At 37.6% G+C, this 288358-nt stretch overlaps 3 protein-coding genes, 1 long non-coding RNA gene, 1 other non-coding gene and 1 pseudogene across 8 annotated transcripts; 2 read left to right on the top strand and 4 right to left on the bottom strand.

Annotated features, from left to right (window-relative positions):
* Positions 1 to 32407: 32407 nt before the first annotated feature.
* On the bottom strand, positions 32408 to 33722 carry LOC150004328 (flotillin-1 pseudogene; annotated as a pseudogene).
* Positions 33723 to 55411: 21689 nt separating this feature from the next.
* Positions 55412 to 105343, bottom strand: ARMC1 (armadillo repeat containing 1). Of its 2 annotated transcripts, none has more exons than XM_090283631.1 (7): positions 105253 to 105343; positions 88979 to 89199; positions 83636 to 83727; positions 70982 to 71171; positions 58996 to 59112; positions 58836 to 58910; positions 55412 to 57559 (listed from the first exon to the last, which is right to left on the bottom strand). In XM_090283631.1, the coding sequence occupies exons 2-7, from the start codon at positions 89159 to 89161 to the stop codon at positions 57368 to 57370; spliced, it is 849 nt and encodes a 282-aa protein (XP_090139757.1). In that variant the 5' UTR covers positions 89162 to 89199; positions 105253 to 105343; the 3' UTR covers positions 55412 to 57367. The 2 variants fall into 2 exon arrangements, with proteins under 2 accessions (XP_090139757.1, XP_090139756.1); XM_090283630.1 differs by lacking the exon at positions 105253 to 105343 and adding an exon at positions 94783 to 94988.
* Positions 105344 to 105481: 138 nt separating this feature from the next.
* Positions 105482 to 163698, top strand: MTFR1 (mitochondrial fission regulator 1). 2 transcript variants are annotated; one of them, XM_090283627.1, is made up of 8 exons: positions 105482 to 105546; positions 125566 to 125706; positions 133157 to 133255; positions 140599 to 140714; positions 158617 to 158849; positions 160493 to 160712; positions 161271 to 161439; positions 162195 to 163698. In XM_090283627.1, the coding sequence occupies exons 2-8, from the start codon at positions 125641 to 125643 to the stop codon at positions 162261 to 162263; spliced, it is 972 nt and encodes a 323-aa protein (XP_090139753.1). In that variant the 5' UTR covers positions 105482 to 105546; positions 125566 to 125640; the 3' UTR covers positions 162264 to 163698. The 2 variants fall into 2 exon arrangements, with proteins under 2 accessions (XP_090139753.1, XP_090139754.1); XM_090283628.1 differs by lacking the exons at positions 105482 to 105546; positions 125566 to 125706; positions 133157 to 133255 and adding an exon at positions 137778 to 137863.
* LOC150004326 (uncharacterized) lies at positions 155976 to 162407 on the bottom strand. The gene is made up of 3 exons (XR_016512383.1): positions 162102 to 162407; positions 160729 to 161501; positions 155976 to 156638 (listed from the first exon to the last, which is right to left on the bottom strand). It is a non-coding gene; the product is annotated as an uncharacterized LOC150004326 (long non-coding RNA).
* A 7111-nt stretch (positions 163699 to 170809) lies between the features above and the next one.
* Positions 170810 to 283819, bottom strand: PDE7A (phosphodiesterase 7A). 2 transcript variants are annotated; one of them, XM_090283625.1, is made up of 13 exons: positions 283013 to 283819; positions 225453 to 225513; positions 221284 to 221367; positions 196589 to 196740; positions 194819 to 194882; positions 186980 to 187075; positions 184272 to 184372; positions 181019 to 181150; positions 180713 to 180804; positions 177607 to 177751; positions 176957 to 177053; positions 176207 to 176287; positions 170810 to 172612 (listed from the first exon to the last, which is right to left on the bottom strand). In XM_090283625.1, the coding sequence occupies exons 1-13, from the start codon at positions 283148 to 283150 to the stop codon at positions 172404 to 172406; spliced, it is 1452 nt and encodes a 483-aa protein (XP_090139751.1). In that variant the 5' UTR covers positions 283151 to 283819; the 3' UTR covers positions 170810 to 172403. The 2 variants fall into 2 exon arrangements, with proteins under 2 accessions (XP_090139751.1, XP_090139752.1); XM_090283626.1 differs by lacking the exon at positions 283013 to 283819 and adding an exon at positions 233802 to 233967.
* On the top strand, positions 256125 to 256244 carry LOC150004324 (small nucleolar RNA SNORA15). Its single transcript, XR_016512543.1, has one exon. It is a non-coding gene; the product is annotated as a small nucleolar RNA SNORA15 (small nucleolar RNA).
* Positions 283820 to 288358: the final 4539 nt, after the last annotated feature.

Below are 288358 nucleotides of genomic sequence, written 5' to 3'. Positions count from 1 at the left end.
TCTTATTAAGGTATTATTGACTGGATATGTAAGTAATAAAATGAAAGTCAAGTGTCAAATATTAAAGCTGCACCAGTTTCCAGATGTATGGGACTCACCACTCTAGGATGGTTATGAACATTTGGGGCTTGATCAGTTAGCTTTTTGAGCATTCAAGCATAAGTATTAGGGATGGTTGGTGAGTAGGGAGTGAAGCTTGCAGATTGAAGCTAAGTAGATTCTCTGATATGCAAATCAGAAAAAAACTTGCAAAATATTTACCCATCATCAAGTAGCTTATTAGCACTGTCACACTACATATCGCTGACAGTGAAGAGTCTAGGCAGGGATGTTCTGTCTCATCTTAGTGCCACAGGCAAGACTCAAAGGCAAACAGAAATGTTTGGGGAAGGAAGGAATTAAATGACTTCCCTGTGATAAGTGAGGCTGAATGGCAAAGTCAAACCTCGTCCCATAAGCTTGACAAATAGAAAATCTTTATTTACAATATTGGTCTCTTATTATTGCATGAATTGCAATAATAGAAGTCACCATCTCTACCTTAATCCTTACTTAGAAACATTTGGTTGTGAACTATATTGATGGTACCCAGAAGCAGCTAATCAATAGTGCAAGGATTCTTTCTGGCATGGAAAATCAGAACGTGGCAGACAAATGGACTTTCTGTCTTGGCTCTCAAATCAATAGGTCAATTAGTTCTAGCTCCAAGTATTAAATATATATTTAACCTAAAAATAACAGATTCTTTTTACCCAATTCTATAATTCTCTCTTTATTAGTAAGCTATCTATAAATTATTGGGGGAAAAAACTAAAAAATAATTAACAGATAATTCAACAGTGAGAAGGAAAGGAATCACTTTAATACAGGATCTAGAGACATCTCTGGTTCATTTTTTTCTGTAAGTCTTAGGGCTTCTACCCCTGTAATAGCTCTCATCTCTCTCCCCTCACCTCTAACTCATAATCATTGTCATTACCTCACTTATTAATGCAACAGTCCCAAACTCTCCAATGCTCTTTAATTGATTCATTCACCATGTATTAAATGAGCAGCCATTTATACAGCAGGCACAATTCTACGTACTTGGGAAACAAATAGACAGAAACCTCTGTCCTTAAGGAGGTTACACTCTACTGGGGAAAACATACAAACAAAAAAACATAATAAGTACATAAATTATATAGTGTGGTGGCAGGTGATAAGTGCCACACAGAAAGAAAGAAAGAAAGAAAGAAAGAAAGAAAGAAAGAAAGAAAGAAAGAAAGAAAGAAAGAAAGAAAGAAAGAAAGAAAGAAAGAAAGAAAGAAAGGAAGGAAGAAATGAAGGAAGGAAGGAAGGAAGGAAGGAAGAAAGAAAGGAAGAAAAAGAAAGAAGAAAAGGAAAGAAAACAGAAAGAGAAGCTAAAATAAAGTAAGGAGAATCAATACGGTACAGTGGAAAGGTATGTTACAGTATTGGATGATCTGGTCAGGTAGTCCTCATGGAGAAGGTAAAATCTGAACAGAGACTTGGTGGTGGTGGTGGTGGTGGTGGTGGAGGTGTTGGCAAAGCAAATATCTGTGGGGAAAGCATTCCAGACAGAGTAAACAGTCAGAGCAAGAACCCAAAGCCAGAAAGGCAAGGATGCTCTTGTTGGCTAGTGAGTGAGTGAGGGGTAGACTAGGAGAAGTGAGGTCAAGTTCTTATCCTTTTCCCACAGTAGGACTGAAGTCAGAAATGTAGGAGTGGCCACAGACTTCTCCCATCACCACCCATTCTATCAATACATCATGTTGACTTTCCCTCATAAATATCTGTCTAATGTCTTTTCTGACTTATTTTATATGCTCATCATTTCTTATAGAGATTGCTGAAGTAGGTCTTATCTATAATATCTTCCAGTCCATTGTTTTTCAAACTGTGTTCCTATGAATTTCAGGAATCCCTCAGAAGTAACTCAGGGTTAGTTACCTTAGGAAATTGAGGAAGACTCATTTATCTTCCTGATGATAAAGATATATCAAAGAATTGGGGTTGTCTTTGAGAGATAGGATTTAACATAATCTTTACTTTCTTTTGAATTCTGGCATTGCTTACTTTTTCTTTAGAAAAGTGTATATTACATTTATAATAAATCATTTTCTTTTATTTAAAAATGTTAATAATAAGTTCTTTCATTTGTGAGGGAATCCTTATTCTGCTTATTTATTGACATTGGAAAATACATTACATTGTTGAGTAAAAAATCAGTCTACAAAATGATACTGTGTCTCTGTCTTTACAGAAGAGAGACAACAAGCTATACACTGACATATTACTGGTTTTCTCTGGACACTGTGATGATAGGTGAATTTCCCTTTGTGGATTTCTATACTGTCACATGTTTTATGCACTGAATTTATGTATACATCTATTACTTACATATATATTTTAAAAGAACAGTGTTGTCTTTTATATGTTCCATACATTTTAGAAAAACTGAGACCTCCAGACCTCCTTCCACAACTATAAGAAGGATTACATCTACTTCAAAACAAAAAACAACCAGAACTACCAGAAAATCTAAGTGCATGGAAGTCCAGCAAACAAAGATAAAGAAGCAGTACTCATCCACACAGGTAGGAGGGGTGGAGAAGGGGCAGAGAGGACACAGTGTGGTGTCTGTAGCTGGCTGTTGGAAAGAGTAGTCACATATTATAAAAGCTGGGAGAGACACCTGGGGAGCAATCCCAGTCCCAGGCCAGACCATGCAACTCACAATTCCAGCACCAGGAAAATAAAGTGTCATTGCTTTTGACTGTGCAAACCAGTGGGGGTTGGGGCAGAGGAAGAAACTGCCAGTCTCTCAGCAGAGTCCACTTGTTTAAAGGGCCCCATGGTCCTAGAATGTCCTCAGAACCACCCACCCTAGAAATGACAGACAAGGCAAAAACTAGAGAGGTGCCAGTCTGATATAAAGTGGGAGAAGTGCCTGGAAAAAGGGTGAGTGCTGAACAAGTGGCATTGTTCCCTCACAGACCCTTCCCTCACACACAACACTACAAGGTGGTGAAACGGGTCGCCCTGTACTGATACATACCTAAGGCTCTCCCCTTTACAATGTAACAGGAGCAACATTTCCATTTAAGACACAGAGGCATACAAACACAGGAGTCTTCCAATATGAGGAGACAGAGAAGTATGGCCCAAAAGAGGGAATGGATCAAGGTTCCAGTGGGAGAATTAAGCAACAAGGAGATAGCCAATCTAACAGATGCAGAGTTCAAAACACTGGTGATAATGATGATCACAGAAATGACTGATACAGCAAATGCATTAGAGAAGAAGTGAAGGCTATACTAAGTGGAATGAAGAAAAATTCACATGAATCCAATAGTAAAGAGAAGGAAGCCAGCATTCAAATAAACAATTTGGAACCTAAGGAAGAAATAAACAGTCAATCAATACAGAATGAAGAAACAAGAATTGAAAAAAATAAGGAGATGCTTAGAAACTTCTGAGACAACTTTAAACATACCAACCTCTGAATCATAGGAGTGCCAGAAGGAGAAGAGGAAGAACAAGAAATTGAAAACCTATTTGAAAAAATAATGAAGGAAAGCGTCCCTCATTAGACATACAAGTCCATGAAACACAGAGAGTCCCAAACAAGCTAGACCCAAAGAGGGCCACATCAAGACACATTATAATTAAATGCCAAAGGTAAAAGATAGAGAATCTTAAAAGCAGCAAGAGAAAAGCAGAGAGTTACCTACAAAGGAGTTCCCATTAGACTATCAGCTGATTTCTCAAAAGAAACTTTGCAGGCAAGAAGGGACTGGCAAGCAGTATTCAATGTGATGAAAAGCAAAGACCTACAGCCAAGATTACTCTATCCAGCAAAGCTAGCATTTAAAATGGGAGGGCAGATAAAGTGCTTCCCAGACAAGGTAAAGCTAAAGGAGTTCATTATCATCTAGCCCTTATTATAGGAAACGTTAAAGGGATACAATTAAGAAAAAGAAGATCAAAACTATGAACATTAAAATGACAACAAACCCATAACTATCAACAAATTAATCTAAAAACAAAAACAAACTAAGCAAACAACTAGAACAGAAACAGAACCATAGATGTGGAGCATGGGGGAAAACATGCAGGGATCAAGAAGCATAACTTGTAGGTACAAAATAAATAGGAATGTTAAGAATAGTATAGGAAATAGAGAAGCCAAAGAACTTATATGTGTGACCCACGGACATGAACTAAGGGAGTTGGGTATTGCTGGAGGGAAGCGGGGGTACCAGACAGGAGGACACAAGGGAAAAAATTGGAACAACTGTAATAGCATAATCAATAAAATATACTTAAAATATACCAAAAAAAAAAAAAAACAACTAAAAATCTTAATAGTCCCACATATTTACATTTAAACTACAGTTGTTAATACTTGTTCAATTTCCTACCCATTCTCACCTCTTGATATGTACAAGTACCCTACTGACTTACTGGCCAAGTCTAGAAACCCAGGAAAAGAAGACATTCTTGAAATATTTCTTTTTGTGCAGCTTAAAATAAGCAAAGTGACTGAAAAATGTCACTGGAGAGACTGCACAGGAAAAGCTTGCCATTCTTCTAAACATAGCCATATGTGGATAAGGATAGGGACTACAAACATCAAGTTGGGAATTCTCATCACAGTTTTGTGCAGATTCCCTATAATACTGTGTATTTGTCTTGGGCATTTAATGCCTGCCCTTTAATTTCTATTTCTCAGACCCAGAAGCCTGTTTTCCCTCATGTTGAAATACATGCATTATGATTTCATTCTCTCCCTTTTCGAATTGCATTCTCTTGCTCACATCCTAATTCTAAAGGGTTAAATTGTAAATCTTACCTTACATGTTCCTAGAAATCCTAACCAGAAAAGCTCTCTTCGGTGAGCCCTTGGTGTCTTTATTTTATATCTAAGCCATCTTCCCAGTCAATGAACCTCCCTAAAAGATTAATGTAGTTTGAACTTTTATAGAGGAATATCATTTGTGCACTGTCATATTTAGCACAAATGGTGCTTCAGTCACAGCTCAGTAATATTCCAGCATATTATTTCCAAGGCATTTGAGAGTTTAAAGAATTATTGAAGGGCATGCTGTACTCATTTGGTAATAAGTCAAAGAGCACTGCTGTCTACATATGATTTCAACAAATGGAATCATCACTAATTTCATTGCATGTAGCAAAATAGTTGTGATAATAACCCAGGTAAAATATCCCACTAGAGGAAATAGATAGCATAGAGTCTTTTATAAAACCTCCAAGAGGTACTGAAGAGGAAGGCCTCAGAGTTGAGGGCAAGATGCTGAGAAATCATCTTCCCACATTGAATATATACCCTTGACACTGGTTTTGTCAGCCCTGAGAGTGAGGCCTTGAGGCCTCAGCCCTCACTTGGCCATTGTTTTTCTGCAGGAGCTGCCAAGCTGCACAGGCAACATGTAGCATGATGGGGACATTACAGTCACTGAGAAGGAATGAAGGAGTTAATGTCATGTAGAGGTAAGCCATAACCTCTTAAAAGCTCAGGTGTTTGGTGAGAAAATTCCCAGACACACAGCTTTGTAAAGAGATAGGTGAGACTAGTTGGACCTTTTTCTAAACATTTAAATTGACGGATACGTTTTAGATGAAGGAAAGGTCTTACTCACCATCAGGTGTCAACCAAGTAGTAGTTTAAAGGTTTCTGGATGTACACTAATCAGAAAAATAGAGAAATCTGCTGTCAGGAAAGGTCCTTTTCAAATATATTGGTCCAACTCTTTCAGATATTGATCTTTTATCAAATTATTCATTCTCAACAATGATAGTAGCTGAGTCTCCAAGTTAGGAGAAACCTGAGAGTAGAGATGGGTCTCATCTTATGTTCCTAGATTAAGAAAGACATCATTTTGCCATTTGGGGAACTACCTTATTCAAAACAGTTTCTTCTGGTTGCTAAAAGATATTCTCTGCTATTGAACTGACTTAGTGAGAGATTTTGAGAATACTGTTATGTGTATTAGTTTGAAAAAAAAAATCCAAACCTTAATTTAGACAAAAATCGCTCCACCTCCAGTTTTCTCTCATTGCTTCCCAACACTCCACCTGCTGTGTCTCTGCTTATAGTGACCAGAGGATTTTCAGCCTTTTAAGATAACACTCCTAGAATACTTTGTGGGACAGCATCTATGTGTTATCTATTAAGGAAATGTGAAATTATTTCAGCAATATTTGGTACTTCTCAACTCGGAAAAAAATAGTCAAACCCACACGTAGCAAATAATATCCCTTAAAATTTTAGACTCAGATATACAAAGTAGACGAAAACAATGAAAAGTATACAAATGAAAAAAAATAGCTCATTCAAGTACAGTTGAAATGACTATGTGCCAAAATCCTTAAAAGTATAAAAAGAGTCTCATATGCTATTTGGTATCTTGTATCCATATAATACCAAGATTTATTTTCAGTTATTATGCCTCCCCGGGTATCCTACATTGACTTCAATCCACCAACAAATTCTATTTCCCTGACTACATTATTGTTCAGGAGTGGCCATGGGCCTTAACAACATCCTGTAAACACCGAATTCAGAATATTGGTCCAGATATGCTCTTTCTCCCACTAGGTATAAATGATAACATCACACAGCTGTGAACTATTGAAAACCACCTTGTAACCACTAGAGGAGTCAAACTAGGAATAAAATTGAGACCTCAGAAGGCAAAGTGGAGAGAAGGGGGGAAAACCTGGCCCTTACTAACATAACTGAGCTCTAAATCAGCCCCAAAGCCTGACTTTGCTTTGAGGTTTATAGTGACATAAAAAAAAAAAAAAAAAAAAAAAAAAAATCAACCTCTTTATTTTAACACAGATTTTCAGTTATTTGCAACAACAAAAAGAAGTACTGATATTGGTACATAGATCCAGAGAAAAATTGAATTATGACTATTAAAAAAAATCTAAATCAAGCGTTGGGGGTTCAATTTCCAGTGAGGACACATACCTAGGTTGCGAGTTTGATCCCAGTCCAGGTGCATAAAAGAGGCAACCAATCCTTGTCTCTCTCACATCAACGTTTCTCTCTCTCCCTTTCTCTCTCTCAAAAAAGCGTGCTCGGGTGAAGACTAAGAAAAAAAATCTAAATCAAGAAGTAACATGCCAAAGACAAAATGAGGCACTTCTGACCTACAATTCTGTCCGGTACTCATCACCAGACAGACCACCCAGGTGCTGTCACAAATAAGTGGGTGTGATAAGTCAGAGCAGAGGCCTTACCATTCCTCGGGTTCTGCCTACAAAAGACCTTTGCGTTTTTTGTTTTAAGTTTTTCTCTCAGAACAAAACTGGAACTAAGGATTAGATACACTTTGCTTTTTCATTCAGGGCCCAGATGGCAGACAGCAAAAACTTAATTTCTGGTCTCTTGGTAGAAATTTGAGGACCGTCGGCTCTTAAGATTTTAAGTAATTCAGTCAAGTGACAATAGGCAATGTAGGTTTGGAAATTATCTGTCTTCAGTTTTCTTGTTTTGTTTTGTCCTTAATAATTGTAACATCTTAATATTCATCATCCATCTCAGAGAAAATCAGCAGGGTGCCCTCCGGTGTCTGACAACATGAATTGTTTACAGGCCAAGAATCCCCAAGGACTGAGTTTTGAGCAGCTGAAGCTTCTGAGGATGGTTGTGATGAAACTCAGAGCATTTGGGAACATTTGGGAATTATGCCAGGAGATGCTGCCTTGAGGGAAGGTTGACAATAGGAGAACAATGACATGTGAGAGAGGCAGATTGGGACAAAAAGAAATCTGGGTTGCCGGTGGTATTCTTGGAGAAGGCTTTTCAGTCTTACAGATTTGACTCATGCAGTTTTAGGGAGGGCTGCAGTGTAGGCAAGACTCTAAGATGGTCCCCACGATGCCCCATCTCCTCCCCTCACTGCCCCCCAAGCACCCTGAATAATCCTCCCTACTGTGAGTCTGCTGGCTTTTTCTCCCCTGATTAGATTACATTATGTGGCACAGGTGACTTTAAGAAAATAAGATTATCAATATGTACATTAGCTAATGGCTTGACACCATTAAAAGCTTGTCATTATCTCTAGTTGGTAGCAAAAGAGGAAATCAGAAATTTGGGGCATGAGAGGATTCAACTCACCGTTGCTGGCCTGGAGATGGAGAAGCCACATGGCAAGAAATGCAGGTGGCACCTAGTTGCTGAGAATGGGGCCCAGCCGACAACCAGGAAGGAGACAGAAATATTAGTCCTGCAACTGCAAGTACAGTCGCATACCATATGACAATATTTCAGTGGATGACTCCTTGTACACAGTGGTCCCCCAAGATTATAATGGATTAAAAGCAAAAATTGTTTGCAATGTTGAAAGAAAAGGCTGGATCTGACTATGATGTCAAATTCACAGCAAGTTCCAGGTAGTTTAAATAGTAGATGAAGAGGCTTAGCATGCAGTCCACCTGTGGCCGGGGCTTTCTGTGGTGAGTGAGCCAGACGAGTGGGCTAGAGAAGAGGGGAGACCGTCCCACACCCTGCACGCACACAGGCACAGGCACATGCATGCACACTCATGCATGCTCACACTCTTGCACACACACTTCCCTCCATTTCTGTTTCTCTCTCTTTCCTTCTTCTCCCCACATTCAAGTACAGCTGAAGTGACTATGTGCCAAAATCCTTAAAAGTACATATAAAAGGATTGTTTTTATTGGTTTTCTTAAAATAACAGGGATTGTATTATATGGTATTTGGTATCTCCCTCCTCCTCCTCCCTTCCTCTTTCCTCTCTCTCTTACTTCCCCTTCTCTTCTTTACTTCTCTCCCTCCACACCCCTCCTCCTGCCCCTGCAATGCGCATGCCCACACACATACAGTTTATCTTTTATACCATATTTTTACTGCAACTTTTCTATGCTTAGATACACAAATATAATCGCCTGCAGTATTCAGCATAGTAACTTGCTGAACAGCTTTAATCCTAGGAGCAATAGGCTATACCACATAGCCTGGGTGTGTAGAAGGCGCTGCCATCTAGGTTTGTGTATGTGTACTCTATGGTGTTCTCACAATGATGACGTCACCCAACGACATTTCTCAGAATATATCCCCTCAACTGAGACACAGCTGTAACTAAAGTCTGCCAACAACAAGTCTGAGCTTAGAAGTTGATTTTTTTTCTCAGAACCGCCAAACAAGAACTCAGTCCAGCTGACACCTTGATTTTGACCTTGAGTTTATCTTGAAGAGAGAGCCCAGTCCCATTGTGCTGGACTTCTGACCTACAGAACTGTCAGCTAAAAAATGGGTGCTGTTTGAAGCCTCTAAATTTGTTACAAAGCAATAGATAACAAATATATTTTTCAAATCAAAACAATAAACAGAAAATTATGTTGTCAAGAACAGTGAAAGAATGTAAGGAGGTGGCTACTGAAGAAAAGGTTACTCACATATTAAGAGCAAGTGGCTAACCATAACATAACTTAGACCTACATATCTTGATATTAGTCACCTCCTGAGTTTTGGATAAGACAGTTTACCAACACAGAAGATACACGAAAATCACATAGGAAAAGACATAGTCTTTATAACTTCCAAAGCCCAGTCCTTTGGAACACTAGTAGCAACATTTGGGAATAAATAACAGTAATCTATAATTACATTTATAACTCAGCTAATTACATATGAATTCATTGGCAATATATATGATTATGATAGGTATTTGCTAATAATGGGACAAATATGTAAGAACCTTGTGACTTACTTCCAGAGTCTAGCAGATTCCTAGCTCAGCAAATGATCTCAGCAAACATATGGGTTAAGAAATCTGAGGTGATGAGATAATCTAATTTTTATGGTTCTTCATTTCCACATTAACCCCTAAACCAATTATTTTTTTATTTTCATTGAGTGATCCTGAATTATTTCTACCAACTACAAATTGACAGCTTAAGTAACAAGTGATGGATTGAGGTAGCTTTGTCATTTACTCAGAGCTGTATCTGGTTACGTACAACTTCATACATGTGAATCTTGAAGTCTTTATTTTAAAGAATAGTGTGAAGCTATCATTCACAAGAGAAACATTTTAATAGATTTTAATTTTTAAATCAATTTCATCGCAAAATTGAACAGAGAACACAGACATTGCCACATACTCCCTTTTCCCACACATGCACAGCCTCCCCCACTAGCAGCATCTCCCACCAGAGTGGTACATTTGTTACAACTGACACATTTATATTGATACAGTAGTATCACCTAAAATCCATATTTTACATTATGGGTCACTATTGGTGGTGTACATTTTACCAGTTTGGACAAATATATAGAGTAGTTTCACTGTCCTAAAAATCCTCTCTGTTCTGCTTATTCATTTCTCCTTCCCTCAAGCCCTGGAAACTGATCTTCTACTGTGTCCGTAGTTTGCCTTTTCCAGAATGTTATATGTTGGAAACATATAGTATGCAGCCTTTTCAGATTGGCTTATTTCACTTAGTAATAGCATTTAAGTTTCCTACATGTCTTTTCATGGCTTAATAACTCATTTCTTTTTAGCACTGAATAATATTCCATTGGCTGGATGTACCACTGTTATTTCACTATTCACCTACTGAAAGATATCTTGGTTGCCTCCAAGTTTTGACAATTATAAATATAGCAGCTATAAACATTCATGTTCAGAATTTTGTGTGGACATAAATTTTCAGTGACTTTGGGTAAATACCAAGGAACACAATTGCTGGATCATATGAAAAGAGTATGTTTAGTCTTCCAAAGTGGTTGTATCATTTTGTATTCCCACACTGAAAGTTCCTGTTTCTCTACATCCTTGCCAGCATTTGGTGTTATCCGCATTCTAGATTTTTGTAATTCTAATAGGTGTGTAATAGAATCTCACTGTTGTATTAATTTACATTTCCTTGACGACACATGATGTGGAGCAACTTTTCATATGCTTATTTGCCATTTTCTTTAGTAACTTATCTGTTAAGGCCTTTGGCACATTTTTAAATTGGGTTGTTTGTTTTCTTATTGTTGAGTTTTAAGTGTTCTTTGTATATTTTAATAACAGTCCTTTATCAGATGTGGCTTTTGCAAATATTTTCTTCCAATCTGTGCTAGTCTTTTTACACTCTTGACAGTGACTTTTGCAGAGCAGAAATTTTTAATTTTAATGAAGTCCACCTTATCAATTCTTTCCTGTATAGATCATTTCTTTGGCACTGTATTTAAAAAGTCATCACCAAACTCAAGATCATCTAGATCAGTGGTTCTCAACCTGTGGGTTGCGACCCCTTTGGGGGTTGAACAACCCTTTCACAGGGGTCGCCTAAGACCATCGGAAAACACATATATAATTACATATTGTTTTTGTGATTAATCACTATGCTTTAATTATGTTTAATTTGTAACAATGAAAATATATCTTGCATATCAGGTATTTACATTATGATTCATAACAGTAGCAAAATTACAGTTATGAAGTAGCGATGAAAATAATTTTATGGTTGGGGGTCACCACAACATGAGGAACTCTATTAAAGGGTCGTGGCATTAGGAACGTTGAGAACCATTGATCTAGATGTTTCCCCCATGTTAACTTCTAGGAATTGTACTCATATAGTTTCATATGTTACATTTAGGCCAATGATCCATTTTGTGTTAATTTTTGGGAGGAGTGTAAGATCTGAGCCTAGATTCATTTTTTTTTGTTTGTGGATGTCCAGTTATTTCAAGACCATTTATTGAAATGCAAAGTTTTTCAATTCCCTGTCAACTTTTATTGAAAAGTGCCTGCTAGTATCTTAGTATATATTTGTTTCTAACAATAATAAATCTCCCTAAAAACTTAGGATACAGGCATTTCCTATAAAGACCCAGCAATTATGTGGCTTTCATTCATTTCTCTCACAACTGCTTTCTAAGCTGGCTTAGTAGTGTGACCATATTTTACAAATAGAAAAGCTGACAGACAGAGACAGAGAAGAAAAGCTGCCTTGCTCACCCCACAGAGCCCATAGCAGAATGAGAATTCACATTTACTGTCTCTGACTCTTATCTGAGTGCCTGTTACAGGAAGGTCACCCATTTTTACTCTGTCACTGAGAAACCCTGAGTTACCAATCACAAGGAGAATAAAAAACATTTTTTTATCTTCACCCAAGAATATGTTTTCATTGCTTTTTTATAGAGAGAGGAAGGGTGAGAGAAAGGAAGAAAGAGAAAAATCAATGTGAGAAAGAAGCATCAACTGGTTGCCTCCCACACACGCCCAGCCAGGGATCAAACCCGCAACCTAGATATATGCACTGGCCAGGAATTGAACCCACAACCTTTTGACTACAGGACAATGCTCCAACCCACTGAGCCACACCGGCCAGGTCTGAAAACCATTTCGTATCAAGAAAGAAGGCACCTCATAATTTCAATCCTGGTTCTACAAGAGCAAAAACTTCCAACCCTGTTCCCTTTGCTCTCTTGGGTGGTAATGCTAAGAAAAAACAAACATTCTAAATTTGTGAGCCTGAATTAGAAGTGAAGGTAAACATTAAGTGCGTACCTTAAAATGTTCTGCTCAATTTCTGCAAATGATTTCTCAGGAAAGTATAGCAAACAATAATTCTGGGAAGGACCAGAACACATACAAATAATTTTAGAAGCAGAAAGAAGATGTTTATATCAAACTCCAGAGGTCCCAATTTAAACACGGTTCTTTCTAATTGAACACAATGCTATTGATTTTTGTGATACTTTGCTTGTGCATGGCTGAAAAAAAAAAGTTTATATGACAAATTCACTGATTCCTCAAAAGAATACTCTAGGATTTATGGGACTGTGTACAGACCTTTTTTTAACTTGGCGGTCTAGCCTTCCTGTTGACTACTTCATCTGCTGGCTGCTCCAATTTCTCTGAATCAATGCTGCTGTTCTCAGAAGTTTCTCTACAGCCCAGCTGTCTGACATTGTGCTTTCAGTTCCAAGTCCATGTGGTCCCGAAGCACTTGGTTCAAACTCATGTTGTTTTACAAGTTATTTATATAGAGAGTCTAACAACTACATTTGAGATACTCTGGCTCAGAAAAAGGGACCTTCAAAAAATGCACTGGGTTATCTACCAATATTTTCAACATAAAAAAATTTTAATTAAAATACAGCTATTTTAATCTCCTGACAATGTATTGGGTAAGTGTGATATTACTTTTTACTTTGTTCCTGAATAAGACTCAGCTTCTAATATCTCTATCAAAATTCTTAGTTCTTCTCCTTACTGATGGCATTTACTCTGTTAGGACTTAAACTTATTTTCCTCAATCATATATTTTATCTCATTGATTTTATACTATGTCAACATTTACACCCTTAGCTGTACCTGAAAAGACAAAAGTAGGATTCCCTGGGAATTAGAAAGATAACACATCACAGTGGGAAGGACAGGGTCTATGGAGATAGTCTTAGCTTTGACACTTATGAGCTGAGGGACTTTGGACAAGTTCAATCACATAAATGCCTACCTTGTAAGTAGTGTGGGAGGGTTAAATGAGACACTGCAGGTAAAATACACAGTACTGTGCAGTCAACACGTATGGAATTGGTATTTGATTTCAGTCACTTACCTTCTTTGTCTCAACTTTTTCATCTTGAAAATGGTAGCGATAATGTGTAGACTACTCTGAAATAGAAATAAGATAAGGTCTGCAAAGTATGTGGGAAGCAGTGAGCACTCAGTGAATGAACACCCATATTCCTACCCATGATCACTATGGAGATGACCATCTGGATACAAGTTTTATGATTCTGTTGCTCTTCAAACATACATTTTTAATGGACTCTCTGGTTTAGAAAATACTGTAACCTTTGTTTTTCCTGTGAATTAATACATTATATGTGTGTTTACGATAATTGCAGAGATCCCCACTCATCATCTGATACCTTCCAAATAAGGCAATTACCATCACTACTTCCATTTTTCTAGTTCAGTGTTTTCTCAAGTGTGCCCTGGAGGCCTCACTGCACAGCATATTTAATTAGTGTTACATGATGAGGCAGTTCAATGGTGAAATAAGTTTGAAGATTATGGGTTAAGCAGGATTAAACAAATTATTTTACTCTAGAATATCTCCAAGCTTTTAATGTGCAAATGGCCATCATCAACCTCTAAAAATGTGCTATAGATTGTTTTCTAAAGCTCATGTACCCGATGTTGGTGTGTTACCCTAGGGGGCAGTGTTCTTAAGAACACATGTTGGGAAATGCTGCTTGCAATATGATCACTGGCAAGCTATATTGTCAGTTTATGACTGAGTAGGCTTACTCACCAACACATAAGCATGTTTGACACTTCGGGGCACCACAAACCCAAGACTTTAAAATGTAGATTTCTAAGCCCTATCCCAAACATACCAAATCAGAATCTCCAAGGGGGAGGCACCAGCATCTGTATTTTTAACAAAACTCCACCAAAGAGTCTGATGCCAAGTCAATGTTGAAAACAATTGGTGTAGAAAGTTCACATGGATCCTGAAAATACAATGTTTGACATATAAATTCCTGCTTCACAATCAATCAAGTCACATTCAGTCCTCCATGAAGCTCTACACACTTACTAGTTCATAGATGACTACAAGATACAGGTCTCTCTAACCATAGTCTGACCTGGGGGATGATAGGTCCAGCATGTGGCACACTGCCTAGCATTGATCTGACACTCAATGTAAGTTTTTTGAATGAATGGCATTTTTTAATTTAGTGGATTAGTTATAGACAACCCTGATCCATCATATATATTACTGGAATTCTGATGGCAAACTACATTATAATTAACTGATCTCTATGCTTCCTTCCCACTTCATCACTTTGTACTAAAAGAAGTAGTATGGTCTGGAAACTAGTGGATAAATAACTCTGATTGAATTTGTGCCTAACAATTCTACTACACTTATTAAAATGGGCTACCCAGCTCAATAGTTTCCTATTGCTATTATAGCAAATTAACACAAACTAAGCTTCTTAAAATAACTCATATTTGTTCTATTTCATTTTGGAAGGTCAGGAATCTAAAATCAAGGTGTAGGCAGGGCTGCATTCCTGGAAACTTCAGAGGAAATTTTATTTCCTTGACTTTTTCAGCTTCTGGAAACTCCTGAATTCGTTGGCTCATGGCCCTTTCTCGTCACTCCAACATCTTTCTTCCATCATCGTATCTCCTACTACTGACTCTGATCCTCTTGCCTCCCTCTTACAAAAGCCCTTAAGATTACATCAGCCCACCCAGACAACCCAGGATAATCTTCCCATCTCAAAATCCTTCATTTAACCACTTATGCAAAGTCCCCTTTACTATGTGAGCCAAATTCAAGAAATTAAGTAGGACACTAAATTCAGAAAGCACCAAAAGTTAAGGTTGTCATGGTAATATAAACGCAGCGGCAGAACAAAACCTGTTCCTCAAAAGGAGACATTAACCAGCTTCGCATAATTATGATCTGCTCAAAGAGCAGCTTTCATTCAATGATCCAGAACCCTTCACAACTACAGTTTAGCTCTTGTTCTCTGACTATAAAGCAATAAATGGCTTGCCTAACCAAATTCAATTTCACAAATATTTAGGTGTCATCTACTACATGCAAGGTGTGTAAGATGTGGAGCTAAGTTCTCAGAGTATACAAATATGAATAAGACATAAGTCCTGACCCTAAAATCTTTTCATCCACAGCTAACTATGCAAATGATGATAGGAAAAGTTCACAAAGCAGAGGAGTCCCTCAGGGAAGTCAAAGAGGTGAGAGGGCTCAGACTGCCGGAAGCTAAAGTCTCCTGGATCTCGTGGCATTTGAAATGGATGGGATATCTTCAAGACGGTGGTAACACCCCAGTGAAACTCAAAGCTGGAAAGAGCAAATTGTGTAGGAAAACAGTAACAGTGTGGCTGACATAAAGATTACATGAAAGGGTCTTATAAAGCCAGGGCCTGATATGATAGACCGTAATGTTATTAGCTGGTATCACTGTTTCAAATAAGGATATTACACAAATTTAGGATGTCAAAAGTCTCTTTCTATCTCTACCTTACCTGACTCCCTTACTGTAACAACATCCTTTCAGAAAAGCCCTTATCTGATGTGTTCAGACTTTTTACTGTTCATGCTGTTTCATGGCCATGACTCTAGCACATCCTGTCCACAAGTACCTGATGCAAGGCAGAAGTTATTGTATGGACTTTCTAGATAAGGAGGTTTGGAATTAAAGATAAATTTCCCAACTTTACACAAAAAGTGGTGAAATGGGGGTTTAAATGTTGTCTGATAAAGCCCAAATGATTTTCTTACTTTGATTATTGAATGTACCACTTTGGATTGCAATTACTTGTATGAATGGCTCTCCCTACAATTAAACTGTGAGCATCTTATGGATAAGATTCATAACTTCCCCATGTTTATATCCTCAAAATCTAATTCAAAGATAGACACACACAGCAGAACCTAAGTTTTCTTGAATGAGTGAATAAATGAATGTTAGGCAAGAAGATACTGAAGGCAGCATTTCTCTGTGAAGATAAAACCTTTTTCCACAGAGCAATAATGGTCAATTGTATGTCTTGTTACAGCAAAACTTGATTGGCTTTATTCATCAACCAGTTATTTATAATAATTTTTTAAAAATAGATATGAATTTCATGGGTGTCCTTCCCTCATCTTAATTTATGCTTGTACCTCTCCTTCTGTTCTGCACAAAACTTGTTCCCGGGAGAGTTGAGAAACCATCTCCAATCACACTGGTATCCTTAGAAGTGAAGATACTTGCAGCATTCTTGCCAACTGGGTTTTTATCTCCCACCGTTTAGGGACCCCACCTAAAACTTGAATATAACTTGTGATATCACCACTGACTGCTCTCAGAGTCCTGTTTGAACTAACTTCCACAAGGGTTCTGGTTTTCTTCTGTTCCTGTTTTTCTGGAAGCTTTTTATCATCTAAGGACACTACGGTGATCCTTTCCTAATTACAATAAGAGAAGATCATTTGGGCTTCCAGTCAAGATGGAGGCATAGGTAGACATGCTTCGCCTCCTCATACAACCTAGAAAGAATTACAAGCAGATCTCAAAAACAAATAACCACCACAGCCATCAGAAAATTGAGCTATAGGGAAGTCCAACAACCAAGGATTTAAAGAAGCTACATTCATCCAGACAGGTGGGAGAGGCAGTGTGGCTTGGACAAGCAGCAAAGGTAGCAGTGGAACTGACAGTCTCACATTCATGAGTGGTGAATAAAAATTGGGAGGGATACCCTGGGAGCGAGTGAACCCAGCCCCAGACTACAGCACACAGCCCAGGGTTCTAGCACCAGGAAGATAAACCTTCTGGCTGTAAAAACCAGTGGGGGGGGGGGAAGAGCAGTGAAAGAAACTGCCAGATTTTCACTGCTTAAATGGCCCGCGTGGTCTTAGAGTGTGCACAAACCCGAAGGCAGCAACTGGAAGAGCACCAATTGCATATTGGAAGTGGGTGAAGTGACTGGAAATGGATCAAGTACCAGAAAAATCCCCAGAATCCAGGTAGCAGCATTTTCCCCTCTCCAAGCCCCCCACCACAAACAGATTCACAAAGCGGTGAAGCAGGTTACCCCACACTGGCAATTACCTACAGCTCTACCCCTCACAATTTAGAGGTGCCTTTGCTACATAGGCCATACTACTAAGACAAGGACTAAAGACAGCTCTACCTAATACACAGACAAAAACACAAGGAGGTTGCCAAGTAGAGGAGGCAAAGTAATATGGCCCAAATGAAAGAACAGATCAAAACCCCAGAAAAAGAACTAAATGAAATGGATATAGCCAACCTATTAGATGCAGAGTTCAAAACACTGGTGATAAGGATGCTTAGAGAACTCATAGAGTATGGCAAAAAAAGAAAGAAAGAAATGGGGGTTACACCAAGTGAAATAAAGAAAAGTATACAGGGAACTAACAGAGAAGGGAAGGAAACCTGGATTCAAATCAATGATTTAGAACAAAAGGAAGAAATAAATATTCAACAAGAATAGAAAAAAGGAACAAGAATGCAATAAAAAGCATGGAGAGGCTTAGGGACCTCTGGGACAACTTTAAACATACCAATATCCGAATCATAGGGGTGCCAGAAGGAGAAGAGGAAGAGCAAGAAATTAAAAACTTATCTGGAAAAATAATGAAAGAAAACTTCCCTAATTTAGCAAAGGAAGCACAGAGAATCCCAAACAAGTTGGACACAAAGAGGACCACACCAAGACACATCATAAATAAAATGCCAAGGTTAAAGCTAAAGAGAGAATCTTAAAAGCAGCAAGAGAAAAGCAGAGAGATACCTACAAAGGAGTTCCTATAAAAATATCAGCAGATTTCTCAAAAGAAACTTTGCAGGCAAGAAGAGACTGGCAAGAAGTATTCAAAGTGATGAAAGGCAAAGACCTACAGCCAAGATTACTCTATCCAGCAAAGCTATCATTTAGAATGGAAGGGCAGATAAAATGCTTCCCAGAAAATGTAAAACTAAAGTAATTTATCATCACTAAGCCAGTATTACATGAAATCATATTTTTCAAACATTTTTTGCCTTTATACTAGCCATGTTACTACTGACAAAGATGTGCTCTTTGCATTCTTTAAATGGGGCAATTTCACTCTTTAAACCATAATGGAACCTCACATGCCTTTTGGTAACATCACAAGTAAGTCTTCAGGCTTCCCATCAAGATGGCAGCATAGGTAAATGTGGTACTCACATCCTCCCACAGCACATCAAAATTACAACTAGACGACAGAACAACCATAATTCAAAACCATCTGAAATCTAACTGAACAGACATCCCACAAGTAAAGACATAAAGAAAAAGCCACAGCAAGACTGGTAGGCAGGGCAGAGATGTAGAACAAGCTGATCTCAGACCCACATGTAGCAAGTAAAAGTTGTGATATCTCACTGCAGAGGTCCCTACTGAAGAGCAAGTGGTTCCAGGCCCACACCAGAACCCCCAGCCCGGGGTTCCAGTGCCAGAAAGAGAAGTCCCTGTAACTTTTGGCTGTAAATACCAGCAAGGACTGTGGGTGAGTGATATGGGGAGCTTCTGGAGTCCCAGGCAGTTCCTCTTAAAGGGTCAATGCACAAACTTACTCAGACTCCCTCCCTCTGAGCTCCAACACAGGGGCAACAGCTTGAAAGGCACAAGAGACATACAGGGAGGAAATAAATTATCTGGCATCAAGATGAGTACTGGAGGGGCAGCTTTCTCCCAGACAGAAATGCTGGCAGAGGCCATTTTTCCTTTTCTGAGTCCTCTCTTTTCACAGCAGGTAGGTGGGTGCCATATCTGAGACCCCATCAACCTGGTTCATACTGTTTACAACCCCCCACAACTCTGGTGATTCCCTGAGACCTCTTCTCACCCACCTGAAGACCTACTCAAGCTCTTTCCAGTAGATTTTCCATTAAAATGGCCTGTCTTGGCTCATGCTTCAGGTTCTACTAAAATCTATCAAACAATCATCATCTGGCCTCAGCCTCTCCCATACCTCTTACTAAATGGCCCCAGGTCTGGCACTAGCAGCAGCCAGTCTTGGTTCACAGCTTGTCCTCTCCTGGGCACCTTCAAGCCTAGCACAAGTAACAGTCATCTGCAGATTGCTTTATAGCTCATGCCAGGTGGCCTTGGGAAGAACACATTACATGGCTGACCTTGGCCTGTGCCTCCCAGGAGGCCCCAGAGCCAGCATACCAGGTAGGCAGCTTCAGGCCACATTGAAGCACCACCCAACCACCTCTACTAGTGACACACTCAAGGAGAAGACTTAGCGGGCACCAGAGCCCCACTAAAGTAAGTCCTACTCTGTGGGGTGGACCCTTGCACAGCTGATCCTCCACAGTGGTGGCAGCCAGTCCTTGTAGCTGATCAGCCTGGGTATAAATCCCTCCCATTGATGTGCCAACAGCAATCAAGGTCCAACTACAACAGGAGGGTGCACACAGCATGGTAGGGGAGACCTGGAGTGATCAGCTTGGGTGAACAGAGAGGCTGTGTCCCTGGACCCTACACAACACCTATTACATAAGGCCACTCTACCAAAGCCAGGAGATGTAGCAGTTGTCTCTAACACTGAATACGTAGAAACAAACACCAGGAGGCTGCCAAAATGAGGAGACAAAGAAACATGTCCCAAATGAAAGAAAAGAACAAAACTCCTAAAAAAAGAACTAAACAAAATGAAGACAAACAATCTACCAGATGCAAAGTTCAAAACACTGGTTATAAGAATGCTCAATGAACTTAGTGAGAACTCCAACAGCATAAAAAATGGACCTGTCAAAAATTAAGGATACATTAATAGAAAAGAAGAATAATTTACAGGGAATCAACAGTAGAGTAGATGAAGCTGAGAATTAAATCAGAAATTTAGAATATAAAAAAGCAAAAAACACTGAAACAAAACAGCAAGAATAAAAAAAAAAATTAGTGTAAGGAGCCTCTGGAACAACTTAAAATGTACCAACATTTACATCTTCGGAGTACCAGAAAAAGAGAGAGCAAGAAATTGAAAATCTATGTGAAAAAAATAGTGATGGAAAACTTCTTAACCTGGCAAAGGAGACAGACATGCAAGTCCAGGAAGCACAGAGAGTCCCAAACAAGATGAAACCAAAGAGGCCCACATCAAGAGACATCATAATTAAGATGAAAAAGTTAAATACAAAGAAAAAATCTTAAAAACAGCAAGAGAAAAGCATTTATTTACCTACAAGGGAGTTCCCATAAGATTGTCAGCTGATTTCTCAAAAGAAACTTTTCAGGCCAGAAGGGATTGGCAAAAAATACTCAAAGTGGTGAAAAGCAAGGACCTACAACCAAGATTATTCTACCCAGCAAAGCTCTCATTTAGAAACGAACATATAAAGGGCTTCACAGACAAGAAAAAGTGAAAGGAGTTCATCACCTCCAAACCAGTATTACATGAAATGTTAAAGGGTCTTCTTTAAGAAGAAGAAATAAAGATAAAAAATATGAACAATAAAATGGCAATAAATACATATCTATCAACAATTGAATCTAAAAAACAAAATAAAGAAACAAGCAGAACAGAAACAGACTCATAGATATGGAGAACCTTTTGACAGTTGCGAGATAGAAGGGGATTGGAAGGATGGAGGAAAAAGGTGAAAGGACTAAGAAGTACAAATTGGTTGTTACAGAATAGTCATGGGGATATAAAGTAGAGTGTAGAGAATATAGTCAATAATATCCTAATAACTATATATGGTGTCAAATGGGCACAAGATTACCAGGACGATCACTTAGTAAGTTATATAATATCTAATCATTAGGATGTACACCTGAAACTAATATAATATTGTACATCAACTGTAATTGAAAAATAAAAAATGACAGGGTGATGAATACAAAATATAATATACAGACAATGTATTATAGAAGTGTACACCTGAAACCTATATAATTTTATTAACCAATGTCACCACAATATATTCAATAAAAAAGAAAACAATAATTCTTTTAAAAAGTCTTCACCACGCACTTCATCAAGATGCTGCAAATTACCTGAATTCTTTGGCTTTCTTCCACGTTCCAAAGTCTCCCTCCCCTTGATGAACTCACACCATTCTGCACTTTAAGCCTCTCTTCTTCTGTTTCTCCATTCTTTTAAATCATTTCAGAAATTCTCTCCTTCCATGGAGTCTTATTAATTAGGTAGATCCCATACTACCTGGAAATTTTGTCAGCAAGACCTTCAAAATATATGCATCTCCATGTCCAGTGCTTCTGCCTCAGGTGAGCTAGCATCCCCTCTAACATTGTAGCAATCACCTCTGCAGATCTGCCTGCCTACCACACTCCATTTGTTCTCAACACAACAGTTCCATTGATCCTGTTTTTAAAAATCCCCACCCAAAGATAAGCTTATTGATCTTAGAGAGGTGAAGGGAAAGAGAGAGAAACATCAATGTGAGAGAGAAACATCAGTCGATCGCCTCCCAAATGTGCCCCAACAGGGGATTAAACCCACAACCTAGGAAGGTGCCCTTACAGGGGATCAAACCCACAACCTTTTGGTACACAGGACAATGCTCCAACCAACTAAGCCCCCAGGCCAGGGCTCCATTAATCTTTTAAAAATCTAATCAACTCACTTCCCTACTCTGCTTAAAATCCTAAATGGCTTCCAAGTCACTCCTAAAAAAGATCAAGTCCTACATGGCCTTCAAGGGCCTATGAAGTCCCACCTCTGCCCTCTCTGACCTCACATCACTCTCCACCTCGCCCAGTGCCCTCCAACCACACACTGGCAAGGCAGTCTGCTCTCTTGGGGCCCTGGCATTGGCTATGCCTCCTATGTGGGTCACAATCTTCCCACTTACCTATTCCTTCAAGTCACTGTTTAAATATCATCTTACTCATCCTGGTAGTAAGACCTACACTGAGTGCCACACTTAAAAATGCAATTCATCCCCTTTCTTAGCTTTGTTTTTCTCCTTGCCATTGATCACCATCTAATAGGCTAAGATCAGTTTATTTGCTTATTATTTGTCTCCACGCACCGAAAACCCAGTACCCGAAAGGCAGGAATTTGTGTCTATTTATTTTTTTACAAAACAGTGACAAGAACAGTGCCTGACACAATACAAATTTGTCCAATGAATGAAATCAAAGTATTACTCAAAGTTTTATATTTTGTTCTTGTTACTATTAAAACTTCATAGAGATATAGAACACATAAAATACAGCATCTACAGTGCAAAAGTACACATTCAATAGTTATATCTTTTGATGTTTTATTTATAAGCAGTAGAGTCATGCTATGTTGCTTGTAAAGTCACAAATAACAATGCATTCAGTGCATTCAGAACTTAAAAGGGGCCTTGGAGACACAAGGCACGCAGCTAGGACTCCAGCCTGGGACACTAATCACAATTCAAAGTGGAACAAAAAGAGAAGTTACCTTATGAGAATAATGAGAAGATACATACAGTACTCAGAAAAAGTTGTCTCTAATGGTCTTACTTGCAAATTTTAGGACTTTATAAGGTATCAGATCTTTTTCTCCAGTTCATACAATGCCAGAAGAAAAAAAAAAAAAAGGCACCAGATCCTCAATTGATATAACCAGTAAGATATAACATTCAATAGATAATAAGCTAATCATGGGCTTCATAAAGAGTTCTGAATTTGAAACATGACCCTTTGTTGTCTTAGATTTAATTTCTACCATTCATATAAAATGTTTACCATCCACCACAGGGAATAAATAAGTCTGATAATCCTTTGGCTGACAAGACTTATTATAAAACAATTCTTTGCCAGCATCAGCCCCTCCACTTGAAGTGGCAAAGATGATAAGAGGATGCTGCTGCCGCCCGGCTGGCTAGTGGGTGAGGGGAGCCGCCATAAGGCAACCACTCAGAAACATGCTCAAGTAAACAGATGGGTCTTCACTGTGCCCTGAAGGCAAACAGACCTGGCTCTGCTGGAACAGGGGAGGGAGTACATTCCAGGGTCCTGTGTCCCTGCTTGAGAACACCCTGTCCCTGAGTTCCCAGACTTCAAACCTCCAGCTCCTTGATCTTCCAACCACGGAAGAATCAGAGAAAGGAGGCTCCCCCAGGAGAACATGTCTCAGTGCTGCCTGGCTGTCTAGATAAAAGCCAGCACCCGAACCTGCTCTGCCAGGTGCACCGCGAGCCTGCACTGTCAGCGCAGCACAGGTGTAAAGACATTGCAAGGGGAGGAGGACTTTTATAATCATCACTGCTCTGCAACACATTGTAAAACTTGAAAAAGCGTATCTTCTGTCCTTTGTTGCCACGGTTCAAGAGCAGTCTTCACCCTAATTCTTTAAAAAGGGAAAGTTTATCAACATATTCTTATGCTTAACATACAAGATCTGCCCACTCTGGCTATAATACAATTGTAGGATTTTATTGCTAATTTCAATGGTAGGTGTTCCAGTTTTGAAGATGTTATTCAGTCAAAAGTTGAGATTTTAAGTACACAGGGATAAACATACAAAACTCTTCGGTACAACATCGTTGTTATAGCAACAAAAAGTAACATAGAAAAAAGCATCCGTAAATAGAGGTAGTTAAAGAAATTGAGACACAAACACAAAATGGAATAATACATAGCTTATAAAAATTAGAAATGGAAAGATGTCCACAATAAATGTAAAACTTATGTATGATCTCATTTTATTAAAAATGTAAATGTCTATACACAGAGAAATGCTTAGGAAGATATAACAGACTGCCTCAGGGGACTATGGGGGACTTCATCTTCTATTTCACATATTCCTGTAAGATTTAAAAGTTTGTGACGAGTGTCTATTATTTCTAGAAACAAAAACCATGTTCATACATGTGTGTGCATGCGCCTATGTGTATAATTAAGTTCTCCAAGCTTCGGGCATAATGAAATCCAAAGTAATAAATGACACAGAGTAATGATAATTAATTTGTCATTAATTATATCTATAGAACAGGCCTATATTATGATTTTCATCTCTCCATAAGAAACGTGGACACCTAAAATTAGAAAACTGAGGTGGTTCACATAAAAAACAATTTCTTTTCTTTTGATTCAAAAGCACCTGCAACCATCTATTAACTCCAATAACCCACATGAAGCCAATAATGTAAAGATAATCTAAATTTAAATGAAAACTTCAGTCTCTATAAAAATATCCTTTTTCCCTGGCACTCTGTCTCTTCTGACTCCACCCACCATTACTTCCCAGATAGGCTTAGACCCCAACACATGGGAACACTTTCTTGCTTGTTCCTAAGTAACGGTATATCACCACACAGAACACACTCAGTAAGATTCCAAAGTTTATTGTTCCCATATTTTCTAAAAGTACACCGCATCACTTTTATATAGCTCTTTCATTGTAAAATGTGGTAATAAGCGAGGAAAACAATTTTAAGATGGACAAAGAAAATAAAAGTATCATTACAACTCTCATAAAAAAAACTTGAGAAATTGTTTGAAAGCTCTCATTGACTACTCTCTGCTTAGAAAGGACCAAATAACAAAGATTATCCTATTTTTTGCTAAAGCGGACTTCTAACAACCTCTATGTGTATGATAAATTTAAATGAATATTTCTCTGCTGCCATCTTGTGGATTATTTCGGTAGTGCAGTCAAAGCTCAGGAATAAGCAAATCTAGTCCTCCCCCGCCACAAATTATGGCAGATATGAAGACTTAGTGATTTCTTAAAGCTCGTTATTTCACAGAACAAAACATAACTTAATGTGTATGACATTCAACTTCTAACATATTAAACCTGTTACTTAAAACTAAGTTTATTTTTAAGTTTAAGGTCTTCTAACTGCTAAATGTTGTTTTGATAGAGAAACAAAATGCTTTGCCACTGCTTAGGCAATAATTACTATTAAAGGTATCATAAAAATCCTATGTTAAAGCAATGATCACTAAAAAAACTGGCTTTTCATATATACTGTTGGCATTATCTCTACCACCAAATAATAAATTTAGAAAAAAAAGTTAAAATCCCCTACCTAAAAGATAAATACATAGTATTTCGGCCTAACTCCCAGGCCCATTCCCTCCCAACCCACATGCCATTGGAAAATGACTCCAAAATACATAGCAAGAATTAATCTGTGGTCTTTTACAAGTGGGAGTCAGGGGAAAGATGGGCACCGCCACCCCTCCATAGCCTGAGCTCTGTCTGAGCACCCTTCCCCAACATCTGTGGACAGCAGTCATCTCCAAAGCATGAACCCCCGGGGAGGACAAGTGAACTCACCTGGTGATGTGATCGTGCAATAGGAACCAAAAGGATGCTGGCTGGCCTGATTTCTACCAGGTGAACTAGGAGTGTGATGGCTTCAGAGCTGTCTCTGGCAACAGGGAAGGGTGAGGGCAGAGAAAGAGGAACCAGTATTGTGATACTGTGATTCACAGAAGGAAATATATGTATTTTTTCTTCATGCTGTTTCTGGCCTAGAGTCCCTAAAATCCTGTTTCCTGTTTCCGAAGTGATGAGAGAATAAAGGTGTCTTTTGTTATGTTCATGAGATGGCCTTTGGAAAACATCTCAGGATGTGTAGGTGCCAAAAGAGCCAGTCTGTGATTGAAGAGTTGGAACTTTCAGTAAGAGGAGCTAGCAGTTGAATCAATCTCCAACAGCCAATGACTTAACCAATCATGCCTATGTAATGAAGCCTCCCTCCTTAAAACCCCAAAGGATGGGGTTCAGAGAGCTTCCAGGTTGGTGAATGAGCAGATGTGCTGGGAGAATGGGGTCTTGGAGAGGGCAGGGAACTCTGCACCATTTCCATATAGAATGCTCTAGGCATCTCTTGCACTTGACTATTTCTGAGTAATACATCCTTTTAAAATAAACAGGTAAGCTATTAGGTAAAGTGTTTCTCTGAGTTCTGTGAGTTGCTCTTCCAAATTAAATCAAACCCAAGGAAGAGGTCTTTAAAACTTCCAGTCTATAGCTAGACTTGCGCTGGCATCTGAAGGGGTGCGGGGGTCTTGTGGAACTGAGCCCTTAAACTGTGGGAGCCAATGATCTCTCCAAATGGTATTAGAATTTAATTGAACTGCAGGACACCCTGCTGGTATCAGAGAATGGCTTGACGGTGCTGGAAAACACATTAGAATTGGTGTCAGAATCCTAAGTATCCTTGTTCCTGCTCAGATGCTAAATGCGGTCCTAGCGGGTGAATGCTACTGTGAAATGCAGGGACATGTTTAATATGTGGCTGCGAAACCCACTGTCAAGGGCTCACTTCCCATACTTTGTCTGGACTCACAGGCATTCTGTGCAGTATCCAAGTTTTAGGGTCAGCAATAAACCCAGAAAAGTGATACGGGGGGAGGGGAATAGAAATTCTTATTAGTCATAATGTATACCTTGGAGAACTGAAGAAGAACTTAGAAAAAAAAATTGTGCTTCCTAGTCTCCCTTTATGTCCCCAGTAAACATGAGAAAGTATAGAATTTCCTCACTTTCAGCTGTATATATTTTGGTCTCTGGTTGTAATTTAGTTGATTCCATGGGAAGAGAGAACTAACATCATAGATCATATCTTCTGAGTCAGATCCTGACATCAAAAATACTACCTCTCCATTAGGTTCTTTAGAATCTAAGAGTGAGGGCCTTTGAGATAGAATATTAGATTGACCAGGAGGAATGCCTGAAGTTGCAAGATTCAGAAAAAAGACAAAAAATTGAGGATACCTAGTTATATTAAAATTTCAGGTAAAAAAAAAAAGAAAAAACAGTTGGGACATACATAATAATGTATTCATTGTTCATCTAAAATTTTTTTAATGGACATCCTGCAATTTACCCAGCAACCCTAATCTCCCTCTTACTCAAGGACAGTATCAAGGAAAGTTAATATCTCATTTTGAAAAAAAGAAATAAACTGGTAATTTCCTATCAACATAAAGCTATTTTTTATTAATAAGATAAAATAGCATAAGAATACATGGAGAAACAGGTTTTCCCAAATATGAAAAAAAGAAAAAAAGGAAGGCAAATTACCTTAAGGTTATTGTTTTAGGTAAAGTTGAAGGTCAGGTAGAATTACGCAGCTCAGTAGCTCAGATGTTTAGTAAGAACCACTGCACACGTACGGTACCATTCTCTGCACCAGGAAGAGCAAGTTCAAAAAGACACAGCCCTGTTCCCAAGCAGCCACAGTCTAATAGAGGGAAGAGCCAGAAGAGATGATACACATGTGATGTAGACAGGAATACAGAGGACAAGCAGCTGTCATGCCTCTCTTCTGCCCCCACTAATGAGGTGTGACTATCAGGTGAAGAGTTTTTTTTTTTTTTAATGGACCAAAACTGTCTGCACTGTCTCTTGATTAACATCAAAACCTACACATGGTCTGTCACACAATAAAATGTCAAAGCTGAAAATAACCTTAGAAATCTCATCTGGTGTGTATGTTTGATAAACCCAAAGCCAGCTGCCATGGGCATCAGAGCGGCTGCCCCTTGCTTACAGACTCCAGCTAGAGGTTTTTCCTGGGTGCCGCTTCCTCAGGTGGGGTCTGGCCATGATGATGGACTGGTCCATTTCTCAGGTCCAAATGACAAATAAGTTCCTGTTTCCAGAAACAAAAGCTATCAAAGCGGAGAGAATTTTTTAAAGAGTTACAAGAAAAACTGCTACCACATTCCAGTATTTCAATTACAGCTAAGTGCACAATGACTTACGAAAGCAAACAAAAAGTTATTAATATCAGAGATCATTATTCCAGCTTATTCAGCAGGTAAAATCTACTCATTTCATTCTTTGTTCTCATGTGGTTATGTCGAAAGGCTAATAATCTCTGGACTTTGTAAAACAAACTGGTTCAGAAAATTGACATTGTGTTGGTACTTGGTTCACAGAGCAGACAGTGTGAGGAAATTGACTTATAAATTAGTGATGCTAGTTATTTATTGCCAGGAGTCCTTCTTTCCTCTATCTGTCACTTTAATGTAAAAGAATAAGGAGGGGTAGGAAGAAGAATAGAGCTGAGATTCAGTCTCTGGGAGAAAAGGGTAGAATCGACATCAAAATAGTGGAGTACTTGTTTTCACTTACCTCTTACTTCCCTTTCTTCAAATCTTCTTTTACTTAGATGTCTTCCTCTCAGAAGTTCTTGATGTCACATTGGGAATGTCTGGTCTCTGTCTTCCAGTAACAGTCCATGTTCCTATTGTTGAAATAAGAAACATCCAAACCTGTAGAGAATTTTTATAATAGTTTATTTGAACCAATCTGATCGCAAATGCTCCTGAGAATGACAGTTTTGCGGTTTCTTTTATCACTTGAAAATTAAGGAGGGAATGTAAGGAAGATTACATGAAAGTGGGAGGAAACTAGGCGGGGTTGGGATAATAGGATAATTAACATGGTTATGTGCTCTCTTGAGAGCAGCTAAGCTTCTGAGGGGTCTGAAAAAGAAATATTTCAAAGATGTGTTAACCTACATGCACAGCAACAGTGGACAGGGCTTGCTTAAGGCAAAGACAAACTTTTTACTAAAGAAGTTATATACCTGAGGTTAATTATATACCTGCCCAGTTAGGAAATTATGATCAGATCACACTGTGAGGTTATTTTCAGTCACATGACTTGTCAGCTTTATCAAAGAGCCTTTTTTTTCACCCATATACTATATATGTAAGGATAGGCCAATCTTCTAGAAATAGGAAAATTAATTAGGATAATTCCCCTTAAAATGTAAACGATTTTAAATAGTTTATAATCTCCCCATTCCCCCCAGCAACATTTCCCTGTTCTAACAAGATTAATAAAACTTCAGCAATAAACACAGATATTTTTAGTCAGTAAAAATTTCTTTCTTTGCCCCCATCACCATCTATAATGGTGAGATATAGAGACCTCTAGACAGATCATTTCTATGCTGTATACTGGCCAGTCCCTAGTTTACATTCCATAATTATAATTAAAATGCTGCTTTTACTTCTAACTTTAGAACTGACAAATTAAGCATGGGTGGTTACATTTTGTAACTATAGCTAAAATGCAGAATATAAATTTCATAAAAAATGTAAGGAATTAATGATTAAAAGGATTAAAATAGATGACAGAAATTGGAAAAGAAGAAAAGGGGTTAGGAAAAGAGGTGGAGGTTACTCTGAAGGAAAAAATCACATCATCTTACTAGAAGGTATGTATAGTTATATATTGCTACATAAAAAAGATATTACACCACCCACAAAAAAAGTGTCTTAAAAGACCAATAAACATTTCTTTTTTAATTATATTTTATTGAATATGCTATTAGTTGTCCCAATTTCTCCCCTTTTTCCCCCTTCCACCCAGCACCCCCACTCCCTCAGGCAATCCCCACATCATTGTTCATGTCCATGGGTCATGCATATAAGTTCTTTGGCTACTCCATCTCCTATACTGTACTTTATTTCACTATGGCTATTCTGTCACTATCTATTTGCACTCCTTCATCCCCTCACCCCTTCACCCATTCCTCCACACCCCTTCCCATCTGGCAGCCATCAGAATGTTCTCCATATCCATGATTCTCTCTCTGTTCTTGTTTGCTTAGTTTGTTTTTTAGATTCAATTGATTATAAATATGTATTTTTACATTTTATTGTCCATAGATAGTTTTGATCTTCTTTTTCTTAAATAAGTCCCTTTAATATTTCATATAATAATGGCTTGGTGATGATGAACTCCTTTAATTTTTTCTTGCCTGGGAAGCTCTTTATATGTCCTTTGATTCTAAATTATATCTTTGCTAAGTAGAGCAATCTTGACTGTAAGTCCCTGCTTTTCATTACTGAATATTTCTTGTCAACCCCTTTTAGCCTGGAAAGTTTCTTTTGAGAAATCAGCTGAGAGTCTCATGGAAACTCCCCTGTAGGTAACTAACTTCTTTACTCTTGCTGCTTTTAAGATTCTCTCTTTATCTTTAACATTTGGCATTTTAATTATGATGTGTCTTGGAGCAGCCTTCTTTGCAACCATCTTGTTTGGGACTCTCTGTGCTTCCTGAACTTGCATGTCTATTTCCTTGACAAATTAGGAAAATTTTCTTTCACTATTTTTCAAATAGATTTCCAATTTCTTGCAATTTCTCTTCTCCTTGTGGTCCTCCTATGTGTGAATGTTGGACCTCTTGAAGTTGTCCCAGAGGCTGCTTATACTATCCTCATTACTTTGGATTCTTTTTCCTTCTTCTTGTTCTGACTGGTTATTTTTTGGTTCCTTATGTTCCAAATCATTGATTTGATTCTCAGTTTCATCCACTCTACTGTTGTTTCCCTGTAAATTGCTCTTTATTTCAAGTAGTGTATCCTTTATTTCTGACTGGATCCTTTTTATGCTGCTGAGGTCCTCATTAAGTTTCCTAAGCATCCTTATAACCCATGTTTCGAACTCTGCATGATAGATTGCTTATCTAGATTTTGTTTAGCTCTTTTTCTGAAGTTTTGATCTGTTCTTTCATTTAGCCATGTTTCCTTGTCTCCTTGTCTCCTTGTTTCAGCAGCCTCCCTGTGTTTTTTTCTATGAATTAGTTAAAGCTGCTTTGACTCTGTGTCTTGGTAGTGTGGCCTAATATAGTAGGTGTCTTATAATGTCCAGTTGCACAACCTCCCCTATCACCCAAGCTGGGTACTCGAGGTGCACCCTTCATGTGGGCTGAGTACACCCTTCTCTTGTAGTTAAGCCTTGGTTGCTGTTGGAAGATCAATGGGAGAGATTTACAAAGGCCAGTCAGCTGCAAGGACTGGCTGTGGCCACTGATCATGAACCTCCACCCCCTGTGGAGGACCAGCTGTGCAGGAGCAGGGTGGTGGTGCTCTGACATGGTCTGTAGCTGTCTACTGGGTGTTCTGGCCCTGGGATTTCCTGGATGGTGCAGGCCAACACCAGCCCCCACCTGTTTTGCTGAGGGCATGCTGCCTGAGCTATAAAGCAATCTGAGATGGCTACTACTGGTGCTGGTTACTTTTTTGGTAGGATTTAGGAAGTTGTGAAGCATGAGCCAAGACCAGCCATTCATATGAAAAAGCAGCTTAGGTGTGGCGGAGTCTCTAGGGATCTCCAAGGCAGGTCAAACAGTATTAGCCAGGCTGATGGAGTCTCAGATATGGCACCAGCTTACTGGCTCTGCAGGGGGAGGGTTTAGCAAAAGGACAATAGCCTCTGTTCATCTTGATGCCAGACACTTCAGTTTCTTCCAGTATGCCACTGGTGCCTTTCAAGATACTACCATGGTATTGGAGCTCAGAGAGAATGAGTCTGGGTTGGTGAGTCCATGTGTGGGTTCTTTAAGAGGCACTGCTTGGGGCTTCAGAAGTTTCTTCCACAGACTCAATCCCCACTGGTTTTTGCAGCCAGAAGTTGCAGGGATTATCTTCTTGGCATTGGAACCCTGGGCTGAAGGGCCTGGTGTGGGGCTGTGGCTCCTCACTCCTGAGCTATCCCACCCAAATTTTTATTCACTACACATGGGTGTGGGACCAGTCTGCTCCATGTCTCTGCCCCTCCTACCAGTCCGGATGGATGTAGTTTCTTTAATTGCATAGTTATCAGACTCCATTCAACTTGATTTCTGATAGTTCTGAGTAATGGTTGTTCTCTATTTTAGTTGTAATTTTTTTTTTTAACAGGTTCAGTGTAGTTTAATTAGGAGGTTAAGTTGGGGTGGGGTGGGGTTATCAGAATGCTGGCATGGAACCCTTGGGGGACTGGCAGCCTTGGTGGTGTGAGTCTGGGAAGGGGAGCAACCCTTCTTTTCTAAGGGAAAGCACAGGCTATTTGGCAAGGAGAGATGAGGGGTGAAATCCCATTGTCAAAGGATTTGCTGTGAGAGGCCACTTGAAGGACATGCAATATGGGGACCATTCAGGCAACCTGAACCATGAAGCCAGGCATCTGTGAAGGTCAAGGGCTCAGGCTGTTCGCAAAGGCTTGTGGTTTACCTGGGAGATGCTGATGCTGGTGAGTCTTTCCACGCTCTCCAGCAGGTGGCTTAGGATGTTCAGGACTTCCCCAGTCACTTTGGCTGCCCCTACGGCCCCACTTCCACTGGACACCCATGTGATTTTTTTGGCAGAGGTCAAGGGACCACTGATCTCCTCTGCCACCTGGGGCAGCTTCTCCAGCAGCATGTCCAGCTGAGCAGCCTCCTGGTACAGCTGGAACGCTTCTGCCTTCTTGGCCATCTGCTCAGCCTCAGCCCAGGCCCTAGCCCTGATGGCGAAAGCCTCGGCCTGCCCCCGCATCCTCACAGACTCAGCTTCTGCCTCTGCCTGCATTATCAGCTTGGACTTCACTGCCTCTACCAGGCACTCTAACTTGCAGCACTCGGCTTCAGCAGGCTTCCACACACTGGGCCTCCAGCTCCTTCTCTCAGCGGGCCATCTCCTGCTCTTGCACTGCCACCTGTTGGGCCTGCTCCACCACCTGCACTTGCACCCTCTGCTCCTCGATCTGCTGCTTCATTTTGGCCACCTGAAGCTGATAGGCCAGGTCTGCCTGTGCCCAGAGGGTGCTGATCTCAATGTCCTATGCAGCCTTCTTCAGCTCGTCATCCCTTTGTGCTTTGGCCATCTCGATTTCACTCAGGTATTGAGCAGACACCTTCTCCTGCTTGGCTTTGGCTTCCTGAATCCCAGCATCCCTCTTGGCCTCAGTGTCTCCAAACCGAGCATCTTTTTTGGACTTGAGCAGTTCGAGCCTTTCCTAAGGAGTGTAAATAGTCCTGATCATTGGGAATGTCCTTCAGAGTGTAGCTGACCACACTGATGATGCCCATGTTCACGAGGTCTGAGGAGGCCTCTTTAAAAACCTGCTCTGAGAATTTCTGCCTGTTCTTATAGATTTCCTCCACAGTCATGTGGGCCATAATAGCCCTCTGGTGGTCCTCCAGTGTCTCCAGAGCAATCTGGGCAATCTCAGCCTCAGTCTTCCCCAGGAACATCTGGTAGGCGGCTACCAACATTTCTTTGTTCTGCCCCTGGATTTTCACCTGGGCAATGCCAATGACTGACATTGAATGTCAATGTGTTGAGAGAGATCCCCTGGATCTTCTGGGTGCAGGGCAGGACAAAGACTCAACCCCGAGCCACCATGACTAGGGGACTCTGGCAGAAAATGGAGACCACCATGGCCTCATTCATGCCACAGGTGAAAAACGTGGCTCATGAAGGAGCTGGAGGACAGGAAAAAAAGCTATTTTAGTTGTAATTTTGTTGTGGTTATGTGAAGAGGTGAGCCATGTCTGCCCACACTGCCATCTTGACCAGAAGTCTTCCATTGGTTATTAATAGATATTTTCTGTCTAACGTTAATGGAATAAAAAGAGATGTTTAAATATGTCATTTAGAGTTATATAAGTAACCACCCCCAAAAGCAACATAATAATAATATAATTAACAAACTCAATGGAAGAGGCAGGACAGAATGGTGGGAGTCATCTTTTTTATTAGAAAACTGACTAATATAGTCTAAATTTGACATATAAAAAACAGAAATAAGGATACTATTTGGTCTGGGGGTAACCACCTTTAGAATTAAAACTAGAACAGTCAAGAAGTTACTACCTCTGGTGAGGTAATAAGGATAGAGTGGGAGATTTTTATTTCTTATTTATAACCATTTTTTATCAGTTAATTTTTTTAACCAATTGTGTATATTACTTTAATAACATAAAAGTATAATTTTATCTTCAGGACATAAGTATGATTTTCTATGACATATGCTGGGATTAACCCAGGAACAATATATTAAAGTCCAAAAAGCTATTAATATACTTGCACTGCCCATAGCTAAGTGCACACCTAGTAACACTCACACATGCTTAACACAGCTTTAATGGTTCAAAATAAGCCATTGTTCCAACAATAAAAACTTGTATGGCCTTTTTAATATTCTAATAATACAACTCTTACAAGGATATTTCAGTAGTTAAGAATTTCCTTAACTTTCACAAATTTACATTCCCTTTCTTTAAGAGTTGTTCTTTTTCAGGTTTCACAAGAGTCATCAAATACAAATGAAACAGTAATTTGAAAGAATATACGCACCCTTATGTTCATTGCAGTGTTATTTACAATAGCCAAGATTTGGAACAGCCAAAATGCCCATCAGTAGATGAGAGAATTAAAAAGCTGTTGTACATACACACAATGGAATACCACTTGGCCATAAAAAGAAGGAGATCTTACCTTTTGCGACAGCATGGATGGACCTGGGGAGTATTATGCTAAGTGAAATTAGCCAGTCAGACATATAAATACCATGTGATTTTACTTATATGTGGAATCTAATGAACAAAATAGACTAACAAAGTAGAAACAGGCTCATAGATATAGAGGGGAGGAGGCTGGGGACTAGGTGAGAAGAATGAAGGTATTAAGCAAAGAAAAAAGAAAGACTCATGGACACAGGCGACAGCATGGTGATTACCAGAGGGAAGGGGAGTGGAGGGAGGTAGAAGAGGGGAAAGGGGGAGGGGAATGGTGATGGAAAGATACTTGACTTGGGATATTAAATACACAATGTAATCAATAAACAGATGATGTATTGTAGAAGTGTATACCTGAAACCTATATAATTTTATTAACCAATGTCACCCCAATAAATTCAATTAAAGAATTGGAAAAACTTCAGTGAAAGATTATCTTCTTAAATGTGTGGCGCTAGGGACCATTGACCAATTTAGGACCCTAATAAGAAGTTTGCAGAAATAGAATCTTGTGTGTTGCAGAAAACCAATGAAAATGTATCACCAAATAGACATTACCTTGTCTAACATGTCTTTAAAATTCAGCTGGACAGGAGACAACTGGGTAGGAGTAGAAAGGATACCAGGTAGAGCAGCCTGCTTGCTATAGCTTGCCCTTGGTGAACCAAACTAGCACCAAAAGGAAAGCAGATGCCAGAGCAATGACAGGGAACCTTTCTCATATCAGAGCTGTCTGAAAATCCAAAGGGCTACCTAGGAAGGGCTAAGTTGAAGGCTATTAAAGCAATCAGGTGACAAAGCAGAACTGAATTGCCACCATTCCTTTCAAATTTTGGATGCTGCCTTCCAAATTTATGCTGGTAAACACTTGGGAAATATTTTTGATACACTATTTGACCCTTGATGATGGTAGAAATTAACCACAAACTGTCAGACAAAACAGAGGAGAACTGAGTTTTCCTAGCAAGTGTTTTAAGACCCTAGGATCAATCTGGCATTAAGTCCCAAATTAAGTTAACCATCTAGAGAATAGTTGCTTTTACTCAAGCTTCTTTATCGGTTACAAGCCTGTCACATTTCATTTGTTTCATGAGCACCATCTACAAGCCACACTAAAAATTAATTAGCAAGACAGAATCATTCCTGCGATTATAAGACATAGAGTCTAGACTCAGAAATGTAATGCTTGCCGCAGGACTATCTGGGTAGGCCAGAAACACAGGAGGAGGATTAATCAAAGTTCCCCCGAGCAACTCTTCCTTTGTAAGCCCACAGTACAGGAAGTGCTTGCCCAGTAAAGCACAGCTCCAAACAACGTGATAAAATGTAGAAACACGGGTAGAGAGGCCAATCTGATACATCAGTCAGAAAGAAAGCAGCTAATTTTAAACCCATGAAAATTTTATAGGCTAAAAGCTTCATCTGCAGACGTGGACAGGGCCTAAAAATCCCACGTGATTCCAAACTAAAGGACACTGAGGAAGCTTCTCCAACATGGGCCCTGCAGAGTGACTCCCACAGAGAAGGGTGGGAAGAAGAGGGGCTGTTCTGACAGCTGTAGGGTGGTGACCACCATAACCATCAGCAACATTCAAAAGTGCATCCATGGAGTGAGTTTCACAAAGCGTGCCCTCCAGCACTCAGAGAGATCTGGGAATTTGCCATGAAAGAGAAGGGAATTCCGGATGTATCTAATGACACAAGGCTTAACAAAGCTGTCTGCGCCAAAGGAATGAGGAATGTGGTTGCAGTTGTCCAGAAAATATAAGGAGGATAAAGATTCAAAAAAAAGCTCTAGCCCTGGCTGGTGTGGCCCAGTGGATTGAATGCCAGCCTGTGAACCAAAATGTCACCAGTTCAATTCCCAGTCAGGGCACATGCCTAAGTTGTAGGCCAGGTCCCCAGTTGGGGGCGTGAGAGAAGCAACTGCTCTAAGTATCTCTTGCACTTCAGTGTTTCTCTCCCTCTCTCTCTCCCTCCCTTCCCCTGTCTCTAAAAATAAATAAATAAGATCTAAAAAAAAATTTTTTTTAAAAAAAGCTCTATACGTTGGTTACCTACGTACCTAACACCACTTGCAAAAAATCTGCAAACGGTTCATGTGGATGAGCATTAATTTCTGACTGTCCAATAAAATTATAAAACTACCTAAAAAAAAAAAACAAAAAAACATTGAGGTAGACACAACTGGGACAACTGCCAATGATGACTCAAGGTCACAGCTGTGCTACTGCTCCTCACTATTCTCTGCTAACAGATCTTGCCTCTCCCTGGCCCCAGAGATTGCATGTGACTGGGTGGATCACAGGGTAACTCTCTCACCCTGACCATAATGTTGGTCCAGGGTTGAACAATGACCAGACCTGTAACTGGGAAGCAGACTCTTTTTTTTTTTGCCTCTCGGATTGCAGCACTGGATGAGGAGAATTCTGGAGTGGCCTGAGCTTTGTTCCCTACCATTCTGGAAAAGCCCTTATGAGGTAGTCTGTGGAGGCAAAAATATAGCCAGCGTGGGTAAAAGTTCCAGTGGTATTCCAATCCCTAGACCCAGTCAGCCCTCGGGCTGATTTTATGCCTGACCTTTCTGTGGTTTGTCTATGCATTCGTTCTTGCTTTAATTAAACTTTGGTTTCTGTCACTTAAAAGTGACATCATGTCTATTATATGTGCAACCAATTTATTAGAAAGACAGCTCTTTGGGGGAATAAATGTAAAACAAGTTTTTAAAAAATTATTGCCTCGAGCTATACTACATTGAATCTCCCGGTCTCATCTTCTAAAAATATGTGCAAATTAAAAGTCTTTCAGTTTTTATAGAGCTCAAAAACTTCTCTGGAAAGAGCCAGATAGTAAGTATTTTAGGCTTTCTGGGTCACATGTGATCTCTGTTGCATATTCTTATTTGCAGTTCTTTTTTAAAAAAATGTCAGAACCATGGGTGGGAGCTGGAGCTGGATTTAGCCCGGGGGTTAATAAAACAGTTCAGTTTTGAGCTTCAATTTCATTGTTCAAAAAGTCACATTGGTCCCCGAGTATCCCTGCAAATTCCTGCTTAATGTGCTAGACTGCCAGGTTTATGTGTCCTCTAACAGCAAATTCTGTAGCTAGTCACCTAGATAACTAAGTCAAGATGACTACCAGGTAGCCCAACATGACTACTGAGCCAGTATTAGGGTGTGGCAAGCAAGGTGCCCAGGGCACATATTTCAAGGAGGCTGTCAGGTTTATGTGCTAACCTTGCATTTGCACAAACCTAAGATGGAGTGCTTTCCTATGGTTGGCACAGTGGGTGCCATACCTTGCTTTCCCCCCACCCAGGTGACTACCATCTATCTAACTGCTCATTCTCAAGAGGAAGGGAATGTGCTTTTTGCTACAATGTTTGCTGCTTACTCAAAAAGTGCAGAGCAGTATATAGATTCTTCAAAAAATTAAAAACAAAATTTTTTACTAATTTCTACTTGTGGGTATTTATCCAAAGAAAGTAAAAACAATAATTCAAAAAGATATATGCACCCCTATGTTCACTGAAGCATTATTTACAATGGCCAAGGGCTGGCCATTGAATATTACTCAGCCATAAAAAAGAATGAAGTCTTGCCATTTCTGACAAAATGTGACCTCACAAGTATTAAATGAATAAGTCAGAGAAAGACAAATACCATATGATTTCACTTACATATGGAATCTGAACAAACAAACAAACTAACTGAAACAAACTAATATATACAGAGAAAGAAGTTCTGGTTGCCAAAAGGGAGGTAGATTAAGGGATGGACAGAAAAGGGGAAGGAGATTAATAGGTACAAATTTCCAGTTACAAAATGTCATGGGGATGTAATATACAGCATACGGAACATAGTCAATAATATTGAAATAACTTTGTAATGACAGATGGTTACTAGACTTCTGGTGGTCATTTTGTAAAATATATAAATTCTGGGTGTTATATATGTGAAACAAATATAACATAATATCATTTTTCAACTAGAATAAAAAATATATATGTTTTAAAAGTAGTGAGCTTTTGGCCTTGGCTTCTTCTACTGGAACACAACCCAGTGCATGTACTCGTATTATCTTAGCCCATGAAACCACCCTCATGGGACTTGGGAGCAAGGGAACCAACACAAATATGCTGAGGCTCATGTTTTTATTGTGCTATAATAAGCCATTTGTCTCTGACCCAGGAGACTGATGTCTTCTACCAGTGGACATGAACCCTATTAGGCTAAATTGTTAGCTTGCAAGGTGAAATCTAACCCTTCACAGCTCTTAACACTCATATGTGATGCAAAACCCATCGCCCATCCCTACACCTGTGTCCACCTCAATCATAGGCTGGATGGCAGCTCCAGGACTTAGAACAGTATTGCCTTCATAAAGGCTGGAGTTGAGGGCAAGGAGGAAAGATTAGGGAGGTAGATATATAACTGCCCACCTGATGGCGGTGGTGATGGTCATCCTACAAAGTTCCCTCGTTTCAACTGATTGGACTGGGTTCTGTCTGATGCTGGTGGTCTCCAAATAGGCTATATGTATGTTTTCTTGGGCCACTGTCAGCTTCAGCCCAGCTCCTTAAGTTGTGGAGGAGAACCTCAGGGAGGAGGAACCTAGACCCTTTCACTCAAGATGTGGTAAACATCCTCAAGCCCCTCTTGAGGTGGGTTGTCATTTCACGTGACCTAGAAAATTGTACAATTCCTGCCCTTCCTTTAACTTCCACCTTTCTTTCCAAAGAGCCCAAAGAACCTCTAGTAATTCTTCCATAGCCTCAGAGGGCTGTGAAACCTAGAACAGGGTAGCAGTTACCACCCCTTCATCTAGACACTCTATATCAAGATCTATTCAAACTCTGAGACACAGGCTACTCTTTGTAGATTTCTCACCTTCAGAAACTTCCAGACGGAAAAAGATATTCATTTTTATGTACACATTCTGCCCCAGATTCTATGGATACATTTTGTGTTCTCTCTAGGTTCTATGAGCCACTAAAGTGACAATACAAGAAGGACCTGAGAATATTTCTGGCTTCAGACTGATTCTCATTAAACCAGACTCCACTCCCTTGACTGAGAAGAATCTACCCCCTTTCCCTTCCTCCAGGCTTCCAGCTACAAACACTGTTTCTCCTTAAGGTCTACGCTTCATTCCCTCTCCTCAAGCCTCTCCTTAAATACGAGTTGTGAGTAAAGGAAGAGGTTGATAAAATAAATCCAAAATCAGCAGTGTTGGGCAGCAGAATATGGAACTTAAAATCACTTAATAATTTTTATTCTCAACATTGGGCCTCCCCAGCTATTCCAGAATAATAGGGAACTTCCTACTGAAGATTCTGACATAGGTATTTGTGGGACATGTGTCTTCTAAAACCACACAAAAAACAGTAATAGGTGACCCTGGCTGAGTAGCTCACTTGGTGCATTGTCCCAATACACCAAGGTTGTGGGTTTTATCCCTGCTCAGGGCACATATAAAAATCAACCAATGAATGCATAAATAAGTGGAACAAAAAACTGATGCCTCTCTCCTCTCTCTCTCTCTCTCTTTTTACCATCATCCACTTTCTCTCTAACAATCAATAAATAAAGATTATGTTTAAAAAATAAAAATGATCATAGGCAACAACTTTGCATCATTGTTAGGTTCCACTATAAACTGAACACACAACAGAAAACTTTCTACTATTTTCATAGGTTTTAGTATATATGGTGATAGCAAAAAAATTTTTTTCAAACATATGAAACAGATACAACAACTTCAGAAATAGGGAAAACAAATTATTTTCTTACTAGAATTATAAAAATTTCTGACTTAATACAGTGTTTATAGTTACTTCAAATTTTCAAATTATTTTACTGCCTTGTGCACCAATAGTACACTACCAGAAATATCTTCTAGTATAGTTTCAGACTTCAGCATGCATACTTCAAAATGCCCTTGATGTTTTGTGAAACTAGGAGTTGCTGGACCTCAGCCTTTCTGACTCAGTAGCCCCTGTTGGGTGGGGGCTGAAAATCTGTATTGCTAACACGTTTCCAGTGATATCAGTGCTGCTGGTCTGGGAGCCACACTTTGAGAACCTCTGCCTAGGGCATCTTTTTCTTTTTTTTTTAGCTCAGAGCAGCCAGTGGACCCAAATCAACCTGTTACCTGTCATTTCTTTATAGAAGTAGTTTTGTTGTAACATAACCACACTCATGTATTTACCTGTTGTCCGTGGGTGCTTTTTTGGTACAGGTGCAGAGGTGAGTAGTTGAAACAGACTTTACAGCCTACAAAACCTTTTTTGGTCCTTTGCAGAATATTTACGACTTGGTCCTTGGTAGGAAAAAAAAATTGCTAATCTCTGGTCTAGAGCATCAACTTCTAGCCCATAGTCAACCTGTACCAGCTTCCTAGACTGGACAATAGATGATTACAGAGGAAAACCCTGTAAGGCTGCTGCCATGATTAGTGCTTCTTGCACTAAATACACAATTTGATAAAATTTTATAATAGCCCTGACTTTGCATGGGTCATCTATAACTATATATAAACTATATAACTATATATAAACTTTTAAAATATTTGCTCAAAACTTTGCTTTATATTCAGGTCAGTATTTTTAATTTCTTTAATGAAAAGATTTTTTTAAAGGATCTCCATACACCACGGAAGATAAAGAACTGTTGCAGATATCTGTTATCTAGTAACAAAGGAAAATTGGAAGGATGCAGCATTTATTTTAGTGGAGTTGCATTTCATACAGAGATGTATACACAAGAAAAAAACCCTCATGGAGTCAAAATTATGCTTGGAAATCTAAGTCACCTTTAAAATACAGTATACAACATTTACAGAGCATGTTGGAAGCAGACTCTCAATATGTCCAACACAGTAAATTTTCTCTTCAGTGTTCAAACAGATGGCTCATTCTTTGGGTGAGCACCAGATGAAGTAGTTGGCTTGCATTTGAGGCCATCTTGTATTAAAAAAAAAAAAAAAGTACTTATCCTTAAACACTAGAATCACACTCCATGCAGTGAGAAGCTCACATTACAAGGCACAAAGAATCTATGACCAATTGAAGGAGCTATAGATTAATGTGTGTCTTTTAACACTTAATCTGGGGAATACTCAAGAGAAATGGTAGGCAGAAGTGACCACATGACTTCAGTTCTCTCTCTCTCCCCCAGCACACACAGTTGGATTCATAAAAGAATGTGCATCTGCTGGGACTCCCCTATGTTCATGAAGATACTGAAGATGAAGCTGATTGGATCATTTCATCACCATCTATCTATGACCCCTGAAATTATGGATATAGCTGAATCCACACCATGACAAAATGCAAACATTCCTATTCCACACGGACAAAGATGCCTTGCGCTACTTTCTTCTGACAAAAGCAACTTAACAGGCTATCAATTTACAGCCACATCCTTATTTAGTACAAATACCTTTCTAATGATCACAAGGATCAGCTAAGACAGTCTGTGACCTGAGTAGAAGCCAGAAAATATAAATTTTACACTAACAACTTGCATAATAGGATTAATGAGAAATAGAAATGCCATCTACTGTATATATATCTTGCTAAAAGAAGATAACAAAGCTTAAAATATTTTGTTCCTAGTAAAACTTCCTTTCTCTAACTAAAGCAAAAAGGTCAAGTACAAAATCTGAATTTTATTTCACCTACTTATACATTAAAAAAAAAAAATCAGGGAACTTCTGGTCAAGATGGCAGCAAAGGAGACATGGCTCACCTCTTCACAAACCACATCAGAATTACAACTAAAATATAGATCAACCATCACTCAGAACTGTCAGAATCCAAGCTGAATAGAAATCTGACAACAAAATTAAAGACACCACATCCACCCAGACTGAGCCAGCAAGCTGGTGCCACATCTGAGACTCCATCAAACTGGCTAAACTGTTTGACCCTCCCCCCCTTGAAGATCCCCAGAGATTCTACCCCACCTATTTTATGAGCCCATTCAAGCTGCTTTTCCATATGAATGGTTGGTCTTGGCTCATGCTTCACAACTTCCTAAGTCCTATCAGAAAAGCAACAGCTGGCTTCAGAGAGCCCCAGGCCCTGCATTAGCAGCAGCCAGCTTAGATTCACAGCTTGGCTTTGCCTGGGATTCTCCAAACCCAGCACTAGTAGTACTATCTCAGATTGCTTTATAGTTCGGGCAGGGTAGCTCTGGGCAAAACACAGGTACAAGCTGATCTTGGCCTGCACCATCCGGGAAATCCCAGGGCCAGCATGCCCAATGGATAGCCACAGACCACGTAGGAACCCCAAAACCCTGCCCCTGCACAGCTGGTCCTTTATGGAGAGCAGAGGTTGGTGGTCAGTGGTCACAGCCAGTCCTTGCAGCTGACTGGCCTTGGCAGATCCCTCCCATTGATCTGTCAACAGCAACCAAGGCTCAACTACAAGAGGAGCGTATACTCAGCCCACATGGAAGGCACATCTTGAGTACCCAGAGTGTGTAATAGGGAAAGCTGTGTCACCGGACCCTACAGGACACCTAGTACATTAGGCCACACTAACAAGACACAGCTTCAAAGTAGCTCTACCTAATACATAGAAACAAACACAGGGAAGCTATCAAGACGAGGAGACAAAGAAACGAGCCAAATGAAAGAACAGATCAAAACTCCAGAAAAAGAGTTAAACAAAATGGAGATAAGCAATCTATCATACAGAGTTCAAAACACTGGTTGTAAGGATGCTCAAGGAACTTAGAGGACCTAAACATCATAAAAAAGATTCAATCAGAAATGAAGGATACACTAATTGCAATAAAGAACAGTATACAGGGAAACAACAGTAGAGAGGATGAAACTGAAAATCAGATAAATGATTTGGAACATAAGGAAGAAAACAACAACAACAACAACAACAAATCCAAACAACAAGAAAAAAGAATCAAAAAAAGTGAAGATAGTATAAGTAGCCTCGAGGACAATTTCAAGCATTCCAACATTCACATCATAAGGGTGTCAGAAGAAGAGAAAGAGCAATAAATTGTAAATCTATTTGAAAAAAAAGAATGAAAGATACTTCTGGTCAAGATGGAGGCATAGGTAAACATACTCTGCCTCCTCCCGCAACCACAGAAAGAATTACAATTAGACCTTAAAACAAATAGCACCCAGAACCATCACAAAATCGAGCTGTATGGAAATTCAGCAACCAATGGTTTAAAGAAGTCAGATTCATCCAAATGGGTAAGCGGGGCAGAGACACAGAGACAGGCAGAAAGGCAGGGGAATGTGGTGTGGCATGAAGAGGTGGCAGTGGCAGAACAGGTGGTCCCACAGTCATGTGTGGTTGATAATAACTGGGAGGGATATCTTGGGAGAGAGTGATCTCAATCCAGGCTTGATTGAACAGCCCAGGGTTCCAGCACCAGAAAGATAAATCTCCATAACTTCTCACTGTAAAAACCAGTGAGGTTTGGGGTGGCGGAAGAAACTGACGAATTTTCAAGAGACTCTGTGTAATTGGCCCACATGGACTTAGGACATATGCAGACACCGCCCCCCGAGCCCCAGGGACTTTGCACCAGGGCAACAGATAGAAGGGTGCCAGTCACATATGGGCAGTGTCTTTTCTATAGTAGACCAGGCTACTAAGACAGGAAATCAAAGTAGCTCTACCTAATATGCAGAAACAAACACAGTGAGGCTGCTAAATTGAAAAGACAAAGCAATATAATCCAAATGAAAGAACAGAATAAAACCCCAGAAAAAGAACCAAATGAAATGGAGATAACCATCCTATCAGATACAGAGTTCAAAACACTGGTAATGAGGATACTCAAAAAACTCATTGAGTATGGTAACAACATAAAAACGACTCAGGAAGAAATGAAGGTTACACTAAGTGAAATAAAGAAAATCTATTGGGAACCAGCAGTGGAGGGGATGAAGTCAAGATTCAAATAAACGGTTTGGAACATAAGGAAGACATAAGCATTCAACCAGAAGAGCAAGAAGAAAAAATAATTTTAAAAAACGAGGATAGTATAAGGAGCCTTTGGAATATCTCCAAATGTACCAACAACCAAATCACAGGGATCCCAGAAGGAGAAGAGGAAGAACAAGAAATTGAAAACTTACTTTAAAAAAATGAAAGAAAACTTCCTAATTTGGTAAAGAAAAAAGACATACAAGTCCAGGAAGCACAGAGTCCCAAACAAGTGGGAACCCAAAGAGAACCACGCCATGACACATCATAATTAAAATACCAAAGGTTAAAGATAAAGAGAGAATCTTAAAAGCAGCAAGAGAATAGTTGTTATGGAAGTTCCCATAAGACTGTCTACTGATTGATCAAAAGAAACATTGCAGGCTAGAAGGGATTGGCAGGAAATATTCAAAGTCATGGAGCGCAGGGTCCTACAGTCAAGATTGCTCTCTCTAGAAAGATATCATTTTGAATCTAAGGGCAGATAAAGAGCCTTCCAGACAAGAAAAAACTAAAGGAGTTCATCATCACCAAACCATTATTATATGAAATGTTATAGGGATTTATTTAAGAAAAAGAAGATCAAAACTATGATCAATAAAATGGCAAAAATTGGACCCTTGCTGGTGTGGCTCAGTGGGTTGAGCGCTGGCCTGTGAACAAAGTGTCGCTGGTTCGATTCCCAGTCAGGGCACATAACTAGGTTGCACATCAGGTCCCCAGTTGGGGGCATGAGTGAGAGGCAACCACACAGTGATGTTTCTCTCCCTCTCTTTCTCCTTTCCTCTCTCTCTAAAAATAAGTAAATAAATAATTTTGAAAAATAAAATAGAAAAATAAAATGGCAAAAATTCATATCTATCAACAATTGAATCTGAAAAACAAACTAAGCAAACAAGAACAGAGATAGAATCATGGATATGGACTATTTTGGTTGCCAGATGGAAGGAAGGTGTGTGAGAATGGGTGAAGAGGTGAGGGGATTAAGAAGTACAAATAGGTAGTTACAGAATAGCCACAGGGATGTAAAGTACAGTATAGGAAATGGAGTAGCCAAAGAACTTACAGGCATTGGCCAATGGACATGAAAAAATGGTGAGGGGATTGCCTGAAGGAGTGGGAGACGCTGGTTGGAGGAGGCAAATGTGGAAAATTCAGGACAACTGTAATAGCATAATCAATAAAATATAATTTAAAAAATCAGTGATGGCCCTGACCTTCTGGCTCAGTTCACTGGAGTGTTGTCCTGTAAATCAAAGGTTGTGGGTTCAATTCCTGGTTGGGACACACCTGGGTTGTGGGTTTGGACCCCAGTTGGAATACATGAGAGAGGCAACTGATCAACGTTTCTCTCCCTCTCTCTCCTTTCCCCTCTCTCTAAAAGCAGTAAGCATTTCCTCAGGTGAGAATAAAAATAAATTAAAAAATCAGAAATATAGTTGTAAGGAAGCTTAAGATTAATGAAAAAATGGATAGTTTAACTTTTTCAAAATTAGGGAATTCGTTATATTTACTCAAAAGTCATTATTTATTTAACTCAGTTTTAAATTATTTATTTATTCATTTATTTTAGAGAGAGAATGGAGGGAGAGAGAAATGTGTTTGTTGTTCCACTTATTTTTGCATTCATTGGTTGATTCTTGTATGTGCCCTGACCCGGGATCAAACTCAGTCTTAGTCTTAATGGAGGTGATGCTCTAACCAACTGAGCTACCTGGCCAGGGCTGTTTGAGTCAGTTTAATAAAATGTAATTATGTCTTACATTTAGTGCTTATGAGTGGAGATTTTTTTAGACTGAGCAAGCCACCTTACATTAGAGCATCTGTCAATGATTAAAGAAGCATCTCTCCGTTAGTGATTTAGGAGTTCTTGATTTCCTAATGACTACCGTAGTTTTCCTTCAAAATTTAATGTATTACACAAAATATCTTGTCCCAATTTGTATTAAAAGTCTGAGCCCGCTATTGATTTATACATAGATAAAATGTAAAATATCTCATCTAAAATTACATAATTTTTACTGATCAGGAAAGTTAGAGCATTACTACTTCTATGCACCAGTGTTTTTCTACTCACGCTTTGGACAGGATGATCCTTTACATTTGGGACTGTGCTGAGCCCTGGAAGACATTTAGCAGCCCCAGCCTCAGCATGCTAAGTGCCTATTGTTTGCTCCATTACTATGAGCATGGCAACGTGTGGGCACGAAGCACGAACATGCCCCCAGCCATTGTGAATACTATACCACCTGCCTCAACCCCTTCAAGAACCACTGTGACGGGCATCACATTAGACCATGACAAAGTTGGCAAAGAAATCCAGTTCTCTGGAATGGATTTTTAGGAGACCACATATATTCGTGTAAGATTTAACTGGGAAATTTTTCTATAATTCATAATTTTGACCTGCTAATTTATTATTGAGCTGAGTTTAACTTTTTTATTTTTATTTTAGAAAAGAGAGGAAGGAAGGAAGAGAGGTAGAGAAACATTGATGTGAGAGAGACCATCAATTGACTGCCTTCTGTACACGCCCTGATGGGGACCAAACCTGCAACCCAAGCATGTGTCCCGACCAGAATCAAACCAGTGACCTTTTGGTTTGTGCGAGGACACCCAACAAACTGACCCACACAGGCAGGACTAGCTGGGTTTAAATTTAGAGTAATACATCCATATGGTATTAATTTTGAATAATGAGCGTTTTGTGTTCTTAAAGATAGTTTTGTTCATTTAAGTTGAAGGATTCTGAGTCAGAACTATAAATTTAGGAATTGTACCTTTCTCCCTACCATGCCCCCCCCCATCACCATACAGGACAGACCTGTTTAACTTGAAAGAATGAAATGTAAAGGAAAATAAATGTATCTCTACAAATTTCACATTATCATGCATGATTTTTCTTTAAAGCAATTCATATTTATTGATATTGATTTTACAGAGCATACTTATATCTTAGTTTTAGACTTTACTTGTGGAAAATTGTTATGCTCATACATAGCACAAAGATATTAAACTGCAGAGCCCTTGCACAATTATATATAAGAACTACAAACCAGAAAACTTGAACTGAATAAGAATTCATGGTGGCAACTATTAAAATGAATGTGAATCTGAAATCTCAAAATTGGGTACAGAATCACCCTTTTTTCATACTTTTTCTTCAATGGTTCATCTGCTAGAAAAAGGGGTGAGTAGTTTCATTTTTTTAAAAAATTCAAGTCTTCAGTTGAAATCAAAACCACTCCTCAGAGAGCACACACATACAGAATCTGTTTTTTACAAGTATACATTGAAAAGAAACCAAAATATCCATAACATTTGTGTATTTGAGAGTCACAAATTGTAATGCACATGATAGATTCCTGCATCTGCATGTGCACATAAACTGGCTATATTTATTTTAATAATGAGATTGCCTCTGTAGAGTAAATGATACAATAAATGCTCAACTATTTTGAATGGCTGCTATTTCTATTTTATGGTCAGTGATATGTCTTCATTGTTTTGAAAATGTAGACAACTGAAATTACAGTCAATACCATTCCTCTACAGTACACACTAATAGGTATGTTATACATAAACACATTTATTCCCATCATAACTTGCTAAAAAGTTGTGTAAAATAGCTGCCTTTCTACTGATGACATTTTTGCTTCTAGAATTTTGGTTTCATATTTTTAATTTGAAGAATTTATAAATATACAAGAAATGTGTGACATCCATTAAACATGACCTACAGACCAACGTAATTCTATGTTTATGTAATAGCAGAGACTATAATTTATAATAGATACCAAATAACAGTACAAGCTTATTATAACTATCAAAGGCTTCTCCATCCTAAAACATTTATGCTTTTGAAGAGTTGTTAGCTCTAAAATTTTCATATTCATTTTAATTATTCAATTGCTTACATTTAAGTTTTCTGCACACCAGTGCCTTCAGAAATTTTTAACTATACTCTTGCCTTTTGGTATCTTTTAACTCTGATTATAGTCTATATTCTTGATACCTGGAGAACCAAACATTTTGGGGTACTCTCAAACTATTTTAGAATAGGTATACTCTTTGGGGCTAAAATAAAGGGGAGTTTCAAAGTTAAGAAACTTCAAATCTATAAATATCTGCCATCAAATAGGTGGCACCATGCTCGATGCTATTCAGTTGCAACTCACTGAATTAGATGCCAAGGATCACATGAAAAGATCAGAGAAAGTCGATGGTAATCTAGGAGTCTCATGATCATTCATGAAAATAAACTCACCTGTGCTAATGTAAAAAATGTGAGTGGGTAACTTATTAAGACTGAGCACATTCTCTTTCTGGTTACTTTAAAGTAACCTTAACATAAAACTAATTCAGTTTGCCTTCTTAATCCACTAGAAATTTAAGGATAGTAATAAGAAATATCCTAATGGGCCAATCCAGCAAGTCTTCCTTTAGCCTTAGGCAAGGACCCAGTAGAGTTCATCAAAGGCTAGTCCTTCTAACTGTACTCTGGATTCCACTTGCTTCCGAACCTCATTCTACACGAAATGATGACTTTTCTATATTTTATCTCTCTTAGATCCATCCATTCCACTAACATTTAGACATTGCATTCTCTCCCATCTTAAAACACCCAACCTTGGGTCCCACATTGACATCCTTGTCCACAATCCTATTCTTCCGATGTCCCCTAGCTTAGTTGTCCAACAAGCCCATCAGTGCAGCTGCTAACTAAGAGTCCTAGGAGTCTCCTCTCAGTACAAATCACCATTCTTCTATGACACTGCCTAAAAAAAACCTCTCAGACATGTCACCTCTCTGCATGCCCACTGCTACTGACCCAAGTCAAGCCACCTTCGTCCCTGTATGAGAAGTAAAGTAAGCGCCTAATACATAATCTGGTATCCTCAGATCCTCTTTTCTCCTCTCAGGTCTGTCCTGCACATTGCAGCCTATATAATAGCCCTTTACACAAATTACCAAACCCCTGTTTTAGTTTTTTTATATATAAAGTGCACTTTTTTTTTACAGGTTGTGAAAATGAATAGTAGACAAAAGTAATTAACTGCAACACAATAAATGGTAGATATTATCAGCTTATTAATGTACAAATACTTAATAGCAATTTAACTACTTATATTGAGAGGAAATAATATAATATTCAGGGACTAAATCTAAGGGCCTGGCCTCAACCAATATTCCAGTCTCCTCTTAAGACTCAACACACCTGCACCACTCTTACATATGAGCCTTCACAAAGCTATTCCCTTTGCCTGGACTATTCTCGTCCCACTTATCCAACTAACTCCTGCTCATCATTCAAGTTCTAGTTTAATCTTTAGTTTCTCTACGAAGGCTACCCTGACTCCCTGAATCCTGTTTCCAATCAACCCCCAAACTTCCTGGACCACTTCCTGGTACCCCACATTTGTAATTATCTGTTCCAAAACCTTCCTTCCCACTAGACCAAGTATTATGGAGGGTTATATCTATAATTTGACCAGTTAGCACCATGACTTTGACAATATAGGTCTTCAAACATTTAGTGACGAATGATTTAACTGAAAAACACCCTTAAGGACTATACTCTGAGAGCAGCCTGTGACTCTCAGCAGGAGTGGGTAACGGCATTTCTCTAGCACTATATCTCCCTTTAGCTTCATCAACCAGGATGCTGTAACATGAAAAGGAAAATACCTTCATTTAAAAAATTTCTTATATAACTTTTCTAATATAATTATATTTCTAGCATAACTTTTGTGGAGGTGGCAAAACATCTGCTCGGCCTATTTTGCTATTACATCACTAAGAAATCATATACTAAAGGAAAAAGGCTGATCTGCTTTCCCATCCTGGATTACAACTAATAGCTCAGTGGCCAGGATCTTAATTTAGAATATGTACATATTCCTTTAACTCTTGTTAAACCTTGTAAAACTTGTACCAGTTTACTCTTGCTACTTACTATCCAATCACAGGGTGAGAAAAGATGCCCATACACTGTCATCTCCAACAATTTTGGTCCTAATAAACTATCCTTCCACCTAAAATATTTAAACGTGAGAAAATGGGTATTTACACAACTTTCATTTTCATATTAAACTCCTTATCAGAGAGCATAGGACTTCAGCATCATTAAGGGCTAGAAGAAAACCTTAAGAAACAGGCTGGTCCTGAAGCCACCTGTAATGAGGAGTGTTGGAGTCAGGCTTCAGTTTGGGCTGGATAAGAAAAAGATGCAGAAGAGGGAGCAAGAGCGTTAAAAGTGACCTCAGCTGTCATAACGTAGAAAATGAACACATTTAGGAATGAAAAGAAAAAAGGCACAAAGAGTACGTACTCGAAGGTACAGCGGACCATTTAAGTGCTGAAAGAGGTTAAAGAATTGGGAAATAGATTGGCAAAGGCCAAAATGGGCAGGAAAGGCTCCACGGAACAGCCAGTTCTTGAAAAATAGAATTTGGTCATTTGAGAAGAGAATGCATTCCAAATGAGTACAGTTATACAATTATTTTACTGAAGATTAAAGATGCCAATTTAACTAAAATTAACGAGTATCAAGTCAATTAGTAGGAGAGTAAGGCAGGTTACAGAGAATCTTGAAAACATAAGAATGATTTAGTTTTGACACAATAAAAGCCCATAAAGGTTTATAGCCAGGATAATAAAAATATGTAATAATTATTTTGGGAACTATTTGGTCACTAAGAAGGACCTCTGAGATTTAAATCCCAACTCAGACATTTATTAGTTGTATTTGACTCATTACTTTTAGCTTCAGTTTCCTCTGTGTAATGACTATGAAAAACCCTTCCTCACAAGACCATTGCCATTATGATGGTGAAAGGAGATAACACAAAGGACTCAGTACAGAGTCTGGAACAAGCAGGTACTCAAATAATGTTAAATGTTATTAAGAACTTGGTGGCAGTAATCCAGGCATGCAATAATTAAGACCCAACAGAGTAGAACTAAAATACCAAACAACCATCCCCTCAACATACAAATACTACTTGTTACACAACCATAACTCAATTGTAAACTCTCCTCATTCAGCACATCAAGATTATGCCCCACAGTCTGGCAAACACTGAGAAAACGTAGGAAACATTCTCCCCTTATGGATCTTAATCACAGTAAGAAGAAACATACTTATGGGAAGTAATGGACCATCATGACAGGTTCCAAATGAAAGGAAGTACCATAGCAGTTAAGAGAAAAAAAGAAATCGTGGGGTGAAAAATGATCAGATATGTACATTGGATTTGTGTAATGAGCAGTGGTTAATATTGCTGCACAATGTGCAAGTCACAAGTATTTTTATTAAAGAAATGGGCATATTTCATTAGCATGTTAAAGAACTTCTGTAAATCAGGTTGAGAAACCAAATCCTTCTCCCCACCGCCACCAAAAATGACTAAAGGACAGTTTATAGACAAAATACTCGAACAGCTCTTAAATACATAAAAGCTCACTCTCATTCATAAGGGAAACTCTGTTTAGACCGCAAAGGGCTAAATATGTTGGACAGGCTGAAGGAAGCAGGAACTCTCACCCCTTGGTCAAAGGGGGAACTGGAATAATCTCTAAGGAAGCAGGAACTATCAAAATTAAAAACACTGACAGCCTTTGTTATAACAGTTCTACATGTAGGAATTCATTCTACAGATAGGCTTACATTGCACTATTTATCAGAGCAAAGGATCACAATAAAAATGGTTAAATAAGTGGTGGAATACGGCTATGTATAACGATACTGTGAAGCTGTGAAAGTTGCTTTATACAAGGAAATAAACTTCTAAAAAACACTTTAAGTGAAAAAAGGTACAGGGCATTATAGCACTGCTCACATGAAAAATACAAAAAAGTTGATAAATTTATACAGTATTCCTGATGGGCACACTGCCCTGACCACTGTGGCTCAGTTGTTGTCCCACAAAGCTGAAGGTCTCTGGTTCAATTCCCGGTCAGGGCATGTACCTGGGTTATGGGTTAGGCCCCCAGTAGGGGTGCATATGAGAGGCAATTTATCAATGTTTCTCTCCCTCTCTTCTTCCTTTTCCCTCTTTCTAAAAACATAAATTAAATATTTTTTAAAAAGGAGAGTCACTGTTCATTGGACATCTATTTTGAATATGTTAAAAATTTGGACCCTGGCTGGTGTGACTCAGTGGATTGAATGCCAGCCTGTGAACCAAAGGGTCACAGGTTTGATTTCCAGTCAGGGCACATGCCTGGGTTGTGAGCCAGGTCCCCGGTTGGGGGCATGTGAGAGGCAACCACACATTGATGTTTCTCTCCCCCTCTTTCGCCCTCCCTTCCCCTCTCTAAAAATAAAAGTTTAAAAAAAAATTGGTGTATACTTACCAGGAGAAAAAAATTAAAAGAAAAAACTTGGAACTAAATCAGAATGTTCAGTTATGGATATTGTCTATGTTGTAGGATGATAGGTAACATGTTTTCTTTAAGCATTTCTGTAATATACTGAGCTTAATTTAATAGTATTTTAAAGGAGAAAATTCCAGGTAAGAAAGAATATGAGCAAAGATCTAGAGGGTGGGATAAATATGGAATATTTAGATTATAATAAACAGACGAGCTAAATAAGCAGACTGTTTTGGTAACAATGAGATAAACTATGACTCCCATATAATATGCAATAATGCTACAGAATGTATGAACAACTAGGTTGGGGGCTAAACTGTCACATTTTTTATGCTAGACAAAGCAGTGCAAACTAATCCAATGCCTCTGTTGACATTAGAGCAGAAAAATGACAAAAATACTGTTAAGATTAGAATGTGGCTACTCTAGAAGGAACAGTAGCCAATTTCTGGCCAATAGACATGTTTATGTGGCTCAGGCAGTGTTTCAAGGGTATGGAATGGCTACAAAGTCCAGAAGCTCTGCATTGTGAAAAGCCCCACAATCCATGTGAGGAAAAGGCAGTTTCCCTCTTAGGACAGACCAGTTGCTCTCCATGTGTTTTCCTATGTTATAGCCTAACCAGACTTAAACTGCTGACCGGTAATTTTATACAAAAGCTATCCCATATCACAGGACTGAATATGAAAATGAAACAATCTAAATAAACTTCAATATACTGTATTTATACATAATGTATTGAAATGAGACTTTGTATGTATCTCCTATATAACTTTTCATAACTTTTTTTGGTTTTATAAGCTGTATAGCAGTTTATTAGTGACCAGTCAACAATGTGTTAATTTTTTCAAGTGTGTAACTTTTCTGGTCCCCAGACAGTTTCTGATTGCTAACAGACTACTTTGTTAAGACACTAGACACAACTCAGACAAAAGAATCTGTACTGGAAGGTGGTGGTTAGGATGCACAGCCAAGGGACCTAAGACGCAGGCTGCCTTGTGAGGGTGTAGTCTCAGAAGCCAGAATGCCAGGGTTTGAGTCTTGGCTTCACCACAGACTAGCTTAGTTCTATGACCTTGGACTAATAAGTTACCTAATAGCTCTGTCTCATTTTCCCCCATCCATGTAATGGGATATCGTAGCTGTTACAGAATAAATGAGTAAATATTAGTACAGTGCCTGGCATAGAATTAGTGGTTTGTTTTTTAATATAAGCATACCTACCATGAGCTTGGTTCCAAGAGAAATAAAAATTCAGACTTTATATTTGATACAGCAAAGCAAAAGAAGCTATCAAAGATGATGACGGTACAAAGGAGACTTAGAAGTTAGATAACTGGAATTCCGACAACAGATGAATTCTTCAACGGACATTTAGATAAAAATCAAACAGTTGAGAACTAAGCCTCCAAAAAGTCCCTCTGATTGGATATAGAAAGATGAGGACTCAGGTAAGTGTGATTAGAAAGGCACAGTATCTCACTTGAGAATCAAAGACCAGAAGAGAATCATGTCAAACTTTCAGTAACAGTAATTCCATCTTACACTTGCAAATTCTTAGTTTTCAAATTATTCATGATGACTCCACTGGATTTTAATAATGACCCATGAAGTAGAGGAATTATCTCCATTTTACTAATGAAGAAAAACCTTAGAGATTATACTACCTAAGAGTAAATAGCTAGTAAATTATAAAACAGGAATCAAAACCACCACTATATATACATTCTATAATTCTATAAGAATCAGAAAATTATGTTAATCTTAACTTCATTCAATGCAAGTATTATGACCCTCTGCTACTTTAAAAAAAAACCAATTGACAAAATAAATGAAAAATACATTTGAAAAAAATTAGAAAAAAAAGGGACAATCTGACATTTTCCCTATTTGTCATATTAATCAGTATCTTCTACTTATTCTTAGTGATTAAAAACAAGTCCTTCATTCATTCTCCTAAAAAAAATAAAAATTATTTGAGTGCTTGCTCCTAGCTAGGTATAGCTACAGACTCTTTCAGTTGTCAAAGAATTAAGTAAGGGAGACACTGGTAAATATAATTTCAATCTAATGTGATAAATGCTACAATGAGTATATGCCAAGGGGCAGCTAATCCAAAGCCGGGGGGAGGCAGGTGTGGTGCTGGAAAGATGAATGGAAGAGGCATGGGTATTAGTTGGGTAACACACCTGCAGGGAGCTAGGAGAAGGTGCCAGGCAGTGTGGATACAAACAGGCTTAAGAGTATTCAATAATGTTCATATCACAAAAATGCAATACCCATTCAATTTCAATTACGTTGTCTTTTATTATTTTACAATATATTTCAAAAAATGACATAACAGTTGACTTAACTGTTCTATAAGACCTGGAAACAAAAGAACACATATAATTAGAACACACAAGCACCAAGCTATAATACCTACTTGTACCGAACCATTGCTACCAAAGGGACGTAGTTTTTTTAAATAAGCAGATGTGTGGCAATACAAAATAAAATACAAGCTTGTTAGAACAGTAAACTTTGTTTTAATGGCTATAGAAAGGAGGCGGTTTTGTTTTCTTTTTTCAACATGTCTGGTTCTGGCAGCAGTTATATTATGCATTCAAAGCAATACATGCCCTGAAAACTTTTATTTTCATTTGTGCGTGTCACCTGAATCAGAGCCCAGACATATGAAAAAATATCATTCTCAACCCCCTCAATACACCTCCCTCCAGTAGGTCACAATGTTCATGAACTCAAGATTCTTGTTGGTGAAGCGTTATACAATATTTTTTCTCCAGTAACACTGGATGCTTCTAATTTTCTCTAAAAGAGAAGTGATGAAAATGCAAGAAAACCCTCCAGGGTCCAATTGTCACTTCATGTTCTCCAAGTAGTAAAATAGCAGCTCTGCATGTAGATGAAAAAGAATTTCAATTTCTTCCTATTAGTTTTTAATCGTATGGGCATTAAAATTTATCTGGATTTAGCCAAATTTCCAAAAGGAAAATTTTAGTTGCCAAATATTTCAACAATGCAATAAAGCATTATGTATATGTAATTAGCACTTACCTACAAAAAATATATATGTATATGTATTTATACTTATATTTACTTATCTTACCTTCACTAAAGTTCTTTCTTTCTGGCTGGACATGAGAAACAAGATTAAGTAGACCAATGCTGGCTTTATTTCTTTATAAGCATTAATTTGAATCTTTTTTCATTCAACACGACTGCAAGTTCATAATAAATTAACAAAGGCAATACAAGGAAACACCTACTGAATAGGCACCTGCCAAGCAATCTATGTGTTAAGGTTCAACTCTACCAAATGGCACTATGGCATTATAGGCATCCAATTTTTATTTTCTTTTTCAAGTTTGTCAGTTCTTTACTATTTCATTTCCTAGCAGAAGAGAATGTAATCACAGAATAAGGCCTATTGACAGTTGCTCCCATTATATGGTGGATGTAACTCTCAAGAGCTGATATAAACCAAACAGAACAGCAGTCAAACTACATTTGGTCACATTCAGTCTCACTAGCACTTTGCCGATATACATGTTTCCCTCTTCTCGAATGATTCTGTGTTAATCTTATTAAAATGACCATAAACAAAATTGTAAAGATTTTGTAGAATTGGATTTTTAGGGGACTGCTACATTCAAATGAATATATTTTAATTCACAAAATGTCATTAGTAATGACCTTTCTATAAACATGGTTGGCAAAATTAAAAAAAGGCACAAAGGGGGATAATTAGAAATGTTTTCAACTCTTAGTAAAGAGTACCAAAGCAAGTATCTTTCATGAAGAAAAGCAGAGAAAAATGTTCAGTAATTCATGCACAACTCGAGCAAAAAACAACAAAACCTTCTCTTCAGATAGGTCCTGAGGCTTGAGGAGAAAATGAGTTTTCCTAATCAAGTGCTTCATGTAAAATAAAATGTGAAGCTGCACATACATATGTTTGGTTTAACTGTGGACCCATGTTTTTTATAAGTGAGGCAATTAAACAAAGGAAAACAAAACCAAGGTATCTTCATAAACAAAGCAACTCCACTGTAGCCTCTGTCTTTTTTACCACTTAGTGGGGCAAAATGTCCAATAAAATTAAAATGCAGCATACACAATCATGTAATCTAAAAACTTTTCATGATAACTTATTGCAAATTGCACTTGACAGTTCACCACGACATGGAAAACTGGCCCCTTGTTCATTCACACAGTCCTTGCACCCCAAAGTGAAGTCACCAGTAAAATGATCTGGATAAAAAGTTTGCAGCTGTGCTCAGCCAGCTAGCGCCACCCTCTGGGTGGGAGCCAACCCGGGACACCGCTTTGTCCTGCTCCTTTGTGGGGCTCTCATCCTCAGGCAGGTAGTCGGGCAGCTCCGTGTTCTGTTCTACTTCCACAGCCATATCCTGGAATGGGACCAGCATCTGACACAGAGAACACGTGAAGAGTTATTGCAAAATCAACATAATTGATAGATTCATGTCAGATGTGAAAGGTCAACTTTCTTCTCATTCTAATTACCAAATATTTATTTTCAGGGGCTATGTTCCACTGAAAATGCTCCTCTTATATGAAGGTAGGCCCAGTTGCTGAGCACTGTGTAAGTACATAAAGGCAGAACCGTGCAAGAATAAATGTGCAACCTCTTATTTCAAGATGATGGGGTTAGGCTGAAAAGGGAAAAGGGGTTAAAAAGTACCAACTTCCAGTTACAAAATAAGTCACAGGGATGTGAAGTACAGCATAGGGAATAGTCAATAATAACGTAATAACTATGCATAGTGACAAATGGTTATTAGACTTATTGTGGTGACCAATGTGAAGTATATAAATGTTGAATCACTGTGTTGTACACCTGACACTAATATAATACTGTATGTCAACTATAATTAAAAATATATTTTAAAAATTTCAAAAATAAACAAACAAGACAAAAGCAGGTATCTGGCTACTGTGTGGGCTTCCGGAGGGCCAGTGAACCTCTTTTCCATGGCAACTCAAATGGGCTGATGCCATGTAGGTTTGTTCCCCTATCACAAAGCCAGTAGAAAGAGTAGCAAGAGGCAAAGATTTCCACTACATATATTTGCCCAAGAGTAGACTCTAACAAAGGTTAGAAAGTATTTAAAGACCAATGCAAGGCAACGATATCTCCTTTATTTCTGTATATAAGCAAGACATTGCCACTGGAAAAAAAAAGTCTGAAATTCACAAAACATAAAGATATAAAAACAGACTGAAATCAACAAAAGCTCTCTCTATATTTCTAAAAGTTAACTGTTAACCAAGAAACACCAAGATAATCTGACCCAACCGCATTCCTATACACTTGGCAACTATTAGCCTAGAAATAATGGCAATCTGCTAGCCATACAGATCAACCGGGGTCAGAGTTAGGTATAAAGGAAGCTACATAGCCCTGGCTGCTGTGGCTCAGCTGGTTGGAGGCTGGAGCACTGTCTGTAAACCAAAGGGCTAGGGGTTCGAGTCCTGGTTCAGGCATATACCTGGGTTGCAGGTTTGGTTCTGGTTGGGGCACAGAGTGGCAACCGATCAATGTTTCTCACATTGATGTTTTTCTCCCCTTCTTTCTCCCTTCCTCCTCCTCTCTCTAAAATCAATAAGCATGTCCTTGAGTGACAATTAAAAAAGAAAAGAAAATTACTTCTTTAAAAAAAGAAAACTATATAAGGCTTTTACCTCTTCTCCACTTTCACTTTTCACAACTTGCTGAGCCTTCATAACCTTGGTTGATGCTATTGCTGATGCTAAAGCCTAGGCCAGAATAAAAAGAGACAAATTTGAATACTGATTTGTTAACTGAAACCTTGAGCACATTTAAGGCATTTAAAATACTAACCTCTGCTTTCAAATCTGAACGGATTCGCACCACACATCTTTGAACAGCCATTTGAAAAGTAAAGCTAATAACGCCTTTAATTTTTAACAAAGCCTCTTCGCATAGATTTCTCCGAGACTGAAAAGTAAAAGCAAATTGGTATTAAAATTGGCAAAATAATAAAAGGGAATAAATCAACTGAAACTACATTGACCTAGTCATCACATTTGGACAGAGGTGGAGCACCTGGACAGCAAATGCCCTATTTCAGTTCTACCATCTTATGTGAGAACATGGGAGAGCAGTGCTTAGTCAAGTTAATTAAATTTTATAAGATCAACAGAATAGTACCCTCTGCTAGACTTTTTCCAACTTCATTACTAATACTTAGTTTTAATTATTTTAACGAAAGTTTAGCTAATGTTAATTTAAATCTTAAAGCAAAAAGAAAAAGTGCTAAAAAGCAGAGGTTCCTCCCGCTCAAGAGTGGGCAAACTATAGTCCTCTAGCTGCTTTTGTAAATAAAGTTTTACTGGAACATAATGTGTGAGGCTAGTTTCAGTGTACAGAAGAGTGAGTAGTTATAACAGAGACCATATCCCCTGCAAAACCTAAAATATTTACTATCTGGCCTTTTAAAGAAAAGGCTTCCTGACCCCTGTAGTAACTTAAAAATCTCTAGGGGTAAATTCTAATTAAACTAAAGTTAGAATTAGTGAGCATTCAGTGTTTGACTCACTATTTTCAAAAGTACTTGGTATTTCTAAGTATCACTGCATCCTTCATTAATGGCATTCTCAATGGATACCACAGCATTCTCAAGGGTTATGAATGTCCTCTTTTTTGGTCTCACTTTCCTCCAACAGCACAACATAACATACACCTTCCAATGCTTCTTTGACAACTAATAATAATACACTAGCTTGGTCTTCTACTTACAGCACCGATTATTCCCTCTCTGTCTCATCTCAACTCCAAGGTCCACTGTCTAAAACTGAGAGATTTTCTTTCTATTTTGCCCCTTAGTAGACTGTTCTCATCACTTTCATGTAGAAGCACATATTCCAATATGATTTTAGTTTCACTTTTCTATAGATATATCTACTTATCGATATCAAGTGGTCACCTCAAAGACAAAATCCAAAGAGAAAATGGATTAAAAAGTAACTAGTTTCTACCCCTCCCTCCCTCCACCTCCAGCCCCGACATCATGCCATCATCTGAACTATCCTTTTTCTGGACTGAGACCAGGCTCTGATTCAGTACTGCTGAGGGGACAGGAATCTGCAATTAAGCCCTAATCTCTAATCACACCCTAAGAAGCAGTGCCTTCAAATTACCTGATTCATTCTTCTCTCCTATTAAACACAATCAGTCTTCACACTTATTCCCACATCCTTCAAAACGACCCATTATCCTTGCTATCTCCCTATTTAAATCACGTTTCTACCACTCCCCACTACATTTCAATACTACTTGGCAAGGATCTGGGATATAGTGGTGCATGGCGGTGTACGGACCCGCAGGGGCTCATCTACTGTACCGTTCCTGACTGTTCTGAGTCCCCGGGTTCTGTAAGGCCCCTTTAGGGGACCGGTGCCCAAAGATCCATGTTTATTTCTTCCACACATTCAATACCACGTAAACTTAAAAGTAAAGAAAAGTTTGCATAGCATATACAACATGAAAGTTAGAATGCTACAAATCTAATCTGGTTCTTTATTTTAAATGTTAGAAAAGCAAAAAAGAAAAGTGTAAGCACCTGGCCTAGTTTATGACAAGAGTCTGACACTAAATTCCAACTATATGTGACAGTGACAAACCAGATTCATGAGGCCAATTCATCTTTACTTTGACACAGATTAGCACACTTGCAACAGGCAAAGCCTGGTGGTTAGAAAACTCAATTCTAACACTTAATCTCAAGAATAGGCTATTTTTAGGTAAACATGAGTTCTTCAACAGAGCAAACGGGATCAATAATGAGCCAGGGAGGATGAATAACCTCTAGATTGGAAACAGGGTCAAGGTTAGGGGGAGAGAATCTTAAATAGATGAAATCAGAATTTGGGCAAGGAGGCAGAAGTGTCATGGTTAACTCTAGCACTGAACAGAAGAGTGTGTGTTAGCAGAGAGTGTGTGCATGCCTGTGTGTGTATTAAGAGAACAGCATTTCAAAGAACATATACAGTGGTCTCAATTTCTAAAGATTTCATAGTAGCCTTACTTGCAGCTGAGGAAATAAAGCAAAGGTAAACATGCCTATGAAGAAGATCCAAAATTAGGAGTAACTTTCTAAAAACCTTGATACGTACACAAAGATAATGTACATCGCTTCCTCGTTTAGTAAGAGTAATCATGTTTCCCTGTGTGTAGTTATCCTGAGTAGAGGTTAATAGTGGGACTCTGCAGCTCAACCCACTGTCTCAAATCCCATTTCCTCTACTCAGTAACTGTTGTGATCCTAAGAAGCTATTTAAATTTGGTGTGCTTCACTCTCATCTGTAAAATGGAGTTATAAATAGGCCTACCTTACACTGTTAAGAGAAATATATGGTTTAATACATCACAAGGGTCCCTATAAGTATTGGTATAAATGTTGCTGATATTATTTATTGGAAATTGTATCTCTTTAAGGAATTTTTTCCTATTAGATTTTCTTTTGTCAATTTTTAAGATCACTAACCTGATGTCAATTATTCATTACAGATATTTTCCAACTAGTATTTTAAGATTTTATTCGACAAAGCAAAAACTTTCTTTAAAACTGGAAGTCATTCCTAAAGCAATTTCTCCTACTGCCTCCGTGCTTTATAAAGTTCTTCACGCCCTAGCTGGTGTGCCTCAGTGGACTGAGGGCCAGCCTGTGAACCAAAGGGTCACTGGTTTGATTCACAGTCAGGGTACATGCCTGGGTTGCAGGCCAGGTCCCCAGTTGGGGGTGTGCGAGAGGCGACCACAACTTGATGTTTCTCTCTCCCTCTTTCTCCCTTCCTTCTCCTTTCTCTAAAAATAAAAATAAAATAGTAAATTTTATGCTACGTATATTTTACAATAAAAAATTGAAAAAAAATTAAGAATACTTAATGTAATAACAATGTATTTGGGGACTTATATGCAGAAATAAAACATATGATACCAATAGTGAAAAGGCAGAGATCACGGAAATTATAATCTTATACCATGCATGAAGCGATACACAGTAGGCCTTCACTTACTGCGATTTTGCTTTCTGCAATTCCAGTTACCCATAGTCAACTGTGGTCTAAAATTATGAAATGGAAAAACTCCAGAATATACAATCCATAGTTTTAAACTGTACACCATTCTGAGTAGCATGATGAAATTTTGTGTCATCCTGTCCACTGCCCACGCACAAACATAATTCATCCTTCTGTCCAGTGTTTCCAATTGTTAACGTTACCTAGCTATTAGTCACTCAGTGGTCCTCTTAGTTATCAGATTAACAAACACAGTATCACAGTGCTTGTGTTTAAGTAACACTTATTTTACTCAATAATGGCCCCAAAGCACAAGAGTAGTGATGCTGGCAATTTAGACATGCCAAAGAGAGGCTATAAAGTGCTTTCTTTAAGTGAAAAGATATAGCTGTATAGAAAAAAACAGCATACAGATCCAATATGGTGGAAGAGTAAGTGGAAGCTACACTAACCTCCTCCCAGGACCAGTCTGGATTTACAACTTAATTTTGGAGAAATCATCTGGAATAACCAACCGAATACTAGCTGGAGAGAATTCTTATAACCACAGAGAGACAAAAAAGGCCGCTACATCACAATGCGACTGGTAGGGAGTGCGGAGACACGAAAGGGCTGGCTGGGCTCCCACGGATGGCAGCTGAAGGGACTGAGAAACAGCTCAGCAGCTGGGGGTTCCCCTGAGAAGGGCAGGGTCTAAACCCCCCACTGGGCTTCCCAGCCTACAGCAACAGAGTGGAAAGTAAAATAGTATCAAGCTGTGAAAAGCAAAAAGCCACAGGGTTTCTTGCTAGCCAAAGAGAAACAGCGGGAGAAAAAGAGCTCTTAAGTGCATCATATGCGAAAATATTTTGGCCCCCACTTACCCTGGGCTCAAGCAGAGGGAAGGCAAAGAGGACTAGAGACGCTTGGGGAGAGTTTGGCGCGGTGGGTTTGAGGGGAGAACTGGGGGAGCAGCAGACTGGGTCCCAGTGCTGACTCATCCCCAGTACTGCAGGCAGACCATTCCCCTCCAAGTGGCATCAGCCTGAGGGGAAGCAAAAGCCCTGCCTACAGGAATTAAGCCGCCACACCCTTGGTCCTTAAGCTAGACCCCTAACGACAGATAGAACAGATTAACAATTAAAGAAGACAGACAAAGACAGTAGATCCCTGGAAGTCTCCAACAGGCTGCCTAGGCCCAGACTGGTAGATGATCTGATGACACCAGGGGCAGATCCAGGAAGTGCAGATCATTCTAAGAAGCACCAACAAATAATAGGAGTCACAAAAATGGGGAGACAGAGAAACAACCCCCCATCGAAAGGAAAGGTAGAATCCCCAGAAAGAGTGCCAAATGAAATAGAGGAGAGCAAACGATCAGATATGGAATTCAGAACATGGATTATGGAGAAGCTCAATGAGCTCAGCGGAAACTACAAAGAACTCCAGGGAAACTACAAGGAATTCCAGAAAAAACTACAAGGAACTTACTGAGAATTACACCAGCATGAAAAAGGACATAGAAGCTACCAATAAGAGCCAGGAGGAAATGAAGAATACAATCTCTGAATTGAAGAACACAATAGAAGGAATTAAAAGCAGGTTATAGGAAGCAGAAGATTGGATCAGTGAGCTGGAGGACAACTTAGACAAAAACTCCCAGACAGTGCAACAAAATGAAAAAAGACTGAACAAGACTGAAGAGGTTCTAAGACAGCTGTAGGACAACATGAAACGTAATAATATCTGTATCATAGGAATTCCAGAAGAAGAAGAAGAGCAAGGGATAGAAAACCTCTTTGAAAAACTAATGACAGAAAACTTCCCTAACACAAGGAAAGAGAGAGTCACGCAATCCAGGAAGCACAGAGGGTCCCAACGAAGATGAACCTCAACAGGCCCACTTCAAGACACATCATAATTAAAATGGCAACATTCAAAGACAAAGAGAAAATCCTAAAAGCAGCAAGAGAGAAACAACTAATAACATACAAGGGAGCTCCAATAAGGCTATCATCAGATGTCTCAGCAGAAACACTACAAGCCAGAAGGGAATGGCAAAACATATTCCAAGCAATAAAAAACAAAGGCCTAAAACCAAAAATACTCTACCCAGCAAGGCTCTCATTCAAAATGGAAGGTGAAATAAGAAGTTTCCCAGACAAAAGAAGGCTAAAAGAATACATCTCCACCAAACCAGCATTGCAAGAGATGCTAAAGGGTCTGCTTTAAGAAGATGAAGAAACAGAGAGAGATAGAGAGGAACATGAGTACAAAGGGGAAAATGACAATGAATAAGTACTTATCGGTAATAAACTTAAATGTAAATGGATTAAATGCTCCAATCAAAAGACATAGGGTAGCTGAATGGATCAGAAAGAATAACCCACATATATGCTGTCCATAAGAGATCCACCTCAGAACAAAGGATCTACACAGACTGAAAGTGAAGGGATGGAAAAAAGTATTTCAAGCAAATGCACATGAAAAAAAAGCTGGGGTAGCAATACTTGTATTAGACAAAACAGATTTCACAGCAAAGGCCATAAAAAGAGACAAAGAAGGACATTTCATAATACTTAAGGGAAAAATCCATCAAGAAGATATAACCCTTATAAATATATATGCACCCAATTTAGGAGCACCAAAATATGTAAGGAAAATTTTGAGACTCCAAGAAAGATACAAACAGCAACACACTCATAGTAGGGCACTTTAACACCCCATTGTCAACAATGGACAGATCTTCAAAGCAAAGAAACACCAAAGATATTGAGGCACTTGAATAACACTCTAGATCAAATGGACTTGGTCGATATATATAGAACTTTTCAGCCCAATGAAGCAAAATATACATTCTTCTCAAGTGCACATGGGACATTTTCAAAGATAGACCACATGGTAGGACACAAAACAAGCCTCAACAAATTCAAGAAAATTGAAATTATATCAAGCATCTTCTCAGATCACAATGGCTTAAAACTGGAAATCAACCTCAAGGAAAAAACTCAAAAACATTCAAACTCATGGAGAATGAATAACATGCTATTAAATAATGAATGGGTTAACAATGACATCAAGGAAGAAATCAAAAAGTTTCTGGAAACTAATGATAGTGAACACACAACAATCCAAAACCTATGGGATACAGCAAAAGCAGTCCTGAGAGGAAAATTCATTGCAATACAGCCTACCTAAAAAAGCTAGAAGAATCTCTAATAAAAAATTTAACCCTACAGTTACAAGAACTAGAGGAAGAACAACAAGCAAAGCCCAGATCAAGTAGAAGGAAAGAAATTATCAAGATCAGACCACACTTAAATGACATAGAGACTAAACTAACAATTCAAAAGATCAACATAAGTAGGAGCTGGTTCTTTGAAAAGATAAACAAAATTGACAAGTCTTTAACCAGGCTCATCAAGAAAAGAAGAGAGGACCCAAATAAATAAAATCAGAAACGAAAGAGGAGGAATCACAACCGATACCACAGAAATACAAAGGATAGTAAGAAATCATTACGAACAACTGTATGGTAAGAAATTTGACAACCTAGAGGAAATGGACAAATTCCTGAAAACATACGGTCTTCCAAAACTGAATCAAGAAGAAGCAGAAAGCCTGAATAGAACAATAACAACTAGTGAAATTGAAGCAGTAATCAAAAAACTCCCAGCACACAAAAGCCCTGGACCGGATGGCTTCACAGGCGAATTCTAGAAAACATTTAGGAAAGAACTAACTCCTATCCTCCTCAGACTATTCCAAAAGATCCAAGAAGAGGAAGACCCCCAAACTCGTTCTATGAAGCCAGTACCCTAATTCCAAAACTAGGTCAAGACACAACAAAGAAAGAAAACTATAGGCCAGTATCGCTGATGAACATAGATGCTAAAATCCTCAACAAAATATTGGCAAACAGGATCCAGCAACACATTAGAAAGATCATACACTACGATCAAGTGGGATTCATCCCAGGGATGCAAGGATGGTTTAATATTCACAAATCAATAACCGTAATACACCACCATAAACAAAATGAAAGACAAAAATCACATGAACATATCAATAGATGCAGAAAAAGCATTTGATAAAGTACAACACCCATTTATGATGAAAACTCTCAGCAAAATGGGAAGAGAAGGGGCATACCTCACCATAATAAAGGCCATATATGAGAAACCTGAAGCCAACATCATACTCAATGGGCAAAAACAGAGCATTTCCCCTGAGTAAAGGAACAAGACAAGGATGTCCACTCTCTCCACTCCTATTCAACATAGTCTTGGAAGTTCTAGCCACAGCAATCGGACAAGAAAGAGAAATAAAATGCATCCAAGTTGGAAAAGAGGAAGTAAAACTGTCATTATTTGCAGATGACATGATAGTGTACACAGAAAACCCTATAGACTCCACACAGAAAAACTATTCGACCTAATAAGTGAATTCAGCAAATAGCAGGGTACAAAGTCAATATTCAGAAATCGAAGGCATTTTTATACACCAACAATAAAAACTCAGAGATAGAAACTGAGAGAAAAATCCCATTTACCATAGCAACAAGAAAAATAAAGTACCTAGGAATAAACTTAACCAAGAATGTCAAAGACCTGTACTCAGAAAACTACATAACACTGAAGAAAGAAATTAAGGAAAATACAAATAAATGGAAGCATATACCATGCTAATGGATGGGAAGAATCAACATCAGTAAAATGTCCATACTACCCAAAGCAATTTATAGATTCAATGCAATCCCTATTAAAACACCAATTACATTTTTCACAGACCTAGAACAAGTACTTCAAAAATTTATATGGAACCAAAAAAGAGCCTGAATAGCAACAGCAATTTTGAGGAAGAACACAGTAGGAGGAATCACAATACCTGATATCAAAGTATACTACAAGGACACGGTAATCAAAGCAGTCTCGTACTGGCATAAGAACAGTCATAGAGATCAATGGAACAGAATAGAGAGCCCAGAAATAAACCCAGGTCTATATGGTCAACTAATATTTGAAAAAGGGGGAAGGAACATCAAATGGAGTGAAAAGAGCCTCATCAAGAAATGATGCTGGGAGAACTTGACTGGGACAAGCAAAAAAATTAAACTAGACCACCAACTTACACCATACACCAGAATAAACTCAAAATGGATCAAAGACTTAAATGTAAGCCATGGCACCATAGAAGTCCTAGAGGAAAACATAGGCAGGAAACTTTCAGATATCCCATGTAGCAACATTTTCACTGATATATGTCCTAAGGCAAGGGAAATAAAGGAAAGAATAAACAAATGGGACTACATCAAACTAAAAAGTTTCTGCTCAGCTAAAAAAAAAAATCAGCAAGATGAAAAGGAAATGAACCATATGGGAAAATATATTCGCCAATGATACCTCGGACAAGGGATTGATCTCTAAAATATATAAAGAACTTCTACGACTCAACAAGAAGAGAGACCGCCTAATTAAAAAATGGGCAAAGGACCTGAACAAACACTCCTCTAAAGAAGACATACAGAGGGTTCATAGATATATCAAAGAATGCTCAACATCACTAGCCATCAGAGACATGCAAATAAAAACCACAATGAGATACCACCTCACACCAGTCAGAATGGCCATCATCAACAAATCAACAAACAACTTGTGCTGGCGAGGATGCGGAGAAATGGGAACGCTGGTGCATTGCAGTGGGAATGCAGACTGGTGCAGCCACTATGGAAAACAGTTTGGAATTTCCTCAAAAAACTAAAAATGAAACTTCCTTTTTAACCAGCAATTCCATTGCTAGGATTATATCTGAAAAATCCTGAAACACCAATTCAAAAGAAACTATGCACCCCTATGTTCATGGCAGCACTATTTACAATAGTCAAGTGCTGGAAACAACTTAAGTGCCCATCTGTAGATAATGGATCAAAAAAACTGTGGTACATTTACAGAATGGAGTACTATGTAGGAGAAAGAAAGAAGGAACTTCTACCATTTGCAACAACATGGATGGAACTAGAGAGAATTATGCTTAGTGAAATAAGCCAGGCAACAAAATAAAAATACCTTATGTTGTCACTTATTACAGGAAACTAATGAACAACACAAACAAATGAGCAAAATTGAACGAGAGGTATGTAAACAAGGGGGGAGGCAGGAGGGAAAGAAGAGGGTAAGAAGGGGAAGGGTCTAGCCAACGAACGTGTATAAATAAACCACAGACATGGACAACTGAGTGAGGACTGAATGTGGGGGAAGGGAGGGACAGGGTGCAGGGAAGCAAGAGGGGGAAAAAAGTGGGACAACTGTAATGGAAAAACAAAAAATTTTTAGTGGGTGAAAAATGAAAATATGAAGAATGGAAATGCCAGTTCAGTGAATATTAGAAGGACAAGGATTTTCCTTCATACTGTATATTTTTCTCCCTATCTGATCCCTCCAGAGTTTGGCATTCTAATGAAGTAAGTAATGACATAAGTTTCTTTGCATAAAGCTAATAAGACCAGTTGTTAATAGAGGTTTTTTTTGACCAAGACATTGACTGGAATGTCATGCCTAAAGGAGACATGCTTGGGCTCTGGTTGTTACCAAAAAGCCCTGAGGAACTGGGAATAACTTTCAAAAGTAATAAAAGCCCACAAGATAAAAGGCCTGGTACCGTGGTTGGTTGTGCAGTCCACAGCTATCTTTCCAGGGAAGGAATGAAGGTTGTTTTCCTGAAAGACGGCTAGAAGGGACCTTGAGGCGCAATGGAAAACCAGAAGGACTTGAAAAAGACAGGTGTGTACAGGCAAGGCTGAATGCCAGGTATGTGGCTCAGCTTCTGTGCCCTGAAGGGCAGACTGAAGGTCACCCTAAATGTTCCTTGCGTAAGTTCCAGCAAAGCAGAACTGAAGATCATAAATGATCATTTGCTGCTCTTGTTGTGTTTATGCAAATAAACAGGATAAGTTAAAAATGGACTTAATGCAGTCCCTTTAATGACGAGGAGGGTAATCTTAGGGAGAAAAATCGTTATTCAAGGAAAATCACAATGATCAGTGGCAGACTATAAAGTAGTGCAGCTAACCGTCTTTAAAGTTTCTTTTCATTTAAAATATGTTTTCATTTGAAAGTTAAATTATGTCTGTGGTATCATCAAAGATGTTTAATTTACAGGCAAGAAGAATGTCAAATGCCTTGCAACTGGATGTCTTTCCGATAATCCAGTCTTACAGATTTAGAGACTTATTTGTGGGTTACGTTACAGAAATTAACATGCGTTTTCTGTTTTCAAAGGGCATAAGCCTATGACCCCATTACCTGAGTGATTGTCTGTACGTATAGGCCTCACTTAATCCTGTCTGCAGCGCTGCCTCCTGAGACTCAACGGTTTGGTTGAACTAAATGGCTGGGTTGGTGAAGTATGGGGTGGTCTGTGGGCTTCACTTTAAAACTGGTTTCTCTTTTCTAACCTAATGGCTTGGATAGAAAGGGCCCAGAGGTCTGAGAGAGGTGACACCTAAAACATTTCCCTCCGCTGAAACTAAGTACAATGAGCAAAAGGGTTTTGGACAGGTAAGATGTGCCTGGCACACCTTCTTCCAAAGAAGCCCTTCTTTTCCCTAATGTGGGACATTGAAAAATTAACCCCTGCCTTCTATTATCTAGTCATTATGGACTGAATGATGTCTTTTAACCCTTTTGCCAAATCTGTTGTCCCCAGAATACAACAAGGATGCCAGCCTGTTAAACCAAGCACGCCATTGTTCGGGGACAGCCAACTGACTTGGAGTCTGCACGATCCTTCCCCATGTGGGAAGGCCACCATCCCCTCCGCACCCCCACTCTTATTAGGGATTTCTGGACCCAAAGGTAGGTAGGATGACGACCATGTCCAGCTTGAAGCAGCTAGAGGAACTCAAGACCTTCGCCCATTGTCCTTTATAAGATTATAAAGGGTCTTAAGTCTGAGAGGGAGGGAGTGTTATTTTTTTATTGTTAAAATAATTAATCATTTATTTAAAAAAAAAGAGAAGAAGAATATATGAAAGGGTATGTACGACCCATGGGCATGGACTTGGGTGGGATTGTTGAGGCGGGGTGCTGGGTGGAGGGGAACGAAGGGGAAAAATTGGAAGTATTGTAACAATATAATCAATAAAATATACTAAAAAAAAAATAGCATACATAGGGCTCAGTACCATCTGTAGTTTCAGGGCATCCACTGGGGGTCTCGGAACCTAGCCCCTGTGGATAAGGAAGAACTATTGTAATATGAATTGAAGTTAGACTATGATAAGTTGAAGATATATAAAATAAACCCAATAACAACCAACAAAGAAGGGAGGGAGGGAGGAAAGGAGGGAGATAGTGGAGGAGGGAAAGAGGCAAGTAGGGAAAGAAAAAAGTAGAGTAATCTTGGTAAATGTTCCTTGTGCACTTGAAAAGAATAATTATTATCTTATTTATTGGGTGGGGTATTCTAAAATATCAATAGGTTAAGCTGATTATTAGTGTATATTTGTTCTATTAACTGAGAGTGGTATTCAAATCTCTAGCTCTAACTGTGTAGATTTGTCTATTTCTCTTTTTCTGTCAGTTTTTGCTTCATGTATTTTGAAATTCTAGTAACAGAGCATAAATATTTAAAATTATGTCCTCTGATTAACTAACCCCTTCAGCACAAAATGCTCCCCTTTATCAGTATAAAATACTAATATTCGAACTTATTCTTAAAAACTGTTAGCAGGTGACACTGAGAAAACTATTTAGTTAACATGATTCCTCTTTCCCATCCTATGAACAATGTGTTTATAAAAGTCTTACCGTATCATCAAGACCATCTATATGCAAAACCACTGTTTTGGCACGTTTGTTTGTAGTTCCCAGAAAAAACTGAGCTTTCCTTCGGCGTGAATTCATTTCATTGAAACTATCACTATCTGTCATACTGGAAGATTGAAGAATGTCATAGATTTCAGAGGCCAGCAGTTTTGTTTCTCCTGGAGTTGTAGTCCTTGAAAAGAAACATATAAATTTATAAATTAGTATTGTCTCTTCTACTGATTCTGTAATTTTATTCCTCAAGTTTGCAAAGCCTTGTTTTCTTCATTCTGATTTTTTCAATTTAAAACACCAGTGTGCCCTAGCTAGTGTGGCTCAGTGGACTGAGAGCAGGCCTGTGAACCAGAGTATTGCTGGTTCGATTCCTGGTAAGGACATAAGCCTGGGTTGCAGGCCAGGTTCTTGGTTGGGGGCATGTGAGAGGCAAGCACACAATGATGTTTCTCTCCCTCTCTTTAACCCTCCCTTCCCCTCTCTCTAAATATAAATAAATAAAATCTATTAAAAATAAAACACCAGTGAACCCTAGAATAATCAATGTAGAAAAATCACCTAGTCTATAATACTATAATAAACTCTTCTCATTTCATTTTAAATGGCTCATTGAAATTCAAAACTCATCACTACAGTAGTATAAAAGCACATTTAATTGAAATCATGAATTAAGTAAGAAATCAACTAAAAAGATCAGGATATAACAAGTCCCTGGATTAACACTAAAATTTAACTTGTAATTTGAAAGTGTCTGACCTTCAAGAAAATACAACATAAAAATTCAAAAGAAAACAAATTAGCAGATCATTCATATTAGTTATTTCAATAGATTTCTTAGTAAATTCAAACTGATTCTGCATATCTTTCACAAAGCATGTATGTATAGTAAAACCAGAATTCAGATAAGTTTTCATCCTTAAACTTTTCAATCCTGCTATAGCTCCTCACATAAACATGTAGTGCCATGTTATCCAACAACTTTCCACACTGAAAAAATGTTTGATACATGCTCTGTCCACTCACATGTGGCTATTGAGCACCTGAATGAAATGTGTCTGTCGAGTGCAACTAAAGACTACAATTTTATTTACTTTTAATTAAATTTAAATAGCCACATGAGGCAAGAGGCCACCACATTGGACAGCACAGATCTAATAATTCTTATTAGGTGAACTGAATGAAAAGTGCACATACCTGTAAAACATAAACCCATTTCACCTATAAATGGGCTCAATTAAGTCCAAGTCCTTTAACATACATCCAAAGCCTTTAATATCTGTCCTCTACCAACTAAGCTCTACCAACTCCAGCTCGCTGTGACCGTTTATAAATGCTTTTCCATTAGCTTTCAAACTCAGCTCAACCACCATCATTTTTTCTTTTTAATATTTTATTTATTTATTTTTTTAGAGAGGAGGGAGGGAGAAAGAGAGGGAGAGAAACATCCATGCGCGAGAGATACATTGATCGGTTGGTTGCCTCTCCCATGCTCCCAAATGGCATGTCCTGACCAGGAATCGAACTAGCAACCTTTCAGTCCACAGGCCAGCACTCAATCCACTGAGAGACACCAGCCAGGGCTCAACCACCATCTTCTTTATGAAGCCTCCTCACCCCAACACCACATTCATCCCTCTGCATTCAAAGTACTATGCTTGTACTTGACTACTGATTTTAATTTTCTATTTCTTTCTCTTTAAGAACAGAGGTGTATTCTTGCTGTACCTTCTACAAAGCCCAAATGAAATTTTTTGCAATCCATTTGTTTACTGAATGAACAGGAATACTTCAATTTCTGATACTCAAGCTGAACACACTCTTAACTATAAAGCCCTTCACTTCTAGGGGTGCTAATCTGGCAATTTTCCAAGCCCTCAATTTATTATACCAGGTGCTTTTTTGAGCCACTGTTGACCATAGAGACCAATTACTTTGAATGATTTTGGCTCTGTATTGTAGGAAGCTATGAAAAAGACTACTTTTTTAGGACACGTCTCAGCATTTTTCATATAGCTGTTTTATAGCTTAATTGAAAAGGTTACTGCAGTTCTGAGATAGTTTAAATACTAGCCAACCATAAGTTGTAAAGAATATGAAGACACTGGCTTGAAGCACTCATGAATTTAAGAGGAAAAAAACTACAAAAAAACTACCTGAGTGACTATTTTTCAATTCTCCCAAGGATGGTATAGAGATAGAACAATTCCAGGATCACAGGAGAGAAGATAATCTGTACGTCTAATGGAATCCTTAGGCTTTAGGGCTTACTTCTCTAATAAACCTGTTCTAATCATTTCCATACTAGTAGCAATGGAGTGAGGGGAGAAACTGCCATTTGTTAATAAAAACTGGCAAAGGTGATGCATGCACATTTATAGCTACTCACACTAACTTTCAATTAGAAAGCTGAAGATTTACACAAAAATATACTTAATCTATATAGTCACACGTGCTATGCCTGCTTAGATAAGCAAAGCACTTACAGATTAGAGATTAGCAAAAATAGTTAAATAAAATAAATATTCCCACCACCACCATTTTTAACTTTCTTATTTCACAGTTCCAAAGTTTCATCATTTTCATACAGTAATATATATTTTGTAACAGCATGGATGGAAATGGAAAATATTATGCTAAGTGAAATAAGCCAGACGGTGAAAGACAAATACTACACAATCTCACCTGTAAGTGCAACCAAATGAACAAAACAAATGAGCAAAACAGAACCACAGACATGGACATAAGTAACAAACTCATAGTGACCAGGGTGGAGTGGGAAGGGGGAGAAGGGGAAGGGTCTAGGCAAGGAACAGTATAAAGGATCCATGGACATGAACAACAGGGTGGGAATTGATTCTGGGAGCGGGGACAGGACAGAGGAGAGCAATGGGTGAAAAACTGGGACAACTGTAATTGAACAAATAAAATAAAAAATAATAATAATTAATTCTTTCTGAAAGACTTTTAATTTCTATCTACTTAAAACCAAAAGATTTTAAAGAACAACATAATCAAACCAAAGTGATGATCTCATTATTTTAATTATGTTCTTCTGGTGTACTTCATAGGACTCAATTTTATTGCTACCATTTCTATTAAACGGCTCAGAGAATACCTCTGTTTACAGACCCAGATCTTAAAACTATGTAAAATTTTGTCTGAGGCAAAATGAGATTTACAAAATCATATAAGCAAAAATGATTTACAAATCAAGTTATTTCTTGATCTGCATACTATGTAAAGTATCACAAATATCTATGCACATTGCTGATAATTCATAAATCAATTATAATTATTTCCTCACTTTAAAAATATGCTTTTAAAGCCAAAAAGAGAATTCCAAGAGAATTTATAGATTCAAAAGCTATCTTAGTCTTTTTTTTCTTTTTTTTTTAGTAAAACAAAATTACTGTCCAAATACCATGATTCAAAACATTCAAGCAGAAAATGTCTAGAGTTATATGGTACATCTGGCCATAACTGTTAAGAGAGGATGTATAATTAAACAAGTATTAATTGCCCTCACCTTGCAAGTGAAAATTGAGAGCTGATTAATGCCCTGGATTTAGTTCAGTCTTTAAAATCTGACATCAGAAAAAAAAGACTATCTTGAAAGGCTCCTTCATCTAGTAATTGGAATTTTGCTCTCAGTAATTTACTACTCTATAATGAAGTATATCGACTCCTCATCACTTTTTCTAATTAGTTTTCTTTCTTTTCTTTTTCTTTAAAGATTTTATTTTATTTACTTTTAGAGAGAGGGGACGGGAGGAAGAAAGAGAGGAACAGAATCAGCAATGTGCGGGAGATACATCAATGGGTTGCCTCTCGTGCACGCCCAACTGGGGACCTGGCCTGCAACCCAGGCATGTACCCTGACCGGGAATCGAACCAGCAACCCTTTGGCTCGCAGGCCAGCACTCAACCCACTGGGCCACATAAGCCAGGGCTCTAATTAGTTTTCTATATTGAAAAGGTTCAAAACATAATTCATAAAATAAATCTAAAAGGAGAACTCTGATCTTTATTATATAGTGAAAATAATTTTCATTCTAAATATTAGTACAATATTTCCTATAGATCATAAACAGCAATTCACCCTAATTCTAGATGCTGCTAATAACATTTTATATTGGCCATAAAGGCCAGTTAAGACTTCCATATACTTCGTGAAAGCAATGAATATACATACTATTTTACTGTTAGTAACTTGCTGTTATCTTTTGAAAAACTTTACAATGTTTCCTTTAGGAATTGGCTTTCAATTTTTTCCCTATGTTACTTGCTAAGAAAAAGTGTTTTTGTAACATTTACGCAAACCAAAAAATCATCCCTCATCTTTTAACCTGAAACAATCTGAATTTAAAGAGTTCTAAGAAGGGAAGTCAACAGCTCTGTTTAGGTAACAATGAAACCTAAGGCAGGGAAATTATGATCCTTGAGCCAAAGCCCTTTAATTTATATTATATATGGCTGCTTTAGTAGTTGCAACAGAGATTTTCTGTCCAGCAATGCCAAAAAAAAATTTACAATCTGCGTTTTTACAAAAAAAGAATTGCAAACACCTGTTCTAAATAATTATCCCCTCCCCCCAAGAGAGAGAGAGAGAGAGAGAGAGAGAGAGAGAGAGAGAGAGACTGAAAAAACTTCAAAGGATGTGGAATATAACTGCAACAATTTAGAATGATGTTGCTGGAAAATGGTTACATGGAAGAGTGCTCCTGATATATTAAGTAAATTACAGCAGACCCTCAAACAACATTGTATCATTCAATGTTCTTTTGTTATAATGTCGATGAGATGCCATAGGAACTTAACTCTTGTTTATACAAATTAACCTAAGGTAAAATTGGCTGTTATACATTGATATTAAAAGAGTACTTACTGTACCACTATTGTCTCTATCTATTATATGATAGGTTAACATCAGACTTCTCAAAAACACATAAAAACCAAGGCAAAATGGAACATTTTCAAGGATCTAAAGAAAAAAGGTAAGCCACAGATCTAAACTAGTTATCCTTTAAGTATCAATTATAGAAAAAAGTTTTATATGTGAAAGAAGATTTGAGCCTTTTGTGAGAAATCTACTTGAGAATGAGGTTCAACCAACCAAGAAATGACTGGGAGAATTTCAGTAAAAGGACTGCAGACCTTGACATCCTGGTTCCCATGCTCCCCTCTGACCCTGCCTGCAGTTGCCTAGGAGATAATGATGTTTCAGGGCTGAAAGTTCCCCGCCTGCAACTGCCTGGGAGATAACGGGGTGCTTTAAACTTAAATATAAACAAAAACCACGTTCTGCAGCTGCGAGATAACCAAACAGTCGACTAAGCTCAAAAATCCCTTTTTTCTCTCCCCCTATAAAAGAAACCCCTTCTCCCCTAGAAAGGTGGAGTCCTAGCCACCCATGGCATGGCTCTCTCCTCACTCGCTAAGCTCAGAGTCCTGGCTGCCCATTGCAAGTCTCCCTCCCTGCTAGATGATTCTCCCAATAAACTCTTTTTTCCTGCTCGCCACATCTTAATGGCCTTCTGAGTGACTCCATTCTTACAGACCTAAGTTTAAGACAAAGGTTGGAAAGAGAATGAAAGAATAAATGTTCTGACAAAGCTAAAATAATGCAACTTAAACAAAGAAGGGAGAAGAAAAGAGGAAAATTAGAAAAACTCGATGACCATGGAACACATAATAGATGGGACTCAAAAGATTACCGTTAAAAACTAAAAAGCAACACAGTAGAAGTTAAATTAGGACAAGTCAACTGAGAACATTTTTTAAAGTATAAGCAAGGGCAACTACTATAACAATAAGTACCAGAAGGAATTTTCAAAATAAAAGAAAATATCATGCAGAGAAAAGCTATCACATAATATATAAGGTAAGTGCAACAAAAATGAGTTAAAATGAAATATATCAGTCAGTAAATATAAATGAACTTAGCTCACCAATTAAAAAAAGAAAAGATTTTCAATTTGGCTCATAAAACAAGACACAGTAAAAGTTATTCAGAAATAAAAGAATTGGCAAATGTAGAAATAATAACAGGGGTTGTGTACTGACATCAAACAAAGTAGAATTCTAGCCCCAAATCCAAGCAGTAAACATGACAAAGGGCAGTTTTTGTTTAATTCTAAAAGAGACTACACAATTTGTGTGTGTGTGTGTGTGTGTGTGTGTGTGTGTAAATTAGGAATATACATGCACTAAATAACATTATGTATGGAGAAAGAATGATAAAGTTAAACAGTAAAGCAAATGTTAAGAGGTTAAAATTTGGAGAATCTAGATGTAGGGTATTTAGGTATAGCTGTACTGCTTTTACAACTATTCTGTAAGTCTAATATCATATATATAAATGAAAACATTAATGGCATTATGGGTTTTCTCCCTTTTTGAATTTTTTAGTTTTTACAAATAAAGCACACACTACACACTTGCAATAAGATTTTAAAATGATATTCTATAAAGTAAAAGAACAAAAAAAGGCATAAAGAAATGAAAGCACACATTTTTCACCCAAGATTTTAACAAAAAGAATAGAGCGTCATTTATTATGGCACTGTTTCAAATCTAGAATTTTAGGAAGTTCTCCAGATGAAATGAGATATTTTAAAGTTGTGATGCCACATTTTGTTAAAGTGGTTTTTATTTATAGTATACTTCATGTTAGACATTCACAAGTACTTTTATAAAATGCATCTTATATCAGAAGTATTACTCCTGAAATACCAATTAACAAATGTCTAAAACTGGGTTCAGATGTTCTCTAAGTTGACATTTCAAAAATTCTCTTCACATAGGGATCTAGGACTAAAAATAAAATCTGCAAAGGCTCTAACCTCTAATGACAAAATTTTATTTATGGAAGAGATTAAAATTAGGACATAATACTAGATTTGTTCTGAGTAACAGAGAACTTCAAATTCTCTTCACAATTAAAGAACCAAAAGTAACAGTGACTTTGAAGTCAAACCAATTGTTGATCTGTAAGCACCTATCTGACCTCAACACAAGTAAAACCTGCTGTTGAATAACATGTTAAAAATCTCAGCAACATTCTGCAGCAAAACATAATATGGTGATTAAAGGGCAAAATTTTAGTATGCAGAATTTCCCCTATTTAAAAAAATATTCTCTGCTTCCCACACGAATAACCTCCACTCTCCCAACCTACTGCTGCTTTTTAGTTTCCCCTTTGATTACTGTCAAATGGAAAGTTTCTCTTCAAAGTAGCATCACTTCACAACAGATTTTCTTTGTTCTGTGGCTCTTTCTGGGATATGGAATTATTAGTTGCATAATTCCATACAATCGTAGCTAAATTTCCCTCTAAATCAGTACTCTTGGAGAGATCCTATATGAATCCCATCATGAGTGGCTGGCTGTTATGGAACAGCCACATCAGGGAAAACAATTAGAATACAGAACATAGATCTCTTGTGCTATAGCTTATCAAGGTGACCTATATAAAAATGGGATGCCAAAGCCTGATTCTAATCCAGTATGTTTACAAGCCAAAACACATCCTTTTAACATTCAAACATGCAAACTGCTAACATGGTTATTATGGTAAACAGAGGTGACTTTTTAAAAGCTTGAAAGACAACCTTCAAATCTGAGATCTCCAACAGCCAAATGACCTGTAAAATGTATATAAAAATTATTGCATCATATCTCCACTTTTGAAAGGGCTATAGGACCAAATTATAACAATTGACTATGCAACAGATGTTACATCTGTTTTACTACAGGAGGAGCCAGCAATGATTACCACACTGTCCTAAAAAAAAAAAATACTTTATTTGAATTGAAAAGATAAGTCACTTGTGTCAGCCATGAAGATACAATGCTTGGATCTCCCTTTAACAAATATACATGCCTTTCAGCTGCAGGAAGTCTAGTAGAGCCACCAAATGTGGTGGCTTTGCGATTCATCATACTCACCTTTCAATCCTTCATTCCAAGGCTTTGTTCTTCCAGGGGAGGCCCCAGTCAATGAATGAACAGTGGGGGCAGCAGGGCGTGGCCATTGGTCTAATGAAAAATCATCTGCAGGGTAATCCTTGTTTTGGAGTTCCCCACTGAGTTGGCTGTCCAACTTGCACTGCAATCTGAGTGAGACTCTCCTCACCCCATTCAGTTTCCTCTCCATCTTCTTTTTGCAGGTGTCGATCTGCACTGCAATGTCCAAATTGCTTCATCCTTCTTTATCTTACAGACCTTACACCACAATGAACCTCTTCCATTTTCTCACACTATTTCAGGATCTCCTGCCCACAATGACCTGCACTGACACACCACATTTCTCACAAAGATACAAGCAGACTTTCTCCTATTTTTCTTGTAACTATATTTTATTGATTAAGCTATTTCAGTTGTCCCAATTTTTCCCCCTCTGCCCCCTTCCACTCAGCGCGCCCTACACCCTCAGGCAATTCCCACACCATTTTTTAAGTCCATGGGTCATGTGTATAAGTTCTTTGGCTACTCCATTTCCTGTACTATGCTGTACATTTGTAACTATTGGTACTTCTAAATCGCCTCACCTCTTCACCCATTCCCCCACAACCCGTCCCATCTGGCAACCATCAAATTGCTCTCCACATCCATGATTCTGTCTCTGTTCTTCCTGTTTGCTTAGTTTGTTTTTTAGATTCAATTGTTAGTAGATACGTATTTTTGCCTAATTTTATTGTTCACAGTTTTGATCTTTTTCTTAAATAAGTCCCTTTAACATTTCATATAATAGTAGTTCAGTGATGAAGAACTCCTTTAGCTTTTTCTCTGGGAAGCTCTTTATCAGCTCTTCGATTCTAAATGATACTTTTGCTGGGTAGAGCATTCTTGGCTGTAGGTCCTTGCTTTTCATGACTGAACATTTCTTGTCAACCCCTTCTTGCCTGCAATTTCGAGAAATCAATGACAGTCTTGTGGGAATTCCCCTGTATGTAACTAACTTCTTTTCTCTTGCAGCTTTTAAGACTCTCTCTTTATCTTTAACGTTTGGCATTTTTATTCTGATGTGTCTTGGAGTGGGCATCTTTGCACCCATCTTGTTTGGGACTCTCTGTGCTTGCTGGACTTCCATGTCTATTTCCTTCACCAAATTAGGGAAGTTTTCTTTATTTTTTCAAATAGATTTCCAATTTCTTGCACTATGATGCAAATGTTGGATTGCCTGAAGTTGTCCTAGGGGCTGCTTATGCTATCCTTGTGTGTTTAGATTCTTTTTTCTTCTTGTTGTTCCGATTGGTTGATTTTTGCTTCCTTGTTCCAAATCATTGATTTGATTCTCAGCTTCATCCACTCTGCTATTGTTTCCCTGTACATTGTTCTTTATTTCAATTAGTGTATTTTTCATTTCTGTCTGGATCTTTTTTATGCTGCTGCAGTCCTCACTGAGATCCTCAAGCATCCTGACAACCAGTGTTTTGAGCTCTGCATCTGATAGATTATCTCCATTTTCTTTAGTTCTTTTTCAGTTTTGAGCTGTTCTTTCATTTGGGCCACGTTTCCCTGTCCCCTCGTTTTGGCAGCCTCCCTGTGTTTGTTTTTCTGTATTAGGTAGAGCTGCTGTGACTCCATCTTGCTAGCATGGTGAAATGCAGTAGGTGCCCTGTAGAGTCCAGTACCACAGCCTTCCCACTGCCTAAGCTGGGTACTCAAGGTACACCCTTTGTGTTGGCTGAGTACACTCTCCTTTTGCAGTTGAGCCTTGATTATTGGTGGCAGGTCAATCAGAGGGATTTACCCAAGGCCATTCAGCTCCAGGGATTGCCTGTGACCACTGACCACCAGCCTCTGCCCTCCATGGAGGATCAGCTGTGCAAAGGCAGGGTGGTGGTGATCTGACATGGTCTGTAGCTATCCATGGGTACCCAGGCTCTCAGGTTTCCTGGTTAGTGCACTCCAACGTCAGCCCCCTCATGTGTTCTGCCTGGGGCCACCATGCATGAATTATAAAGCAATCTGAGATGGCTATTACTTGTGCTGGGCTAGAAGATTCCCAGGTAAGGCCAAGCTGTGAATCTAGGCTGGCAGCTGCTAGTGCTGGACCTGGGGCTCACTGAGGCCAGCTACTGTATGTTTAAGAGGATTTAGGAAGTTGTGAAGCTTGAGCCAAGACCAACCATTCATACGGAAAAGCAGCTTGTTTGGGCCTGTCAGTTGGGTTGGGTGGAGTCTCTGAGGATCTCCAAGGCAGGTCAAACAGTGTTAGCCAGGTTCATGAAGTCTCAGATAAGGCACCAGCTTGCAGGCTCTGTTGGGGAGGGTTTAGAAAAGGGACAATGGCCTCTGCTTGCCTTGATGCCAAAAACTTCAGTCTCTCCCTATATGTCACTGGTGCCTTTCAAGCTGCTACCCCAGTGCTGGAGCTCAGAGGGAGTGAGTCTGAGTAAGTCTGTGTGTGGGTTCTTTAAGAGGAACTGCTTTGGACTCCAAAAGTTTCTTCCACCGACTCAATCCTCATTGGTTTTTGCAGTTTTTGTAGCCAGAAGTTATGGGGAATTATCATCCTGGCACTGGAACCCTGGGCTAGGCAGCCTGGTGTGGGGCTGGGACTCCTCGCTTCCGAGATATCCCTCCTGAATTTTTATCCACCACACATGGATATGGGATCAGCTCATTGCACATTTCCTCCCTGCCTACCAGTCTGGAGGGATATGGTTTCTTTAATTCCATAGTTTTCAAGATTTCCATTCAACTCGATTTCTGGCAGTTCAGAGTGATGGTTGTTCTATATTTTAGTTGTAATTTTGATGTAGTTGTGCAAGGTGGTGAGCCATGTTTATCTATGCCACCATCTTGATCAGAAGTCCTTGACTCTCTTCTATTTTACAGATGCTATCTCTCACTTACATAAATACACATAAAATAACCTTAGCCAATCAAGCTACAAAATTATTTTATAGGTTAATTCTGTAGTATCCTAAAACTTGCTCTAAATCTTTAAAGTTCAAATATGCAGTATATTTTAATATACTGACATTAATTTTTCACCTAATTTCTTAACATTTTAAATTTTTACCATATATTTTCAACTTCAATAACTATACCTATTATAGGAATCCATAACCTTCCAAGTTCCTCATATGAATAAAACAGCCCTAAATAAAGCAGCATTCATATTATGCTTAAACATTTCACTGTATCCAGTAACACTAAATGTGCCAGTTCAAGATAGTTAACTATATGGCATTAAAGCATTTTAGGAACAAGAATGATGCAGCCTTCCATTTTACACAACATTCAGAATTTACAAAGCATTTCTACCTATATTATTCCATCGAATTCTCAATTACTTTGCAGGTGTTACTTCTGGCTTCTAGTTAAGGAAACTGATGGGCAAAAATATTATTTATCTCAAGTCGGAACTAGAATCCAAATTTTTACTAATGGAATTGACTTCAAACCATAGGAATGATTAATACAGCTGGTGGCAGTCAATGTTTTATTTATTTCTAACTGATCATTTAAACAAAAACAAGAAAAACTTCAGTGTCTACCTGGTAATTATCAAAGATCAAAGGACCAAAGAAGTAGGCTATCAGGTAGCTGACACCATGAAAACAAATATTTAAGTAATCTCTAAAAAATGAGAGTAACAAAATAAAATTTATTCAGAAGCCAAGAATACTAAAAAAAAAGAAAAAATGCTCTCCTTTGAAGGTCACTTTAGATGATTCTTCACCAATATAATTTAGCATGTGCTTTTTGGCAATTACAGAAGAACTACTGTGACCATTCAAGTTAAAGAAACTGCAACATAAGTTTTAAAAATATCAGATTAAATTAAGTGATTATTTATTATAGTTTTAAAGACAGTCATCTCATATACAATCAAGATACAGAGTAAACTAAAATAAAGCCTCAGAAAGCTTACCTTTCTCCTTCCAGACTCAGTGGAATTATCAAAACACTAAATCTTCAATTGCTAGCCTCTCCAAAGAAATCAGCAAGGCCTAAGAAAGGAGCAAACCAGATATCCCCAGAGGCAACACAGCTGAAGGACCACAGATAAGTAACAGTCTCTCAGTTTTCCTCACCCATAAAATTGTTATCTGTCAAACCTACCTCAGAAAAGTTGTAAATAACAAAATGAGACAATAGCTCTAATACAAAAATCTTAGTAAGATGAAAGGTATAAACTACCCATTAACTAAAATTCAAATTAAACAGCTCTAAGTCTCTGAGAGGCCTCTCAATGATTCTCAGGAAAATCTCAACAGAAGCCCTTCTTGCCATGATACTGATATAGGTTCTTTTCAGTGAGACTGGGATGAAGTAACAAAATTTTGTACTGTATCATTTTCAAATGTGATTAGTCACCTGTGTTGCTCTGCTAGCAAATCAATTTTCTTTACAAAACCTCACACAGGGTAAGATTTTCTCTTTTTAAAAAATATTTGTTAAGTATAGTGTTCATCAAGATTTTAAATAAAATTTGAGCATTTTCATAAGGACTATTATTAAAACAAATGTTTTAAGAATAACAAGAATATTGATCATCACTACATGTTTGGACATATAACCCATATTAGACTAAAAACTTCAGTAAAATGATATATTAACAATCAGGACACATTTAACAAGAAGATCCATGTTTCTGCTGCACTGGGAAGACACTATTGTACTTACTTCTGTATAACGTTTTGCAAGCTTAGCATCATACCAAGTTCTCCCTTCATCTTCTCTCTGTTAGCACGGCATTCTGCCAAGTATCGAAGAGCCTACAGCAGAAACAATAACACATTAATTCACATGTCCAGACTATTCAAAATTAAACCCCCTACTAGCTTACTGCAAGAGAAAAAAAAGAGAAAAACAGTCTTTGTTTTTAGAATCAATTCGGTTTGAAGTGTTTAGAAACTCTTCTTTAAATGTGATAATCAGAGTAGTACCCTCAGTGAGAAATGATCCTTTGAGCTGAAGTAGCTGATTCTGCTCACTAAAATGAAGGTTCCTAACTTATCTGCAAGGTCAAATTTAGGTTGTGCTGGTTTTATTTTCCCCACTTCATCTTGCGAAGGAGACAAGGAACAATATTCTATTTATTAGTTTCAGGAAGTAGTCTCTATAGCCATCATTTCCCTAGGAGCTTTTCACATTTAAATTATAGAAACTGCTGAGGGGCACAAAACATACAACCACCTTTATAGAATCAAATGCTTCTAGTTTTACAATTCACCTTTAAAAGGTTTTATTGTTGTTGTTGTTTTAACTGAAAAGCAAGAGATGAACTTACCTCACAAATTTCTACTTTTTAAGTTCAATTTTTCTAGGGTGCTTTCTTCTTCAAGTTTAAAGTATATTTTGCAAGTATTTCCTTCACATGCTGATTCTTTAGGGATTTCATTAGCTGTTCTATATGATTTCCAGAATACTTCTGTGAACTACACCAACCAAAACTGCTATCTCCACTCACTGACCTTTACATTTTCTACTTGTCCTCTATACTCCATTTTCAACGTGCCTGATCTTTACCAAAAATGATACCATCTATAGAACCACAAATTGAACAGCCTCTCTCTGACTACAATCTCCGATCCTTTCTGCAACTTCTCCTACCTTGATTTTCATTTCAGTCCTTAAAGGATTAACTGCCATGGGAACTGTTGTCCCTCCATAAAAAACTAATAACCAGGACAAGAGGCAGCATAGAATTGTAATCCCTGAGAGAAGAGAACTGACAAAGTGGGCCCTACAATTGCCCCATCTACTGCTTTGGAGGCAGGTGCCAGAGTGTAGCACAGGGAGGGAGAGCCCAAATGGAGGCCACTGGTCTTGCTGAGTTGGGGGGTGCAGATCAGAGTGGGGAGGTCGGAGTGGTGCACCATAATAAATAAATATTTGGTCTCTGTCTGGTTCCTGGCACAAGACTTCTAAAACTCCTTGGAATTTTCTGGGTGGCAGGAGTGTCTTGTTGAACAAGGAAACTGAATTGGTAAATACATCCACCTGCCAAGAGGGTGGTGTACTCCAACTCCAGGGGGGCATAAGTTCCTACACTCAGGACCTTTCCAAACCTTGTCCTGGGTACCTGTTCATGTGTATCCTTTATAATAACCAGTAAATATAAATAAAGTGACTTCCTGAGTTCTGTGAGCCTTTCTAGTAAATTATCAAACCTGAGGAGGGGGTCAATGCAACACCCAATTTACAGCTGCTTAGTTAGAAATAAGGGTGACCAGATACTTGTAACTAGCCTTCAAAGGGGAGGCAGTCTTGTGGGTCTGAGCTTTAAACCTGGGGAGTTTAATAGCTCCAGGTAGTGTCAAATTGAAATGCATTGTTGAACACCCAGCTGGTGTCCACAGAGAATCAGGGAATCAGCTGGTGTCAGAAAACACCCCAGGAGGCTAGAATTTGCAAAGCAGAATAACAGAGGGGAGGGATCTCCACAGCAAGAGCAACTCCCTCCAGAGATCTCTTAAGGGGGTTTCCAAGAAGCTTTGGTTGAATACTGGCTTAGACATGCTTGGGGTGGGGTGGGTGGAGTGTAAAAGGCCACCAGAGAGTATGGAAACGATGCCTGAAGCTCACACTGGCTGGGAAGTTTGTGATACCACCAGCCAGAGGTGAAAAGGCCTCACATGTATTGTGGAATCAGTGGGAATTCTCAGAAGAGCCTCCCCTTTGTAGTGGTGATGTCACAGAATACAGGCTGCTTTGGACTCACTCAACAAAGCTTCAAAGCAAGCTGGAAAGGATCAAACTCAATCCAAGCAACTTAACTGCAACCCAGAGCAAAGTACAAGAATATTTATAGAAATACAAAAAAAAAAAAAAAAAATCCAAAATCCCAAAGCCATAAAATTTGTAATGTCTAACATCTGATTAAAAATTACCAAGTACAAAAAGGAGGAAAATATGACCCATAACCAGGAGGAAAAGAAATCAATAAAAACAGACCTACATATGACAGTGATGGAATCAGAAAATAAAAGAAAGTTGGGCTTTGGCCATGTAGCTTAGTTGGTGAGAGCATTGTCCGGACATGCCAAGGTTGCCAGTGTGATTTTTGGTCAGGGCACATATAAGAATCAACCAATGAATGCATAAATAAGTGGAACAACAAATCAAGCTCTCTCTCCCTTTCCCCCTACCTCTAAAATCAATAAACAAAAATAAATTTAAAAATTTTTTAAAGAAAATAAGAGAAAATCAGAAAATAAAACAGCTACTAAAAATATGCTCCAGCCCTGGCCAGCATGGGTCAGTTGGTGGGAGCATCATCCCATAACCAAGAAGGCTGCCAGTTCGATTTCCGGGCAGGGCACAAGCCCAGGTTGCCGCCTTGATCCCCAGTTGGGGCATGTATAGGAGGCAACCAATTGGTGTTTCTCACATCAATATTCCTCTCTCAGATAAGAATAAAATAAACCTTTAAATTAACTAATTAATGAATTACACTCCATATGCTTAAGGATGAATAAGAAAATCGAGCACAGTGAGGAAAAAATGATAGATATTAAAAAGACTGAAATATAATTTCTAGAGGACAAAAACATGCTACCTGAAATAAAAAGCACACTGAGTAAGATTAATAGCAGATTATAGACACTATTGAAAAAAAAATCAGTAAACTATAAAATGCAGCAATGGAAACTACCCAAAATAAAGCATTGGCGGGGGGCAGGGGGCGGAGAGAGACTTAAAAAAGAAGCATTGCAACAGTGACCTGTGGGATGACATGAAATATCTAACACACATGTAACTGAAGTTCCAGAAGAGTAAGAGGGAGGAGACAGAAAAAAACTTGAAAAAATAATGACAATTTCCCAAATTTATGAAAACTATTAACCCATAGCCCCAAGAAGCTCAACAAATCCCAAACAGACAAAACAAAAAGAAAGCCATCTATTTCAGGTACATCATAAACATTTGCTGAAAACCAGTGATAAACTCACCAGAGTGAGAAAAAGGCATTACAGTAGGACAAACGTAAGAATTACATGAGTCTTCTCGTTAAAATCATATGGGGGACTTCCAGCCAAGATGGAGGCCTAAACGCTGCATCTCCCTCCACAATTAAGAAGGAATACAACTATCTCAAAACTAGAGACAATGAGAAGGTCCAAAAAATCGAGCTGCATAGAAGTCCAACGAACAAAAGATATACAGAGAAATACTCATCCAGACAGGTAAGACAGCTCTAAGACACAAAGGCAAATGTACATAGGAGCCTGTCAAGATGAGGAGCCAGAGAAGTATGGCCCAAAAGAGGAAATGGATCAAGGTTCCAGTGGGAGAACAATGAGAAGATAGCCAACCTAACAAACGAGGAGATAGACAACCTAACAGACGTAGACTTCAAAACACTGGTGTTAAAGATCCTCATAGGCTTGACAGATATGCTTAAGAAAAGCAAATGCAGAAAGGAAGAAGTGAAGGCTATGCTAAATGAAATGAAGGAAAATCCACACAAAACCAGTGGTGAAGGGAAGGGAACGGGGATCCAAATCAATGATTTGGAACACAAGGAAGAAATAAACAGTCAACTAGTATAGAATGAAAAAACAAGAATTGAAAAAAAAATGAGGAGAGGTTTAGGAACCTCTGGGACAACTTTAAACTTGCCAGCATCCAAATCATAGGGGTCCGAGGAGAAGAGGAAGAGCAAGAAATCGAAAGCTTATGTGAAAAAATAATGAAGGAAAACTTCCCAGATTTGGCGAAGGAAATAAGACATACAAGTCCAGGAAGCACAGAGTCACAAACAAGCTAGACCCAAAGACGGCCATACCAAGGCACATCATACTTCAAATGCCAAAGGTTAAAGATAAAGAGAGAATCTTAAAAGCAGCAAGAGAAAAGCAGAGAGTTACCTACAAAGGGGTGCCTATAAGACTCTCTGCTGATTTCTTAAAAGAAACTTTGCAGGCAAGAAGGGACTGGCAAGGAGTATTCAATGTGATGAAAAGCAAGGACCTACAACCAAGATGACTCTATCCAGCAAAGCTATCGTTTAGAATGAAAGGGCAGGGGAGAGGAAGTGCTTCCCAGACCAGGTAAAGGATTCATCATCACCAGGCCATTAGTATATGAAATATTAAAAGGACTTATTTAAGGAAAAAAAGATCAAAACTATGAACACTAACATGACAACAAACTCCCAACTATCAACAACTGAATCTAAAAAATTAAAACAAAATCCAACTAAGCAAACCAAAATAGGAACAGAATCATAGGTGTGGGGATCATTTGGAGGGTTAACAGCTAAGAGGGGGAAGGATAAGAAATGGGGAAATGGTGCGGGGATTAAAAAGCATAATTGGCTGGTACAAAATAAGATAGGGGAAAGTTAAGAATAATATAGGAAAGGGTGAAGCCAAAGAACTTATATGCATGAACTATGGACATGAACTAAGGGGGGGTGGGATTGCTGGAGGGAAGGGGGTACTGGGTAGAAGGGAGCAAAGGAAAAAGAAGTTGGGACAACTGTAACAACATAATAAAACATACTTTAAAAAAAAGAAAAGAAAAACAGTCACAAAGACCACATATCATAAGATTCTATGTATATTAAAAACATATAGGCATTTTTGCAGAAAGAGGCCACTTAGGGAAGCAAGGTGGGGAACTGAGGAATGTGTGAAGAGTAGAGTTACTTTCTGAGGTGATGAAAATGTTCTAAAAATGATTGTGGTGATGATTGTACAACGCCATGAATATACTAAAAACCATTGAATTGCACACTTTAAATAGGTGAATTGTATGGTGCAATTTAGATCTTAAGCTGTTACAAAATAAAAGCAAAACAATTAAAAGCCTTTGTTTAATGCCTCTATATTGTATGCTATCATTTTTATCAAAGGACTAGTCATATACATATATGTTTACACATACAGAAATAGACTTACTATTATTTGCTTTACAGTCACTTTTAATTTTTTAGCATGTCACCTAACACTTACTTCTTCAATTCTCCTTAATTGCAAAATTACCACACTGAGATTGAAACTACTAAAAGCAACTTACGAGCAAAGCCGAGTGGACAACAGGGGGGTTGGGATGGTCCATAAATAAAATAAGGCCAGGCAGACATCCCTGATCCTGGACAATGGCTCTTCTATTTAATGGATCTGCAGCTAGATCCCGCAGCTGGTTAACTACTGATAAAGCATTGGGTTCTTCATTCATGGTGGAGGAGGAAGAATTCATCTTCTATGCCACACACATGAACAAAATCTTCTTAAATTCTGTAGAAATAGTTTGCAAAATTAGTTCTAGGCTCAAATATATTATGGCATTTATTAAATATTCAGAATTACAACACCTTTAAAAAGAAACAGGTGAATCTAAATCTCAAAAAAAGAATTGGCAATTCCACAGTTTAAGTAAAATGAACATTTTAGAAGTTGACTAAAAATATATTGTTATTCATATTTGCACAATGTTAAAAGAACATGTCATCTTCAATATTCCAATAAATTCCTTTTAGCAATACATACTTTAACACTAACATACCACAATAAACAAGACCTTTACAGTTCAGTCTTGTAACCTTTGCTACACTTCTCAAACTGTAACACTGCCAGTGTTTTTTTCTCCAGAACATTTCTGGAGCCTAAATTCCACCTCAGGGAAAAGTGGCTAGCTGACAGCTTTTTTCCTTATTCATCTATGAACAAAACCCAGCAAACTGAGTATACAAAAGATAAAATCCACTAGGAAAAAGGTAAGAGTCAAAGAAGGTTGTGAACAAAGAAACCAAGAAGGGTATCTCACCCTGGGCCTCAGGCCAGTGGAGTTTAGGAGGTCACAGTGAATCTGAACTAAATCTAAGCACACCTGTCTATCTCTGAATGTAACATGTTCAGAAGAATGTAATAGAATTTGGTTGATTCATTTGACAGATAGGTAAATAGTCACAGAGAACTTAAACAATTCGCCCCGGGTAACAAGTTAGTACAGTACAGAAATGGGCTAAAATCTTATTTAGTATCTCCTAAATTAGTCAGCAGACTTTCCACTTGCCATACAATTATTTTAAATTCAGCATACCCTTTTCCCATAAAAGTGAACAGGATATTTTAGAAAATGTAACATGCCAAACATACAAAGCCTAAAAAACAATCTTCATATAAGCAGGAAGTTAAAAATAATAACTTCAATTAACCAAGTCACACAACATACTCCTTATCAGGAAAAATATAAAGGTGTAAATACTGCCCACAAATTAATAAGTTTAATGCTAATTTCAATAACATTGACAACTGGGAAAGGGTGTTGGGAGACAAAATTACAACTCTAGAAAGTCTATTCAGTTATTTTGAGGGGAAAAGGTAATAAATTACAACTGGCTTTACCATGTATTGAAATTTACAAAGTTATTACAAATAGAGCAGCAGGACTGGGGTGGGTAGAAAGAGATTAAGATACTACTCCCAGGAAAGCTATTTATACATTTAATATAAGAAAGCAGGCTCTCAAGTGAGTCAGACTTAGGTTCCACTACTTGGTAACTATGATTTTAGGGAAATCACTTCAACTCTTTATCTGTTTCTTAATCTGTAAAATGGAGTTAGTTATAGCAGCTACCAAATGGTGTCTCATCCAAATTAAATAAAAATACATGTAAAGGGCTTAGATTGATGCCTGGCACACAGTAAATGCTCAATAAATGATTGTTAAAAATTACATGGAGTCAAAAATCAATGAAAAACATAAGATTATTCAATAAATTGTAATAACTTCTAAGGAATTTTAAAATCACTGCTAAGGATCTTTAACTCATACCACATTCAAAAAAATCATTCCAGCCCTAGCTAGTGTGGCTCAGTGTATTGAGCGCCAGTCTCAGCAAAAGGTCACGGGTTTGATTCACAGTGAGGGCATATGCTTGGGTTGCCAGCCAGGTCCTCAGTCCAGGTCCCCAGTTGGGAGCATGTGAGAGGCAATCGATTGTTTCTTGCTCTCTTTCTCCCTCCCTTCCCCTTTTTCTAAAATTAAATAAATAAAAATAAAAAATCATTCCAGAAAAATACATTAAGTTTAAATAAAGTTTTTAATCCTGCAAGCAAATGTAAAATAGAAGACTCAGAGAAAACAGGGCTTTATCACGGCAATATTTGGCAGGTAATTTTCAGAAAATGAAAATACTACAGTTACTGTGACAATTAAAAAAAGAAAAGATTTAAAGAAGAACAGTACCCCTGGCTGGGTAGCTCAGTTGGTTAGAGCATCATCCTAATACACCAAGGTTGTGGGTTCAATCTCCCATCAGGGCACATACAAGAGGCAACCACTGAATGCATAAATAAATGGAACAACGAGTCAATATTTCTCTCTCTCTCCCCCTCTCTCGCTCTCAAAAAAAAAAAAAAAAAAAAATCAACCAATAAAGAAAAACAGTAGACTGAATACACAGAGATAAGACAGGTTTGGGGGCATGTTGACTCTTAGGTGCTTCTATTATGAAGAGGCTGAATATCACTGTTTACAAACTAGCTTATCCATTAGCTTTACGAGCTGTCACCAACACAAACCGTATCCAAAATGGAACCTACAAAACCAATTACCTGCTGAAATGCCCAAGGGCCAAGTCACAGTTAAGAACCAAATGCTCTGAGTGATGGCTTTTAATATACAACATTGGCCTTGGAACTGGAGAGTTCCATTAGAATCTAGGCATCTAAAGAGTCATTTGAAAACAATCTATTCAGTGGGAAGACTGAAAACTTACAGCTTTCTGCTCCTTTGAGATGAACAAAAGTCAAAACAGTTAAAACTTCCAATCCTCAAAAGCCAGTGATAAGGGCTCAAATAAGGATCTGCATAGGAAAATGTAGGTAATACAGTAAGGCATCAAATACCCACACATAACAAGCAGAGGCCCAAGTTGTGGTCAAGCACTGCATTTCCTGTGGCACTTAAATGAAGGCAAGAGCCCTGACTGGCGAGGCTCAGTTGGTTGGGTGTCAACCACAAGGCAAAAGGTATTCTGGTCAAGGGCACATGCCTGGGTTGCAGGCTGCAGGCTGTGTATGAGAGGCAGCTGACGGATGTTTCTCTCCCTCTTTCTCCTTCACTTCCCCTCTCTGTAAAAATAATTTTAAAAAAAAAAGAAAGAAAGAAAAGAAATGAAGGCAGAAGTTGTGATTTGCTTCCCTAAATTAAATGAGTTCTTATGTAAAACTTCAGGAGAGAATTTCTCAATGTTAAGAGTTCATGTTTCTTACTTTAATATTCTTGATATTATTATTTTAAGAATTGCCTGAATCCTGTTAAAGGATCAATATTTCTGTGGACTGCAGAGTTCACATAGCAGATTTTATATAGCTATGGAGAAGCAGTGAAAATGGAAACAAACAAAAAGTGAGAACTTTAATCCCAATATACTTATTAGGTATACTTAGTGTTTTTATATTCATTCCATCAATTTCACACAAATAACTCAAGTTGTTTGATAAAAATGTTGGCCTTCACAGGAAAAATGCTTCTAAGCAATGTATTTTAGCATTCATTCTACTCTACCCTCTCTTTTTTAAAAAAAATTGATTTTGGAAAGAGTGTGAAGGGGTGTAAAGAGAAACACTGATTGTTGTTCCACTTATTTATGCATTCATTGGTTTCTTCTTGTACATGTCTTGACCAGAAATGGAACCAACAACTTGGAGTATGGGGATGATGTTCTAACCAACTGAGCCAATCCTAGCCTCTTATTCCCAAATTTGGCAGACTTCAAAATAATTTTTAAATAACCTTTTAAATTCACCAAACTGAGCAATTTTATAGCAACAAATGAAACATAATGTCAGGAAAAGAAAATAAGCTTGTTTTCTAGTTGCATTTTTCACCTAAAATACTAATACCAAGGAATGGACCTTGACAGCACACAACAGAATAAATTGGGATTATTATTAAAATACAGATTCCAAGGTCCAATCCCAGACCTAAAAAGGAATCCTTGGAGGCCAGGCACAGACTTTTTTTTCTTTCTTCTTATTATAGTTGTTCCATTTTCCCCCCATTGCTCTTCCCTGCCCTGCCCACCTCCTCCCTCTCCCACAGTCAATACCCATTTAGTTGTCCATGTCCATGGGTCATTTACTAGTATAATAAATGACTAGACCTTTCCCCTTCTTTCCCCCCTCTTCTCCTTCCTCCCCCTCCCTTTTTTAAAAATAAGCACACCAGCTGATTCCTGTTGCAAATAAGAACCATTAAAACTTTACATTGGTCTATGAATGCCATGTCTTTTTAACATGGCTATGGACACCTGAATAAAACCCTGAACATTAAAAACTCTAAGACTCTTTAAGTACTTAGGAACAAGAGGATAAGTGAATTTGGAACTAGGTTTCGGTTTTATTACCAGATAACCAAATTAATAACTTCGAAAAACCACCAGTAATAGGAAATCTACCCCCTCCTTCCAAAGCAACTGGAACAAAATTGTGGGAGGAAATTAAGGTGGGAAATTTGTGCACAGATGGTGTGTAAGTACACAGAAAGTTCTTGAAATTTTATTTAACTGTCAGAAGTGGTACTAACATTTCTTTTGTCTCAGCTTTCTAAAGACCAGTACCTGCTGTCTTACAAGTTAAGTTTTGGAATACTACTTACGTAGTCAGGTACACTTTAAGATTTCTGAATGCAAAGCTGAAATTGCCAGTACAGACATAGTTAATTTTTAAAAAATTATATCCTCACTAGCAAATGAAAAAAATGCAAAAAACCCCACACCTTTCTGTCTTTATCATTTCAGTCTTACTAGAACACAAACAGACATACTATATTCCTTTAATTTTCTCTTTTGTTTGGTTTAATTTGGACAAATCATTGTAAGACAACAGATACTCCCCAAACTTGAACAAGCAATCTGGTCACCTAAGAGATGTTGTTAAAAAGCAGGTTCTAATTTAGGCCTGAAATTCTGCATTTCCAACAAACTTCCAGGGGAGGGATATGCTCGTCAGGGAACCACACTTTGAGGAGCTAGGAGTTAGGTGATAGATATGAGACACCTGCAATTGGATAGACATCTGAAAGATTTTTTCTTTAAGCCAAGACATACGACTAATTTCAAAGAATTATTAAGCTCTCATCTACTAAGAGCTATATAGAAGGCACATAACAATCTAGTCAGTTAAATGAGTTTTTAAAAGAAAACATAGACATTGAGATGAGATCTGGCTTTCCCCTTACTAGCAGTAACTCTTTGAGAAGTTATGTTACCTCCTCCGAGCCTCAGTTTCCTCACATAATAAACCTGAGTGGTTGTCCATATCAAAGGATATTAAAACTTAAGATGACATAATAGAGTACCAGCAATTACCAAACAAATTTGATCCTTTGGGAGCTTCTATTCCCTCAGATTCATGCCCTGCACCGCCCTAATCTATCAGTACACTACCTCGAAAGGAGTTGCTAACAGCACGAATGCCCCAAGAACAACTTCTAAAATACAGAGAAGTGAATGAAGCTAAACACAACCATGTCATTATGCTCTCAGTGTGTAGTCATGCAGGTGCACAAAACTAACAGAAAGTTACCAAAGCAGCACGTGGAGAGATTGAGATGACACCCATTAATAATGCTAGGCTTCGTAAAAATCGGACGTGCGGAGAAAGGAGAGCAAGTGAGTAAAACTAACACTTTCACGGGACACGTGGGAGCAGGCCGCTTTAATGAGCCGGTGGGACGCACTGCTTGGTCCTGATAAGAAAGCAGCCAGAGAACCACTGCCCAGGCAGATTCCGCCGACTTTGGTGCAGGGTCCGCTCTCCGCGGCCTTCCCGTATCCACCGCTTTGACTGCCGCCCCTGGACCCCACGTACCGCTCCAGCGCTTTAGGAGTCCGGGGCCTGCCCCACCATCAGGACCACAGCAACCGATAAGGAAGAAAGACCCAGAGGCGCGGAGCAGGTTCCTTCGTCCGCAGCCGCGGCCTCGGAGACAGCAATCCACCAGACTTACTCCAGGAACCAAAGACCGAGGGCGCTAGCGGAAAAAGGTTCTACAGAGTCTCCCCCATGACCCTGAAACCTCCATCGGTACTGCACTCTGATTGGCTGATACCATTGCAACGAGAGGATAAACCACCCAATCCGAGAAGGTTTTGTTGCACTAAAGCACTCATTGGTGACCTAGGGAAATGCGCTAAGTGCTGAAAGGAAGGATCCAATGAGAACCCAGGAACCTGGATTGGACTAACCGCCTCTCTGTCCACTAAGAGCAAAGAAACTTAATTCCAGCTGAAAAGTCTTCGCCCTTTTCTCGACTACAATTCCCAGCGTTCCAGTGCTAGAGGAACATCTGCGCTCCTGGGTTCCGAAATTGAAAGTGAACGTGTTTTGTTTTGTTTTGTTCTCTAGCAACGCTCTCAGTTCTAATAAAGTAGTTTTGTTCGCTTCTGTGAGTCTTAATTCATAATCTTTAAAAAAAATTGGGTTTTCCAAGAACATTAGCTCTATATTAAGCATTTCTTAGATTTCGTTCATTTCTTGCTAATGTCCACTGTCTTCCTAGCCGCTCATAGTCCGCAAAGTACTTGGATTCATCTGTAAATGAATTTAAAAAAAAAAAAACGTTTATTTTTGCTCTAATTCCCTTGCTTTTCCTAATTCTCGATTATCCTCTTTCTTCTGATAAGCATGGAAAGTAAATAGCAAAGTAGGAAAAGTCTCTAGAGCAAAAACAAGTCTGGCATGGTTTCTCTTTCCCAAAGTCACAAAAGGGAGTCGTTGTAAGTGAACACTGAGTCCAAAATACAAAGAAAAAAAATAGATGATGCATAATGTCCAGTGATTAAAAACACCAGCCTCATTTGTTAACAACCATCCAGACCGATCAACTGTTGGAACAAAATAAAAATGGAAAAGGAACTCGTAAGTGTAGAAAGCTATAAAAAGTGTAAGTCCAAAGGGTAGTCAGGTGAAACAAAAAAACATTTGAGTAAATGAAATTTTATTCAGTATTGTTATTAAAAACAACTCATTCTCCCAGGAAAGTAAACTTGCTATTTTTGTTAAGGCTAATTTGTACATTAAAGCAAGAAAATACATTTGGGATTTTTCCAAAAAGTAACTGATGACTTAGTTTGTGGCACTGTCCAGAATATATGTTCAATAAAGTGTGTCTTTTATAAGTTCACAACCTAAAATTAAATATAATTACTCTTCTGACATTAGAGTACAGAGACATTTTCCCTAGCAAACTACCATTATCGAGACTAGATGACTGGCATTAAAAAGCAGGGGATGTATTCGCAAAAAAAAAAAAAAAAAAAAAAAAAAAAATCAGTTTCATAAGCATCTATGGATTACAAGCCATAGGGAAGTCTTTAAGGTTTTAAGAACTTATATTTCATATTTAAAATGTATGAAGTTGACACCAGAGAAGTTATACATACATTATACTTGCTATTATGTGTCATTGCTCATTCTTAACCTTAAGATATCTTGCCACAGAACACGGCTGGAATGTCAAGTTTCTCAATAGCTATGTTGCTTCAAACACATGAATCAGATAATGGCAATTTCATTCATTCAATTATTTAAGAACCATTTTTGAAGTAGATACAATATACCAGAAACAGTCTTAGAAATGAATTCAAAGATAAGGAAATAATTCTGCCCTCAAAGGAGCTCGTGGTCTAATGCAATGGTTTCCAAAACATTTTGATCAATCGCCTTTTTAAACTTAAATTTTTTTTAGCATATAGCTGTGACATATGTATATGTATTAATTCATAAATTCTATACATATACTATCATATTAATACTTAAAACATCAAAATAACACTTTTAAAGGATCAGAAATTATTATAAATAGAAGACATGGCTACCCACCTAGATGAAAATAAAATTGTATCCATATTCATCATTTACTGAAAAAATTAATTTCAGGCCTGACTGGTGTGGCTCAGTTGGTAAGGCATTGTCCAGCAAAGCAAAAGGTCACTGGTTAGATTCCTGGCCAGGGCACATACCTAGGTTGCAGGTTTGGTCCCTGGTCAGGGTATGGATGAGAGGCAAATAAATAAATAAACAAGCAAATAAATAAATTTCAGATGGATTAAAACCTCAAATGTGAAAAATAAAATATACCTGCCCTAGCCAGGTAGGCCAGGTAGTTAGAGCAACATCCTCATACACCAAGGTCAGGGCACTTCCAAGAATCAACCGATGAATGTGTGAATAACAAATTAATGTGTTTCTCTCTCTCTCAAATCAATAAAAGATACTTTAAACATATAAATAAATAAACTCACTTGTAATAAGGAATGCAAATTAATATAAAACAGAATAATCATTTGATGCTGCTCAGGCTAGCAATAATCAAAATGGCACAAAGTTGTTGGCAAAGATAATAAGTATGAAGAGAACTCTCAGATATTGCTGTGGAAATATAAATTACTACAGCCTTTTCGAAAGAAATCCAGCAAGATCTATTATAAAAAATAATATAGCCCTGGCTTCTGTGGCTCAGCGGATTCAGCACCTGCTTGTGAACCAAAGGGTCGAGGGTTCAATTCCCTGTCAGGGCATATGCCTGGGTTGCAGGCCAGGCCCCTAGTTGAGGGCGCATGAAAAGCAACCACACATTGATGTTTCTGTCCCTTTCTTTCTCCCTCCCTTCCCCTCTCTCTGAAAATAAATAAATAAAATTAAAAATACATACAAATAGGCTGGGTAGCTCAGGTGGTTAGAGCATCATCCTGATATGTCAGGATTGCGGGTTTGATCCCCAGTAAGAGCACATACAAAAATTAACCAATGTAATGCATAAATAACTGGAACAATAGATGGATGTTTCTCTCTCTCTCTCTCTCTTCTCTCTCTTAAATCAATACATTCAAAATATTTTAAAATAATATGTCTTTTAACCCAGCAATCCCATTCTCAAGAATCTAAACCACAGAAATAAAGAGCACCTGCCCTGATTGGGTACCTCAGTTGGTTAGAGCATTGTCCAGATATGCCAAGGTTGCTGGTTCAATCCCCAGTCAACCAATGTATGCATAAAATAAGTGGAACAACAAATCGATGTTTCTCTCTCTCTCTCTCTCTCCACCTCTTTTCCCTTAAATCCCTTTCTCTCTCTCTCTAAAATCAATAACAACAACAAAAATTTTTAAAGGAAAAGCACCAGTTTATATAAGACATAAGAACAAATACGTTTATTGTAGGATTGTTCATATTAGCAAATAAACAAAAACCCCAACATCAATTGAATGCATATCAATAGTGGAATGTTTTAGTAAATTATGGCATATCTAGAGGCCACAGACCATTATGAAAAATACATTAGGAAGCTATTAAGAAAAAGAAATTAGCCCTGGCTGGAGTTGCTCAGTTGGTTGGAGTATCATCCCACAACCTTTCAGTTGTGGGTTCGATTTCAAGAATTTTAAAAGAGAAGAAAAAAAAAAGTAAATTAGAGCTATAGGAAGGGACATTGAAGAATTTCCACAGCGTTAAGCGATAAAAGTAAGATGCTTAAAAATATATTAGCATGCTCTTTCTCTCTTGAGCATGCCTGCACCTTTCCCCTCTCACATTCCGCCAGCCTGGTTTTCTTTCTTTCATTCTTTTAAAAAAAATTTTAATTGTAGTTTTTTCCATTACCATTTAGTCCTCTTATACCCTGCCCCCCACCCCCACCACCACTCACAGCCCAGTTTTCTTTGTCTTTCTTTTTCCTAAGCTCCAGGGCCTTTCTTTTGCCTCTATTACTTGTTTCCTGAGCACACCCAGCCCAGTCAGCTCACTTTTTCCAGGGCTCACTTCTTCTACCTCTGTGACTTTCTAAATACTGTAAATGTTTGCTGTATTTGAAAAAAAAAGTATGTATATTATGACCTGATTTTTTAAAAACAATAACAATTAATATCCTACCCATGTTAATATATATACATATCTTTATATGGTTGTATGAGTATGGAAAATATAAAGAAAGATACAATATAAGTTTTCAGCATATATTATCTAAATGGGTAGGATAGAACCTGAGAGACTAGGAGTCCACCACACAAAGTTAAAAATAAATAAACTAACTTTACTGGGGGGAGGGTGTAAATATAGTTTGATATATAATGTGATAAATTTACATTAAGTGAAATCATGTATGTAAATATAATAAAATGTATTCAACAAAAATCTATGTGTTAGGTTATAAGGCAAAAGGGTATTTAGCAGTACCAGGGAACTGCTCTTCAAGTATGAGAGTGACAAACTTGGAGTCACAAAACTGTAATGTCTGAAGACAATATATGAGCCTTGGCTGGTGTGGTTCAGTGGATTGATCGCTGGCCTGTGAGCCAAAGGGTGGCTGGTTTGATTCCCAGTCAGGGCACGTGCCTGGGTTGTGGGTCAGGCTCCCAGTTGGGGGTGCACAAGAGGCAACCACACATTGATGTTTCTCTCCCTTTCTCATTCACTTCCCCTCTCTCTAAAAATAAATAAATAAAATCTTTTCTTTTTTTAACGAAGAGGATATATAAAAAGAGGTAAGACAGGAAGCTGGCAAAGGTAACCAGTGAGCCCCTAGTTATTGAGAGACTCAGTGTCTGTAGAACCTCATTCAAAAATCTAAGTAGTGCCATTTGGGTCAGACAAATCTGAATGTGACCACTTCCTAGCCATATGATTTTGTACTTGTCACTTTGCTACTGAGGACCTCAGCATTCTCTAAAACACAGAGACCAAGGCACCTGCCTTCCAAGACTGCTGAGAGAATTAAATAAAATAGTGTCAGAGCACCTAGCACAGTGCCTAGAAGATATTACATAAATGTACATTTAGTCTCACTTCTCTCTGTATAAGAATCTGTTATCCGGAAAAGATCTGATAAAAGCTAATTTATAATGATAAAATCCGTGTTTACTTATCCTGTAGGGAGGAGGGGAGTAGACAAAGTAAGAAACATCTTTAGAGAATATGAGGAACCAATTCAGTTCCCTAAAAACTGTTAAATAGAATCAAACCAAGCATTAAACATACCTTTCTTAAATGTACTACACTTCAGGGTAACAAAATAGTTGATGTGGGATAATTATTCTGAAAACTGGTAAATATTAAGAAACAAGCATTCAATGTGCTTCTCTTTACAAACATTCCTCAAAATAACAAATTAGCTAATAGGAATGATAGAGTATCACGATTTTGCAAACCCTTAATGAGATAATGAATATAGGCAATGATCACCAATAGCCATTAATGTTACAAAAAAGAGAAACATGTGATCATTATGTAGCTTTTGATGGAAGTACACACCACTTCCTATGATGCATTCTAACTACAAATTGAACCTGAATCAAATCAAGCCTTCACACCTAACTACCAGTTTACAGAACACAAAAGGAAACAAAGGAATTTGTTAAATGTCACCATAGGAATGTAATCAGCAAAATCCTGAATGTGGGAAATTTCTACAGACAAAAATCTCAGTTTCTTCTTCAAAACATTTTTAAAAGGTGGAGGAGGGAGTTATGTAGATTAAAATATATTTCAGAGACATATTCACCAAATGTAATGTGTGGATCTTTTTAGGATTTTGATTCAAAGAAACCAACTGTAAAAAAGTTAAAAAATAAATAAGACATCTAGGTAAATTTGAACACAGGATGAAGATATTAAGAAACAATGAGCCCTGGTGTGGCTCAGTGGACTGAGCACCAGCCTGTGAACCAAAGGGTCACCGGTTCGATTTCCAGTCAGGGCACATGCCTGGGTTGTGGGCCAGGTCCCAAGTTGGGGGTGCATGAGAGGCAAACACACATTGATGTCTCTCTGTCTCTCTTTCCTTCCCCTACCCCTCTCTCTAAAAATAAATAAAATATTTTTTAAAAAGGAAAAGAAACAATTATTAGCTCTGGCTGGGTGGCTCAGTTGGTTGGATCATCCTTCTGTACACCATATGGTTGCAGGTTTGATCCCCAGTCAGGGCATATACCTAGGTTGTGGGTTCAATCCCCTGTTGGGACACATACAAGAGGCAACCCATCAATGTTTCTCTCCAACTCCCTTCCTCTCTCTCTAAAATCAATAAACATATCCCTGGGTGAGAATAAAAAAAGAAAAAAGAAACAATTATTAATGTTTTAGGCTTGATAATGGCATTATGGTTATGCTTTTTAAAGACTCCTTAACTTTTAGAGGTACACACTGAAATACATATGGTTGAAATGACACCCCTGAGAGTAGCTTCAAAAGAATCAAAGAGCTTGCCTATATGAGGCCCTGTGGTTCGTTCCCCAGCACCTCCAAAACAAACAAACAAGAAGAATCAAAGTGGCCTGGAAAGGGTATGGATGAAACCATCAGTCATGAGTTGCTGATTGTTGAAGTTGTATGATGGATACATAAAGATTCATTGCAGATATTTTTTATTTTGTGTATGCTTGACATTTTTCATAGTTACAATAAAAATAAAAAAAAAACACCCTAATTTAAAAACATTTTTTGAAAGTTCTGCAGGTCAGGGTTTATCCCAAGAAATGATTTATAGAGAGAAATGTCAGTCTCTGGAAGGCAGTGATCTTTTCACCTACTTGGATAAATAAATGTCTTTTTGAATATATAACAGATCACTCTATACACTGATTTGAGAAGAAAAAAATAGTTTCAAGTCTCTGAAAAACCAAATATACCCAACAGTGTATAATTAAATCAAAATAGCTCAACAATTCTTCACCTGGCATCATGGTAAAAACATTCCTTTGCACTGAGATTTACATGACTGAAGTGGATTTAAACGTTATTTCTCCCAACAATATCCACCTTTAAATAGTGATCAGAGCTTGAAGCCAATGGATCTGAACTATAATTTAGCTTCATCTTTGAACTTTCACCTCATGTGAGATGACATTGGCCCACCAATTAGTCTTGACCAGCTGTCCTGTAGCTGAACCTCTCCCAGACACATGCAGCCCTACCTTGTTTTAGAGCACCCCTCAAATGGACACTTCACTGTTCTATCCAATGGTCTTTCACCAGCTAGGTTTTTTTTTCTTTTTTTGGATGTTAACTCAGGACAACTTGAGGCCCATTCCAGTGTATTATATTCTCTATAGACAGGCAATCAGAGTTGGAGAAAAAACAGAACTAGAGAAAAAGGGTCGGGATTTCCAAGGAAGTTACTGTGTAAGACTTGAAGATTACTACCCATCTCACCAAATGGGACTGTCATTAAACCTAATATGAGAAATAGGCTTATGGACACAAATGGACATTTGTCTGTCCTTTACTTTACTACCACTGAATCACAACCACATGAACTGACTGTAGTTCTTCATGGCTATTAGTTATAGGGTCCTTGTGATGTCAGGCTTGCCTTTAGCATTTTACATCAGTTCTCAGGGCTACCCTTTAAGGTGGTTATTTTCACTCACTGTGCACAGCAGTAAACTGAGACTGAGGGAGACTGATTGGTTTGCCCAAGGCCACACAGCTGGTTAAATGGCAGAGGCATATTTTGAATATGGGTCTGTCTGATCTGGAAGCTCACATTTTTTTCTACAACAGAATTAAGCTTCACTGCCTACCAACATGAACAAATGGGAACCTGACCTTTTGTTAAATCTCTACAAGGTAACTTGCCCACAAAGGGCCTTGATCACCTAATATAGCAGCCCAATATACACTTAATTATGGATAAATCTCTTGCTTAAATAATGGCACTATAATCCTTTAATTTCCTGTTAGCAACCTGGAAGCATAGAAAGGTCAAGGGATTTTTTCAAGGCCACAAAATGAGTGAAAGCTCTGATTCTTCTCCTCTAGTCAATAAATACTCCAACTAGTAGATGAAGTTACAGTCATTCTGGTTTCTGCCAAGAAAGCTGGGCCATTAATTTGGGTAAAGAACTCCAGGATCAGATACCCTAAAAAGAAAAATAAAAAGCCTATTTTCTTCTAAAATCCCCAAATGGTTTGCCTGTAACCTTTTACATTAGTTTCCAAAGTTAACTATGTAGAACAATCACCTAAGATTATGGGAAGGGGCCTGGGCACATGTATTTTTATTTTTTATTTAAAAAGTTGTTGCTGTTTTTTCCAAAGCCCCCTTCTGCTGCTGTGATTTGAGAGGAGGCCAGGTTCCTGAGCAGCCAGCCATGCGTCCCCTAGCCAGTTGGTTCCCATACAGCCTGCTCAGTATGGCGGCAGCTTTTATAGCCTCCGAAGGAAAGCATGGGCATGTGTATTTTTAAACAAGCTCCAAAGTAAATTTAAGAACCATTGGTTTTTGTGGAGGAGACAGAAATCACATTAACTATCCAGCTTCCTAACCAATTACTAAAAAACGTAAGCTTATCACAACAATCATTTATTATTTCAAATCTGTGTATGAGGACTTCATGTACAGTTTAACTGGTGTCTCTGATTCAGGGACTTTCACAAGACTACAATCAAGGTGTCAGTGGGGCTGCAGTCATTTCAAGGCTCAAGTGGGAGAGGACCTTTTTCCAAGTTCACTCACATAGCTGTTAGCAGGATTCAGTTTCTCACAGGCTGGTGGACACAGGGTCTTGGTTCCTTGCTGGCTATTGGCCAAAGGTCTCCCCCAGTTCCTTGCCACATGGGCAGCTCCATAGGGCAACTCACAATTATGATGGCTGGCATCTCCCAGAACACGTGAAGGAGAGACCAAAAGAGAGCAAGTATAATGGAAGCCACAATATTTTTGTAACCTGATCTTGGAAATGACATCCATCATGCTTGCAGATTTCTATTCATTAGAAGGAAATCACTAGGTCCAACCCACCCTCAACAAGAGGGGATTACACAATGGCGTGAATACCAGGAGGCAGGGATCATTGGTGGCCATCTTAGGGGCTGCCTGTTATAGAGATATAAACAAAGAATTAAAAAATGAGCTGGTAATATATTTCCTAGCTCTGTCTGCTGAGAGCCTAGAGTTAATGACATCCTAGTGGCATTACCGTAGATGGTCAGCCTGAGTACTAGGGAGTCTACCCCACTGGCCAAGATGGTGGCGAAAGAGATTCTTATACTCAGGGCAAGGAAAGCTAGAAATATGAATGGATAGGCCCCCCAGCCAGCCAAAAGCTAGAAAGATACTTGTATAGGAAAAAAGCTTTCCCCTCCCTAAACCTATAAGAACCTTGGGCCTAAGCAGGAAGAGGGAGATGGTCTTTAGAGGGGAGTCCACCATTTCCTCAGGTCCTATAGCACCTGAATAAAACTTCTTTTCTTTTGCACCAGCACCTGCCCCTCGAGTTTACTTTTCCTAGCAACAAGAACACCCGATGTCTACACCTCGCACTCTCTCCTTTCTGGGTTTTTTTGGTTTGTTTGTTTTTTCACTCACTCCTTTCTGCAGGCTCTTGCCATACCTTCATTATAACACTTGGTTATACTATACATTAAGTTTGTATTTCTAGTCTTGGCTGGTGTGGCTCAGTGGATTGAGCACTGGCCTGTGAACTGGAAAGTCACAGGTTTGATTCCCAGTCAGGGTACATGGCTGGGTTGTGAGCCAGATCCCCAGTTGAGGGCCTGTGAGAGGCAACAGAATGATATTTCTCTCACTCCCTACCCCCTCTCTAAATAAATAAATAAAATATTTAAATTTGTATTTCTAGCTCTGGTAGCCTGTAAGGTCACTGAGGGTGTGGTTCAAGCCTCGAAAAACATCTTTGTACTGTCATAATGGGCCCCCCAAAGCCCTTGTTGAGTAAATGAATTAATGCTTTTGCTGGAGGAAAGCTCGCCAGGGAGAGACTTGGGAGCCAATGTCAGAACACCAGAGCTGGGGTGCCTGCCCAATGACCTCTGGAATCAATTACAATGGGAGGGTAAGTGAGACAGCCAATCAGTAACACACTCTTGAAAGGCCATACAGAAATACTAATAGGTTTCTCACCCTACATATGAATCTTTTATCAGGCCTTCCACATTACCATGCTGAATATGTTAGCTATATTTTCATGACAGAATTATTTGAAATCCAGTGTCCTAGAATAGTCAACTATTAAAAAGAACGTGTCTCAATGAACCAGAGTAAAAGATGCTGGAGCTGAACTGGGTAAAGTAAAATGCTCATTCATTAGGTACTTTGTAGGACCAACGCCTGCACCACCCTAAACACAAACATCCCAGATACTAGGTGCGCGGAGGCAAAAGATCTGCGGCGAGAACACGACTCTCTACAGTACAGGATGAAAGGGATCAATATATGTTAGGTAACAAGGGCTTAAAACTCACAGCTTCATTCAAGGTAATACACTTTAGTACATTCAGAACGTGGTTCCTCTGAACACCTAGAGCCTGAAACATACTAACCAAGTATTCCCCAGGCGGAGTAGTGAGGCCACAAAGCGAAGTCCAGGAGAAAGCACACGCACCACGCTGAGCCCCGCGCGTGCGCACACTGGCTACGAGACACGGTAGCCGACTCTAGGGGCGGTCCTCTAGCCTTCCGCTGTGGGTTCTGGGCCCGCCTCCGGGCCAGAGGAAGCCGCGGATTGGACAATCTGGCTGTGGCTAAGGGATTGGGTGATTGGCAGCAACGCCTTGAGACCGCCAAGCTGGAAGCCGGAGTAGCTGAGGTAGACGCCTCGCGGCTTCGCGGCTGAGGTAATTGGGCTGGGTACTGGGGGAGGCTGTTGTGTGGGGGTCGAGGAGGCGCCCCAGGCCTGATGGCAGGGAGAAGCCCTGGTAACAGGGCAGGAGCTGAAGGAGCCGGGTTCGTACTTAGGGGGAGGCTGGCGGGCTTCGTAGGCCGGTTGGGTGGCTGCGCCGCGGTTGAAGAGAGGCGGAGAGGTTCTCGGGCAGCCGGGGAGGCTGAGGAGGGCCCTAATGGGGGTCGGAGCCTTGGTGGAGCGGAGGGAAGTAAGCAGAATTGCCCTCAAGGCTGGGACTCACCCAATCACCCATTTACCCAATATGTACCCTCTCCCCCGCCTTCGGAACCCGCCGTTCGCGATCCAGCCGTCAGGCGGCGGATCCCTTGGGTGTTGAGCTCTTTCCCGGGACTGGGCGGACAGGACTCCGAGTCTGCACTTCTTGGCCGGCCCTCGGGGGTTCCGGGAGGAGGAGCACACTGCTGGTCCGCCTGGTAGATTTAACCTGCCTCACCTGGCCTGTGCTGCTGTTTGACTTTTTCCCTCCCAGAACTTCCCATAGTATCTTTCTGACCAGGAGGAGGATTTGCATTAAGCCCCAAAGACATGTAAAAACAAATTTTATTATGGAAATCTTAAAACATGCAGAGAGGGTGAGAGGATAGTATAAAGAACTCAGTACCCGTCGCCCAGTTTCATCAGTTACCAATTCGTGGCCGGGCTTGCTCCTCCTCCTGGATTAATTTGAAGTAAGTCCTAGTCATATCACTTAATCTCGTTTACATATTTCTACGGCTTTGCCTTGATCAGTCATCATGCTTCTTTTCCAGTCGTTTGCTTTCTAGTGTGGTTGTGTAAAATAAGGCACGCGTTAAGGTGTATACAGCGCTAATTTAGTTTATGCTGCAAGAATGTGGGCAGTTCTCCCACTGGGCAGTTTATTTACCCTCTGCTCAGGTTTTCAAAATCACTGAAAACAAAGGTACCCAATAATCTAGTCTTGGCTGTAGCGTTACTTGTTCTGAGCGGTAATAATAGTACTGAAATGTGTCTTTATGGAGCTCTTAATATGTATGAAGCACTCTGAAATTGTTTCCACCTGTTCATTTAATTTTTTACAACAGCTGCGTGAAGTAGATATCCCATTTTACAGATAAGGGAAAAAGAAGCTTAGAGAATTTGAGCAATTTGCATGAGGTCACACTGATATAAAGGGTGGGGGGGCACATCTGGGATTTAGGATGCTAATCCTAGTCACAGACAAGTCCTTGCTCTTTTAACCATAATTAACTGTCCTAAGAATTGTGGACTAAATGTAAGTGTGGAAAACTATTTCTATTGAGCTACAAATCCATAATGGCGGGGGTGGGGCGGGGGTGGAAACCCTGGAAATTTACATGAGTATAAGAGCCATATAGGTATTTTTGTTTCTTTGAAAGTGTAAACCATGAATACAATTGAATATAAAGTTATGAGCATTGTACATAAATGTAGTTCAGTAAGTACAAGTGTTAATTTCTTTTATAGTATATGTCAGTTAAAGGGGTAAAAATATATACATCAGTGAGTAGTCTCTACCTCCTTTGGCACCTAGCATGTATACTATTTATCCTGAACACTTTCATCTGTATCCCTCATCTTTCCAGTCTTCTACCAAAACAGAATCTTCATCCAAACAGTATTAAGAGGAGTAAGGAACTAGAGTCTGCTGGGCTTATTCAGAGATCAGTAGGGAAGACCTGTTGAACTGGAGTTTAGGATTCCTACTGTAGGGGAGTGATTCGGAAGTCTAGGTTAAGAACTTTAGAGAAGTGACATGGTCACAGCTATCTGCCCTGAGATGTGTGTGACAAGATTAATGAATTGACCTGGTGAATATAAAGGAAATAGATGTGGGTAACTGGTAAATTTATGGACATAAGCTAAGATATGGATGCACTCCACCTGAAAGCATGTGCCCCTATCAGGAATTGAACCCAAGACTCCTCAGTCCATAGGATCATGCTGCAACCAAGTGAGCCACACCAGCCAGGACTGTAGACTTCCAGTTTTGCCATGTTGTGGGGCATTTCTTTTTGAATAGAGCCCATTCCCTTGATGTCTATGGTATTACCTTTCTTGGAGATTCATGGGTATGTGGCCTAGAGAACATATAGAGGGTATCTCTCCTCTTGCTCTTTGTGTTAGTCTTTGGCGAATTATTGGCAGATGACGGTTTTTGCCAAAAAGAAGCCTATTCTGGACCTTTGTAATGAGCGTGCCCATATACACATACACGCTTTAAAAAAAATTTTTTTTTACAAAAATGATAATATAGGCCCTGGCTGGGTAGCTTAGTTGGTTAGAGCATCATCCCCTTACACCCAGGTTGTGGGTTCGGTCCCTGGTCAGGGCACATACCAGAATCAACCAGTGGCCCTGGCTGGTGTGGCTCAGTGGATTGAGCACCAGCCTGTGACCTGAAAGGCTGCCCATTTGATTCCCAGCCAGGGCACATGCCTGGGTTGATGGCCGGGTTCCCAGTGTGGGCATGTGAGAGGCAATTGATTGATGTATTTCTCGCATATCATCAATCTTTCTCTCCCTTTCTTCCTCTCTCTTTTCCCCTCTCTCTAAAGATAAATAAAATCTTTAAAAAAAATAAGAAAAATTGCTTATATCAACAAAGGAATCAACTAATGAATACATAAATAAATGGAACAACAAATCTGTCTCCCTCCTCTCTCTCCCTCCCTTCCTCTTTCTTTCTGAAATCAATTTAAAAATAAAAAATAAATGAGATTATAAATGGTATTTTATAATCTGGGTTGTGTATTGACTTTTTAGAGCTAAAACTATTATTTAGTTTTTAAAGTTTGCTTATTCTTTAATTTGCATCCCTCACCCTTCCAATCCTACACTATAAGACAGAACCTTCATCCAACAGTGTTAAAGGATTAAGAAACTAGAATCAGCTGTGTTTATTTAGAGGCCAGTAGAGAAGATCTGTTAAATTGGTGTTTAGGATTTCTGCTGTAGGGGACTGACTTAGAAGTCTAGAAGTAAGGTTAGACTCCTTGGTATGTATGGAGTACCAATGTGTATTTAAACAATTGTCTTTTGATAGTTTTGTTTCTTTTCCAATTTTTAAATAATTATTCATAATAAGAGGACAGCTTTTTCTTTTCAGATGTTTGTGTGTCAGATTTTTTTTCTCTTTATTTTTATTTTTATTTATTTCAGATTCTTTAGGGCAAATGTCTAGATGTGAAATTCTTTTTTAATTTTTTAGATTTTTATTTATTTTTAGAGAAAGGGGAAGGGAGGGAGAAAAAAGAGGGAAACATCAATGTGTGGTTGCCTCTCTCTCGCACATCCCCAACAGGGGATCTGGCCTGCAACCTAGTCATGTGCCCTGACTGGGAATCAATTGGCAACCCTTTGGCTCTCAGGCTGGCGCTCACGCCACTGAGCCACACCAGCCAGGGCAAAATCCTTTTATGTATATATTGCTAGGTTGCCCACCAAAAAGAGTGTACTCAGCCCAAGTCTTTACCAGTGTTAGGCTTTCTCCATTTTCTTCTTTGTCAGTTTGATGGGGAAAAAGAGATAAGTTTTAATTAACATTTTTTTTGGTTAGGAGTGAGATCATTAAATATTTTTTCATATTTATTGTCCATTTGTGTTTGCACTTACAAGATGCCTACTTACATCCTTTCCCTTTTTTCCATTGGACTTTTGATCTTTTATTTGTTAGGGATAATAATCATTTGTTCTTTGCAAATGGCAAATGGGTTTCTCCCCACTTATCTCTTCTCTCTTATATGCTGCATAATGGTTAATAAAATGAAGTATGTGTATCAGCTAGGAGAGCGCTCAGGGCTGCACTCTTAGGGACCACCACTTGCCATTTCCGAAACAGTTTCTTCATTTATGATACTGATGTTGCCAGCTAGTCAATCTGCAAGTCATTATTACCAAATAAATAATATTGTATAAATTGATATTTTTTTAACACACTAACTTATATAGTTGGATGTGACTAGTGTGAGTTGGTTGTGCATTAAGCTGTAAAAGTCAGACACCTTGAATTGGAAGTTAAATCAAGTTAAATCTCCTTTACTGAAAAAAATAAAAATAATAACTTATTCTTTAATATGTAAATATATTAATATATAAAGCAGTATAAGTTTTTAAAGGAAGTTTATTAAAGACTTTGAAATAGAATTCTTGTTTACTGATAAGTATTGATATGGTATGTAATATGTACTTGCAATGGAATAGGCTACCATCCAAGAAAGATGATTTTAGTTGGAATGGGAATCAACTTTGTATTTATTTTAACCAAGGTATCTCTTTTTATCCCAATCTATTTGGGTTCAGATAGGGAGTACAACTATAGTTAAGTTTTTAAAAGTGTATTGAGAAAAATATCCTGAAATAGCAAGCTTTGATTACATAGATATTATTGCTTGGGATGATGATAAATATATTTAATTTTTTTTAAGCTTGTTGAAAGCCCTGGCCAGCTAGCTCAATTGGTTAGAGTGTTGTCCCAATATGCCAAGGTTGCACGTTCTATCCCGGGTCAGTGCACATATAAGAAACAACCAGTGACTGCATAAATAAGTAGAATAACAGAGTGATTTCTCTCTCCCCCCTCTAAAAATCAATAAATAAAAAAGTTAAAGTTTAGTTGATTTAAACTAAATTATTAAAAGCATTAAGATACTAAAATCATAAATCATAAAAAAATCAACTCATAATGTCAGAAATTGGGAAATAGTGTTTTACCCAAAGTATATATATTGCTAAGTTTATTATTTACTTACATTGTCCAAAGTTAGAATTTTTATGCCTCTGCTTTTTAGATTTCATTTACTTAGTTTAAAAAATGTTATTGGACTTTCAAAATTGCATAAGTAGCCCTGACTGGTGTGGCTCAGTTGGGTGGGAATCATCCCATAGAGCAAAAGGTCACCAGTTCAATTCCTGGTCAGGGCACAGGCCTGGGTTGCAGATTTGGCCCCTGGTTGGGGCGCATAGGAGAGGCAACTGATACCAATGTTTCTCTTCCTCTCTCCCTCTCTCCCTCTCTCCCTTCACCTTTCTGTAAAAAATAAATAAAATTAAAAAAAATAACAAGCTAACAAAAAGAAACAGAAGCATAGATACATAGAATAAACTGACAGCTGCCAAAGGGGAGCTGAAGGGGATGAAAGATGGTGAAGGGATTAACCAAAGAACATTATGCATAGTCCATGGATACTGACAATGATATGAGGATTGAGTTAGGGAGGGGAGAATGTGGGTCTGGGTGGAAGTAGGGAAAGGGAGAAAAAATGGGAACAACTGTACGAGTATAAACAATAGAAAATAAATATAATTAAAAATAATAAAAAACAAAAATAAAATTGTATAAGTATATTATTTTGTTAAAAACCACATAAACAGCACAGAAAATATTCTCAAGAGTTTAGTTTCATATCGAAAACACATTAACTTGAATGAATTTTCATCAAATTTTAATTAGCTTCTGTTCTTAGACTTATCTAAACAGATTTTTGTTGAGAGATGTAGTTTAGGTCATGAGATTTATTCATTTGTGGACTGAAAAATGACATATTATATGTCAGATTCTGTGCTAGGTGGTGGGAGACTATATCAATGTACTTAATTTTGTATGAACAGTATAGAATATCAGTTCTAAATTGTTGCCAGTAAATTTTACCCATAGGTTGAATACTGTATTATTGTATTGTATCTCCAATAGTATGGTAAAGTGTTCTGACTTACAGCCTCAACTAGACTGATGTGAAGTGTAGCAGTGGCCACTAGACTTGAATTTCAAGTTTCATTTCCAGAAAAGTAGCATAGGGTGTTGACACAGGGTTGATAACTTTTCATTGTGACCAGTAGACATTTTTTTTAAAAAAATCAAGTAACATTCATCTACTGTCTTCATATCCTAAAAGAAAAGGCATTTTACAGCAAAAAGTAAGGACATGTTCTTAAAATAAACTACAGTAACTTTAAATTGAATATGTTTTTGTTTTTTACTTCGTGGTCCTTATTTTTCTTTTTCATTGTTTGACACCAGAATGTAGACTGTCATTTGGGATGCACTGATGTGGTGTTATCTCTTTTCTTAGAACAGGAAACTATTCTAATAATTTAGCCAACTAAATAAGAATGTTCTATTAATCTTCTTACACTCCCCTATAAATGATACTCCTCACTCATTGTGAAGATAATTAAATGGCCATTTCCTTGAAGAGTCCCCAAATACCATCTGAAAATAAACCCCAAAGTAGTGTTGTAGCTTTTAAAGTTTATGGCACTTTAAATTTAATGACGTCTATGGTGGTGTGGCTCAGTGGATTGAGTGCCGGCCTGCGAACTGAGAGGTTGCCGGTTTGATTCCCGGTCAGGACACATGCTCAAGTTGTGAGCCAGGTCCCTTTCCCTCTCTCTAAAGATAAATAAATCTAAATTAATAAATTAATTTAATGACTATTATTACTGCTAACAGGGTTATTGTGAAACGATACTGATTTAAATTATTACAGCTACTTCAAAGACATACATTGCACTAGTTATAAGTGGTATTGCAGTAGTTCCTTTTTATCCTTAGGAGTTACATTCCAAGATTCCTCCACAGGTGCCTGAAAGCATGGACAGTGCTGAACCCTATATGTACTTTTTTTCCCTCTACATGTATGCCTATGGTAAAGTTTAATTTATAAATAAAGCACAATAGGAGATTAACAACAAAAACTAATAATAAACTAGAACAATTACAATAGTATACTGTAATAGAAGTTATATGAAGGTAGTCTCTCAAAATATTTTATTGTATTATAGTCACCCTTTTTCTTGTGGTGTGAGATGATGCAGTACCTGCATGATGAGATGAAGTGAGGTGAAGGGTGTAGGCATTGCAGTGTAACATTAGGCTACTGTAAGTGTTACTTGAACACAAGCACTGTGAATATGTCAGTTGGAAAGGAAGTATATACAGCCTGAGGTACACTAAATGAAGGGATGATTTGCAACTCTAATGGGATGGAATGGGTCAGTGCAAGATTTCATCACACTACTCAGAAGGGTGCACAGTTTAAAACTAATGAATTGTTTATTTCTGGAACATTCCATATATTCTCAGACCATAGTTGACCGCAGGTAAATTATGGGAAGCAAAACCACGGATAAGGGAGGGCTGCTGTATTTTATATTATCTTTGACCTGATTGCTCTAAACTTCAATTGGTCTAACTCTACACTAGTACATATTTTCCCAGTGTTTGTGGAGTGAAAAGAAAGTCTGTTTTCAAAGTTTATCTATTTCTTACTTAGTATTGGTTTTCTTTTCTGCCCTGCCAACCACTCCTTTCCACAAAAAGTAATTTATTATTTCTTATAGTATGTGCTAGAGTAGAATAGACTATAATCCCAGACCATTATAAAATTTCTAGAAGTTAAATTCTATATATAGTCCTACAAAAATCTAGGAACAAAATTCAGCTTAGTTGTTAGCCATCTATTTTAAAACCTTTTTTATTTTGAGGTGAACACACAAAGTATACCAGAAAAATGCACAAACAAATGTACAGCACAATAACATCACAAAACAAACATCTTTGTAATGAGAGCTGAAGTTAAGAAACAGTTGTTCGCTCTGGCCAGGTACCTCAGTTGGTTAGAGCGTTGACCTTACATGCTGAGATGCAGGTTTGATTCCTGATTGGGACACATACAAGAAACAACCAATGAATGCATAAATAGGTAGAGCAACAAATCAGTGTTTCTCCCCTCCACTCTCTCTCAAATCAAATTTTTTTAAAAAAGAAAAATAGTTGTTTGCACCAGAAAATTAATTCATGCTTTCTTCCAGCTATTACTCACACTGATCCAAAGGTAATCACCATTGTAACTTAAGGAAAATTTTTTTTTTAATTTTTATTTTTTTGTGATTACAATTTATATTCAGTATTATTTATTTTAGTTTCAGGTGTACAGCATGGTGGCTAGACAATCTTATACTTTACAAAGGATTCCCCTGATATTTCTAGTAACCACCTGGCACCATACATCTAGTTGTTAGAATATTATTGATGATATTTGCTATGCTATAGTTTATATCCCCATGACTATTTTGTAACTATTAATCTTTACATCTCAATCCCTTTACCTTTTTCACCCAGTCCCCCAAGCTCCAACCTCTCTGACAATCATCAGTCTGTTCTCTATATATCTATGAGTTTGTTTCTTTTGTTTGTTAATTTATATTCTTTAGATTTCATATATACGTGAAATCATGGTATTTGTCTTTCTCCGACTTATTTCACTTAGCATAATGCCCTCTAGGTCCATCCATGCTGTAGCAAATGGTAAAATTTCATTCTTTTTTATGGCTGAGTAATATTCCATTGTATATATGTGCCATACCTTTTTTATCCGCTTATCTATTCATGGGCACTTGGGCTGCTTCCATAGCTTAGCTATAGTAAATAATGCTGCAATGAACATAGGAATGCATATATATGCATATATATTCTTTTGAATTACTGTTTCAGGTTTCTTTGGATATACTCCCAGGAGTGGAATCACTGGGTCATAGGCAGTTCCATTTTTAGTTTTCTGAAGTAATGCCATACTGCTTTTCATGGTGACTGCACCAATCTGCATTCCCACCTACAGGCACAAGGGTTTCTTTTTGTCCACATCCTTGCCATCACTTGTTGTTTGTGCATTTATTGATGATGGCCATTCTGATAGGTGTGAGGTGATATCTCATTCTGGTTTTAATTTGCATTTCTCTGATGATTAGGAGGTTGAACATCTTTTCATATGTCTAGTCGCCATCTGTTTGTCCTCTTTGGAAAAATGTCTATTCAGGTCCTTTGTCCATTTTTTAATATTGTTATTTTTTTGTTGTTGTTGTTGAATGAATTGAGTTGCATATAATTTTTTTATATTAACACCTTACCAGGTAGGTGTATTATTGGCAAATATGTTCTGAGTTGTCTTCATTTTGTTGATGGTTCGCTTTGCTATGCAAAAACCTTTTAGTTTGACGTAGGCCCACTTGTTTATTTTTTCTTTTGTTTTCCTTGCATGACAAGATGGATCAGAAAAAATATTAGTAAGAGATGTCTGAGTTTTACTGCCTCTGTTTTCTCTAGGATTTTTATGGTTTTGAATCTAACATTTAAGTCTTTAATCCATTTTGAGTTTATTCGTGTATATGATGTAAGAAGATGATCTAATTTCAATTTTTTGCATGCATCTGTCCAATTTTATCAACACCATTTATTGAATACATACACCATCTTTACCCCATTGTATATTCTTGCCTTTTTTGTCAAATATAATTGACCAGATAAGTGTGGATTTTTTTCTGGACTGTCTGTTCTTTTCCATTGATATCGTCGTCGTCGTCGTCGTCGTCGTCGTCATCGTCGTCAGCAGCCGTCCGTCTCGAGAGACGATGGTGTAGCTTCTTAAGAGTCTATCTGCACCGCCGAGAATGGCTGTGCAGTCCGACTCGGGAGTGACATGGTATCTGTCTCCTCCCGTGTTGAATCGACATCTTACGATGACGCTGGAGTGTCCTCTCCAGTGAAGCTGAAGCTACAGAGCCTGGGCAGGGTGATATGGAGGGTCTGCTGTTGCCCATGCAGCAGACCCCCCCTCTCTTCGCAGCTGAAGGGTCCAAGGGAAAGACGGAGTCAATACAGCTTGGCTTCAGGTGCGCCGCAGGAGTTGCCGGTGTTGACTACAACGTCAAACCGCCTTAGGGACTCCGGCTCCGGATTTTCTGTCAGGGTTTACTCCATTAGCCTTTCCCCAGAAGAGGTATGCCGCAAGGCAGCGGAGGTTTTTTGGAGTCAGTTGATATATATGTCTTTTTATGGCAACACTATTGCTGTTTTGATTACTATGACCTTGTAGTATCATTTGGTATCAGGTAGTATGATACTACCAATGTTGCTATCACTATTCGGGGGTCTTTTGTTGTTCCATGTAAATTTAGGGGTTATTTGTTTGCACTTTGTGGGATACGCCAATAGTATTTGATAGGAATTATGTTGACTCTATAGATTACTTTGAGTAGTATAGACATATTAACAAAGTTAATTCTTCCTATCTATGATCAAGGTATATGCTTCGATTTATTTGTATCTTTAATTTCTTTTCTCAGAGTCTATTAATTTTCTGAACACAGGTCTTATACCTTTCGGTTAAATTTATTCCTAGGTATTTTTAATTTAATTTTATTTATTTTTAGAGAGAGGGGAAGGGAGGGAGAAAGAAAGGGAGAAAAATATCAATGTGTGAGAGATACATAGATTGGTTGCCTCTCACATGCTCCCAAATGGGGACCTGGCCTGCAACCCAGGCATGTGCCCTGCCTGGGAATTGAACCAGTGACCCTTTGGTTCTCAGGCTGGCACTGATGCCTCTGAGCCACACCAGTCAGGGCTATTCCTGGGTATTTTTAAATGCAGTTGTAAATGGGATTGTCTTCTTAGTTTCCCTTTCTGATTGGGGTGTATAAAAATGCAACTGATTTCTGGATATTTATGTTGTATCTTGATTCTTTATTGAATTCATTTTTTAGTTCTAACAGTTGTTTGGTGAGATTTTTAGGGTTCTGTGTATACACTATCATGTCATCTGCAAATAATGACAGTTTTACTTTTTCCTTTACAATCATGATGCCTTTATTTCTTGTCTGATTGCTGTGGCTAGGACTTTCAGTACTCTGATGAGTAAGAGTGGTAAAAGCAGGTATTCCTATCATGTTCCCTTACTTAAGGGAAATACTTCTACTTTTTGTCCCTTGAGTATGATTTTGTCTGGGTTTTTTCATATATGACCCTTATTATGTTGAGATAATGTCCACTCTATTCCCACTTTGCTGAGAGCTTATCATAATGGGTACTGGATTTTGTCAAATGCTTTTTCTGCATCTACTGATACGATCGTATGATTTTTATCCATTTTGTTTATGTGGTGTATCACATTAATTGATTTGTGAATATTGTACCAACCTTACATCCCAGGAATAAATCCCATTGATCACGGTGTATGATCTTTATCATGTATTGCTGAATTCAGTTTGCAAATATTGTGTTGCGGATTTTAGTCTCTATGTTCATCAGGGATATTAGCCTATGATTTTCTTTTTTTGTATTGTCTACCTGGTTTTGGAATTAGGATAATGTTGGCTTCATAAAATGAGTGTGGGAGTCTTCCCTTATCTGGAATATTTTGGGATAGTTTGAGAAGGAGAGGTGTTAGTTCTTCTTGGAATGTTTGGTAAAATTCACCTGTGAAGCCAGCCAGTCCAGAGCTTTTCTTTGTTGGGAGCTTTTTTGATTACTTCTTTGATTTTATTAGTTGTAATTGCTTTCTTCATATTTTCTGTTTTTTTCTTGATTCAGTTTCAGGAGATTATGTTTCTAGGAATTTACCCATTTCATCCAGATTGTCCAATTTCTTGGCATATAGCTCATAATATATTCTTATAATCCTTTGTATTTATATGGTGTCAGTTGTTACTTCTCTTTAATTTCTGATATTATTTATTTAAGTCCTTCCTCCTTTTTCTTGATGAGTCTGATTAAAGGTTTATCAATCTTCTTTATCTTTAAAGAACTATCTTTTGGTTTCATTGATCTCTTATATTGTGTACTTTTTTTTTTATTTTAGATTCTATTTTGTGTATCCTGATCCTTATTCCCTTCTGCTCACTTTGAGCTTTTCTTGTTCTTTGTCTAATTCTTAGTGTTAAATTGTTTATTTGAGATTTTCTCGCTTCTTCTGGTAGGTCTGTAATGCTATGAATTTCCTTAGGACAGCTTTCGCTGTGTCCCACAGATTTTAGGTTGTTGTGTTTTTATTTGTCTCAAGGTATCTTTTGATTTCTTCCTTGATCTCATTGCTAACCCATTCATACTTGAATAACACTTTTTTAAAAGATTTTACTTATTTATTTTCAGAGAGAGGGAAAGGGAGGGAGAAGGCGAGGGAGAGAAACATTGATGTTTGAGTGATACATTGATTGGTTGCATCTCACATGCCCCAGTTGGGAACCTGGCTTGTAACCCATGCATGTGCCCTGACTAGGAATTAAACTAGCGACTTTTTGGTTTGCAGGCCAGCACTCAATCCACTAAGCCACACCAGCCAGGGCAATAGTTTAGTAACACATTATTTAGCCTCTGGGTTTGTGTGTTTCCCAGCTTTTTTTTTTCTTGTAATTGATTTTTAGTTTCATACCACTAGGGTCAGAGAAGATGCTTGATATGATTTTAGTCTTGTTAAATTTCTTGAGACTTGTTTTGTGTTTAGCATGTGGTCTAAACTAGAAAATATTCCATGAGCACTTGAAAAGACTGTATATTCTGTTGCCCTGGGGTGAAATGCTCTGAAAATATCAATTAAATCCATCTGATCTAGTGTGTCATTTACGGCCGCTGTTTCCTTGTTGATTTTCTGTTTAGAAGATCTACCCATCAGTGTCAATGGGCTATTAAAATCATCTACAATGACTGCATTACTATAACCTCCCTTTCTGTCTGTCAAGATTTGCTTTGTATATTTAGGTGCTCTTATGTTGGCTGCATACATGTTTACAAGGGTTAAATCCTGTTGTTGTATTGCTCCTGTTATCATTATGTGTCCTTCTTTATTTCTTATTGTAGTCTTTGATTTAAATTTTTTTTTATATGAGTATTGCTACCCTAACTTTATTCTCTATTTCTATATGCATGAAATATCTTTTTTAATCCCTTTACTATTAGTTTTTGTGTGCCTTTCATTCTGAGGTGGGTCTCTTGTAGACTGCCTATATATGGGTCTTGTTTTCTTTTTTTTATTTTCTTGTCCTAGGATATGTTGATTGATTTGAGAGAGAGAGAGAGAAACATTGATTGGTTGCCTCCCATATGTTCCCCAACTGGGGATCAAACTCGCTGCCTAGCTGTGTGCCCTGACTGAGAATTGAACCTGCAACCTTTTGGTATATGAAATGATGCTCCAACCAACTGACCCACTCAGCCAGGGCTATGGGTCTTATTTTCTTATACTATTCGGCTACCCTATATCTTTTTAATTGGTGTTAATGAACTCCTTTAGCTTTTTCTTGTCTGGGAAGCTCTTTATTTCTCCTTCAACTTTAAATGATAGCCTTGCTGTGTAAAGTAGCCTTGGTTGTAGGTCCTTGATTTTCATCACTTTGAATATTTCTTGCCACCCCTTCTAGCCTGCAAGGTTCTTTTTGAGAAATCAGCTGACAGTCTTATGGGAACTCACTTGTAGGTAACTAACTGCTTTTTTCTTGCGCTTTTAAGATTTTTCTCTTTGTCTTTAACCTTTGGCATTTTAATTATGATGTGTCTTGGTGTGGGCCTCTCTGCACTTCCTGAACTTGTATGTCTTATTTCCTTCACCAGGTTAGGGAACTTTTCTGTAATTATTTTTTCACATAGGTTTTCAGTTCCTTGCTCTATCTCTTCCCCTTCTGGAAGTCCCATGATGCAAATGTTAGTAGTACACTTGAAGTTGTCCCAGAGGCTCTTTATACTATCCTCAATTTCATGGATTCTTTTTTCTTTTTACTGTTCTGATTGGATGTTTTCTGCTTCGTTATCTTCCAAATCTCTACTTTGATCCTCTGCTTCATCTGCTCCACTGCTGATTCCCCATAATGTATTCATTTCTGACAACTTATTTTTTATGGTTTTTGTGTCCTTTTTTTATCTGTTGATGTCCTAAGTTCCTCTACTCGTCCCCTAAGTTCATTGATCATCCTAATAACCAGTGCTTTGAACTCTTCCTCTAGTAGATTGCTTGTCTCCATTTTGTTTAGCTATTTTTCTGGAGTTTTTACTTGTTTTTTTCATTTTGGACATGTTTCTTTGTCTACTCATTTCATTTGGCAGTCTCCCTGTGTTTGTTTCTCTGCATTTTTATAGCTGTTATGTTCTTTGGGCTTGGTAGAGTGGCTTTAGGTAGTAGGTGTTCTGTAGGGTCCACTGGCACAGCCTCCCCAATCACCCAGGCTGGGCACTCCAGGTGTGCACCCCCAATATGTGGGCTGTGTACACCCTCCTGTTGTAGTTGAGCCTTGATTACTCAATGGGAAGGATTTAACCCTAGGCTGATTGGCTGCAAAGACTGGCTGTGACCACTGTGGAGAATCAGCTGTGCAAGGACTCGCTGCATGGGGCAGGACTTAACTTCACCAGGGCTCTGGTGCCTCGGAGTCCGCCCCTTGAGTGTGTCACTTGTGGAGGTGGTTGGGTGGTGCTTCGATGTTTTCTGAAGGTATCCACCAGGTACACTGGTTTTGTGGCCTCCCTGGTGGTGCAGGCTAAGGTCAGCTACCACCAGTGTCCCAGGAAGGGCACCTTCAAGCTGTGAAATAAGGCCAGCTGCTGCTAGTTCTGGGACTAGTTCTGAAACTGGGGCCACTTACCAAGAGATACAGGGCATGCCAAGGCCTGACGCTGCTTGTCTGAGATTTTAGGAAAGTCCAGGCATGAGCCAAGATAGGCCCTTCATATGAAAAAGCCACTGGAAACAGCTTGGGTGGTTCTGAAAATTGTATGGAGTGCACGGGGCTTTAGGGATACTCCAAGGGTGGGGTATAAAACGCAACAGATTTTCGAGTATTGATTTTGTATCCTACCGTACAACTTTACTGAATTCATTTGTTCTATTTGTTTTTTGGTGGAATGTTTAGGATTTTCTATATGTAGTATTATGACATCTACAAATAGTGACCACTTTACTTCTTTCCAATTTCGATGCCTTTTATTTATTTATTTACTTATTTACTTATTTGGTGTGAGTAGGACTTCCCAATACTATGGTGAATAAAAGGGATTGGAGTGGGCATCCTTGTCTTGATCCTTATCTTAGAAAAAAGTTTTTGGCTTTTCATTGAGTGTGACATTAGCTGTGGGTTTGTCATATGTATCCTTTAATATGTGGTGGTATGTTCTCTCTATCCTGACTTTACTTACAGTTTTTTTTTTTCATAAATGGATGTTGCATTCTGTCAAATGCTTTTTCTGCTCAATTGAGATCATATTTTTATCCTTTATTTTCTTTATGTGGTATATATCATGTTGATTCATTTGAGTATACTGAACCAACCTTGCATCCCAGGAAGAAATGTCACTTGATCATAGTGTATGATCTTTTTAATATATTGCTGAATTGGATTTGCTAAAATTTTGTGGAGGATATTTGCATCTATGTTCATCAAGGATGTTGGCCCATAATTTTATTATTTTGGAGTGTCTTTGATGCTGGTATCAGGGTAATCCTGGACTCATAGAATGAATATGGGAAATTTCTCCTTCGGTTTTTTGTTTTTGTTTTTGTTTTTGGAGTAGTTTGAAGGATAGAATGTTTGGTGGATTCACCTGTGAAGTCATTAAGCCCAGGAATTTTGTTTGTTGGCAGTTTAAAATTTTTTTCTTAAAGATTTTATTTATTTCTTTTTAGAGAGAGGGCTAGGGAAGGAGAAGGAGAGGAAGAGAAACATCAATGTGAGAGAGAAACATTATCAATTGCCTCTCGTACATACCCTGTACAGAGACTGAACCCACAATCCAGGCATGTGTCCTGACCAGGATTCAAAACAACAACCTTTTGTTTTGTGGATGATGCCAAATCAACTCCGCACCAGTCAGGGCTTGGCAGTTTTTATTCTGATTTGGTCTCTTCAGATTTTCTGTTTCTTTTTGGTTAAGTCTTGGAAGATTGTGTATGTATAGGAATTTATCCATTTTTCTAGGTTGTCCAATTTGTTGACATAATATTTCATGGTATTTTTTTAATAATCCTTTGTATTTTGTGATGTCACTTGTCACCTTTCTTTCATTTCTGATTTTATTTACTTGAGCTCCCTTTTTTTCTTCATTAAGCTAGGTAAAGGTTTGTCAATTTTTTAAATCTTTTCAAGGAACCCACTCTTCATTTCATTGATCTGTTCTATTGTGTTAAAGAAATTTTAAAAATTGATTTTAGAGAGAGGAATGGAGAGAGAGAAACATTGATTTGTTGTACTTATTTATGCATTCATTGTTTGATTCTTATTTGTGCCCTGATGAGCATGTCGGGATGATGCTCACCTTTATTATTTCCTTCCCTTTGCTCACTTTGGCTTTGTTCTTTTTCTAGGTCCCTTAGGTGTAAAATTAGATTGCTTATTTGAGATTTTCCTTTTTTCTTGAGGCTGGCCTGTCTCACTATGAATCTGCTTTTTAGAACTATTATTACCATGCCCTGTAGATTTTGGATAGTTGTGTTTTAATTTTATTATTCTCTGGATATCTTTTGATGTTCTTCTTGAATTTGTTAACTCATTGATTGTTTGGTAGCGTATTGTTCGCCCTTCACATGTCTGTGTTTTTTCACATATCTGGGTTTTTAATTGATTTCCCTTTTCATATCTTTGTTATCAAAGAAGATGTTTGATATGATTTCAATCTTCTTAAATTTATTGAGACTTGTTATGCTGCCTAACATGTTGTCTCCCAAAAAATGTTTCATTTGCAGTTGGAAAGAAGGTGTACTCTACTGTTTTGTGGTGTAATGTTCTGCAAGTCTCTATTAAATCCATCTGTTCTAATGTGTCATTTAAGGTCACTGTTTCTGTCTTTATTTTCTGTCTGGATGATCTACCCATTGATGTCAATGGGATATTCAAGTCCTCTATCATTATTATATTACTATTGGTCTCTCCTTCCATGTCTGTTAATTTTTATGTATGTAAGTGCTTCTACATCGGGTTGCAATGTTTACAATATGTTTAATATACTCTTCTTGGATTGGTTCTTTTATCGTTACGTAATACCTTCTTTTTCTCTTGTTACGGCCTTTGTTTTAAAGTCTGTTTTGTCTTATGTATGTATTACTACCCCAGCTTTTTTGTTTCCTCTGACATAAAATATCTTTTTCCATCCCTTCACTTTCAGTTTGTGTGTTTTTCGATTTGAAGTGAGTCTTTTATGGGCATCATATGAACAGGTTTTGTTGGTTTTAAAAATCTAATCAGATACCCTATGTCCTTTTCAATTTTTTTATTTTCACCCAAGGACATGCTTACTGATTCTCAGAGAGAGGGGTAGGGAGGCAGAGAAACATTGATGCCAGAGAGAAACATCAATCAGTTGCCTCTCATATGTCCCCTGACCAGGGACTGAACCTGCAACCTAGGCATGTGCCCTGACTGGGAATCAACCCTGTGACCTTTTGGTTTATGGAATGATGCTCCAACCAACTGAGCTCCTGGCCAGGGCCAGACAACCTATGTCTTTTGAGTACATTAAAAGTAATTATGGATAGTTATGTAGTTGTTGCCATTTTATTGTTTTCTGGTTGTTTTGGTCTTCTGTTTCTTCTTTTGCTCTCGTGCATTGATGACTTTCTACAGTGGTTTGTTTGGATTCTTTTCTCTTTATATTTTGCATATCTCTTATGGTAACCATGAAATTCAGCTGCACCAAAAAATGGGTTTTGGCAGTGTGTTTTAAGTTGTTGGTTGCTTGTGTTCAAACATGTTCTTAAAGCACTACCTTTTTTTTACTCACCCTCCTCTCATTTTTGTCATATTGTACAGCTTGTGTGTGTTTCCCTTAATTTTTTATTGTATTTGCACATGATTGTACTACTTTTCTCTATTTTAACCTTCAAACTTGTTTTGTAATTGATTGATATACTAGTTTTACTGTTTGTCTTTATCAGTGCAATTTTTTCTTTCCTGTAGTTTCTTATTTTTAGTTTTGACCTTTTCTTTTCCCCTTAAAGGACAAGTCAGCTAAGTGGTGATACACTCCTTTTGCCTCGGGTGGGAAACACTTTTGTGTGTGTGTGTGTGTAACTCTATCTCTCCTGAAATTCTGAATAACCTTGCTGAGTAGAGATAGTATTGGGTATAGGTATTCTCGTTTTATTACTTTGAGTATATGTGTCATTTCCTTCTGGACTGCCAAGTTTTTGTTGATAAATCTGCTGATTATGTTCATAACTAGCTGCATTCCTCTTGCTACTCTTAATATTTCCTCTTTAACTTTCGGCATTTTAATTATGAAGTTGATGTGGACCTCTCTGGGTTCATCTTATTTGAGACTCTGTGCTTCCTGGACTCCTGTGTTTATTTCCTTTGCCAGATCAGGGACGTTTTTACATCTTATTTTCCCCTTGAAATAGGTGTTTATCCCCTAGTCTCTCTTCTGTTTCTGTGACCCCTCTGATGCAAGTGTTGCTGCACTTGATGTTCTAAATGGTCCTTAAACTATTCTCACTTCTTTGGATTCTTTTTCTCTTTTTGCTGTTCCCATTGGGTGAGCTCTACTATCTTGTCTTCCAGATCACTGATTTGTTCTTCTGTATCATCTGATCTACTGTTAATTCCCTATAGTGTATTTTTCATTTCAGTTATTTATACAGTTATTTTTATGTTTCTGTTTCTCTATTTTCACTCAATTCACCTATTTTTCTCATGAATTTATTAAGCATCCTTACATCCATTGTTTGAACTCTTTATCTGGTAGATGGCTTATCTCCATTTTGTCTTATTCTATTTCTGGAGTTTTGTCCATTTATTTCATTTGGGACATAGTTCTATGTCTCCTCATTTTGACTATGTCTCTGTTAGTTTCTATGCATTAGGTATATCTGCTATGTCTCTCACTATTAAAAGAGAGGCCTTATGTAGAAGGTGTCCTGTGGAGCCCTACGGTACAGTCCCCCTGTTCACCAGAGCTCCAGGGTTGTCCCCATGTGGGTTGCATGTGCCCTCCCTTTGTAATTATGCTGAGATTGTTGCAGGCACATTGTTGGGTGGAGTTGACCCTTAGGCCAATTGGTTATGAGTAGGGGCCATAACTACAGTGGACAAGCTGTTGTGTACGAGCTAGCAGGAGTGGGAGTTGCTTTAACAGAGCTCTGTTGTCAGCCAGGGCAGCCTGTCAGGTTTCTGGTTGTGGAGTTTTTAGGTGGGGTTGATGTGGTTGCAGGCCAGGTGTGTCTGAACTGGAGCCTCTTAGGAGGGGGTATGGTGTGGCTGAAGCTGGCCTCTGCCTGCTGCAGCAATGCTGGTCATGGGAGGGGTTGTGGTGTAGGCTGAGGCCAGCCAATATGACATCTGAGACCAGTCACTGCTGTGCTGGGCATGATAGGAGTGATTATGCAAGCTTTGGCTTATGCAGGGAATGGAGGTGCTGAGAGAGGCTACAGTGGAAACCAAGGCCAGCTACCACTTGTGCCAGGCTTATGGACTCTTTGTAGGAGCTATGATGCAGGCAGAAGCTGGTCACTGCTTGTGCTGGGCTTGAGGGTGTTTGGGAGGAACTACAGTGTGCACCCAAGGTTGGCTGTAGCTTGTGTGGAATATCTGGAGCTAATGGAAGAGCCTCGGCCAAGCAATTGGAATAGGTTGGTGAGGGGTCTCAGGGAAACTCCAGGCAGGGCAACAGGTGTTAGCCAGCTTAATGGATGTGTTTCCTGGCTGTGTAGCCTACAGGTCAGATTCTGGTAAGATTTTTATCTACCATCTATCTTTTCATGAATATATTTCCTACATAGCCATAAATAGGGTTTTGTTGTTTCTAACTAAGAAGCCTGACTGGAAAAAAAATACTTTAAAAAAATTGTACCATCAGTTTACTCAAAGTTGATTATAAGTAAAATTTATTTTCTCAAGTAAATTTCCAGTTTTAAAATGTTGTATACTAGACTTATTTTGTAAGACATGTTGCAGACATGAAATAACAATTATTTCAGCCCTGACCAGGTGGATCAGTTGGTTAGAGTATTGTCCCAGAAGGTTGTGGGTTCAATTCCTGGTCAGGGCACATACCTATATTGTGGGTTTGATCCCTGGTCAGGGCATGTGTAGGAGGCAACTGGTTAATCGATGTTCCTCTCTATCTCTCCCCACCTCTCTGGAATTAATAAAAACATCCTTGGGTAAGGATCAAAAATAATTATTATTATTTCATTTTAATATTTGCATTTTAATATTTCAGTGTGTTTTATGGACCATGTGCTTCTATGAATGTCTGAAGTACTTGAAATGCAGATTTGGAGAGATCACCATCTAAATGCTTGGCTGGATTAAGTGCCTAATTAGGATGGTTTGTCAACAGGTTGGAGTAAAAATGGAATCGGTGAGTGCTCAGAATTCAGAATTCATTTTAAAACCCAGACATTTAGATGTTTTAAGAATTTTTTTCTGAGACAGTGAAATGAACCTACAAATGACCATTTTGAATTCAATGTGTTTATGTACTATTTAATTTACCTACTCTTCAAATGAAAGAAGAGAATCTTTACCTAGCATCCAAGTAAGAGAATAACTTTCTGGGTTACATTGAAAACTTACCAATATTGACATGACTATAAACAGTAATGCATTTATCAACAAACAACAAGTGCTGGGGAAGATATGGAGAAAAGGAAACCCTAGTGCACTGTTGGTGGTAGTACAGACTTATTCGGCCACTGTGGAGAACAACATGGAGTTTTCTCAGAAAATTAAAAATGCAACTGCCTTTTGACCCAGCAATCACACTTCTGGGAATATATCCTCAGGAATCTCAAAACACCAGTTCAAAAGAATATATACACCCCTATGTTCATAGCAGTGTTACTTTCAAAATCTGGAAACAGCCCAAGTGCCCATCAGCGGATGAATGGTTAAAAAAGCGGTGGTACATTTACACAGTGGAATACTACATGGCCATAAGAAAGAAGGAACTCTTTTGTGACAGCATGAATGGACCTGGAGATTATTGTGCTAAGTAAAATAAGCCATCTGATGAAACACAAATACCATGATCCCACTTATATGTGGAACCTAATGAACAAAATAGGAACAGAGGCGTGGCTACATGGAAGAGACTGACAGCTATAAGGGTTGGGGGAGGGGTACAGGATGAAAGAAGCTGGAAGGATTAGCCAAAGAACATATATGCATAACCAATAGACACAAACAACAATGTGGGGATGACCATAGGAAAGGGATAGCAAGGCCTGGGTGGGGGTGACTAAAGGGGGAAAATGGGGACATCTGTAATAGTATAAACAATGAAGTAAAAAAGAAAAAAACAATGCATTTGTTATTTGGGACAAAAAGAGTTAAATATATATAGAAATGATTGAATAAAATATGTTTTGACTAACATAACTCCATGTTATAGAATTATTAATAATAAATGCTTATAATATGGTTTATCACACAGCTGTTTAAAGTAAAAGGTAAGTCATGTCTCCTTTAATATAACAACTATAGTTATGAAGAAAAAATTAGTATAATATGGTTATTCTATGCCAAAGATGACCTTGACATTTTTAAAAGTACATTTTTAAATATAATTTATTCCAGATTCAATGTGAAGTTATTGGAGCAATAGTTGTGCTAAGCATATTTTGTGGACTATTTGTTTTTCATTTTCAAATTCAGTGTTTTGTTATCGATGACATGGAATTAGCTCTATTTATTAAAGATATAGGCAAAGAACATAATTTGAGTATGGGTATACTTTTTAATGCACTACTTCTACTTTTTTAATTTTAATTTTGTCTTTTCATATCTTTTTAAAAGAAAGTTGAACTTGAAATTCCCCTAACCACCCCCCTCTCCAAAGATTACATGTTTTCTTCAGAGATAAAAAACAAAGAACCAAATAAACCCACCTTTCTTTAAATAAATGTATAATTTTGAGATTATTAGCTTGAGGGTAACAGTATTTTGCCCTGACTGGTGTGGTTCTGTTGGTTGGGCATCATCATCCTGCAAAGCAAAGGGTCTCCAGTTTGATTCTTGTTCAGGGCACAGGCCTGGGTTGTGGGCCCACATGCAAAGGGCAACCATTCGATGGTGTTTCTCTCACACATCAATGCTTCTCTCTCATCCTTTTTTCCCTCCCTTCCCCTTTCTCTAAGAGTAAGTAAAATCTTTTTTAAAAAGTTAATAGTATTTTCATCTTTTTTAGTTGCATCTTTCTGTGTTTTGGACTTCACTTAAGGCACCTATACTACCTTTCTTATTTGTTGTTACTGTCTGGCTGCACAGCATAGGTTATCATTTTAGTACCGACAGCAAAAGAATTTCTTTTGCTTTCAGATAGATGTGAAATGTTTGTTATTTATGATTCCCCAAAAGTGAACCTTCACAATTTATGATTTCCTATTTATTTGCAATTTTAATAAGTATATTTGGTAGGAAGTTAGTAGGGCTCAAACAAACCTGGGTCTGATACTTATCTTTGCCAGTTATTTTCTTTATCTACAAATTACAGGTAAGAAGAACTATTGCAGAATTAGCCTGTAGACTCAATGGCATTGTATGTAAAATGCCTAACACAATGTAGGTACATTAAAAAATGGTTAGTTTCCTATGGTTTTGCTCTGTCATTCCCCCTGCCCCAAGCCAGGGGAATGTGACTGGTACTGATTGAGGCCAAAGTAAAAGATTTTATTTCAGGAACAGATTATACACATTAGCTTGTTCATTTATTTAGCTTTGTTCAGTTTGAGCTATAAAATGGATGCCTTTTATCAAAGAATGGACCGGACCAGGTAAGGGAACACTAACTTGTTCCCGATTTTATAATCACAACTGAGGGCCCTTTCCACTAATAGCAGATGAACAAGATCATTTTTTCCTGTAATATATAATCATTAACTTTAATCAGTTAACTTAAGATCTGTGTATAACAAGTTTTCTTGTAACATAAAGCAGTTTACTTCTTTGGAGTTATTTTCTGTCTTAGTTTGCAGGACCTCTTAGCCTTAGCTGTCAAAGATTAAAAAGGTATAGTCTACCACTATTTTACCTTTGGGAATCAGAAATTTAAAAAAAACAAAAAACTTTTTAGCTTTACTTTTTGTATTTTCTCCGTGTTTTGATAAATAAATTAACTTAATACTATGTTTGAAAGTATTCCAAGAGAAGAAACTACCTTTGTCCTTTACATATTTTATCTGCTTTTAAAAAAAGGCCAAACTTTGAAATCAGGGTTTTGTTTTGCCTCAGGACAACTGATGATGATTACTTTTATGTATTTTACTCTACACGTCAGCACCATCATAATAGCTATCATGGATTGGCTTACTGTGTATGCTCAATTCTTTTACATGTATTATGTATGTTCACTAGAACCAGAGGTTCAGAGTGTTGAACTGACTTGACCAAAGTTACCTAGTAAGTGGCAGAGTTTTAATAACTCAATTCTGATTCTAAACTTCTTCCTCATTTTAATGTACATTGCTAAACTTATTAAAGACATATTATATATAAATTCGTTAACTCATTTAATGCTCATAGGCTCATGAAGTAGATATTGTCCCCATTTTTGAGCTGAGGAAATGGAAGCATAGAGGAATCAATAATTTGGCCATCCTTATACTTTAAAGCCAGGTCTATATGCTGCCATGGCCTCAATGTCTTCACTGCCTTCCATTTGCCTCAACACTTGTTTGAATTTAGAAACATATTCATATCTGTCCAAGCTTCCTCCTCAGTCTGTTACTGTATTTATGTCCTTAAGCAAAAATATTTTTAAAATAGAGGACTCAAGAATAATGAGACTAACGTGATTCTGATTAATCTCAGTATTTTGTGTTGAAACGAGTTATAGCAAATATCTAATGTGTATTAGTAATATATTTCCAGTAATACTTAAAAATGGTATCCTTGTTTTCCTTTTGTTCTTTGGATGAAGGATGTGAATGTGGTTGGGAATTCAGAGCAAGGAAGAAAACTGAAGTGTTATTTTCAATTAGGGATATTGAAATTGTCACAGTTTCATCTTGCTATCTCTAACCCCATCTCTTTAGCACAAACTTTTAATTTTCTCCAAGCTTCCTTGGAATTAAGAATTTTTACTTTTTTGGGTCCTAGACTCCCTGAAAATTTGATAATGGTATTGACATTCTTCCCAGACAAATATTGTTTATATACACTATTTTGCATGTAATTTTAGGGATATGTGACTCCCAGAATAAGAACCGTTGCATTATTATATATAAGTAGTATATATTGAGAAAATATCTTTGTTTAGAATTAAATTTATACTTTTTCCTGCTACATGGTGTATCTCAAATAATAATGGAGATTAAACCTGTCTGTAACAAATGAATAACCATATGAAGCTTGAGTGCAGTCATCATGATGAGACAGATGACAGCTTCAGATTTCAGTTTCACACTTCAACACTTCTACAGTAGCATTATACAGTATTTAAAAAAAACAAATTGCTTTCCTGTTGTTATCCTCCTCCTTGCTGTCATCACTTTCAAACACTTACTAAATGTCACGGACAGTCATTACTAGACAGACCACTGACATGCAAACAGAGATACACAGATTCATTGTTAGATTATTTATCAGTAGTTCTTATACATAAGTTATTATTTAATTGCTTCATGATGGAATTGAATTCTTATTAATAACATTGAATTGTCTGGCAATGACATTTCTCCAACCTTGCCCTCTCTTTTAACATCTGAAAAAAAAAAACACGACAGTTTTATCTTTAGAGGAAATCTTTGCTTCCGCAAAGACCTATACTGACAAGATACAGTTCAGCCACCGTTAGGGTAGGAGGTGCACTTGGGCCATATAGCCTCCCAGTGTACAGATGGTGACTGCTCAATACCATCTGTTCATTATTTCTTCACAGCCATTTATAATTTCTCCCCTTCCACAAGAGCTGAAAAGAAAAAAATAAAGAGAGAGTTATAGAGTTCCTGGAAGTTAGCTGCTCCCTTTTTTCTACAGTCCAGTAAAGGTTATGGCTCTTCTTCTTTCTAAATATTCCAGTCATTAGCTTACAGACACTTCATATTTCTTGGTGCTAACTGCTGTGCAATTCAAAAGTAACAGAACAACAACATTATGTTAGTCTACTGTGTATACTTGAAAAAACAAGCACATAAAGCAATCTGTTTTTTTACTTCCTTTAACTTTGTATAAACCCAAATAGTCTACTTACTCATTATCAGTAAAAGCTCAATCTGTGTTCACCTTCTCTTGTGTTCACTTGGTATTCTTTTCTTCTGATAAGCAGATGGGAAGGTAATAGTTGAAACAGCCCTGAAGCATGAATAGCAAGTAATGATAAAATCTGGCAGCAACATTAGTTACTGATGTTGGCAGATCCTTTCTAAATTTTTGTTTGTGAGGGTTTTTGCCCTCTTCATCTCCAGTTAAGGTCTTTGCTTACGAGAGGGACAGGAGATTCACTTCAGAAAATGTAATTGTCACATTGTGATGCATAAATACCACTACTCCTGTATCCTAGAGTTTTGACTTGTGACTAAATGGAAGACTCGAGAAGAGAAATAACTGAAGAGTATAGATACTATTGCCCTATGGATCTATTATTTTTGAGACTTTATTTATTTTTAGAGAAAGGGGAAGGGAGGAAGAAAGAGAGAAACAGTTGTGAGAGAGAAACATCCATTGGTTGCCTCTTGATCGCTCCTAACCTGGGAGCTGGCCTGCAACCCAGGCATGTGCGCTGACCAGGTATCTAACTTGTGACCCTTCACATTGCTAGACGACGCCCAACCCACTGAGCAACGCCGGTCAGTGCTATGGATTTATTTTTAAAAGATCGAGACCTATTAACATGCATAAGCTAAAGAGTTTGAGTACTGTTTTAGAATTACTTGCCCATGTTTTTATTTTTTTCTTGACCTCTTATGTTAACTTTGTAAAACTGATGCTTCCCATCATCCTTTAGTGAGATTTTTTTCTTAGTCCTCATGTGTTATTAACACTGTGCAATAATCCTCTATGTGAACATTGGCAGGCATAATTTGAATTCCTAAACTACAGAAAATTCCTTTGGAGGCATCAGAGTAATTTTGCCTCATGTATTCTTAGTTTAATATTTATATTTCAATACTGATGTCTTATCTTTCTACTGACCAGCTTTCTAATCTGTCCCATCTTTTTCATTTTTATTTCCAAAATAAGAGTTACAGTTTTGTTGGTTATAGTAGCCAGTTGTAGGTTATAGAAACTCTCCCAGGTAATAGTCAGTGAAGCCTGGAACATCATGAGGGGAATTATATAACAGTTGAGGCAGATGCCAGAAGTGTTATATATGTTCCCCTCATATTCCTCACTTTAACTCATACTGTTATCCCTAAATTGGATTTGGTTGCTAAAATGTAAGAAGTCAGATTGCATCTAGTTTTATTTCATGAGCTGTTAATACTTTTAGAATGGTCTAAAAGTCTACCTTGGGTTATGTGTTTGAGGCACCACTGTTTACAATAACAATTACTGCTTGGTCATACAGCTTATATCAGAGTAATTCCATTTGTCATATTATTTATATCAATTTCTCTCTTTAAATTAGAATGTCCATAGAGTGACTTTAAAAAGGGGTTGGTGTCCAGTGCTCAGAATACATTTAATCTGGTTTGGTACTATATTTAGTGTTACAATATAATTGAATGTTAAAGTTTAATGAATGAAATATAATAGTCCTATCAATCTCATTCTTTTCTTTTAAAACTGCTTTTAATAGCATACTACCTTTCTTTACCTCCTCTTCTGTCTAGGCTTTCAAGTGTAGCACTCAGAACAAATGGATAGTTTTTCTCTTTAAGGAAAGATCATATACTTGGGGAGAAGTTTCAAGGTACAACTTGTAATGATTTAACATTCTACATATGTGTTTTTTGTTTGCTTTTTGCTTGAGGGGTTTGTTTTTGTTTGTGCTTTAAGTATAGCATAATGTCCTCTGTGTATTATGATTTCATTGGGAAATTTTGCTCATTAGGGCCACCACTACTAGTGCGTTTAGTTCCTTTTTTTAAAAGATTTTATTATTTATTTATTTAGAGAGAGGGGAAGGGAGGGAGAAAGAGAGGGAGATAAATATCGATTGGTTGCCTCTCGTGCACCCCCAACTGGGGTCCTGGCCTGCAACCCAGACATGTGTCCTGACCAGGAATCAAACCAGTGACCTTTTGGTTCATAAATCAGCACTCAGTCAACTGAGCCACACCAGCCAGATCTAGTTCCTTTTTGTAAATTAGGAAAAGGGGCCTTTCCCCTGGGTACAGGGCCTCACAAGAAAATGTGCAACTGGATTTTAGTCTCTGGCCAAGGGTGTAGCAAACAAAATGCATTGCCCTGTGTGGTACAAATTCAGATTCTGAACCTTGTATTAATTTGGATTTGTTTTGAAAAGTCCATTATAGAAAAAATAGCTCATAGTTTTAAAAAATGTATGTATATATAAAATTCTAAAACTAAAAATATAGCAAAAGATAAAATAATATTTCTTTTGCAGAATAGTATGAAAACCTAATGAAAATAGATAACATTTTTACTTCAAGTATAGTATTTTACAATTACTAGTTATTTTTCTATATTTTTCTATAATACTTACATTAAAGTTTATTCATAAATAGTAATCAGCCATATATATTCATTTTTTTAAAATGAGAAATACTAGCTCATTCCCCTTAACATGTAGACATTCTGATCCCATAATTAATGTCAGCATGTTACGCAATTAATTGTCCACTTCTTTATATTGAGAGTAATATAAGTTATATAACTAAACTATTGTTTTTTTTCTACTTCCTCAGGTACTTTGGTCTGGGAAGCCATATGGTTCATCTCGAAGTATCGTAAGGAAAATTGGCACTAATTTATCTCTGATCCAGTGCCCAAGAGTTCAGTTTCAGGTATATATATTTCAAAATTTTGTATAAATGTATTAGGACTATAATTAGACAAAGCAGCTTTAATAGTATTCTTTTAACCTTCCCCCCATTAATGCCTCTGTCAATAAGAGAGGCTAAAAACTACACTAAAGTCTTTCTAGTCTGAGTTCCTTTGTGAAGTGATTATTCAAGACCTTTAAGACATTTATCCTTCTTAAGAATACAAATAGGAGGATTTAGAAGCACATTATAAGCCAAGCAGTGTTAATTCCCAGGTGACCTTGAACATGGTAGCCCTTGTATTACTTTAGGAGCTTCAATTACCACCATTATTTTCTTTAGTTATTACACCTTTCTCTTTCCACAGCAACTCTGTTCCCTTAGTTTATTATTAGATGTCTCTATGCATTCCATTTCAGTTGCTTTCTCCATCCTTGGTTTAAAGCTAAGCATTAATTGTGGGAACTATTGCCTTGGCAACAACAGTGTTAAGACTAAGAGGTAATTGTGGTTCTCTGAATGAGGTGATAGTCAAAACCTGAATTAGGAATGCGATTGAATGCTGAGGTCTGACTAGTCTCTTCTAGCACCAAATCAGGGGCAACTCTACATTTTGCTTGGAGATAAATTATCTTCTTGATTTGGGCTTTTGTTCCTTATTACTGGTATAGTATTAGACATGCATCACATAGCTTTTCATTAATTCTATATAACAGTTAATATGCAAAACCTTTTATTTCAGCACTTAAGAATATAAAGTTCAGATGTCTGTACCAATGTAAAATAATAGATTAGTATGTCAAATGCGAATGATACATTTAACTCATAATTCTAAAGTTCAAAAGTTCCCCTGTGAGCTTATTTGGTATTATGTCATATTCATAAATCACTCTCCTTGCTATAGAGAGATAAAAAAATGTCTGTTTCTAAGTGGTAGCAATTACTGTTTGTTCAATTTGACTAACAAGTTGCTCATTACTGTGCTAATAGTCCCGTTTACAAATTGACTGGCAAAACCTTTGCGTATCAATCTGGAAATTGACAGATTAGAACTTTCTAAGAAGTAATTTTAATCAGGCTATAGGCTTTCAAAAAATAATGAAAATGAATAAATCTGTGGTAGTGAGTCTCCAGCAAAATTTCTGAGAATTCATTTCATTTAGATGCAAATTACTGATTTGCCAACTTCCTTTAAATACCTTTTGTAACTAAGGCTTGTTAATTTTTTTTTCTAATTTGCTCAGTTTCATTAAAATTTTCTTTTTATCTGTTGATCTACTTAAACTAGTGGTAGAATGACTTGCTTTAACATTTGTATTCATGCAGCTAGAGACACATAACAGGACATGTCGGTAGTAATTTAGCATTTTCTGGTAGCCATCCAAATCTGCCTTGACAGTAGGCTGAAGTACTAGAGCCAAGTACGTTTCCTTGGATTCTCTTTCTCAGTATTATTAGTCATATAAAAGATTATGAGTAGAATAAGACTATTAGATTTAGTACAGGAGCTGCATTTGAAAAGAGACCGATTAACATAAGGAGGGGAGTAAAGTAGGAGAGATATTTGTTTTTAGTGAGACTTTTACTGCCAGGCAGTTTTGTAGCATGCTGAGTCTTTTCAAATTCAACATCAATAGTAAAGTGGGTATTTTAAATCTGCTATTTTTGCTCTGTATCTTCTATTTTTAAATAAATCAGAAATATTAAACATGTAGAGTCTTCAAAAAATCTAAAGGATGCAGTTTAGAGTAGTAAAACTGAAAATGGATTTTTGCTTTTTTTTTTTCTGGCTCATTTGTGAGGAGGAGTTGATTGATATAGAATGTATTTGAACTGTCTAGGAATCCAACGTGAATAAATCCTATTATGTTTGTAGAACTGGGGAACCACAGTTGGACCAAGGAATACTGTTTTTACCTTCCTAGGTTATTTTGAGAGAGAGAGAGAGAGACACATTTTCCTCCCTCTTGTCTCTCTGGTCCCTTCCCTTCTCCCTTTTCTTCCTCATCCTCTCCCACAGCAACCTCCATTCTAGGTGTGTCATGAATAGAAAGCATTAATACTCAGAAATGTTAGTGGCTGAGTCTTGGCTAGAATATTTAATTGTTATATCCTTTAGATTAGTGTTCTTTACACAGGTACACCTCTTGGCTTGCTGGTGTCACGGTATGTCATTATAAGAAGATAACAAATTGTTTTCAATTTTTCTTACTATGGTAGGGATTGGTAGAAAAGAGGAATAACTGTGAGGAAAAAAGCTAGAAATTAATATTTTACTGTGTTAATTTTTAAGAATACATGTTTTATATTTGCCTATAAACAAATGTTGGTAAAACAGACTGAGTCTATTTATTATTACACCCTTTTTGGCTAGAAACTGAGAACATCCTAATACCAATGTGTTTATTTTATGAAAAGTCACGTGAGGACAGAGCCACCTCTTAATATTTCATTCTAACTATTTTAACTTCTGTACATGCTTTGTGCTTTTTTATTTACTTTATTAAATGAATCAATATCAGTATAGTTTTACATTATCAGATTATTTTAAATTATCTGAAGTTACTGTAGTAAAATTCTTAAAATATAATTTTAGATTATTTAAATTGTATAAAATGTTCGGTTGAACTAAAAATAGTAAGAATACACTACTACTGCTGACTTTTTGCTCTGAATGAAATGTTTTCCCACACTTCCTGAAAGGAATTTGGACACTTATAAATCAATAAGCACTAATTCTATTTTTAAATTTTATAATGGCCATGATTTTTTAAAAAAGTTTATTCCTTTCGCTGTGTTTTTTTCCCTCCCTACTAACAATAGCCATGGTAGGAGAGGACCTTGCTGGAATCTTCAGTAAGTTGGTCTTTTCTTTTCCAAACTTCCCATTAGTCATCCATGCATGGCAATAGTGGCATCTGAATCATACCTAAAGAATTCCACATTGTCAGTCCCCTTGCCTGCCCTGACGTCACCTTCCCATCCCCGACTTTACCTTCCCATCCCATGCTTATGTTACTCAGTGCACATTTCAGTAACGACGGAAATGGTTTTTTGTTGTTGTTTTTTAATCTTTGCAAGTTATTAATCTGTCTGAATAGAAGCCGTAAGCGTATACCACAGGGACAAACCAGTGGGTGATGGGGTTTATCAGCTCAGTAGGTAGGAAGCATATATATATATTTAATAACGCATTTTAACACAAACTAAACAATGTGTCTTGTGGCAATATTTGTAATTATTGTTTTGGTCAGATTATATCCACTTAAGAATTATTAAAATCAGCCATGAGTGTATTTTAAACTAATTATATTTTACATTGGCTCTCTAACAATTTTATGTTACCACTGTAATTGCCACATCCTTTTCAAAATAATATAACTGATTAAGAAAATTCTCTTTACAACAATTTATATACTCTCATGTAATACCCTGATAGTTTTATGAATGGAACAATGACATATTTGTCACAGTGTGGATGACCACAGAGATATGTAATTTTGTGTGGTCACTTGCACTGTGGCAAACATAGCGTTATGCCGTACGTGTAAAGCTCATGTATAACAATATTATTTTAATATAATAGTTTAAAATAAATACTCTGTTTATAAGCAATAACTGTTACAGAGATAAATCAGTATAATATGCTCTCAAATTGGAAAATCATACAACCCAGAGCCTCAGATTAAATTCAGATTTAAAAAAAAATAAAAGAAAGCAAAAACTGCTTTTACCATTTTCATGGTTTGTTTTGGGAAATAGATTTCATTACTTAAAAAAAAGTCAATGAGCCCTGACTGGTTTGTCTTAATGGGTTGGATGTCTTCCCATGAGACAAGAGGTCTCTGGTTTGGTTCCTGGTTTGGTTCCTAGTCAGGGCACATGACTAGGTTGCCAGCTGGCTCCCTGGTTAGGGGTGAGCAAGAAGGAACTGATGGATGTTTCTCTCACATCGATGTTTCTTTCCCCTCTCTCTGAAAATAAATAAACAAAATCTTAAAAAAAAAACAAAAATCAACGAAACCTGTTTCAGTAGCTACTTCAATAAACAAATAAAATTAATCCACTGTACATCCAGATGCAATTAAAGTGTCAGACTAAAAATTATAATCTGATGGTAATAGAGAACTATTCTCCTTCCCTTTTTGGTAATTTTTTGAGAGGCATGAAGTGGCCTTTTTAAAAAAAGGTTAGTATTCTTACTTTTTAGCTTTATTTATTTATTTATTTTGAATGAATTTGGTTTCCTTAGGGACTTTGTTATGCTTATTTTTTAGTGGCATAAATCACTGTTAGAAATGATACAGATTTTACCGGATCTGGAATTGATAACTTTTTCATTTCATTGAGCATGTTATAGACATGCTAGTATTTCAGTGATTAAATATAATGAATGTCTAGTGTGATCACAGACAAAGACCATGGTTTATTTTTTAAAGTGTGTGCAGAAAGTAACTTTTTGTGTTTAATGTACAAAGTATTACAAATAACTACATTTTACATTTAGTATTTTTTAAGATTTTATTTATTTATTTTTAGAGAGAGGGGAGGGGAGGGAGAGAAATATCGATGTCAGAAGTATCGGTACTGGTTGCCTCAGACATGCCTGGGCCCAAATCTGCAACCCAGGTAGGAGCCCTGACTAAGAGTGAACCAGCGACCCTTTGCTTTGTGGAAAAACGCCACACCAGTCAAGGCTACATTCACAATTATTTTGTATTAGTTTCAGGTGTACAGCATAATGGTCATTACTTAAAAGTATCATTTTGCTATTTATAAACAAATATCTAGGAAGAAAACAGCAATTTTTATAACTTATGAGAAAGTAAGAAGTCTTAAAGTCAAACTTAAAAGTATTGGAGCAAATGTTTCTTTTCTAAACAAAGAATTATAATCAGATCTTCATGAACATAGCACCTCAGGAAGGTACCATCCAGATTTTACTTTTATAATCTCTAGCTTATACAAAATAGTCCATTAATATTCTGTCTTCTGGGAACATCTCCAGGACTTGGGGATCTTCCTGTTCAGAGATCTCCCCATAACCCTTTTAGAATCTCCCTATTATGAGTTATAGAAATATCATTATATAATTGTTTTCAGTAGTGGTTAGGAACAGATATTACCAGATTTCTCAGGCTCTTGAGATCAGATATGATGCCTCCGTAAGTTATTTAAGTTGTATAAGATATCCATTTTACTGAATATCTGTTTCTTTATTGACACATGGATAAATTTCTGAAACATAAGGGAGAAGTACAAAAATCTATATTTTAATTTTTCTTTTATTTAAAGATTTATTTTCAGAGAGAGGGGAAGGGAGGGAGAAAGAGAGGGAAAGAAACATTGATGTGCCAGGGAAACATCGATCAATTGTCTCTCACACTGCCCCCAACTGGGGACCTGGCCCGAAATCCAGGCATGCGCCCTGACAGAATCGAACCTGTGACCTTTTGGCTTGCTGGGCAGTGTTCAGTACACTGAGTCACACCAGCCACGGCATATCTTTATTTATTTTTTGACCATATCCCTTGACAGTGTACTTACTGATGCTTGTACTATTTTCTCTCCTGACCACAATTATTCCACTACATGCAAAACATTGGTATTTTGAAAGCCTTTTCAACTTAATTCCATTATTGTTTTCTGGGGTTTTTAAACCTCTACTCTTAATATAATATGTTTTCTCTCTTGCCTGTCCTCCCCAAAAGCCAATTTAAGGCATTTTAAATACTTGATATTCTTAGTAGGTTATTGTTAAAATATCAGTTTTCTAATGCTACTTTATGAAGTTGATATTAGGTAACAATGTTACATAATGGCTACACATACCAGCAGCTGATATGTTTAGTTAAAATTTTCTTCATAATATTAAAGGTATTTTAAAGTTACAATGGGGGACTACCCCCCCAAAAAACTGGAATTATCTTCTGGAGGGGGAGCCCCTTGTAGTACAGGATTCCCCTACTAGTTGAGTGTTCTAGGAACTCATCTGTATCAGTGCACCAGCGGGCGCTGTTGTGAGAGGCTGTGTTTGGCTTCAGTGAATTAGATGACTCTTCAACATGTTTGCCCATTCATAATGGGTGATTTACAAGTGCACCTTCCCACACTGTGCTGAGTGTTCAGCAGTTTTTGACCAAAAACGGCATGACCCCTGTGCCCCACCCTCCCTATTCACCCAATCTTCCCCTCTTTTTTTTCGTCCCCTGATGAAAAAGTCCTCCATGGGAAACATTTTGGCCATATGGAAGAGGTGAAGCAAAAAATGGCAGAAGCAAAATACGCATCAAAATTGATGAGTTTGAAAACTGTTTTGAGCAGTGGAAAAAACGTTTTGATAGGTGCATTGCATCAAATGGAGGGTACTTTCAAGTACTCCGTGTGTTTTTGGGTCCCCCCTATATATCTATGTTAGTATTATGTGTTTGCATGGTATGTTTTACATTTTAGGAAGAAGCATTATTTAATGTATCTTCCAAAAGTTCGATCTGGCAATAATATTAAGGTTTAAACAAAGCATGGGTTATGGTACAAACTTTCTGAGCAATACATTAATAAGTAAATCTCTTTGGCCTTTTATATCATTTTCTTCATTTCAAATTTCATTTTCTTTTTCACTTAAACCTCATTTCAACTTGTTGAAAGTGGTATGTTACTCTGATAACTTTATTTTGTAATTATTATTCATGACCCTCTGGCTTGGAGATATACTATAACAAAACTTAAATTTAATTCAATTAAATTATATTTTTTCCTGGTAAATTTCAGAACTTTTATGCTTTTTGTTGTATGTCAAAATATTATGTTCCTTCATCTATGTGTTTAAGGTTAGATAGAGAATTCTGTTCTATTGCTAGTTCTTTAACAGTTAAAACTTTTATTTAAAATGAAGAGATTTAAAAACTTTTTTAATGTAGTTTCAGCATTATAACAGTATATCTGTAAATATCCACTTAAAAATATTCCCAGATTTAGCACAAATTTGTCACTTGCTTGTTCTTGTTCCTATACTTTTTTAAAAAACCAGATCTCTTCAGAAAAATGGATTTTTAATGCTTAAATTCTAAATATTTTTTTAATGTTTTAGGATGAACAGAAGTTTTTAAAAATAACTTGTCTCATTTGACCTGTATATTAAAAACTGATGAAATTTGAATTATAATTCAGAGATTGTCATACATTATTAGGCAACATATGCTATAACTAATGGTTCCTTTCATGGGGACCTTTAATGGAAATGAAAATGAAACTGTGTGTTTGTTTGTAACACTAAAGCTGATAATTTTTATTTAGGTGATTAAAAAGTTTTATTCTAATATTTTGGTGCCAGATGACAAACTTACCCTATATGTAACTTATAGCTTACCAGCCCTACAACAGAATGGAGCCCCAGTTACCCAGGAGAGGATGCAGTGGCATCTTTAGCTGATGTTGGATGGATAGACAAAGAAGAAGGAGAGAGCTCTACAAGGCGAAGGTTAGTCTGGAAGGCTGTGGGAGCTGAGACGTGATATTTATTATTTTAAAAAATGATACCTTTGCAGTATTTCCTTTTAATAGCTGAATTTGATCTCTAGTAACTAACCCAGTTTATTTTTTTTTTAAGCTGTCTTCTGTTCATTTTAAACACTCAGCTAGTATTTATAAAGTTTATAGACACATATAACTACTATGTCCTTAGGAATTACAGAATTCCCTGGCTTTTAGAAGTTCTAATTTGACAGACCAGAAAGAATTGTCATAAATATGTTTATGTAAGTATAGTACTAAAATGGTCTTACTGGGGTAGAATAATGAGTATGTTATGTTAAGGAATTTGTGTAATCATTTGAGAATGACTGCCAAAAATTCTGAGTCAAGGCAAGTTCTGATTCAAAGGAAACAATATGTAAGTGTTAGAGAGGGACTTCCATTTATTTGAAAAAGCCTGAATAAATTATTATGCTCAGTTTAATAAACAGGTATTAAACATATTCAACCCTTCACTCTTATTGGGTATCAAAGATACAGAGGTAAAATAAGATAGAATCCCAGCTTTCTAAGGAATACTTGGTGTGCTAGAGGAGATTAAGGAGAAAATGAATAACGATACTATAAAGTCTAATAAGTAAATAAAGAAGGCCACTGTAGGATGAGAGAAGTTTGCAAGGCTTCTCAAAGAAGGTGATAAGAGTCAGTGGGAGCTAATTAAATAGGAAGGCTGTATTTCAGGAAAAGTGAGCAATATGTTTAAAGGTACTAATTAGGAGGCTACATGGCATGTTTAGGAAACTCAAAATGGTTCAGTGAGGCTAGGGAGTAACAGAGAAGGGTAAGCTATAAGGATGATTATGGAAAGTTGATGGAGGTTTAAAAGTTATACATATTAGGCTAAAAAACTTATAGACTTTTTCCTGAAAGTAGTGTGGAGCCATGGAAGACTTTAAGCACCACAGTATTTTTATCAAATTTGTATATTAGTAAAATTTCCCTGCAAACAATGTAAAGAATAGAAGGAAGCCAGGTCAGGAAATAGGCTAAAGAGAGATGATCAGAGTTTGACTAAATTAAGAAACTGACAGAAGACATGGAAAAGAGGGACAAAGTCAAGATACTCAGAAGAATTGTAAAGACAGAAAACATTTTTTAGATATTGGGGTTTAGAAGGGAAGAGTCTAGGATAATCCTAGTTTTGTGGCTAGGATAATTATGAGAATGATGAAACAATAAGAATATAGGAAAACAGATTTTTTTTTTTTTTGGTGAGTGAGAACAGGAGGAGGTAGTCCAATCTGGAATATGTTGTATTTGAGTTTCCTTTTAGACATTCACATTACTCTATAACCATAGCTAGGTATTGCTAAGAAATGCTTGCACTTTGACATATAGATAGAATGGCTGATAATCAGTGTGCTCATAGAGCATATATAAGACTTGAAGAGCATTTGCATTCTGGACAAAGCTGGCATTTGAGAGAACCACTCCTTCCACTATCATCCCCACCCCAAACCCCCAGCCCCCAAAGAAGCAACTCTAGAGGCAGAAGGAGAACAGACAGAAGGTGTTATCATGGAAGCAGGGATAGAGAAGACTCATGGGAGGGGAGCAAACTAGTCATCAATGTCAGATAACCTAGAAGCTAGGTAAATAAAAAAACTAGCAAGTTTCAATTTTGTGTTGTAGATGGAAAATTTTCATTGACTTTAGCAAGAGTAATTTCATTTGCGTGGTATTAGCTGGATAAAATAAGAATCAAATAATTACAAGAGAATAGAAAGAATCCGATTTGAATGACAAGTTGAAGTGAGGGCATAACAGTAGATAAACACAGACCAGGTATTAGAGGATTAGCAGGTAAAGAGCCTTTCTTTTTTTAAGATGTTTATTTTTTTAACTAAACTTTTTGAGATAATTTTAGTTGTAAGAAATGATACAAAGACATTCTCTGTAGCCTTTACCAAATTTTCTCCAATGGTAATGGCAAAACGACGCTACAAAGGAGGTTGTAGGGTAAGAGAGAGTGAAAGTGGGGGGGGGGGGTATTAAATGCTGATGGAAGGAGACTTGACTTGGGTGGTGAACACAGTACAATATACTGATGATGTACTGTAGAATTGTACACTTGAAACCTATATAATTTTATTAACCAATGTCACCCCAATACATTCAATTAAAAAATCCCCCCAAAAAGAATCTGTAGTACAGTATCACAACGAGGATATTTACAGCTATAAAGACAAAATGCAGAACATTTCCATACCATAGGTTTCCCTCACATTGTCTTGTATGGTCACACCTACTTTCCTTCCATATCCAGCCCCTCCTTGATTACTGACAACCACTTGTCTGTTTTCCATTTTCACAATTCTGTCATTTCAAGAAATGTTATATAAATTGAATGATACAATATGCAACCTTTTGGGACTGTTTTCACTATGCATATTTCTGTTGTGATTCATCTAGATTGTCATGTATATTAATAGTTTCTTTTTGTTACTGAGTAATATTCGTTGGTGTGACCGAGAAGAAAGGAAAGAATGCATATGCTCCTGAGTAAATCAGTAACCAAGAAAGAATAAGGACCCTCCCTAAAATTCTTCATTGAGGCAAAACCACCGGGGCTAGTTAGGTATACATCTTACAGGGTTTCAACACTAAAGGTCAGTGATTACAGAAAAAGTGCCCATTCTACATTTTGATAAAAATCACCTCAAAGAGCATCAAGGCAATTTGATTGTTTTCTCCTGACACCTGCAAGTCAACCTTACCTTTCTGTATATTCCTTCTCTTCTATCCTGTTCTATGTAAAACCGTTAATCCTGTTAATCATTAAAACATATGTACCCTAATTGAAACTTCTGGCATACCAAATGCATTTCTACTTACTTTCCTGCCTTTATAAGGGCTACTCACTTTTTCCGAGTTGGAGCACTGTTTCCAGGCTTCTATGTTGTGGTGTGAGTCTCTGGATTCCTCTTATTTGCAACTGTGTGGGCTTCCTGGATCTGGATGTCTTGTTTCCATCCCAGGTTAGGGTAGTTTTTAGCCATTATTTCTTCAAGTAAGTTGTCTGTTCATTTCTTTTTGCTGCTCTGATTGGGTGCGTTCCATTGGCCTGTATTGGAGTTTACTGTTACTTTCTTCTGCTTCATCTATTTATTGTTGAATCCCTCTCATGTATTTTTTAGGTCTGTTATTGTATTCTTCAACTCTGTGACAAATAGACATATGGAACTTTCCTATATTTTTGTCTCTATTGAATTTCTCATTGTGTTCATCCTTTCTTCTCCTGAGTTCAGTGAGCATCTTTGTCACCATTACTTGGAACTTTTTATCAACTAAATTACTATGTCCTTTTCTTTAAGGTTTTTCTAAGGTTTTATCTTGTTCTTTTGTTTGGAACAGATTCCTTTGTTTCTTCATTTTGCTTGACTGTGTTGGTTTCTGTGCATTAGATGAAATGGCCACCTCTCCCATTCTTGAAGTCGTGGCCTTGTGTAGGAATGACCTTCTCATTTAATCCTGGCCTAGCTCTTGGTTGTCCTTCAAACTTCTGTGATTGTCCAAGCAGCCTATTTTATTTTCAATAGTTCCAGTAGTTGAGGATGTGCCAAGGCCTCTCCGGGTTCCAAAGGGGAAGATCTCAGTCAGCACCTAGATTCGCGCTGATTAGTTAGCCTGACTTTAAGGCAGCACTTAAAATATATCTATATCTATATATATATATCTATATATGTCGTCGTCGGCAGCCGTCCGTCTCGAGAGACGATGGTGTAGCTTCTTAAGAGTCTATCTGCACCGCCGAGAATGGCTGTGCAGTCCGACTCGGGAGTGACATGGTAGTATCTGTCTCCTCCCGTGTTGAATCGACATCTTGCGATGATGCTGAAGCTACAGAGCCTGGGCAAGGTAATATGGAGGGTCTGCTGTTGCCCATGCAGCAGACCCCCCCTCTCTTCGCAGCTGAAGGATCCAAGGGAAAGACGGAGTCAATACAGCTTGGGTTCAGGTGCGCCGCAGGAGTTGCCGGTGTTGACTACAACGTCAAACCGCCTTAGGGACTCTGGCTCCGGATTTTCTGTCGGGGTTTACTCCCTTAGCCTTTCCCCTGAAGAGGTATGCCGCAAGGCAGCGGAGGTTTTTTGGAGTCAGAGTTTTCCTTCTCTGATCTATATATGTATATATGTAGATATATATGTATATAGATATAGATATATTTATTTATTTTTAGAGAGATGGGAAGGGAGGGAGAAAGAGAGAAAGAAACATCAATGTGTGGTTGCCTCTCACGTGCCCCCAGTTGGGGACCTGGCCCACAACCCAGGCATGTGTCCTGACTGGGAATTGAACTGGGTACTCTTTGGTTCTCAGACCAGCACTCAATCCGCTGAGCCACACGAGCCAGGGCAGGCAGCTCTTTTAAAGTATGCAAATATATAGTCATGTGGGACCCCTAAAGTTAAGCCCTGCTGGCCAGTAGAGCCAGGCAATCTGTAAGCATCTCTTGGGCAGCAGTCACAAAAATTTGGGCTTCAGGTGTATGTATCTGGGAGATATCAGTGAGCTGTGGTGAGACAAAAGGAAAGTACAAAGATAACTATCTCTGAGAGCTCCTCTGGAGGCCTCTAGATGTTTGACAAACCTGAAGTCTGCCCCTTAGGTTGAAGCTCCAGAATGAGCAAATACAGGCCTTTTCCACAGAAAGCCTGGGAGTGTTTCAGTGTGCTGTCTGGGCTGTGTACTGCGGTAATAGCCTGCCTAGAACTGTCTCTCAGATTATTACATTCTTGTGAGACCCTGCAATGCAAGCCTCTGGTCACCAGAGTCAAGGAATCAAGGGGCAGCAGCCTCAAAAACCAGAGCATAAAAAAAAAAGCTCCTTTCTAAGAGATACTGATGCTCTCGGGTGTCGCAGGGGGAAAACATTAAGAAGATTATATTTAGAAGCCTGTCTCTCAGCCTGTACCTATCATGATAAACTAATAGGTCTCTTTTTACAGAAAGCTTGAGTTCCTGGGTCTGTTGCCTCTTGCTGTGCCCTAGGAGCAGTAGCAGTTTAAGAGCTCTTTCTCCCTTGATTATACTCCTTTGGGATCCACTAGTGCAAGTATCTCTGCCAACAGAGCCAGGCATTGTAGCCTGGTGGCAGCTCAGAAATCAGGGTGCCTGACAAGAGTGTAAGCATCTTTTGGAAGAGATACCAGCTCGCTGGAGCGAAACAGAGGAAGTGTGCAAAGATTGCTGACCTGTTCCCTGAGAATCTCCCTGTAGGCCTCTAGAAGTATGACACACCTGAAGCCTGCCCTTCAGGCCTAAGCCCCTGGATGAGGAAATAGGCCTTCTCAGAAAGACAGGGATGTTTCAGTCTGCTCTCTGTGCAGTGCCCTGTGGGTAGTAGTCTGCTAGGAACTGTCTTTGATTGTTACAGTCCTATGGAAACCAGGAATGCAAGACTTCCTTGCTTTCAGAGCCAGGCGATTAAGGGCTGTCCCCTGGGTGACAGCCACGAAAATTGGAAGGTACTGGTGCTCTTGAGCAAGGCAGAAGGGGAGGGTAATGATAGTACCTGCAAGGGATGGGGGAGGGCAGAAGACCTAGGGTTTTGAGGGGGGAAAAAAGATGGTACTTAAAAGTTAACACCTGCCAGCCTCCATACCCCGAATATATCCCAGCAGGCCTCCAGCTGTGTAAGTTAGATGACTGCCCCCTCTGGCCAATGCTTTAAGTTTAACAAATGAGACTTAGAAATCTGGGCAGGATCAGCTGCTTCTGTGCTGGATGCTGGGGTGAATGAGTCCCAGCACAAGAGCACTCTTAACTCATAATGTTGAGCAGTCAGAAATAAACTCATGTCTTCAAGCCCAAACATTGTTGACTGATAACGAGTTAACTCATGTTTGCACTTGCATTAGCTAATATGTTTCTTAAAACTGAGGGTATTAGAGGATTTTGTAAAAGTTTTCATAATTATGTTTGATCCTGTTTATTATTAAAAAATTATTTTTCTAGATATTTGGGTTTTATCACAATTTTCGTATTGCAAAAATTTCAAATACGGTGCATTGTGACAATGAAGAATTTTTCAATGAATTATATGCAGACGCTTTTTCTGATTGTCCGAGTGACTTTGAAGTACATAGATAGCAGCGATGTGGAAGATGATAGTCTGTTGGAAGGTAGTTATGAATCTGTTATTAGCCCACTAAAACGGCAAAAAAGAAATGTGATAGGATCTGATAGTGAAAGTGATTTTGAAGAAGAGTGGACGTTTATCATACCAACAAAAAGTTATTAAAAGTTATATAGAAGATATGTACACAGTTTCGTTTTAATACATTATGTATAAGTAAAGTATACTGCAGTTTATTTAGATTGTTTCAGTTTTATATTCAATTGCAAAAGAATAGCCGGTGATATGCGATAGCCTTTGTAAAAAATTGCTGGTCAACAATATAAGAGCTGTTTCTTAGATTACTATTGCCTTGTGGGTCTCTTGGATACGACCCTGTGGGTTTTCGTGGCTAGATGTTTTGGATGCTCATCCAGTGTGGTGTTCCGACTGGCCCACAGGGAGAAGGTCTGGGTTTTGAGTTCCCTTCCCAGTGTGGGTCACTGTGCCTGGGGTGGTATTTATGACGAGATTGTGTCTCAGCCTCTCCAGCGTCAGTGTGCTTCGTTTTCTTGTTTGATGTGTAATGCTTGCTCAGCTGGGTTTTTTTCCAGAGGCTGAAGTTCCATATGTAGCTGTCGATTTGGTGTGTTCATGGCAGGAAGTGAATTCAGGGTCTCACTGTTCTTTCTGTTGCCATCTTGAACCAGAACTCAGTATTCTTGGATATGGATGGCTCAATTTGTATAACCATGCATGAGTGGATGGACATCTGGCTCATTTCCAGTTTTTGGAATAAAGTTACTAGAGACATTTGTGTGTAGGTTTTTGCGTAAACATGAGTTTTTATTTTTCTGGGCTATGCATTTTCTAGGTCAGATGAGTCATAAGTAGTTGCATGTTTAGATTTTAAGAAACTGAGAAACTGTTTTCCAGAATGGCTGTACCATTTTACATCCCCAGCAGCAGTGTGTGGTTGATCTGGCTTCTCCGCATTCTCACCAGCATTGGGAATTGTCACTCTTTCTTTTTCCTTAGAGTCCTTTATATATTCTAGACATGAGTTCTTTTTAGATATGTGGTTTGTAAACATTTTCTCCCACTTTGTAGCTTGTCTTTTTTCCCTAAACAGGGTTCACAGAGTAAAAGTTTATTTCGATAAAGTCTATATCTTCAGTTTTTCCTTTAATGGATAATGCTTTTGGTGTAAGAACCCTGTGCCCAGTCCTAGATTCCATAGATAGTCTCCTGGTGGTGGTGTTTTAAGTGTGTGATCCTTTGTCTGGTTTTTGTGTCAGGGTAATATTAGCTTCACAAAATGAATTGGAAGGTGTCCCTTTTCTATTTTCTAAAGATTTATGTAGAACTGGTATTAATTCTTTAAACATTTGGTAGTCTTCTCCAGTGAAACCACCTGGGCCTAGAGATTTCTTTTGGGGAGTTTTAAAATTATGACTTCAATATACTTAATAAAGTTTTTGGACTATTTTTATCAGTTTCATATTGGATGAGATATATTTTCTGCTTTTGGGGGGACTGGCCCATTTCTTCTATATGGGTAGATTTATGTGTGTATTTTTGTTTTTAGTAGTGGAGGTCCTCAAATGTTTTGTTAAAATGTCAGTGGGGCCCTGGACGGTGTGGCTCAATGGACTGAGTGCCGGCCTGTGAACTGAAAGGTCGCTGGTTTGATCCCCAGTCAGTGCACATGCCTCAGTTTGGGCCAAGTCCTCAATTGGGGGCATGTGAGAGGCAACTAATTGATGTTTCTCTCGCATATCAATATTTCTCTCCCTTTCTCCCTCCCTTCCCCTCTAAAGTTAAAGAAATCTTAAAAGTAAATAAATAAATAAAATAAAATGTCAATGGGGGAAAATATAATTCCTTGCAGGGCCAGTATCTGTGGAGTTTGTAGATCCTCTACATGTCTGTGTGCGTTTCTTCCAGGTACTCCAGTTTTCTCACACGTCCCAAAGATGTGCATGTTAGGTTCGGGTGTCTAAATTGTACAAGAATGAGTAAGGTGTGTGTGTGAGTGTGAATGTAAGTGTGCTCCTGCACTGGAATGGCATCCTGTCCAGGGTTCATTTCTATCTTGTGCCTGAGCTGCTGAAACAAACTCCTGCCCTCCTTGACCCTTAACTGTAATAAGCGGGTTGGAAAATAATTATTTTACTTGTTTTTATCAATATTTCTTAAATACTGTATACTTCACATTTATTTCAGTGTTTAATATTAGAAGTGTTTGGGGTCTTTATTTAGAAATGTGGTGATGTTTTGTGACCAGAAACATGCCATAGGAACTTAACTCATACTATTTATATCAATTAGCCTATGGTAAAATAGGTTTCATTATATGGCCTTTCGCTTAAACTGCTATTTCCAAAAACCCATAGAGGACATTAACTGAGAACTTACTGTATTTCCTTATTATCCTTTTGATGATTATAAGGTGTATAGTGATACCTGTTTCATTCCTAATATTAGTGATTTGTCCTCTTTTTTTCTTTTTATGTCAGTTTTAATTAATCTTTTTAAAGAACCATTTCTCTATTTCATCTTTTTCCTCTATTTTATTGTTCAATTTTTCTGATTTCTGCTCCTTGTTATATTTTTTCCTTTTGCTTGCTTAGAGTTTATTTTGCTGTTCTTTATCTAGGTTTCTTAGGTGGGAGCTTATATTATTTAAGACCTTTCCCCTTTTCTGCTAAAATCACTTAGTGTTTTAAATTTCCCTCTCAACACTACTTTACCTGTGTCCCACAAGTTTTGATGTGTTATATTTTTTATTTTGATCCAGTTAATTGTATTTTTTTATTTCCCTTAACATCATCTTTGACCCATGAATAATTTAGAAGTTTGTAGTTTAGTTTCTGTTTGGAAATTTTCCTATTATCTTTCTGTTCTTCATTTCCAGTTTGATTCTGTTGTGGTAAGAGAACACATACTGTATATTTCCATTCTTTTAAATTTGTTGAGGTCTTTTAATTGGCCTAGGATATAGGCCATTTTGGTATATATTATTTGGGTACTTGAAAAGAATGTATTTTATGTTGTGAATAGAATGTTTGTAAATATCAATTAGATCCTGTTGGTCGATGCTGGTTGTTGAATTCTTCTGTAATCTTCCTGACTTTCTTTTCTAAAAAATTGTTGAAAAGGAGGTGTTGAAGTCTTAACTATATTATGTAGATCTGTGTATTTTTTCTGTTCTATCAGTTTTTGCTTTTCCTGTTTTGGAGATCTGTTGTTCGGTGCATACAGATTTAGGATTGCTAAGTCTTCTATCATTTTACTATTATATAATGTCCCTTTCTGTCCCTGAAAATTTTCTTTGCATTTAAGTCTACTTAATCTAAATTATTATAGTCATGGCTATTTTCTTTTGGTTAATGTTTGCATAATATATATTTTTTAATTCTTTTATTTTCACCCTACCTATATCACTACATTTAAACTGAGTTTCTTGTAGACAGCACATTGTTTGATCATATTTTTAAAAATACATGTACTCTGGCAGTCTGCCTTTTAATTAGTATATATAAACCATTCGCATTTATGTAATTATTATTCAGTCTGTTTTTTTCCCCCCTAATTTTCCTGTGTTCCAGTTTCTTTTTTTTTCCCTACTTTCCTGTAGGATAAACTTTTTTTCTTTTTTAAATTTCATATTGATTTATCCATTTTGAGGGATCTTTCTTTGTATAGTTTTTTTGGTGGTTGATCTAGGAACACCAGGTCCTCAAATAGGATGGTTTTGTACAACATTGTTTCATTACAGTGTTGATGAGATGCTATATGAACTTAATTTGTTTATATCAATTAGCCTATGGTAAAATTGGTTTCATTATAGGTCACTTCACTTAAAATCACAAGTGAGGACTTACTGTGTTGCATTGTATATATGTAACTGGTAACCTATCACATTCTATTGGAGGTGTAATTTTAGCAGTTCAAGTCTTCCTTTATGTCCCTTTTTATAATATAATTTCTTTAATAATTTTCTACATTTAGAATCATATCAGACAATAGAATATTTGCTTCAATCTTCAAACAACTTAGAAAACTCAGGAAGAGAAAATAAGTCTATTTACCCATATTTTTACTGTGTTTTTCTTTCTGCCTGTTGTGAAGTTCCTTCTTTTGCTTTCTTTCTGTTTAGACTTCCCTTTAGTCATTCTATTACGGTGGGTTTGCTGGTGACAAATTCTTTTAGTTTTCCTTCATTTCAGAATTCTTGACTTCCCCAATTTTAAAAGATATTTTTGCTGGATATAAGGTTATGTTATGAGTTCATAGTTTGTTTCTTGTAGCATTTTTAAAATGTACCAGTTTCTGTAAGCCTCCATGTTTCAGATGAGCAATCCTGTCATTTAAAGTTTTCCACCCCAGATAAGGTATCCTTTCTCTCCATATGTGTGTTCTTTAAAATGTTCTTCATCTTCAGTTTTCAAAAGTCTGAATAAAATGTGTGTTGGTGTGGATTTCTTGGTGTTGATCATGTGTTTTTCAGCCCTGCTCATTTTCTCCTTTCCTTCTGGATCACCAATGACACAAATATTAGATCTGCTGTAGTCCCACAGGTCACTAAGACTATTTCCCCCCCAGTTTCTTTGCTTTCTGTTCTTCAGATTGGGTAAATTCTGTTGTTCTAGCTCCAGATTCATGGATTCTTTCCTGTCTTTTCTATTTTGCTTTTTATCCCATCCATAATGTTTATTTCAGTTGTAGTACTTTTAAGTGTTAAATTATTCGGTTCTCCTTTATAGTGTCTGTTTCTTTGCTGAGATTCTTATTTTTTCATTAGCTTCAAAAGTGTTGGTAATTGCTTATTGAAATGATTTTATCATAACTGTTCTAAAATCTGTCAGATAATTCTAACATCTATGTTATCCCAGAATTGGCATGTACTGATTGTCTTACATCCCCATGACTGTTTTTATAACTGGCAGTTAATTTGTACTTCTTTAATCCCTTTCACTTTTTTCACCCCACCCCCCATCTGGCAACCATCAGTGTTTCTCTGTATCTATTAGTTTGTTTTGTTTATTTATTTTGTTTGTTCCACATATAAGTGAAATCATATGGTATTAATCTTCCTCTGACTTATTTCACATAGCATAATAAATACCTCTAGATCCCTCTTTATCATTGCAAATGGTAAGATTTCATTCTTTTTTATGGTTGAGTAGTATTCTATTGTATATGTATGTACCACATCCTTATCCATTTGTCCATTGATGAGCCCTTTGTTACTTCCATATCTTGACTTTGGTAAATAACACTGCAGTGAACATAGGTGTGATATATCTTTGCAAATTAGTGTTTTGGATTTCTTCAGATACATACCCACAAGTGGAAATGCCTGGTCATGAGGTAGTTCAGAGTTTGCCTAGTCTCCCATCTTACCCAGAAGTCTAGTTTGTATCCTTTCTGGCTCATGGTATGATGAGCTGTTTTTAATTGAAACCTACATATTTTGGATATATGAAACTGGATCTTTTCTTTTAGCTGGCTTTCTCTGATAGCACTCTGGTAGGAGAAGAGTGGGTGCCACTGTGTCCCTACCGGTGGGACCAGGAGTCCAGGTTTCTCACGTGGCCTCCGTTCACCTCCAAGGGCAGGCTCCTTAAAACTGTGGGTGGGCGGGAACTCTGGCTCCCCATGAGGCCTCCTGTCATACTGTATCAGCCAGGATGAGAGTGTGGTGGGGTGGAATTCCAGGCTCCTCGAATTGTGTCCACTGATAGCAGAGGGAGGTGAGGTGCCCTGTTAAAAGTTCCTGCTCCCTGTCTTCTCTGAGACTATCCTCTAGGGTTTGAGGCACCTCGTTACAGCCTGAGAAGGGTGGAAGTTGGCCTTTGCTGCATGGTAGAGGTGGGGCCACAATATTTTCTGTGGTGTTGGCTGGAGTTCTCTGTCTTGGGAGGCTGCTACTTTCTTGGTCCTTTAGCTGAGAGAGCAGGTTTTTGTTGGGGCTCCCCCACAATCCATGTCCACTGGCATTTTTAGTGTACCAGTGACTCTTGCACCCAGCTTGGGACATATGAGTATTTTACACAATAGGACAAAGTAGAAAGAAGGATGTGAGTTGATGGCATTTTACTTTGTCTTGGCAATTACTGAATACTAGTCATCTTACCGTGCGATTTGAGTCTTTATCTGTCACTGTGATATTAACGTCACAGTATTCTGTCTCTAGGAAAATTGCATACATATGTGTCTTTCGTAATCGGTTAATTGTACAAATGAGTGTTTCTAAATGCACTGAAGTTCAGTTTTTTTCATCTCAAAATTGTAATTAATTCCTACCCTGAATGCAGAATTTTATAAGATAACATGAGAAAACTCTTAGCAGTCATTTCTCTTTGAATTAACAGAAGGGCCTCAGAATTAAAAATCTCATTTTCATAAGAAGCATTGAGATTCTTTGAAAGAATCAATATAAATGATGATCTTGTCTAAGATAATTGAGTTATTCTCTTTCATAATATAAGCCTAAGGAGAATATGAAGTCTTTTGACATATATACAGCATCATAGATAATTGTCTTCTTGTATTTGAGTAACTTCTGGAATAGAACATTATTTCAGGAATATTGAAATATTTCAAGTTTTGGTCACTCTCCATTAATACCTTAATTTCTAATTGTAGCTAATTCTCAGAATGCCACATACATATCAAACTGAGTATTTATTAAATAAAAAGTTTTATAGGTTTGTAGGACTGGAAGTATTACCAGTGGTCCTTTTTTCTTCCACCACAGTGTTTGTAATCTAATTGCTAAGATGAACATATTTACAAAAATCTGTAATATAAAGATAGTGAACTAAAGTGAGACTGAGGATTTTGATGAAAGAAAACCAGCTTTTAATTCTTCAAATTTGAGTATTAAGTGTAAAATGTAATGTGTTTTTTTTTTTAAGGATTGTTGGGGAAGAACGCCAATCTCATAAAGCATGACAATGAATAACTAGACTCCAAAGGAAATGACAGCAGACAGGCTTGCCACACAGTTCAGTAGATAAGAGGTGTGAGTAAGTGTAGACCAGGAGAATGCCCAGCGGATCAGAGCAAGTGTCCTACTCAGCAAACAGCAGGTGTTATTCGTTCCCATTTTTATCTTAATTATTTGACACTAGACTTGAACTGATAATATACATCAATAAAAGGCTGCATTTGAGGGAGAAACATCATTTTTATTAAATATCATTTTTATGAAGATCTGGCTTTTAAAATACAAGAGACTTGGTTGAACGGAGCCTTTAACAGCTAATGCAATGAATCCTTGTAGTCCTGTCTGGCCTAATAACAGTCCTGGCAACTCCCCAATATAAATCCTTTCATGGATTACTCTCTTGGTCAGAATAATCTCCCTAGTCCAGTTCTCTTGATCCAACTACTTGCTCACTTTGAAAAGATGGTTAGTTTTCTAACTAACTTCATGTTTTTTAAGGAAAATAGACCCTGTTGACAATGTGGTGTATTTTTATACCTTTTTAACCTATTCTCTATAAACCAGTGGTCCCAGAGACTGATTTCATGGAAGATGGGTGGGGGGTGGCAGGAGGCAGAGCTCAGGAAAGCTTCCTCGTGGCCCAGTTCCTAACAGGCGAGGCCATGGACCAGTGCCTGTTCATGGCCCTGGGGTTGGGGACCTCTGCTTTCAACTAAAAATCATTTTGGAAATACCACCTTTCCTAGGACACTGGGCTAATTTAGAAAAATCTAGATTTTGAGTTCATTAACTCTGAGATAAAGGGAAAGGACTCCAGAGGTACATTAGGTGTCATTTAGAATGTTATTTTTAAATGGTCAGTGGAACTTAAAGAAGTCTTTTGTATTTATGTAAGTGGTACTCCAAAAGGGGCTGTCCTTGATACTAACATTGAGATGATAACAGAACTATATAATTTGTGTGTAATGCTACTCTGAATAGGAGCCTGAACCCCTCTGCCATAAGACACTTTGGAGCCAAATCAAATAACAAAAAAAGGGTAGAAATCTCACCAGCAGAAATTGGTATGAAGAATATGGTTTTAAAAAACACATTTTAGCTGTTTGTATTCTGCTTTGGGGACACCCATACTTGATACCTCTTTTTGTTTTTAATTTGTTTTTGTTTAAAATTTCTCTGAAGTATACACAAAAACATCTAAAGAGCCTTTCTTCTAGTTTAGGCTAATTCTGCTTTAATTCTAACTCTTAATAGCCTTCTGAAGGATGGCAAAACAGATTGGTTCTGAGAATGAATTATTTGTTGACTGTTTTACAGATGTCTGTGGGAGAAGGATGTGTGTGTTTTTAAAACAAAAATCATGTGTTAAATTTTCATAAAATTAAACTTTTTTTCCATACACAAGGGAGTATTATAGAGCAACTCTTATTGCTATTTGTTTTTGGTCTCGAGCTCCTTTAGATGTTGATCTCTTTATGTCTCCGAGAAGACATGACCATTTAAGGATTACTTTCCTTTTTCAGCTTATAAAATCCACCTTTAAACTTCTACATTTTCTATATTTACTTTGAACCTATAACCATCAACAGTATTTCACATAGAGAAATGCAGAATCTGCATATTCAAAGTTATAAAAATAGATATATAAAATATAGGTGCTTTGTCACTGTTGTTTAAATCATTTTGCTAATGACCCTAAGCTTAAAAAAAAAATTTTTTTTTTAAGCTGACTCAGGCATACAGAATTCAAGATGGATGAGTGCTTTGTCCTTAATTTTCAAAAGATGGAAAAACAAAAGGATAAAATTCACATGGAACTATAGAAGATTCTTGTTCTTTTTTTTGTTTTGTTTTTTTTAAGCATTACAGTTACTATTCAGTATTCATTAATTTCCCCTTACAATTTTTGGGCTAGAAGATAAAGAAAGTAAGATGTTCAGATATGCCTTATAGTTGATCTTAATCCAAATTGTCTTGTTCCGGTGTTGGATATGTTAAGAGTAAATGTTCATGGGATTTGAATATTGCTTTATTTGAATGATAACAGTTAACTTAAAAACAAACATAAGCATTTAATACCTTCGATACCTGTAATGTCTAGGAGCATTTTAGGTAGGGAAATGCTCATTACTAAAGGGACCTTTAGTTCTTGAGTAAGCAGTATTACAACTTTCGTTTAGAAGCACTAAAGATTCCAGTATCCAAAATTTCATTTTATTTGTTGTTAAAAAACAAACTTTCATCCTCACTTCCACCCTCAGATATGAGTATTATTATTTTAGGTATGTGGAAATGAAAGACGGTGCAGGGAGGAAATCAGTCTCTATCCACCGATTCTGTGTTTCTTTCCTCTCCACTTTGTTCCACTTCCATCCAGTTGTCATCCTCCAGGTGCCCCTCACCCTTGATGCCTATGGTGGCGGTGTCCATCCTGTCCTGAGGACACACTGCTTCTGACCAGTGTCTTCTTATAAATTCAGTCTCAGTTACTGTGACTATTCCATCTTTCTCAACATTGTTGTTTTGAAAAGCATACTTTACTTCTACATTTGAAATTTCTGTATTTTACTCAGATTGTTCTTAAGACTAGAATTCTGTCAGTACCATTGTCCTGCCTACCCGAAGGTCTCCTAGTTCTTTCAAGATGTAGTTTTCAAAAAATCATTATTGCATTCAGTTTTGTTAAAAACATAAAAAGTTATCAGGAATATGGTTGAGGGTCCTGGCCAAGTAGATCAGTTGGTTAGAGCATTGTTCCAGTACACCAATGTTGCAGTTTCAATCCCCAGTCAGGGCACATAAAAGAATCAACCAATGAATGCACAGACAAGTGAAACAGCAAATTGATGTTGTTCCTAAAATCAATAAAAAGAAGATGTTTAAAGAACATAGTTGAGGAAGCATATTAAATCAAATATTTGATATTAAATATTCTGTAAATATTCCCCCCAAACTTCAATAGATTGACTGATTTCTGTCCACTTGTAAGTTAATGTATTTCTCATATAGAGCTATTACCTATGAAAGGTGGGTAGAAATCAAAATTTAGCCTATTACATCAACAAAGAGCCACAGTGATTTTTTTTTTAAATTTCAGTGTCTTATTAAAATTGCTTATTTACTATAGGTTGACTAGAGCAATGCATCTAATCTCTAACTTATATAACATATTATGTTTCAAAGAACATTTAATCAAAGCATTGATACTATTCCTTTTAGACTATTTTACTGTTGTTTAATATTCATGTAATTTTCGAGAAATTTCATCATTTGTTCCTTCCCTTTGTGGGTATAAAAGTGGTAATTGAAGCTTTGCAAGTCAAACACATTTCCTTATCTCACACAAATTCCAAATGAAATTAGTGAAGTATTATTAAAGTTGGTTGCTAGGCAAGAACTAGGACATTGTTATTGTTTGATAATGTTGTAGGTAAACAACTTGCAAGCATCCTCTGTGTATGGTAGTTCAATGAACAGGGCATTAACAGATTAAGATACAAAGAAAAACACCTGAATTCAGTGCTTAATACCAAAAGCTAAGAATCCAAAACTTCCTCCATTCAAAACATAGGTAGAATGAAGAATTATCACAACTCTCAAGTGAAAGTAAAATACGAATATCCAGTTAAAAGGAAAAATAAAATAGAATTTAATGTTAGTATTACGTAAGTTAGGAGTAATTTTGACTGCATGTAACATAGAAGTCCAAAATAATGGTGACTTCAACAGGATGGCAGTTAATTTTATTCTCAATGTAGTTTATTTCTCCAAAGTGGCTCCACAGTGTCCTCAGGGACCCAGCCAAGGCTCTCTGCCATCCTAGTGTTGGCTTTATGTCAAGATTAGTTTCTGGCCTTCTATGACCCTCAAACTCAGCCATCACCTTGCACTTAATGCTCTCAGGAGAAGAAGGGATGAGGCTAGAGATGAGAGGACTTTTTCATGGAGTCATCTCCTTTAAGCAGCCTTCTTAGGCTCACAGCAGCCTGCATATATCTTGTTAGCCAAAACACAACCACATGAAACTGAGGGAAGCTGGGATATGTTAATGAACCTGACTGTGGTGATTATTTCAAAATGTATACACATATGAAATCACCTTAAATATGTACACTATTTTAATTGTCAATTATACCTCAAGCTGGAAGGAAGAAAAAGAAGGGGGCATCTTAGAGGCCAGGAAAACCTAATTGCAGAAAACAGGAAGAAATGGATAAGTATACAAATGGACAGTTTTATTCTCAACCCCAGAAGACTTCCATTTGGAGCTATGGAGCAGTGCACATTAAATTTTTTTATACCCAAGTGATTATTTAGTTACCATGTAGTTACTGAATGGGTTTAATTTTTTTTTCTTCTCCTTTTCAGTTTCTGATTGCCTGTTACAATGTGTCTTGCAATTTGATGTGATCTATTACACTGCATTACAATGTCACTGAAAATACTGACATTGAAATGCAAAAGCCAAGACCCTGGGGAAGGGCTAGTGTAGTACTGATTTTGTTGTCACATGCAACTAGTAATTAGTTTATGATTTTTAAGAGCATTAAAATGTGCCTTCACTTAGTTCAAATCAACACAAAATACGAATTGGAATCTTTGATGCCTTGTGCATATTATCTAGAGATTCAAAAGAATGGCCTGGTATGTATGTATGTGCATACATTAGGTTGACAAGTACTTTGTTATTTTGAAACTTAAGGGAATTTATGTAAGGAGAGCCTGAAAAATTCTCAGACGTTGTGTTGTGATATTTTCTGGTTAACTGGCAATGTTTTTAAAAAATATTTTCTTACAAAGCCAGTGACAGCCAGCTTTATGTCTTCCTTGCAGGACAGAGGTCAGGTCAAGGCAGCCCCTTCAGGATGACCTTTCATTCTTTGAGAGGCCCCCAAACAGGCAGTTTTCCTTACCAAACCTGACTCTAGAAGAGCCTCAACTGAAGACACCACTGGCGAGTGAAGAAGCGATGCAGAAGATCTGTGCCCTTGAAAATGAACTTGCTGCTCTCAGAGCTCAGATTGCCAAAATTGTGACCTTGCAAGAACAGCAAAATCTTACTACAGGTCTGTAAGTCCTATATTTGTTTTAACCAGCAAACTGGACATCAGAATGTCACTAATTTTAAACTTTATTAACAAGTAACGATCCTTGGGGTTGCTAGAAAACCAAGAATCAGTCCTTTTTGCATAGTCTAGTCCAGGACCCAGTTGTGTTCAGGTGGTTTTCATTTGTTTTGAACAATGTTGGTGCTCTCAGAGAGGATGACAAGTGGGCATATTTGGAAAGTACTGAAATTCCTGCACTTGAATTACTACCTAGGTGAATGCTATGGGAAACTTAATGGCACCAATCCTGACAGACATGAGGTCATCTCAAAACAGATGACAGGGTTGAGTGCTATTTACTAACCTACAAGTCCTGAGGCAAGTACTTAGCCTTTCTACCTCCCTTTCCTGCTCTGAAATGGGACTAACAGTGCCTATGTTATGGAGTTACTGTGGGAGAAAGTGTGGAAATGATACAAATGCCTTTAGCACATTGTACCTACTTAGGTCATTTTCTCCTGTTCAGAGTAGAAACTGAATTTAGGTCCTCTGACTCCTGGTCTGATACTGTTGCTTTTATTTGTGTGGCATTGTCACTTTGGAGAAGAAGCCATAGGATTGAAATCCTAGTCCATTAACCTGTTGGCAGTAGTAGTTGTTTTTCCTCCTGTTGTTCCTGAGTCCTGGCTAGACTCAGGATTAACCAGTTCTGTCTGAAGGAGAAGGGCAGTTACTCTGCCTCTGAGTGACTTTGCTTGTGCTCCTGGAGTTTAATGTGATCCGACATGGAAACCTCATCCAACCTGGGTACAGCCAAGGTGGACAGAGGGCGAATGCATTGTGGCCACCGAATGCTTGAAAGAGTAATCAGTGTTAAATGAAATTTGCATGTAACTTAAAAAACCAAAAGTCCTGCCCTTTTCTTCTGACTAAATTGCAGTTCTCTTTTGCATTACCTCCCTATTCTGGCAGATAAGGAAGAGTGCCACAAACAGTGAGATAGTTTGGGAGGTACAGTCGGTGTCCTGTTTATGTTTAAATTCTTGAGTAAAACTTTTTTACACCCCCTAAGCAATGTAGTTCACCCAACAGAAAACTCTAACCTCTAATTATACAGAAAGATGAATTTTTAGGTCCTTATTTTATAACCACTTTAATTTTCAAAACACTTTTTTTTCTTCTAGAAATTTGTTCAATAAATCTAAATCTTTCCTTCCAAACACACTCTAGTCAATGTAGGTGTGTATAATGTTTAGAAAATCTTATATGTGAATAAATATACTTTAATGAACCTCAAATTTATCCAACAGTTTTTAGAAAGTTACTAGAGTACTAAATTATCTAACTGTATATAATGAAGATAGTTATTTATACAGTACAGGCTACTATATATTTCATCTAAAAGTAGTTACAAACTGTGCCACAGTCAGCCTTGAACATTTGATATCACAAAAACACTCCTGTTAAGTTAAATGGAACTTTTCCATCTGGAGGGTTTGGTATTAAATGATACAGTGACTGAGATTCAGGCATTTAGATTCTAACCAAGTAACTGGAACTTCCTTTCTACTTACATAACTGAGTTCTTTTGAAAGATACTGTTTTCAGGTATACAGAAGTCTTTAACATAATTAAAATATTTTATTTGCCAGTTACCACAGCACCACCCTCCTCTGTCCCACCACCGCCCCCTCCACCACCGCTCCCTCCCTCAGCGCTCCACCAAAGCACATCTGCTATCGATCTGATCAGAGAGCGAAGGGAGAGAAAAGCCTGTGCTGGGAAGACGTTGGATAAGCACAGCCCAAAGAAACCTGATATGCCAAATATGCTAGAGGTCCTTAAAGACATGAACAGTGTAAAACTTCGGTCAGTAAAAAGGTAAGGATACATTTACCTTCTTTCTCGCTTCCCTCATTTTTAAATGTCTTGTAAAACAAAGTACTGGGCTTCTTGAGAACTTCGTTATATAACATGACTACTATGACTAGTTCTAAGTTTTTAATTTATAAAAAATGGGCCCGTGGTAGCTCCTGTGCACAGGTACCTAAGAGATCAGCAAAGTAAACATTTCAAGGTTACTTTTTAGTTTTTCTCCCATTGCATTTAAAGCCCTCTCATGTAAAGTCTTCATTGTCCGTCATTCACTCAGTAAAACCATGGTGTGTACCCACTGTGGTCATCACTAGGCTTCTGGAGAAGAATGGAACTGCACTTGCTCTGAAAGAGCATAATCAGTGCTCTTGAGATTAACTGAGTGGCTATTCCCTGGGCACCTTTGTGCTCTTTTCTTGAGCCTTGAAACTAGGATTTCCACCTCACCGCCAGTATCCGTGGTGCTAGAGCAGTGCTGTCAGGTGTGGAATGGCACGCAAAGCACTTCCCAGAGGGACGCTAGCATACTGAAAGGTCCCCTTGGTTTCTCTTCATTTCTCTAAGGTCAGAACAAGATATAAAGCCCAAACCTGTGGATGCCACTGACCCTGTTGCCCTCATAGCAGAGGCTCTGAAAAAAAAGTTTGCTTACCGGTATCGAAGTGAGAGCCAAGGTGAGGCTGAAAAAGGAATTTCAAAGTCTGCATCAGAGGCCACTTCCGAAGCAGTGTCGGTGAGCATTCACTCAGACTTCTTTCCTGTTCATGCCATCGCTGAGGTGCCCAGCTGCATCCTCTGTAAGATCAGATGGATGTGCTACCGGGTTTAGTCCTCACAAGCAGATTACTTACAGAAGAGCATAACGAAGGAAACAAAAGTTAGCCCCAAGTTTCACCGTTTAACATCTCCAGTGGCAGTTTATCTTAGGACCTGACTGTGTGTTGTGATGTAGAAATTTAAAGCAAAGTAAGACCATTTTTACTTGGGGCGCCCTGTGAAAGCCTTCTGAAGAGGGTGAGATTTGACCTGGGCTTTGCAGGGTGTGTGCCCGTCATAGATGCAGATAGGGGCTTCCATGAAATCTGCTGGATTCTTCATTTACACATTCCTTTTTTTCAAGTTACTTTCATGGAGGTCATGTGCTTATCTATTCAAGTGGCAGGTATCTTAGAAATTCTAGTTTGTTTGAAACTCTTTTAAGACATTGAAAAGGCAACTGTGTACTTCCTTCTTTTACTCACAGAAGTAAAACTGGACTAAGCTGAGTGTAGTTTTCTAGGAAGCAATGTGGTTACCTCTTTGCCTTTCATTCTGTCATTATATTTATAACAACCTGTCAGTTCATAAAGGGTTTTAATATTATCTGGCTGCTGGATTTTTTTCATATGAACATACCAGCCCATTGATCCATGATTGGGAAGAGTATATATCATTGTTGTTAGATGAACCGATGTCTTTATTTATACTTTTTGTTTGTTTCTTTTCCAGTTTGGGCCACACATGTTGAAGTCTACAGGAAAAATGAAGACTTTAATTGAAAATGTTTCACATTCCTAATAGACAAGGACCTGAGAAACCTGGTTCACTGTCGGCTTATTAGGGCTATTTGGCTAGTGGAAATCAAGACTATCTAGTAAATACCTGAATTTAATATTCATTAGTTCCCTTTTAAATCTAATTACAGGATTAAGCAATAGCGAACGCATTAAGTTTATGTTTGCTTTTTTATCAGAAGGTCAGTTCTTCTGAAGTTTTCCAGAACATAACTTATATTCTGACATAACATGTTTTTAATGTGTAGTCAGGATGTTTAGGCTTCCAGTTTTGAAAACAGTTATATACATTTCAAAACAAAGAAAGGACATTTGTAAATGAGCATTTTTAATTCTTAACACTAATTTGTACAGGTGTTCTATAAGCATACATTTGAATATAAAGCAGTCTGTTATTTAAAATTGTATAATGAGGGCACCATTATCTGCTTTCAGCAATCATTTACTAGTCAGTAATGGAAGACCTGGCCTAACAGTTGTTGGAATGAAATATTTGAGATTGGAATCTTCCTACCTCAAATGGAACTTCAATCTTGGATTTTTCTCTCACATTTTCTTGAAGATGGGGTTTGCTAAAATTCCATAATGCATTCTTTCAAAAAAGGGAAGTCACCTCAGTGCCGTACAGTCTGAAGAAAAAAATGTAGTTTTCAAATAGGGAGGAATCAAAGCATTGAATTAAATCTCTTTTTAAGTAAAAACCAGAAGGTAACATCTTTTTCTTTCAGTTTAATAAATGGCATCATAAAAGTGACTTGTTTCTAAGTTAATACTTCCGCAAATTGTAGGCATAATGGAGTTTAAATTTTTTTAATATTAGTCAAAATAGTAGCTTTGAAATGGAACTCTGAATAGGTGAAAAATTTTCCTGTAAGGTGTTGGTCAGTGGCCTGGATGCTGTTTTGTTGAATCACATTATGCAGCATAAACCTTAGCTGTTATTAGAAAGTGGAAAACTGTCTTTCGTATCTTGCTAGGGCTTCTAATGAATTGCTGTGATTATTTTTAAATATTTGATAAATCTTCATGATCTTTATTTCTGTTAAACTCAACTATAGTTAATGCCAGAATTTCCTACCATGAGTCAATAGTAAGATTTATTTAATTCTAATTTTAAAAAGTTGTATTTACTCTGGTGAGTGGGATAAGAATAATAGATGTTTTAAGTTATGAATATGTGTGCAATGTCCCAGATGTCAGCAAATATTTATTAGTTGAGGTAATTTACATGGTTTGGTTGTTCAGCTTACATTTGAACTGTGGCTTATTTTACACATGTTGTGATGTACATTTTTCCTAATTGTTTTATATGGTTTAAAAATTCTGCCTTCAAAAGAAACTCAGAAAAGTTCACCTGACACATATTTTGACCAGTACTCCAATATAAGGAAGTTACTATTTTGAAATAAAGCAAACTTTTATTACCCTTGGGTCATAAACCCTATATATGTCTTCTTTTTTTAATGATAGGTAAGATTCTTTTATATTTCACATGTAGCTTCTTAAAGAGTAATTTGCTTTCTACATTTCTCAAGTGGAAATGTATTCCTTAAAATAAATTCTGCTGCCTTTCATTCACCTTTCTCTTAAAGGGATTTCAGCATTAAAACAGAAGGGCAGTTACTTGGGATGACTTTTCCCAGCGTTCAAGCCTAGACTCACTCTACCGCTGGGATTGGTGAAATCTTTTCTGTCTTCCCCTGCACACATCTCATTCAGCTTCTGGTTCTCTTCCAACACAATACCTGAAGTGAAAGATCTTAAAACAGTTTAACTCTGCATTTCATATCTGAGGCTTAAAAGGTTAAGGAGCTAATGTACAGTATTCCCTCACTTATTGTGGGTATTACGTTCCAGCCCCCCCCCGCCCCCCGCAAAGTAGGAACCTTACATTTATTCTACACTCTTAAAAACCTATGTAACTTTAACAACACACATATACAGTACTGCAAAATTCCGCAGTATAGCAAAAAAATTCTCAACAAATAATACAATATTTTTTTAAAATCCCACAATATAGCGAGGCCACGATAAGTGGACCGCGATATAGTGAGGGACTACTGTAATGTTTTGACTAGTCCAGGGACTCACTCTATATACACAGCATGAGTCAGAGAACACGGGACTTTAAGTTATACATGGTCCATGTATGTGATCCTGGCCAAGTCACACCTTTGCTGAGGATTAAATGAAATAATGATTTTGAACACATTCTATGAACAGTACATAAAGTGGTAAATAAGTTATTACTTACATCATTTTATATGTGGTCACTGTAATTTCCAGTAGGCTGATTTCTCCCTTGGTATGTAGTTGGTCCCTGGCACCTGCACAGGCTTAGGGTGCAGCAGTAGGACTTTAGTCTTTAGGTCTGGTTGTCTCCTGAGTCAGACTCTTCTGTAGACAAATCTTGTCCTTTTGCTGTATTAAGAGCTCCCATGAGTGGTAAAGAAGACAACACAAGGTAACAACTACCAAAAACAAATACTTGGGAAAAACCATCCTTCCAATAACTTACCCAAAATAGATGTTCTCTCTGGGTTAGAATCTGGCCGATGGATGTTTAAGCTTAAAGGAGTTAACCCAATAAAGTCAGCTCTAGGATTGTCAGGCAGAATGAGACACTGGTTTAATGACACTATCAGTTATGTCTGCTGTCACAATATTTCTCATAAAATTTCAGCCATTCTTGAGTCCTTTCCCCTTCTCATCCTAGAGATTCAACATCCTTCTGAACTATCCCACTGCATGTATTTCTTAACATTCTTTTTAGTTTTTCCTGATAAACCTGTAAGCAGGCTAGTTCTTTATTGGTACTAGTGCAGTCACTTGAGAACAGATTGGATGACAAAAGTAGCCTGACCAAATCAGGATCCAGAAATCACCAATGCTTCCTTCTGAGACTGTCTCCCTTAACTCACTTCCCATGTGCTTGATGCCTTACTGTTGTTCCTACAGCTGGAGCTTTTCACACTTTTCTCCTCTGGTAGATTCTCCAGCCTATTCTAAAGGTCACAGAGAGCTCCTTCCATAAGGTTAGAGTAGTAAATCAGACCTCCTCAGGAAGGTAAATGGTAAGATGAAGCACTATGGCTATTATAGGGCAGTCCCCCATAATTGCTTTCTTCCTAGCTGGAGAAGCCTTATTTGGGGAGAAGGGCCAAGCTCTTTATAAACAGGATTTTTACTGGAGCTATGAAAAGCCTGCTGTTGTTGTTGCCCAATGGTCATCCCTATTTATCGGTCAGGTGTGCTTTTTATCAAAGGGTGAGAATGGGTGAGGGACTAGACTCTGGTTGGGATGTCATCTCAAGTGTTGGTGTTAGCAACACAGGTAGAGGAGTACAAGAGACTGATCTCAGGAGTCAGGTTACCTGAATACCCCTTAACCCAACTCTTAATGCAAACTGCCCAACATCTGAACCTCTGCATTCCCTTCTGGAAGGGAATACCTGGTAATGCTCAGACTGGTTGGTGACCAAGGACACAGCCTTGATAAACTGCTTCAGTCTCCCTCAGGAATTCGAACAGGAAACCCAGACAGAGAGAAGCATCTGGTGCCTGGAGTTCAAATAAGGATGGCAGGAAGTACAATTGTATCCCTGAGCAGTTTACACTAAACAGATCATGAGGAAATGAATTAGGCCATTGATTCGATACGTACCTATGTGCCAATACACTGTTATTCTTTTCAGAAACAGACATTTTACAGTTTAGGAAGCCACTCTAAAGCTTAGGTAACTTGCCCAAGGACCTACAGCTAATAAATGACAAAAGACCCAAACCCAGGTCTAACTGTAAAGGGATCACTTTTAAAAACAGTACTAATTATGCTGCCTTTCTAAGCAGAAAGTGCAAGGTAGGGAAGAGACAGGAAGAGGAGTGTGGGAGAAGCAAGCTGCATCTCAGAATGATTAGACTGCAGGTTCTGCTTTCAGCAGCGCTCACAAAGGTCTGTCTCCATTACCATGAACATGAATCCTCAAGATACAGCTCCCAGGTAACCTGAGGTAATCTGAGCAGGTCTCTCTGTTCCCTATAATGGAAAAAGCTAACCCCCTATTCTTGAGATGATTCTTAGGTGAAAATTCAAAAGTTCTGTTTTCTGCAATATTCAACTAGGACCTTTAAACATTTCTTTAAGGGTACTACTTCCTTTGAAAAATATAGATATATAACATGAATTTCAGCTAAAATAAAGGAACTTGAGATATGCAGCCTCTTGATTCTTTATGGTTCAACAACAAACAACACTTATGCTCAAGGATCTCATATAGTTAGCATCGTGGTGGAGAAGAACCCTTTGAATATCCCCTTAAATCTACACCTACCTGGACACTTGTAACCCAACAGTTTCCTCTGCTCAACACACTAGCACGCCTGAGAGGTCCACAGGTGAGTACATAGGGGAGGCAGGATGGGGGAAGGACAAGGACAGTGCCCGCAGCCCCAGCTAACGTGGTAGAGGTGGAGGAGTGAGTGCAGCCCCTCACATGATGGCCCGGGTAGGGTAAGGGGAATGGTGCCTGGACACCTGGTTCCCCCCACTCGCCATGTTCTCCCACCATGATGGTGGTGCTCTGAAACCCAGGCAACCCTGACACAGCGGAGATGACCAACCAGTGCCAGGGCACAAGTAGCACAGGTAAGAGAAAACAAAAACTTGTGCTCTATAGAGCATATCTACTGGAAAATGAAAGACCCCTAAGTATCATCCTGAAATAAAAAAGCTGCTCACTACTTCAAATGCACAAACACATCAATCAGGTGAACAACGAAGGTAACAGAAAATGACAATTCTTTATAAATCAAACTCAGTCATGGGAGACTGATCTAAATGACAGAGCATTCAAAATCAGTCATGAGAAAGAAAAAGAAAAAAAAAAAAATCCAAGAAAACTCAGTAAGGCAGTTCAATGAGCTCAGAAATAAAATTAAGGAACAGGAATACTAGGAACAGGAATACTTGACCAAAGAGATTGAAACATTCTGGAGATGAAGAATTCAATAAATGAGATAAATGCATTAGAAAGCACTGGAAACAGCTGACAATATGGGAGAGAATTAATGAATTAAACCATTAATTCTAAACACCCCAAGACCTTGCATTCATTTTGTACAATATGGAAACCTGCCATATTGGGGAACAAACACTTTAGACATCATTTTGTCACCCAAACATTTTGAAAACAGAGACCATGTTTTGAAATTTTTAATACCTTTATTACATCCAGCGCAGTGCTCTGCATACAACAGGAACTCTGATATTGCTTACCACATAACTTCAGCATAAACAGACTACTTTCAGTATAATTTCTCAATGATAGCTATAAAGGAAAACACATAATTAAAACACCAAGTTACTTGTTCAACAACCACTTATCCATGGCCTGGTTTACACTAGCTCTCTGCTGAGAACAAGAGACAAGATGGCGGACACCTGTGTCCCCTCCTAACCCCACCAGTCAGCTCACCGCTACTAAGTATGGCCATTCCCCCAAGGACCTTTGGGGCCTTCCAGAAGACACAGGTTGTTTGCAGATCCTTACCAAGCAAGGAATGGCTCACACTGAGTATTGCACATATCTGTACGATCTTATGCTGCAAATGTATGCTTATACTATGGTGTTTAATATGCACCTTTTTTTAAAAACATTACTGAATGCATAGTAGCTATCAGTCATTATATATATTCCCAAGCAGAAGATACTGATTGTGTGGGGAATTAAACAAAATATACATTTTTAAAAGTATACATGAGAACAGTGTAAACCTCTGATGTGAAAGAATTACTAGCACCTCTAAACCTGTATGTCAGGTACAAATATATTTCCCAGGTTTACAAAGGACATAAGATATTTACTTACTTTATACACTCATTGTGAACCATCACATTTTCAGTTACATATACTGACCAGGAACCGGATTTTTTTCCATTAAGTTAAGGCTTGCGAAAATTTTCTCTCCAAGGACCTTTACCCCCAAGCAGAGGATGTAACCCCCTACAACTGAAGAGTTGGGCCTAGAGCCTAGTGGGCTGCTACATACTCAACAATTCTTTGAAGTCTCCTGTTGTATCTTCAAAATTTTGCATTCTGTTCCATAATACATCTAATTACTTATTTTAAATGTCTGTTCCATAATGTATCTAATTACTTATATTATATGTAGTCTTCTAAATTACTTGTTTCCTCAAATTTCTCTAGAAAATAAAGTTCAAGAAATATGAGGGGGGAACCCAAATAAACCCAGAATTATCTTCTGGAGGGCAGGCCCCTTGTAGTACAGGCTTCCCCACTAGGTGAGTGTTCTAGGAACCCATCTGTATCAGAGCACCACCGGGCATTGCTGGGAGAGGCTGCATTTGGCTTCACTGAATTTTCGTTTGACGACTTTCAAAGCATTTACCCATTTCATGATGGGTGGTTTACGAGCTTGCATGCCTACACCACGCTGAGTGTTCAGCCATTTTTGACCAAAAACTGCATGACTCTTGTGCCCCACCCTCTGCATTCACCCAATCTCGCCCCAAGTAATTTTTTTGTTTGTTTCCCCAAATGAAAAAAGTCCTCAAAGGGAAACGTTTTGTCCATGTGGAAGAAGTGAAACAAAAAATGGCACAAGCACAAAAAGGCATCAAAATTGATGAGTTCAAAAACTCTTGAACAGTGGAAAAAAGGTCTCAGTAGGTGTACTGCATCAAATGTAGAGTACTTTGAAGGTGACTGAAGTTTAAACATGTAAGAACACACAATTTTTTTATAAATAAATTTCGGGTTTTTTGGGTCCTCCCCTGGAAAGGTCATATTTATAAAGCAGAGCTATAGGACAACAATTCCCACATATGTGTAACAACAACAAGAACAAACAACAGTTCAACAGGTGTAATTCTATGTGTTAGGCAGGAAATGAGAGCAACACTGAGGAGTCTCCCCCTGAGAATAGAAATAAGACAATCCTTTGACTATTAATAAGAAACAGTAGATCAGAGCAAAAGCAATCAATCAGGCACAGGCAGATGGAACCCAGGCCAGTTCAAATGAGACAAGGCTGAGGGTACTGACATATCTACTGGAAGTGCCACTCAGAAGCTGATGTGGAGAAGCAGCTACTGGCAGAGACCCTCCAGCATTGTCCACGGGGAGAGGGAACCCTGCTCCATAACACAAGAATGCAGCAGGAATGGCCCACAGGCAGGTGGATGCATGAGGCGACTTGCTTCCCTTGCACAGACTCCATGCTCACCAAGTAACCAGCTGAAGATCTTCCAAGAAGATCTGTTCCTAAAGGGACAGAATGATTGATAGTTATAATTTCCCATTGTAAATTTAAATATTAACACTTTTTAAAAACATCAGTTACTGTGAGCTTTGTTAATGTTTCCTATGAGATAGTTCCACTCTCCATGTGCTGACACACTTAGTCTATGAAGCTTGTAAAGACCTTTATCAGACTCTGGATGCATCCACTTTGCCAAGGTGATGCCGCCTCATATGAGTGGCAGCTAACTTTCCCCAGGAACACCCGGCTCTGCTACTGTCAGACTTCTGTACCCACACATGTGCCACAAGCCACATGTGGATATTGGGCACTTGAAATGTGGCTAGTATGACTTGAGATGTGCTGTAAGTGTAAAATTCATACCACATTTCAAAGATTTATACCAAAAAAAAAGAATTTAAACGTCTCAATTGCTTTTTATAATGAGCACTTATTGAAATGATGAAGTATATATACATATATTGGACTAAATGGTATTTTCCTTTTTTAAAATGTGACTACTAGTAAGTTGAAAATCACTTCTGTGGCTAGCATTATACTTCTATTGGATGTCACTCTTCTATGCCAGTACAGTAGTCGCTCTCTATATTCGCGGTTCACTTATTGCGGCCTCACTGTAACATGGGATTTTTTAAAAGATTATATTTAATTATTTATTGTGGATTTTTCACTATATCACGGGATTTTGCGGTACTGTATACGTATGTTGTTAAAGTTATGTAGGTTTAAGAGTATAGAATAAATGTAAAGTTCCTACTTCGCGGGGGGGTCTGGAACGTAATACCCACAATAAGTGAGGGAATACTGTAATGACAATGTGTTTGATTTTAAAGTCTGCACTGCATCCCCTCTAATGAATTGGACTTGGGAAGATACAGAAGAGGCCCAATGGTACTTTTCTTACATTAACATCAATCAAGTAGAATTAAGTGGCCATTTCTTATTACTTTAAAGAGGCCAGTACAAGAGTACTGTAGTACTTGCAAGAGGTTCTGAGTCTTATGCAATTTACAACTGTGGGAACGAAAGGCTGTGGGGTCAAGAGGCCTGGGCTCAAAGCTGACCTCTGAGTAAACTACATAACCAGGGGGTCAGTTGGCTCACTGGAAAGGTGCAGATCACCCCATAGGATTGTGCCTGCACCCAGCTTTGCCTGACTAAATATCTGATGAGTGAATGCTACAAAGAAGCTACATCTTTGATTTCCTAGTAATTTAGCATTATGATTTCCAAAGGATTAATTATAAGGTACATATCAAAAGAAAAATGTGAAAAGATAGGTTTTTATTTATCAAAAGTTAACAGCAACAGGCACATATTAAAATGAGTATGGCAAAGCCTTTTACAAATGGCTTTACACTCAAGCTTTCTCCCAAGAAAATGGCTGTTGCAACAAACTGTAAACATAATTAATAAACAGTCTTTTACAGTAACAAGGGAAATACAATTGAACTAAAAGAAAGCACTGGTTTCTCTTAAAACTAGATTACAGTTGTGCTTACTATACATAAAACAATTTAAAACAAATTACAAAAGTGGAATGTTTTAAGTTTAAAATTAGTCCTTAGATTTTGTCCTAGAAAACATTTGTTCACATCAAAAGGCCTGTCAAAGGGTATCGTTTCATCAAAGGAGGGGGGGGGGGACAAGAAAACAATATACTTTTCTCAAATCAAAACACGAAGTTTGGTCACTTAGCTTTGTGCATAGTTTAAGGCAACTGGAGCATCTGTTACAGCTTACCCACCTTCCCCTCCCCCAAGTGTGGCTGCTCATTATGTCACATTCCAAATTAATAAATAAAAGCTTACGTTTCCAATCCTTTCCCACATGGATAAATAGAACACATGCACAGTCACACATGCACAACATGCACACAAACACACATCCGCCCATTCACACACAACATACCTCTCACTCACTGCAGCGAAAGGGACTTTAATACCCTTGCTCTTCCCCATCCCACTTTATTTCAGATTGGCAAATACCCTGAGCTGATTATGGTGTTTTAAACATTCCACCTTTTCTTGCATGTGCAGGTCAAGTGTACAGTAGTGAAAACAACATGCAATGTCTTCACTGCAGAATCATAATACAGCTAGGACATTGGTGTTCTTCCCCTCCCGCCCCAAATTAAAAACTAAGAGATAAAAAAAAAAATTGCACTGCCAACAGCACCGGAGGCAAAGCGTGGTGGTACGCTATGATAACGCGCAGTCTCCAGTGCACAAGATAGAACTAGAGCAAATGGGAGGCTTTGGTGGCATCCAAAAAAGAAAAAAGGCAAACCAGGGGGAAGGAGCTGCAGTCTAAAGTTGGAGCTCTAAAATTCTTAGTGGTTCCTTCACACGTGTGCTCCAAGGCAAATTTAGAACCAGTATTTCAGAGTTGATTTGTAAACATCGAGTCTTGCCAGAGGCAGCAGAGGCTGGGCACTTCACATTTCCAGTTTCTCAGTGAGAACTTAGTGGAAGGTACAGATACACAATGTTGCATCAGACTGGTTAAATTCCAGAGATTTCTGCTGAAAGATTCAGTTCAAGTTTCATGGTTCGAGGAATAAATGCTTTGAGAAGCACGTGGCACTCTGCACAACTTCCTTTGTTACTCCTTCCAGATTCGCTCCTGCTGGGCTTTGCAGATTCAAGGTTTCACATGAGAGCCAAATCCATATTGCTGTATGTTCAGGTCTTACAATTAAAAAGTGGGTTCAAATGATCCAACAGAGGAAATCTTGGACATAAATAATGCTGACATCATTCACTTGGAAACCTTCGCAGTCAAGAGTAAGTTCTCTCACCTCAAGCCCCCATTTCACATTTCTAAAGCCTCAGGGAGGCAGTCCGTCGCACTGATTCTGGGGTTATGATAACCGATTTTCCTGAGGTAATAACTGTGAGTTCAACTCCTCAAATGCAGCTTCAGTGTCCTCACTGCCAGACTGCTCTCTCTGCAGTCCCTTCCAGCTGGCTTTATTCAGCCCCACATGTCCGAGCATTGTCTGGGACAGCCTGGTATTGGAAAACCTGGCCCATTCTGTGAATAAAGGCTCCACTAGGTAAGTCATAAAACCTTAAGAAAATAAGAGAAAAATGGTATCAATGTATGTTCTGAAACTTCAAAATGTCTCTACAGTGTTTACTCTCAAGTCCTATTCCAGTATTACCTAAATCTTATTCTTCTAAAGATGCTAATGTGTGTACATTTACAAATCTTCTCTGAAGAATCTATTTCTTAAGTAACTTAGAAGTGTACTGACAAACATATCAAATCTTTTCTGATGATTCCTCTCAGCTGCATAACCATGTCCTTGTGTTTAAGCAAACACACAGTGACCATATCAACTCTGAGGACAGCAGTTAGTTCCAGGCAAACAGCTGGAGGCTGAAAGGGAGTCTACTCCAGGACTGTGGGGACAGGTTTGAATTGAAAAGAAGCTGGGGTGATTTCCCTCTTTAAATCCTCAGGGATCATAACCTTCACACCTGGTCATGATTACAATAAGCCGTCTTATTTAACTTGGAATTTATAAGCTAAAACTCCTGACAAAAACATGAGTCTGAAAAGACCAGAGGAAATTAGTTAAAACAATTATTAACATGAACATAAAAAATGTACGAGGGTCCTTTTATAAACAACTCATATATTGATCTCCCTAATTCATAGTCAGAAAAGAAAAAGGAGTGATTTCGGGACTGTCTGCATCTTTCTACAGCACTCAAGTGCACATTGTATCTGATTTCACATCATGAGGTACCTTACACAGGGTGAACAGAAGCCTCCTAGAAAATATCTTAACAATGAAATCATATATATTAAGAGAAACAAATGATACTATCTTCCTCACTTTGGATCTGTCAAGGACAGGAAAAAGGTACATTCAAATTCTGTCACTGGTTGTGTAAACTAGTTTTTAAATTTTCTTCATCTCTAAAACCTTTTCTTTGCAGCAAAAGCCCATGTTGACCACAGACAGCACAGATTCCGCTCGACCAACAAATCTCACTGTGATTAAAGCAGTCTACACCCACTACTTTTAATTAGGAGAGTCAGACACGGTGTGACGGCTGGCTGGATTTTTAAGCGGAACCTGAAACAGTAGTTAGGACATCAGAAGTAAGGCTTTCCTGCATTTCCTCCATTCCCTCCATACACATCAGCTGGGAATCTGCGATACGCCAGCACTGTTCTAGGGTGACTGGGGACTGAGCTACATTCTGCGAGGAGAAAGACACAGAAAAATGTCATTACAGTAGTCAAACACAGCAGCTTTTTGGAAGCCATCACCACGCCAATGCGAGGTTGTACCAGCCACCCAAAGTCCTGTCTTTTCCAGGTGCCACAACTAAAGCATGAGCAGCTGGAGTTTTGTACCCAAATGCAGAACCTCATTATCATAGGTTTCACATGACTCACCTTACTTCATTCTCCCATTGTTCCTGCCTCTCACATCTAACAAGTTAACTATCATTTCTGACTCTATGTTAACCTAAAATTTCTTTTAGGTCTTAAGTATCTGAAAAAATACACAGGCCAGGGCCAAGGTCATAGCCATGCAGCACCTGCTTGGAGGGCAGGACTCGAACCGCACTGCTCAACCACCTGAGGACCCACTGAACCACACCAGCCCCAGGCCCAGCCTGAGCTCACCACTCAGGTCCCACTGCCTTGCCAAACGCCTTGCTTACCAACATGTGATACTCTTGTTCAGCAAAACTAGTATTCCTATCAAAGAAGGAAACTGTATTAATTAAACATGACTTCTGCCGCTGCCAGGGAGCTCAGCTGGTTAGAGCATCGTCTGGTTATGCCAAGGTTGTGGGTTCCATCCCTGGTCCAGGGCACATACAAGAAACCACCAGTGACTGCATAAATAGGAGGAACAACAAATCGACACCTCTCTCTTTCCCTTCTCTCTAAAAAATCAATCAATAAATATAAACATGACTTCTACTTACTCTGCTGGCTCTGAGTAATCACTGATCAGCACAGAATTTATACTAACAGTCCCATGATTTACCCTAGAAATAGAACCTTTCCAAGCCCCATTTTTCCTGGGATTTGATATCAGAAAGACCAACACCTGTTAACGGTGACCGGGCAAACTATCTGGAAAAGAGAAAACCAGCAGCACTTGGTTGTGAGGAGTCAGGAGATGCCAGCGATTGTCCTAAATGACCTCCCCTGTCCCGATAACCCACCTGAGACCTTTCCAACACTGACAGGACATACGCACTGAGATGAACAGCTCAGACCTAGCCTCTAGATTTCCCTTTTACATATTGCAATTTTTAAAAACCACACTTGCAAGTCTCCCATTAATCTAGGGAGCAATTTGCTCAGGCAAAGACCTTACAATAGCTAGAATGAATTCACCTAGCTTAAAGTTCCTTTTGCCAAACCCGAATCTATCCTTTTACATTTGAAGATGTTCTACCTGAGAATCAGGGCAGAGCAGATCTACATCCTGCCTCACCCTTCTGAACCACAACAGCTTTCCTGGCCAGTGTGGGAGACGCAGGCCCCTAGGCCATTTCTACACTACCTACCCCTCTGCAGCCAGGCCGGTTACCACCCACTGACTCCCACAGTCGTCTCCACTGTGATTACAGTAAGAATTACGTTTCTGAATTTCTGAACCTACAGTCCAGGCCTCTTTTCAGAATATTATGCCACAGCATTGTGCTACCTTCTGAATTTTATCTTTCTGAAGTTTGTGTACACATTTCACTATGTTCAATCTAATTCTCAAAGGCTCTATTCAACACCAGCTACCAAAATAACTGTCATCCCTAGACACCTTGCTGACTTACTCCCCACTGTCCCCCACTTTACACTCAAACCCCCAAACGCCTGACCCTTGTCAGTTTCCTGGGCTCTCTTGCAACAAGCTGCACGGCCTCCCATCACACCAACTTCATTATGCTTTCTCTTCAGTTACGGTAACTCGGCAAGCAGTTCGCGAGTACCTCCTGCCCCCAGGCGCAGTGCTGGCCTCAGGAATACATCACCAAGGCCAGATAGGACCTGGGAGCTGGGAGAGGACTAACTGTGTGGAGAGAGTGGAAGGTGCCTTCTGAAGGGCGTGGCAAGAAGAGGAATCGCTTAGGCAGAAGTCGAGGACTGAGGAGGCACAGGACATGATGAGCAGTGTGGACTTGGAGAACACTCAAGGGTCCCAAGCTGCTCTAGGTAAATGGGGGGAAATCGTTGGGGAGAAGACAGACTAAAGGGACAATTTGAGGCTAGATTTCAAGAGGCCTGTGCAAGATGTGGAAGAATTACATTTCGCCAAGAGGCAGTGATGAGAATAAGCAACAGTGCAAACTGGTCTTCACATATATTCATGCTAGTGGTCACATTTTTCATGTTAAAGTGGCAGTCCCATAATCATGCAAAAAAGCTCCCACATGGGCAAATAATGTATTATTTCAGTTTTACAACAAAAACAAAGTTATTGTTTCATGCTCTGAAAAAATTATGCTTTTTACAAACTGAAGTCAAATGAGAATAAATTATAAGTCGAAAAAAGAAAAAAGGTTAATTTTAATTTAGAAAACAGAAATGAGCATAATTTCAATATTTTATATTTCAAATGTATTTCTATTTTTCTTGACAAAGTTAAAATCAGTGGCATTTTTCTAACCAGTCTCTATGTATAGTTACCAATCTGGATGTTGGCAATAGATTCAGTCTGACGATCACAAAATGGACTCACACCCAATTGATACTTCTTTTCTATATCTCCTAGAAGTAAAAAAGAGAGAGAGATAGAACTATTAATATGGAACATACCTACTGGTTAAGTATATAATTAAGTCTTCATCTTACCTGTAAAGTCCTTAGGAAAAAGGTACCATATTTAATTCTCATGAGAGGAAAGCTTCTAAATTAGTTCTTTAAGTTATTCACACACAGAAAAAGCTGCCAAGCTGATAGCCTATTTTAAATGGAGGTGGTGGAAAACTTTTACTAGGTGTTTTACCTCAACACTGTATTCCTGTCAGCATTTTCATTAAAATCTTAGATTTCTAAAAGGAAGGTGCATAAAATGAAGATCCTTGGTTCCCGGCTTTAAACCACAAAAATGTCTTACATGTTTATATGGTCACGTCCTCCATACAGGATGAGGAGGGGTGAGGCCAGGGAAATCCTTCTGTTCAGCCAAATTTCCAGCCTGATCTATGTCTATTAATAAAGGCATGCATACACATCTGACAATTTTAAGAGAACTGCTAATTTTCAAAACAGATGCTCAGTTTGTACACCATTGGGTATATGTACATCTACTGGAAACTGCCACTAGGACTATCAGTATCTACCACTAGACTCTTATAAATGTGCAACTTATTTCATCCATATGAGGCTTAAAAAACGAACTGAATAGGTTAATTAACACTCAATACTGTAACTTGCCTTGATGGAAGAATTCCTCTGTTACTTTTTCACTCCACTGCTTGCTTAATTCCCAGGTCCGACATGGGTTACAAATATCAGCACATTTCAAAGCCATCTAGCAAGCAAAATATTAAAATAGTTTTCAAGAAAAAAAAAAGTAAAATTTCAATTGTACTAAATTTAAATCTACTCTAATAGTGGTAAAAAGAAAACCTTTTAAAAAAAGAAAGTACTGCAACAGAAAATTCATTTTTTATATTAATTTTCTGATTCTATTAGGCCTAACAATCATTTCTCCAAAAATGCTGCAAGACTGGGAATCTAATTTAATTATATAGCCATGTACAGGGCCTGGATTAACCATAAAGCTACAAATAAATCATCCAATTCCCTGTCATTTTTTAGATGTGAGGACTTATTAAATAAAATGCTGTTAGTTGATTGTACCTTAATTTTGCAAAAATTGTTTTTATTAGAAATCTCAAGTGTGAATAATGCAAAAGCAGTGGTGCTCTCCCCGGAAGTGGGCGCTCCTTCCTGGAAGGAAACCCCTAGCTGTCTCTCAAGACTGAACTACTCTCATCCTTACACTAGGATATTTCATTTTTTATTCTAATAATCACATAAAATTTACCCTAGAAATAGAATCTTTCTAAGCCCCATTTTACCTGTAAAACCAAATGCCTATGTCTGGCATCTTCCAGGCATAAGTCACCTCTATCCAAATGGGACCTAAACAATGACAGATACTCATTTTGGCGACTGATGTCTGTGGCTAGTATCAAAGCACCTATCTGAGTCTCCATTTGTTTCCTGGAATTAGAAAAATATAAAGAGAAAATACAAGACTTTCAATTAACAGTTATTTCTTGATTCTTTTTCTAAAACTTAATATTCAGAAGCTTCATAGAGCCCTAATATATTCTAACTGCCATTCAACTTCTAAGTTATCACAAAAAATTAATTTTAAAGAATGCATGAATCACTAAAATAACCAAAACTAAAACCAAGGAAGTTTGTAGGAAAATACCAATATGCAAACATCCCAAAAAATTACCTTTATTGCCCTGGCCAGTGTGGCTCAGTTGGTTGGAGCATTGTCCCGTAACCCAAAAGGCTGCACGCTCAGTCCCCAGTCAGGGTACACACCTAGGCTGTGCATTCAGTCCCTGGTTGGGGCACATGCGAGAGGCAACCGATCACTGTTTCTCTCCCTGTCTCTCTCCTTCCCCTCATCTCTCTCTAAAATCAATAAGCATGTCCTTAGGTAAAGATGAGAATGCCGTTATTTTTCCAGCCAAGGTATAATTATCTGCCTACAGTAAATACATAAGATAGGTATATTTTTTGAGAAAATTCCTTGCTGGGATGTTGCTGGGGGTAAACAACTTTGGTTTCCTTTCTGGTGCCTGAGTTCTTAAACGTAGAAGGACGTTTTGGATCCAGGAAAAACAGCAAACAACAACTGACTGCTATAGACATTTTGACTAGATGCCCTATTAAATCCTGATGAAACTCCACCAAACAGTTTAAGAAAGTTTAGATTCAGCTATATGTATAGTTCAACATTTGTATATAGCTGTATATGTATATTCAAGAATCAATTATCTAAATGACTACTGAAATTTTCTGGAAGGTAAAAGGTAACATGCTCATAGAAATTAAAAACACGTTACATTTTAAAAAACTGACTCAAGTCAAATAACAAGAGAAATAAACATTAAAAAAAAAAAAAACTCCCTGCCTTTTGTTCTAATGGGCCATAGAAAACATTACCTTTGTATACTGATCGGTAAAGAGCTGTCAATAGATTAAAAGGCTCACAGCACTGAATATTACAGAAAAAAACAAAGAAAACAAAAGAATGCTGTTATGTAGTATTCCTTATTTTCAGTTTTTACTTGTATTAAATATGAGAATTTAACAGGGTTAATCATCAAATGCAAAACATGATAAAAAGGGAATAACAAAGCCAACATTTTAATCTGCCTTAATCAAGGAAAAGATAATTTTGTATGGTTTAAACAATTTTTATATTTGTACTCAGCAAGAAACAATTTTACTTACCATAAGTATTGTCATAACTCCAAATGGTATCCATGAATAGATTTTTAAAAAATAAAAAATAAATTCCAGCTTTTTTCTTATGGTCATTATACAAAACACTTAAGTTTTCAACTCATGAATGGGAAAAAGGAGAGAACCATGATAGTAACTTAAATTTTAATTCCAAAACATATTTTTTTAAAAATTTTTATTGATGGAAGTGGGGGGAAAGAGAAAGAGAAACATCGATTTGTTGTTCCACTTATTTATGCATTCTATGGTTGATTCTTGTATGTGCCCTGACCAGGGATCAAACCACAACCTTGGTGCATTAGGACAACACTCAACCAACTGAGCTATCTGGCCAGGGTCGCCCAAACATTTTTACTCCTCACTTTTTTTCTAGAATTACTTGGTTTATATAACCATTTACATGGTATTCTTAAGTGCATCTTCTCTCTGTTAGACATTCATTATTAAAGCCTTTTGTTATGGACAATGGGCTCATTCACATGAATGTTTTTTATTAGGCTTTCAAATGGCTTGCTTGACATTAAATGATCTATTCTACAAAATGAGTATTTTCTGTTCTTTCCATTCATCAGTTTATCTTATAGTTCCAGAAGTGTCTCCAGGACTATGCTATCGAGGATACAAAGCATTATTTTTACTTACCAGTTTTGAAGCTTCCTAAAATAGATCTTTTAGTTTTTTGTTTTTTTTTTTTTTGCTGAATTATTTATTTTTTTTCCTTCAGTAACTTTATTTTTTTAAATGTTTTTTATTGATTATATTGTTACAACAGTTCCAATTTTCTCCCCCTTGCTCCCCTCCACCCAGCACCCCCCTCCCCCAGCAATCCCCCCCAAGTCCATACCCCTGGTTCGTAAAAATTAACTATCCCCCCCCTCTCAAATATTAGGACCCTTTGTAATCTTGTAAAGGACAATGGGCGAAGGTCTCAAGCTCCTCTAGCTGCTTCAAGCTGGACATGGTCGCCGTCCTACCTACCCTTGGGTCCAGAAAACCCTAATAAGAGTGGGGGTGTGGAGGGGAGGGTGGCTAGTTTTGTTTTTTAAATGTTTATTGATTTTAGAGAGGGAGGGAGGGAGGAAAAGAGGAAGGAAGGGGGGACAGAGACAGACAGACAGACAGACAGATAGACACAGACAGACACTGATGTGAGAAAGAAACATCTATCGGTTGCCTTCCATAAGTGCCCTGACCAGGGATCAAACCCACAACCTTTCGGTGAATGGGACAATGCTCCAACCAACTGAGCCACACTGGCCAGGGCCTAAGATAGATTTTTTAATTAATCTATTTATTCTACAGAATGTTTACTTTCTATCCCATGTATACCTAGAACTTAAGGTTTTATTTACGTTAGCATAAAGTAGAAATATATAATTCTATTTATATAGATAAGCAGTAAACTGTGACCGAGCCATCGTGTATTTGGAGTGACTTTTATAGTACTCAGCCCTATGGAATGATCTTTCATAGTGATTCACTAAAAAGTATACTACTAACTATATTGTAGAATAGGTTTAAATCACTGAAATTTTGATATAAATTTGTAAAATAAAATAATTTATCCATTGAAATTAACAAATACTGAAAATTGTGGAACACCTGAACATTGCAATTTTAAAATTTCATAAAATTGTTTTGCCAACTTAATTTTCAGAGTTCATAGCAAATTAAATTTGTCTGAATCCAACCTACCTGCTTTCTAATGGCATATGTGAGAATAAACCAGATTCTCTCAATAATCCCACTGCAGATCTCCAGTGGTGATTTTCCAGTACTGAGGTATTCTAAAAAAAAAAAAAAAAAAAAAAAAGGCATAACTGTGTTATTTAATGGTAATACATCTCTTTTTGAACATAAAGAATTATTTGGGAGTAATATTAATCTGGTTAAAATTTTAACATTCATTGAGAATTCGTTAACCACTTTTCATTTCTTAAAAACATGAAACATTTTCAGGAATGCAAGAATATTAAATTTTGATGATAAAAGTGTACTAACCTTGTATAAAGTTGCCAAGTAATGGTTAGTTTTAATAAGGAAAGGTTGGTTAACACCTGGATGGTCCAGATCATGAGTGGCAGCTGCAATTAAGCTTAGCAAGACATCCCAAGGAGTTACAGAGTTGGCAAGCTAAAGGTGACAAAAGAATAATTAATTACAGACACATTTGAAATCGACTCCATACCATTTCAATAGTTTTGAATTAGTCCCAAATGGCAGTGTTGACAGTGTGCCTCCTTTTGTGTTTTCCAGACTCTTCATTAAGGCCACAGAGCTCCTGCTGGTGCTGCCCTCGTCTTGACACTGGGGCGGCCTGATATGACAGTGTCCCCGCTCACATGGAGTGTATGGAGCTCATCCTTACACTGCTTCATTTTAAACAAGCTTAATTAAAATGGCAGTTAAAGTATAAGCCATCTTCTTGAGAAAGAGAGCTTTAAAACAATAAACAAGGTTTGTGTATTTTTATCTCCCTAGCCATTACCAAGCTGAGAAGACTTCTGAGATTAAAAAAATTTTTTTTATTATAATAAGAGCACTTAACATGAGATCCACTCTTTTAACAGATTTTTAAGTGTGGAATACAGGAGAAGACCTGTGAGTGAGGGTGTTTATTTATCAACAAATTGTTTATTGGATTTCAATTAAGAATCTAAAATGCAAGGTTATTTCTGAGGTCCTAATGTTTAAGGAGGCTACTGAGTAATCAGGGAGCAGAAGTCTATGTCAAGTCTGTAATAAAATCCTCTTCAAATGGGTGGACACATTCAGAACAGTGTACACAATGTATTCATATCAGAAAAAGCAATGTTATCAACTAACAATGATACCTTTTACTCCCAATAATCATTACTACTTACTTGAATGATAGAAAATGATCATTTTGATACATATATGCCCTGCTTTTCATGAATCACTTCTCATTATCTGGCCAGCTTCTTCTAAGGCCCAACTCTACCGATCACACCATCACCCCTGTTCTCAGCCTGCAGCCCCTTCCCCAGCAATGGCTGGCTGTGTCCCCACAGCACTTCACACGTCCAGCCATAATAAATGTTGGCAGGCCATGCTTTTATTTAGGTAACATTAGGTCAATGCTTTCTAAACTTGTATGATCCTGTGCCTTAGTAGTAAAAAAAAAAAAAAAAAAAAAAGCATATATTACCAATATCAGTACACTTACAGATTACGATATTGAAATAACATATATTGCACATGAATCAAATATGTAAATTGAAAACTTTAAATGAGATAAATAAATTTATTTTCTTTCTATGCCAGACTGAATCTTTTTCCATCCCTTGTGGCAAGTTCATCTTGGTCTGCATGCCCTGGAAAACTGGAAAACTGTCAGTCACTTGAAGGCACAGAATATTTATTTTTTTATATTTGTCTATAATTGGTATATGGAGAAGTTCAATGAATGGGAAGAAGTTGGTGAAGAAAATAATTTCCTCTTTAGAGTTTGTGAAAGCATTTAAAAAATACAGATTTGTAAAGCACTGCTTGCTACTCAAGAGGAACAGAGGCACGTTCTGTACAAACGCCCTGCACATGAAGCCACCTCCCTCTCCAGCTGTGTGGGCACAGCTGTGGATATCTTATGAACAAGTAATTTATTAAGCAATACACAAAAGTGTTATATTCTTAAAAAAACTAAAACAAAGGGGACAATCTAACAATCCAGAATTAGAATAAAAAAGAAATTCATGTATGATTACATGTGACATCAATCTCAGGTAGATTAAAGAATAAATTATTAAAAATAGAAACATAAAAAGAAACAACTGAATTTTTTAAAGTTCTGTGAAGGGAAAGGAAGTTCTATAAGTTGATTTCTCTCCTGTGCTTCACTCTTTTACCCAACTCTGCTAGACAGACATCCATGTGGATATCACACAAATACATTTAACTCCACATATTCAAAATGGAAGTTGCCATCTCTACCAGCCCAACTCCCAAACTTGCTCCTTTTCCTGCACTCCTTTTCTCCAAGACTTCCACCTTCTACTCAGCTGCCCAACCAGTCTTCATTGACTCCTATTCCTACTTCATTCCCCCAAATGCACTAGGAGACCATATCCTAGTCATTCTGATGCCTAAAAGGTCTTACAAACCACCTACCTCTCTACTTCCCCAAAGGTGTATTCCTTGCTTAGGCCACAATGCTCGTTCCAGGAGCACTGAAGTAGCCTCTGACTGGTATTCAGGTCTCTGCTCTTGCTTGATTGAATTTTGCACAATAGCCAGAATGGTTTTCCTTTTCGTGGCTCCCTCTTCGTACATTGAGCCAACTGGCCTGTCCCTGCTCTCAGGAGCTCAGTGTTAAGTGCCAAGCGTCCTGACAGTGCTCATGGTTCCGTGACCTGGCCCTCCCTTGGCCTTCTCTGCCTGCTCTCTCAGCAGTCACCCATTCTCCAGGTGCTACACTTACAAAGTCTGTCTGGAAAAAGACCAAATGTTGTTAATATAATGTTTGTGCAATATCAATGTAACCTGGCAGCCAAGGAGAGTGGACTGGAATGTGCAAGTGTGAACAATGTCAACTTCACCTTAATAGTCAGTGGGGGTGGTAGACCATTGAGTGAGCATGTGAACTGTGTTGCATTCAAAATGACTGAGTGAGTAAAGCAATGAATCTGCATCAAGTTTTGCATTAAGCTTGAACATTCCTCCATGGAAACTACTGGGATGATTCAGAAGGCCGCAGCTATGGGCAACTGGTGGCTGGCAGCTTCATCACAACAATGCACCTCCTCATGTTTCATAGCTTGTGCAGAGTTTTTTGGTGAAACATCAAATTCCCCAGGTGACTCAGCCCCACTACAGCCTAGATTTGGTGCCCTGCAACTTCTGGATTTTTCCAAAACTAAAGTCACCTTGGAAAGGGAAGAGATTTCAGATCCTTGATGATATTGAAGAAAATACAATGGGGCAGCTGATGGAGACTGGGAGAAATGTGTGAGGTCCCAAGGTACATACTTTGAAGGGGACTGAGGCGTCATTGTCCTATGTACAATGTTATCTTGTATCTTCTTCAACAAATGTCTCTATTTTTCATATTACATGGCTGGATACCTTCTGGACATACCTCATACAGCTGTATTAGAAATATGATCCAGCTAGATCTCTTTCTTGTAAAGAAAACTTCTGATTTTGAGACTAATCACTAACTTAGGAAAAAGTATTTGAAAGTAAAGCAAAGAAACTTTCTTTGGTTTTCACCTGCTATAAATGTCCCCATCCTCACCTTAGGTTCCTTCAGGTAGCAGTGCATGGCCTGAGTAACATCTGCAGCGTGCACTGCATTGTGGTACGGGTTCTGACTGTGGTAATCTTCCTGAATCATAACTGCAACACAGGAAAAAGACCCCCAATTACACTGTAAATGGTAGGCATGTGCAAGCACAAAAACTGCAATAATCACAAGCCCTCCACTTACACTTTCCATGTGGCTATCAGTAACCGCTCAGATTCAGAGAGAGATGATAACTACTTCATAACTCACATGTGGAACTAAAGAATACCATTTTGATTCATAACTTGTTTGAAACTTTTAAATGAGAAGGCATTCATGCCAAAATTATAAAATAATTTTTATTTTTCTCTTTTAAAATATGAATCTATTAAACTAAGAGGACAAAAGAGTCTCTCAGTTTAATACAAACAGTACAATTCATTCAACAAATATTTACTGTGCCAGGTACTGTTCTTGGTGGCACTAGAAATGTATCAGTGAACAAAAATATTTATGATGCTAAAACAGTTTATGTATTGGGGTATACAAAAATGATCCTATGGGCACATCATAAGTGAGGTAAGTTTTAGATCTGGAATTAATTTTTCGGTTTTGTAGGGATGGATTTTCTTTTAATCCTTTCTTTTTTGTGTAGTGTCTATTATGCTATCATGAAAAAGTAGACCTGAATTAGAGGTGGAGCTATCTGTGGCCCCAACAGGGGGACACTCTAAGACCTAGTGATCTCCAACGAAAGCCAGCTAACACCAAGGCAGTCAAGTACCATCCATTGGTGAGAGGAAAGAGATTTGAAATTCTCTATTTATTCTGATCTCATCATTTAAAATAGCCTTTTAAGTACTCTTGTAGTATCTATTTTTGTATGTGTTTTATAATTTATATAATGTATTAGTCCAGTATTAGAGGCATACAATTTACAAATAAATGTGCATTAGAAGTTTCTCAAAACTGATAGGTAATATATTTATCTTAGTTCGGTACTTAAGAGGAAAGAAAACATTGTCTTTTTCTTTAAAAAATAAGAATCCTCATGCTACCAATTTTTGTCTAATATTTCTTTTTTCTTTTTAAAAAAGATTAGTTATTTATTTTTAGAAAGGGGGGAAAGGAGGGAGAAAGGAAGAGAAACATGAGTGTGTGGTCACCTCTCACACGCCCTCAACTGGGGACCTGGCCCACAACCCAGGCATGTGCCCTGACTGGGAATCGAACTGGCAACCCTTTGGTTCACAGGCCAGCGCTCAATCCACTGAGCCACACAAGCTAGGGCTAAAATATTTCTTTATTCAGTGAAAAACTTGAACTTTTCTCCTAACAGAGCGGTCTTAAGTAACTATCACACTGCACATTTACACATATTCAAAATAATCTTTAAAGTTTACTGTCAAAATAGGAGACCTAAGAGCAATGCACCCAATCTTTTAGTTTTAGCCTTCAAAGATTTAGAAAAGGACAGAGATTGTGTCATCTGTCAAAGAGCTGTGGCCAATGTAAAAGCCTGACAGCAAAGTCGTCCCAGTTCTTCACCATGCCCTCCACCCAGGGCTCTGAGCCTTCATGGCAGCTCCCCACCCCAGGTGCAGTTCATTTCTACCTGACTTGCTCTGGACAGGACCAGTCAGAAGCGAAGGGGGCCAGTGTCAAGGCCAGGGCTCCAGAGGTATGGGCTCACTAGCTCTCTCTTGGAAACTGGTTACTGCTCTTTGAACAAACTCAGCTCAGCTTACAAGGGGGGGACCTAAAAAAATACCGGAACTGTCCTCTGGAATTACCCCTTGTGGTACAGGCTTCCCCTGCTAGGTGAGTATTCTAGGAACCCATCTGTATCAGTGCACCAGCCAGCATTGCTGTGAGAGGCTACGATCGGCTTCAGTGAATTTTCTTTGAAAACTTTCAATGCATTTGCCCATTTATGATGGGTGATTTACGAGTCCTCTGCCCACACTGTGCTAAGTGTTCAGCAGTTTTTGACCAAAAACTGTATGACCCCAGTGTCCCACCCTCCCTATTTACCTGTTCTCGACCTGGGTGAGTTTTTTTGTTTGTTTCCCTGGATGAAAAAAGTCCTCAAAGGGAAACATTTTGCCAATGTGGTAGGATGTGAAACAAAAAATGGCAGAAGCACTAAAAGACATCAAAATCTACAAGTTCACAAACAGTTTTGAGCAATGGAGAAAACGTCTCAGTAGGTGTATTGCATCAGATGGAGAGTACTTTGAAGGTGACTTAAGTTTAAACATGTAATAATATATACACATTTTTTAATAAATAAATACCATTTTGTTTTGTTTGGGTTTGTTTTGCATACCCTCTTGTATTTTAAAATAAATAAGTATTTCTTTCCTTTGTTTTTGATGTGAATCTATTATGGTGCCAAATTCCTCTGCCTTCTTTTAATTTAATAGGAGACCATGCAAAGTTAAGCCCAGTGTTCTGGCTGTTTGTCATCCCACCCAAGGTCCCAGAGAAGCAAACCCTGCAGTCACCTTGCCGCAAACCCGTTGTCGACTGTAAGTGCGTCAACAAGTTCAGCCAGAAGCAGCAGAGACAGCCCCACAGACTCAGCAGCTAAGTAAGTGTTGTTGTTCTAAGCCACTAAATCTGGAGTGGTTTGTTTTAGAGCAGCAGCTAAATGATACCAGGTTTTTACAAGTTCTTGTATAAATCTTACTACTGCTAAATGGGTAAGAATCACTTACCTAAAAATCTACGAAGTTTCATCATATCTAAATGGAAGTACTCAATTAATCCATGAAGATTAAATAAATGAAAGGTTAAACTTACTAGGCTATTTCCTAAAAAAAAAAAAAAAAGAGAGAGAGAGAGAGAGAAAGAGAGAGAGAGATTAGTAGTTAACATGGTTATACTGTTTTTCCAAATATGGATTCTGAATATACAACACGGAAAGTACTAATTCCTACTTTTTGTCTCTCCAAAACCTACACCTTCTTATTAGACCGGTTATGAACTTCGAATATCACATCTTTTTTTCCATTTTAAGAAAAAAACTTCTGTTTTATTTTTCTACAACCAAATAACTGGAAGATAAGCACTTCTGAGTACTTGTATTTTTTAAAAGACACCAAAATAATTAGAATAGAAAACTTTGAATATTGTCCCACACTAAATTTAAGTCAACTTCCCAAAGCCCCTTCAACATGGCTGCATTTAACCACTTCCCAAACATCCCTCTATCACACTGCTTTAGCTGAACAGGAATGTCCCAGAGCAGGTGCCTTGGCTGCAGCCTGGTTCCATGGAGGCTGTTTATTTCAAGCACAGTAGGAGGGATCAATGAGCTCCTCTCTCAAGATCAAAACTCTGAGCTGAATCTTTGCCTGTCCCATACTTGCAGCAGAAAATCTGAGAGTTGCTGGAAGGGAACGGGCAGGGAAAATCACAAAACTAGCAGAATTCTATCACTATAAATTTATAGACAATACTATCTAGCCATCTTATTATGTTTTTCTAGTGAAATGGTTCTTTCACTGTTCGAAATGCCCACTTCCAAGCTTTTTCTACTCAAGCTTTCAACATACCCACCCCCTATTGATCCCCTCATCTTCAATAGCCTCATACTTCACAGAAAAAATACAAGCCCTCAAAATCCCCTTTCTTGTCCCTCCCCACAGCTTCTCTGGAACCTTCCTTAGTCCATTACATACATCTACCAATGTTCCACCACTACCTGAAGTCTCAATGGATCAAATATCCCTCCTTCCTCCCCCATCCTATATTATCCCAATAAGATCAGCACTCAGACATGCTCTAGATTCTCTTATCTTTGAAACAGTAAAGAATCTCCAACTCTCTGGCCCCCTCCAGTTGCCACCCTCTGTGCCCACAAAACAGCAAAGTTTTCTGGAAGCATTGCTACATGCAAGGGAATTATCTTCCTCCTAACTTCCATTCCTTTGTCACTGACAACTGGGGTCACACCAAGTATAGAAATTAAATTTGGAAAAATTACCATTTTATAATGTTTAATTTTCCTTTCAAGATATAACTCTCACCATTTTTTATACCTTCCATTATATTTCCATGTTTTAAAGATTTCCCATATGCTATACTATTTTAACAATTAAGTAGACTATGTGTTTTAAAGGGATATGAGCTCACAATTACTGCCAACATCTGGACAATAACAATAACATAAACATGATTCTAGTAGTCTCTTAAAGAATCTATGATCCTTTCAAAAATGAATAAAAGACCTAACTAGTCCCACAATGAAATTTTTAGTAATAATATTTATAAAGAATTATAAAAGACTATTGTGCTAAACTCATTATTGAAAACAGCCTAAACAACTGTCAACAGAAGCCCATGGCTAAGGAAAAGAGTAAATTAATTACAAGAATATTTGCATGGGCAACATTGTAAAGAATTTGGGAGCCCGAGATTCTTTTTAAAAACTACCTTACATATCACCTTCAAAAGGGAAAAAAAAAATCAGCTCTCTCATTTTTATGGAATTAAATGTTAAAACACATTCAAATCCTAATAACACTCTGTTGGTACAAACATGAGCCATGAGATATGGAAGCATTTGTGAAAGAGTGAGTTATATTTCTGTTATTACTGTTGTAACAACCAACTTTTCTTTTGGGTGTATTCATAAATATTTCAGAATGTATATTCAAACAAACTATCCAATTAAAAATGGGCAGATGATCCGAACAGACATTTTTCCATCTGACCAACCAATAGCCAATAGGCACATGAAAAGTTGCTCAACATCACTAATCATCAGGGAAATGCAAATCAAAATGAGATACTACCTCAAACCAGTTAGAGTGGCAATTATCAAAAGGACAAGAAATAAGTGTTGATGAGAAGGTGGACAAAAGTGAACCCTTGGACACTGTGTGTGGAAATGTAAGTTGGCGCAGACACTATGAAGAACAGTGTGGAGGTGCCTCAAAAAATTAAAAATAGAACTACTATATGATTCAGCAATCCCACTCTGGTTATTTATCTGAAGAAATTCAAAACACTAAATTTGAAAAGATATGGACACCTCAATGTTCACTGTGGCATTATTTACAATAGCCAAGATACAGAAGCAACCAAAGTGTCTTCTATGGCTAGATGAATGGATAAAGAAAATGTGATATATGTGTGTATGGAATATTACTGAAATAAAATGAAAAATGGAAGATTATTCATCCATAAGAACAAGGAAATCTTGATTTATTGATGATGGCCATTCTGATAGGTGTGAGGTGATATCTCATTGTGGTTTTACTTTGCAGATGATTAGTGACGTTCAGCATCTCTTCATATGTCTATTGACCATCTGTATGTCCTCTTTGGAGAAGTGTCTATTCAGGTCCTCTGCACATTTTAAAAACTGAATTGTTCATTTTTTTGGTGTTGAGTTCACAAGCTCTTTATAAATTTTGGATATTAACCCTTGTCAGATGTATCGTTGGAAAATACGTTCTCCCATTCACTGAGTTGTCTTTTTATCTTGTTGATGGTTTCCTTTGCTGTGCAAAATGTTTTTAATTTGATGTAGTCCCATTTGTTTATTTTTGTTTTCCTTGCCCAAGGAGATATGTCAGTAAAAATACTGCTACAAGCAATGTTCGAGATTTTACTGCCTATGTTTTCTTCTAAGGTTTTTATGGTTTTGAGTCTAACATTTAAGTCTTAACTCCATTTTGAGTTTATTCTTTTGTACGGTGTAAAAAGATACTCTTTTTTCATTTTTGCATATATCTGTCCAATTTTCCAACACCATTTATTGAATAGACCATCTTTACCCCATTGTATGTTCTTGCCTCCTTTGTCAAATATTAACTGACCATAATGGTATGGGTTTATTTCTGGGCTCTCAATTCTGTTCTACTGATCTATATGACAACAAACAAGTGTTGGTGATGATGTGGAGAAAGGGGAACTCTCGTGCAATGTTGGTGGGAATGCAGACTGGTGCAGCCACTGTGGAAAGCAGTATGGAGTTACTTCAAAAAATTAAAAATGGAACTGCCTTATGACCCAGTGATTCCACTTCTGGGAATATATCCAAAGAAATCCGAAACACCAATTCAAAGAATATAGCAGTGTTATTTGCAATAGCCAAGATTTGGAAGCAGCCTAAGTGCCCACCAGTAGATGAGAGAATAAAAAAGCTGTGGTACATTTACACAATGGAATACTACTTGGTTGTAAAAAGAAGGAAATCTTACCTTGCAACAGCATGGATGAAGCTGGAGAGTATTATGCTAAGTGAAACAAGCTAGTCAGAGAAAGACAAGCACCATATGATTTCACTTATATGTGGAATCTAATGAACAAACTGGACTGACAAAGTAGAAACAGACACAGATATAGAGAATAGACTGACAGCTGTCAGCGGGGGAGGAGGGTGGGGAGACTGGGAGGCTGGGTGAAGAGTGAAGGGATTAAGCAAAAAACAAACAAAGAAACTACAAACACAGACAACTGTATGGTGGTCACCAGAGGGGAAGTAGGGGGGAGGTAGAAGAGGGTAAACGGGGGATAAATGGTGATGGAAGGAGACTTGACTTGGGGTGATGAATAGACAATACATATATAGATGATGTACTATAGAATTGTACACCTGAAACCTATATAATTTTATTAACCAATGTCACCCCAATAATTAAAAAAAAGAAAAGAAAATGTTGCCATTTGTAACAACATGAACTTTGAGAGTATGCTAAGTGAAATAAGTAAGAGAAAGACAAATGCCATATAATCTCACTTATATGTGGAATCTAAAAACAAAAGCTGAGCTCATAGATACAAAGAACAGATTGTGCTTGTCAGAGCCAGGGTTCAGGGTAGACAAAAATAGGTGAAGGGTGCCAAAAGGTGCAGATTTCCATCTGTGAAATAAATATATAAATAAGTCCTGGGATGTAATATACAGCATGGTGACTATAGGTAGTAATACTGTACTGAATATTTGAAAGTTGCTAAGAGAATAAATCTTAAAAGTTCTTGTCACAAGAAAAAAAATTGTAACAATGTATGGTGAAAGCTGTTAACTAGACTTGTGGTGATTATTTTGCAATATATACAAATATCATATCATTACATTGTACACCTAAAACTAATTTATGTCAATTATACCTCAACTTTTAAAAAATGCATATTCATTCTGTTTATTAGGTTCTGATATTTTCCCAAATAATTTTCCTAATCTAATGAGACAAATTACCAGTTACTACAGTCTAGAAGTTCCAGGAAAGCTGCAATCTAATGGTAAACCCTCTCCTGGAGTTTGGGCATGCTGCAGTCAGAAACACGTGTAATGCCTTCTACCAGGACCTTTACCGGACTCTGACAAGAACCAGTCTGTTAAAGTGTGCTACCCAAATTGAATTGAAAAACTGCATGGAACATTTCTTTCTCATTTTCAGTTCATAAGATATCAACTATTTTAATACCAGTGAATAAGAACACAAATCAATGAAACATTTCAAAACAAGCAGTGCTCAGTTGGTATGTTAAACAAGAAAGAGGCACGGAATGACTTATTTTATGTGAAAATGGAAACACTTTCATGGAAAAAAAAACTACCCTCATAAAAATATATCAGAGGGTAGAACTGCCAAAGGTATAGTGGCTCCTGACAGTTTTTAGAATGTGATTCAGACAGGAGCTGACAGAGTTAGGCTACCTCTAGGACACAGGCCTGGAAACGAGGGTCCTCAGATACCAGATAGCTTTCAGGGATGACAAGGCATATCTTTCTATCTCATATAACCTAACTCTCATTCCTGCAAAAGGAATCACATGTATCCTATTAGAGAAAACTCCTTTCCTCCCTGTAGAGGACAAGCTGGGGACCATTTGTCTTGGCGGCAAGCGCTGTCTTTTGCCTCCTGCCTGCCTTCTTCGCAATAGCATTTGGGACAATACCAGATTAAGAAATACAGAAAGCATGGGATCAAAGCAAGAGGGGAAAATTATACACTTGAATATTGTGTACACATATCCAGAATTCATAGCAGGCTGAGCAGTTTTGAAAGGAAAGCAGTGCTAATTAAATAATGCAAGTTAAAGGAATTTTCTTCTGATTTGTTTCCCAATAATCTCCCTTCATGTATAGAATTCCTGTAATGTTTGGGTAGCTGTAGTTAATTGAATATATATAAAGTCTGTCTGGAAAAAGTCCAGCCATTTTAATATAACAAGAACGGTTTGCACGACATCAATGTAATCTGGGAGCCAAGGAGAATGGACTGGAATGTGCCGGCATGAACAATGAGGACTTCACTATATTAGTCAGTGGGGGCAGTAGGCACTGTTGAGTGAGAATGTGTACACTGTGGCTATTGCATTCAAAATGACTGAGTCAGTAGAGCTATGAATCTACATCACATTTTGCATTAAGCTTGAACATTCCTCTGAGGAAACTATTGGGATGATTCGGAAGGCCACAGCTATGGGCAACTGGTGATTGGCAGCCTCATCACAACAATGCGCCCACTCATGCATCACATCTCATCTAGAGTTTTTTTTGTGAAACATCAAATCACCCAGGTAACTCAGTCTCCCTACAGCCCAGATTTGACAGCCTGCAACTTCTGGATTTTCCCAAAACTAAAATCACCTTTGAAAGGAAAGAGATTTCAGACTGTTGGTGAGATTCAGGAAAATATGATGGGGCAGCTGATGGTGACTGGGAGAACTGTGTGAGGTCCCAAGGTGCCTATTTTGAAGGGGATTGAGTGTCACTGTCCTATGTACAGTGTTTCTTGTATCTTCTTCAATAAATGGCTCTTTTTCACATTACATGGCTGGATACCTTCTGGACAGACCTCATATCACCATCTGTAAAATCATAGGTGGGTAGCTAACAACCATGGGTGGTTTCTACTACTCCTAACAATCAACCCTAAGAAGAAACCATTCAGCCATATTCTCCAAAACAGGAGTGAGGAAATTAAATGGAGAGCAAAATGCTGAAATAGCCAATGTGGACTCATGGGCTTGTCCTTCTGCCACCCTGCACTCTCTTAACCTCATTCCATGGTCATCATCGAGCCTCCTGACTAGTACTCTCAAAAACTAAAATTTAGAGAACAGTCAACTATTTCAATGAGTGACAAATGTCTCAACAGACTAAAAATAGTCTGTGAACTGTCAGAACTTAACACAGTTTTATAAGGATAAATCTTGAAGGTGTTAAGCATGGTATTGTTTTTTCTGTATTATCTTGAGATAACCAGTAATATCTGTGCTGAGTTAGGAAAGAGGTGTTTCCTGGATCGGGAAGAAGCTGAGCCACTTGGTACTTCACTAGCTGCATTTTCACAAAGGGGAGGCTGAAGGGAAGGACTACCATGGAAAGGATACGAGCCTTTTCTGTGTGGACAGCCCAACGTGGGGGCAAAGGAGAAGGGGAGAGAAATAGAAAAAGGGAAAAACTAAAAGGGAAGTGGGAGGCAGACTTTGCTGATAAGGCAATTTTCACTGTCTTTACAGTTTTGCTATTTTCTGTCACCAGTCACTAGATAAACAGAAGGTGGTTACAACAGTATGTGCACTGTATGTGCCACACAGCTCAGAGGAAATAACACGGTGATAATAAAAAGTGAGATCCACACTGATCCTCAACATGAATATTTGGCTTCCTTATGAAAGGAGCTTCATTTCAAAGTAAAAAAACGGAGGGTGATTTCAGAGTCTAGTAGAGAACCACGCAGCCACTTCATTCTGAAAAGTGAGGACTGGTGTCCTCTTGAGTGTGCTCTCCACTCTGCTTCATTTACTAAACAGATATTTAGGCACAAGGGACAAAGTCTAGTTGAACTACACGTAGCACCAACTTTTTATGTCAAAAATTTACCCTAAATAAAAGTGATTCTCAAGAGGAATCTGTTCCTCGAAAAGAATAAGGAAACATGAACCCTCCCCCAGAAAAAGACTTTATTCAGAAAGGGGTGAACACAGAATTGCCTGTTTTTTTTCAAACCACTCATACACTGTAGATTCTGACAAGCCCCCTAAAGAAGCTCCAGCTCTTCCCCACCCACTCTGGAGGAGCAGTGCCAGGGAAACCACTGCAGCCAATCACAATACGCCGTATCTCTCACGTGTGCAAAGAAAGAAAAGCCTGAGAACCACAAAGCTCAAAGAAGGATGTCTCTCAGAAGGTCGGTAATCTACCACATATCTGTAACTATCAAAGCTGGAACTCAGTCTCAGAAATTGTCACTGAAAATGGCCACAATCCAAAGGAAACCAAGAGAAAAATGAAGAACATGAGATAATAATGTTCACATGGGGTTATCAATAATAGTGGCCTTAATGAGGGATGGCCAAGTGACAGCGATCAATTTTTTATTACTGCTAAGAGTACTAATGAAAAACTAAATTTATGAGATGGACTCTCCAGGCTTATAGGTCAGTCATGAAGAAGGGACAAAATGACGCTCCCCTGCCAGCAGAGGGCTCCTAACCTAAGCAAATGAAGCAGCAACCCACCAAGGGGGCTGTACCACTAACGCAGCATCTAGAGAATACATTAATTTGAGTAAGTCAAATTCTTCACTTACCATTTGTTAGTCTATCAAATAGAAAGATATCAAAATTCCAATTTCCAACTTTTCCCAGCATACACTGAAATGAAAACCAAACATTCCTACTGTAATTTAATTTCAACAACACTATCTTTTGTAGATGGTTCATAGAGAAGTTAATGAAAATGAAAAGTGATTTACTGTAAGAAATGCTATAATTGTCCTTTTAATCATGACCTTTCCAACTGGCTCCAAAAAATGTCTATAGGAATAAATTCCATTTGAAAAGCCAAAAATTATTTTGTTTTTCAATTAATAAATGTACAGCTTAGTGTTTTTTTTTAACTTATTCCTAAATCCCACAAACTTTCAAGAATTCTAATATAATTTAATATCACAGAAGTGTAGTTCATATGTTGCACAGTCTAGAAACTAGATTTTTTAAATGCAGTAGAACAAGTTATAGTAACTGTGTATTTACTATATTCCAGGTATTGTTAAAAGTGCTTTATTAGTCCAACACTATCAAGTTCACATTGTTTTCCATCCTCAATTATAGATGGGGAAACAAAGAAAAAGTAACTAACTTGCCCAGCTATAAAGTAATAGAGCTGGGGTCTTAAATCAGGTGCTCCGATTCTGGAACCTAGGCACCTGACACCTATACCATGTTACGCTTAAATTGTTATTCAATTTTCTTTAGAAAACACTCCCAACTTATGGGTATTTATTTATAGTCTTTAATACCCTTATAAAATAATAGCATTTACTACATTAATTTTTAGATTGATATGTATTTCAGCCAAGCAAATAAGTCCCAAAATGATCTTAAAAACCAAATAGATTATATTTTTACACCATATATTTGTAACTTAAAAACTTTATGGACTTTATTTTTATGAAAAAGATTTATTTTTTCCCAAAAGTTCATTGTTGCATAAATTTATGGATAGATCCACATAAGCAATACTGGTATACTACTAGAGATTAATTATAATAGTAAAACCATATACAAATCAATATTCTCATTCTAAAGAGGCCTTGTGAAATTTTTTAAATTTAAAGAAAGCATGAACAATTTTCATTGATTTCTTTTATCAAACAAGGAAGCAAGTTTTTTTTTTCACTTTAATGTCATTATAAAGGTACTCCAGCCCTAACTACACAAACTTCCAAAACCTGGTTTATAACTATTAAGTCAAAGAATATTTTTAAAAATATAGAAACATAAGAATATTTAAAAATCCTCATTTTGTCAAAAACAAGATCCACCTTCATTAAGACATTTCTTTTAATCTACATAGAGAAAATAATGCTCATAACCACTGGTTTAATTAAGAAACATCTAAATAGTCAAAATATCACATTGATGCAGGAGACTGAAATCATCTGATTGAAAGTCGTAAGACCTAACTTTCTGTGCTGGTTTACCTCTAATCAAAGATCAAACTAGTACCTTTTGCTCCTTAGGCCAGTTTCCTTATCTATTAAATACAGAAATTAGATCAGATGATCCATGATATTCTTCCCAGCATTAAGAGTCGTGTGGTCTTACAGTTTAGTGTTTTATTGTTCTACTCGTTACTTAATATTATTATAAATAACATTTTCATTTATTTAGTTACTTCATAAATTTCCCTTGCTCTGTAATACCTAATCATAAAATAAACTGCTCTAAAGGAAAAATCTGAAAAATGAGCTCAATTGATTTTTGCATACAAAAAAAAAATGAGTCACAGATGGGAAAATAAGGCTTCATTAAACTTATCAAAAAGTTAACTTTTTTTTTGAAAAAGCTATACACACCTTGGCTTGTCCATTATAATCATCATCTAAAATGTTTAGAGAATTTGAAACAGTAGTACCACGAAAAAAGCGTGATGATCTAAGATACCGCTGGAAACTTAGTAACCTTCTGATATTCCTTGCAGACACAGAAACTTCAATTTCAGATGGAGCTGAAATGAAAGGAGTAAATGGTGAGGACAGCAAGTCAAAACTGTGCTTATACTAGCTTGTAATACCTTTTCTAGTTATATACAAATACATTTTTAAATTAATCATTATACCACATTTCTAGGAGAGAACATTACATTTGAGACTTTAGCAATGACAGAACTAAAACATCTCAAATCCTAATGAGGTACCATTTCAAATATTTCCTAAAGGTAATTTTTTTTTAGAAGGAACTGCAATGGAATATAAAGCATTTTATATCCTGTAAGAATTCTAAAGTATGGGGGTAAAAACTATGTAAAATGAAAAACTCTAGAGAAGTCATGGTTCCATGGGACTTCTGGCCAAGATGGAAGCCTAGACTGACACGCTCCATCTCCCTCCACAACTAAGAAGGAATACATTTACCGCAAAATCAGAAATAACCAGAAGTTCCAGAAAATAAAGCTACATGGAAGTCCAACATATGAAGTTATAAAGAAGTGGCGTACGTTTGGATGGGTAGGAGGGGAAAAGCCAGGGTGGAGAGGTCAAGCTGTGCTGGTGGTGGCAGCTACGGCTACAGTAGGGCGGGTGGGCGGTAAGCACAGACACTCATAGTTTTAAAAAGGTGAGAAACACCTGGGAAGCACCTCCAGCTGAATACCAGACCCATCAGCTCACGATCCCAATGCCAGGGAAGGCAGACCCCCATTACCTCAGACTGTGAAGGCCAGAGGGGGTGGAGACAGAGGAAGAAGCTCCCAGTCTCTCAGGAGAGAGTAAATGGCAAGAATCCATCCTGGACCCTCGCCCCTACACAAAACGCCACAGTGTGGTGAGAAGGGTCACTTGGTAGTGATGAGTGCACGGGGCTCCGCCCCCTATAGCGTAGGAGCTTCCACCCAGGAAGCAAAGGTAAACACAAAACTGTCAGGATGACAGAAATCATGATAGAGATCCCAGTGACGCAGCTGACCAGCCAGCAAATATCTGATCTAACGGATCAGCAGATAGATAATCTTTCTGAGGCTCAGTTCACAGCTTTGGTTATAAGAAAGCTTACAGACCTGACAGCAGATCTTAAACAACACAGGGAAGGAATGAAGGCTAGCCCTGCTGAAATGAACAAAAACACATACAAAACAAGTGATGAGGGAAAGAAAACCAGGCATCAAATCAACGAATCGGAACATAGGGAAGGAACAAACAGTCAACCAGCCCAAAAAGAGGAAACAAAAAGTGAGGAAAATGAGAGAGGCTCAGAAACCTATGGGACAGCTATAAGCAGACCAACATCCGAATCATAGGGTTGCCAGGAGGTGAAGAAGAACTAGAAATTGAAAAATTATGTGAAAAAATAATGAAGCAGAACTTCCCGAACTTGGGGAAGGAAATAGACTTACAGGTCCAGGAAGCACAGAGAGTTCCAAAAAAACTGGACCCAGGGAGAACCACACCAAGACACATTATAATCAAAATGTCAAAAATTAAGGATAAAGAGAGAATCTTAAAAGCAGCAAGAGAGAAGAAAATTACATACAAAGGGGTCCCAATAAGACTATCAGCTAATTTCTCAAAAGAAACTCTGCAGGCAAGAAGGGACTGGCAAGAAATATTCAAAGTGATGAAGAGCAAAAACCTACAGCCACGATTACTCTATCCAGCGAAGCTGTCATTCAGAATAGAAGGGTACAAAAAGTGCTTCCAGGACAAAGTAAAACTGAAGGAGCTCATCAGATCCAAACCACTATTATATGAAATGTTAAAGGGAACTTGTTTAGGAGAAAGAGGATCAAAACTATGAACATTAAAATGAAAGCTGTATCACAACAACAACAGAAGCTAGGGAATGGAAACAAAGGCAAACTAAGTAGGCAACGAGAGTGGAAAAAGAATTATAGGTATGGGGAACATTTCGGGGAGAGGTCAGCAGGGAGGGGGAAGTGGGAAAAGGGAGGGAGATGGTACAGGAATTAAGAAGCATAGTAGGAGGGAGTGGAGTAGATAGGAAGATGTTGAGAAGAACTATATGCACAACCAATGGGCATGGACTAAGGCGGGTACAAACCGAAGGAGAGGGGTCAATGGGTGGAGGGGAGCAGAGGGAAAAATAAATTGGGACAACTGTAACAGCATAATCAATAAAGCATATTAAAAAAAATGACATGGTTCTACAGTGGAGAATGGCATGTTCTCTGTCAGTAAGTCTCACAGTCATTTCCCCCCTAATGTTAGAATAAAATCAAAGTTTCTTTGAGAACAGATTAAATAATAAACATGTTAAAATCTATCTTGTAGGGAACATATATTATCTTTAAAATCTAAATTCAATTAAATGTTCACAATATAAAACACATAAAAATGAAGATCAAGGATCAGCAAGTCATAATCTCTCAAAATAGCAGGTAATCAAACATATTCTGTGTGTCCAGTCACTAATTCCTCTGATACCCTGTGTTTTCTTATCTAGAAAATAATGGCGATACTATCTAACTCAAAGGGTGCTGGATTAACTGAGATAATGTGTACACAGTCAGAGGCACGGTAGGTACTGAATTCAGTGGCAATGAAAATGATGATAAAATTGACACTGATACCACTGCTGCAGCTATGCTTCTAGGTATAATATTGAGTTCTAAATCTGTTCATGTTGCTCTAAATAGAAGTATCTTTTCAGTCTTACTTTTCTTAAAATGAACTCCACCTCCTTAGTCTAGAAGAAGAGAATCCATGGACCCTGACTTGCTCCAGACTTCACTCAGGTGTCACCTTACCTGGGAAGCACACCTGAAACCCTAATCCACAAGTACTCCCCTTCTAAAAGACATGGAAAGAACCTCCTCTGGATTCTCAAAGTTTCCTGTGCTCACACCTATCAGAATGCTTCTGATATTGTATAATTATTTATTTACCTGTCTCCTTCAACAAATGATGACCTCCAATACAGGCACAAGCTAATTTTTTAATCTCTGTATTCCAAAGCTGAATAATAGTGCCAAGTAGCTATATGTAAAATATACTGAATAAATATTAAAGAAATGTATACTGTTTTTGAAATATCTGATGAGTTCTGAGGTTCCTGTATACTACCATAAGCCAAAAATTAAATAATGCACACTTATGTGGTTTACTTCCCTCAATTTTCATTCCACTAAGTCTAAAATTGAAAGTATCTAAAACAATTATAGAGTTAAGTTTTGATCTCTAACAACATAACTCACATGAAAAGGTCTGGAACCAAAAGGTAAAGCTATTAATATCAAGCAATTATGTCTGAGGAAATGAAAGCAATGTTCTAAGTGCTTTACAAAAAAGTATCTCGTTTAGCCCTCAACAACCTCAAAATATTATCTTCCACTTTATACATGAGAACACTGAATCTACAAGAGGTTAATAAACCTTCCCAAGGTCATGGAGCCGATACAGGACAACTGGATTTTAAAACATAGATCTGTCTGTTTACAAAGTCTGTGTCCACAGTATGTCATTTTTTTAAAGTATATTTTATTATGTTGTTACAGTAGTTCCAGTTTTTCCCTTTGCTCCCCTTTGCCCACTACCCCCTTTCCCTCCAGCAACCACACCCCCCTTAGTTCACGTCCATGGGTCCTGCATATAAGTTCTTTGGCTTCTCCCTTCCCTATATTATTCTTAATCCCCCCCTATTTTGTACCAACCAATTATGCTTCTTAGTCCCTGCACCATATCCCCATTTCTCCCCCTTCCCCCTCCCAGCTGATTACCCTCCAAATGATCCCCATACCTATGATTCTGTTCCTATTCTGGTTTGCTTAGTTGGATTTTGTTTTTATTTTTTAGATTCTATTATTGATAGTTGTGAGTTTGTTGTCATTTTAGTGTTCATAATTTTGATCTTCTTTTTCTTAAATAAGTCCCTTTGACATTTCATATAATAACAGCTTGGTGATGATGAGCTCCTTTAGCTTCACCTTGTGTGGGAAGCACTTCATCTGCCCTTTCATTCTAAATGATAGCTTTGCTGGATAGAGTAATCTATGTTGTAGGCTGCTTTCATCACATTGAATACTGCTGGCCAGTCCCTTTCTGCCTGCAGTGTCCTCTGAGAAACCAGCTGATAGTCCTATAAGCACCACTTTGTAGGCAACTGTCCATCTCTCTCTGTTGTCCCCAGGACTCTCTCTTTATCTTTCACCTTTGGCATCTCAATCATGATGCATCTTGGTGTGGTCCCCTCTGGGTCCAGCTTGCATGGCACCCTCTGTGCCTCCCGGACCTGTATGTCCATCTCCTTCACAAATTTGGGAAGTTTTCCTCATTTTTTCCAATTCTTGCTTCCTCATTCTGCACTGGTTGACTGTTCTTTTCTTCCTTATGTTCCAAATCATTGATTTGAACCCCGGTTTCCTTTCCTTCACCACTGGTTTTGTGTGGATTTTCCTTCATTTCACTTAGCATAGCCTTCACTTCTTCTCTTATGCTTTTGCCATACTCAAGCATATCTGTCAAGCCTGTGAGCATCTTTATCACCAGTGTTTTGAATTCTGCATCTGTTAGGATGTCTATCTCCTCATCTGTGAGGTTGCTATCTCCTCGTCAATTAGTTCTCCCACTGGAACCTTGATTCGTTTCCCCTTTAGGGCCTTACTTCTCTGTCTCCTCATTCTTACAGGCTCCTGTGTTTGTTTGCCTCTGAATCCCAGGTAGAGCTGTCGCTCCTGTTACGTTGTAAGGGGTGGAGCCTTAGGGATTTGTCAGTACAGGGTGACCTGTCCCATCACACCTTGGCGCTGCACGTGGGGGAGGGGTCCGAGAGGGAACAATGCACCCGCCCCTTCCCCAGGCACCCTCCCACCCCCGCACCGGACCAGCACCTGCCCCTTCCCCAGGCACCCTCCCACCCCCGCACCGGACCAGCACCCCTCCAGCTGCCGCCCTGGCCGTCGCCCCCAAAGTGGGTGGATCTGAGGACATTCTAGGAACCGTGGGGGCCCTTTAAACAAGTAGACTCTGCTGAGACCAGCAGTTTCTGCCTCCACCCCAACCCCCACTGGTCTGCACAGTCAGAGGCAATGAGGCTTGATTTTTCCCCAGTGCTGGGACCGTGGGCTTCAAGGTCCGGTGAGGAGCTGGGAACACTCCCCAGGTGTCCTTCCTGACTTTTTAAAACACGTGACTGTGCTTTCCACCGGCCTGCTGCCCCTCCTACCTGTCTGGATGAGTATTTCTTCTTTATATCTTTGTTTGCTGGACTTCCATGCAATTTGATTTTCTGGAACTTCTGGTTTGGTTGTTTCTAGTTTTGAGGTAGTTGTATTCCTTCTTAGTTGTGGAGGGAGACACAGTGTGTCTGTCTATACCTCCATCTTGGCCGGAAGTCCCTCATATTTTTTATTATACCTCCACAGCATTGTCTGTTAACTGTTTATTATGAAAATTCTGTGTACACTATTATTCAAAGTTGTCTTTCTTTAGATGAAAGTATATATTTAAAAAAATAAAAAACAGAAAAAAGCTGAGGTACAGGAATGCAAGTATTTAATGCAACTCTTTTAGTCTTACTCCTAGAAAAGAGTAGATCTGGAAGGGACAGTGTGGAAGGACATGAATATCTGTGGAGTAGATGAGATCTAATTTATATAATACTGGCACCACCATCTTAAAATTTATAAGGTACTTTACAGTTTTTTTTTTTTTTAAACGTTGCAGAGGATACACAGTCTATGCATTATGAAAAAGTCACCTAAAAGAGCTCAAGGTCATGAGCATGATTTCATGAGTATCCCTTCAATTTACCTCACACACAAAAGGTAAGAACTTTATCACTAGGAATTACATCACCTTGTGTGAACATGTGCATATACACTAATAGTAGGATCAGTGCTTTCAAATTTTATGTCCAAGCTAATGCATCTTCGAGTAAATCTGAGAATCTCTTTGGGAGGATAACTGCATAAGAGCCCCCCCCCAAAATGAATAAAACTCATTTGAGGGGAAAACCCCAACAACTCGATCCACCATGCTAAGTCCCTGTATCAACATGGCAGGATCCACACTGTCCATGGTTAAGACAGTTGACATTGTCGGGAAGTCAAGATTCTTCCAGCAAGATCATGGTTGAGACCTCCCCCTGCCTTACTCTTATTTTCTGGGTGACTTCTGACAAGTCACAACTTTCCGCTGTCTTATTTTCCTTAACTAAAAAAGAACTAAGCATAATTCATATCTTTTTTTGTTTCATAGAGCGCTGAAGTTGGAACTCATTGTCAAGAGCTCTGTTTTGAGAACTAATATTAGACATTAACTCAAAGGGAAATGCTCACTCATCACAGAAGCCCAATCCTTCCAATGAGACTAATTCAAAAAATAACCTACACAACAGGATAACAAATAGACTTTCACTTAATGATAGAACTGGCCTTAATGATTAGTAATTATTTCACAGACAATCTAAGAAAGGACAGAGAACCTATCCAGAGAAAACTGAAAATCGACTAGAGAAGTGTTTTTACTCACCCAGATTGCCTGAGGAGCCTATACCTAAAAAGGTCACACTCTGAAAAAAACTGAAAATCCCACAAGGCCTTGCAGAAATGGCAACTAAAACTACCTCAAAGGACTGCCTAAGATCTAACAGAGGACCAGAACCTGGAGGGGAGGGAGGGGTATTTGATTTTTTCCCCCACCATTCTAATTGTTGAGTATGTAGTGTACTCACATGTTTCAAAAATTAAAGCAAGAAGGAAAGGAGGAAGAAAAGAACACAGTAAAAAACCTCCCTCTTGCCAGGTCTCCCATCCAACTGACTAAGCCCTCCCCTAAAATGACAATCTTTTTCTTAAAGTTTCTGGTGTATACTCCTGAGGTTTTTTTTGATCAAATAATGGAAACACCATTATATATTATTTTTCTCCTTCTTTTACATAAATGGTAGCATAGTATACAACCTGTTCTGCATCTTGCTTTTTAATTTATCTTGGAGCTATTACCCTATTAATATCTTCCTCCTTCAAAGACTGTAAAGTATTCCATCATATGGATAAACCATAATCTATTCAACCGGTCTCTTCTGAAGGGCACTGCTATTTTACAATTTGTAAAATTACCTTCATTTTGTTAAATATGCTTGTATTTCTACTACTTGTTCAACAGTTTCAGATATCATCCTTTAATTTTTTATTATTACACATGAAGAAATCACCTTCTATCCCATCTTCTTTCCCTTTTCCTCTTCCAACTTTGTTAGTTATCAGAGCACTTTTGTTTTTCTTTCCCACTAATCCTCATTTTAATTTTAGGTTCAGCTCTAGAATTAAATATATTCAATATATGAGTTCTTTTGCCATGGCTTCCTCAGTTATCTTTTGTTTGCATAGGTTCAGGACCACCCTTTAATAGTTTCCTCAAGAAGGGTTCATGAAAACAGTGTATCTCATAAACAATATATTCTTGAATGTTCAAAACTTTTCTTGGTAGTCTTCGTACTTGAAGGATAGACTGAATATAATATTTAATATAAAATTCATGGCTCTCATTTTTCTTCCTTGAATTTATTTGAAGGTATTGGTTCAATGTCTTCTTTTACTGAGGTTTGCAAAATCTGAGACAAACCTTTTATTTTCCCTTCATAAGTGACTTGACCTTTTTGCCTGTCCACCCACAGAATAACTATCTTCCAAGTCCAGTGACTTTGCTAGGACAGACCTCATGTTAACCATTCTGGGTCATTATCTCATGGGACATGGTGTGCTCTTTTAACATGTAAATTTAAATCTTCTGTTTTTTCTGAAGGTGTTCTTGAATTATATCTCTAAATATTTACTGTTCCACTATTTTAGCTTTATTATTCAGAGACTCTAAAATGTTATCTTGAAACACCTCTGTCTGTCTGCTTAGTTCACATATGTTCTCCCCAAAGTGTTTTAACTACAGTGGAACCTTGGTTCTTGAACTTAATTTGTTCTGGAAAACTGTTTGAGAAACACTTTGTTTGAAAAGAGAATATCTACTGTTTGTCACTTGAGAGACACATACATGACTGATCATACAGGTGTCAGCATGAAAGGGCTGTTAAGTAGAAAATTGAGACCTGAAGTTTTGTTAGACAACCGAGACATTTTTTCCATATGCAACCTGATCGAGAACCACATTGTTTGAGAACCAAACTGTTCAAGAACCAAGGCATCCAAGAACCTAGGTCTGACTATTTGTTTTGTTCTCCTGTTTCTGTCCATTATGCTCAGCATCTTTAGTGCATGTTCTACCTTGTAATCCTATCACATGTCCTCATTTCTGAGATACATTAAACATTTGCTCCTACTATCTCCTGATTCTGAATGTACATGTCTAAACTATTTTTATTGTCTTGTCTATCTTTTCTGAGTTCTTGAAATTGTGCTTTACAGTGAAGTTATTGCCTCCTTTAGTTTTCAAAGTGAGCAACAGAAAATTTGATCAGTATTCATCAGTTTGATGGCCACATTTTTCTGAAGTGCTTTTCAATCACCATTAAGTTCTGCTGCACTATTCCACTGTTTTGCTTAATTATCTGATGTGCCATTATTGAATGGGCCAAATTTTCCTGGACTAACCCTTTATACCAAGTTCTTAATGGGGCTGAAAGTGAAGTGTTAGGAGAGAGCAGAAGAGCCCTCTGAGCTTCACTAACCAAATAGCTCCTCTTCCTCTCTGCTGAAGAAGCAGACTGCTTCTTCCAAATATGCCTCTGCTATTTGGGCCTAGGGGGACTGCACCTACCTCTCCCCTCAGCCCAGATAAGAGGTCAAGTGTGGCAAGTAAAATAGTTAACTTCGTATTGTACTGATACTTCAGGGTGAGTAGCCTTTACATAATTTTTGCTGTTAGGCTGTTTCTAACCTTCATTCTTCTTACGAACAATTCTGTAATAAACATTCTTATAACTAAATCTTTGAGCACACCCTAACTGATTCCCTTAAAATAAACCCTCAGACATAGACTAAGAACACAGGAGCACATTTCAATGACTTGTAAGACACGATGCCAAACTGGAGGCTAAGTTTTCTGAGGAGAACTAGAGAGAACTGTCCTAGAAGAACTTCCACAATATGATCTAATAAAAGTAATCAATGACTATAAGTCAAGAATGAAGCACAATGAGATAATTTAAGATGGAAATCTTTAGTTTCTCCAAGTTTGTTCCTAATTCTCTCTCTCCCTCTCCCTCTCCCTCCCTCCCCCTCCCCCTCTCTCTCCCTCTCCCTCCCCCTCTGCCCCCCCCTCTCTCTCCCTCTCCCTCCCCCTCCCTCCCTCTCCCTCCCCCCCCCCTCTCTCTCTCTAATAAACAGAGGCCACTACAGAGAAGAAAGAGTATCAAGTTGAGTAAGGAACTAGGAATCTAAAAAAGAGGGAACCAGAAACAGAAAATGAAGACTATAAGAACTTAACGGGCATTTTCATTTAGATAATTACTAGAAACCTCACCCTCTGATCATAATACATAAAATCTGACCATATTGCCAATATTTCCATGAGCTCATTCTGTAACATGAGACATACCATTTTTTATTTCATAGCATAATACACAACAGATAAAAATTGACTTTATTAAATAAAGCCCAGCTTTTGCCGGGCTAGGACTATTTAAGTGCCAGGCTTGTTCTAGTTTACATGGTTACCTACATTCCAATCCAGCTTAGAAAGTCAACAGGCTCAGTGAATTAATCAAGTTACTATTAAAGAGCTGTTGGCTCTGCTAGCTATCTTTGAAAATAGCACATTACCTCACTGTGTGACCACGAACAAACTAAGCAGCCTCCACCAAAACTAAATGAGCGGTGTTACTGATCATGGGAATTACTTCCACTCACCCATTCTTGGCTTCTCTGAGACCCACAAAAAAAAAAAAAGAAAGAAACGTGAAATAGCAGGCAAATTCAGGAGTAATGTTTTTTTCTTGCTGTTCCCTCACATTAGACAGTGGACAGGAAATATGAGCAATAGGTTAAGGAAACAGAAGGATGAGAGAATCAACATATCTCGGGCAGTATTCCTCTCAACTGTCTCACAGACTGTCTTCTTGAGCATCCAAATGGCATGACAGAAAAATGTCACTAATATTTAGTTATCAGACAAAAGAGAGTTTTAATAAGAAAAGCCTTTGGGTGTTCAGACTTCACCACTACTTGCTTTAACTGTCTACAAGAGGGAGCCCTCCAGTCACTCTGCCACCTTAGAACCATAAAAATCATTTAGATGCATATAATCAAGAATTACCCTTGTAGATTAATTTATTTTTCTCCTGGGGATGATCTCTTTAGCTATCCTGGATATATCCTACTTTATTTATTTTTAAATTATATTTTATTGATTATGCTATTAGCTGTCCCAATTTTCCCCATTTGCCCCCCTCCACCCTGCAACCCCCATTCCCTCAGGTACTCCCCATCCCTTTGTTTAGGTCCATGGGTCACGGTATTAAGTCCTCTGGCTACTCCAGTTCCTATACTGTACTTTATACAGTAACTACCTATTTGTACTTCTTAATCTCCCCACCAATTCATCCATTCCTCTACACCACCCCTCCCATCTGGCAACCTTCAAAACACTCTCTGTATCCATGATTCTGTTTTTGTTTAGTTTGTTTTTTAGATTCAATTGTTAATAGATATGTACTTATTGCCATTTTACTGTTCATAGGTTTGATCTTCTTTTTCTTAAGTAAGTCCCTTTAACATTTCATATAATAATGGTTTGGTGAGGATGAACTCCTTTATTTTTTTCCAGTCTGGGAAGCTCTTCATCTGCACTTGGATTCTAAATGATATCTGCCAGGTAGACCAATCTTCACTGTAGGTCCCTGCTTTTCATGACTTTGAATATTTCTTGCCAGTCCCTTCTAGCCTGCAATGTTTCTTTTGAGAAATCGGCTGACAGTCTTATGGGTACCCCCCTATAGGTAACTAAATTCTTTTATCTTTTTTTGGGGGGGGGGAGTCCAATCCCTTTATTGTCAGGGTCCTCTCCTATGTCCTGCACCCCTGACCAAACCTACAGAAAAACCCCAAGGCTGGGAGTGTCCTAGAGAGGGGAGGTAGAGCATGGGAAAACTCTATGCCTGCCCTCTGGCCTGGGCAGTGCCAACGAGTGAGGGTATGTGGGGAGGGGAGGCTTGCAACTCCACCTGCAGAGGATGTGGCACTGGTTGAAATACATGGCAGATGAGGGGCCTGCTGCCAACTCTCCTCTGGGACCTGCTGGGGTGGCATCCAGAGGTGGGTGCCCAGCTGGAGGCCTGGTACAGTGCATGCCCTTCCTCTCTCAGGGACCATCACTCCTGTCAGGCTGCTCATTGCAAGGCCCTATCATTCATGTCTGTGTCCTCGCTGTGTTCCAGCTCTTCCTCATCATGTGTCAGCAGCTCCTTCCCATTGCCCTCATCTAGAGCCTGTGCTTCTCCCTGGGGTCATGGAGGTAGTAATCGTAGTCAAAGCTGTAGCCACTAGAAATGGCAGATGCTGCTCTCTTTAACCCCTTGGGTCTGTTGGGCTTGGGCTCTCCAGCCATGTTGATGTCCAGGGTCTGCCCGGCCAGCACCCGCCCATTCTCTCCCAGCACAGTTGCCTGGGCATGGTGCTTACTGGCATACTGAACAAAGGCATAGCCCTCATGCATGGAGCAGCTGGCCACATGGCCATACTTGGGGAAGATGGTCTCCACAACTGACTTCCTCACCACAGCTGTGTTGAGGTTTCCAATAAAGACTCGAAAATTGATGGGCTTGGGGTCATTCTTGTTGGTTATATTGTTTGTCTGGATCTTCACGGACATGGTGGCCACACACACCAAGAGGTCTAGAAGTTAACTTTTCTCTTGCTGCTTTTAAGATTCTCTCTTTATCTTTAACCTTTGCCATTTTTATTCTCATGAGTCTTGGAGTGGGCCTCTTTGTGCCCACCTTGTTTGGGGCTCTTTGTGCTTCTTGGACTTGCACGTCTATTTCTTTCACAAATTAGGGAAGTGTTCTTTTACTATTTTTTTCACATATATTTCCAATTTCTTGCTCTTTCTTTCCTCCTTCTGGTACCCCTATGATGCAAATGTTGGAATGCTTGAAGTTGTCCCAGACGCTGCTTATACTATCCTCATTTTCTTGGATCCTTTTTCTTCCTGTTGTTCTGATAAGGTTTTAATTCTAGCCTAGGATAAAGTTAAATAATAACTGAATAAAAAAATCTGAAGACCTTCTTTCTAAATTCCCCTTTCATTAATTTTCCTTAAAAAGAACAGGAGTCATATCTGAAAGCCTATGGTTAATATGGAGTAAATACATTTATCTCTATCTATGAGATAAGTTTTCTTGAAAGAGTTTTTACATTTAGCATGTATGGATAAATGGGGTAGGGGGTTTGCTAGGTACTTAGAGCAATGGTTTTCAGTAGAGTAGCACACCCTGATATGGACAGACTGTACAGCAGAGTGGATATAGACATGATCTTTGGAGTCATATACCTACCTGAGTTTGAATCCCAGCTCTGTTATTTTTCCTAGTTCTGATCCTTACCATAAAATGAGATAATACAGGCAATTATGTCTTTTGGGGCAAAAAATAAACACTTTAATGCTATAGCTATTATAGATAGCAAGTATTTTTATTGAGGTATAATTGACATATTTCAGATTCAAATATTTTTATACACATAACTTCACACTATTTAACAAAACCTGATTAATTATTCATGGCAGCATAACTTCAACCTGAAGATGACTGCATACTTCTACATATTACAGAAATAAATGCACACATTTAAAAGAATTCAAAATGTGCATACTAACTCACTACTTTAAATGAATATAAGTCCAAGCTTTATTACAAGTAGAATAAATGAGTTATTCATAATCTAAAATTATATCAATGTTAACATGAGAATAAATTGTATAACCAATATTTTTTCCCTTAAGCAATTCTAATAACCTTAGTTTGCACAATTCAATGTCAATTTTGACAGGATTTGATAAAACAGTTGATATCAAACCCTTTTAAAAGATTAATATTATTTTATGGATTAGACATTTTCCCTCTTCAGTTTTGAGTTATGTTGGGTCCCTCTTTTGCTTGAACTCAGGACTTGAACATCGCTCCTTATGTATTTCATTCTTAATTCCCTTATTAAAGAGCTGAGAGTTTTGTATGTTTTCATAGTGAGACATTATAATAAAACAATATAAGAGATTCAATTCAAGAGGAAGACAGCAAACAGCCTGATTTTAATTAATAGTTTAATACAGATTATTTTAGCAAAGTACAAATGTGACCCTATAAAATCTAACTTACAGAATATATAGTTTTAGTCAATTTGATGCAACAAGAATATTAAATCTCTATGAACCACAGACTGCCAGAGAACAGGAACAAAAAGACAAATAAGACAAAAGCCTAAAGTGAAAAGATTTAGACTACAATCTAACTAGCCTGAAAGATTCTCTTGCTGCCCTACTGTGTGGTGGAATAAAGTGCTAAAATGAATAAAAACCTCAAGATAATGTGCAAAACACATTTACATGTAATGGAACATTACCATGTGCCAGGAGTAATAGATAATGGAAAAAATGCATTTGTGTAGAATGAAAAAAAACCGTAAAGAATTATATTCCTTGTATTGTTCGATGCTGGCACAGGGACCATGCCTTCCAGTCTATAGGATGTCAACAAGCTTTGGAGAATTCCATGAAAAGGACTGTCAGGCCAGGAGTGCCATTACTGTTTAATAATAATGCCAGAAACTTTCAAAAGAACGCACCACATTTTGTAAATGTATGCGTAGACTAGAATTACAATAATTCTTTTATATTTAAAGCTATTAGGACTTATTACTATATAAACTCAAGATAATGGGTAAGTAAAGGAATGACATACATTTAGTGACCTACAAATTTACAGAAAATGATGAATTTTGACAAAAAGTTGATATGGAATTCATTTAATTAAGTCTAATTTATTTAAGACTCAAAATTAATAGGTGCAGAAAAAGCATTTGATAAAATACAACACCCATTTATGATGAAAACACTCAGCAAAATGGGAATAGAGGGAGCATACCTTAACATAATTAAGGCTATATATGAGAAGCCTGAAGCCAACATCATACTCAATGGACAAAAACTGAGAGCATTCCCCCTGAAATCAGGAACTAGACAAGGCTGTCCACTCTCTCCACTCCTATTTAACATAGTGTTTTAAGTCCGAGCCACAGCAATCAGACAAGAAAAAGAAATAAAAGGCATCCAAATTGGGAAAGAAGAAATAAAACTATCATTATATGCAGATGACATGATAGTATACCTAGAAAACCCTATAAACTCCACTAAAAGACTATTCGATATAATAAGTGAATTTGGCAAAATAACAGGGTACAAAATAAATATACAGAAATCTAAGGCATTTCTGTACATCAACAATAAAATATCAGAGACACAGAAAAGAAAATACCATTTACTATAGCAAAAAGAAAAATTAAGTACCTAAGAATAAACTTAACCAAAGAGATAAAACACCTGTACACTGAAAATTACGCAACATCGAAGAAAGAAATTAAGGAAGATACAAATAAATGGAAGCAAATACCATGTTCTTGGATGGGAAGAGTCAACATCATCAAAATGGCCACACTACCCAAAGCAATTTACAGATTCAATGCAATCCCTATTAAAATACCAATGACATATTTCACTGACCTAGAACAAATACTCCAAAAATTCACATGGAACCAAAAAGACCCCGAATAACCAAAGCAATCTTGAAGCAGAAGAACACAGCAGGAGGAATCACGATACCAGACATCAAACAATACTACAAAGCCACTGTGATCAAAACAGTCTGGTACTGGCATAAGAACAGACATATAGATTAGTGGAACAGAATAGAAAGCTCAGAAATAAACCCAGGCCTTTATGGTCAACTAATATTTGATAAAGGAGGAAGGAACATAAAATGGAGTGAGAAGAGCCTCTTTAACAAATGGTTCTGGGAGAACTGGATAGGGACTTGCAAAAAAATGAAACTAGACCACCAACTTACACCACACACAAGAATAAACTCAAGATGGATCAAAGACTTAAATGTAAGCCGTGACACCATAAAAGTCCTAGAGGAAAACATAGGCAGGAAAATTTCAGATATCCCACGTAACAATATCTTCACGGATACATCTCTTAAGGCAAGAGAAATAAAGGAAAGAATAAACAAATGGGACTACATCAAACTAAAGAGTTTCTGCTCGGCAAAAGAAAACATCAGCAAGATGAAAAGGAAACCAACCATATGGGAAAACATATTTGCCAATGATATCACAGACAGGGGACTGAGCTCCAAAATATATAAAGAGCTGATACGACTCAACATGAAGAAAACAAACAACCCAATTAAAAAATGGGCAAAGGACCTGAACAGACACTTCTCTGAAGAGGACATACAGAAGGTCCATAGACACATGGAAAAATGCCCAACATCATTGGCCATCAGAGAGATGCAAATAAAAACCACAATGAGATACCATTTTACACCAGTCAGAATGGCCCTAATCAACAACTCAACAAACAACAAATGCTGGCGAGGATGTGAAGAAACGGGAATCCTACTGCACTGTTGGTGGGAATGCAGACTGGTGCAGCCACTGTGGAAAACAGTATGGAATTACCTCAAAAAACTAAAAATGGAACTACCTTTTGAACCAGTGATTCCACTGCTAGGATTATACCCGAAAAATCCTAAAACCCTAATTCAAAAGAACTTATGCACCCCTATGTTCATAGCAGCACTGTTCACAATAGCTAAGTGCTGGAAACAGCCTAAGTGCCCATCTGTAGAGGAGTGGATCAAAGAACTGTGGTACATTTACATAATGGAATACTATGTAGCAGAAAGAAAGAAGGAACTCCTGCCATTTGTGACAACATGGATGGAACTAGAGAGAATTATGCTTAGCAAAATAAGCCAGGCAAAGAAAGAAAAATACCATATGATATCACCTAATACAGGAAACTAAAGAACAATACAAACAAATGAACTAAATAGAACAAAGAGCAGAATAGCAGTCAATAGTGGGGAGGGGGAGGGAAAGAAGGGGGATAAGTAAGGGAAGGGTCTAGTCAAGGAACGTATGTCCATGAATGACTCATGGACATGGACAACGGGGAGGGATATAATTGTGGGAGAAGGGATGGGCTGGGTGAGGGGGAGCAATGGGGGAAAAATGGGACAACTGTAATTGAAAAACCAAAAAATAAAAGATAAAAAAAAAATAATAATAAAGCTACCGTTAAAGCCTTAAAAAATAAAAAATTTGTACAAGAAAAATGTACATCCCATAGCCTTGAATAAATTTGGAAATTAAAAGCAAAAAAAAAAAAAATCCTGTATTTCAAGACACCATATATATGGCCAACTGAATGTAGAAAAATATATGTAGTAATATTTGGAGTTCTTAATCCAGCCCAGCCTACTTAAAGTAAGCCAACTTACTCAAAAAAAGGAAAGGGAAATGAGGAAGTTGCCTGGTTATCTCTAAAAAGTTGAGGGAATGCATAAATTTGAGAAAGGCTGTAGCTCCTACAAAATCATTGTCCACATTAAATGAATTTTTCTATATTCCTAGGTTGCTCAAAATTTTGATAGGAAATGTTGAATTTTATCAGACATTTTTGTGGTATACATAGTTTTATCCATGACTTTTCTCCTTTGTTCTATTAATGTGGTGAATTATAATGACTGATTTTTGAATGTTAAAATAATTTTACATTTCTGGAAAAACAAATTGAGTCAAAATATATTATTCTTTTTACAAATTGCAGACTTAATTTAATAACATGTTATTTAGGATGTTTCATCTGTATTAGTGAGTGATAATGGCTGTAATTTTCTGTTCTTGTTATGTTCTGCCAGTCTTACATAAATTGTAAAGTGTGTTCTTTTTTTCTCTTATTCTCGAGAGAGTTTAAGGAAGAAATTTTAGTATGACAATTTTTTTCCCCATTACTTTGAAATTATATTCTAGTTTCTTGGTTTCTGTTGAAATAAAACAACCTTTTTTGGCAATCTTATAGTTGCTCCTTTGAAGATAGCAGTTTTATTTTTCTCTCACTATCTTTTAAATATTTTCTATTTAATTTTGGTTTAAAGTAATTCTTTGCTACATCTAGATGTGGTTTTGTTTTTTAACACTCAAAACCTATATAATTTTATTAACCAATGTCACCCCGATAAATACAAAAAAAAATGAGTTTTCATCTAACTCATTAGGTGACTCCTTAGTTTTCCCTTGATACATACATTTTGAAGCAATACAGTAAGTTGTCAGGTCAGTTTTGTAGTCAAAACTGCTTTGATCTTCTGGACTGCACTGTTCGGTAAGGGCGTTTCCATCCAGGCTCAAACTAAGCATCTTGTTCTTACCTCTGCACCTCTTCCCCCACCTTATGCATTCTGAATTCTTCCAAATCTCTGCCTTTCAGTTCCTACTGTTGGAATCTTAACTGGTGTCCTTTCCTTAAATATATTTCACTGATTATGCTATTAATAGTTGCCCCAATTTTTCCCCCCTTGCCCATGTCCACCTGGTATCCCCTATTCCCTCTGACAATCACCCCCTCCGTTCATGTCCATGGGCCATGCATATAGATAGATTTCCTATCCTGTTCTTAACATCCCCTTGTCTATTCTATACCTACTAATTTGTACTTCTTAATCCAGGCACCTTTTCCTCCATTCTCCTCACTCTCCCTCCCAACTGATAACCCTCAAAATGATCTCCATATCTATGACTCTATGTGTTTTGCTTGTTTGCTTTGTTTTTCATATTCAATTATTGATAGCTGTGAATTTATTGCATTTTAATGTTCATAGTTTTGATCTTCTTTTTCTTATATAGTACCCTTTAACAATAATGACTTGGTGATGATGATCTAGTTTAGTTTTACCCTGTCTAGGAAGCACTTTATCTGCCCACTGATTCTAAATGATAGCTTTGCTAGATAGAGTAATCTTGGTTGTAGGTCCTTGCTTTTTATCACTTTGAATACTTCTTGCCAATCCCTTGTAGCCTGCAAAGTTTCTTTTGAGAAATCAGCTCACAGTTTTACGGGAACTCTCCTATAGATAACTAACTTCTTTTCTCTTGCTTTTAAGATTCTCTCTTTAACTTTTGGCAATTTAATTATGCTGTGTCTTGGAGTGAGTTTCTTTGCATACACCTTGTTTGGGACTCTGTGCTTCCTGGACTTGCATGTCTATGTCCTTCACCAAATTAGGGAAGTCTTCTTTCATTATTTTTTCAAAAAGATTTCCAATTTCTTGCTCTTTCTCTTCTCCTTTTGGCACCCCATGATGCAAATGTTGGACCTCTTGAAGTTGTCCCAGAGGCTGCTTATACTGTGCTAGTTTTTTTTATTCTATTTTTTTTTTTGCTCTGACTGGTTGTTTTTCGATACCTTATGTTACAATATCACTGATTTGATTCTCAGCTTCATCCACTCTGCTGTTGTTTCCCTGTAAATTATTTATATCAATTAGTGTATCCTTTGCTTCTGACTGGATCTTTTTTCTGCTGCTTAGGTTCTCATTAAGTTCCTTGAGCATCCTTATAACTAAATTGATTACCTCCATTTTTTTTCTAGAGTTTTGTTCTGTTCTTTCTTTTGTCCATACTTCTTTGTCTCATTTTGGCAGCCTCCCTGTGTTTGTTTCTATGTATTAGGTAGAGCTGTTTTGACTCCCTGTCTTAGTTGCATGGCCTATAGAAAAATGCACTCATAAACTGGATGGGGTGAAGCCTTAGGTAATCACAAGGGTGGGGCAACCTGTGTAAAACAGGTTGATGGAGTTTCCCATACGGTTTTGCTGCTCTGTGGCTCTGTGTGTGGGAGGGCTCAGAAAAGGGACAATGGCTGCTGCCTGGCCTCTGAAGTTTTGTCCAGGAGGAAGCTGTCCCTTGGCACTCCCCTTGATACCAGACACTTCAGTTTTTCCTCCTATGCTACTGGTGCCCTTCCAGCTGCTACGCCAGGGCTGGAGCCCAGAGGGAGTGAAGCTGTTTAAGTCCTAAGTCTGTTGCTGGCCTTTTAAGAGGAGACTCCTAGGAATCTCGAAGTCTCTTCCACCACTTCAACTTCCACGGTTTTTACAGCCAGAAGTTATGGAACTTATCTTCCTGGTGCTGGAACCCTGGGCTGGGTGGTCTGGTGTGGGGCTGTGATCCCTCATTCCCAAAGTCTCCCTCTCAATTTTTACCCACCATAGGAGAATGTGGGACCAGACGTTCCATGTCTCCCACCTCTGCGTCTCCTCTCCTCCTACCCATCTGGATGAATGTGACTTCTCTAATTCCTTGCTTGTCAGACTTCCATGGCTCAATTTTCTTATTATTCTGGGTGACAGTTTTGTTGTAATTATTCTGTGGTTGTAAACGGAGGCAAGCTGTTAACTTACACCTCCATCTTGACTGGATGTCCCTCAGTATGGTTTTCTTTTAATGTTACTGTACTTGAAATTCACAATGCTTCTTGAATCTGTACTTTAATATCTTTTATCAAGCCTGAGAGAGACTATTCAGGCATTATTCTTTTAAAGACGCTTCTGCTATATTCTTCCTCTCCTCTCCTAAGACCCTAATCACCTTTTAACACATTTTGTATCAGATGAAAGACAGAAGACAAACTGCTTTTAACCTTGCTCCCATTGACAAGTGGGGTCGGTCTACGTCCTCTCTGCATGAATCTGAGCAAGCAGTGTGACAGAACTGGTCAAGAAATTATAAGAACATGACAATGTATCAGTGTCCAGGCCCAGGCCGTCAGGGACTAGAAGCTCCCACACTTCCTCTCTTTCGGAATGCTTGCACTGGGGGGAAGGCAAAGGCCAAGACAAACTACCCTGAGACTACCGTTTATATATAGAGACTTCCTCGCCAGCCTCAGAAATTTTAGCCATCCCAGCCCTGGCACCAATATGAAAGTGCAGAAACCATCTTGGATGTCTTGACCCAGCAGATAACATGTAGAAAATACCAAGGCCCCTAGTGAAGTCACCCCAGCCATCTAGCTATTTGAATTAACCCAGATAAAGATTAAGACATTGGGAAGCATTCCCTGGCTGCTGTGGCTCAGTGGATTGAGTGTCGGACAGCGAGCCAAGTGTCTCTGGTTCAATTCCCAGTCAGGGCACATGACTAGGTTGCACATCAGGTCCCCAATTGGGGGTGTGACTGAGAGGCAACAACACAGTGATGTTTCTCTCCCTCTTTCTCCTTTCCCCTCTCTCTAAAAATAAACAAATTATTTTTCTTTTAAAGCATTGTGAAGCACCGACACATCTAACCCAGAATGATTAACCCTCAGATTCATGAACATAAAAAAAAGGTTGTTGTTACTATTGAGAGAGGTAATTGTCCACAAAGGCCCCAAATGTCAGTTCACATTTTTGGTGCTGTGCCAAGAATGCCAAGCCCTGACCAATCTTTACCGGAGCCATTTCTCAGGGCTGTGTTTGCTGCCAGCATCATTGAGGGATAAGTAATATATTTCTCTGGGACAATGAGTATTCTTACTGTAAAAGGGGTAAATTCCCCAAGATCATTATTCCTCAGATGTAATGCAAACTCACTGTTTGTATTGGGTTAGTCAAAGTCTGTTACGCTTTTTCCAAACAATGGTTTTAGTAGTGCTTAGTGGCCTTTAACTTCATTTGAAACAATTTTGTTAGATTGTATTGTGACAGCTGTCATATCAGTGTGTATTTAAAAAAAAAAAACTCATAAAAATTGGTGAATATTTGCCCTGGTTGGTGTGGCTCAGTGGGTTGAGTTCCAGCCTGTGAACCAAAGGGTCGCCAGTTGGATTCCTTGTCAGGGCACATGCCTGGGTTGTGAGCCCGGTCCCCAACTGGGGACATGACAGACAACTACACATTGGTGTTTCTTTCCTTTTTTCCCCACCTTCCCCTCTCTCTAAAGGTAAATAAATAAAACCTTTAAAAATATTGAATTTTTGTGCAGCCATTTTAATATTGAAGATGAAGATATGCAACATTTTCAGCATATTTTATTTTATTATTTCAAGAAAGGTAAAAATGCAACTAAAATGCAAAAAAGAAAAGATTTGTGCAGTATATGGAGAAGGTGCTGTGACTGATTGGATGTGTCAAGAGTGGTTTGTAAAGTTTCATGGTACTATTGACATTTTGGACAAATAATTCTCTGCTGTGGGCTGTCTCATGCATTGGAAGAAGTTTAGTAGCAGTAGAAGCCAATAGTGGGAGATGGCCAACATTCTCAAAATACCCATATCAATCATGTTATTGATAAAAATGAAAAATGTGTCATCAGTTTTACAAAAAAGACTAAATGGACTTTTTAGACAATGCAATAGCATATCCACATAAACCCCTCCCTGTTGCCACTATAAGACAAAGGGGAGGTGCTGGAAGAACTGACACAATACGATACTCATGTTGCTGTATCATAAATAATGAAGTTCTTAGTCTCTGACCCAGGAGTCTTGTGTCTTCTGCCAGCTCCAAGTAGTAGTAACAGGCAAACCTGTGACCTTAAAAGGTAAAATCCCAGATCCTTCACAATTTTAGACAGGTACAGAGCAATAAATAATTAGAACATAATCCACATGCCTTTTCTGTATCTTCTACCTTTTGCTTCATTGTGTTTCATTCTAAGTATTTTCTTCTGACCTATATTCCAATTCACTTAATTCTCTCTTCGTTTTGATCTTATTTGCTCCTAAAACCATCTCCAATCAGTTCATTTTTAAGGTATGGTAGTTTTCAGTTTTAGAATTTCTTTTATAATTTTCAGTTCTCTAATGAAGTTCTCTATCCTTTCTTTTTAGCAATGTATAATTTAGTTATTTTAAAGCTCACGCATAATAATTCCATTATTAGAATCCCTTGTGGATATTTCTATTATTTGCTGTTTCCTCTTCATTTTTGGTCACACTGTCTTGTCTCTTTATACATTTTTAATTCAATGTTTGATATTACATGTGAAAAATTTAGAGGTAATTTGAGATTCAGGGTAATGTCGCATTCCTCCAAAGAGGATTAATATTTACTTCTAGAGGGTGACTAGAGACACTCACGTCACAGATCACCTTAAATAATCACTAACTGAAGCTGGTATTTATTTCTTAGGTATAGTATTTTGGGGTTCCCAACTACAGCATCGAGAATTTACCAGGACCAAATTCTTGAACATTGATGAGTTATAAACACCTGTTTTGTTTTTCCACTAAAATCTCTGCTCAGCTTATCATCCACCTTTCCCAGAATCAACAGATGCTAACACAGAAAAGTTGCCTGAAAGAGTAGTTCACCTATCTGGGTTAATAGCATTAAGGTATACTCAAATACATCTTTAATGTTTGCCAGTATTTTTAGTATTTTTTATTTGGAGTATTAATTCAAATAATTTATCCAACATTATCAAAAGTGGAACTTTCCAAAATACAGATTTAATGTGCTCAATATTTAAACATTTTAGAAGTTCTGTTTCTTTCCCTTTTCTCCATTATGGGTCAGACCCAACATGTTCGTTTTCAAAATATGCATTCTACCAAACATCTTTAAAGGTGATGTGTATTTCCAAGTAAACCAAAAGGATATATACCTTGTTAATTATGCAATACCTTAGGTAAACACAGTTTGTCTTCTCACACAACCACACCAAAATTACAATTAAATTATAGAACAACCATCACTCAGAACCATCAGAAATCAAGTTGTATGGAAGTCTGACAACTATAGAATTTAAAAAACCACATCCATCCAGACTAGAGACATGGAACAGGCTGATCCCACACCCACAGGTAGTGGATAAAAATTCAGGAGGGATATCTTGGGAGCAAGGAGTCCCAGCCCCATATCAGCCCCCCCCACCACCCCCCCCCAGCAAAGGGCTCCAGTACCAGGAAGATAAGTTCCCATAACTTTTGGCTGCAAAAACCAGTGGGGAGTGAGTTGTTAGAAGAAAATTCTGGAGTCCCAAACAGTTCCTCTTAAATAACCCACACATTAACTTATTCAAACTCCCTCCCTCTGAGTTCCTGCACTGGGATAGCAGCTTGAAAGGTGCTAGTGGCATAAAGGGAGGAACTGAAGAGTCTGGCATCAAGGTGATTGCTGAGGGACAGTTTTCTTCCAAGCAGAGGCCATTGTCCCTTTTCTGAACCCCCCACCACAGAGCTGGCAGGCACGCAGGTGCCATATCTGAGACAGCCAAGGTTGCTCTACCTAGCAAAGCTATAATTTAGAATCAAAGGGCAGATAAAGAGTTTCCCAGACAAGAAAAACTAAAGTTCATCATCAACAAACCATTATTATATGCAATGTTAAAGGGACTTATTTAAGAAAAATAAGATCAAAACTATGAATAATAAAATGGCAATAAATACATATCTATCAACAATTGAATTTTAAAAATAACTAAACAAACAAGAAGAACAAAGACAGAATTATGGATATAGAGAGGGTTTTCATGGTTGCCAGATGGGAGGAGGTATAGGGGAATGAGCAAAGAGGTGAGGGGATTAAGAAGTATAAATAGGTAGTTAAAGAATAGTCATGTGCCATGGACATGGACAATGGGGTGGGGACTGACTGTGGAAGAAGGGGTAGGTGGGGTAGGGGAAAGCAATGGGGGAAAAAATGGGACAACTGTAATAGGAAAAAAAAAAAAGAATAGTCATGTGGATGTAAAGTACAGTATAGGAAATGTAGTAGTCAAAGAACTAATATGCATGACCCATGGACATGAAAAATGGTGGGGGGACTGCCTGAGAGAGTGGGAGGTACTAGGTGAAGGGGGGGGGGCAAAAGGGGAAAAATTGGGACAATGTAATAGCCTAAGCAATAAAATACAATTTAGAAAATTAGGCAATATCTTTAGAAAATGCCATTTGCACAAAAATATCTGGAGTAGTGAAGACAAAACATTTGGAGTAAAAAAACTTAAAAAAATAATTTTTTAGAAACAGACTCAGGTATATAGAACAGCCTAATGGGTGCCAGAGGGGAGTGAAGTTGGGGGCTGGGTAAAACAGGTGAAAGGATTAAGAAGTATAAATTGATAGACACAAAACAGTCACAGGGATGTAAAGTACAGCACAGGGAATGTAGTCAATGATACTGTAATAACTGTATGGTGCCAGGTGGGTACTTGAATTATTGGGTGGGTCACTTTGTAAAGTATAGGACTGGTTAAGCACTGTGCTGTACTCCTGAAATAACACAAAATAATATTACATGTAAACTGTGATTGAAAAATAAAACTGTGAAAAATCATGAAAAATATATTTTTAAAAGAAAAAATGTACCAATTCCACATTTCAATTAAAAAGAAGAAAAAGTAATTTTTAATTATCTCTAAACATTTTACTAACATTATCTAGAGATAAAGTGTCATTTATCATGACCTAGGGTTTTAAAAACATTCTAATCATAATATACTTTTTTCTTATATTCTTTTTCCCTTGGTAAATTATGTAATTTTATAAAGATCTGAAGTCTACTCAACACCTGAGAAATTATCATGTCTGCCAACACTTACCATGAAAAATGCGGAAGTCAATATATGGATGAGAACCTCTTCTTTCTGATTCAAATCCTGCTCGACTCCTCACACGTACATCTCCTGGACAAAATCAAGAATAAAACATAAGTTTAGAAGAATACCATCTGGGCAGAAGCTCCCTATGCAACAGGGTTCATGTGGTATCATATTCATAAGAAATGGTCCACTATTAATATATACGAATAAGTAGTTATGAGCTGATTTACATAAATTTTCAGTACTGAGTTGTAAAGCTAGGTGGAGTTTTTAAAAATCTACTTCTACAATAATAATGATTATAATCTATATTTTAAAATTATCCTTCTGAAAGATGACTCAAGTGCATGATAATTCAACCTAATATCTTATAACTCACATGCAGTTTAAAAAATCCTCATCACAAAATGTTAAAAAGCCACAAGGAGAAGCAAATATTTATGTAGTGTCTACTTTGTACCTAGCACTATACTACAAGCTATAGGGAATATGAACAAAGAGAAAATACATTACCTATTCTCAAGCAGCCTACAATTTTCTCTAAATGTACAGAAAATTAAGATGCTAAAGATTTTACCTTAATTGGCTCAATATTCTCCGAAGGCCTTTACCCGGCTTTTACCCTCTGGCCTTCACAAGCTCAGTGCTATTTCTCCACGTATCCATGTAATGTTCAGATATACTTCTCCATACAGCACCAGTGCAAACCACAGATCCAGCACTCTTTTTTGTGCCTTATATGCATTATTTTATTTAATTCTCTACCAACTGACAGGATTTTTATCTCATTTTATAGATGCAGAAACTGAGATTTTGAGAAGTAGCATGTCCATGGCACGAAGCTAGTGTAAAGGGTGAGTCAGGATTTAAACCCCACTCTGGGGGCTCTACAATACTTCCATAGCTTCCAGGTTCATAACCTCTAAGTCTTCAGTGCCTATCCCTGTGCTTTTGCAATCCTACGTGCCTCAAAGGCTTTCCTGCTTACTCTTTGTTTTTCTAAATGGGCCATCATTTCTTTCAAGGCTCATGTCATCTACCATGATGATCAATCACATCACTCTATAATAAGTGAGCACCTACACTTCAGGCTCAGGAAATTCAGCAGTAAGCAAATACATAAAGTCCCTGCCTTCATGAAGCTTATCCTTTCATGGACTGAAGAAATAATAAACTATCTCATTCTATGAATGATGGCAATAGGTAACATAAGAAAACAAAAGCAAGGTAAGATGAACAGAAGGGAGGAGTAAGGAGGACTGATTCATTATGCGGTCAGAGAAGGTCTCACTGAAAGGAGACATTTGAAAGGAGACCTGAAGGAAGTGATGCCATGAGCCACATGGCTGTCTGGAGGAGGTTTCCAGGCCTAAGAAAGAGCAAGTATTGCCCTAGCCAGGTGGCTCAGCTGGTTCAAGCATCATCCGGTGCACCAAAAGATCATGGGTTTGATCTCTGGTCAGGGCACATACATAGGTTATCTGTTGGATCCCCAGTTGGGGTGCATATGGGAAGAACTGATAGATGCTTCTCTCTCACATCAAAATTTCTCCCTGCCCCCCACCCTTCCTCTCTCTTTCTAAAAATAAATAAGCGTATCTTCAGGTGAGAATTTAAAAAAAGAAAGAGCAAGTATAAATATCCTTGGATGGGAGTATGCTTGGCATGTTCAAGGTCAAGCAAAGAGGTCAGCATGGCTGGAGTGAGGTGAGTGAAGATAACTGGTGAGGTGAGGTCAGAGCGGTAGTAGGGCCAAATCATAGTGGACCTTTGTGGACCATTATAATAGCGTTGACTGTTACTCTATGATAAAAAAAAAATTTAGAAAATTCTGAATATATGAGTGAGAGTGATTTAATTTAGGTCTGAAAAGATTCAATCTGGCAGGGCAGACCAGAGTTGAGTAGAATCACATAGGTAGATGCAGAGAAACAAGTTAAGGAAGGAGTGCAATGAACAAAAGGCAGTAACAATGGCTTGCAGGGAGGGGGACATGGGAAGATGTTGGTCAAGAGAGACAACATTTCAGTTAGACGAGATAAGTTCTTGAACTCTAATATATAACAATGTGAATATAGTTAAAAATCCACTATGGCTTAGATCAGATGTTAACAGCATTGAGGTGGCAGAATTCTGGTTTTATATTTGGAGGTATCAGCCAAGACGACTTGCTCATAAAATAGACATAAAGTATTTAAGAAATCAGAGTCCAGAATGACTCCAAAAGAATGGAGTTACTTCTTGGGATGGCAAGACTGCAAAACGAACAGCCTTGAGAACACAAATCTTTTGTTTAACAGACATGCTAGATGTGAAGTACCTATTATGTGCCCATGTAGAGCTGTTCAACAGTTTTTAAAAATATGAGTCTGAAGCTCTGTTTGAAGGAAAGTATAATCCTGAGTAGGTTTGGAGAGAGAGACAGTGAAGAGGAAAGGGTTGAACATTTGTGGGGGAAAAACATGCACTAGAGCAGAATAAAACTTAGGCAGGTAAGATATATAAGTAAATTAAAGAGGGAAATAAGGAAAAAGCAAAAACAGGACACTGGAGAACATTTAGGCTTAAGAGTATGCAAAGAAATTAGTGAAGAAGGCAAAAAAGAAAAAAGTTGTTGAAGAATAAGGAATGCTCAATACCATAAAATTGAGGAAAGGATGTTCAGCATGAGGAGAGTCATGGAAGATACCTCTAAGAAAAGATGAGCATACCTGCCCATTGGAATCTTAATAGTACTTTTTAAAAAAATAATTTGTTTGTTTATTTTATTTTTTAGAGAGAGGGGAAAGGAGGAAGAGAGGGAGAGAAACATCACTGTGTGGTTGCCTCTCACTCACACCCCCGACTGGAAACCTGACATGCAACCTAGTAATGTGTCCTGACTGGGAATCGAACCAGCGACACTTGGCTCGCAGGCCAACACTCAATCCACTGAGCCACAGCAGCCAGGGTTAATAGTACATTTTTAATAACCTGAATAAAGTACAAGGTATCAATGGTGTGTGGGTAAAGAGATAATCTGGCAAAGAGAGAGAGAAAGAAAGAGTGAGACTGAGGAAGAAAATTAAACACATGTACAAGGTCTGTTCCGGAAAAGGTCCAACCATTGTTAACATGATGAGAATAGTTTGTGCAACATTAATGTACTAGTCAGTTGGGGCAGTAGACACCATTGAAGGAACATGTATACTCTGTGGCCATCCCATTCAAAATGACTGAGCAAGTAGAGCAACAAATCTGCATCAGATTTTGTGTTACCCTTGAAGATTCCTCTGAGGAAATTATTCAGATGGTTCAGAAGGCTGCAGCTGCGGGCAACTGGTGATTGGCAGCTGCATCACAACAGCGCATCTGTTCAGGCATCACATCTTGTGCAGAGTTTATAAGCAAAACACCAAATCACCCAGGTGACGCAGAGACCCCCTACAGCCCAGATTTGGCACGCTGCGACTTCTGGCTTTTCCAAAAACTAAAATCACCTTTGAAAGGGAAGAGATTTCAGACCACTGATGAGATTCAGGAAAATAAAACGGGGCAGCTGATGGAGACTGAGAGAACTGTGTGAGGTTTCAAGGTGCCTGCTTTGAAGGGGACTGAGGTATCATTGTCCTACGTACAATGTTTCTTGTACCTTGTATCTTCTTTAATAAATGTCTCTATTTTTCATATTACATGGCTGGACACCTTCTGGACAGACCTTGCACCTGAAAAGTCATTTTACTTTGTGGATTTAAGTAATATGTTAAAATTTAAGAACTGAGATTAGGAGACAAATGGTCTTTCTCGCCAATCAACTGAGAACAAACTGTATCCAATGACAGAACTATCTGATCAGGTGCTTCATGGCCTCATTGGTGTCTATATTAGCACAAGCACCTATTTAGTACTGAGGAACTCTGCAAATCTAAGACTCTTTATAAAGAAAACTCAGGATGCAATTTAAAATTGGGTACTAGTGACAGAGTTCCAAGTATTAGCCAGATTTTTCAATTAAATGTTGCTTTACTCCCATCACATTCAGTATTTGTTTCTAGACTCAAATTCAAAATAATAGATTACTTCTGCTGCAAACAATGATAAAACACTACCTAATGAAATACATCTCAATTTCAAATAATAGTAGATGATAATAAAATTTGCTGTATTGGTACAAAATAAAAAATGCTTACCTAGCATACGAATATACAATGCAGTCTGATCAGAACTGTCATAGGAAATAGCTCCACGCCTCTAAAAAAGAAATACACACATTTTAATTTAATGCATAAGTATTATATAAAGTTCATTTCAACAAACATGTCTTTATTATTTGTGAAGCACAGTGAAAAAAGTTTGGATATATGTACAAAATGAAATTAGATATAGCATCTGCTCTTGAAATCCATAGTTGTAAGGAAGTCAAGCAATCATAATACAATATAGTTAAGCACTACCATAAAAGTAGATTCTGAGTGAGGAACATGCAATAGGTAAAAATTCAATGTCAAAGTATGTCAGATAAGCCTACGTAGGGAGAGACCTTCTGCAGAGGTAAATAGAACTAAAGAGATATGGCTCGACTGCTTTACTATTCCCTTCCTTTATCATGAATGAACAGGCAGACAGACAAGAATCATCAGATACCTGAAGAAACCCACTAGCTAAAAATAAATGGAATGAAATAAAAAAATCAAATGACCCAGAGACTATCAAGAAGAGAATTTTTTAAAAAGTAATGTCTGTACCTAAAGATTTGAGAAAACACTAAATTTATAAAACAAACAAACAAAAAAAAAAAGGTTGCCACTGGAAGACTGCAGATTTTAAAATATATTTTATGTTTAAAAATAAAAGATATAAAATGTATCTTGCAACATTATTCATAATAGCCCCAAACTGGAAACAATCAAATTTCCATCAACACTAATGAATGGATAGAGTAAATGCAGTACAGCCATACATTATCCACACATAAAAATGAATGAAGTACTGATATATGACACAACACCGATGAACCTTAAGAACACTGTGTTGAGTAAAAAAAAGCCAGTGACAAAATACCACACAGTACACAGTTCCATTTACATGAAATGTCCAAAATAGGCAAATCCATACAAACAAAGTACACTGGTGGTTGCCTAGAGTTGGACGAGCTGGCAGGAAATGAAGAGTGAATGAATGCTAATGGGTACATGGTTTCTATCTGCGGTGATGAAAATATTCTAAAATTAATTGTAGTCATGACTGCACAACTCTGAATATACTCAAAATCATTGAATTGTACATTTTAGATGGGTGAATTATATGGTATGAGAATTATATATCAATGAAGCTATTATAAAAAAGCAAATATTTCAAATTCAAAATATAATTACTAAAACCAAAAATAATTTATAGGAGCTGAAATACCCTCAGCAAGTTCTGCCAACTCTACCTTCACATTCATCTCCCCTCCTCACCCGGTCTCCTGCAATGGGCTGCTGACTGGTTTTCCTGATGCATCTCTTACCCTTACTTAGTCCACTTGTTACACAGATGCAAAAGTGAATATTACAACTACCGCTCAAAAGCCTCCAATAGCTCCCCGCTACACTTGGAATAAAGTCCAAACACCAAACTCTGACTTTCAAAGGCTTCCATGGCCTCCCAACTGCTCATCATCTTCTCACCACTATGACCCAGCCTCCCTGGCCTCCTTGCTCTTCCTCAGCTCACCAAAAGTACTGCCATTGTAGCTGTTGATCCCCCGTCCGGGATCACCACATCGCTGTTCTCACATCTCAGGTTCCACATAAAATGTCATCCCTTCAGAGAGGCGCTCCCATACTACCAAATCAGAAGTCACCTAGGAGTCACCCTCTTCCACAGCTCCATACCATCATGCTCTGTACAGCACTTACCTGATGTTACATGTCTCCTTGTTCCAAAAATAAAAACTCCACAAGAGCAAGACCTGTGTATCTTATTCACCACTGTACTCCTGGCCCCCCCAAACAGTAGCCATTATTTAGTAGATTCTAAATAAGTATCTGGTAAATAAATCATTAAATAATTTATTGCAAATAAGTTAATGAATAACACTGATATAAAGAGACTCAAGATCTAGAAGATAAAATTAACGAAACCACCTACTAGAATCTACACTCTGTGGAGGCTGACTTTGTTCACTGATGTATCCCCAGACCTAGAATAGACCCCAACATTTATAATAGTGTCTAGCATATCAAAAGTGACTAATAATATTAGCTGAATAAACAGGTAAGAAAATTCTTAAAAAACAGTCATAAGCATAACTAGTACCAGGAGACAGGTATTAGTATAGTGTGGACACTACAAAGAAATATACAAAACTGTCAACACAAAAGCTAGACTCAAATTCAAAAATATACAGTAATTCTGTATATGAAAAGTATAGGATTAAAAATCTGTAGGGAAAATATTGATTTTTAATTTAAAAATGTTAGATTAAGTGGTTGCTGTCTAGAAAAATATAAAGCTATATTATTAACTTCCCATTAAAATAAATTATACATGAAACAAAAATTTACATGTAAAAATTAAGGCATAAAAATATTAGAAAAAAATATGGACCTGACCCGTAAGCTCATTTGGTTGGCGTGGTGTCTTGATATGCCAAGGTTGCAGGTTCAATTCCCAGTCAGGGCACATACAAGAATCAATCAATGAATGCATAAATAGGGGGAGCAAATCAATATCTAAGTAAAATTTTTTAAACATTAATAAAAGGAAAAAATGGCCACATTAGAAATTATTAAATAGGAAAGGCCTTTCTAACTGTCCTATAAAATCCAAAAGTCATGAAAATGGATCAGTTTGGCCACTGAGAAGTTAAATTAGCCCTGGCCAGGTGGCATGATTGGTTGGAGTGTCATCCTGTACACCAAAGGCTGCAGGTTTGATCCTCGGTTGGGGTGCATACTAGAGGTAACTGATTGGTGTTTTTCTCTCACATCAATGTCCCTCTCTCTCACACACATCTTCAGGTAGTTTTTTGGTTTTTTTTTTTTTAAGTTAAATCATATATGGTAAAATATATCATTAACAAAGTAACAAATCTCAAACCAAGAAAAATGAATTCAACAGATAGGACAATGGGCTAATTTTCCCCTACTTCAGTATAGGCTAAAAAGGGCCTCATAAATCAATTAGAAAATGATGAATGGTGTAGAAAACAGGTAGAACATAAACAAATAGTTCACAAGAAAGGAAGCCAATAAACACAAGAAAAAATGTTTGACTTTATTAACAACAACAACAACAAACATTAAAGCAGTGAGATCACATTTTACATATTAGATTAATGAACTTCCCTCACAAAACTCTGGCATAAGATTTACAACTCCTCATCATACATCTAGAGAATTTACTTCAAGCTCTTGTTTAGATTAAGTATGCAAAACAACTCCCAAGTCATTGCTATCTTTTTAATTCTTATCAATTAAACTCTTATATGATTTCATGTATCCTTAAAAAAACAAAAACAAAAAACAACAGTTCATGAAACGGAAAAGAAACAAAAGTTCCAAAGAAAATCTTATTTTCAACATTGGTTGCCTCCAAGGAGGAGGCAAAGAGACACAGAGGTAGGAGGACTTTTCAATGTATAGCTTTTGACCATTGTAGCATTTGTGATTATATATTCACTAAATAAATTATAAATTAAAAAGTCTAATAAGAATCTACTATAAAAAATATTTTTAAAAGCATGATCTCAAATCCCAAGGGACTAAATTTTACAGAACACACTCCTGGCAGCACCATGCATAAATGATCTTCCCCCAACATAATATCCTAAAAAAGCTTCCTGCACTATTTCATGGTAAACTATTTACTCTGGAGCAAACAGTCACTTTAATCACTTGGTATGGAAAGACACCACTCACACCTGCTATTTCAATCCCCACTTCAAAGATATTTAGCATATTGTATTACAGGCCTCCCTTAATAATACCATATTAGTGGAAAACATTGAAGCTTGGGAAGATTATATGGAAATAAATATTTCTATCAGTTAGATAATACTAATAAGGCTACAGATATCATTATGTAATAAATACCTTGTCGTGTCAACATCTATCAACCTGCAAGTACCCAATAATAACTTGGATAATAGCTTGTTAAAACAAATTTTAAGCTGTTATCTCTAACAGTACTCCTTAAGAAGAGTTGTTGGCATTGTTTTTCTTTTAATGTAAGAAGGGAACTTACTAAAATAGCCACTAATTAGAAAGGTAAAACTTCATTTATCACTTCACATATTAAAGACTGAGAAAGAATAATACCAGTTCTGTTAAATAAAATATAAGTTAAAAAAATGAGTAATAAACACAGTCTACTTTATAACTATGACATATTAAATTTATTTTAAGATAATCACTTTAGACTTATTTATAGAGGCATTAATTTAGATATTAAAATGATAGGATTTGTATTGATCATAATAAAAACTTGGTTAAAAGGCTAAAATTTAATTTTAAATATATATCAAGTTACACCGGGATGTGCAAAATATTCAAATTATTCTACTCATTACTAATTTGAGTAATTCTGGTCCACAAATAATTGGCTTAAATGTTTTACTAAACCAATTAGACATAATTCTTATAAAATAAACCCAAATGAGACAAAAATATTTTTAAGAATGGACTTAAAGTGCATGAATGTGAACACATCAATGAATACATCCTGCATGATAATTCAATTCATTCATTTGTCACCTCATGGAGCAAGATTAAAATGAATATTAAATTCTCTCACTAAGTAATCTAAGTAGAGTAATCTAAAGTAACTCATTCTGGAAAAATATACTATAAGTTATAAATTATAACAATAAAAATTTGATTTCCATGTCAGAATCATGGTATTTTAAAAAATATTTATATGTGCTTTATTACATCAACACTGCAGCACAGACTTAACATATTTTTAATGTTACCATTTTAAAAGCCTTATAGTAGCAAAATTCTATTTTTAATACAAATAGTAAAACAAAGGTAACCAAATTCCTTTGTCACACTGTCATCATAAAACACCCTGAGCTATCATCCACATTCCCACTTTGCCTCACCAGTAAATGGAAATAACTGAGAAGCCTCTACTCGTGACTCTTCCAATTTAGCCATCGTGGGAACAACTTGTAAAGCAAACTAGTACAGGTCAAAACACGGGCAAGGCTGAGCTCATCAGAAACTAACAGCCGTAGCACAAACAAACTAAATTGTAAGGTTCCAATAGATCCACTGCCACTGACAGGAGTTTTGAGTGGCCCCAGTTAAGACACTCACTACCTTGAATCAGAGTGAATCACTCTTCCACAAGATTTGACTTATAAGATGAATGACAAAAAATATAAAAGTTGTTCCCAAGATTAGTTAATACATAACATTGAAAGACAAACACAGTTTAAAACTGACCAAAGGTATTTTAAGTGCTATTGTTTTCATTTTGTTCAAGTTTCCACTAAAGTGATTTATTGTGAAAAAGCATGTGTACATATTTCCCTTACATGGTAAAAACAAAATACATTAACTAATACTTGCTGAGCTCCTTCCTACTCTGTGCCAGAAAATATTCCAGGTGTTTTCATACAACCCACACAAGACCTCTGAGGTCAGTTTTATTGGCCTAGTTTTGCAGCAGCACTAAATTAATGTTTTTAGCAGCATTACACAAAAATAGTAACATACTACAAAAGATGAAGCCTAGCCAAAGTTCCAAAAGCAATTTTCTCTAATATAGTAAAATGAGCTTTTTCAGAGTATGTTCATCTTACATATGCAAAAAATACATGCTCATGTTTGAGTGCCTAGTCAAAGACAGCATAAACCCACTGAATAGTATCCTTCCCCCCTTCTTATTCCCTAAATACACTTTTAAAAATCACAAATAAAGTATTAGCACCCTTTTTATTTAAATTTTAATTTTTGGGTGGTTATAAAAAGTAAAGTCTCTGAAAAACATCCACAATTCAATTAATACATCAATTTTAACTTGATCTTCATTCAATAACTTAGCAAGCTAATACTCTAAAAACAATCAGTAAATATCAGTTAGTGAAACAAAATCAATTCTTAATTTATAAAACATAAGAATTTTAAAAAATGAGATTTTTTTAAAGAAAGTTCTTCAACAAGTACATCTCAAAACAAATAAAACCCAGAACTCTCAGAAAATCGAACTTTATGGAAATCTGACAACCAAGGATTTAATGAAGCCACATTCATTCAGATGGGTGCCTTTTACAGCAAGTCTTAGCAGCTCTACCTAATACACAGACACAAATACAGGGAGGCTGCCAAATTAAGGAGAAAAGGAATATGGTCCAAATGAAAGAAAAGATCAAAACCCCAGAAAGAGAACAAAATGAAATGAAGATAGCCAACTTACCAGATACAGAGTTCAAAACACTGGTGATAAGGATGCTCGGAGAACTCACTGAGTATGGCAACAACATAAAGGAAGAAATGAAGGTTACACTAAGTAAAATAAAGAAAAACCTACAGGGAACCAACAAGGAAGGAAAGGAATCCGGGATTCAAACCAATGATTTGGAACATAAGGAAGAAATAAACATTCAACCAGAACAGAAAGAAAAAACAAGAATTCAAAAAAACAAGGATAGTAAAAGAAGACTCTGACACATCTCCAAATATGTCAACATCCAAATCATAGGGATGCCAGAAGGAGAAGAGGAAGAGCAATAAACTGAAAACTTATTTGAAAAAAATAATGAAAGAAAACTTCCTTAATTTGGTGAAGAAAATAGACATACAAGTCCAGGAAGGTCAGGAAATCCCAAAGAACTTGGACCCAAAGAGATACACATCAAGATGCATCATAAGTAAAAAGTCAAAGGTTAAAGGTAAAGAGAAAATGTTAAAATTAGCAAGAGTAAAGCAGAGTTACCTACAATGGAGTTTCCATAAGACTGTCAGCTGATTTCTCAAAAGAAACTTTGCAGGCAAGAAGGGACTGGCAAGAAATATTCAAAGTGATGAAAAGCAAGGACCTACAACCTAGATTACTCTATCCAACAAAGCTAGCATTTATAATGGAAGGGCAGATAAAGTGCTTCCCAGAAAAGGTAAAGCTAAACGAGTTCATTATCACCAAGCCATTATTACATAAAATGTTAAAGGGAACTATATAAGAAAAAGAAGATAAAAACTATGAACATTAAAAAGGCAACACCCCTGGCTGGTGTGGCTCAGTGGATTGAGTGCTGGCCTGTGAACCAAAAGGCCACCAGTTCCATTCCCAGTCTGGGCACATGCCTGGGTTTGTGGACCAGTCCCCAGTTGGGGGCGTGCAAGAGGCAACCGATCAATGTATCTCTCACACACTGATGTTTCTCTGCTTCCCTTCCCCTCTCTCTAAAAGTAAATAAATAAAATCTGAAGAAAAAAAAAAAAGGCAACGAATTCATGACTATCAACAACTGAATCTAAAAAAAAATAAACTAAGCAAACAATCAGAACAGGAATGTAATCAAAGGTATGTAGATCATCTGGAGGGGAAAAGGTGCAGGGATTAAAAAGCCTAAGTGGTGGGTACAAAATAGACAGGGGGATGTTAAGAATAGTATAGGAAATGGAGAAGCCAAAGAATTTATATGCACGACCCATGGATATGAACTAAGGAAGGGACTGCTGGAGGGTAGGGGGGTACTAGGCAGAGCGGGAAAAGGGGGAAAAATTGGGACAACTATAAAAACATAATCAATAAAATATACTTAAATAAAGAACATTAACTATATAGGAGCTTTTGTGTTGTTTGGCAAATAGTGATGTCTTGTAAATTTTAAGTTAATACTCTTCAATTTCTTAATACAGGAAGACAAAAGCTTCATGGTGGATGAAAGATATAATCATTTTTATAAGAATATAGAAAAATAATTTTAAATATTATAATCTTAAATATATCTTACTTTAGACTCTCATCCAGATGGTAAATCAAGCATTTCTCAAGCCTGATATATAGAATTCAAGTAAAAAATAATAACAGATATATATTAATTTTAAATGTTTTCAATATAAGTAAGGCATACATTTTAGCAGCAGCAGGACCTTAAGAGAGGCCGTGATAGAGGATGGTATTCAGTTTTTAAAAAGTTTATATACTATATAATTGCTTAGAAATCCTCAACAACTATACTTTGTAAGCATTAGTAAATTACCTCCAGAAGAGAATGTTTAAAATATGTACAACAAAAGTCTAAATTGTTTAGTAATTTTATAATCTCAAAAGCTGAACTGCTTTCATCATAAAAACTTCCTTAAAGAAATGATACCAAGGAATGACACCATAAAAAGCCCTCAGGGAGGAATAAGATGGAAAAGAATAAAGATTATAGACAGTAATTTTAAGCTTTTTGGTGGAAAGATAAACCTCATAGCTCTTTTAATTAAGAGAAATAAAAACTAAAGCAAAAGGAGAAGAAACTCAACTAGTAATTTCATTTCTATCAAATATAAAAACTAATGATAAATGTTACAATCCTAAAAATAAAAATGGCCTACCTTAGAGGCGATCCACTTGATAAGAACCAAAGCCAGACACCAGATCAATGTAATTCCCATTGGATCGATCAAAAGCGAGCAGCATAATCTCTCTCCTCCCCCAGTGAGCAATGAGGAAGAAAGGCTTGTTAGGAGTTAGGGAATAACCAGCTGTCCTCAGGCAGAAGCGAGGAGACACTGACTGCCTTGAACCTCCAGCAGCTGCCTTCAAACAATCACCTGACTCCTCTGAGAAGGCGCTGCCAGCCAGCCTTCTTAGCCAGCGTGTGCTTACTGCCACAACCCAGGGTTGGGGGAGAACAGCGTCAGTAACTTTGGAAGAGGACAGGGAAAACCTTGGTGAGGACTGACCTAACAGCCTCACAAAATGGAGACAAAAGAGGTCTCAGGCTAGCCTCACACACTCACTCCTACAATGTTCACACTAAGAGAGGGCTTTGAAACAACTTTCAAAAAAACATTTGGCTGTACTAAAATTTTTCTCATTTCTTTCACATAGACCAGCTTCACAGGCTTAACGTCCTGGCATTTAAAGGTATTAATGCATTTTATTCTATCTTTTCAACTTTTAATATTGAGTTTGTTGAACTTTTTATTTCCTTTAGAGCTAGGATGACTGTATGACTGTTGGAGGCTTTCATAAATAATGTCTGTACTATTTAACATTACCATTCACTCATTTTGAACTTATTGACAAAGGCCGGTTGAACAGGACATTTTCAAGCAATTGAAAGTATAGTATTTCCAAGCCCTAACTGCAATCTAGCTTATATTACAACATTATTGGTCCATGTCTCCTCTTGGCTGTGAGTGAGCTCTGAGACAGCAAAGTGTCTATATTCATCCATCTTCATGATGCTGAGAAAGTGCCTTTCTTGAAACTTTCATTCCAGTATTCAGCAAATATTTATTAAGCTACTACTATGTAACAGCCCCTATTTCAGATGTAGATGCCAGGGGAATAGTCATTGAGTAAAAACAGACATGGCTCCTGCCCTTGTGAAGCTTACAGCTCAGTCAGTCTACATTACCAAAGACTGCAATTGTACCAAGTGAAATGAAGCTGAGATGTTGCCAACAAAGGAACCAAGGAACTGCTAACAAAGCCTGGTTTTGTCCTAGTTAAGAGGGGAGGGACTTCTGTGAAATGTCCCTGAGCTGAAATAAAGGGACAAGGCATGATGGCTAAGGAGCAGACAAAACAAGTATGTATAGTGAGTAGAAGAAATTGGAAGAAGAGCAGGGGAGGCCAGAATGCAGAAAAGTAGAAAGCCAGAGGGGAGGCCCCATGAAGGTGATCTATCTTCACCCTAAAAGCTAATCACAACTTGCTGAAAAATTTAAGTTGGTTTTGGTCAAGTATAGCTCGGTGGAGTAGGGACTAGGTAGGCAGTTGGGAGGCTGCTGCAGAGGTCCAGGAGAGCGGCGATGATCATCCACACTGGGTGGCGGGATGGAGACAAGTGGACTGTAATTCATGATGAGACAAATCCATCTGCACATCAACGGTACACAAATGATGGTTCTATAATACTTGAACACAGACCAAATAGTTCAAATGTAATGATCTTTTCACTACCCAATCCTCAGTACGAAGTGTTTACTTAAAAGAAAAGTTAACTCTAGACCTGTTAAAATGAAGCATTAATTAAACTAATGGGACTAAATAAAAATTTCCTAAATTGAAACTATCTGTGTTAATCCTTGCACAAAATGAGATAATTTTAATTTCATCATGAAATTTGGTGTGACAAATGAGACTGTCAAGGTCTTTGATTTCTCTCTGTATTCCACTGAGGCTGCAGCAACCAAACTCAAAAGATGCCCAGCAACAGGACAGACCAGCTGAGTGTCTACCAGCCCCATTCTCAGGAAAATGCTAGGGGTCATCTGCAAGGGGCTGTGGAGCCTGGGCCAGTGGCTAACATGGGCTCGAGGTCATTATCCGCTGCTCTAGCCGGAGTCGCACACTCCAGATTAGCTCACTACACTATGATGCCTAGTCCAAGAATATTTCCCTTCCAATCAGCTGCTCAAAAAGTCAAGTTTTGAGAAGCAAATACAATGTTGCTATTTTTGGTACAGTACTTAAACATATTTATAAATGTCTTTTTTGTTAATGGTGAACTCAAGAATCTGTGCTTTCTTTTACTTTAAAAGGACTGAACGGAAGTGGGGAAGAATCAGAATTGAGACATGGAGGGGAAAAAAGTAAGAAAGGCAGTCCTACAGGTTCTTTTAAACGAATTTCTGTTGAGATTATGTCCACCAGTCAAGAGCCTGAGTTTAAATGGGTTGTTTGTTTTCTTCATGTTGAGTCGTATAAGCTCTTTATATATTTTGGAAATCAGTCCCCTGTCTGTGATGTCATTGGCAAATATGTTTTCCCGTATGGTTGGTTTCCTTTTCATCTTGCTGATGTTTTCTTTTGCTGAGCAGAAACTCTTTAGTTTGATGTAGTCCCATTTGTTTATTTTTTCCTTTATTTCTCTTGCCTTAGGAGATGTATCCGTGAAGATATTGTTACGTGAGATATCTGAAATTTTCCTATGTTTTCCTCTAGGACTTCTATGGTGTCACGGCTTACATTTAAGTCTTTGATCCATCTTGAGTTTATTCTCGTGTGTAGTGTAAGTTGGTGGTCTAGTTTAATTTTTTTGCAAGTCCCTATCCAGTTCTCCCAGAACCATTTGTTAAAGAGACTCTTCTCACTCCATTTTATGTTCCTTCCTCCTTTATCAAATATTAGTTGACCACAGAGGCCTGGGTTTATTTCTGGACTCTCTATTCTGTTCCACTGATCTATGTGTCTGTTCTTATGCCAGTACCAGACTGTTTTGATCACAGTGGCTTTGTAGTATTGTTTGTGATCTGGTGTTGTGATTCCTCCTGCTGTGTTCTTCTGTCTCAAGATCACTTTTGCTATTCAGGGTCTTTTTTGGTTCCATATGAATTTTTGGAGTATTTGTTCTAGGTCTGTGAAATATGTCATTGGTATTTTAATAGGGATTGTACTGAATCTGTAAATTGCTTTGGGTAGTATGGCCATTTTGATGATGTTGATTCTTCCCATCCAAGAACATGGTATTTGCTTCCATTTATTTGTATCTTCCTTAATTTCTTTCTTCAATGTTATGTAATTTTCACTGCTAGGATTATACCCGAAAAATCCTAAAACCCTAATTCAAAAGAACTTATGTACCCTTATGTTCATAGCAGCACTGTTTACAATAGCTAAGTGCTGGAAACAGCCTAAGTGCCCATCTGTAGAGGAGTGGATCAAAAAGCTGTGGTACATTTACACAATGGAATACTATGTAGCAGAAAGAAAGAAGGAACTCCTGCCATTTGCGACAACATGGATGGAACTAGAGAGAATTATGCTTAGTGAAATAAGCCAGGCAAAGAAAGAAAAATACCATATGATATCATCTAATACAGGAAACTAAAGAACAACACAAACAAAAGAACTAAACAGAACAAAGAGCAGAACAGCAGTCAATAGGGGGGAGGGGGGAGGGAGAGAAGGGGGATAAGTAAGGGACGGGTTTAGTCAAAGAACGTGTATAAATGACTCATGGACATGGACAATGGGGAGGGATATGATTGTGGGAGAAGGGGTGGGCTGGGTGGGGGAAAAATGGGACAACTGTAATTGAAAAACCAAAAAATAAGAAAAATAAAAAATAATAAAATTTTATTATGAAATTAAAAAAAAAAAGAGCCTGAGTTTATTTCCTTGCTTTTCTGACAAGAGCTGAGTGACCCTATGCAAGTTACCACCTCTCTGGGTCTTATTTTCTTCCCTTCACAAGAGTTAAATAACAACTATAAAAGAATAATACCTAGTTCTCAATAAATTGTAACTGAATCAGAATTAAATATTGAAGGCCTAAGAATAAGAGCCTAACCCACTCTAGGTCCACCCCAACTCCAGGCTTAATTGTAACCACAACAGTCCAGGAGGGGAATTTGCTCTGTGCTTGCCTAGTGTGCCCTGAAAAATCTTTCCTGAGCCCTAGTAGGAGCAGGATCTTGGCTTTCATGTTCCACACTGGTGAACAGGTCCCCTTGGTAGCCTCTTCTTAAATTTCTACTATATTTCTAATTCTGAAATACAGAGATAATCAAGACACAATCCTCTCAGATCACAAAATTTCCTATTTGAATAGAAATAGCTATTAAGTTTATGCCTAAAATTCAAAGATTCTTCACTGCTAATGGCACATTTCCATCACTCAAATCTTACAAAAATCTCAGCGAGTACAGTTAAAAATATATAAATATTTAAATTGCTTAATGGCATGAAACTAATGGTTTTAAAACTTTATCTTATTTTGAGATATAAAATACTAATTTATCTTGATAAGTTACAAGGCTCCTCTGAATAACAGAAAAATTTTCTGTAAGATGAAATAAAAACAGAAGTTGTTATTGAATTAGTATAAGCACTCCTTTACAATATTATGTGTACTGGAAAATCATCCTAAAAATTAATCTTTCCAGGTTGAATCTATGTAATTTATTATTCCATAAAAATAGTTTATATGAATTTCATTTTTTTAAAAAATTTTTTAAGAGAAAGAGGAAGGGGGTGAAAGAGGGAGGGAGAGAGGAAGAGAGAAAGAAAAGATATCAATCTGTTTGTTCCACTTATTCGTTGGTTGATTCCTGTATGTATCCTAACCAGGGATCAAATCCACAACCTTGGTATATCAGGACAACGCTCTAACCAACTAAGCAACCTGACCAGGACAAGAAATAGTTACCTTTTTTACACCAATAACAAATGTATTCTTTATATTAACTTTTCTCACCTCTCAAAGCCTTAGTGAAATACTGCAGGTAACAACAACAAAAAGCAGTTGACTATACTAAGAAAAATAATGCAAAGGATACAGTCAAACTTTCCAAAACAGAACTTGATACTGTAAGAAAAAAGTATAAAGCTTTTACCTTTCTGGAGCTTATAAAACTTATACCCAAAAAAATAAGGCATTAGAGGCAAACCTCATTATTTTAGAAGTGTGTGTGATCAATAGAAAGAATAGGTATGACTTTGATCACTGTGTCTTAGAGAAGTAATCCAAGCACAAATTTCACCCCTGGGGCTTTCTGCCACACACAGGACACCTGTCAATCTTGGCAATAGTCTGCAGCTATCCATATAGAGGAAGACTCAGCATGCCCCTCTCTTGACCAAATTAGGCTACCCTCATCTGCACTGACATCAGTGTCTATGATTTTGGAATCCTGTTGACGGAAATAGCCTATCCCAGAGTTCTCTATACAAATGTAGTGCCTGTAGAAAACTAAAAAAAATTCATAATAGAAAAATGTGAACACTATAGTCAAAACCCTCCAATTGTGCTTTTATCATTTTGAATTCCACCAATTTTAATAACAAATAATAAATCAAGAGTGATTTTATTTTATTAAAAATCACCTATCAGGGCTTTTTATTTTTCAAATGGTATAAATTTCAAGAGATATAAAACTGAAAAAAAAATTGATAAATAACTTTGATAACAAAAAGTATTTTAAAACCAAGGTAACATGGGAGTTTCACAAGTTAATTAAGACCTTTGTGTCATACTGATTTAGAGTCCTGATTTAAGTTTTCTGTTATACAGCATCCTCATATTTGATGGCAAAAGATATGTGATTAGTCCTAGTATGAAGGAAGTAATAAAAACACCTTGACATTTTACAAACATTCAAGTCTTCTGGTCCAGAAAACTACATCTGGTGATATTAAAAAGAACTTAAGAGACTTGCTTATCAAACCATTGTTCATAATATCTTTAAAATTATGGAAAAGTGGAAATTGTCACAACTTTCAGAAGGAAAATTACAGTAGTGTAGATTCCACAACTGTAGTTTAGACTTAGAAAACGGTCATATAGTGTATATAATGTAAGTGTAAGTCCTCTAGTACAGCAGTCCCCAACCTTTTTGGCACCAGGCACTGGTTTTGTGGAAGACAACTTTTCCACCAACCAGGGTGGGGGGATGGTCTCGGCATGATTCAAGAGCATTACATTCAAGCTCACCTCCTGCTGTGTGACCTAGTTCCCAACAGGCCAGGACCAATACGGTCCACAGCCCAGAGGTTGGGGACCCCTGCCCTAGTATATATATATACCAGGAGAATGTCACAGACACAGGACACCTTAATTTCAGCAAGGCTGCACAAAGTTCCTAGTGATATCCTTAAGAACAAAACAGAGCCATGTGAGCCCCATACTACAGTGAGGCAGACTCCTAGCTGAGTGAGCAAACACACCCAGAACTTAAGTACTTGATATCAAACTAGTGGAAGAATTCCAGCGGTAACTCACAGAACTTTGCTTTTGACTTTGTCTTGTTCCAGTTTATTTATGGGTGCAGGTCAAACAAATGCATAGCAAATCTGCACACTGAAACACAAAGGGTAAACCAGCATACTAATTACAAAATAACTTAAAAAAATAAAGACTGCATTTTGATATAAAATAAACTGCATGCATGAAGAACAATGGAAATGGGTTTTTGTAGTTTCCTTAAAAAACAAAACAAAAGCAGATGAAAGGTAGAATGGTCACACTCTAAGTTAGTAAGAGACAATAAGTAAAGAAAATTTTAGGAGGCACTGAGTCAGAGAAGTGTCCAGATTAAGATGCTCCACTAGTCTCAATATAGGCAACATTTATAAGGCTGAGTTCAGTTCTAAATATTAGACTGGAAGATGCATACATACATGACATTTTAAAATGTAGATATAGATAATACACAAGGCATAGTTTTACAAACTGAAATGCTTTAGGCAAAGAAATAAAAAGAGGGACATAATAGGTGTTAATGTGCTGTTAAGATAAGTGGGTTCAAGGAGGTTAGCTTTATTCTGAGAAATTACAGGTTGGAAGTAGGACCAATGGACAGAAGTCTGTGGAAGATAGAATTTGACTCAATATTATTTTCTAAGAACTTTGATTAATCAAAATCATTAAATTAAGAGGAACAGCCTCAAACTAGCCTACGTCTAGGAGGTTGTGGGACAAGCTAAAACAAATGACTTTCAAGATCTCTGCCAATTCTAACAACCAACACTATGATAATCAAAGAAGCCTTTCTAAGGAAGCCCTGTCATTAAAGGTTTTCAATGAGAAATGTTTCCACCACTGCTCCCCACAGACTGACCCCCTCAAATCTACTAGAAGAATTAAGTGGTTACTGGCATTTATCTTAAAAGGTACTTTTTGTATTTTTTATTTTTAATTTCTTTTTACTTTGTAGTTTTTAATTTTCATATGAGAATTTTACTAAAGAAAGTTAGGAGTATATAAACATTACATATGAAACACAAATTGACACAGCCTAGAATGAAAATGCCTAAGAACTAAAAGTACAAATTCAAGCTTAGACATTTAGGAACTCATACTTGTTGATGAAATCACATTATTTCCCTGTAATTTAGTTTCCTCATTTGTGGTTTAGAGTGATGATCAAATGAGGCAATAAATAAATATATGTATATAAACATACATAAATAATATGTAAAAATTTTATATACAGCCTAGTGCTATTAAAAATACTGATGTTCTTTTCTTAATTTCTTTCAATCACATAAGGTTTTCTTGGGATTTCTCTGATAGTCCCACTTATACATTTCTTTACTGAATTTCTCCCTCCTTTAAAAAAACCATTGATTTACCTGTTTTTCTGTCATGTTAAATTCAAATGCAAGTGATAAGCTATCTCTTTTTGTGGGGCATTTGCTTAACTTAAACTTTGCCGAAGGGTTTTACTGACTAACCTTTTCTCAGAATGTTCTTCCTCATTTTCTATTTTTTTCTTTTTTTCTCCTCCTCTTGTTCCTCTTTTATATCCTTTTCCTTTCCTCCTTTTTCTCCTTCTACTTCTATCCATTTTTTATTTTTCCTTATTTTGACCACAAGACATAACTCATTGCTTCTGTATAGCAAGATTTGAAGTATCAGAAGCTTATGAAGTATCAAGAGCTCTCTCCATCCTGAATAAGCTTGTTCTCTCAGCTTCCAAGACATCATCCTTTCCTGAGTTTCCGTCTATACCATGGCTGCTCCTTCAAAGTTTTCTTTGCTTGTTTGTTCTCTTTCTAGTTGGTATCTTTTTTTTCTTTATTGGTAAAAGGTACTTTTCAAATGAAAACTATTTATAGGTAAGGAAAAAAGACTTCACTTCTAAAAATAATATTATTACCAGACCACTAATTGTGGGTAAAACATATCAAAATATTTATAACATCGATATTGATACTAAAGAAGAAAAATAGTATCTAGAGATTGAATAAATTTAGGGAGAAAAACTCTGAATAAGGATAGCACATATCAATAACAGCTTCCCTCTCAACGCAATCAGAGTAGAAGCACAAAAGAATTCTGAAGTATACTTGAGGTGCATGGAATTGAACAGTACTATTTCATTTCCACTTATAGTACTGTATTGCAGAAGAAAGAAACAGAGATTTTGAGGTCTCTGGTGTGTTAGGCAAAAGGGATATATTGTAAGCGAGACATAGTCTTTGCCTTCCTCACGCAACTCAGGTTTTAGTGATGCATAAATTATATTTAGGAAGAAATACTTTCAGTCCCCATGTGTGAAATAGATTTAACATAGTGAAAAACTTCAGTCTTCGGGAGATCTGGCCTGGATTAGGACAGTGGTCATAGGAACGGAAAAAGGTGATGTGGGACTCTAGAGATGATTTTCTTCAATGCTTCAGGAGAGGATTACTTGCTCCAGGGATAACTAAGTGGAAGTGTTTATTCGGTAGCTGCACTTTCTGCCCTCATAGTCTTGAAAGATACATAGACTGGAAAGAGGGATTTAGTGGTAACCCTCTACTAATCAAAACCATATGGAGAAGTGTAATTTCAGGTCCTTTGCCCATTTTTTAATTAGACTTTTTTCTTTTCTCTTCTGGTGTTGAGTTTTATAAGCTCTTTACAAATTTTGGATATTAAAACCTTATAAGATGTATTAGTGAATATATTCTCCCTCCAGTGGGTTGTCTTTTCATTTTGTTGATGGTTTCCTTTGGTGTGCAGAAAATTTTAGTTTGATGTAGTCCCATTTGTTTATCTTTTCTTTTGTTTCCCTTGCCCAAGGAGTTATATCAGAAAAAATATTGCTACAAGAAATGTCCAAGATTTTACTGCCTATGTTTTCTTCTAGGATTTTTATGGTTTCCAGTCTAACATTTAAGTCTTTAATACATTTTGCATTTATTCTTTGTGTGGTGTATGAAGGTGGTCTAGTTTCATTTTTACACACATATCTGTCCAATTTTCCCAACACCATTTATTGACTAGACTATCTTTAGCCCATTGTACATTTTTGCCTCCCTCTGTGAAGATACCAATGGCATATTTCACAAAACTAGAACAAATATTACAAAAATCTATACGGAACAACAACAGACCCCAGACAGCAACAGCATTCTTGAGAAAGAAAAACAAAGTTGGAGGAATCACACTAGCTTATATCAAAATATACTACGAGGCCATAGTAATGAAAACAGCATGGTACTGGCATAAAAGCAGACATATTGATCACTGGAAAAGAATAGAGGCCAGAAATAAACCCACATCTTTATAGTCAATTAATATTTGACAGAGGAGAAAAGAAACATACAATCAGTTAAAGAAAATCTATTCAATAAACGGTGTTGGGAATATTGGACAGACACATGCAAAAATATGAAACTAAACCACCTTATACCTCACACCTGTCAAAATGGCTACCACCAATAAATCAACAAACAAGTGTTGGCAAGGACGTGGAGAAAGGGAAACTCTCATGCCCTGTAGGTGATAAAGCAGACTGGTGCAGCCACTGTGTAAAGAAGTATGGAGTTATCTCAAAAAATTAAATATGGAGTTCTAACTGGTGTGACTCGGTTGGTTGGGCATACTCCTGTAGAGCAAAAAAGTCACTGGTTCAATTCGTGGTTAGGGCACGTGCGCAGGTTGTGGGTTTGGTCCCCAGTTAGAGTGCATACAAGAGGCAACCAACAGATTTTACTCTCTCACACCAATGTTTCTCTCCCTTTCTCCCTCCCTTTTCCTCTCCCTAAAAAAATAATTACAATCTTAAAAAAAAATTAAAAATGATTACCTTATAACCCAGCTATTCCACTACTGGCAATTTATCTGAAGAAACCCCATACACAAATTAGAAAGAATATATGCACCTGGATGTTAATTGGCAGTGTTACTTACTATAGCCAAGATATGAAAGCAGCCCAGGTATTCATCAGTAAATGAATGGATAAAACAGCTATGGTATGTTTACAAAATGCAATACTACATGGTTGTAAAAAAGAAGAAGATTTTACCCTTTGTGATGGCAGGGATGGTCTGGAGAACATTATGCTAAGTGAAATAAGCCAATCAGAGAAAGACAAATACCATATGATTTCACTCATATGTGAAATCTAATGAACAAATTGAACTAACATGCAAAATAGAGGCACTCATAGCTAGAGAGCCGGATGACAGCTCACAGTGAGGGTGTGGGGATAGAGGGGCTTGGGTTTGAAGGGGTTGAACAAAAAGAAAAAAAAAGAAGAAACTCATGGACATGGACAACGGTGTGGTGATGCAGAGGGGGGAAGGAGACAGGTGGAAGCAGATATGGGGGAATAAATGGTGATGCAGAAAAATAAAATTAGGGGGGAAAAAAGACCATATGATGAGTAAGATTATCCAAAGAGAGAAGAGAAGATGGTTAAAACTAAAATCTTAAGGCTCACAAACTGGAAAAGACTGGGAGGAAAAGGTCAAGCCTCATAATTGGTAATTATTCAAGCTAAACAGCAAACTTCCTATGCTGCTTTTTCTCTCTCACACACATATACAAATAAAATTACTTTCCCTCATAGACCTTCAGTAATCTTAAAGCCAGTAAGAAATAGCTTTGAATACAAAACAAAAAGCAAGTGATAAAAAATAGGTCATTGCTCAACAAATCTCAAATTGAACCTCACTTTAAGCTTCAAGTTCCTTGCAGACCTAGGCTAGAGAAATAAGTTTGGTTCAGCCACTCCCTCTAATCTGAACTCCTTTAGTTCCTTCAGAAGATGAAGGCAAGATATAGCAAAGATATAGTGATTTGGAAAAAAGCAAAGAACAAATTGTAGCTAACCTAGACCAAACCTGGGTTACTATTACTATTAATATTCTTCACTAGGGAGCATGAATGTATCTATTTAGGTAAATAAGTCTAAGATCATTTGCATTTCCAACAATGGACTAGTGTAGAAAACAACCAAAAATTCTGGAAAGTATCTACTGAAATGACTCCATTAGCTGGTAAGAAAATAAGGAACACCCCAGGCAAAAACTAAGTAAAGGCAGGAATGTATCAACGTAAGCCGAGTACTGTAGCTGGAGTTCACTTCGAGGTCAAAGTAAAGTAGGTGAACCTAAGCTTTGAGTTTTTCACAACATCAGGGTTATATGGAACATAAAAAGACCAAAGCCCAGGGTCTGACCCAAGTGTAGAGCACCTCCCAGTAACTATGACTAATGGAATACAATGAGCAATAATAATTACATCCCATGCTCATTTTAAAAAATAGCTGGAATCAAATTATGTGCAATTTGACAACCATCAGCTAGCAGAGCATGATAACAAATTTATGCAGGTTGGCAAAAAGATTGGCATCTTTTGGATTTGCTGATGAACTTAATTGCAAATGTTATTAAGACTTTAAGAGGCTCCAACTAGAACAATGTATAAAAAGCAGTTTAGTAAAGTTCTACAGTAAAAAGAACTATTTTCTCTTAAATCAACACCATTGTTTATATTAAATAAAATGAAGAGAACATGAAGTATTCTGTACTTAGCATATATAATTACAATGCTTTGTTTAAAATAGACAGAATTAAAAAGGCAAAAATAACTTAATATGCATTGAAGTACATGGTATTTCTTGTTCAAAAGAAATTCACTGACAATCGACACTCTACAAAGAAATGTACAACTTAATTTATATCATCTTATGTCAACAAAACTCCTCCCAAAATATTGCCTTCATGGAGACAGAAAGTATAATAGAATAAAGGACCAGGGACTGGATGGGGAAAGATGGGTACACAGCTTCCTTGTGACATCATGAAAAAGTCTGAGAAACAGGCAGTGGTGATGGTTGCACAACAATGTAAATGTGATGAATGCCACTGAGCTGTACATTTAAAAATGGTTAAAATGATAAAGTTTATGGTAGGCTTATTTTAGCACAATACAAAATATAAGAACATATTTTCATCTAATTTTCCTTAAAGTTTGGAATTCCCTCAAGTCTAAAATTCATGCAAATACAGTAAATACAATATTGTGAGTTTGATAGTTATGTTTAAATAACTTTCATTCATTAATCACAATGGTATCTACTTGTATTTGAAAAACACCTAGTATATACATATGAGATTTATTTTTCCAAGTTTATTACAATCCTAGGTTCTCCTGGGACCTGATATTATCAATTGGGAACCACTAGCCAGAGGATAAAACCAGGGGACTTGCGGGTCAGAGGTGGGAGGAAGCTAATTTAAGAAAAAATGATAGGATAAAAAAGAAAGCTATAGGACCAAGATTAAGAGGACACACAAAGAGCACAAAATATTCAATCCTCAGCAAAAGTGTAGACAAGCACCTTACCATCCATTCTTCCCTACCCTGCAGAATATTTTTTATTACCAAGGAAATATAAAAAAACGCTTACTATTTGCCTTTTATGGCACAAACTTAATCCCATCTTATTTATACCCTATATATATCCTAATTCCAACCAAATTCTAATCACAATTCCTGAACATAGTCTGAATATTACTACTGCCACAGTTGTATCCAACTCATTTCCTCAACATGAAATGAACTCCCTACTACTTGGAAAGTCCAACACATGGTTGTATAAAGAGAAAAATAAAATTCAGTCATTTTGGCCATCAGAATGGCTTATTTCAAGATTTAGTGGGACAACTTAAGAAAACCACACTAAAATAAGCAATTTGATACAGCTGTAAATTTTAATTCATTCTATGGATTAGAACTACTTATATAAAGTATAGGCCATTTACAAATGATGAAGAAGATACATCGTGCTGGCCAAAAAGTTTGTTTGGTTTTTTCATATGATGCTCTAGTAGCACTTAGATGTCTTTAACTTCATTCGAAACAATTTTGTAAGATTGTATTGTGACAGCAGTCATATCAGCATACACTTAAAAATAAAAACATACCAAAATAGGTGAATTTTTGTATAGCCATTTTCATATTGAAGATGGAAGAAGATATACAACATTTTTGGCATATTATGGTTTATTATTTTAAGAAAGTTAAAAACACAACTGAAACGGAAAAAAAAATTTGTGCAGTGTATGGAGAAGGTGTCAAAAGTGGTTTGCAAAGTTTCTTGGTACTATTGACATTTTGGACAAATAATTCTTTGCCGTGGGGCTGTCTTATGCATTGGAAGATGTTTAGCAGCACCCCTGGCCTCTACCCACTAGAAGCCAATAGGAGAGAGCAGACATACTCAAAATACCCAAATCAATGAAGTTATTGGTGAAAATTTAAAATGTGTATTTTACATAAACAACTAAACGGATTTTTTTGCCAATCCAATAGTACAAGTGTTGTTTAGAATCTGGAATACAAGCTGTGACCATAGAGTCTCTGTTTGTTTCAAGTATAGCTGATTTTGAAATTCTGATTCCTATTCACTGAAAAGTTTCTGAAGTGTTGTATAGAAAACAATTTTGAAAATGAGACAAGTAAACATTTAATTGGAAGGCAGATATCCCTCTACTTAAAAATTGTTTTTTATTCTATTATTATACAAGTTATAGAAGTCTATGTCAACCAATCAAGATCTGAGGCTATAAAACACATTACAAGTTTATTTGGGATTTTAAAGGTTTCAAATCCAGGAGACACAGATTCTGGGTAAGGCCTGAAATGTACTTCAGGAAGACAAAGAAAGCTGGAGCTTATAAAGGCAAAAACCACAGACTGGAACAAAGAAACTCTTCCTACTGGCTACTTAACATGGTGTGATGGCTAGTTCAAAAAGGACTGGTCAGTTCCAGATAATGACACCCTAAGGTGAAGTGTAGGCATTGTGGGGAGGGGTGGGTACTTCTAGGGCAAGCACTGAAGTCCGTAAGGCCAAACCTCATTTGGGTGCTGACTTGCAGAAATCTGACTTCCGTAACAAGTTTTTTTTATTATTGTTTATGCTTTTATAGTTGTCCCAATTTTCCCCCCTTCGTCTCCCTCTGCCCAGTCCACCCCTACTTCCAGTCAATCCCCACACCCACCATTGTCCATGTCCATGGGTCCTTCATATATGTTCTTTGACTAATCCCTTCACCCTAACAACTCCCCAACTTCATTGTACAGCCCCTGAGAGTAGTACACCATTTTATTTTATTGATTTATTTCACATTTTCTTGTTTTTCAATTTAATTGATATACAATGTTATATTAGTTTCAGGTGGACAGTCATCGTCAGCAGCCGTCCGTCTCGAGAGACGATGGTGTAGCTTCTTAAGAGTCTATCTGCACCGCCGAGAATGGCTGTGCAGTCCGACTCGGGAGTGACACGGTATCTGTCTCCTCCCGGGTTGAATCGACATCTTGTGATGACGCTGGAGTGTCCTCTCCAGTGAAGCTGAAGCTACAGAGCCTGGGCAGGGTGATATGGAGGGTCTGCTGTTGCCCATGCAGCAGACCCCCCCTCTCTTCGCAGGAAGGATCCAAGGGAAAGACGGAGTCAATACAGCTTGGCTTCAGGTGCGCCGCAGGAGTTGCCGGTGTTGACTACAACGTCAAACCGCCTTAGGGACTCCGGCTCCGGATTTTCTGTCGGGGTTTACTCCCTTAGCCTTTCCCCTGAAGAGGTATGCCGCAAGGCAGCGGAGGTTTTTTGGAGTCAGAGTTTTCCTTCTCTGATGTGCCCTGACTGGAAGATCGAACCAGCAACACTTAGCTTGCAGGCCGACGCTCAATCCAGTGAGCCAAACCAGCCAGGGGTAGGTGGACAGTATAGTGATTAGATATTTGTATATATTACGAAGTGATCACCTGGATATAGCCATCTGACACCATATAATTAAAACATTAATGACTCTTGTTTCCTATGATGTATTTTACATCACCATGACTATTCTGTAACTACCTATTTGATTAATACTCCATTTTAGATATTTTGGTCCACACTTACATTACTACTTGAGTATAAACAGATATAAGCTTTCTGGAAGGTAATCTGACAATGTTTAACAAAAGGCTTAAAACCAGGCCTAACATTTTAACTAGCCATGACACTTCCAGGAATTAATCTTAAGGAAATTACCTTAAGGGACTAGATGATTACAAAAACAGAACTACGAAATACCTACAATCATTAAAAGTGAATGCTGTAATACATAAATGTTCAAACTTTTCCAACTGATTATGATTTAATTCTTGGATACCTTTAGTGATTTAAAATTTGTACTAAAACAATGCACATGTGTAAATACACAGAGATAAAACTAGATTCCTAGTTGCAGGGGCTGGCGGACGAGGGAGTGAGAGTGACTACTAATGAGAAGAGTTTTGCTTTTAGGTGGGGAAAGTTCTGCAATTGGTAGTGAAGGTGTGCAACATAGTACTTTGTGAATATATGAAAAACCATGCTGTACGTCTGAAAAGGGTGAATTTTATGGTATGTAAATAATTTCTCAGAAAAATGTACATATTCAAACATCTAAAAATTGTAACTCTTTAAGGACGTCTCCCAAATATTAATTCATACTGCTAGATTAACATGTTTTTACTCCAATCTTAAAATAGTCCATCCTCTGGCATGTCTGTCTATGTTTCTGAATGTTTTATATATCTGCATTAATTAGCAAAGTTTGGGCTCTTAAGCATCCTCTTTTTTCCTTTGGACCTGTACATGACTCCTTGTGCTCTACTAAAGCAAATAAGCTCCATAAACAAACACAAGGCAAAGCTCAGCTGCATCTGTTCAGGATATATATTTTCATTAAAACAAAGCAGTTTTATACAAACAAATGAACATGCAAGGATACAATAGAATATTATAATTTTAGTGCTTAGTGTAACTTTGGAGTATTTTTCTGACTTTTATATTTATGACAACATGAGCAGCATTTTATATATTACATTTTCAACTATTTTTCTTCAAACTTATGTATCACTAATTTTGAAGTATTTTGAAATTTGTGCAAGGGAAGGTGTACATACTGATAATATTTTTTAAACAGCTTTCTTAAGATACAGTTCATAAACCATACAATTCACCCATTTAAATGACCATACAATCGTTTTTAGTATATTCACAAATATAGATATGTTTAACCATTACCACTGTTAATTTTATATTTTTATCACCCCTAAGGAAATACTATACTCATAGCAGTTATTCCCCATTCTCCCTCCCCCAACCCCTAGCAACCACCGATCAATTCTTTGTCCTTTCGAAAAGACATTTTCTGGAAATCTCATATAAATCAAATCACAATGGACCTCTTGTGCTAGCCTATTTCATTTAACGTGTAGCATGTATCAGGGTAATACTGGCCTCACAGAATGAATTCAAAAGAATACTGTTAACATTTGTAATTTTCCTAGATGATGAATTTTACGAATCAAAATAGAAAAATTAATTAAATTTTGAAGCTGAGAATACAACTGGAAGTGCCATCTACAACCCCTGTGCAATGGACACTACTGATTGTATAATTAATATCCACCCTTCCTTTTCTCTTTCCTAAAAGAAACAAAACTTTGCTTAGGTGTCTGGGCAGCCACGCGCTTCATGGGTACATGGCTGCAGCCTCACACGTGAAAGTAGGCCCTGACGGGTCTGAGGCAATCATAATAGTTCCATTTTTCTTGAAAGAAACTGGTTTAGAAATGCCCATGTGAAACAATCAGGTGAAGTGTGAAATCCACTCAAAGAGCCTGATGAGATGGGTTTCTTTACACTTAAAATGGTACAAAATGGAGGATATAGCCCTTCTCTTCCTCTGGAAGTTGTCATGTCTGGATACTCGGAACTATTAAAGCCACTTTGCAACCATGATGGAAGCTAGCATGAGGACAACTCTAACATACTGAAGATAGCAATACAGAAAGACAGAAAGAATGCTGGTCAGTGATGATGGGACAGGGAAACACTGAGCTGCTGAATTAACCAAATCTGTAGCCACTAAACCTTGAGTCTTTTTGGTACGTCCTATGTTTGAGGAAATCAGCATAACTTTTTGCTCTCTGCAAATAAAAACAGTCAAGCTGTATAACCAGTGGTGCTGTACAGTCTGCTAACACTATTCAAGACAGCCAAGTCTGTACAACTCTTTCAACAATGCATTCAGTGACAATGCATTGACAGTTTCATAGTAAGAGTAAGTACACTACAGGATGGGCGGAGGAGGGCGAAGGGAGGAAAATTGGGACAACTGTAATAGAATAACAATAAAAAACAATTAAAAAAAAAAAGACCTCCAAAGATTAATAGAATTCAATCCTCTGACTTAAAAAAAAGGAACTGGCAAATACCACAGATCAGGGATATTTTTTCTTCAGCAGTCCAGCTGCTATGAGCATTTACCAGCATCCCACTGGATATTCTAGTTCAAATTTTTCTGTTCATCAGACCAATACCTGTAAGAGCGGAGGGAAAGGGTGGGAGTGGTTGAAAGAAGGTGAAGGGATTACACAAAGAACATATATGCATCACCCACAGACATGAACAATGGTGTGCAGATTGACTGTGGGATGGGGGACTGAGGGAAGGGCAGCATGGGAAAAAACTGGGACAACTGTAATAGCATAAACAATAAAAAAAATTTTATAATATGAAAATACTGATATATGGTAAATTTTTTTAAAAACTCATTATAAAACATTATGCATAGTAAGAAAGAGACTGTATTTAGATGGATAGAATTTAGGATTATTGAGTTACACACCAATATATTCACATTGTTATCTCTAAGTGGTAGAATTACAGATGATTCTTATATGTTTATTTTTTCTCTAAATTTTCCATCATGAATATGTATCACCTTAGTAATAAAGAAAAATACAGGTCATGCTTTTAAAAGGAGAAAGTTAGCATTTCTTGTTCATGAGCACTAGACGACACTTTTTTTTCTTCAATCTCTGTCTAGAAAGAGCCTGTAAAATCCTTTGCAGGTAGGAAGGTAGCTCCAATTTTTAAACCATGCTACCATCTCTAGCACAAAGTTACAACCCTGTTCTCTGACTACCTCAACATGATGTTGTAGGCATTAAATAAACAATAATACCTGTTACATAAAGAATGCTTAATTCTTCACATGTAATCACTTGAGAAAAAGAAAAAGTGAGCCTATTTTGAAATATGCCTGTGATTTGACACATGAAATTGTATTAACTCTATTACTAAAGATAATGAAGTGAAGGACCATTAACCTTCAGTCTGAAGATTTGGTTTCTAATCTAGATTAGCCATATGACCTCTGACAAGTAGCAATCCCTCTGAATCTAAACCTTTTACTTGTTAAATGGGGCTTCACAGGATGAGATAAAGTAGATGAAAGGCTTATCAAGTGAAAGATGGTATTTTATGTCACCACTTCATATCTTACACATATTGGGCTGGCCAAAAAGTTCATTTAGTTTTTTTCCATAAAATAAAAGACATTTTTTTTTTCCATTTTCACCAATAACTTTACTGATTTGGATATTTTGAGTATGTCTGCTATCTCCCACTGTTGGTTTCTAGTGGACAGAGGCCAAGGATGCTGCTAAAGATCTTCCAATGCATAGGACAGCCCCACAGCAAAGAATTACTTGGCCAAAATGGCAATAATACCAAGAAACTTTGCAAACCACTTCTGACACATTCTGTTAGTTATAGCACCTGTCCATACACCGCACAAATCTTTTTTTGCATTTCAGTTGCATGTTTACCTTTCTTGAAATAATAAAGCAGAATATGCCAAAAAATGTTGCATATCTTCTTCCATCTTCAATATTAAAATGGCTGCAACAAAAATTCACCAATTTTGATGTTTTTTTAAATGCATGCTGATAAGACAGCGGTCACAATACAATCTAACAAAACTGTTTCGAATGAAGTTAAAGACGTCTAAGCGCTCCTAGACCTATTGTATGGAAAAAACCAAACAAACATTTTGGTCAACCCAATACATCTTAAAATTATATACATATCTTAAATCTTCTAACAACTGTACTTTGTTAAACCTTGATATAAAACACAGCCTATAATCAGTAATGTATGATGCCAGTTTCCCTGGTAACAAGTTAATTTCTTCACTGCCTTAAAGATCTTTGTATTTTTTTTTTAAATCTCTTTTCTCCTTTACTGTTATTAACTTGCCTCGAAAAATACAAGGATGATATCAAAGAGTCGTCGTCGTCGTCGTCGTCGGCAGCCGTCCGTCTCGAGAGACGATGGTGTAGCTTCTTAAGAGTCCATCTGCACCGCCGAGAATGGCTGTGCAGTCCAACTCGGGAGTGACATGGTAGTATCTGTCTCCTCCCGTGTTGAATCGACATCTTGCGATGACGCTGAAGCTACAGAGCCTGGGCAGGGTAATATGGAGGGTCTGCTGTTGCCCATGCAGCAGACCCCCCCTCTCTTCGCAGCTGAAGGGTCCAAGGGAAAGACGGAGTCGATACAGCTTGGGTTCAGGTGCGCCGCAGGAGTTGCCGGTGTTGACTACAACGTCAAACCGCCTTAGGGACTCCGGCTCCGGATTTTCTGTCAGGGTTTACTCCCTTAGCCTTTCCCCTGAAGAGGTATGCCGCAAGGCAGCGGAGGTTTTTTGGAGTCAGAGTTTTCCTTCTCTGAATTGCTATGATAACAGTTTGGAAATATTCACATTTTGCTTACTTTACAAGAAATTTTGTAAGTGTTCACCTTGGATCTCTAGAGACAAGGCATGAAATCAGGAGTGGCATGGAGCTATTATTAAAGAATGCTTACGATGATGAAAAAGAGTTCAAGTTGCAATCTAAATTTGAAGAGAAGATACATTTAAAGATTAAACAAATGGGCCTTATGTGTAAATTATAAACACATATATTTTTGTTTCTCAGTGATAATAGCAAAACCTCTATGTTGGCTTCATCGATCTAAGCTTCCCCAGTTTAAAACTCTGCCATGCTCATCCCTTTCCTGCCACTGTCTTCTCCCTTCTCTCTATAACGACCACATATATTTAGATCTGCCTAAAGTGGACTCATCTTATTTCCAACTCACTTCCAAGACTTCCCACTTGCTCGTATTCATCACTCTGTCCAAGTAGCTCTTACTGATAAGAATGAAGACCCTGAGGTTTCGATACACTTCCTGTTTCATTTATCTGGCTAAATTCAACACCTTGAATCAACGCTTCATTGTTGAAACACTTTCTTCCCTTTGTTTTCAAATACAGCACTCTTTCTGTCTCCCTTGCAGGAACATAATCATCTACCAGGTTTCAATTACTCATCTGCAAGCGCAGTACTACAAAATCTCACCCATATGTACTATTATCTCTTCAGCATTTACTCTCAGAAGACTGGGGAATCTCAAAATTGCCTCATATTCACCTCTGACCCTGACTCTTTGTTTCCTCTCAAGGAGTGGACCCGACATCTATCAAAGTATACAAGCCAAAAAACTTGAAATTATCTCTGACACCCCCTCCTACATTAAACTTATCATTGATTTTGCTCTCTAAATGTCTCTTGAATCCATACAAACCTCTGTCTCCACTATCACACATTATTAGTCCAGAGTGTCATGATCTTTTAACCTGAACTACTGAACCAGCCTCCTAATGTCTTTCTATGTTTACTTCGGCCTCCTTCTAAACTCTCTTCCCCACATCAGGCAGAGCCATCATTTACAAAGCATAAAGCTGATCTCACACACAACTCTAGTTTTCCCAAGCCCTTGTTTAAACTGCTTCAATGTCTTCCCATTATTCATAGATTCAGACCAAAATTCTTAACATAGTCCACCAGGCTCTGTATGGGCTGGCCTCTGCCTACTGCTCAAGCTCACTTTACACACTCTCTTCTCATTCTCTGAGCTCTGACCTGACATTCTAATTCTTCTGATGGGTTATACTCCCCCCACCTCCATCCCATTATACTGCCATTCCCTCCCCAGCCCTGTTACCAACAGATTCTTCAGCTTTTGCTCAACCACAATCTTACAGGAAAGGCCTTCCTGACTTCCTAGGCTAGGTTTGGTTCCTCTGTTATCTGTTCCCATAGGCTGTTCCATTCTTTCAGAATACTTATATATCTCAGTTTGTGATTACACATTCGATCATGTGGTTATTTTATGAATGTCCTTCTTGCACATTAATCTATAAGCTCCATGATGTCAGTCATATTTTTTTGTTGTTTGCCAGAGTACTATTACCATAACCTGACACTGGATGGGGGAGAGAAAGCTATAGATCATTTTCAGGAAGAAATATTGCTACAAATGTCCTAATCAAAATACTAGTGAGTAGAATAATTAAGAAAATAATATATCTTAACAGGTAAGAATCATTCTAGAAATAAAGGGTAATTTAACATTAGAATATCACAGCCCTACAGGGTGAACAGCTGGAAAATTGACCCTAACCTCCCTTTCCTCCCAGTCCTTCCACTGATCAAATCCAACAAGAAGGCAGAGGCAAGAGAGCCTGGATGATGCGTTCTACAGACATCAGTGTCCTGATGCACAGCGCAAGATGGAGAGAAGAATACACCGGAAGAGGCAAAAGGAACATGCAGCACAGCGGCTCGTCTCTTCTGACTGTTTACTCTGTGCCAGGAACCACTCTAACCACTTTATTGGGATTAGTTCTAATAATGCCAATTTGCCCAAACTACAAAGTCAAATAATTCCAGTAAAAATACCAGTAAGATATTTTATGGGCAATGAGAAGGAAGAGGGGAGTTTTTGACAATGATTAAGTTCTTCGAGAATAATTAACATGCAGACAAGATCAGGTAGGGAAGGAAAGCATCGAGTAGTCATAGCCCTCGATAATTTTCTTTTCTTCAAATGTCAGTCCAACTGTCAATAGCTTTGAGTACCTTAATATCACACTCATGAACTTTACAAAAACCGGCATACTTTTACAATATGCAATTTGGTTTGCAACTGATTTTATTGTATTTGATCAATGAAAGTGTTAAAGGATCAGGAGCAATATTTGAGAGGAAACTAACTTAAAAGTGGTACTTTTATTAATAAAATATTTTCTTCTGGTAACCAAACTCATAACATAAAGAATTAAAAGAGACAGCCAGACACCATGCAAAAGTAAAATCTTCCTTTTAAAGTGGCTATGATGGCATGCCAACTGCTTTCATAGCATTTCATTACTAAAAGTGGATACAAATAAATGAGTTAAGAGCTTGTAAGAGCCCTGGCTGGTGTTGCCCAGTGGATTGAGCACTGGTCTGCAAACCGAAAGGTCTCTGGTTTGATTCCTGGTCAGGACATATGCCTGGGTTTTGGGCCAGATCCCCAGTGGGTGACATGTGAGAGGCAATCGGTTGTTTCTCTTGCACATCAACGTTTCCCTCTCTTCCTCCTTCCCTTCCCCTCTTTCTAAAAATAAAGTAAAACTTTTTTTTTTTTTTAAAGAGCTTGTAAGAGCTTCCAGGTGCTAGTTAAATCAAATCATGCTATGTTGATGTGTTGTTTATATTGCTTTCAAGTGCAATATTAAAATTGCTGTGGTTATACTGAATTCTAAAGAAATTAATGGTTTTCATGTATGTGTATTTTAATGTATATGTTTTCTTGTAATTCTACAGTTTCCTTAGAATTTCTCTCTTTCCCTCCCACCCCACCCAACAACAACAAAAAGAATTAAAAGAGAATGGCATATCTACTATACTGACATGAAGATGTTAAAAATGTACATATTTACAGAATATGTATGACTATTTGCTTTAAAAAGATTATGTTTACATATTGTACAATACATTATCAAGATGTCTATATGGGAACCAATTTTCAGGTAAAGCATTCAAAAAACTATAAACATCACTTATCTATGGGGAATCGGTAAGGACAGAATGACCTTTATTTTTATTTATATCCTTCTGAATTATTTAATTTTATAAGAAGGTATGACTTTTATAATAATACTAATGATCGTGATGAAATAACTAAGTTTTAAATTAAGTACATACTAATAATAGATAACCTTTGATTCTAGCTTCCAGGAATTTAAACTAAGCCCTAATTTATAGAAGGCATTAAATTTAGAACTCTCAAATACTAATTAAAAAATCATGTCAAAAAACATTCTCATGCAATACTCCATTACTCTAACAGTTTTTTTCCCAATTACTTCAGCCAGAAAATTTGTTTATCCCATTATCCTGCAGAAAAAAAACAGAAACAATGGTGTGTTTTTTCTTTTTTTAAGCCTCACCAAAGGACATGCTTATTGATTTTTAGAGAGGGGAAGGGAGAGAAAAAGGGTGACGTGAGAGAGAAACTTCCATCAGTTGCCTCTTATACTTACTCTGATTGGGGACCAAACCTGCAACCTACGTATGTGCCTTGATGGGGAACAGAACCTGTGACCTTTTGGTTTACGGGCTGACATTCCAACCAACTGAGCCACACTGGCCAGGGCAAATAAACACGAACAATGGGTTTTAATGTAAGAAAGTATATTGCTTAATATAACAATGAACTTAAAAATTCATTGCTATGTTTCAGATTCCACACTGCAACTAACCTTTATGAAACTACCACTTCTTGAGTTCTGGCATCAAAGAAAAATATTCACAATTAAGGAAGGCTACTAAAATACACGTCCCTTTTTCAACTAAATCCTGAGTGGGATCAGGTTTTCTTCATATACTTCAGCCATACAAAATATGGAAAAAAGTTCAATGCAGAAGCCTATTGAGAATCCAGCTGTCTTCTACCAATGAGATTTGAGAACGGTAAATCAACGACACTCTCCTCACTAATTCCTTTGCTTTGGAACATATACTTACTTTTTCATTAAAAAAAAAGTTATTATGGTAACATGTACTTGATATTATTTTTAAATGAATAGTATTTGAATTTTTCTTTTATTTTCTAATACAGAAAAATATCAATACATAAAATCCATATAAACAAAAGCTCTTTGGAGTCTTCAATATTTAAGAGTTGAAAAGAGTCTTAAAACCAAAAATTCTGAAATGCTACAAACCAAAAAGCAAATAGCAAGAACAATTTGTTTTCAACTAGCATGGGGAGGAAATGAAATGTTACAGGTAATAAATTTATTTTTAGAAAGAATTCCATGTTTTAGAAGTTAATAATTGAGATAAAATGTAGTACTTAAATTTTTTAGATTAACCTACATATTTACATCTCCAGTGTCTTCATTTCTTCCTGTGAATGTGAGTTACCACCTGGTTCATCCCCTGACCACCTTAAGAATTTCTTTTGGTTATTTCTTGCAAGGCAGGTCTGCTTGCTACACATTTTGTCTTTGCATAGGAATATATTTGTTTCACCTACATTTTTTGAATGATAGCTTTGCTAACAATTATTCATAGACAGTTGTTCTTCTTTCAGCACTTTGCATACACCATCCCGCTACCTTCTGGTCTCCAATGTTTCTTATGAGAAGGAAGCCATTAATTATACAGATTTATATTTCTCCTGCTGCTTTCAAGATTTTCTCTTTCAACAGTTTGACTATGCTGCATCTAGGTATAAGTTTCTTTGTATTATTCTACTGAGGTTCACTGGGGTTGTACAGTTTAAAGTTTTTCATCAAATCTGGAAAATGTCTCAAAAGGCTATTTTCTGTACCTTTCTCTCTTTTGAGACTCCCATTGCACATGTGTATACTTGATGTTTTCCACAGACCTCTGAGGCTCTGCTCATTTTTCTTCATTTTTCTATGTTTTTCAAATTGAATCACATCTATTGGTCTGTCTTTATATTTACTGATTCTTTTTTATTAGCACCTCAAAACTGTTGTTGAGTCCTTCTAGTGAACTTTTCATTTTAGGTGTTGTTTTCTTCAAGTCCAGAATTTCCACTGATATTTTTAAAAACTTTTTACTTTAAGTTTAGATTTACCAAAAGTTGCCAAAACAGTACAGAGAGTTGCTGTTAACACTTTGTCCAGCTTCTACTAATGTTAATTAATATCTTAGATAACCATGGTACATTTCTCAAAAGTTTGGTTTTAAATATATTCTTGTTTTTACTTTTAAGCCTGGCATCCTAGGAGCTGTCCTTTTGCATAACTTAGTGATCAATTTGTAACTGGATGAAGGTTATGTTCAAACATCTCAAGCCAGTAAGGACCCTACCTCTCTCAATGGATATGTGTGTGGGTAGGGGAGCTAGCTCATTTGAACTTCAGTCTGTTTTCAAGTTTGCCCTAGGTTTATCTTCCCATAGGGCCCTTTCAAGTCTACTAGGTGCACGCACACAACTCTAGGGTCAGCCAAAATTATATAAATACCTTGGGCCTTCTCAGGTCTTTCCTGTGCTTATGTGTAATCTCATCCAGGAATGTTTGCTCCAAACTGTACTGCAATCCCAGGCTATTTTGAGCTGAGCTACAGGCCTTCCCTTGCACCTGTGAAAATTCACTTCACAGACAATGCCACTGGGCATCACCATCCAAGGATCTGAGCTGGCCCTCTTTAAGCTGAGGTCTTTATGGCCTGCCTCTTGCTGGCAGAATTGCCATGCAAACCCACTGGGACAGAGTAGGGTAGAACAGCAGAACACTTTCCAAGTTCTATACCATTAGCCTTTGGTCATTCTTCAGAGTACTGAAATTGTTGCTTTAGAAAAGTAATGTAGAAATAAAAATTCTATTGAAATGCTCATACTTTTTGGACAAATAATCCCAGTTCTATAAAAACCATCCTAAGGAAATAACCCAAAATATGGAGAAAAGTGTATCAGGCATGTTCCTACAGTGTCATTTCTCTTACAGCCTCCCTTACAACTAGGTAGAGCCATGTTCTTACCAAGGCAATGAGAGTGGAGGAGATACCACAACTTCCTGTCACCTCCTTAACTGTAAACTGCCTGAACTTCCTCTCCTTCCTCTTCCCACAGGCTGAGTATGGACTGGTAGCAATTCACAAACAACCAGGACAAGTGGATCTCTGTATTACTTTGGGGAATGGAATTACTTCACAAGCTGGTACCTATTTCCAGGCTATTGTATGATAAAATAAAATGTTATCTAATTACTAAGATTATAATTCCATATTTTAAGTAATACGTTCCAAAAAGCTGTAAAATTTAATGTACCCACTTATCACAACTACCTTAAAATATGTATATAAGCATGGCAAATACATAAAACACTGTCTCATGATGGTGGGATTATGAACAATTATTCCTTTTCAGACTTTCCATACTACCGTTTAAATTTGATGATTTTAAAAGTTGAAACTGTTGAATTAAATTAAATGAGATTTAAGAATTTTTATCTAGTCCACTTTCATACTGGCATAAAACATGGATCCTCTGGCCAATGTTCAAATCCAAGGAAGAACACCAAGTTTTCTTTCTTTAATAAATGAAAAATTATCCATTTATGCTGCTGAAGGGCACTAACCAGCAGCCGTAAACAAATAAGATTGGCTCCATATTATTAAATAAACTTTTCCTACTTAAAAAGAATCTTTTTACTTTTCATTTTATATATGCATTTTTAGAGAAAACAAAGTTTCAGCACAAGGGGATATACTGGAACCTGACCCAACAAGAAGCCTTATGTCTTTTATCACCCAACAGCTTCCCTCATTCTAAAAATCTTTCTTAGGAAGGATGAGAGCTGACCCCATGATGAAAAGCATAGCTTTTACAATGAAAGTTCCCACCCCACAAAAAAAAAAAAAAAAAAAAAAAAAAACAGTCCAAACAACCACAAATAGAACTGCTAAAAATTTTGTTGTTCTCTCATATCCAAAACTATACAACCTCTTTTAAAATGTTGCTAATTTGTACAGTACTGTACCTTGATATTTACAATCCTCTAATTTTTAAAGGTTTGAATAAAGGAAGTATACAGAACCCCACAAAATGTAACTACAAATTTTTCTAAGAATTTAAAAAAAGATAAAAAGAGAGAGGTTGCCTTGACTCCCTCTAACAAAATATCATTATTTCTAGAACTACACTGTCCAATGAGAGATTCCGTGGTCACTTATGGCTACATAGTACTTGAAACGATCCTGGTCATAATGGATATGTGCTCTTTAAAAATAGATAAAATAGCCCTGGCCAGTGAGGCTCAGCTGGTTGGAGGATCGTTCCATAACCAAAAGGTCAAGGGTTCAATTCCCAGTCAGGGTACATACCCAGGTTGTAGGTTCAATCCCCAGTCAGAGCGCCTATAGAGTCAACCAATCCATGTTTCCCTCATATTGATATATGTTTCTCTATCTCTCTTTTCTCTCTCCCCTGCACCCCTCTAAAGCAATGAAAAAATGTCCTCTGATGAGGATAAGTACATATATGAAATATATCATTAACATCTTTTAATATTAAATATGTTAAGTTAATATTTCAGATATAGCTGGTTAAATAAAATATATTAAAACTAATTTTACCTGTTTTATTCCACTGTTTAAAATGTGGCCACAACAAAAAATTTAAGTTACATATGTAGCTCACACTGTATTTCAATATCACTGGTGTTATACCTGAAAAGCTGGTCCAGTTTCTAACAAGCAGATTTTATAGCCATTTTATTTTGGTTTAGTACTCTCTAGGGTCATATTTTTCTGCTAAAAACAAAGAGGGTTTATTGACCTAGGAATATGTCCAACAGGGTATTGAAGATAAGGGCTATCTATAATCACCTGGTTAGTAGACCACAGGGTTCTAAACGTATTAGAACAACCAAGGCCCCAGGAGAAATCGAGAGACCTGTTATAAAGTCCTTAAGGGTTGGAAACCTGTCCCTCATTCTGACCATGTCATTAACCAGCTTCATATGAGGGGGTCTGAATACAAATACGTACCACTTCAAGAGGCTCTCCAGAAATCCTTCAGTCATCAAAGAATTAACAGTGGCCATCTTGAGATGGCATTAGACCCTTCAAGACATAAGTGACTGGATGCCTTGCAGAGCATGAGGAGGCACTGCAGGAGGACCTAGGAGGGAGTGTGAGTAGAGCAGAAAGCTGGACTTAGTAGGACTGGGTCACAGATAGGGACTTCATAAAGGTCTGATTTACTTTTTATACTTACAGGTTATCTATTTTGTGTGAAGCACTGGGCTGAACAGAGCTAAATAAAGTGTCCACTTTTTAAATGCTCATAGTCTAATCAAACTGAAGCCAGGACAGATCAGTGTACAAGGTAAGCTGTTCTAAGAGTTAATCCTTGGCTATAACCTTAAGGACTGAAATCAGAGTTGGTTAAAAAAGTCACATCAGTAGACAAAATGCTGCAGCTAAGTGGACTCAGGAGGCAAGAAAGGTTAAATGGGATCCCAGGTATTCTAGAAACATGAAGCGGGCACTCCAAGAACCCCTTGAAATGTTATATTCGTTTCTGTGTGGTACGTATGTGAGAGCATTCATAACAATCAACATATTCTGAGGTAGTGGTCTCAAAACTTGTAGTGCATTTATTTATAAATTACAGCAGGTCCTCAAATAACATCATTTCATTATAGCATGAATGCAGTGCTGTATTTTATCTCAATTAGCCTATGGTAGAATTGGTTTCATTATGTGATGTTTCACCACAGTTCCAAGAACCTTTGAACAGGTGAGGTCTTAGTGCATATACACATACTTTTATGTACTCAATGCAACAGGTACAATTAGGATCTAAGAAAATAAAGTTAAAAATAAATATACATAAAACGTCTAAAATTTTACTTTCATATCTTTGATGGCTTTTCTTGATTAGCCCACTTGAATCCTGCTCTAAGGTATTCTAAGACTTAAAAAGAAAAAAAAAAAAAGGAAATTTAAAAACACTGGTTATGGGAAAATGAAAGTGGAAAGCCTTGTCAACATTACTAAAACTATACTTCACATGGAAACAACCTGTGGCCAACCACAAAAATCCTTGAGGTCACTTCCAGAAAGTTTCATTGAAAATGAATTTGGAGTATTTTCACCATAAATCAAATAAAAATGAAAATGCTGGTTCTATCCATTTCAGGTAAATTATGTTTTGCTTTTATCTTCAAATTGTCCTGTTCTATGTTACTATTATAAGCCACCAAAAAATATCCTTTTAAATGTTTATAAAATATAAATTCTCTTTAAAAATACAGATTTTAGAAAAGCTATCTAAATGGGTCCTAATTTCCATTTCTCTTACTATAAATTTTGAAGTAATATTACAAAAATAAAAACATTTGCTTGAGGGAGAGAGGCTGTGCCAATTGTTTTCGCAGTGACCATGCTTTGGTGGTAATATTCAGAGGTTCTCAAGTCATTCATTTTCCACAGTTTTCCCAGCATAAAAACTTTTTCCTCCAATTCCACATTTGCAGTTCTATAATAATATTTATCCTGTCACTCGTCTTTTACCCTATATCAAATATATAGAGATAATTAGTAATAATTTGTTATTGACAATTAGTTCATGACAATAAAATGAAAAAGATCTTTATCAAATTAGCATGGTTAAGACAAAAAGCTTACATGTGAAATATTTTATTAATAGAAATTTTCAGTATTTTAAATTATTTACTCCTGTGATTACATCACTAAAGAGGCTGTTTGCTAGATAAAGGGTTAGCAGTGTAGACAGATGATTAAAAATAAGGCAAAAAACTGGGAGTTTGCCAAAATATGACAAAATGTTCATCATCAGTATAAAACAATTCAAAAATTGATTCAAAATATATTAAGTTGGCAACAGAAAAATAAGCAATGTATATAGACAAGCCATATAAGATAATTAATAATAAACATATTTCAAGTTTAATATCAACAAATATCAAAGAAATAGAAAATAAAAATATTAGCAAGGTATGAAAAGGCACTCACATGCTGTTCATGGAAATATACACTGATACTATCTTTCTGGAAAGAAATCTGATAATATGCTTTGACCTAGTTATTACATTAGAAAATGACTTCCACGTTTAATGAAAGATTTATGTATGAAAATGACATCACAATATTTTATTTCTGCACAGAAAAATACTGAATGAAATGTTATAAAATGTTAACTGGTTATCTCTGGGTATTAGAACTACAGACGGTGTTTACTTACTTTCTCCTTCTTCATATTTTTGTATATTCCATATACTTTATAACAAGCACATATTAACATCAGTTCAAAAAAATTCACGTGTTTCTTTTTTAAAATTCCTTTTAACAAATATCACCTAGTTCTCCTTACAGAAACACGTGATAAGTGTTTGCTATTTTATTTGAAATGGACAGGGCTCCTACTCTAATTCTGGACTTTTACCTCCCACTCATCAAAAACATCAGCTCCGTACCCCAGTACAACAGAGAGGATTTCTAGTCAGAGAAAGATCTAAGTTCAAATCCTCAAACGCCATTTACAGCTGTGTTACTTTGAGCAACTTTTCTAAACCTTAGGGCATTCTTAAGTGAGATTACATAAATTTAGAGATAAGACAGCTCCAATAGCACAGAAGGCAGCTGAGAAGGATATGAAGATTGAGGAGGGATTTCGGTGGAGGGGGAGTAGGTGGGACTATAAAATGAAATTATAAGAAAACAATTTGGGATTCATAACAAAGACACCTATGGTGACATATGATCTGACATGATAATGAAACTAAAAGAGTAAGTTTTTCTTTATTTCTCTGTATGGAACACCTTCTATGTATGCACAACAGGGACACAGCAGTGAGTAGGGTAAACATGACCTGCACTTCCTGACCACACATTCTACAGTGGCAGAGCTGAGAGTAAGTAAGGTGGGTGGAAACCAGGCACAAACAACAAATCAATCAAGTTAGCCGTGTATGCCATAAACAAAACAAAACAAAGTAAGAGCATAGACAGCAGGAGGGGCACTACTTTAAATAGGATGGTCAAGGAAGGTTCCTCTGCCAAAAGTGGACTGAGACTTGAAGGGCAAGGAGCCATGGAAAGATCTTGAGCCTAGGGGAGAGCAAGTGCCAAGTCAAAGATGGATCCAAACCTCCACAGACGGCAGCAAGACCACTGTGAAAGGGAACAAGACTGGAAAGTTAGCAGGGGTCATATCATCAAAAGGAGTTTGGATTTTATTTTCACTGTGAAAAGAACCCATTGATGTTTTCAGGAGAATGGCATAATCTTGACTGCATTTTAAAAGTTACTTTGTCATATCTGTGAAGAATTCTAGTGACAGGGAGCTATTACAGCAGGCCAAACATGCCCTGAACTAGGTAGGAATGATAGCACTAGTAGTGGCAGAATCAAGCAGAATTCCAGAGTTTGATTTCAAGTTCTTTGAAACCAAGCACAAAAGTATCCCCTGGCTCTCCCAGCTCCACCTGCCACAATGAACTTCAGACACTATCCTAATGAGAACGCGTATCAAGTGTATGGAAACTTAGGCATTTATATAGCTGTTTCCTACTGGACCAAACTCTAAAAATGAAAACAGGATACATGTCTTATTTATCTTTGATATACCTAGAAGAGTGCCAGGCACATAAAAAGTGCTCAGTAAATGTCTTCTGATTGAAAGAATGAATACATTTAAAACCACCAAAGCCATTTGTATTAGTTTCCTAGGGCTCCTTTAACAAAGTAACACAAACTGAGTGGCTTAAAACAACTGACCTTACATCCTTCAAAAAAAAAATAATTAACTCAAAATGGATCACAGACCTAAATTTAAAATACAAAACTAGCCCCAGCCAGTGTGGCTCAGTGGTTGGAATGTTGTCCCATAACTGAAAGATTGTAGGCTCGATATCTAGTCCGGGCACATACCTAGGTTATAGGTTCATCCCCAGTCTGGGTGCATACGAAGGCAACTAATCGATGCTTCTTTCGCATCAATGTCTCTCTCCCTTTCCCTCTCTCTCTCTTTCTAAAAAAAGCATATGAAAATGTCCTTGGGTGAGGATTTAAAAAAAAATTAAAATACAAAACTACAAAACTCCTAGAAGAAAAATTGACCTTGCATATGGCAATGACTTTTTAGGTAGAACATCAAGGGCATGGCCCATGAAAAAAATTAATTTATAAGCTGGATTTCATTAAGATTAAAAGCTCTGTTCTGTGAAAGATAATGTCAACAGAATGAAAAGACAAGCCACAGGCTGGGAGAAAATATTTGTAAAAGGCATATCTGATAAAGCACTGTTATTAAAAATATACAAAGAACTCTTAAAATTAAACAAGAAAACAAACAACTCGATTAAAAAGTGGGCCAAAGACCTTAACAGACACCTCATCAAAGATAATACAGATGGCAAAAAACCATATGAAAAGATGTTCCATATCAGATGTCATCAGATAAATGCAAATTAAAACAATGATACAATAATACACCTATTAGAATGACTAAAATCCAAAACACTGACAATAGCAAATGTTGGTGAGACTGTAGACCAAAAGGAACTCTCACTCATTGCTAGTACGAATGCAAAATAGTACAGCCACTCTGAAAGACAGTTTGGTGGTTTCTTACCAAACTAAACATACTTTTTACTCACATGATCCTAGAATCACACTCTTTGCTACTTACCCTAAGGAGCTGAAAACTTATGTCCACACAAAAACCTGCAGGCAGATGTTTGTAGTAGCTTTTTTTCATAACTGTCAAAACTTGGAAGTGACTTAGATGTTCTTCAGTAGGTGAATGGATAAACTGTGGTAATCGCAATGCAATATTATTTAATGCTAAAAAGAAATGAGCTATCAAGCCATGAAAAAACATAGAGGAACTTTAAATGTATATTACTAAGGAAAGAAGCAAATTTGAAATGCCTATATATTGTATGAGTCCAACTACATATATGGCATTCTGGAAAAGGCAAAACTATGGAACAGTAAAAAAAAAAAAAGGATGAATGGTTGCTAGAGACGAGCAGGAAGTGGAGGGGGAATAATTAGGTGGAGCACAGAGCAATTTTAGGGCAGTGAAAATACTCTGTTATCATACTATAATGACAGATACATGTCATTACACTAGTGATTGTCAACCTGTGTGCCATGGCACACCAAGAAAGTTTGCGTGCTAAGAAAAAAAAGGTTGAAAATCGTTACATTATACATCTGTCCAAACTCACAGAATGTCCAACATCAAGAGTGAACCCTAATGCATAGTATGGATTTGCATGATTATGATATATCAATGTAGGTTCATCAATTATAGCAAACAAACCACTCCGGTGTGTGGGTGTGTGGGGGGGTGTGTGTTATGTAAGGGGGCAGGAGGTATACAGGATATCTCTCTACATTCCTCTCAATTTTGCTGTGAACCTAAAATTGCTCACAAAAATACAGTGTTTTTAAAAGTTTTCTTTTTGGAAGAACTTCATATCTTAAAATAATATGTTCACTCTGAATAATTCAAGCAAAAAGTAAAACAAAGTTTAAAATACTACAAAAAATTTTACCACCTGTCCTTTCATACCTAGAAACACATAAAAGGCTAGAGAGTAAGCTCTTTGTATATCAGAAACATTCATTGTTTTGTCCCCCAAAGCGAAAATAACTTTATTCTTAATTTTTTTTCAAGCTATAAGAGAAAGTCTATTTAGAAAGTCACAGAGTTAGAAGAGATGGGCTCAGGAAACAGTGGCAAAGGCAAAAGAAGGTCCTTGGAACTTAGAAGGCAGAAAGGTAAAGGTAACACACCTGGGGAGAAAAAGGAGGCAAGGGAAAAGGTATGGGCCTGCTACCTGGAGGGAGAGCACTCTGCAAGTTTATTTTTAAAGTATAGGTGAAATAAATAAGTTATTTCTGTTAAATTACACATAAATCAAAATTTAACCAATCAAGTAGTAGCTTTCCAATTGGCCCATTATACTATCAATAATGGTTTTTCTTTATATCTGATTTTATTGGGTTGGCACAAAATATTTGTTTAGTTTTTCCTGTACCATGGCTCTGGTACTACTTAGCTGTTTTTAACTTCATTCAAAACAATTTTGTTCAACTGTATTGTAACAGCTGTCACATCGGCAGGCATTTAAACAAACAAACAAAAAAACTTAACAAAATTGGTGAATTTTTGTGTAGTCATTTAATATTGAAGAAGGAAGAAAATACACATTTTTGGCATATTATATTTTATTATTTCAAGGAAAGAAAAATGCAACTGAAATGCAAAAAAGATTTGTGCAGTGGTTTGAGAAGGTGCTGTGACTGATTGAACATGTCAAAGGTGGTTTGGGAAGGTTTGTGCTGGATATTTCTTGCTGGACAATGTTCCATGGTCTGGTAGACCAGTTAAAGTTGATAGCGATCAAACAGAGACAAAAACTGAGAACAATCAACATTATACGACATGGGAGATAGCAAACATACTCAAAATATCCAAACCAATAAAGTTGTTGGTGAAAATTTTAAATGTGTCTTTTATTTTACAGAAAAAACCAAACTGACTTTTTGGGCAACCCAATAGTTTAAGTAGAAGTAACTCGGACATTTTTTAAATTGAATATGTATGTACTCTTAACAAGTTCAATAATCACTAGCCTATAAACAAATGTTTAAATGAATTAACCTTTTGAGTGCCATGCATAACTGTTAAGATTCGTGTGAGAGATGCCAGACTATTTTGCTGAAAAATGAATGCAAAGTTTATGAAAAATGTCTATAAAAACATTATTCATAATAATTTGCTGAAAATTTCACAACATATAGTAAATACACTCTTCTTTTGTAAGCAGTGTTCTTTGATGCAATTTAGCAAAAAACTTTATTGCATTAAAATTATTTTATTATAAGTTATTTTAGAAAAAATAAATTATTTCCTTCAATATGACTGTTGAAGTATAATATATGGCATAATATAAAACATATTATAATTTGAAAAAACACATAGTAACATGGATAACAAGAAGTATGCCAAATATTGCATAAATTTTTGAAAAAAAAAAAGCCCTTCATAATATCCAAAAAAAAATGAACACAAACAGCACTCACACTGGACATATATCAACAGATATCAACAGTGAAAACAGTTTATAAACAAAATGCAAACGCTAAACTGTGAAGCAATGAAAATGTCCATTAGCAAAAGCTTCCTTATCATGCATACTGCATAGTTTTGACAATTATTGCAAAGATAAATGAGATTAAAAGGACCGTTTAAAACGTAAGTAAAAATTATAACAGAATTAATATGTCAGTATTTGAACAAGCACAAAAATTTGAAATTTGGATCAACATGAGAAAAAGTTATATACAATATATAACCTGAGGAACAAAAAAAAGGGAACAAAACATAAAATACAAATTATTCCATTGTTATTTACACTTATAGCCATTGAAAAAAGAGTCGCTGTGAGTGAGCTGGCACTTTTGGGAAAATTTGTCAGCGTTGCTCACAGCAACACTGACACTCAAAGGGTTAAAGACCTGCTACTCAAAGGTATAACGTTCAGTAAAGAAAGACTGCTACTTAATAAAATCCCTTAGAGCAATCCTTTTATAAGAAAGTAGGGGCTATATTTTTAAAAAGTGACAGGTTCAAAGTTGGAAGAACTAAATTTAAAGCTATAACTTTTCCACTTTCTAACTGTGAGGTTTTAGAGAAATCACTTAATCTTTCTGAGTCTCAAACATTAAATCTTTAAAATGTTGAAGATGAATTAAATTACTGACAAGGTCCCTTTCAAGCATTAATGTTTTACTTATATTCCCAAGGAAGCCCTAGAATATGAAGATCCAGAATTAGACACAATCAAAAACCAGAAAAATAATTGATGATAAGGCATTATTTTTGTGTATCTATGGAGAATGGTAAAATACAGCAACATTTTGTTACCTTAATATACAAGGCAGTATAGTAAGCCAATGGCCCACAAACTGGGTCATACATACATACCTGGGGAAGTATACATGCATGGAGAGTTTCAAGAGAATTGATTACTAGGTTCTCAACTTCCATATGCACCCTTTTCTAAAACTATTCTGCTGACATGTCAGTTTTCATTTACCTCCTCTCCCATTTCATCTCTCCCCCTCTGGCACTTCATAAAAGAAAACTGTACTTCGCAACAATTCTTGAAAATTATTGTGGAGCTGGGGTCTAATAACATCTGAGGAGCTAAAAGGAGAGTTCAAAATACTCATGTTGAGAAAGTTAATTAGTCTACAGAGTGGGTAACAAATTTTTTTCAGGTCAAGGAGTCACCAATTCTTACTTCCATGAAAACTGAGGGAGAACCAAATCCAACTGCTACCCGAGAAAGCTTTAAAATAATTTCAACTGTAGATCACTTTGTTGTCAACTCAGAAGAATGGGTAATGTGATATTGCTAAAACAAAACACTTTTTATTACCATCTAATAAATTTGTGAATGACATTTCTCAATACTTTCACTATTAAAGTAAAAAAGGAAAATCATTGCAGAACCTCATCTTTCCTAATAATATTTATAAATGAATAGATTTAGAAAATTTTACATAAATACATTTCCAATAAAATGTTACTGTTTTATTTAATACTTATTAAATTTTATAATTCACATGTTGTTTTGAGTGTCTACTGATAATTATTATATTGTATCACTGTACTGACAACTCAGTTCAAAATAAGTCTGACACAGTCTTATAGACATAAGAAATTTTAAATATTTTAAGACTAACAGTCATGATGGAGACCATAGAAAGAATTACTAACAGATTTCAAAACAACACCCAGAACCATCAGAAAATCGAGCTGTATGGAAGTCCAACAACCAAGGATTTAAAGAAGCCACATTCATCCAGACAGGTAGGAGAGGTAGAGTCACAGAGACAGGCAGAGATGTGATGTGGCACAGAGAGGCAGCGATGGAGGTGGTGGAAGAGAGGGTCTCACATTCAAGTACGGTGGATACAAATCAGGAGAGATACTTTGGGAGCAAGTGAACAAAGCACCAGGCCAGACTGCACTGCCCAGGGTTCCATATAAATAGCCATTACCTCTGGCTGTAAAAACCAGTAGGGGGCTCTGGCTGGTATGGCTCAGTGGACTGAGTGCCAGCCTGCAAACCAAAGGATCACTGGTTCAGTTCCCAGTCAGGGCACATGCCTGGGTTGAGGGCCAGGTCCCACTTGGCACGCACAAGAGGCAACCACATATTGCTGTTTCTCTCTCTCTCTTTCTCCCTCCCTTCCCTTCTCTAAAAAATAAATAAATAAAATCTTTTTTTAAAAAAGTGGGGGTTGGGGCAATGGAAGAAACCGCCAAATTTTTGCCACTTAAAGCGCCCGCATAGACTTAGAATGTGTGCAAACACACCCAGTCCGGGTTTCACCACCAAGGCAGCAGCTGGGAGGGTGCCAGTTGCATATGTAAATTGGGTGAAGTGACTGGAAATAGGGCAATTGCCAGGTGAACCTCCAGAAGCCAGGCAGCAGCACCGTCCCCTCTCTGAGCCCTCCTCCAACACAGAGCCACAAAGTGGTAAAGCCAGTCGCCATGCCCTGGCATATACCTAACGCTCTGCCCCACACAATATAACAGGTGTGCTAAGACAGAGAGTCAAATCAGCTCTACCTAATAGAAACAAACACAGGGAGGCTGCCAAATTAAGGAGACAAAGGAATATGTCCAAGTGAAAAAAACAGAGCAAACTCCCAGAAAAAAAAACTTACTGAAATGAAGATAGCCAACTTATCAGATGCAGAGTTCAAAACACTGGTGATAATGATGCTCAGAGAACTCACTGAATATGGCAACAACATGAAGGAAGAAATAAAAGTTACACAATGTAGAATAAAGAATAACCCACAGGGAACCAGCAATGATGGGAAGGAAGCTGGGATTCAAATCAATGATTTGGAATTTAATGAGGAAATAAACATTCACCCAGAACAGAAAGAAGAAACAAGAATTCAAAAAAACAAAGGTAGGCTAAGGGACTTGTGGGACAACTTTAAACATACCAACATCTGAATTATAGTTGTGCCAGAAGGAGAAGAGAAAGAGCAAGAAATTGAAAACTTATTTTAAAAAATAATGACAGAAAACTTCCCTAATAATTTGGCAAATAAAATAGACATACAAGTCCAGGAAGCACAGAGAGTCCCAAAAAACTTGGTTCCAAAGAGGACGACACCAAGACACATAATTAAAATGCCAAAGGTTAAAGAGAGAATCTTAAAAGCAGCAAGAGAAAAGCAGAGTTACCTACAAAAGAGATCCCATAAGACTATCAACTGATTTCTCAATAGCAACTTTGCAGGCAAGAAGGGACTGGCAAGAAGTATTCAAAGTGATGAAAAACAAGGACCTAACACCAAGATTACTCTATCCAGCAAAGCTATCATTTGGAATGGAATGGCAGATAAAATGCTTCCAAGACAAGATAAAGCTAAAGGAATTCATTTTCACCAAACCATTATCACATGAAATGTTAAAGGGACTTAAGAAAGAGAAGACCAAACTATGAACATTGAAAGGATAAGAAACTCACAACTATCAATAACTGAATCTAAAAAACAAAAACAAAGACAAACTAAGCAACAATCTGAGCAGAATCGGAGGTATCGAGATCATTTGGAGTGTATCAGCTGGGAGGGAGAATGGGGATAATTGGGGAAATGGTGCAGGGATTAAGAAGCATAATTGGTGGGAACAAAACAGACAAGGAGATTTTAATAGTATAGGAAATGGAGATGCCAAAGAATTTACCGTAGAACTCATGGACATGAACTAAGGGTGGGATTGCTGGAGGGAAGGAGGGGTACCAGGTAGAGGTGAGCAAAGGTGGGAAAATTGGGACAACTATAATAGCATAATCAATAAAAATACTTAAAAGTGAAATTTTAAATATTTTAAATTGTTTTTACACAGAACTCAGAAGAACTGAGTGACACTGCTGAAATAAAGCATAATTTACTCCCATTGATTAAATTCATTAATTAATTTACTTTTATAGAAAAGTATGATTGTGTGATTGATAAAATGCTTTCCAGTATAAAGAATACATTAGGATAATATGTAGAGATAGCAAAATAGAAAAAAACATTTAAAGAAAAAAAATAAGAAATATAAAGATTCTGTTAAACTTAAAAGCTTTTCACATGTTTTAAAAAGTAATGGGTAATATTAAATTGTTAAATTTCTCCTGGATATATTTTAAATCATGACTTAAGTTGTATAACAAACATAACACCATTTACAAATGCTAAAACTGAGAGGAAAATTCTAGATGTATGAGAAAGTATATAGTTTTCTATTTGTTTGGTTTTCAAGTTCTTTGAAAGGATATATGAGCAAAAATGTTTGAAAACCCTTGTAGTAAAAGTCAGAATATATGAAAACTCCTGTAGTAAGTCAGAAAATATCATTAGTCCTAACCTTCCTTCTAAGATAGTAGCTATTGGACATCCCCACCTGGATGCTCCTCAGATATTTGAACTCAACATATTTAAAGTAAACTTATTATCTACTCCTCCCTCTCTGCATGCCACATACACAAAAGAACACCAAAACCCACATGCTCTTCCTATCTATACTTTTGTTACTAGCTTAATGATCTACCTGGTCTCCCAAAACAAAAGTGACAAATTGTTTTTTTACCTCCCAAATCAAATCAGTTCCTAGAACCCACTCCTAACTTTCAATCTACATCTCTTCCCCAACTGTCATCAAATAGCTCTTCAAGACAACTATGTATATTTAAATTTACTTCCCAATATCTTTATAATTATCAGAGCTCTACAAAAATGCCTTTTATGTATATAACTCAGTTATTCAAATAATTACAGAATCACGAAGTTGGAGGGAACCACAGAGTTCACGCCCTTGTCAATATCCTTATCCAAATATCTTTCAAGCTCTTGACTCAACCATACTCTCATGAGGCAGCCCACTCTCCCTTTCTCTCTGGACATCTCCATCAGCAATCTGGGCTCAAAATCAACTTGCCTGACCTTTTTTAGGATTATTGTGGCTTAAAAGGAGGTTTATATTAAAAAAAAAAAATTGGTAAAGTTACACAAAATTTTAAACAAAAAGTTAAAACTTACTTATAATTTCACCATCCAGAGATAGCTTCAATTAACATTTTGAAATACATCTGGCTTTCTTTTTATTTTCTTGTTGAAAGCATACATAATGTATAGATACATACATATTTTATGATTTATTTTAAACACAATTTTTGTTTTTCTGCTTATGTTGTAATCAATTCCCCATGATTAAATAGTCTTCAAATTCTTGAAAGTATTTAGCAAATACATAATAGAAAAATATTAGGAAATACTAAAATTTATTTAGTCATTTGTAAACTATGTTATTATATATCCTTTAAATTCTTCAAAGCATTTTTGTGGTTACATAATGTAGAAATAAATACTATGTACTCATAATACTATAATTTAAAAATTTGTAAATTATTATTTCCAATTTTTCACAGTGATAAGTGCTTAATATCTTTGAAGATTTATCTTTATCTACATTTCCAGTTATTTGCTCTGGAGAGTCCTAAAAGTAAGTTATCAGGCAAAAGTATTAACTTTCTAAGCATTAATATTTTGATTCAATTGTCATACTGCTTTTCAGAAAACTTTCTATTTATATTCCTACCAGCACTGCATAAGTATAATCTTCAAACTATACACTTACTCTTTTTAAAATGTGTCAATCTGAGAGCAAAAATGATTATCAATCTTTTATATGAATTTCTTTGATTACTAGTATGGTTAAATACAAGATATCCCTTTCTATTTCCTCACTTTTTCTACTTACTGGTCCTTATTCTACCAACTGAGGTTAACATCCTTGGCCCATGTGGTAAAAGGAAGTAGAAGAGAATGCATGGGCTTTGAGGTGAGAATGACCCAGAGTTTAATCCATTTCCACTACCTGCTTGTGTTACCTGGATAAGTAGCAAGTTTAAGCTTTTATCTTCTCTTGTATTATCAGCAACTACCCTCACAAAACAGGGACTGGATATAGCAATTGAGAACATGCATACAGACATGCTCTCCCTGGAGCTCACCTGTGCCTTCCCCGCTTCTTTCCTCAGGTGTATATATTTACTTTCTCTCTCTTAAGCTCTAAAGGTTCCCAGAAAACCTGCAACGGGGGAGCAGCGGCAGCTCATCCTGGGCTAACCCCCTGCACCTGTCTCCAAGGGCCCTCCTTTCGCCTCTGGAACTTGTTTCCTGAGTCCATGCAGCCCAGCTGGCTCACTTCTGCCTCTGTGACTCTCTTTCTAAAATTTAGGCCAAGACAGCTCTCTGAGCTGCCCACTCAAATCTTCTCTTGGATTGTACTTTCATTTTGCGTGCTAAATAAACTTCCTCTTGTGCTAGGGGAAAAAAAAAACAAAAAACATACAATGAATCAAAATCTTAACTAATCCTCCTCCTTCCTCTCATTCACATGGCAGTCCTTCAAACACTGGAAGACAGCAATGCTCTATCATCTATCACCAACCACTCCCCCACCTCCACTCCCAACCCTCCTGGCCCAAATCATGAGTCTTCTTTTCTCCAGACCATAAATGTTCCCAATTTCCTCAGTTACATATCAACAACGTGTTTCAAATCACCTCACCACTCCAGTCACTCTCTTCAGAGTATGATTTAGCTGCTTGTCCTCCTAGAACATGGCATACTCCAGATGTAATTTGAAAAGATCAGAATTAAGGTTGTTACCTCAAATAATCACCTCAAATCATAAAATTTGTATTTTGTACTTTCTATCCACATCCATAGCTCACAAGATCTACAATCGATAAACCTAAAAGTGTAACTGCACTCCACACACCTTCAAAGAGGCAGGCCAGTTTTAAAGGGAGGCTATGAAACGTGAGAGGCGTTTCTTGAGTAATATCACTTATAGAGTTTTTTTTTAAGGTTAAAAACATCAACTATAGCATTTGGCATGTAGGAGGTACTCAATAAATGGGGGGAAAAAAAGAAACAGTTCTTACTGAAGGCAAGACTACTGCATCGTTACTAGGAACCTTTTGCCAAGTACTTTATATGGTCCTGAGCTAGTATGGTCTGCCCAAAACTTGGAGAAAGAAGTGTAGGCTCTGCTGAAACAAAAGTTATCCAGTTAACATTTATTTTTCCCTAAAATGCTACACTGTACTATCTCCTTCACCCTCTCCTCCCTGTAGCCATTATCTTCAAAAAACAAAGAGCCATCCGTACCAGTAGGTGGAGGCATGGAGCAGTAAATCAAAATTCAAAACTGTAAGCAGGAAACACTTGATGTCCACCACCAGACCAGTTCACAGGTCCCTTAGGAAAGGTACCTGCCAGTAGGCACAATGAAGCCCTGAAAGCTTAGAAGGCTCATCTGCATATGCAGTTTTTGTTCCTTTCCTCATATATTGATCATATGAACACTTACACCTGAATGCAAAAGTGTCTTTTATTGTAAATAACCTTTTGAAAGGTACATTTGATAACACTATAAAAATCAACAGTCTATGTTACTTTTAGTCAAGAACACTCCATTTAAATGTGGAAGAGAATAAACACTCAATTTTCTGTCAATTCAAATTAACCATAAAATATGAACAATTTACAGCCAGAATAAAACAGTTTTGAGTTTGATTTTAAATTGGAAGGTTAAAAAGTAATTGTTGCTATTTTCTGAAGTGGCCAAAGGGATTGTAAGAACGTCCACCTATGCAAAGATCTTTAGTCAAGCTACTTCTAACAAACTTAAAAATAGATTTTTATAAACATAAACAAATGTGAGACAGTTCTTTAATACAGAAAGAAATTAAATTCCTTAAAATGATCTATATGAAATAAGAGTTTCTAATCACCTAAATTTTCTAGGTGTCTTTACCAACTAAATGACTATTCATGATGCTAGACAAAAATTTGACTTAAGTTAAACTTTGTCCACTTTCCCCTTCTTCAGCTCTTCTCTTCCCAAACTTGTCTCTGTATCTGTCCCCAGAAAGAAGTCATCTCTCCTCTGATTCTTTTAGAAAAGGAGGGAGAGGAGGAGGGATGCTATTTACACTAAAGTATTAGCAGAAGTCTTACTAAATTGCTTCAAAGAGAATGGATGATACCTCTCCCTCTTTCTACCCAAAGTGAGCTCCCTGATCTCCCAGCTCCTTTAAAGGGCTTAACATCTTACCTCTTGCAGCACATTTATGTTTAAAAAAGAACTCTTGAACAGACTATACATGCAACGGATGGAACTCTAGGCATAGCAACAAAGCAGCAAAACCTGAGCAAATTACATCCCATAGATTAAATGTGTTCCTTATGACAACTTAGAAACTAGCAAATTGAATACTTCTCAAACAGAACTATACCCCAAATACACTATAAATTTACATTAATATTTTGTTTGAGCATATCTTTATATTATAAATATTAGTTCAGAAGTAAAAGCCAAAACATGGTAATATTAAATTTAAATCAAAGTATGAAGCATTTCTGAAAACAGAAAAATGAAACCAAGGTTCCAAAAGGACAAATCTTTGGGGAGTGGACAGGGGGGAAGGGTTCCAAACAGAATCACTCCCCTAGGGGTACCCACCACTTCCCAGAAGGTACTCTCCCCTGTTCACAATAGCCCCTGTACTGGTTTCTGTGTATAGATTTGTAAAGAGGCAACTACTATGGTAACAGTAATTTGGAATAGTGCACATATACAAACTGGTATCAGGTATATAAGAGCCCTTATAAATGAGTTCAGGATATGCAAATGAAATTTCACAAAAGAGGAAAGGCAAATGCACAAGAAAAACTTCAGGAAGTGTACAGACTTGCGTATTGCAAGTTAAAACTAACAGTGTATCAGAGTGCATCTACTAACGTAAACATTTATATAAATGCTTATAAAATACAAAATAATATTTGTTAAATTTAGTATTATAATCTAATAACACTTTGGGAAATGAAGGAGATATGATCATTTATCTGGGTACTATAAAGGATAGAACATTCTAGAAAGCCAAAAAAAAAAAAAAATTAGGTATTAACCCTACCTAGTGATTCCATTCTAAAGACTTTATCAAACATACATGAAGGTATTAAATGACATTTTGTATGCAACGGCAAGAACCTGAAAGTAACTCTAATGTTCAACAATCAGAGAATGTGTTACTGATAAACATTCCATCACTACTAATGGTCATTAAGTAAGACTATACATCTGCTCTGTCAATACAATAGCTACTACCCATGTGTAGCTATTTAAATAAAATTGAATTTAAAATTCAATTCCTCAAACCAGCCACATTTCAAATGCTCACCTAGGAGAGCGGCAAAGGTAGGTTTATAGTTGTTCATACGGAAAGTACAAAAAATAATAATACAAGAATAAACTGTTTCATGTACTCATAACTGTAAATTTTCTTGTATATGGCTAGTGATTGTTATATTGGATAATGCAGCTGACATTTCCATCATCACCAAAAAGTGTGAATAGTGCTGATCTGCACCTCCTCCTCCCCCTACATGCACCCATTTTATCTACTGAGTTGGCCAAAAAGTCAGTTTAGTTTTTTCGATAAAATAAAAGGCTCATTTTTCATTTTCACCAATAACTTTACTGATTTAGATATTTTGAGTATGTCTGCTATCTCCCGTTATTGGTTTCTAGTGGGTAGAGGCCAGGGCACTGCTAAACGTCTTCCAATAAATAAGACGGCCCCACAGCAAAGAGTTATTTGGCCAAATGTCAACAGGACCAAGAAAATTCACAAACCATTTTTGACATGTTCGACCAGTCACAGCACCTTGTCCATAGACGGCACAAATCTTTTTGTGTGTGTTTCAGTTGCATTTTTACCTTCCTTGAAATAATGAAGCATTATAGGCCAAAAATGTTGTGTATTTTCTTCCATCTTCAATATTAAAATGGCTGCACAAAAATTCACCAATTTTGGTTTGATTTTTTTTAACACATGCTGATATGACAGCTGTCACAATGCAATCTAACAAAATTGTTTCAAATGAAGTTAAAGACAACTAAGCACTACTAAAGCCATCTTACGGGGAAAAAAATTAACAGACTTTTTAGCCAACTAAATAGAAACACCTACTTAACCTGCAGCCTCTAATTTACCTAGGAAATTTAGGTATTATCTATGTAATCTCATCACACCTTGATAACTCCAATACAAAAATTATATCACATATAACTGTACCATTTTCCCCACCACAATCCTGTAAGATTCTTGGAGGAGGAACAAACTTCTATCCAGGAGCTTTGAACTGTTCTGGCTCATATAGGACCTTCATAATTTGTCATACACTAAAAACATTACTAAAGACAACACAGATGTACACTATGACTACAAGTGAAAATGTTTATGAATAAAGAAAAACTTGGTTAGGCTGGCAGGCTCACAAGTGATGTTTTTAAAAACTGCTAATTCTTTACCTCTCTCAGTACCTAACACAAGGAGCCTCATTCACAGGTGTTCCATAAATAGTTGTGGAATAAAAAAAAAAAAACTAAAAAAAAGGACGCAAAAGTAAACCCTAATGTAAACTATAGACTATGGGTGATAATGACGTGTAACAAATGTACCACTCTGGTGGGGGATGCTGATAATGGGGGAGGCTCTGCTCTAAAAAACCCAGCCTAGTAAAAAAAACACATAGATGCTAAATTAGAAATCAATTTAGCTTACTGTGGTATTAAAAGCCTATGTTTACATATTAGATTCCAATATTTTGTTCAATAATACAGATCATAGGTTTATAATAAATTAAAAAAATTAAACCTCAAACTTCTAACCCAAATAAGACTTGTTTCCAGTGCATAGAAAATCCAACTGAAATAATTCCAGGTGCAGTGATTTGATTTGTCATTAATACACTAATTCAATCACCACACACTACTAAGCACCTGTCTAGGCAAAGCACTGTGGACACAATGGTGAGCAAGACAATTTCTGTTCTCGGAATATTATTTCCAAATAAGAACATTACTCTGAAGAAAAATCTTTAAACCCAGCTATCAACAAAAGATATCCTAAAATGGCAAAAACAAGTTTATTTTATTATCCCTATTTTCCAAATAATTTTTTACATCTCCTATTAACCATTTGAGAAAGTAGTACATGACCTGTTTTAAAACAAAAAGTTAATGCCTCATTTACTTAGCATCCTTGGGAGAGCTGGTGTTCCATATAAATGAATTTTCCAGATAATTCACACTTGTCCATTTAGTAATCAATACTTGAATTGTTTGGCATAGAGATCTTTCAAAAAAAATAATACAAATCTTTAAACTTTAAAAAATAGCCTCTATTTACATTATTTTGACTAATAATTATTGCGTTGTACAACACTCAAGCCTCTAAACTACATGTCCCCAGAGTGCCTTTGTAAAAGTTGCTAACTTTGAAGAGTTTTTTGTTTTTTTTTTTTTTTTTTTTTTTGTGTGTGTGTGTGTGTGTGTGTGTGTTGTTTGTTTTTTCCCTGATCCCTTGCGTTTGGTGTGTCAGCTGTCAACTTTTGCTGCTATCAGTGTGAGCCTGACTCTGGCAGCCTCCCAGCCCACTTCACATTTGCTGCTACTGTACGTGGAAAACAAGTTTGTCTGAATTCTTCCTAAAACACACACATTTTAAAGGATCACCAAATCTATTTTTGGTTGCTCATAGTCTTCTATTCCCTGAATCTGTTAAAATCTATAGTTACAAGTTCCAAACCAAATTTTGGATAAATAAGTTACTACTATATATTGATGAAAGTCCTTACATTGTTTTCATATTTAAAATTGATGCTCAGAGTCAACTTCATTACATATTTACTCATTCAACAGTTGTTAGTTTCACCATGAACTAGACTTCAATATAATGGTGAAGAACTGAAAAACTTACTAGTTTTGACCACATTTTTAAAACAGAAAATCTCTAATACAAAAAACTGTTCTACTTAGTGCCTACAAAAACAAAAAACAGATTTTTTTAAAAAGTCTTTTAAATGAAACTACAAACCACCTAAACTTTTCATAATATCTGCAGCTTTCTGCAGACTTGGGAACTGAAGATCCAAGGATAAAGAAAGCTTTTGATTTAATTAAATATTTATTTTATAGAGTTCTGAACAAGATTTTCTACCTTTTTTTCTTCTATTACAAATTCCCATTTAACTGAAGAAATCACTATTGATATATGCTTTAATATTAAATGATACTCACAGTCTTGGTAATGATAAGCATGCCCATTTCAGCATCATAGTAAGTTTACCATCATTTTAACGTTGAACAATGCTGACTAGAAAAAAAATGTTAATTCAGGAAAATTTCTGTCCAAATTTTCAGAAGTTCCAATATACTTCACTGTGGGGTATAAAATTTTTTCTTAAAGTTTTAAGAGTGGGTAAAATATGGTGTGACTCTACATAATTTGCTTTAACTGCCACAATCATATTTCTTACATTCCACTACCCATTAAAACCTAAGGCTAGGAAAAGAATCAAGAAGGAGAGCAACTTAAAATTGGTCTCTATGGATTAATTAAGACATCAGGTAAAACCCCTGGCACCAGCCTTACTTGTTTTAATTCCCCTAGAATCTCCTTTCTCATTCACATTCTCTTCAGGGAGCATCAGTAACTATCTGTATTTTAGATTTTATAATTTATTACTTATTACCTTTATTACTTAGATTGAACCAAAAATGGGTATTAGTCATGTGCCTGTTGATCTGAGAAAGTAAAATAATATTTGGAAATGGAAAAAGTTACTACCATTAAAAACTTTCAATTACTACCATTAAAAGATTTTTCAGCAGTGCGTTAATATCACTTTAACATTCACTTCGCAACCTAAAAAGGCATTAACCAGTACTATAAAGGCAGATACTGCACCGACTTTCAAAATAACAGTGTAGTGCTATTTAAAATGTCACTTAATATCATAGTAATTTCTACAAGTTGGCTCTGACCTCAATAGTACACCACTTTGTCCTATAAAAGAAGTCTGATTTAAAATAAAAACAATATGGTAACCCAAATATAGGCTCTTGCTCTCTCTACAAGCAATTTAGACAGAGAAGCATACGACAAATATTTACTAGACACACCTGTTATAAGCAAAGTCTCTACCAGGTGCTCCATAATACCTGTTTTTTTAAAAAAGAACAAAATATACAGACCCCCGCTCGAGATATTTACAATATAATTAGAGGGAGAAGAGATATTAAAAGACATTAATATTAACCAATAGGAAAAATGAATATATTTGAATCAAAAGGTGATCATGAACACAACATTCTGGCAGCAGAAATGGAGGGCACTAAGTTCAAATGTAAACAAAACAAAATTCTTTTTGCCTCCCTATTTTAAATCTGGCAATCAAAATCAGCAAGAACTAAAAAGTGGGCCAACAGCATCACCAAGAAAAGAACGAAATTCTCAGGAGAAACTGGTATTGAACCACTTAAAACAAAATCTTTCTGTGAGTGCTCATCATAGTTTCTCTCCTAAAATCTCATCAAATTAAAAACAAGACTGATTCCTGGCTATCAACTTTGCGGAAACCGAAGTTTCAGGGAAACACTTGATACTTGTTTCTCCGATATCATCTACAGAACGCAAGGAGTCGGGAGAACAGCCACAGGGAATCGGTCTATTGTTCGGAGAACCGTAGGACCGTCTGAGCACCACGGGGCGCGCGGGAGCTGGGGGAGGTGAGGCGCGAACCCCGCACAGGCAGGCAGGTAGGTCGGTTGGGGTGTGTGTATGTTCGGGCACAACTAAGGAAGAGAGGCCCAAGTTCCAAACCGAGACGTTGAGAAAGGCAGGGAGACCAAGTCATTACCGAGGGTTAAACCTCTGAGCAGCCGTGGGGGGTGGAGGGAACTGGGAAGAGTCTGAAGGGCACCCGGAGCCCACCTGACTGGAGGCCGGGAACTGAAGAGTGGACAGTCCTGATGATAAAAAAAAACAGCTCTCAAATCGAAGGGGCAGCCTAGAAAACCCCAATGAGCAAGGCTGAGTCTGGGTGAACGGCGAGGGCTGGGGTTGTTGCAGAGGTGAAGCTATGTGAGAAGAGGGAAACAAAGAGAGAAGCCCCAAGTGTGAACCCCAGCCGCGACGGCAATTTACCTGTGAGAGCTGCCGGGGATTGGGGCAGCCGAACAGCGCGGAGCTGGAACTGAAGCTGATGGCTCCTCGGCGGCTGAGGACATGCTGGGGGACCGGCCTGTCCAGGGGCAGCACCGGCAGCTGGTAACATACTTCCATTGAATACGCCCGCCCTGCCCCGGCCCCCGGCCCCTGCTCTGGGAAGGGGCCGCGGCTGCGGGGCACTGGGCCGAGGCGGGGGCAGGGCTGGCGGATGCCGACCCTGGGCCGGGAAGCCGCGCTCACGCCTCCGCCACCCGAACACTGTGCCCGGGCAGCCGGCGGGAAGGCGCTTACGCGGCCGCGGCGACAGTTACCGGGACTCGCGTATGCCCGGCTCCAAGGTGCCAGCGGGGGCAGCACAGACAAAGTCGGAAAGGTAACCCCGCCGCCCCAGGGCTCTAACGCTGGGAGGAGCAGAGCAGGAGCGTTGCAAGACAGCTGGAGCCAGCGTCGAGACCCACGGTGCGCTGGATTAGGAGCAGCACCAGCTCGGGTCGCTGCCGCCGTTCGGCCCCTCCCCTCCCCTGGAGCCTGGCTTCACTACTCCAGCGGCGCGAACCAAGCGTAATTCACACTTTGCAGCCGTGGACCTTGCGCCAACCACGGCCTCCACCTCCCTGACGTCACGACGCCGCGGCGCAGGCCCCGAGCCTCGTGCCTCCGCAGCGGCTGGGGAGACGGGCTACCGGCGGAGGTTGCCAGCTGTCTTCCTCTTGTTCTGCACTTCGGCTCTGTGTAACCTTTTTTCGCCCCACACGCCACATTCCTCCCCAACCAACCTCAGTCCGCACCCTTCGCCCCAACCCTCTCCCCTATCTGCTCCCTATCCAAGGCGCGTGCGCAAGAGGCCCCGCCGTGTGGGGACATTTATCACTAAACTCTTGGGTTCAAGAGCGCTGAGGGTGTGGTTAGGTTCAGCCTGTGTGAGAAGGGCAATTCCAGCCTTGCGACCCCAGAAACCCAAATCACCCAGCACAGTCCCACCGCTCAGCCCTAACCGCGGGGTCACCACTGTGTTTCCCTCCTTTAATTCCCATTCTTGGGCTTTGCTCGAGACCGCTGCGGCAGTGACGTCAGCAGGTCGCGCGGGCACTCTGCTCCCGACTACGTCACTCCCAGTCCCTCGGCGGGGTCTGGCTCGCGCGTTTCCCTGGCAGGTGTGGGCCCCGGAACGGTCCTGGTCTAAGTGGAGAACTGGGGACCCGAGAATGGGGGAGTGGGGGCGGGGGCAAAAGAGGTGGAGGGAAAACACCGAGACTGAAAAAGTGTGCACTGGAAAAAATGAGTAAAGATTATATTGAGAAGACAAAGGAAAAAAGGACACTGCTTGGCCTTTTACCAAAAGTGTTGTTTGTTGGCTTTGAGTTTTAGAAAGCATGAGAATATAAAGAACTCTTGACCTCGTTTGTAAACTGGATATGTAAGTTGGCAGGTTCATTTTGTCACATGTCTCCTTAAACTGTCTAAGCTTTTCAGTTGCAACCCATTATTCCAAATGGCATTCCAACCTCTAGGATGTCAGCATGAACAAGCTCTCCCCTGCTGGCAAAATTTTTAATTTGGCTCTGCTCTCAGGGCACCCACCCTTACACTTATTTGCTATGACTAGCCACTGGCAAGGTAGAAAGTGCTGCAGAGGGAGCCATTACTGATGAGATCAGGTATTAAATGCTCATGATCCCATAAGACAACAAGTGTCTTCAAGATGTTTTATCACCTTTCCATGGCATCTGATTCTTTTATATCACTTAAAACTTTCTCCTCCATTGGTATTTGTCTACTTGTCTGCTCTCTACTACTAAAAGAAATACAGCTTTCACTATGGTTTCATGGATTTTGTCTTCACTAAATGGTAAGCTCCCCTTTAGTGCAATAACTGATCCAGCTAATCTTTGAAACCTTAATACTCCCACAATATCTAGCAGATGTATTGAACATGTACTGTATGCATATGATTAAGTTGAGCCCTTTCTCCTATTCTAACAAAAAGAAAGAAAAATCCTGAGGTAATCATTGTATTTAAATTGAAACTAGGCTCAGGGAAACAGAACTTGCCCTAGATCTTACACAGATAAGTAGCAGAACTAACCTCAGATAATGTTTTAATTCTGTGGTACAACTAACAACCCAGAGTGGTACTGGTGTTATATCAGACTATGCCAAATAACTACATTACATTTAATATCTAAGAGACTCGGTCTGATTGAATCATTTAATAGGATTCAGGGTACTAACTAAGCAGAGTGGGGAGCTAACATTTGTTGTGCACCCACTGTGAGCTATAATGGGTATTCTATATACCATGTTTAACTTAACCCTACATAACAGACATAAGTAGACATTTGATCCTAATTCCACAGATGAGGAATCAGGTTCCAAGACCATAAATGATTTATGCCACCAAACTCTGATCCATGTGATCTCAGAGCCATGCACTTCTACCACAACATGGGATAGCTCAAGACCAGAACTTAAACTGTTTTCATTGTTCTTTACTGTATTGGGGAGTGTTCTCCAGTAGAACAGGACCAATGGGAGATTGATATAAATATGGAGAGAGAGAGAGAGAGAGAGAGAGAACGAGAGAGAGAGAGATTTGCTGCACATGTGCATGGTCCACGACACAGAAGCTGGAGGAGCTAGAGGCCCTGATGCTACCCCTTGCCAGTGAGGTGTGTTAGCAGATTATGTACAAAATTGCAATGGTGCCTGGGAACCTGCACGGATCTTCCAAATGTAATGCCTGGTGCTTTACTTCTACTTAAAATCTGAAAATTTCTATCGTGGCCAACCAAAACAAAAAGCATAAGAGAAAGAGAATTCTGGGAAATGTACTTCCAGTTTAGCTAAATTGACAGTACAAAATCACACCAGTCCAACTTTTGTCAACTTGACATCCATACAGACATTTCAATTGTATTTAATTTTCAAATAAAGGCCATAACAGAATCATGCTTATGTCCATGTGAGGTAACTCTCTCATACAACTGAAAATAGTTCATTCTCAAAAGACAATAGAGCCTTCAATGGCTTTTTTGATGAGTTACAGTATCCCTTTGATGGCCTGTAACTTAAATACCAAGAATAAAGTTTAACTTCCAGCCAAGATGGAGGTGTAGACAGAAACGCTATGTCTCCCTCCACAACCAAGAAGAAATATAACTACCTCAAAGCTAGAAACCACCAGAAGTTCTAGAAAATCAAACTGCATGGAAGTCCAGCAAACAAAGATATAAAGAAGAAATACTCATCCAGACAGGTAGGAGGGGTAGAGCCGGGGTGGAGAGGATGCGGTGTGGTGGCAGTGGCAGCTGCATCAGCGGCAAGCCAGCAGAAAGCACAGGCACACGTTTTAAAAAGTCAGGAGGGACATCTGGGGAGTGTTCCCAGCCCCTCACCGGACCTCGCAGCCCACTGTGCAAGCACGAGGGAAAATCAAGCCTCATTGCTTCTGACTGTGCAAACCAGTGGGGGATAGGGTGGAGGCAGAAACTGCTGGTCTCAGCAGAGTCCGCTTGTTTAAAGGGCCCCCACGGTCCTAGAATGTCTGCAGACCCACCTACTCTGGGAACAACAGGCAGGATAGCAGCTAGAGGGGCGCCAGTCCGGTGTGGAAGTGGGAGAGGTACCTAGAAAAGGGGCGAGTGCTGGGCAGGCAGCATTGTTCCCTCTTGGACCCCTCCCCCACATATAGCACCACAATGTGGTGAAACAGGTCGCCCTGTACTGACGAATCCCTAAGGTTCTGCCCCTTACAACATAACAGGAGCGACAGCTTTACCTGGGACGCAGAAGCAAACAAACATAGGAGACTGTCAGAATGAGGAGACAGACAAGTATGGCCCAAAAGGGGGAACGGATCAAGGTTCCAGTGGGAGAACTAAGTGACAAGGAGATAGCCAACCTAACAGATGCAGAGTTCAAAACACTGGTGATAAAGATGCTTACAGGCTTAACAGATATGCTTGAGTACAGCAAATGCATAAGAGAAGAAGTGAAGGCTATGCTAAGTGAAACAAAGGAAAATCCACACAAAACCAATGGTGAAGGGAAGGAAATAGGGGTTCAAATCAATGATTTGGGACATAAGGAAGAAAAAACAGTCAACCAGTGCAGAATGAGGAAGCAAGAATTGAAAAAAGGAGGAAAACTTCCCAAATTTTGCGAAGGAGATAGACATACAGGTCCGGGAAGCATGAAGGGTCTCGGGCGATCTGGACCCAGAGGGAACCACACCAGGATGCATCATGACTGAGATGCCAAAGGTGAAAGATAAATACAGAGTCCTGGGGGCAGGAAAAGAGAGATGGAGAGTTGCCTATAGGGGGGTGCCTATAGGACTAGCTGATTTCTCAGAGGACACTTTACAGGCAGGAAGAGACTGGCAAGCAGTATTCAATGTGATGAATGGCAACCTACAACCAAGATTACTCTATCCAACAAAGCAATCATTTGGAATGGAAGGACAGATGAAGTGCTTCCCAGACAAGTTGAAGCTAAAGGAGTTCATCATCACCAAGCTGTTATTATATGAAATGTCAAAGGGACTTACTTAAGAAAAAGATCAAAATTATGAGCATTAAAATGACAACAAACTTACACCTATCAACAACTGAATCTAAAAAATAAAAGCAAAATCCAACTAAGCAAACCGGAATAGGAACAGAATCATAGGTATGGGAATCATTTGGATGGTTATCAGCTGGGAGGGGGAAGGGGGAGAAATAGGGAAATGGTGCAGGGAGTAAGAAGCATAATCGGTTGGTACAAAATAGACAGGGAGATGTTAAGAATAATATATGAAACGGTGAAGCCAAAGAACTTATATGCACAACCCATGGACATGAACTTAGGGGGATGGGATTGCTGGAGGGAAGGGGTGTACTGGAGAGAAGGGAGCAAAGGGAAAAGAAATTGGGACAACTGTAACAACATAATCAATAAAATATATTTTTTAAAAAAGAATAAAGGTTATCCACTATTAGCACATTTTGGGGGAAAGAGGGAGGGAATAGTTAATATAGTATTTACAAATATATTCATAGCAAAATGAGAGGAAAATGCTCATAACTATTATACTTTTTGTATCTGCAAATGGCAACATGATCACAATTACTATTTATAACTACTTCCTCTTCAATTACCTATTTCATATCCCCTTTGCCATCAGCAAGCATCTCAGTTGATAGTGGTTCCTTGCTTGTAGGGCAACCCAAACCTTTATTCTTGAAGGATCTGGGCCATTAAAGGTTCTACTTCTGTTGAGTTGTAGTTTTCCATTAACTCACATCACAGAATATGTGAGTACTAAGTACTACATTATTT

The sequence above is a fragment of the Furipterus horrens genome, unplaced genomic scaffold (genome assembly GCF_987537825.1).
Source record: "Furipterus horrens unplaced genomic scaffold, mFurHor1.1.pri manual_scaffold_7, whole genome shotgun sequence".
Classification (NCBI taxonomy): Eukaryota; Metazoa; Chordata; class Mammalia; order Chiroptera; family Furipteridae; genus Furipterus; species Furipterus horrens.
The sequence above is the reverse complement of the archived record's forward strand: the minus strand, read 5'-3'. Positions and strand labels throughout refer to the sequence as shown.

Bases quoted from the DNA above. Each gene is read 5' to 3' on its own strand.
- ARMC1 (XM_090283631.1), bottom strand. From the start codon at position 89,161: ATGAATTCTTCCTCCTCCACCATGAATGAAGAACCCAATGCTTTATCA. The intron at 59,113-70,981 runs GTAAGACTTTTA...TTTACTTTTCAG, and splicing joins TAGATGGTCTTGATGATACG to TCTCGGAGAAATCTATGCGA. The intron at 58,911-58,995 runs GTTAGTATTTTA...ATTCTGGCCTAG, and splicing joins GTTCAGATTTGAAAGCAGAG to GCTTTAGCATCAGCAATAGC.
- MTFR1 (XM_090283627.1), top strand. From the start codon at position 125,641: ATGCTTGGCTGGATTAAGTGCCTAATTAGGATGGTTTGTCAACAGGTT. The intron at 125,707-133,156 runs GTGAGTGCTCAG...CTACTTCCTCAG, and splicing joins TTGGAGTAAAAATGGAATCG to GTACTTTGGTCTGGGAAGCC. The intron at 160,713-161,270 runs GTAAGGATACAT...CATTTCTCTAAG, and splicing joins AAACTTCGGTCAGTAAAAAG to GTCAGAACAAGATATAAAGC.
- PDE7A (XM_090283625.1), bottom strand. From the start codon at position 283,150: ATGGAAGTATGTTACCAGCTGCCGGTGCTGCCCCTGGACAGGCCGGTC. The intron at 177,054-177,606 runs GTAAAATGGGGC...TTTGCTTGCTAG, and splicing joins ATAGGCATTTGGTTTTACAG to ATGGCTTTGAAATGTGCTGA. The intron at 172,613-176,206 runs GTAACTATACAT...TATTTTCTTAAG, and splicing joins TATTGCCAACATCCAGATTG to GTTTTATGACTTACCTAGTG.